Raw genomic sequence first — 241,226 nt, forward strand, 5'->3', positions numbered from 1 at the left:
TTGGTTTTTAATCTGCTGTATTTGCAGAATTGGTGCCTACCTGAAACCATGGGGAAAGGTGCCAGGTCTTACTGATATGCGCGAGGCCCTTGTCTAGGAGCCTTAGGCACTGCCAGCCCTCAAAGGCTGCATTCGTGAAAGGCGTCTCCATCAGATACTGGAAACTGCCCGTGAGCAGGCATCAAATCAACGCCCCAGACCTGCGCAAGGCGCTTCTGCAGCGTCTGTCCAGCCCCGCCCCACGGCACCCGCTCTGGGCCCCCCATCCCGTTCTCCCCATCTCCTTTGACGGGCGAACAACTCCGCGACGATTCTTTCCGCGTCCGGGGTGGCCGGGCCTGCGAGTGGCTGACCAGCCCGTCCCTGCAGGCGCCTGCCCCATCCGGCCGCACTGCCCGGCTCTCGGGTGGGCCGGACTCCGGGGCTCCTCACGTCCTGGGGAACTCACCCTGGCCTCTGGGAGGCAGTCCAGATCCCCTCCCCATCTCACCCAGGGAGCCCGTGGGGACACCCACCCGTCCCCCCTCGCCGACCGCATCCGCTCCATGGTTATTGGCCACCCGATGGCGCAAGGGTCCCTGTGTAGGGGAGCGCAGCCTTCCTCCCTTAACTCTAGAAACCAGGCCTCGGAGGGCGGCGGCGCAGCCTCCAGCCCAGGCTCCCCTCCTCCGGTGCCCTCAGTCCGTGTCCAGGGCGCTGGGCCGGAGTCCGAGGCGCGGCGGGAGGGTCCATTCACCTTCCCGGTCACCGCGCACACCGCCCCGGCACTGATTGGCGGCGCCCCGCAGGGGCGTGAGCAGAGGGAGCGGGGTCCCGCAGGAGTCCTCCGGGGCGAGGGCGCGGGGGTAGAAGGCAGAGCGCATGTGCTGGCCTGGCCACTGCCACCTCCTCCTCCTCCCCCCGGGGGCGAAGGGCAGCAGGCAGTCTAGATCTGGACAAACGTGCGGACTTCAGCCATGGCCGGGTCCGGGTTTGAGTCGCTGGAGCAGTGCTTGGAAAAACATCTGCCACTCGCAGAACTGCAGGAGGTCAAACGCCTTCTCTATGGCAAAGAGACCAGGTGCGTGGAGCCCAACTGGCCAGGCAGGGAGCTTGGGGTGGGGGTTGGGAGGCCCTTGGGGCCAGCGGGTGTTGGTCTGGGGGACCAGACAGGGGGCTTCAGGGTCTGAAGGGCTCTGCAGGGGCGGTGGTGAATCCTGGATTGGAGCTGAGACCCTGAGTTCTATAGATGGGACCTCAGGTGTGCAACCCAGCGTGACCCTTACAAGCCTGGAGGGAAGGGACAGTTTTACTCTCTTGTGCTTTCCCTGTGACCACCCAGCTTTCTTTCCAGCTTCCAGTGGCCCGCTTCTCCCCCGGCGCCAGGCCTGTCCTCTGGCTGGCTGTCTAGGTCGGTACCTCCAGCCAGAGCCCCCATCCCACCCCAGGCCCACTGGAGGTCCTGCCCCCAGCTCCTCCTTCCCGCAGTGACCGGCCTCTGGCTGGTCCTGGGACGGAGAGGCCCCTGAATCTGGTTGGCGAAGGGACCTTTCCCACGGGCAGGTCCCGGGAGTTGGCTCCCACGCTCGGAGCTAACGCCCAGCCTGCTGTGGGCATCTCTGGGACTTTCCAAGGGCAGTGTACTCCTGCACGCCGGGAGTGCAGGGCTGGAAGACACTTGCCCTTCTGCTCCGGTTTCTCTTTGGTCCACTTTTCTCAAAGCAACCGGAAGATGTAACTCAGATCCTGCTTAAAACTCTATAAGGGGTTCCCACGGCCCTTAGAAATGAACTCTGACCCTATGCAACTCCTGACGAGACATCCTTCCACTTTCCTGCCCGTTTGTGGGCTCCCCCCATCCAGCCACACCACACACTCCCTGACCTTGTGGCAGTGGCCTTGAGGCTCCTGGGCAGCTCCCCTGAAACTGGAGGGGGTTACTTGGATCAGAGGGTCCCAGCCAGCAGCTCGTGTGGCGTTCTGGCAGGGGTGGGGACCGGACCTCAGAGCCCCAGGTGTTTCCACAGCTAGTGGATGGTGAAGGCAGAGCAGCTGTTTTTGGGGTTAGCGTGGTACAGAACTGTGTCCAAAAGGGCTCTTCATACCCAGAGAGGGGTGCCCGGGACTGCCGACCACCCTGGCCCCTCCAGTGGGCTGATGCTGGATTACTGCCTTCCGTGGCACCTGTGAAGGCCCACGATGGGGGAAACCTCTGAGAACTGGGGCTCCTAAGGAAGGTGCCCTGAAGCAGGGAGTGTTTAAAGGTGAGGTAGGCACGTTCCCCTGGGAAAAGACAGAGCCTGTGGGTGTCAGAGAGAGTGCTGGGAAAAGAGAAGTAAGTTTCCCACGTAGGTGACAGGCCAGGACCCGTTCGAGAGCTCAGGGTAAAGGCCTGCCTTGTGGGAAGGACTCTGTGTGCACATCTGGATCACTCCAGAGTAGGGAAGGATTGGGTGGAAGCCACACTGCATTTATCAGTGACCGCCAGGCCTCTTCCTGGGGCTCGGCTCACAGTAACTGAGTCAGTGGTCCCCCTTTTCCACTCTTTCTACTTTTCCCTCTTCTTGATTCTGTTCCACTCTGTGCTAAGCCCTTCCAAGCTTCACTCTGGGGTTTTAACCATTTGTACTTATGATTGGGTGGGATTTGGCTATGAACAGATTGCAAAGTGAAGATAGAAACTTACTCATTTAAAAGTTCATCTGTTCATGGAACTTTCCTGGAGGCCCCATGGTTAAGAATCCACCTCCAGTGCAGAGGGTATGGGTTCGGTTTTTGGTTGGGGACCTAAGATCCTGCACGAAAAGTGAAAGAGTTAGTCACTGAGTTGTGTCTGACTCTTTGCGACCCCGTGGACTGTAAACTCTGTCCATGGAATTCCCCAGGCAAAAATCCTGGAGTGGGCAGCCATTCACTTCTCCAGGGGATCTTCCCGACCCAGGGATCCGAGCCAGGTCTCCTGCATTACGGGCAGATTATTTACTGTCTGAGCCACTGGGGAGACCCCAAGACCCCACTTGCCTAGGGGCCAAAAACCCAAAACACAAAACAGAAGCAATATTGTAACACATTCAATCAAGACTTTAAAGAAATTATCCACATAAAAAAATATATTCAACCAAGTCTTTTGTTCATTTCTCATGGCTTGACTTGGGTATGGCTGCCTCTGTGGGGGCCTGATGGAGTCCTCCCCTAGACTCCTCCTTCACTCCACACAAGACGGGCTTCTCTCTGAGTGCTCACTGCCCCCGAGACAAAGGTGACGCTTAGCAAGTGTTTACTGAGTGAGTGAGCTAAATGGGCCTTTGCTCGTGCCAGGCAGATGAAATCCCCGAAGAACGTCAAGGCACAGTTTAAGACAGCCAGAACCAAGAAGCATTTATTCATTCAACAAACATTAATTGAGCGTCTATTTTTGTCTCAAGCACTAGAGGTCCTAGGATGAGTTAGCCACGGTTCCTGCCCTCGAGGGGCTTTCCGTCTTTTGATGGTTGTCCCGCCCTGCAAGAAAGTGTGCAGGGAGAGCTGGGGGGTTTTATATGGATGGGGTTGGGGCAAGTGGGGAAGGCTTCTGGGGCGCCAGGCTTCAGCTGCGTCCTGAAAGAGACTGCGGAGTTGGTCTGGAGACAGGAAGGGGCTCAGCTGCTCCGGGCCAAGGTGCAGACAGCAGGGGACAGGCCCGTTTGGGGGCTGTGGGTGTAGAATTCTGTGGAGGCTCGCCTAGGAGAGGAGGCAGGAGTAGTCGGGGTGGATCCTGGGGGCTCCTCCTCTGCAGAGGAGGTGGGATTGTCCTGATGGGGCTGGGAGCCTTCAGAGCATTAGCAAAGAGCAGGTGGATGGTGGAGAGGCCTAAAGCGGGTAGAGTGCCTGGGGGCAGAGAGGAGGAAGGGTTCCGGAAGTCTCAAGAGGCGGTGCATACAGCCAGCCTGGCAGAGGGGGCTTGGGCCCTTGGGTGGCCCGTGTGGGTTCACCTGATGAGGTGCAGCTGGGGGGCAGGCCGACGCGGTGGGGTGCTGTGACAAATGACCGTACGCCGCATGGCTTCAACCAGGGAAATGTACCCTCGTGGTTCTGAAGACCAGAAGTACAGAAGTCAAGGTGTTGGCAGGGGCACGGTTCCAAAGGTTCCGGGCAGCGCCCTCCCGAGGCTTTTCTGGCTTCTGGCGGCTTCTGGCGTTCCTTGGCCCGTGGCGGCATCATGCCAGCCTCTGCATCTGATTTCACACAGTCTTCTTTTCTCCCCATGTCTCACCTCTGCGCCTTCCCTTTAAAACCCAGCACTGGCTTTTAGGGCTCCCCCAGGTAATACCAAGTGATCTTATCTTGAGATCCTTAATGGCGTCTGCAAAGACCCTGTTTTTCCCCAAAAGTCCTCAGTCACGGGTTCTGGGTGTTAGGACGTTGGGCTATCTTTTCTGGGGGAAGGGGCGCACAGGTCAGCCACGGCCCGTTAGAGACTCCAGAGAGGTGGTGGGGGCGCTGGCTTGGGGTTGTCCTAGGGACGGCCATTGCAGGTGAAGGGGTGGGTGTGGAGGAGAAGTCTAGGGGGCAGAGGAAGCGGAGATTTTGTGGGCGACTCCAGAGGCAAGGATTCGAGGTTGCAGGACCCGAGGGCCAGTATCGAGGAGGCAGCTCAGACTGGGCACAGGCTGTCGGGCGGCTCAAGGAGGTCTGGAAGGATGGGGACCTCAGGGAGTCCAGGTGGCTTGAGCAGTCAGAAGGCTGGTGCTTCCTAAACAGGAGAGGAGAGCCTCAAACAGCTGTCACGGGGAACTGTGGCCGGTCTGCAGGAGAGAGGGAGTGGCGCCCAACGTGTGTCGTGCCAAGCGAAAGAGTGCAGACCGAAGAGTGGAGTGCACAGAAGGGCACCTCTGTGCGTGTGGCACACACAGAAAAATGTGGGAAAGAAGCGGGAGACGTTGTGGAGGGGGCTGTCTCCAGATCCGGGACGGAGGGGAACTCACTTGACATTCTCCACTGTTTGATTTTTCATTTCTTTCTCTCCCCACGAGCCTGTGTTTCTTTTGTAACAAAGCTCTGGTTTAATTATTTAAAATGCAGATCCATTAGAGGGGAAGGAGAAGTTCCAGAAGCCAGAGGTTGCCAAGGAGGCAGGGGCTGGGCTCCCTTGGGCAAGGCCTGCCTTGACCCCAATGGAAAGGGGTCTGTGGGGCCAGGACAGGAAGTGACGGGCTTTCCTTCTTGGAGTCGCAAGTGAGGCCCTCAGGGTGGGGCCTCAGCCACCAGGGTGAGGGGCAGAGAGCCTGCTGCAGGCACCGAGGGAGGGCTGAGGGCCGCAGAGAGCCAGCGTGTGAGGTCCTGGTCCATTGGCTGGGCTCCATCCGCCGCGGCTGTCTGGTGCCCCACCACCTCCGTGAGCCGAGCCCCTTGGTGGACACGGGACACGGTTGGAGGCTGCAGCTTGAGGGCCAGGTGGGTTCTCCAGGAGGACGTGGGGCAGGGCCAGGTGATGGCAGGCCAGGATAACAGGAGGGCAGGGGAAGCCTCCAGGTGCCAGGCCTCAGGGCCAGGTGTCCCCAGGGAGCTGGGGTGGGGCAGGCCGGCCAGAGGCTGCAGGACCAGCTTACAGCTGGGGGGCTTGTGGACCTCGGGCGAGCTTTCCCAGCCGACGTCTTCCTCCTGGCTGAGGACGGGCCGCCTGCCCGGCCCCCCGGCTGCAGCGGTGACTTGTCCTGGGGGGCGGGGCACCGTCTCTGAGGCCCCCACAGCAACAGGAGGCAAGGTGTGTGCTCTGCAGCTATTTCTAACCCGCCGCAGCACACGGAGCCCTGACGAGTTTGAAAAGCAGGCTGACTGTCAGGGGCGGAACCCAGCTCCGAGCTGTCAGGGAGCCGTCATGGAAAGCGCCTGGCAGGGGGGCGGTGACCGGGGGCTTGGGCTGACAGGGCTGTGATTTTGAAAGAAAAGTCGTTAAGAAAGGGATTCAAAGTGGGAGAGGAGTATTATTAGATAACGGCTGTCAGGCGATTTTCTGAGGCATTCTCGGGGTATTTCGTAACCCTCTCGCCCCCTAGATGGTCAGCACTTCCTGGGCCCTCTCCTGCAGGTTCCACCCCGGGCGGGGGCATGGAACGGGCATCAGTGTTTGCCGTTTGGCCCGTGGTCACTTTGGTGGGAGGTTTTGTCAATAATCCACTTGCCTCTGTTAATGAACCACACACCAGGATGAGCCCTTCAGCCTTCGGTCTGGACGCCTGGGCCCCACCTCGCCCGTCCGGCACCGGGCTGGGAGCCGCCCTCTCTGCTGGTGGTCCCAGCAGGGCAGGGGTCCCCAGATGCTCGTGACCCTCCGTCCTGCCATCAGTCCTGGCCTCCTGCTCGCCTGTCTCCTTACAACCTGCTGTGACCGCCCCCCCCACCCCCGCCCAGCTCACAGAGCCCTCTGACTCCAGGCCACAGACGTTTGGGGGACTCTGTCCCCTCCCGCCTATGCTGAGACTTTAATCCCCGCCCCCGATTTCAGCAGCTCGAACATCAACCTCTTGACTAGGTTCCCGGCCCTCCTCTGTGGGGCCTCACCGCTCTGCCCGCCGGGGCCCTTGGGGGTGGGTGGCCCCCCCGTCCTGCTGCTCCGCGCCAGCTCCCCACACGTGGCCGCGGCCCTGGCCAGCTCCTGCGCCTTCCTACCAGGACGCCGCACGCGCCCCTTCTCAGCGGGAGGAGCGACTGTGAGTGTCATCACGTGCCGCGGACCCGCTCAGCTCACCTGCCCTCTGCCTTCCTGCGTCTAGGAAGCTCGACCTGCCCGGCGCTGCTCTCGAGGCCGCCTCCAGAGGGGACTTCGAGCTGCAGGGCTATGCGTTCGAGGCCGCCGCGGAGCAGCAGAGGAGGCCCCGGACTGTGCGTGTGGGGCTCGTTCAGAACAGGACCCCGCTCCCCGCGGACACTCCCGTGGTGAAACAGGTTAGGCCTCTCCCACCTGTAGAGACTTGACCATGGTCCCCGGGTGGTCGACCGGCTGCTCTGCCCTGGTGTGCCCCCCCCACCCTCCAGCCATGTTTCTTTTCTTTTTCTTTGGCCCCCACCCCTTTCTCTGCCTCCCTTTCCTGGGGTGGAACTTAAGTTGCCAGGGAGGAGGCCGCCCCCGGGCTCCTGCGCTCTCCGTTGGAGCCCTGCCTCCTGGGCTCCGGCCAGCACACGTCTGTCCAGCCCGTGTGCCTCTGCCTCGCTCCTTGGTGCGGGAGTCATCCGCCCAGCCTCCATCGGGTTGCAAATCTGTCTCCTTGGCCAGTCCGGGTTGTCAGGAGGTCGTGGGGGGTCAGGGATGTGGTCCTTGCCTCCCCACCCCGCCTCCAGCACCTAGAATTTTGCTCCCAGCCCAGCATCTGTGGGGCCCTGTAGGGGGGAGACCCGGTGTCTCTGGGTTTCAGCCTGGCCCCACCGGGTTCCACTGGTCTGTCTCTAAACAAAAAAACTTTTAAATGTCTCCTGGGAGCCAGACCGCGGGCTGAGGACACGGAGAATTTGAGGATGCCAGTCCCAAGGAGCTCGTGGGGTCCTGGGACGGGAAGGCCCGGCGGGGAGCGGTGCCGCTGTCGGGGCGCGCACCCCGACTCTCGGCCCCGCCGCAGGCGCGCACCCCGACTCTCGGCCCCGCCGCGGGCGACACACGAGAACACATGAGAGGCAGGTCAGGTCGGCGGGGAGGGGGGCTCGTGCTGGTAGAGGGCGCCGCTGGGCGTCCTGGGAAGATCAGGAACACGCAGGGACAGACCTGGCGGGACTGGGCCTCCCCACAGCCGCAGACGCAGGGTGTCCTGAGTGACCGGGTCCCAGCGCTGGGGCCAAGGGGCAGGTGACCCGGGGGAGGGCTCTGGAGGGTGGTGGGCCCCTCTCTCAGCAAGCAGCTCACATCTCAGCAATGCCACGAGGCGGGCAGCCTTCTCCCCATTCTCCAGACAGGGAAAACCGAGGCTCAGCGAGGCAGCGTCCAGCGCCTGGGGGACCCCAGGGCCTCTGCCCCTCCGCCTTTGCCCATGGCTTCGAGCCGGAAGACTGTCCCCCATCCCAGAACCTCCCGCCCCGTGCGTCTTCCTGCAGCAGGCCTGGGGGAGGATGAGCGTTAAAGTTGGCCTCAACCAGTAGAACCTGAGGAGAAGGCAGTGGCACCCACTCCAGTACTCTTGCCTGGAAAATCCCACGGGCGGAGGAGCCTGGTGGGCGAAGTCCATGGGGTCGCTAAGAGTCGGACACGACTGAGCGACTTCACTTTCACTTTTCCCTTTCATGCATGGGAGAAGGAAATAGCAACCCACTCCAGTGATCTTGCCTGGAGAATCCCAGGGACGGGGGAGCCTGGTGGGCTGCCGTCTATGGGGTCGCACAGAGTCGGACACGACTGAAGTGACTTAGCAGCAGCAGTAGAACCCGATGGGCTCTCACGCTCGTTGTTTGACTCGCCAGGTCACCGCTCTACACAGACGCATGGAGGCCGTCGTGGAGGTGGCTGCCATGTGTGGAGTCAACATCATCTGCTTCCAGGAGGCGTGGAGTAAGTCCCTCTCCCCACGCTTTCGCTGCCGCTTGCAAAACCGCACTGTCTTATCTCCACGTCGCCGAGAGCATCTGCTACGTGATTTCTTAAAAATCTCCTTTTGTTTCTCATCCCTCGAGAGGTTCTTTGTCAACAGCACAAGCAACCCCGGAACCCACTCCTCATGCGCCTCAGGCTCCCCTCTGAGCCTTTTAATTCTTCTTGAAAAACATCCTGCCGGGAGAATCCCTGCACAGAGGAGGCTGTGCACAGCTGCAGTCCATGGGGTCTCAGGAGTCGGACAGGACTGAGCGACTGAACATGCGCGCGTGCACACACACACACCCACACACACCCACACACACACAGCAGAGAGCAAAGGTGTGCATCCCTTCTGCCTCCGGTGCCCGGCAGGTCATCCCGCTCTTCACATTTCCCGGCACGTGTGTGTTTGCACTCTCGGCTGACACTTTTGATATGTCTGTGTCTTCCGTTAGACTGTACACTCCATGTGGTCAGCGCCTGGGTGGTGGTAGTTTTTCCCATCCCAATCCCCACCCCACCCCCATTTTTTTTAACATTCAAAAATTTTTGATCGTAAAGCATGCATGTTGCTCCTATCAGTACATGTATAAGTCAGCGGTGTTAAACACAATCGCAAAGTTGTTTTAACTGTCATCACCGTCCCGACCCAGACTTTTTCGTCATCTCCAGCCAAAACTCTGCACTAACTCATCAGTAACGCTCCCATCCCTGAAAATCTCTATTCTACTTCCTGTCTCTATGAATTCGACTGCTCTAGGGGCCTCGTGTAAGTGGAACCTCAGTATCTGACCTTTGGTGTCTGGCTGTCCCACTGAGCATTGTGTTTTCAAGATCCATCTGTGTTGTTGCGAGCATCAGACTGGCCTTCCTTTTCATGGCCGCATAATATCCCGTGGTTTGCATGGATCACATTCTGTCCATTCTTTCTCCTACCCCCATTTTGTCTTTAGTGGCTTGAATAATCCTTGGTACATGACAGATGCCAAAAATATTTATTGGATCGTTTAACCAACTTCTCTTTCTTGGAAAACTCCCACTCATCCATCAAGGTTTAATGTGGACACCCCCTCCTTTTGGGGGCCCTGGGGACTCCCCTGCACAGAACTGAGAGCCCCACCAGGTTCCCATTGAGCACCGCATCTCGGCTGGCATCTCCTGAGGGCAGGATGGGGTCTAAGTCCAGAACCTGCCTTGAGGAGCGCTGGTTCAATGAATGGGGGACCCCCCTTTTCCCTCTGATTTGGAAAATGTGGTTAGAACTTTGCAGCCAGCCTCCCCCAACCTGCCTTCCACATGCTGCTTTTGAACGTTTGTTTATATTACAGGGGTTGTGAAAACAGGAAAAGAAACCATTAAAATGGAAATGGAGAAATGTGGAGAGCTTAGCAACCTGAAATGAAATCGGAAAGGGAGGTTTTATCCTCTTGGGGCACTTGAGTCTCTCCTAATGCTCTGAAAGCTGCGAGTGAGCGGTCACTAAGGATCTTTCTTTGTTATCAACAGCGTCCTTGTTGGCCTCCTTAAAATAGCTCATCCGTCTTCACCCCAGGAGCCTGGGGAGTCGAGCCCAGTGCCGAGGCCCCCGGGGCTGCTGCCAGAGTCTGCTGCCCCTCCGCTGCCTCCGTGGGCCACGTCCCGGGCGGCCGAGGTGACTGAGGTGCCACCGTCGCCCAGGCTGCCAGGGACTGGAAGGGACCGGGGAGCCTGGTGCCCCGCTTCCTCCTCTGTGGGATGAGGAGTCACTCACTTCACAGGGGTATCGGGACAGGCTGCCTCTCACCAGGCCTGGCACCGTGCTGGGCACACGGCCTGGGTTTGGGAAAGGCTGTGATGACTTTAAAAAAAAAAAGCACCACGTGAGAGTTAAGTTTTATTGGGGGCAATATGAGGGCTGCAGCCCAGGAGACAGCACCTCAGCTCTGAGCAGGGTGGGGGGGGCAGTCTCTGTGTGATTTTGGTCACGGGGCAGTGCATGCGTGTGTTTTCTGGTAGAAAGTTTCTCCTGGTCCCGTGAAGCTTCGGTTCAGGGGAACAGTCGTCACTGAAGGATTTTCGCGCTTTTCTAGACACGAGGGCACACAGGAGCTGGCTCGTAACATCAGCCCCTGAGAACACCTAACTCCCTGAAGACCTGTCCTGCCAGTTTCCCCGGGCAGAGTGCCCCGTTTCTGCTCTGACAGTGAACTCCTGCAGGGGGTGCTGGGGGTCAGCAGCCGCCGCAGCACAACCATCTCCTTGCAGAGGTAGTTGGCAAGCCCCCCAGGCAGGTGCCAATTTGTGGTCGCCAGTTGACAATCTTCACCCACAAAGAGGCCACACACGGCCCGTGCTGCAACCAGGTAGATTCCTCCTCGGCCACCTCCCACAGCTTTCCCACAAACCTTCCCTGCAGGCCGGTCGGTTTCAGAGCCGTCCAGCGGCATTAACACTGTGTAAATGCCAAGTAAATAGTTGCCTCTGTGTGGCAACCTCAAGTTCTGCTTTTTCGGAATGTTGTGGAATTTTTTTTTTTTCCAAACATTTTCCACCCTCAGCCGGTGGGGGAACCCACAGGTACAGAGGGCCAACTCTGCACGGAATTGGTCCGAAGAAGGAATTCCGTGTTCCAAGTCACGAAGGAAAAGACTTAACAGCTCAGCAGGAAGCGGGCAAAGGGTACGGAAGAGATCACCTGGAGGATGAATCCATTAGAGCCAGTGACCACGCGGCCGGGGGCTCCAGCTCGCTGGGGACGCAGGAGAGTGCCGTCAGACCGGCGGATGCGCAAGCGTGTGCGCGAGGGGGCGGAGCACGCTCAGCCGGAGTGTGTTCTCCCCGGTGCCTACCCCCTGCCAGCCCCCCGCCCTACAGAGGAAACCTCCATTGAGAATCTGGTGCCCTGGCATTCTTTGAATTGTTACTGCACGTGTATGTACCTCAGCGAGTTATGAACCTTCCTGTTGAGTTAGCCCTCTCGATGGTGGGGCATCATCTATCCAGAGAGGACAGAAATCATGCTTTTATCCCCGGGGAGCACTCAGCCCATCCAGCGTGTCCCAGACTTCTGCTGGGGTCATTACACGAACGGCTTTCCTCATTCCTGAAGAGGCCTCGGCCCCCGGGAGAAGGAGCATTCCTGTTGACGTGGGAGGGTCCCGGCACCGTCCTTGGGGACCCTCGGACACCATCTCCAAGAAGCCTCGGCCTTGCTTGTAGCAGCCTGCAGGTCAGCCAGCAGTTTCTGGCTGTACCTTGTACAGAATTGTTTCACATATGGTTTAGTCACTAAATTGTGTCTGACTCTCGCAACCGCATGGACTGTAGCCCCCCAGGCTCCTCTGTCCATGGGATTCTCCAGGCAAGAGTACTGGAGTGGATTTCCATTTCCTTCTCCAAGGGGATCTTCCCAACCAGGGATCGAACCCGCATCTCCTGCATTGGCAGGCGGATTCTTTACCGCTGAGCCACCAGGGGATCCCTGTATGTGTGTGTGTGTGGTTGAAATTACGGTAGCATAGACATAGCATAAAGTTTAACATTTTAACCATTTTTTTGTGGGTTCAGTTCTGTAACATTCAGTGCATTCACATTGTCGTGTGACCATCGCCACCGTCCACGTGCAGAGCTTTCTCATCCGCCCACACTGATGCTCCAGCCCTTGAACAGCAGCCCGTCGTTCTCCGCAGCCCCAGGCCCGGCGCCTGTCCTTCCGCACTCTCTCTGAACCCGCCTGTCCTGGGCGCCCCATGCGCGTGGACCTGTACAGCGCTTGTCCTCCGTCTGCCTTATTTCACCGCACGTAATGTCTTCAGGGCTCACCCATGTTGGAGCAAGAGTCAGAATTTCCTGCCTTTTTAAGGCTGAATAAGGTGGCTCAGCGGTAAAGAATCCGCCCACCAATGCAGGATACGTGCGTTCGACCCCTGGGTCAGGAAGATCCCCTGGAGAAGGAAGTGGCTGGCCGTCGCAGTATTCTTGGCCAGGAGAATCCCCATGGATGAAGAAGGCTAGCGGGCTATAGTCCACGGGGTCACAAAGAGTCGGACGCGCCTGAGCACACAGCACGGTGTCCCATCGAGTGGGTGGACCACCGTCAGCCATTCATCCGCGGGGGGACACGGGTTTCCATCTTGCGGCCGCTGTGAGCCTGGGTGTGCAAGCGTTTGTTCAGCCTTCTGCTGCAAGTGTGTCTAAGATCGTAGGCGGGATGGCTGGCCTCACCCCTAGAAGCCGGGAAAGGGGAGGGTCTGCCCGTCGTCCACAGCCGGGCGTGGGCCCGGCAGGCCCAGAGAGGCCCACACCAGGCCGAGGGGCCCTCTCGGAGGCCCTGAGGCTGGGTGTGACTCTGGCCTTTCTCCTCTCCACAGCGATGCCCTTTGCCTTCTGTACGAGAGAGAAGCTTCCCTGGACGGAATTTGCCGAGTCAGCGGAGGACGGGCCGACCATCAAGTTCTGTCAGGAGGTAGGACGTTAACCGGCCTTCAGCCGGCAAGCCAGCCTGGGGCGGCCGGACACGTGCGGGTAAGAGCGCGGCCGCCGCGGCCGGGTGGCCCTGCCCCAGGGCGCGTGCGCCCGCCTGGCCCTGGTTTTGCCAGATAAGAGTAGATGCGACTGTTTATTGCCCTTTTTTTCCCTTAAGTGCCCTTTCACTTGAAATCAGCTTCAGAGCCAGAGGGGCCCCGCATGCCTCTTTAAAAACGACACTAATGAGCCGGTGTTATTCATGGCTGGCGAGGCCTCTGTTGCTGCGTCGAGGCGAGCGGGGGCTCCTCTCGAGCTGGGCCCCGGGCTCCCGGGGCGCCGGCTTCGGCGGTGGCGGCTCCCGCTGCTGCCCGGAGCGCGGTCTCGGTAGTCGGGGTGTACGGGTTCAGTCGCTCCGCGGCGGGTGGGATCTTCCCCGACCAGGGCTCGATCCCGTGTTCCCCACCTTGGCAGGCCGATTCTTCCCCGCTGGACGCCCCAGAGAAGTTCCCCTTCGTGGCTTTTTAACTGAGGGAGCTGCAGCCCACAGAGGGGGCGTGGGGGTGACCCGCCCAGAGCAGGGTCTGCAGCCGGCAAGAGGTGGCCCTGGCACCTGGGGACAAGGGTCAAGGCCGCGTCCCTGGCCAGACCCCTGCTACCCCACTTGCCGGGGCTTGACGGGTGTGGCCCATCTCATCAGTGTAGAAACTGGGCCTCATTTTTCTTTATTTAAACCTCATAATGTGTGTTCCGAGATTCTGTTTACATGCATTGTCCAGGAAGGGCAGCTGTGCTGGGGCAGAGTACAGGTCCGTGGCCGCCAGGGGCTAAGCGGGGAGAAGGGATGAGCAGGGATGCTCACGGGGACGGGGTTTCCACTTGGGGTGTTGACAAATTTCTAAAATTAGGTTGTGGTGTCGGTTGCACAACTCTGAGTGTACTGAAACCCACGGAATGCTGCCCTTTGAAGCGATGGACTTTATGCTCCTTGAAGTGCGTCTTCATGGAGCAGTCACCCCAAAAACCCCCATGACGTCCCACATGGTGGCTTATGCTCATTCTCACCTCGGAAAACTCCCTTCATTCGTGCGGAAACTCCGGGGCTTTTGGAGCAGCGCTGTGACCACAGTGATCCTGTCAGTATGGAGCCGTGATTCCAAGCAGCCCTCTTCCCAGGCTGTAGGGGGACATCTCCCAGCCACTAGGCGGTCGGTCCTGTGCCTTGGACAAGAAGATGACAAGGACGGGGCGGGAAGTGGTTGCAGACGGCGTGCCTGAACCAGGACGGGAGGAAGAAAGGGCAGAAGGAGGGTGGGAACGCGCTGGTTCCGGGCACCCGTGTCCGCATGGAGGGCCCCAGGACCCACGGCCGCCCCCGAGTGGCTGCTGGCATCCTGCTGTGCCGTCACGGTCCTGTCACTGGGGTCGGGGGTGGCGACGGGCTGGTGAGAGCTGAGGACAGATGACCGGCTGCGGCTGCTCCTCCTGGCCCGCAGATCCTCTAGTTCTTATTTGAGACAAAAGGAATTTGGTGACCAAGAGTTGTGTTTGGTTGGGTTCTGGGTTTCTGAGTTTTTTTGGGTAGATGAGATATATGACGATTTTTTTTTCCTTTTTTTTTTTAAATCTTTTTTTTTGGCTGCACCAAGAGGCATGTAGAATCTTAGTTCCTCAACCAGAGGTTGAACCTGTGCCCCTGCAGTGGAAGTGCTGTCTTAACCACTGTACTGCCACAGAAATCCCTTGTTTTCTTCTCTTTATTGCACTAAAAGGGCTTCCCAGGTGGCTTGGTGGTTAATAATCCGCCTGCCAATGCAGGAGAGGAGGGTTGGATCCCTGGGTTGGGAAGATCCCCTGAGGAGGAAGTGGCAACCCACTCCAGTATGCTCGCCTAGGTGCTTTCAGGGACGAGGAGCCTGGCAGGCTGCAGTCCACGCGGTGACGGACTGTGACGTGGCTGAGCGCGCACGCTGGTGGAGAACACGTCATCGGGCGCCTTCAGCACTTTTAAGCGCACAGCTCCGTCGTGCTGAGCGCCTTCCCAGCGCTACGAGACAGGCCTCCAGAACTTGTCGTCTTGTAGCCCTGAAACCCTCCAGCCGCGTATCAGCTCCCCTCCGCCTGCAGCTGCCCGTAGCTGACGTCCCGCTCGGTTTCTGTGAATTCGACCACGTGCGATGTCCCGCCGGAGGGCACGTCTGCCTGCTGGTCCTTCTGCACCTGGCTGGTTTCGCTCGGCACGACGCGCTCAGTTTCATCCACGTCAGAGACCACAGCCACTCTACCTGTGGGCCAGGACTGCCTTCCTTCTCAAGGCTGGATAATACTCCGTTCAGTCCATTCTAAAGGAAATCAGCCCTGAACATCTGTCGCAAGGACTGATGCTGAAGCTCCAATACTCTGTCGACCGGATGCAAAAAGCCAACTCATCAGAAAGGACCCTGATGCTGGGAAAGATCGAAGGCAGGAAGAGAAGGGGGCAGCAGAGGATGAGCTGGTTGGATGGCGTCACCAACTCGATGGACATGAGTTTGAGCAAGCTCCGGGAGATAGTGAAGGACAGGGGAGCCTAGTAGGCTACAGTCCATGGGGTCGCAAAGAGTTGGACGTGACTCAGCCGCTGAACAAAATGACAAACTACTCCGCTGCGTGTATGCGTGAAGTCGCTGTCGTGTCCGACTCTGTGACCCCAGGCACTGCAGCCCGCCAGGCTCCTCCGTCCATGGGATTTTCCAGGCAAGAGCACTGCAGAGGGGTGCCATTGCCTTCTCCGACTGCGTGTGCACGCCACGCTTTATCTGGTGGGGTTGCTTCCACCCTTGGCTGGTGTGAGCAGCGCTGCTGGGGATGCGGTGTGCACTCACACTCTCCCGCTCAGTTGCCAGCCCTGTGGCAGCTCCGTTTAACTCCGTGGGGAACCCAACATCATTTACATTCCTGCTGGCATTTTATGAAGGTTCCCGTCTCCACACCCTTGTCAATGCTCCTTCTCTGCTTTTCTCGTTTTGTCTCGTTATGGCCTCTGGGTCTGAAGGTCTGTGGGAAGTGGCGTTAAGGCTTGCTTTTATTTCATTTGTACTGCAGGGTCTGTGATCTTTGTCGAGGGGTCCCAGGGTTGGAAAATGTAAGACTTTGCTCTCTACACCCTTTAGAATTAGGAAATCTGCCTTAGCCACACTAGAAAGGTCCCCAGGGCTATGTTCAGTATTTCAGAAATCCTGATATAACCCGCATACTGCTGATATAACCCCGGGCTCATGGAAATGTCAAGTCATTTGATTCTGACTAGAACTGTTGAAGTGTAGACTGCTTAAGGATCAGGAGAGTGGGACTTCCATGACGGTCCAGGGGTCCAGACTCTGCACTCTCCCTGCCGGGAGCAGGGCTCAGCCCCTGCTTGGGGAGCTCATATCCTGCACACCAGCCGATCCCAGGCCGATATTACACACAACCAGCAGCCACCCGTCAAAGTATAAACCACAACAACGCAGAGCAATGTGAAAATGCGGCCACTGGAAGACTGAAACTCTCTCTCCTAGATCGTGGCTCAAGGAGAAATCAAAGATGGAATTATAGCATGTCTGGGAGAAAAAGATTATACGATCATGTCATAGTCAAGCAATGCAAACTGATGGCATGGAGTTGTGCCATATGGAAAACACCTAAAAAAGAATAGAGGGAGCGCATTTCGCCTGTTCGCACAGACGTTGCTGTCGTTCGGTCACTGAGTCGTGTCCCACTGTTTGTGACATGGCACGTAGTAAATGAAGTGAAGGAAGAAACGGTTCTTCTCACTTGTAGCGGAAAGAGAAAAAGGACGCATTTCAGGTCTTTGGGGAGATCCAGAAGTGGGATTCGGAGAAGGCAATGGCACCCCACTCCAGTACTCTTGCCTGGAAAATCCCATGGACAGAGGAGCCTGGTGGGCTGCAGTCCATGGGGTCGCTAGGAGTCGGACACGACTGAGCGACTTCACTTTCACTTTTCACTTTCATGCATTGGAGAAGGAAATGGCAACCCACTCCAGTGTTCTTGCCTGGAGAATCCCAGGGACGGGGGAGCCTGGTGGGCTGCTGTCCATTGGGTCGCACAGAGTCGGACACGACTGAAGCGACTTAGCAGCAGCAGCAGAAGTGGGATTAGGGGGTCCTGTGGTCGTCTTGGGTTTGACTTTGGAGGCGTGGCCCTACTGTTCTCCACAGCAGCTGCATCATCCTTCCACTCCCAGAAGGAGTGCCTGAGGACGATGCCGGTTCCTATGCAGCTAAGCTTGGGCATCAGAACAGCGCTGGCATTTGGTCTTTAAAAGGACAAGCATAGAGAGAGCTCGAAACCCAGACATGATCTAGGAGGACCCTCGAATCCGTCCGTAAAATCGTCCGACGAGTGCTTTGAAAGGAGGGCAATGCTACGTCTGTTTTTCCAGCTGGCGAGGAAGCACGGCATGGTGGTGGTGTCCCCTGTCCTGGAGCGAGACTCGGACCACGGGGACGTCCTGTGGAACACGGCTGTGGTCGTTGCCAGCTCCGGAGCGGTCCTGGGCAAGACGAGGAAGAACCACATCCCCAGAGTGGGCGACTTCAACGAGGTGAGCCGCCCGCCTGGGCCCGTGAGCACCCCGGCCGCCGTGCGGTGTGACTTCCCCGCGTCGCCCTGCGTCACGCGGGCGGCTGGGGTGCGGTGGGAGTCCCGGGCGGGTCCCCACATGTCTTTAGCACAGAGGGCTATGTTCTTGCATATATTAATATTTTTAAAAATATAACCTGAGTTGGCCGCCTGTAATTCTTCTTGAAAGTAAGGAGCATGTTTTCAGGTCTACTATGACCTTCTGCTTTTCTGGATATTCATTCTGTTCAGTTTTTTGTGAGTTTGATATTGAAACTCCAGCTAAAAATCTTAGTTTACTTTAAAAAAAAAATAATTGTAATATATAGGGGAACTGTAAGTAACTTTGTTCTCTATTTTCTAAATCTCCTGTAAGTGTCTTATCACACTTCCATAATTTAAAAAATAAAGAGGAAAAAAAAAGTAGCACATAAGTTAAAACCAGAAGTGGTAGTCACAAGCACGGAGTGATTGCTGGGCCCCTGCAGGCCCCGACCGCCTCGTCCGTCAAGGTCTGGTCCTTGTTCGGGGGAGGGGTCCTTGTCTGTGGCCCCGTGGGGTCAGGTGGCCGTGAGGGCTGCACGTCTGAGCGCAGGTGTGCAGGCTGGGGCTTCGGCCGGTGCTCAGGGCCTAAGCGGCTAGCTGTCCTACCAGATGGGTGGTGTGGACGTCGGCCACACGCCTCAGCCTCTAGTGGTGCTGGGATGAAACCTCAGCCCAGTTTATCCTTGGCATACTGCGGGGAGAAGCTCTGGGGACTTTCTAACGTGTCACCGCAGATCTGTGGGCAAGTGCTCCAGCCACGGTGACTCCCCCTCGGGTAAGCTTGTTCGTGATGTGTCTGGTTTTCAGGTTTGGTGTTTTTTTTTTTAGTTTATAAGTGGTCTGAAATTTTGGAGTTTAGAGTCATGCCAGGAGTGTCCCTTAGGGAGGACGGGTGATGTTTTCATTTTTCTGCCAAGCCTAAGAAAAGGGAAGCTTGGCGGCTCAGAGCACCCGCCCGCGGCCCTCTGTCTTCCAGTCCACATACTACATGGAGGGGAACCTGGGCCACCCCGTGTTCCAGACCCAGTTCGGGCGGATCGCCGTCAACATCTGCTACGGGCGGCACCACCCTCTCAACTGGCTGATGTACAGCATCAACGGGGCCGAGATCATCTTCAACCCCTCCGCCACCATCGGAGCGCTCAGGTCACTGGGCCCAGGGGGCTTGGCGGGGGCCTGGGGGCCAGGTTTCGGGGCGCAGAGGCGGGGTGGGTGAACAGCAGACAGGTGACCGCCGGGATGTGCAACGCCCCTGAGCCCCGGGACGGTGAGTGGTAGGGTCAGCCAGCTTAAGCGTCCGTTACAGTCCCCCCTCGAAGCCAAGGGGTTTCCCCAGGTGGTGCTACGGAGTCATGAACCCACCTGCCGATGCAGGAGACGCAGGAGATGCGGGTTCGATCCCGGGGTCAGGAAGATCATCCCCCTGGAGGAGGGCAGGGGAACCCACCCCAGTATTCTTGCCTGGAGAATCCCCATGGACAGACGAGGCCGGCGGGCTGCAGTCCCCGGGGGTCGCGCAGACTCGGACACCCACACTGAACAGCAGTGCCATGCTGCGAAGCACCGTCCTTGGCTGTGGCGAGGTCTCGGGCAGGGACGCCAGCAGGATTCGGGAAAGCTCCCCTTCTTAGGGCCGGAGCATCGGGGGTTGCCTGAGCAGCTTTGGCTCCCCTCCCGTCCCACACGGGCGGGTGACGACGGAGGGGTCCAAGCTGAGGGGGTCCTTGAGAGATCAGTCAAGGGTCTCTGGCATCTGTGTTTACCCAGCCACGTGGTGTTAGCCTTATCCCTGAGCAGACAAAGCTGCTGTCACAGGGCAGCGGGGGGGAAGGGGGTGGCGGGCTCCAGGGCCTCCCCGGGGCACTCGCTGGGCTGCAGCGGGGCTGCAGTGACCGGCACCAGAGCCCTTTCGTAGCTTGGCCCTCCCCAGCAGCGGGTGGTTTCCAGCTTTGCCTCATCAAGGAGCAGGAGAGCTCGGGGCATCTGTGTGAATGCCTCTCTCCCCAGCTCACTTCCCCCAGAGCATTCCGGGATCTGCTGTGTCATCGGGGGGGTGGCGGGGACGGGGAAGGGGAGTCCCTGTCCCCAGTGGAGGGGGGCAGCTCAGGGACAGCCTGCAGTCCCCTGGGGGCCCACCCTTTCACTCCTGCCCTCGCTCACCACAAGATTTCCGAAATTTAAATGTGGGGATGTGCCCGTCACTTCACCTCGAACTTGCTGCTGAAAGTGGGGCCCCCTCCCTCAGCGCGCTGATCTGCATGGCTGTCCCTTACAGAACGACCCCGTCCTGTCTGTATCTGGGGGGGGCGCTCTCGGGCGCAAGGGGGCAGTCACGTCTGGGGTCTCCTCCCCACCCCCAGAGAGGCAGCGGGCAGCGTGGCCACTGTGACAACGTCCCCTGACAGTCGTGAGGAAGAGTGGCTCCTGGTTGTCCAGCCAGCAAGCCTGGACAGACGCCCCGGAGCAGCCCCTCCTGCCGGCCACGTGTTACACACCCAGCGAGCTGCATCACCCCAGAGGGGTCCCTGTAGCCAGTGCCACCCGCCCCCCCCACGCACAGCCGCACACAGGCTGGGAGGGACACAGCCGTAGCCTGGACTCAGATATCACCTCTCCAACGGAGTACTTCCGGGCTTTTATCAGCCCCAATTAAGCAAACAGAAGCTGCTCAACGTGGTGCACAGGTGATGGCTCGTGTCCTTGCTTATTAAACGCTGTCCGTCTTCCTTCCTTGGATAGCATGATCCCACCCACCTGTGCCCTCCAAGGAGGATGCGTTTCTGCTGGGAGCTGGGGCTTTTGGAAGCCCCAGGTCTGAGCAGCTCCCACAGCGTTCACCCTGTTATGTGCTCAGTCGCTCAGTCGTGTCCGACTCTGTGCGACCCTGTGGACTGTAGCCCACCAGGCCCCTCTGTCCATGGGATTCTCCAGGCAAGAAGACCGCAGTGGGTTGCCATTTCCTCCTCCAGGGCATCTTCCCAACGAAGCCGTGTCTCCTGTATCTCCTGCATTGCAGGCAGATTCCTTCCCGCTGAGCCATCGGGGAAGCCCTTACACCCTTGACCAGATAATTACAGCCTGAAAACCTTGGCTTGAGGGCACGGTGGCGAGAGCAGAGGAGGGCTTCCTGCCTGACGTTGCTCAGGGCCATGCGATGGACAACAGGGAAAAGCCGGAGGGGAGAGAGTGGTCACGGTCAGCTCCTCTCCCCCAGCGGTTATCGCCCAGCCGTCCCGGGGCTAACACAGCTCCGTGACCCCCGCCTGTGAGCAGAAAGGACGTTTCCAGGCTGGGGTCAGAACCCTGCCGAGACTCTCCTTGCTGAGGATGGCTGTAGAGTGTGGAAAACGGTACAACAGGTGGTTCGCTAGGTCGGGGGGCCACAGGGTGAATTTCTTAAAATCCTGAAGGGTTGTTTGTGGAATCGACGCTGAGGGTTTACAAGCATGAGGCCCGGCAGGACCCACCAGCTGCACAGCAGCCTCGGCTCACAGCTTCTAGAAGCACCCATCCCCTTCTCTGACGTCTCCCGCCTCCTGTATCAGCACCCCTACCCCTCCACACACACACAGGCGCGTGCAAACACGTGGGCACGTCGCGGGAGTGGGCAGGGTGTCCGCACGTAGGGTCCCCCAGTTCCGAGCACCCAGTAGAGGCACACTGCAGTTTGATGAACCGAGTCACCCTGCGAGCCCTGCAGCCCGAGTGGTCAGAGATTTCCGCCCTCCCACCCTCTCGGGCCACCCTTCCCCTTCCCCACTGTGATGGATTTCAGGGGCCGGCTCTCAGGAACCTCCGGCCTCATCTGAGAGCCTCGGTGTCCTGCCGGCTGGGGGTTGGGTCCTGGCCCCCTCATCCTCCCTGGAGAACCGCAAGACACGTGTTTTGTGGCGCCCGCTCCACACCTGTCTATTTAATTCCCGAAAATGTCAGCGACGGGCGTGTTTCTGTAAAAATCCTTTCTTAAAAGTTTTGTCAGTTCAGCCGAGCAGCAGGGGGGAGAAAAACAAGAAAATGAGTCCCTCTGTCAAGGGTGGGATTTTTTTTTTCCCCCTCCAGACTCGTGAACGCTGCTGAGAATTAGGCTTGTGACAAGCACCCACCCACCCCTCCACCTACTCCCCGGTTTCAGCCAGGTGCACGCTGACAGGAAGGCTCCGGGGCCCTCCGCTCCCAGGCACCCCGTTTCTGAGTGGGATCGCAGCTCTGCATCCAGAACCCCGATGGCGCTGTTCCTCAGACCGTCAGTGGCCAGCAGGCCCGCTGAATTCCGTGGCACATTTTGCTGGTGGGCTGTGGATGGACACGTGTCCGCCGGAGCAGAGTTTCCCACCGGGTCCCCCACCCCCAACAGGCGCTGGACCTGGGGAGCTCAGCTGTGCCCGCGTGGGGATGTCCCTGTCCTGTGCCCGTAGGAGAACCGGGATGGGGGGCTCTGCTTCGAGGCTCAGGGTTCAGAAGAGGGAAGCGGGGGGCAGCTCAGGGGAGGTGATGCCTGCCTTCAGCCTGAATTCCTCTCGGGTTTACTGTTTGCCGGGCCTGAAATATTCCCCTGCAGAGACAGACGGCTTTGCAAGGCGGCATGGTAGGGCTCCCCCGGTAGCTCCAGTGGTAAAGAACCCGCCAGCTGAGGGTTCAACGCCCCCCACCCCGGGTCTGAAAAATTCCCCTGGAGGAGGAAATGGCAACCCACCCTAGTATTCTTGCCTGGGAAATCCCATGGACAGAGGAGCCCGGCGGGCTACAGTCCACGGGGTCGCAGAGTCGGATATGACTTGTACTACAAGGGTAGGGGCTGGGGGGCACACAGGCCCCCAGGCCCCCAGCTCCCTTCTGACGTTTACTAGCCTGGGGGGCGGGGGTTGAGTTCCTGACCCCACCTGGCAGGAGGGAATGAGGCAGAAGCAGCAGTTAAGGGGGTCCTGCCAGGCAGCACCCTCTACTCTGCCAGACGCTTCAGCTGCCGGAGAAGGGGATGGATGTTTCCCAAAGCTGTGAGCCGATGCTCGTCTGCACAGCCTCCCTTTGGGGAAGCTTCAGAAGAGGAAACTTTTTTTTTTTTGATGGCACTGCATGGCCTGTGGGATCTTAGTTCTCCAACCGGGGATTGAACCCGTGCCCTCTGCAGTGGGAGAGCAGAGTCTTAACCACTGCACCGCCCGGGGAGTCCCAGGCAAGGCTTTGATCCAGGGCTGCGGCTGATGCGTCAGGCACCCTTCACACGGCTGCTTCGGCCCGAGCCCGAGACGAGCAGGCCTGTTGGTGGTAGGTGTGCGGTCACCCGTGGGCGCCGTGAGCCTCGCGGCAAGACTGGCACCCCGGCCGCAGCTCACAGCCGAGCATCCGTGAGTCAAAGGCTGGGCGGTCGGCAAGCTGGTCCCTCTCCTTCCTCTCGCACAGTGAGTCCCTGTGGCCCGTCGAGGCCAGGAACGCAGCCATCGCCAACCACTGCTTCACCTGCGCCATCAACCGCGTGGGCCGGGTGAGTCCCGAGGCTCGGCCTCCGGGGGACCCCCAGCAGGGGAGTGGACAGAGGGATGAGGACAGCAGGCCCAGCCGCTGCCCCAGCAGAAGCCAGGCGGGAGGAGCGGCAGTTGCGGGGGCCCTGGTGGGGACCCCGGGGTCGCACCCCCTCTGGGCACACACGCCCCACACCCCGGGGTCCCGGCACGGGGACCCTGGCTGGGCCTGTCGCCGGGAAAGCTGGCGCTGCTCGAGCCCTGCTGTGCTTGCAGCTGAAACCATTTTCAAAGGCTCTCGGCCCATGACCACCACCCAGTACCTGCTTTCTTCCCGTCCTCCCCCCAACCTTGACCTCAGGCACTGAAAGATTTGACTACAAACACCGGGTATTTACCACGTAACAAATCCTCTTCCGCATTCTTGCTAATCAGATGTCAGGCTCTAATCAGAGCATCTGATCAGCCCGAGATAACCCTTAGTGGATCTACAGGAAAGAAACTTGGTGTTTTAACCAGCCCGCACGCGGCGCCCCCTCCCGGCTGGATGCACAGTCCTGGGGAAGGTATCGAGAGCGGGTACCCCCTGGGGCCTGCGCTGCCCCCAGGCTGGGCATTGTGAAGCCCCAGATGCCCTCCACGGCCCCGGGGAACCAGTCTCCACAACGGCTTTCTCTTCTCCTGGCAAACGACAAGCTCCCAAAGGCAAAATCGGGGTCCTTCCCCCTGGGGCTGGGACCCGGGGGGCACGGCTGTGACTGTGTCCTAAGGCCTGCCCCGTCTAACATTGGTGAGCGTCCCGCCAGCGCCCCCTAGAGGTGCGTCTTGTGCATGCACGCTAAGTCGCTTCTCTGTGCCCCATGGACCGCAGCCCGCCAGGCTCCTCCATCCATGGGATTCTCCAGGCAAGAACACTGGAGTGGGCTGCCGTTTCCTCCTCCCGGGGATCTTCCCGGCCCAGGAATCGAACCCACATCTCTCACGTCTCCCAGCGTCGGCAGGAGGGATCTTCACTCCTCGTGTCAACTGTCTCTTACCTTGGTTTTATTTCCCAGGAGCACTTCCCAAACGAGTTCACCTCTGGGGATGGCAAGAAAGGTTCGTCCAGCTGACTTTCCGTGGGGCTGATTTGGAGGGGGGTGGGGGAGAACCTGGCTGTCCCTTCTCCATCTGCTGTCTCCCAGCAGGACCCACCCCACAGACCGTGTCTGCACACCTGCCCCCCTACCCGCCTTGTGTGGACCCTGGGCCTGTGACCCCCTGGCACCCCAGATTATGGAGTAGGGACTGGGGTGGAGATGGGCCAAGCCGTTGGGGCACCCCCTGTGAGCTCCCTGAAATAGGGGTGCATATTCCACCCTGCAGACCACACCCCTCAACCCCTAGCTGTCCAGGTGCCCCCAGAGCCCAGCATGGCTGCCTTGGGTTCCTAGAACCCACAGCTTGTTTGGCTCTGCGGGCAGGGCTGGAATCCGCCACGCCCGGCCTCTCCTCTCTGGCCTGGAATGTGGGAGGGGGCCACCCCCATCTCCAAGGAGGTGCCTGGGAAGCAGAGCGGGGCTGAGCAGCCGTGCATCCCACAGCAGGATTTCCTGAAAGAGCTCAGATCCCCCGACTTGAGGCCTGGGAGACCGGAGCCTCCGGCCCCACGGGGCTTCCTGTCACAGGACCGGGGTCCTGCCGGCCCTGGGCGGCACCCGCACACTCCCCGCACACCTTCGGGACGGTGGGCACCCCGCTTTCCTGGTGAGGAGCCCAAGGCCCGGAGTGGGGTGAGGGCGACACGGCTGGGCAGGGCCGAGCTCACCGTGGGGGCCCCATGACTCCCTTGCCACGGTGGCTGATGCTGGAGCCGGGAACCAACAGCTCTGCCAGGGAGGCCTGCAGAACGGTTCCCGGGCGCGGGACTCCCGGTGGTCCGGGGGCTGAGACTCTGCACTCCCGGTGCAGGGGAACTGGGTTCAACCCCTGGTCAGGGAACAGGATCCGGTATGCCACAACTAGAAAAATAAGCAAACAAACTATATACATATATGTATGTATATCAATAAAACAGCATTTTCATTTCAGTTTTAAAGATCCCGCATGCCGCAGCTAACAAATCCCACGTGCTGCACCTAAGACCCAGCACAGCCAAATACATAATAGAAATAAATTAATTAAAAATAATAAAAAGAAAGGTTCCGGGGGCAGAGGTGAGGGTGCTGAGGGCGACTTGCAGCCGGCGGCGGGGCGTCCAGGCCTGACGAGGAAGGCCGGTCCTCGGGGCCGCAGCAGCTGCTGGGCAGGGTGTGGGGGCCCTCATCCTGGGCATCTCCCCTACATGGGTGCGGAGACCACCCGTGTCTGCATGCGCTCACGGGCCTTGCGGTTGCTGCCCCGCAGCTCACCAGGACTTCGGCTACTTTTACGGCTCGAGCTACGTGGCGGCCCCGGACGGCAGCCGCACCCCCGGGCTCTCCCGCACCCGGGATGGGCTCCTGGTCGCCGAGCTGGACCTCAACCTCTGCCGGCAGGTGAACGACATCTGGGGCTTCAAGGTGGGTGTCCAGGCCCCTGCTCCTCCGCGCAGCTGGCCTGCTCCCAGCGCCAGAACTGCGTGGCTCCGGGCGGCCTGAGGGCCAGCCGTGTGGGCCCCCCTCCCCGAGCCGCGCAGAAGGCCGGGGGCTGCGGCCTAGGAGGGGAACCACGGGGTCAAACGCTGCCCAGGGCAGCAGGCCTCGATAAATTCTCCACTCATCTGATTTATTAGATTCTGGGCGCCTCCGAGCAGATTCGTCTCAATTTCATTTGTCCAGAGAGTAGAGTGGCTTGGCCTCGCTAATCCTCTTTTCCTTCCCAGGCACTTGTACTTAGCACAAGATGAATGTGTGTGTCTGGCTCTGCCTGTGGCCAGGCCCCAAGTCTGGGCCCGGACAATGGAGGGAAGTGGGTCGAGGAGGGAAGTGGGCCTAGGCGGTGCCGCTGCCTTGCAAGCCACTTCGGCTCCCTGCCTTATGCACCCGCTTGTAAAACAGGAGGCCTTGGGGACCTGACACCCTGTAAGGAAGGTGGCGGGTCTCCAAGGATTGTAAGTGCCCGCCTCCTAGAACGGGGTGCTTGCGGCCTGGGACTCCTCGCCCCGGAATACAGCACGTCAGGCACACAGATGGAGTGTCGCCGTGTCAGCCTACCAGGCTGTTTCTACCAACTCCGCGCCCACTTCTCAGCAGATCATACACACAAATACACGTCACATTGTCACGATGGGAGGACTGCCCAGCGCTCCTGGGCGGGGGTGGGGGCGGGCTGGGGGGTGGTGCCCGGGGCCAGCCAGACCGACAGGGCGCTGCCCACGTGAAGGTCTCCTGTCTCTCGTCCTCCTGGGAAGCTTAGATTGATGCCGATTCTGCACGGATGGGAAGCCGGAGCCAGTAATCCGAATGACTTCTCATTAGTAACTTTCTGAAAGCGGAAGCCGTCCCAGGCTGTGATGATAGGCACCAGGTCCTGTCAGAGCCTTGGGAGCGAGGGGGCGGTGTGGTCGCCCTGGGTGGGTTTTACGGCCCCCTCCAGGCCTCTCCCCAGCCGCCGCGGCCGGGATGAGACGCCGCGTGCAGCGGATGGCCCTCCAGAGCCAGGCCGCCGGGGTGTGGATCCGGGGGGCCCACTCCTGCCAGGGATCGGCGGCAGGTCAAGCCCCTCTCGGGTTGGGGGGCGCAGGGGGGCAGGACGGCCCTCCTCCCCGCTGCCTGGGAGCCCGCCACACCTTCTAGGGGAAGATCCCAAAGGTGTTCCAGCAGGAGGCGCTGGGGCGTGAGTCACGTCGGCCTCCGCCCCGGAACCGGGGTCGGAGGGTCACACGCGGGGCCCGGGGCGTCTCCGAACCCCAGCCTGAGGCCGTCCTGGCCTCCGGCCCGCCTTCGGCCGCGTTTCTGTCCCACAGCTGCCCTCTAGTGGCAGCAGGCGGCGGTGCGCGAATGAGGGCGTTGAGAACCAAACGGGAACCGCGCAAAGTCCTGCCGTTTTCGCTTTCAGATGACGGGCAGATACGAGATGTACGCTCGGGAACTTGCCGAAGCTGTCAAACCCGACTACACCCCCAAGATTGTGAAAGAGTAGCGGCCGGCCCTCAGCCCCCGCCCGCCGCTCTGCCCGCAGCAGATGCGCCAGGGCGCCAGGCTCTGCAGTGCCTGGCTTCTCCTGCTGACTCCCCGATGGCGCTGCTGTCCAGGCTGGTTTTAAGACTGCCCCCGGCGGGCGGGGAGGTTGGTCAGGTGAGGCGGGCTGGCACACGAGCGCCGGGTTTCCTTCTGGGGATGAAAATGTTTGGGGGCTGGGTGGAGATGAATTTGGTCACTCTGGTCACTTTGAGGTGGTTAAACTTTGCTGGGTGAGTTATAGAAATTCAATTAAAAGATGATCCCAGGCACTGATTGTGCAGGGTGGTTTGAAGCGAGACAGATGGGGGACTGGCCCGGTGGTCCAGTGGCTGAGACTCCACGCTTCTACTGTAGGCCGAGGCCGGGTTCAACCCCTGCTCGGGAAACCAAGATCCCACGTGCTGCCACTGGACAGTGCACGTGCTACGACAAAGATGGAAAATCTCGCTGGAAGGCCAGCACAGCCAAATAAGTGTCTTCTAAAAAGGAAAGAAGTGAGGGGCTTCCCTGGTGGCTCAGTGGTAAAGAATCCACCTGCCAATGCAGGAGATGTAGTTCCATCCCTGAACCAGGGAGATCCCACATGTCGTGGAGGAACAAAGCCTGCGGGCCACAACTGCTGAGCCTGGGCTCTAGGGCCTGGGACCCGCGACCGTTGAAGCCCATGCTCTGCAGCCAGAGAGCCTTCCATTTAGATTGGCAGCGACTTCTGCGGACAGGGAGACGGTCATTGGAAGCCGTCACCTTGGCCAGGCTGCTGTCTCCGTTTACCCAATCAGACACTAATCTGTGAAGGTATTTAGCCAACATGATTTAAGCCTGTAGGCAGTTAACCAAGCAAGTGAGATTATCCTAGATCATCTGGGTAGGCCTGATTTAATCCGGCCGAAGGCCCCGAGAGCAGAGCTGGGACTCCCGGACCAGGAGGGAATTCTGGCGTGGACCTCAGCCTCCGCTCAGCCCCAAAGTTTGAAATAAGTCCTGCCGACCTTCTTACTACCTCCGTCCAGATGTCCCTGGGAAGTGGCTTTTCTAGGGACAGGTGCGTGCAGTGAGCACACTGCTTCCCAAGGGTGAGTGGACCAGGAGGCCGAGAGGGAGGCCGGCCCATGAGGAGGCTCTCCCGTGCTGAAGGGCTCCAGGTGCCCACGGACAGACGGCAGGGCGTGCGGAGGGCCCACCGAGCGCCTTGACTCCTGCTCCTCGTTGATGAGCTTTTGTGATGAAAGGCGAACCCTCGTCAGGCTGAAGGCGGCCCTGAAAGCCAATAACACCACACGGATGAGTTTCAAGGGTCACAGCGGTGAGCTCAAAGTTGCCTGATTGGATGGGAGCAGCACCTCCGTGACCCTAATAAGTGTCCACCGCAGATAGCCCCGAGAGGCGGTGGGAGGTGTGATGGAATTGGGGGCATGCTGCACAGGGCCAAGCCCTGGACACAGTGCCCTCCTTCCCTGCAGGAGAAACGGGCCAGCCCTTGGCCAGAATCACCTGTCTGCGTGCAGTGGCAGCCTCCGAATCAGAAAGCACTGTGTCCTTCGTGCGGGGTCCATTGTGGTGGGGGCACTGCTCTGCCCAGCCCAGGGACGGGCCCAGGAGGCCGTCAGGTGGTGCTGAGGTGCGGTCACCAGCCTTGTCCCAGTGGGCCCATCAGGGTGGACAGGCTCTCGCCTTGTGCCTCAATGTGAGTGACCTGGACAGTCTGACAGTCTGGGTGGCAGAGCGGGTAAAAGCACAGCAAAGCTTACCAGGTGGAGGACTGGCCTGGGCTTCTAGCCCCTGAGCAGAGGGCCCACGCCCACTTCCAGTTCAGGGCTGTGCAGCTTTGGGTGAACAGCTTGGCCCCAAGTGGACCTGTCAGATTTCAGCTCAGTCGTCCCACCAGCGAACAAGACCCCGGCGTTTGGTGGAGCTGGAGGTCACCGTGGGGCCAGTGGTTTTGCTTTGGTGGGAGGACCAGTGATCTAAGTCCCCAGAGGATCAGCAGCCTGTGTGTTGACCCGTCTGCTTGCTTGCTCAGTTGCCCCACGGCACTTGGGATCTTAAAAGTTTCCTGACCAAACCTGCGGGCCCCGCATCAGAAGGTGGGTTCTCAACCACTGGGCCACCAGGCAAGTCCTGAGTGATGACCTCAGGATACTGTATCAGGGCTTACCCAAAGGTCAGCATCATTCAGGGAAGACCAGGGTTCCACAGAAACAAACTGTGTGGCAAAGCAGTTTGGGGAGCCCCTGAGTGAATGGGGTCTCCACGCTATAGGATCAGAGCCTTTTCTGCACCTCCTAACTGCCTGGGCGGGGGCCACACACGCCTTGCTAGCCGAGCTGGCCTGGTCACAGCACCGTCATACAGATAGAGCTTCGCACCTTTGGCTCTCAGCACAGGGCTTTAGAGATGACGGTTTCTGGAAGGTTCCCCGCTCTGGTCTCCCAGATCCCCAGTGATCCTTCATGCTCGGTTTCGAGCTCTCCCCCGCTTGGCACCTCCAGTCACATCCTGAGAACGCCCGGGCGGCCGGTGGCCAGCACACCTACACGTGCGCTTGGGAGCGGCCGTCCCAAGGAGACCAGGATCACAGAGGCGGGCCGGGGGCTGCCAGTGTCTTGCAGTGAGGATCATGTTTATTGAGAATGGCTCATTACAAACAAGAGAACACGTATAAAAATCCCTGTGATGCGTAAGATCCCTTTTGCCCCTAGGTGGCTGGGGAGACAACCAGTGGCCCAGGGCGCCCCCTCCACGTGCAGCCAAGGGGTCACGGCACCGCGTGACGAGTCCTGCTGTCTCCAGCCCCGTTTTAATGATTTGTGTGTGAACAGGACACAACAGGGTGAGGTTTGCCTCCGAGACCCGCTCTAGGCGGGTGGCAGCGGCCCCGCGACCAGGCAGCTCCTGTGAACCTTCCAGACGGGTGCCTTCTAACCTGCAGCTTGCCCCGAGAGGCTCGCTCCTCCGACCTGGGGACAGTGTCTCTGATGGACGAAGGCACCGTGGACACTGTCTGTGGAGGCTGCTCCCTGGGCAGCCCCTACCAGCCCAAGTACTGGGCCTCACCAGAGGGCGGCCGCCCCTTCCTGTTGCTGTCTCCCTGGACGCCGCCACGCTCGCTGGGGTCACCCGGGCCTCCCGGGGCACCCAGCCCGCAGCTGCCCCGTGTGGCCCTCCGGGCATGGGAACCAGGGCTCGGGGGTCTCAGGCCACCCAGGGTTAAGGCAACGGGACCAGACGGGCCCGCAGGCAGCGCTAGCCTTTGAACCCAGGGCGGCTGCCTGGCCAGAAGCGCCTGCCTCTCGGTCAAGGCTGTTGGGTCGAGGAGCTGTACGGCTGGGTGGTCTGTAGCCTGGGAAAGTGGCAGCAACCACTGCCCCAGCATCAGGCGTCCAGCAGCGACGACCAAGACTTAGGTGCTGTGGCTGACGGGGGCGTCCCGGCCCCCCTGGCCAGAGGTAACCCGGGGCAGGGGCAGGAGGTGTCCCAGCCCCTTTTGGGAATGGCCCATTTCCCTTTTTTCTCCAGGGGCGCAGACCCAGGTTCAAGACGCAGCCCCACCTCTGTCCTGAGTCAGGTTCTGGCTGTGGCGCGAGGCCAGCCTGCCTGCGGCCCCGGGTCCCCTTGGCTTTGGAAGAGACCCTGGCCTGGCTTATCTGCCCGTGAAGAGAGGTGTCCGTGGTTCCAAAGTACCTGTGACCCCACTATTATTGTCTTGCTTGAGGCTGAGTCTCACCCCACCAAAAGTGAAAACTTCAATCTCAAAAAAACACCGTCCCCCGGCTAAAAAAAAAAGACTTAAATCACACACACACACACACACCTCTGGCTAAAAAAGGAAGGAGCAGGAAGCTGCTCTAGTCCATGCGGGGGTCCGCGCTGTGCAATCCTGGGTTAGGGTTCCTCCCTCTGCCGACAGAGACCACCTGGCCTTCTGTGCAGAGGGCCAGGTGTGAGCACTGGGCTGGGGGGAGGCGACAGGCTGCCCCCGGCCGCGATCGGGTGTGCAGGCCCAGGGCCCCAGCACCCAACCCTGAGACATGGGGCTGCCCGCACTGAGGCAGGAGGCGCTGTGGCGGGGGCAGGGAGCGTGTTTGGGGCCCAGGCCGCTGGCCCTGGCCCTCGGGTTGCCACCGGGTGCCAGGGTCCCGCCCACAGCCCAGGTGTCCGCTCCAAGGAAGGCCGCAGGGGCCTGAGGCCTTTCTACCTGAGGTCCAGCCCTCCCCAGGGGCCTGGCCACCAGCTGCGGGGACTGGGCCCCCCGGGCGGGGGTGGGGGAAGGGGGCAGCTGGCCCAGAGCGCCTGCCTTCCGACCAGACCCCAGGGAGGCTGGAGCTGACACAGCCCCAGGGCCCAGGGTGGCTACTCCACACACAGCCCCGCGGCTCTCGGGGCTGGGTCGGGTCCCGGGTCTGCAGGGAGGTGGGCTCTTGCGCCCCCGTCTGCCCTGAGTCCGGCTTGCAGGCACCAGGGAGCCCGAGGGGCAGACGTGCCCTGAGCGCAGCGGGAGCCGGCCTCGGCCTCGGGCCCGGAGGACGACGTCAACAGCCAGCAGGGACGTGGCGCCTCGCCCGACCCCGGGCCTGGGCCAGCGCCTCTGGAGTGGCCTCTGGGGGCAGGGCAGCGCACAGCGGGCCCGCCGTCAGCTGTCCGCGTAGACAAAGAGGATGTCCTCGTCTGTGCCGTAGCTGGTCCTGGCCTCCTCGAAGTTGCTGATGCTGGCGCTGCACATTCCTGCTGCGGCAGGAGGACGGGGAGGTCAGCAAGGGGCGTCCCAGCTGCCCCCCACCACGCCGGACGCCCTCCCTGCAGCCGCTGTGGCCCCTGTGAGCCTGTCCTCTGCGCTTTCTGTGACTCAGCAGGAGAAAGGGTTAGAGAGGGGACTCGCTGGGGGCCGCAGGGCTGTCTGCGCCAGGCAGGTGGTCCCTCCCTGTCCCCGGGGCCGTGGGGAGTCTGGGCAGGGGGTGGGTGGCGACCAGGGCCAGGGCCGGGCAGACTTTACTTTTTTCTTTCGGCCACTCTGCGCAGCGTGTGGCCTCTTAGTCCCCTGACCAAGGTCCCCCGACCTCCCTTTCTAGCACGGAGGGCTGGCCTGGGGGCTGGGGGTGGTGGGAACTGCAGCCCTGGGCTGGGCCCTGGGTGGGGGCAGAGGGCGGGCTTGGTGATGGCCCGGGGCTGGGGGGTAGGGGCCCCGGGGAGAAGGCGGTGTGGCCCGCCCGCCCCACTCACGATCGGCGTAGGCCGGGTTGTTGTAGAAGACGCAGCCGGCAGCCCGGCTGTAGCCGCGCAGCACAATGAAGTGGCCCTGGTAGTCGGGGGAGCGGCAGAAGCAGCGGGGCCCGCTGGGTGTGAAGCAGCAGTACTTGGGGGGGCTGGAGCAGAGGTCGCAGCGCAGCACGCCCGAGTTCACCAGCACGATGGCCACGTGGCCCTGCGCCAGGTGGGCCTGGATGTCCTGCACGCTCACCCTGCTGCAGGGCGGATGGGCTCAGTGCGCCGCCGGGCCTGGGCCCTCACCCTGCTGCAGGGCGCACGCGGTCAGCGCGCCGCCGGGCCCCAGGCCTTCCCCGGACCCCCGCGGGGCCCCGGCCTGCCCCGTGTTCCAGGTGGGCCTGGATGTCCTGCACGCTCACCCTACTGCAGGGCGGACGCGGTCAGCGCGCCGCCGGGCCCGGCCCCTCACCCTGCTGCAGGGCGCACGGGGTCAGCGCACCGCCGGGCCCCAGGCCCTCCCCGGACCCCCGCCGGGCCCCGGCCTGCCCCGTGTTCCAGGTGGGCCTGGATGTCCTGCATGCTCACCCTGCTGCAGGGCGCACGGGGTCAGCGCACCGCCGGGCCCTAGGCCCTCCCCGGACCCCCGCCGGGCCCCCGCCTGCCCGGTGTTCCAGGTGGGCCTGGATGTCCTGCATGCTCACCCTGCTGCAGGGCACGCACGGGGTCAGCAGCGCCGCTGGGCCCCCCACCGGGCCCCGGCCCCTTCCTAACCCTAACCCTAACCCTAACCCCCCGGGCTCTGGCCTGCCCCTTGTCCCAGAGCCCGGGCCACGCCTCGCGTCCGCCCTGAGCTCCATGTGGGGGGTGCCCACCTGCTTCGTCATGGTGGCCGGGGCTCAGCGGGGGACCAAGCATGGATGGGGGGTGCCCAGGACACACTGGGCCCACAGGCCCTTCACAGGGTGACCGTACAACTCCAGACCTGCCCCCCACTGCCCTGGTCTTTTACCCTAAAGGCTGCATTAGTAACATAAACGGGTGGTTTAATTTACTTCCCCGAATTGGAACCAAGCAAGGAGGTATTTCTCTTTCTGTTTGAGGCTCCTTGTGGCAGAAGGGGCTGCCGGGAAGGACTAGTTGGCAGCACCTGCAGGGGAACCCCAGGTCAGCCGGCTGTTCCAGACTCCTAGGCCCCGGCCCCTCTGAGGCCCCCGGGAGGAGGAAAGTCCAAGACAGACCCGAGGGGGGAGGGCTGGGGGGATTCCCCAGGGCCCGGGCCCCACCGTCTTCACCGGTGGGTAGGGGCCAACGCCCAGCCACACTGAGCCCTCCTTCCTTCCAGGCCCCTCGGGGGTGCGTGTGGGCACCTGGTGGCCGGGCCCAGCTCCAGCCCCACCGAGTCACAGAGCAGCCTGGTCTGATGCTGTGGCCCAGGGAAGTGTGCCATTTTTCCACCGGGTCTCTGAGACGAAGCAGCTGGCTCAACTCCCAGCAGAAGGTATGACCCTGAGGGGCACTTCAGCCACCAGGAAGCCTGGGGTGGGGGTTCCGGTGCGGGTCAGTGCATGGCTGGGCCACTGGGGTGACCGTGGCGCTCACCGCTGCGGGGGAGGCGGGAATGGCCACGCAGCTGGTCAGATGCCACGGAGCTAACACCGGCTACCTCACCCTCCAACACGCGCTCACGTGGCCTGGGGACACGTGGAGAACTTTTCCCTGTGCCCAGAGGGCTGTGTGCCTGGGTCAGGTGATTGTGAAGACAGAAATCCGGGAGGACGGGAGACCCAGGGAGAGACCAGCCCAGGTCTGAGAGCCGGACGCCTGCTGGGCACAGTGCCCACAGCAGGCTGGGGAGGAAGCTGCTTGCGTCTGGGCAAGTCTCCCCCGCCCCGTGTGGAGAAGAGGGAGACCTATTAAGGTCAGGCAGCCGGGAGGAGGTCTGGCCAGGCCTCCCTGACAGCTGACACCCAGGCCGTCCCTGCCAGCCTCTCGCCGTGCCAGCGTGCTCCCCAGGCCGTCACCCGCCACTAGGGTCCCTGTGCTCTGCCCCAAGGCCAGCACTCCCCGAGCAGCCCGAGGGATGGCTCAGATCTGTCCTGCTCACCTGTCCCTCTTTCCCCCGGCTCAGGAGCCACCCCAGGTCAGAGTTTTGTGTAGACTAGGTCACGTAGCCCCCAACCTGTTCCCATTTTATGGATGGAAACACTAAGGCTCAGGGGTCGGGGGCAGGGACAAGTCAGTGCCCACAGCCGGCAGGGCGGGAAAGCTCAGGTCTGCCCCTTCCCAAGGGAGGCCGCCCCCCGCCAGCCCCGGGGCAGCAGGTGCACGAGGAAGGGGGTGGGGGAGACGCACGCACTCACCACTTCTCCACCAGCACCTTGCAGGTCTTGGCTTGTGCAAAGAGCTGGTTCACCCGGGTCTCCTCTGTGTCAAAGTGCTTCCTGTAAAAGGACTGTGAAGGCAGAGCAGCTGCAGAGGCTGCCCACCCCGGCTGTCCGCACACCCGCCCCCCAGGGAGGACGTAAACAGCACGGGGGTCGGGAGTGGACATGGGCCCGGCCCGTGGGCGGCAGAACCACCCGAGGCTGGCGAGGGTGCTCGGGAGATGGGCGGGCGGCAGGCTCGGGCCGGTACCCTGGGGGTGGGCGGGAGTCTGGACACCACCCACTCGGCTCAGCTGGCGCGTGTTAGCAAAGGACACGGTCTGTTTGGCGCAGGGGCCTTCGGGGGGCCAGGGGCCCCACGGGGCAGGCAGAAGAGACCCTGCTCTGGGCCTTTCCTCCACCTCAAGGCCACGCTGACCACACCAGATCCACCAGCCTTTCCCCCTGGCCTGGACGGCTCAAAGGAGAGCTAGGTAGACGGGCACTGGCCACGGGGTAGTGGCCCTGTCGCCCACGAGGCCGGCAGGCACTGTCTGCTCGGCCCAGGTGGGAGGCAGGCCTGGCTCTAAGGGCGGCAGGGTGCACTGGGGTCTCAGTGAGGCTTTGCCGGCATTCTGTTTTTGTTGTTGTTTGTTTGTGTGCTTTTTGTTTTTGTTTTTTGAGTTATTTTCTTGACCGTCCCACATGGCTTATGGGGTCTTAGTCTCCGGCCAGGGATGGAACCCGCGCCCTCTGGGTTGGAAGCACCGTGTCTGAGCCTTCCTTTTTTATAAAAATGAAAGACGGTAGACTTTTTTTCCTTCTAGAACACCAGAGACCCAACTTGGAGCTGGCTGTCCCTGTACGAAGGAAGAAAACTGGCCCGTGACGGCCCGAGGAAGACAGGTGCGGAGGCCGGGCCGGCTGGAGCCGCGACAAAGGGAAGGAGCATGAGTCGCGAGGGCACCTCCGCAAGTCAGCAGGTGCGTCCACGACAGGTGGGGGTGGGGGCGCCTGAGCTGCTGGGCCCCGGGGCCTGGTCCCACACCGGGAAGGCCGCGGCCGGCGCGCACCTGGCTCCTGTAGCCCTTGTCCACGCCCAGAGTCTGGGTGCAGAAGCGGTGTCGCACGCCGAAGCGGCGCATCAGGTAGGCCAGGTCGATGGTCCAGATGCTCCTGGTGAGCCGCAGCTCCTGCAGGGCCTGCTCGAACTCAGCGTCGTCCAGCTGGCCCAGGTACCTGCAGGCACAGTGCCTGCTGAGCCTCGGGGCAGCCTCCCCCCGAGGGCCCGCCGTGTGAGCCTGTGCCCCCGGGAGGCTCCGCCCTGCGTCGTGAACTCCTAGGTCCTGACCGCACACTGCCCGGGGCCTCCCGGGCACCACGCAGGTCCCCGTCCGGGGCCTGGACTCTGCACCTGGCGTCTCTCACGGGCCGTGTGACTCTGGGCCAGTCGCCAGCCTCTCCAGCCTCGTCTCAGGACCATCTAAGTGCTGGGAGCACACCTCATCCCTAGTCCCCTGAGCGTTAGGCACAAACACCTATCTTGCCTGGACTTCCAGGAAGGGGCGCAGGAGGCTGCCCTGCCCAGTGACCCCGTCTGCCGAGAGTCCGAGGTCAGGGGGCTGCAGGAGGGCCCCGCATCTCGGCCGTGGGGGTCAGTCTGTGGGGCAGGCCTGGGCACATGTGACTTCCTGGCCGTTCCAGACTCTGGGCATCCTCCGGAGGCAGAGCTGGGGCCTGGTCCACCGCCGCGGGCTTCCACAGGTGGGGTGGAGCCTGGGTAGATGCTGGGCCTCCCCCAAGCCCCAGCTGGAGACAGCCGCCTGGACAACGAATCCCGCCCGGGGCTCTCCCCGTGCACCCCCACACCCCCATCAGGGCTGGCCCGGCGCACTCACCGGAGCACCATTCTGGAGCAGGCCAGGCCGCAGTCCCAATGGTAGAGCTGCTGGATGATGGGCACCGGCAGTTGCACGAAGTCCCCTGCATGGGAGGAGCGCAGGGGTCACGGGCGGGAGGAGCGCGGTGGGGGGGTCACGGGCAGGAGGAGCAGGGGGGTCACGGGCGGGTGGAGCACGGTGGGGGGGTCACGAGCGGGAGGAACAGGGGGGATCACGGTGGGTGGAGCGGGGGGTCATGGGCGGGAGGAGTGGGGGGTCACGGGCGGGAGGAGCGTGGTGGGGGGGGTCACAGGCAGGAGCACAGGGGTCACGGGTGGGAGGAGCGCGGGCAGGTCACGGGTGGCAGGGACATGGGGTCACGGACCCTCAGCGCAGTGCCTGCCCGCCACCCCACTCCCACTGGAGCCGCCGTCACCAGCGCCTGCTGAGGTCCCAAGGGGCCACTCGAGGACGGTCTACGGCCTTACCGGTCCCTCAACCCATTCTCCTCGCCACAGCGGCGGTCTCCCCAAAACGCCGGTCTGAGCAGGTCAGCCCTATGCACAGGCCTCCGGTGGGGTGGCTCCCACACCCCTTAGGACAAGGCCTGCGTGGCTACCGCCCCGGGGCCCACTGCTGCCCAGCCTCCCCTCGCCCTCCCCAGGCTGGAGCCTTCACAGGCCCCTGGGCCTTTACATACCCGCTCCCTCCTGCCTAGACTGGCTCAGCCTCCCAGGCCACGGAGTCAAGTCCTGTCTGCAGACGTCACTTCTCCACAACGCTGCCCCCATGGTGCACGGCGCCCCCACCCCGGGCACCATGCCCCCCCGTGGCCCCTCTCTGGAGCCCCTCTGTGGCGGGGGGCTCCCGGAGGCATTCGGCAGACGCTCCTGTCTCAATTCCCAAGGCCACTGACTCCACAGCCCCCAGGGTTTCAAGGAGGGGGCGGTCACACATCAGCCAGGGCCGGCTACCTGGGGCGGAGCAGCCAGGGCCTGGCCTGGGCGCTCCAGCTTGGGCTCTCCCACTGGCTTGGGCCTCTGACTTTCACTTGTGGGCTGGTCTGGCCATCCCTCAAGTGGGGACTTTGGTCTGATTTCCCTTTTGGTCAACAAACATTGCCCCAGAGCCCCATGAGTGCCCAGCCTGCGGACTGGCGACTCGGTGGGGAGTGCCTGGGCGGACAGCACACACGGGCGGCGGAGGAAAACTAGGGGCCAGGCCGGGGACCGTGCGGGACGCGCCTTAAGACCGGAGAGCGGGGCCATGGCAGGCCCCTGTCCCGTGGCCTGGGGGGCCCTCCTGCCCTGGGGGTCCCGGGAATCTGCATGGAGCTCAGAGCTAAAGAACCGGCCGTGACACTCTCCTCGTTCAGGACGCCCTTTCGACTGCTGTGGTCTCCCCACCTCTGAGGTCTCCAGGCAACGCTCCTGAACTCACAACCGGCCCGCGCAAAGCTGACCCCCAGCACCCTTCCCCACCCCACCCCCACGTGCACCAACCCGCAGGGCGCCCGGGAGCCCTGTGGTCCATCCTGGCCTTGTGACCTGTGACCTCCTGTAGCCTGCAGGGGTCCCAAGCTCCTGCTCTCCCGTCCACACCCTCCCCTGCCCTCAAGGCCTGGCTCAGAGGCCAGCACCTCCCAGGCCTCCCGGGACGGCAGGCTGGCCGTGCCCCCTCGTTCATTGGCACTCCGCTGGCCTGGGCCCCCATGTGGACCCCTTCCCTGCTGGACTGTCCACGCCCTCTCCGGAGCAGGGCTCAGGACTGTGCCTTGGCTGCACTGCCGTGGCCTCTCTCCTCTCCCGCCTCACCCACAAGGCCCGCAGAAAGCAGGGAGGCACGGCTGAGTGCGAGCCGCTTGCTGGCCAGCCGCTGGCCCCTGGCAAGATTGTCCCCGGGGCCCCTGCATGGGTGCTGCCGGGAGCCCCGTCTTCCATCTGGCTGGGGCCTGGGGCGCTGAGACCAGTCGGGGTTCAGGCTTCGCTCTCTCCTTCCCCTGGCCCCAGGAGGCCCCAAAAGGAACCCAGGCCACCTCTCTGGGCCTTTCAACATCCGCCTCCGCCCACTGCCACGGACTTGGCCCCGTGGGCCCCAACCTGTCCGACTTCTGCCTGTCCCCGCCCCAGTCCCTCTCCGGCTTTGGTCCACAGCAGCCGCAGGGGTCCCTCCACAGTCTTCCATGGCCCTCAGGAGCCAGTTCTTACCCCTTACAAAGCCTTCCCGGACCTGCCCCCCTCGCCCCGGGGGAGCTCTCTCACCCTCGGGACTCAAGCCTGCCCCTTTTTGTCACTCAGGTCCTGGCTCCAAGTCCCCCCGCCTGTGAGAGGTGTTTACTGACTGTGCTTTTGGGGGCAGGGGCTGCTCCACAGTGTCTCCTTCACAGTACTGGGCAAAAATGACAAAAACACACAAAAAGCCTGCCTGTCGCCCCGCTGGACTGTAAGCGGCCCCAGGGCAGAGAATCGGCTCGCCGTACTCGCTGTGGTTCCAGTGCCTGCTGTCTGATGCAGCAGTGACTCCAGAAACTGCTGCTGGAAAGAAAGGAACTCCCGAGCGCCCACTACGGTGTGCCCTGGGCACACTAGGTCACGGACGAGCCCCGCCATCCAGGTGCTCACGTCCCAAAGCAATGCCCCGCCCCCGAAGGCTGAGCAGAGGCAGAGGCCTCCGCAGGCTGCTGGCCCCTGCGGCCTGCGTCCCGCCCTTCCAGAGCCCCTCCCAAAGCTACACACTGCCTTCTCGTTTTTCTCTCCACGGGCTGTTTACTCCCCAGCCTTGGCTCCTGCATATCCCTCCGTCCAGAAGGCTGTCTCCCATCTCTGAACATGCAAACGCGTCAGTCCCTTCCCCTCCATCTGGAGGACCGGAGCTGGTATCTGTCTGCCCGCTGGACCCGCGGGGAACTCCTCAGTGGCAGGCACGGAGCGTTTGCCTCCTCCCAGCCTGGAGACCTCGGCAGACAGGCTTCGGCGGTGAATGGAAGGCATTTTTGTTTTTTTTTTTCTTTCCCTTGAGCGGCCTGAGCCTCCGGGTCACCGCAGGACTCCCCTTCCCCCAGGCTTCCAGACTATGGTCCTCTGTCCACGGCTCCTCCTGACTCTGCGGCCGGGGCTTTGGCACTGGCTGGCTGGGCCACCTGTGGCCAGGCTCCGACTCTTGTCTGTGCCTCGCCCCCCCCCGCCCCCGCTGTAAAACGTGGCACCGCCCGCTGCTGGCTGGGGCCCTCGGGAACTCTGCCCCACCTCTTCTCGCCCTTATCTCTTACCCTTTGATCCTGCCCACACCCCTGAGGTGCCTGACCACCCGCCTGGGGCCACCCCCAATCCAGGCACAAGCAAGTCGGCCAACCCAATAAGGGCAGGCCTTCCAAGCCCCAAGCTGCTGCCAGGCACCTGGAGCCACAGCCCATCCCACCTGAGGGCCAGGGTCTGCCTGGAAGGGGCTGACCCGGCTTCAGCTGGCAGCTGTCCTCAAGAAGGAAGGCAGTTTCCTGGTCCTGAATACTTAAGCCCTGGGTCGGTTCATCTGCAAAAGTGCAGGTGACAACTGGAACCAGCTTCACCCAAGTCGTTATGAGGATTGACGAGGCCCTGCATGCAAACAACTCGGGCAGAGTGCCTGCTCAGAGAAAGCGCCCTGGAAATGAGTCATTACTCCACTCAGGCTCTTCCAGAAAGGCAAGTGTCTGGTCTAAGATCACAAAGTGAGACAACTGGAGGACGAGACAGCAAAGCCCGGGGACAGCCCTGGACCCAACTCCTTGCTGCAACTACAGTCGTGTCCCACGGATGCCTCAGGGCTGGGGTCTTCCCCGTGTGGGCCCCTCACTCGTCAACTGTATGCCGCACAGGGGATGGGGAACCACTGCCCCCCCCACTCAGAAGAGCACACCGAGGCTGGCCACTGATTATCAGTCTGTGCCCTCCCGCCTCCCCCCGCCGCAGCAAAGGAACTCAGGCGCCTGGAAGGAGGAACTAGAGAAGGAAGACCCTGTAGCAAGACACCACGCAGGAGTCTGGGAGGCCAGGGGCAGGCGGCGGTCCCTCACTGCTCTGCGATCCCTCCCAGTTGCCTGCCCCTTCTAAGGCCTCAGTTCCCGGAGGGGAGACAGGGTCTCCTCAAAGCAGCTCTAAAGAGGACTTTTCCCTCCTGGGAAAGGTGACCCCTCCCCCCGCCCCGGCCGCTCAACCAGGACCCTCCTTCCCTCCATGACCGCAAGCGAGAGATGCCCAGGGGTGTCCCTGCTCCGGGAGTTATCAGGAAAACAAACAAACCCCAACTGACCGTGGCCGGCCCGGCGGGACCAGCCGGAGCGCACACCTGGCCAGGTTTCGCTCAGAGCTCAACAGCAGGGGCCGCGGCGGCGGTCGGCCCAAGGTCGCGCGGCTGGACCCTGCCCGGCGCTCGGGCTGGGTTCTCCCCCATACCCGATCCCCGGGGTGAGGGCTGCCCCCCACCGCTGATCCCCGATCCCCGGGGTCTTGCCCCGGGCCCACCCCGATCCCCGGGGTGAGGGCCGCCCCCCGATCCCCGGGGTCCTGCCCCGCGCCCACCGCGATCCCCGGGGTGACGGAGGAACCACACTGACCGGGCTCGAGCGGCGGCCCCGCTGCCTCCGCGTCCACCTCCGTCCTCATGACCCGGGCGGCGCGGGGCTCCCATGGCCCCGGCCCGGCGCCGGCTGCAGCTCTGGCGTCGACTGGGGACGAGAGCGCGCGGCCCGCGCGCGCCGGCTTCCCGGGCCGCCAGCACCAGCGCCCCGGGGGGAGAAGGGGCGGGAGGCGGCTGCGGCCCCAAGCCCCGCCCCGGCCCGCCCCCGGCCCCCACGCCGGCCGCCCCCCGGCCCGCTCCTCCGGGTCCCCGCCTCCCCTGTCCGCACGCCGGGGGCACTCGCCTCGCTCAGGGCGCCCCTTCCCTGGCGCCGTCGGCTTCGCAGGCTTCCGCTGTGGGGGCAGGTCCCGGCCCCGGGCCTCCGCGCCCGCCGCCCCCGCCGCCCGCCTCGCCGTCCAGCCCGCGTCTGGCGTCGGGTGCTGGGGAGCGCGAGTCCCCCTCGGCCCGGGCCGGCCCGAGGGTCGCTGTTTCCGGCGGCACCTGGGTCCGGTCATCCGCCCCGCTCTTCCCCGGGCCCGGAACTATTGTACCCGAGCTCGGGTTCCCCAGCCGGCGCGAGAAGGATGAACGCGAAGGCGAAAGACCCCGCCCGCCGCCACTCGGGAAAAGGAAGGGGGCGGGCACTGCGCGAGGCATTTTGGGAACGCGTGGTGTTCTGGGAGCGCGCGGCCCGCCATTCGCGCACCTCACGCCTTCGCGGTCGCCTGAGTTCCGTCTACCCTGCAGCCTCTGAAAGAGGAGACCGGAGCCGGTGAGGACAGGGCCGGGGGCGCGGGGGCGGGCGAGGGCTGGGCCGAGGTCCCGCGAGGGGCCGGGGGGCTGGAGGAGGACGCGCCGCCGGGGAGCTCCGCGGGGCTCGGGGAGGGAGAGACGTGGGAAGCCCGGCCACCCAGACCCGCAGCGGCGCCGCACAGGCGCCTGGAGCTGCGTTCGCTAGCTTTTCCCCCGAAGTACTTGCTCCTCGGTTTCCGAAGCTCTCCAGGCCGGTGTTTCTCGAACTATCCAGGCAGTGGTCTTGAGATCGTTCCTGGCTGGTGGCCACTTTTCCCCCAGATCCCTACCCGGCTGATGCTTTTCAAAGCCCTTGTCATCTCTGCCTCCCTCCCCCTTCCAGGGCCTGATCCACTCACGCTTAAAACACAAGTTACCACATTTCCTTGCTTCTAAATCGTGCTGCATGCATTTTGTAACTCCGGCTGCCCTTCCATGGCCTGGTCTCTGTGCTGCCCCGGCTCCCCCAGCTGCGGTTCAGCGTTGTCCTCACGAACGGAACCTGTTTTTTCCTAACCTCTCCCAGTCCTTTTCTTCTCTTGACCACACATGGTTGTGTTCCAACCTCCTGCTGCCTGTCAACCGAAAAAATACCGCCACCTAAAAGCTGAGAATTAGGTTTCTTCGGTGGGAATCATGAGGACTTCGAGCCCGGAAGACAGGATTTCAGGCGACCCCCGGGAGAGAGAAATGTTGGGTGGGGTGTAGTCAGGCTGCGAAGAAGTTTGCAGCAAGTGGCAGGTAATCTGAATATTAAAAGATGACCGTTGAGTAACGGAGACCAGGTCTCCTGCCTGAAGAGATTTAACACTTTTCTGTTATTTGGGAAGATGCAAGACTCCGGGCTTTCTGAAATCTTTTCTTTCATATGCATATCAGCTATCTGGGGCCAAATCCTGCTCTTTGGTCATTCACATCCTAATTCCTCCTTTACCCTAAGGCTAAGGTTCGAGGGACTGCCTCTTGTGCTTCTCACATCCCCTAGCTCCTCAGCCAGCTGCCAAAAAGCCAGTATGGTTTTTACTTGGGCTTAAAAATTTGCATTTGGAAGGCTGGAATACCAAATGGCTGCGATGTGGCTTGTTTACTGGAGAGCAGAAAATATTTCATTTTACAGAAGTTTTTGTTTTATACACCCATCTTGGGATTAAAAAAAAAAACCCACTTGCTTTTTTTCTCTCTTAATTAGATCAAGTCGGGTTTTCCCTGGTTATATTTTCCCTCCAGGATGAGCATTTCCTACTTGTAGCACACCATCACTTTGTGAACACTTGGATATTTTTTCTTTAGCTTAATGGTGAAGTAAGTAGACGGTCAGAGAGCGCTTAATGGGTTGAATTAAACGCACAGCCCCTTCTGAGCTTCCCAAACGGCACGGTTAAAAAGACCTCCTGCCAACGCAGGAGGTGTAAGAGATGCGGGTTCCATCCCTGGGTCGGGAAGATCCCCTGGAGAAGGGCTTGGCAACCCACTCCAGTATTGTTGCCTGGAGAATCCCATGGACAGATGAACCTCATGGGCTACAGTGCATGGGGTCGCAATGAGTCAGAGAAGTGACTTAACACGCACACTCAAGGGACCTGTGGTGGAAGGAAAATGGGAGGCAGTTTCATTCCCGTTAGCTTTCCCCCTGTTTAGCCTCCCATTCCTCCCCACCCACATCTTGCATGTGTTTGCCAGATAGGTCCTTCAAGCTCAGAATTCAGCTAAAACAAAATAGTGCACCTCTGGCAACTTTGCTAAGTTTTCCAGAGTGTCAGCTTTGAGGGCTTGTGTTTGCCGCATGCCTTCTCGGGCTTCGAAAGATGAAGTGACTGCCGTCTCTTTCTCGCCATAGAGCTCTCTTCCTGCCGAGATGTCCATTGGCGTGCCGATCAAAGTGCTCCACGAGGCCGAGGGTCACATCGTGACGTGTGAGACGAACACGGGCGAGGTGTACCGGGGCAAGCTCATCGAGGCGGAGGACAACATGAACTGCCAGGTGCCCTGCTCTGCGCGGGGCTGGGGCGGGCCTGGGGCGGGCGCAGGCCTGGAGGGCGGGATGCGGGCGGCTGGGCGCTCCTTGGAGTTCTTGGTCAGCGGTTGCTCGCCAAGTGCCCAAGCTGTGCCAGGCCCTGTTGGAGATACCAGAGAGGCGGGCTTCGGTGAGGGCCACTTGGAGGTTGAGAATGTGTAACCTCCTAGAATTGGGCTGTTTGGACCGCTCATCCTCCGTTTCTCCCAGTCCCGTGGCCGTCTTCTCACACGTTTTGGGCCCGTTTAACAGAAGCAGCACAGCCTTCAGGGGAGCCGTCAGCTTCAGCTCCCCCGCCCTCCAAGCGTGCTTGCGTGATGCTTTGCAGTTAGCCGACTCTTCCCTCACACACTGCGTGTATCAGCCATTTTTGTAGCAGAAGCGCCTCGTGTGAGCGCACTTAGAGCAGATACTTGGCCGGGTAAGCAGCTTTGGGTGATAGTTCTATCCGTAAAATGGAAGGAGTGAGGTTACAGGACTCCCCGCTGCACGTCGCTCTGCTGAGGCGTGTTGGGCCCACTGCTCGGTGTGGTTCCCTTCCCACGGCGCGAGGATTCGTGTAGCATCACTTCACAGAGTGTGGGATGCAGTTTCTGTTTAAGAGCTTGGGCTTTGGAGTCTGGTGTGGGTTTGAATTTCAGCTGGCTTTATTAATTAACGTTAATTACCTGTTTGCTCATCTGTAAAAGGCGGACAGAGTTAACTTGGCAAGAGATTGACTGGGGGAGCTGCAGAGGGCCAAGGGCAGGAGCAGGAGAGCTTTCAGTCTAGGGCGCAGGTCTGACCCAGAGACGCGGGTGGTGACTAGGAGAGCCTCAGATGGCGGCGCTGCCCTGAGGATGCTCAGCTCAGCCAGCGTTGCTGATAAGGTAAAAAAGTTCTGATCACCCAAACTGGTGCACATTGTGAAGAATATTACTCACCCAGTAAGGTGGTGCGGAAGAGTATTTAATGTGGTAAAATGCCACGGACATAGTGGGGAGACACAGAGCTCCACAGTGCTCCTGGTTTTATGAAAATGAGAACCAGGCTATAAATGATAAATGGAATGCTTTAAAAAGATTTTGAGGAAGACTCATGTGAGTAGTTGCTTTTCGGTGAGGCATGATATGTTATTGAAAGTGAGGTCGCTCAGTCGTGTCCGACTGTTTGCGACCCTATGGACTGTAGCCTACCAGGCTCCTCCCTCCATTCTCCAGGCAGGAGTACTGGAGTGGGTTGCCATTTTCCTTCTCCACAATTTTTAAAAATATTTTTCTCATTTTGAAATGACAAATCGTGTGTTAAGTTTGTGATCATCAAAGCACAGTAAATGTTATCTTTAAAAAAAAAAGTACGGGCCAAGTCCAAAATCTGACTATACTTAAAGCAGCACGATTCCCAGACGTTTTGCGGGGAAGGTGATGGTTCACGGCTCCCGTGGAAGTGATGCTTTGCGGGCGTTGGCATGCTCACCCCTTCGGGGCCAGGTTGTTGCGGGCGCTTTCTTGCCGTGGCACGGTGGTCTGTGGGAGCCTCCCGCGGTGTTCTCTGAGCTGCTGGGCAGCGGGCTGCGGTCCCAGCAGCCCCTCACTGCGTGCCCGTGTGCCTGTGCGCCCATGCGTGTGCCTCCTCCTGCTGCGCTGTTGAGCCCGGCGTCCCGGCGTGGGCTCCGTTCTGCCCCCTGCAGCGCCTCCAGTTTCTCGGGTCTGCAGGCTGCCCCTCGCGCCCAGCCCAGACCCCTCAGTGCGCTTAGCAGATCCCGCAGCAGTTGCTCCAGGCTTGCTTTTTCACACCACTGATGACTTGGTGAAGACTAGAGGCCAGTTGTTTTGTTAGGCTGTCCTTTGATTAGGGCTTCTCTGATGTTTTCTCATTAGATTTGGGTTATGTTTTTTGGGGTGTTGTGATTTTTGTCTCCTCGGGGCATCACTGAGGCCCGAAAGCCCTGTGTGCCCCTTGACCCCTGTGTGCCCCTTGTGCGACGTGAACCTTGATCTTCTGGTTAAGGCAGTGTGTGTTCTCTCCACCGTGGGCTCCTTTTCCTTTTGTAACTGATGAGCGCTTCCTGGGGAGGTTCTTTAAGTGAATGCCTTGTAACACTCTGTTTCTCAGCGGTCTCCCAGTGGTCAGCCCTGCTTTGCTTCCAGTGAAGATTCCTGCCTGAATCTTGGTGTTATTATAACCCTTGCAAGAGTGATGTCTTTCCTCGTGGTACTCTGTGTTTGTTGGGTCTGCTCTGCGTGCCTCTCCGTTTATTCATGCGCTTGTTTTCCATGTGGGCTCACACTGTCCGTGTGTTTGTGAAGGGGTTACTATCGTTGCCATCATTGTTGGCCCTGACGTGAGCAGCTCGAGCCTGGGCGGACACGTGCCGGTCGTGAGAGCACGCAGTCTGACTGTCGTTGATTTTTCAGAACGGCCTGTCCGGGTGCTCAGGGTGGGCTGGAGGAGAGGCGGCCTGGGGCAGAGAGCCCCCGAACAGACCGCAGGCCAGCTGGGAGTACATTTGCCCCTTCTGCAGGCCAGGGGCTCCAGCACAGGCCGGGGCAGGGGGCAGCTAGCACTTGAAGGAGAGAGCAGGTCGGGGTAAGGTGAGGACACGCGTCAGGAAGCAGGGACCAGCGCTCCGCTGTGCGACGTGGGCTTGACCCGCTGTGAGTAGACTGTGACCCTCTTCCGCCCAGAAGGCTGTGGAGTGAGCTGCCCTCGCTGTTAACGTGGTGCCTGTTGAGATTGGCACGGGCAGGTTTGTGTTGCCTTCCCACGACCGGCCAGTCTCCTGGTTGGATTCTCCTCTGGCTACCCCCACTGCCCCGCTGCCGGCATACACATCTGCCCACAGGCTGGAGGGGCTGCGTAGTTGCGGCGACGGCCCTGCTCCTGAGTCCTGTGTGGTCCAGTTGTGGGCGGCACCGCATCTGGGGCACTCGCGACCCTGGGGGCACCTTTGCAGCCCAATGCGGGGGTGCGCGAGGCTCGGCCAGGCGGTGCTGAGCCACTGCGGCCCGTTCACAGCAGCTGACCCGTGGCACACGCTGACGGGGGGCCTGCGGATGGCAGAATCGGGGCTTGGGGGCCATGCCCAGGTTCCAGTTAGGAGTCTCTGCGTGCTGGCCGTTCAGCCTTGGGTTTTCAGTCCGTTCAAGTGGGAACTGGCGACTGCGAGGTGCTCAGCGCAGCCCCACCCCGGCACACACCGCAGGCGCTCTGGGGTCCCCGGCTTTTTCTTGTGACGTGCGCATCTGCATTTCTGGTCTCCCTCCCTCCAGCCAGGGCTCGCCTTCACGCCCCCTGCTCTCTGCCGGTGCCCCTGACCTTACTGACAAGGGCGGTTTCCTTGCAGATGTCCAACATCACGGTCACGTACAGAGACGGCCGCGTGGCCCAGCTGGAGCAGGTGTACATCCGGGGCAGCAAGATCCGCTTCCTGATTCTGCCCGACATGCTGAAAAACGCGCCCATGTTGAAGAGCATGAAGAACAAAAACCAGGGCTCGGGCGCTGGCCGGGGAAAGGCGGCCATCCTGAAGGCCCAGGGTAGGTGCCGCGGGCGCAGGGCTGTGGTGGACGGGCATGTCGTGGCCTTTTAGGAAGGCCCTGTGACCGGGGCAGCTGGCTCCACACCGCTGCCCCCGCAGTCTTGGGGATCCCCAGGCCCCGTCTTCTCTGTCTTGCCTCACTCGACCCCACTCAGGACGTATGCGAGATCCACAGCGGTGCCTTAGAAGAAAGGGGGGCTCAGATGAGAGTGGATGAGTCTGCTGCGGTGACTGCAGGGAGCTTGCCCTGCTCTGCTTGCTGAGCGGAGGCGCGGGCCCTGAAGGGCTGGGGTTGGGTCCCTGTGCGGCTGGGGTGTCTCCTGACACCCAGCCTGAGCGAGGGAGGTGGTGTGGGGAGGGGCGCTCTTGGATCAGAAGTCAGCCGTCTGGAGCCGTCTTTTACCCGTTAGAGGAAGCCAAACGCAGTTTTCCTTTACTGCGTTCCAGAAGTGGGACGGGGTCTTCCCCGTGACTGGCCCGGCCTTTTCCCTTGGGTTAGCCCACCCAGTGTTGTGTGTCAGGGTCCTGGAGGGTTCTGCGCGGTGATCCGCTAGGAAACCGGTGAGTTGTTAGGAGCGGCCTGTCTGTCGGTGAAGAGCCAGAAGGCCCCTCGATGCTCCTCAGGCCTGTAACTGCGCCAGGCCTGTCCCACTCAGGTGGCCTTGGGGCTCCGAGGGGCCTCCTCCTCCTCGCCCTGGCCTGTCCTGGGAAGGTGCGAAGGCTGAGCTGCAGCGGCTGCTGTGCGTCTCTGTCGGGGCTCTAGGAGGCGGCGCCCCCAGCCGGCAGCCGGGTTCTCACGGCCTGCCCTCCCTCCTGGGTCAGCTCCAAGCTCTTGGGAGGAGAGTCCAGAGGCCGGCAGGGCATCTTCTCTTCTTCAAAGCCACGGGTCCCCTCTTCCGACCTGAGTCTCAGAGAACAGCAGTCTTCATCGAGGGGTGGTCTGGGGTTTTCATCTGTGGTTCCCCCTCCCCTGTTCAGAAACATTTCACACATGCAGAACAGCTCAGAGAACAAGATCCCTCACCCAGATTGAATAGACGTTAACACTTCACATCTGTTTCAGAGTTTTACGTGTGAAGTAAACGCATCTGCAGTGTTCTGTCTGCTCATCCTGGGGCAGCTCTGAGAATTCGTCTTTTCTCTGCTTCCCGGACGGGCTCCCCAACCACTGTCACCGCAGGGCCCTGCCCCCAGCTTCTGGTGGGCAGTGCTGGGCCAGGAGACGGTTCACGGCGTCCGCTCCAGCTCTGCCCGGGCACCCACCCCTCCCGGGGCTCTTTCCCTGTGAGGTGCGGCGGGCAGGCCTGCTGCCGGACTGGGGGCCTTCAGGCCCCTTGTGGCCAGCGTCCTGGGCTCTGGCTCCTCTGTGGTGAGGGTCCTTACCGACCTGCCTCGTCTTTTCTCTCCCGTTTCAGTGGCCGCAAGAGGCAGAGGACGCGGAATGGGACGTGGAAACATCTTCCAGAAGCGAAGATAAATTTTATCTGTTGGACAGAACTTTGCTCCTTTTTTTTCTTTTAGATTATCAGGGTCGGGATGCGTGCCTATGTCCTAGGTTATTTGTAGGCATCGTTTTCTTTAGATGTGGATAAAATGTTGAACTAAATAAATATGGTGGTTTTTTTCTTTTTGAGAATCTGAGGACTCTGTGTTCCTTTTGTAGCTTTTTGTTGTGTTTGCTTTGGCCGCAGCTTAGGCTTTGACACCCTGGGAGATGTGCTGGGGAAGTGCCAGTTTGAAGTAGCGCAGTTACTGATTAGCGCAGAGGCTGCCGTCCCAGCCAGCACTGGCTAAGTGCTTGGAGGGGCTCCGAGGGCGCATGGGTTCCCTTGCTGGCACGCGGTCACGCACGCGGCAGCCTCTTCGGGAGCAGTGTCAGCTCAGCTTGAACAACAGGACACCCAGGTCGTGCCTGTGGGGAAAAAACCGAGACCCAGACCTTGCCACCTACAAACCCCAGTGAGTCAGCGTCTAGCAGAGGTGATCTGATATTAGAAGGTCATTCAGAGAGCCCGTGGCTCCTGGGGTACTGGCTTCATAAGCAGTTTTGCGCTGACCCGGGAGACAGGTTCTGTGTGTTTATCACAGCGCTTGGCGTGGACGGGCACAGCGGCGGCTGCTAACGCAGAGACGGGGTGTGTGACACCAGTAGCTGACGGCAGCCCCGAACTGGAAAAGCAGCATGGAGAAGTCGGACACCGGAGAGGGGCCGGCAGGGCTCCTGTGTAGGATGAGCTGCGGCAGAAACTGGAGGCGAGGGACTCGGTCGTCGGCCCTAGATGGTGCTTGTTGGACAGATGTCCCGGTGCTGGGGGAGCGGGAGGTCCCCTAGCGAGCTTCCGTCCCGAGGTCGCAGCACGGCCACGAGGTCGCGGCCCTCCGGTCAGTTCCCAGGACCATGCCCCCAGAGCTCCTCCCACAAGTTCAATGAAGGGTGGCTGGGGGCAGCTTCCAGTGAACTCCCTGTGGAAGGAGGTAATTTGCTTTCGATGCGACCTAGAGTTCATCTGTTTCTGATAAGGAATATCTGTTTCTGAAAAGGAACAGGTCTGCTGAGATGCACGCAGAGACGACTGAAGCCCCCGCAGCGCCTCCCCTGGAGATGGGGGCTCGGGAACCTGTTTTGAGCCGTGCCCTTGCTGTCCCCACTCAGGGATTCCGGCTCAGCATATCCACGTCCACATTCTGACCGTGGCCTAGAGTGCCTTGTTTTATGTGAGCGTTAACTTTTTTTGGCCGCACCTCATGGTTTGTGAGACCTTGGTTCCCTGACCAGGGATCGAACCTGGGCCCTCGGCAGCTGAGGCCCAACCACTGGACTGCCGGGGAATTCCCTGGAAGTTTTATAAAACAATAAAGTTACCCTAAAACAGCTTTATGTCCCGCACTTTAGGAAAAAACAGATTCGTTACTTGTACTGAAAGAGCAGGTGGTTCTGGGGGGTTTGTTGTTACGCTGTCTCTTCAGTCCTCCGCCCAGCCCTCTCAGCTCGGGGCTGCTTGTCCGTATTTGCTTCCGTGTCTCCATTTAAACCTGTTTGTGTGGCTCCTCCTTGGTGTTTCGTTTCGGGCATTTATCTTTTAGCTTTTCCGTCCTGCCTACCGACGTGGGCTCCCTGTGGCCCATCTCCCTGATACTGTAATTCTGACTTGATCATATTCGGTGTTTCTGTTATTAGGGATTAGGCCCGGGTGTTTGATTACAGCTGAGCCAGGTGGCAGATGGGATCGCTTTCATGCAGAACGTTCTCTTTCCTAGAATTAGTAATCCTCTTATTGGGTGGGCCAGAAGGTTTGTTCGGGTTTTTCCATGATGAGTGAACTTCTGGCCCGCCCGGGACATTCTTCCTGCTTCGCTTCCTGCCTGCTTGGTGCTAGTCCCAGCCCAGACTTGTCTAAAGACATCCGTCCCCCTTGTCCGGTCAGTCTCTCCTCGGCTGGCCCGCCCAGACTTGTGTAAAGACATCCATCCCCCCGTCTGGTCCCTCTCTCCTCGGCTGGCCCCAGGCTGGGCCGGCTTTCCTCTGTGCTTAAGGCCTTGCCTGCGGGCTTTCCTCTTGAGGTCTCCTGTGGTTTGTGTAACTTCTTCCTCCCACCTCTGCTGTAGAAGGGGTATGTGTTGGAAAGCTGCTTCTCCTCTCTCACTCCGTGGAGGATGAGACTCCAGGCGGGAGTTTGCTTCCGTTAGAATATTGAAGGCAGTGTTACCTTTCCATCAGGCACCCCGTGCTGCAGTGGAGAAGTCCGGGGCTGTCCTGAGGACGGACCTGTGTATGTAACTGTCTCTCCCGGCTCCAGGATTCACACCAGCGTGCCCCAGCCAAGGTCTGTGGGTCAATGAACCTTTTCAGAACGGACTTTAATCCTTCGTTTCTGGGAAGCTTTCTTGAATTGCTTGTTAATGATTTCCTTCCTTTGGTTTTCTCTCTGGAATCTGTGTTGTTCGGCTGTCGGATCTCCAGGGCTTTGCCTGTTTTACTTCTTCCTATCCCTGCCTCCCCTAACCCCCCATTGTTTTTTGGTCTCCTTTGTAGATTTCTCCTAGGTGATTCTCTGAAAGTCCCTTTTTTTTGTTTCGTGGTTTTTTTTTTTTTTTTTTTGTTAATAGGGCCTCCAGCCTTCCCTGGGGCTCCAGTAGTTAAGACTGCATAGTCCCACTGCAGGGGAATTTGAGTTCTATCCCTGGTCAAAGAACTAAGATCCCACACCCTGCACAACCCTCAAAAATTAAAATACATTTAAAAATTTTTAAATAGAAAATTGCAGTTTAAGAAAAACAATAAGGTTGGAAGCAATGTGGCCTGTTAAAGAAGACATGGATCCAAGGGCGGTGTCGCAGGGACAGCTGGGCCACAGCCTGAGGGGCTGCCAGCCTCTTACCTGCACGGGGGGGGGGGGCGGGGGCAGACTCGGGGATGCAGCCTGAGAGGGGGCAGACTCGGCGGTGCAGACACTGATACCATCCCTGCTTCTAGACACACCTGCTGAGTGTTTCATAAGCTTAAAAAAAATAATAAAGCACACAGGATTTTTTTTTCCCCTGCTTCTGGCCAAGATGGAAACTTACCCTCATGCCTTAAAAAAAAAAATACTCAGGGCATTGAAGGAGAGTAACCCCTGAGAGCTGGGAAACACATGAGGTGGCCTTACCGCCTGGTGAGGGCTTCCAGGCTGCGGCAGTGAGGGGAGCTGCAGCCTACCCGGGTTGAGGAGCCAGCTGAGAGTCCAGAGACCCCCAGGCAGCTCAAGTTCAGAGGACAGACAGCAGGAAGAAGCAAGCCGCACAGGGACCCCGGGGGCTGCAGAGGCTCCTCTTAAATACCCAGGAGACGGGCCAGGAAGGAAGCCGTGGGGAAGACGCGGCGCCACACAGACGTGGGGACGGTTCCCGCTCCCCCCGGCCAGAGGAAGCCCTGACTCACAGCAGTGGGCACACTGTTAGACCAAGAATGTTATTTTAGGTGTAACAGGTGACAGACGTGGAGACGACACTTCCCAAGCGCAAGGGGCGTGCCACGCCGCACGGGGTCACCCGAGGAAACCCCAGGTGGGTCAAGGGCAGGAGGGGCGGGGAGGCACGACCCAGGGCCTGAGTGTGGACTCCACAGGGGAAGCAGGGGTGAGGCAAGGCAGGCCGGTTTGAGGACATCTGAAATTGGATGATTGAACAGAGCAGAGGGCTCCGGGCTATAGGGGTGGTCTCCAGTTGCGTGGTATCTGGCACGGCAGGTGATGGCTTTGATGGGTGAGTTAAATAAAGGTGGTTGGTTTAGACTTTGGTTAATTTGTATGTGAAAGGTATGCTGTGCAAGCAAGCTGTTTACTATTTGGGAGTTAACTGGCTCTAGGAAGAGCAGTCTGTAGCAAGGCTCCAAGGTTTTAAAATTTTTGAAATACTCAGTAAATGACATTTAAACATGAATAATACAAAAATATGATGTATTTTTAAGACAAGTATCCAGGAAAGTTTTGCCTCAAAAATGAACTTTGAGCCCTAGATTGAGCATGGCTGTGGACCCAGCTAACAAATCATAAAAACAGGACTTGAAAGGATCACGCTGTGTCTAGTCAATTAACTGTATTCTCCAACAAAGCCCCAAAAGATTTATAGGAACATAAAAATATCTAGCACCTTACAAAGTAAAATTCGCAGTGTCTGGCATCCATTCAAGGATTACCAGCCATGCAAAGAGCCAGGAAAGCACAGCCCGTAGTGAGAATCATCAAAACAGGTTAAAACTGACTCACGGGTTAGAAGGAGCAGGGAAGGCAGTTAAGATGGTTGGTTGAGCTCTTTCAAACATTCAAAAAGTTAAAAGACATGGAAGGTCTGTAAAGAAGGACAAGGGTGTAGTGGGAGGAGAAAGAAGGAAGAGAAGCAATTTCTCATTGAACTTAAGCTATCATAGTAGATGAGACGGTGCAGAAGAGAAGGTCAGGGAATGTCACAGCATAAAAGCTCAGCTGTACAGAACCCGCCTGCAATGCAGGAGACCTGGTTCGATCCCTGGGTTGGGAAGATCCCCTGGAGAAGGGCGTGGCAACCCACTCCAGTATTCTTGCCTGGGAAATTCCATGGACAGAGGAGCCTAGTGGGCTACAGTCCATGGGGTCGAAAAGAGTCAGACACAACCGAGCGGCTACACACAGCACACATTATAGAAACTATACGAGATGAGACACACAGAGAAAAGGATGGGAAGGGCATTTCTGTGGTGGTCCACTGGTTCCGAATCCTGCCTGCCAGTGCAGGGGACACAGGCTCAGTCCCGCTTCCCAAGGGGCAGCTGAGCCCCTGCACCACAGCTACTGAAGCCTCCACGCCCGCGAACCCCATGCTCTGCAACTGGAGAGAGCCCACACTCAGTAACGGAGCGCTTCAAAGACAGCACAGCCAGAAATAAATTTGGAAAAAAAAAAGAACTATGGGGAAATTTCAAGTTTCCTAATATATGGGTGGTTGGAGTCTCCGAAAGAGAGGTGATGAGAGAGACAGAAAAAGTGTTTGAAGAAATAATGGCCCCAAACTTCCCACACTGGATGAAAACTATAAACCCACAGATCTCAAAAGCCAAGTGAACTCCAAGCACAAGAAAATGAGATCCAGGCGTATATCGTAATTCAAAGCCAGTGCTGAAGAGAAAGTTCTCAAAAAACTGCTAGAGAAAAAAAGAAATGTTATAATCAGAAGAAGAAAAACAAGATGACATTTCTCACTAGGGACCATGCAGACACAAAAACCATGAAACGGTATCCTCAGAGTGTTGACAGAAAGCTGTCAATCTAGGATCCAGTAGTTAGAGGAGCAGCTTTTTAAGACGAAGGCAAAATACATCATTTTCAGACATTCGAAGGCTGAAAGAAATCACCAGGAGACCTGCTGTACAAGAAGCATTAAACGATACTCATCTAGCAAAAGGGAAATCAGAGCACATGGAAATCTGAATATACACAAAGAAGTGAAGACCTCTGTCCTTCACTGTCTCCCTGAGTTTGCTCAAACTCATGTCCATGGAGTCATTGATGCCATCCAACCATCATCCTCTTGACGTGTGAATGTAAAACGCACGACATTACCATAAAGGCTGAGAGAATACTACATACTATTATACTTACACCAGAAACGGCGTACTACTTGAAGTCTGTGATCATTTTAAAAATGTATAATACAAACCCCAAAGCAACACTAACAAAACAGAATTAAGGCAATACTTTTTTTCTCTAGCAGTTTTTTTTAGAATTTTCTCTTCAGCACTGGCTTTGAATTACAATACATGCCTCTGTCTCCTCGAGTGCAAGATGGGGCCGGGGCGGGGAGCAGTGAGGAGCCAGGCTCTTCCTCTTCTGGGATGGAGGGATTGGTCAAGAGTGGGCTGGAAGTACTGACGATACTTCTCAGACTGAGCCCCGCTCAGGCGTGTGGGATCCGTGCCCGCTTCTGGCAAGCTGGCAGACAGCTGCAGAAGCCTTCGTCCCTCCGGCCTCCACTTCTTGGGTCGTGCCAGCGTGTTGAGAGCATCAAGAGGAAAGAACGAAAACACGCCTGTCCTCTGCAGGACGGAGGTGACCAACACGCGGGAACTTCTGTCCTGGAAGGAAGGACGTGTGAGCCCAGACAGAATGCTTTAATTAAAAACCCTTCCTCCTTGGAAGAAAAGCTGTGACAAACCTAGAGAGCGTATTTAAAAAGCAGAGACGTCGCTTTGCTGACCAAGGTCTGTAGAGTCAAAATTAGGGTTTTCCCAGTGGTCGTGTACAGATGTGAGAGTTGGACCATAGAGCAGGCCAAGCGCCGAAGAATTGATGCTTTTGAACTGTGGTGTTGGAGAAGACTCTTGAGAGTCCCTTGGATAGCAAAGAGATCAAACCAGTCAATTCTAAAGGAAATCAACCCTGACTATTCATTGGAAGGACTGATGTTGAAGCTGAAACTCCAATACTTTGGCCACCTGATGCGAAGAGCCAATTCACTGGAAAAGACCCGATGCTGGGAAAGACTGAGTGCGGGACAGTCTGTGTGGAATTGATATCGCGCTTGTGCGTGCTCAGCGGCTCAGCTGTGTCCAGCTCTTGGTGACCGCATGGACTGTAGCCCGCCAGGCTTCTGTGCACGGGATTCTCTAGGCAAGAATGCTGGAGTGGGATGCTATTTTCTCCTCCAGGGGATCTTCCTGACCCAGGGATTGACTCTTGCATCGCAGGCGGATTCTTTACCATTGAGCCACCTGGGAAGCATTCCCAAAGAATTGATCATTGATATTATCTCTTCCTTAAATATTTGGCGCATTTCCTCAGGGAAGGCTCACAAGCCTGACGTTTTCTTTGTGGGAAGGTTTTCAACTACAATTCCAATTTAAGAGAAGTAGGGGTATTCGGGTTAGCTGTTACTTCTCAGAGGGAGTTTTTGCATTTTTGATCTTCCAAGGAATTAGTCCATTTCATCTGAGCTGTGGAATTTGACATGAAGGTGTTCATAACTTTCTCTTTTATTCTGGCTGTACCGAGAGGCTTGCAAGATCTTGTCCCCTGACCAGGGATTGAACCCGGGCTCACAGCAGTCAAAGTGCTGAGTCCTAACCACTGGACCGCCAGGGGATTCTTCTAGATTCTTCAGTGATATCTTCTTGTCCAAGATTGATATAGCTGAGACCATTGACCCAAGACCTTTCTTTTTTCCTAATATAGGTGTTAAGTGCTGTCTATTTTTAAAAAAAATCACTAACCTGCTTTGTTCCTGTGAACTTGCCTGCTGGACATTTCACATGCACGGAATCATATTTTGTGTCCTCTTTCACTTACCTTGCCTTCAAAATTCATCCATGGTATAGCATGTGTCAGTAATTCATTTTTTTTTTAAGGCTAAATGATACTCTGTTGTATGGATAGGCCACTTTTGCTTATCCATACGCACATCAGCAGGTTAGTGATTTTTTTTTAAATAGACAGCAAGCCTCTCGGTACAGCCAGAATAAAAGAGAAAGTTATGAACACCTTCATGTCAAATTCCACAGCTCAGATGAAATGGACTAATTCCTTGGAAGATCGAAAATGCAAAAACTCCCTCTGAGAAGTAACAGCTAACCCGAATATCCCTACTTCTCTTAAATTGGAATTGTAGTTGAAAACCTTCCCACAAAGAAAACGTCAGGCTTGTGAGCCTTCCCTGAGGAAATGTGCCAAATATTTAAGGAAGAGATAATATCAATGATCAATTCTTTGGGAATGCTTCCCAGGTGGCTCAATGGTAAAGAATCCGCCTGCGATGCAAGAGTCAATCCCTGGGTCAGGAAGATCCCCTGGAGGAGAAAATAGCATCCCACTCCAGCATTCTTGCCTAGAGAATCCCGTGCACAGAAGCCTGGCGGGCTACAGTCCATGGGGTCAAAAGAGCTGGACACAGCTGAGCCGCTGAGCACGCACAAGCGCGATATCAATTCCACACAGACTGTCCCGCACTCAGTCTTTCCCAGCATCGGGTCTTTTCCAGTGAATTGGCTCTTCGCATCAGGTGGCCAAAGTATTGGAGTTTCAGCTTCAACATCAGTCCTTCCAATGAATAGTCAGGGTTGATTTCCTTTAGAATTGACTGGTTTGATCTCTTTGCTATCCAAGGGACTCTCAAGAGTCTTCTCCAACACCACAGTTCAAAAGCATCAATTCTTCGGCGCTCGGCCTGCTCTATGGTCCAACTCTCACATCTGTACACGACCACTGGGAAAACCCTAACTTTGACTCTACAGACCTTGGTCAGCAAAACGACGTCTCTGCTTTTTAAATACGCTCTCTAGGTTTGTCGCAGCTTTTCTTCCGAGGAGGAAGGGTTTTTAATTAAAACATTCTGTCTGGGCTCACACGTCCTTCCTTCCAGGACAGAAGTTCCCGCGCGTTGGTCACCTCCGTCCTGCAGAGGACAGGCGTGTTTTCGTTCTTTCCTCTTGATGCTCTCAACACGCTGGCACGACCCAAGAAGTGGAGGCCGGAGGGACGAAGGCTTCTGCAGCTGTCTGCCAGCCTGCCAGAAGCGGGCACGGATCCCACACGCCTGAGCGGGGCTCAGTCTGAGAACTATCGTCAGTACTTCCAGCCCACTCTTGACCAGTCCCTCCATCCCAGAAGAGGAAGAGCCTGGCTCCTCAGTGCTCCCCCCACCGCCCCGTCTTGCACTCGAGGAGACAGAGGCCCAGGGAGATCCCGGCTGGCCTTGCTGCGGCAGGGCCGTCATGACGGCCGAATGGCCTCTGGCTTGCTGGGCGCCCCTGGCGGGAATTTGGGTGACTCCTCGGCCCCCGATGGCTGGGAGACGGGCAGCACCCCAGACTGAAGCCAGCTGCCTGGCTCACCTCCTGGCTCCTCCCCGTTCCTAGCCCTTTGACCTCAGACAGGTCTCTCAACCTCTTGCTGACTCAGTTCGCTCACCTCCTGCAGATGCAGAGAGAACTGAAGTGGTGTAAAGCCATCGGAACAGTGCTTGGCCCCAGCCGAGGCTGCAGAGCGCTCTTAAATAAATAGATGGCGTCAGCCCTGCCTTGTCCTGGGGCCTGGGCTCTTGCCATTCCCACCCAGAGAGCCCTGGGTGGAGGCCCGCTGACGCTGCAGAGCCTCTGCCTGGTGCCCCCCATGCGGCAGGCCCTTTCCAAGCCTTGTCAGCCTCGCGCCAGCGGGACAAGGGGCGGCTCGGTGAGCCTTGTTCCCAAGATGAGGGGCCGGGCCCTGAGAGGACCGCACTGTCCACGGGTGACGGGCGGGACCAGGCCAGGTCTGTCCGCCTCCGAGACTGGGCCTAGGAGCGGACCGGCCCCAGCCAGGCCCCCCTGGTGTCTCCTCCGCCTGCAGCCAGCTTCCTGGGTGTCCTTGCCCACAGAGGAAGCCTCTCTGGGGTTCGCAAGGGCCCCTCGAAGGGGCTCTGGACACCTGCATGGGAACAGGGCAGACTGGCTCAGAGCCGCTTCACACCCCTGCCTGGCCAGGGGCATCGCAGGCATCCATCTGAGAGGCCGGGAGATTGAGACCAGCTGCCACCGCCTGCATCCAGCCAGAGCTCGGCCAGCAACACCGGCCACGGTCCTCACAGCATCCCGGTGAGACGCCCTCCACGCGGTCGCAGTCGTCAGGCCCAGGTCTGGCAGACGCGGGCCTGGGGTGGGCAGGGAGGAGGGGTGGGGGGAGGCCGCAGACTCACAGCCTAGAGTCGCAGGATGCAGCTCAGCAGCTCGCCCGGCCCGGGCCGGCCTGTTCATCCTCCAGCCCCCTGGGGCCCGAGCCCACTGTCCCAGAGTGGGGGTCACTGGGCAGGTCCACGTCGTTAAAGCAAGGAGGCTGGGGAAGGGCGAGGACCCCACAGCAGAGAGCGGAGAGCTGCACAGAGGGGAGCAGAGCTGGGCCGAACGGGTCCGCTCACGCCTTCCAGCCCCTCTGGGTAGGGCTCCCCCAGGCGCAGGGAGGCAGGGGCCTAACCTCACCCCCTCCTACCCTCCCAGGCCTGACGCCGCCCTTCTGGCCCAAGATGCTGCCGGGCATCCGGCGGCCTACAGACGAGTGTCACGGTGCCAGCTCGCGGTCCGTTGAGGGCCGGAGCTCTAGGGAGGGTTCACTGGGGCGCTCCACGAGGCGGGGGACCCCGCCGCCCCTGGCGCTGGCCTGCAGGGGCGCCCTGGGCCAGGCACAGGGACACCGTTCGACTAGCTTGGCGTCCCTGCCCAGCCCCCCACGCAGGCCTGGGCGGGCAGGGAGGCGCCTGGTCTGCAGCCCGCCCGTGGGTCCTGCTTCCCCCGGGCCTCCTGCTGCCAGCTGTGCCCACCCCCCACCCCCGCATGCGCCCTTGGGTTTCCCCATGGGGGAGGACTCCGCATGGGGGCCCCCAGGGCCTGCAGAGAACACAGGGCTCTTTGTCTCTGACTGCTGTCTCTCCTCCCCTGCCCTGTGGAGCCACCCACTCACCAAGTACAGGAGGCCTGGAGGGTGGGCACCAGAGCTGGTGGGCAGCAGTTCGCCCCACGGGAGACAGGCCTCGCCCCATCGGCACAGTCGTGTGCCTGGCCCAGGGAATCCCGGTTGAGGGGGTGTTCAGCAGCCTGGGCTCAGGCAGGAGCTCTGCCCCGCTCTGGGTCCCGTCCTCCAGGTGCCCAGGCCCTTCCCGGACCTGAGGGCCGGTCCCCGGAGGTCCCCTCCAAGTCCCCGCCCACAGACGGACCTCCCGCTTCTCCGGCCTCCCAGGGGACGCTGTCCAGGGAGCACCCAGGGGAGGTCAGAGTGAGTCTGGTCCCTCCCTTTTGCAGGCCCCCACTTCTCCTCACCCCACGGGCCGGGCTGGTGCCCAGTGGCCCCCGAGGCCCACGGTGCAGAAAGGCTGAGGTGGAGAGGACGTGGCCCTTTATACGTGCCGGCCCCCCTCCTCCTCCGCACACTGGCTCCCGGGGGACCTCCGCCCCCATCACCCCATCCGCCCACGAGCTCTGGAGGCAGGAGCCAGGCGGCCGGCGGGTCACCCGGTGCAGCAGGCCTGGGGCGTGGGCCCCACAGCCACAGAGCCCCAGGGGGATGCCAGGGCCGGGGCCCCGGGTCCGGGCCCTCGTGGATGGTGGGCGGCAAGGGGTGCTGGCTCATAGGCTGGGCAGCAGCGGGCACAGCAGCCTGTCGCTGAACCCTGTGAAGCTTAGGGCCAGCCCTGCCAGCCCAAGTAGCGCGTGACGGGCTGCGGGTCCCGGGCCAACGGGGGTTCCCGACAGGTCCACGGCCTCACCTGCCGGCAGAGTCTTCCGGAGGCTGCGGGAGAGTCACGGATGGGGAGGGACTGACAAGGGCCCCGCCGCCACCACCACCCTGGCCACAGGCGGCGACCCCCAGTCAGGGCGGCCCAGGCCCCTGCGCACGGCCACTTCCTGAGCGAGTGGCCACGGGCAATGCTGGCAAGAGCTCTGAGCCTCAGTTTCCCCCTTGGTTAAGAGGCAGCCTGGTTGTGAGGATTCGATGCACCTGTGCTCATCAAGGCCGTTCTAAAAACCCGCTGTTTGCAGCCTCCCCACACCTGTCACGATGGTTGTCTCTGATTTTTACGCCAACCCAGTGGGGTGGCATTGCTTATCCCGTGGTGCTGGGGGCGGGGGTGACCCGACTCCTCCACGGCCACATGGCACTAAGGGACAGCCAGGTCTCCAAATCAGGGTGCTGGACCCGAGCCCACCCATCAGTGTTTCCACGTGCCTCCTCGAAGGTCACTGACCATTTTGGAAGGATGGATGCTCCTATGAGGGTGACTGGTGTCCCCCACCCCGAGGCTTGGGGGCCAGAGAGGGAACAGACCCAGGCTAAGCAAGAGGGCCGTGTTGGGGAACGTGGGCTGGGACCTGCCCTGTGGGAGGCTCCCTGCGTCATAAGCTGGAACTCGAGACGGAGGAGGGCCCCCCACCCCCGCAGAACCCTGTGGTTCTGTCATTTGAGCCCGGGGCTGGCTGCCTGGGGGCCAAGAGTGGTGGGAGCACCTCCAGGGCCCCCGCCTGCCAAGGCAAGGAACAGCCCCCACAGGCCCCAGACCGAGCGTGGACCCTCAGGCCTGAGGCCAAGGAGGCGCTCCAGGGCCTGGGGGCCAGTGGCCTGTTGCCAGAACGAGTCTGCGCACGAGGCCGCGGTGGGCTGACTGAGGGGGACCCCGCAGCAGCGCGGGCCGCTGGGCTGGCCGTGGAGCCCCCGCTCAGGCCGGGGGTTCCCAGAGGACGGTGTGGCCCTGGGCATGACACGCCTGCCCCAGCCTCAGTTTCCTTCCTGGTGACAGGACCTGGGTGCCGCCTGCCTCCCAGGCTGCCGCGGGGACTCAGCTGACCGCCACTGAGGTCATGTTGGTCCAGGGGGCCGGGCCCTGGGCCAGGCGTGGGGACGGTAGCTCCCACGGAGAGGAGCCGGGCCGGGGGGGTGCATTGGGCTGGGGGGCCGCGTGCCTGCCCCTTCTCCAGCCCTGAGCCTCCCTCCAGGGCGGGCGGGCCCCCCGCGGCCACCTGTCATGAGGGGCGAGGCCGTAGACAGCTGCTGGCAGGTCCTGCCCGGAGGACTCCGAGCTCCAGGTGCTGCGGGGGGCAGTGTGGTCAGGGAGGCTGGCCTCGGGGGCCCGAGCGCGGGCATGCGCACAGCCGGCCGGCCGACCTCGGGCCGCCCACTGGCTGACCCCCCCCACCCCCCGCCGCAGCCTGGCTCGCAGCCAGGAGAGGCTGCCCGCTGGGAGCTGGACAGGCTGGTCCGAGGCCCGCGGGGCCCGGCGGGAGGAGGCCCAGACAATGGGCCCTTGTTCCCGGTCCTCAGGCCCCGGGCCAGAGCCTCGGGCGACCCGCCGGCTCCCCGCGCGCCCTCAGCGCCCCCCGGGACCAGGCCCCTCCAGGGAGCCCCGCTGCCCCCACGCCGCCCCAGGAAACAGGAGCCAGCCAGGTCAGCACGCCCTCCCCCCTCTCCCCGTCCAGCGGGCCGGCGCCCGTGGACTGGGTCTGGGCTGCCGGGGGAGGGTGGCTGTTTGACGGCGCCCCCCGCCCCCATCCTGGCCCCCTCTCTCTCTCGCTCCTAAGCCGGCCCTCGCAGAGGCCCAGCTGGGCAGGATGTGGGGCGGCCTGCTTTCCGCAGAGCCGGCACCCAGCCCACTCCGCCACCCAGCACATTCTTTCATCCAGGCTCTGCGAGCAGCGTGCGTGCACAGTGGCAGCAAGCCCGGGGTCCCCGCAACGGCTCCAGGCCAGCCTCGGGGCACCTGCGGCGACCGCTGCACCTGGACAGGGCCGGCTCACAGCCGGCCAGGCCCGGGGGAGGGCGCCCCTGTCTCACGCCGGGGCTCACTGTGACAGGGCCTGCGGCAGCCTCAGGTTGTCAGGAGCAAGGCCCCTGCCAGCCTCACGGCGGGACGTCCGATGGGCCCGCGGGGTGGACGGCAGGTGGCAGGGGCCAGCCCAGCAGGAGGAGAGATCTGCTCCCGTCGTGCACTGCCCAGGGAGGCGGTGGGCTCCTGTCCACAGGGGTACATGTGGACCGGCTCTCTCCCAGCGCTGGGACTCAGTGGGTCTGTCAGGGTGTTCTGGATCCCGAGGGTTCCCCACGCGACCCCCTGCCTGGGTCCCAGGGCCGGGCCCACGGCTCAGGAAACGGGTCCAAATGACAGGTGACACCCCGGGGCGGGGTCAGCAGGGTTCCCATGGGCTGCAGCTGCAGGCCAGCCTCACACACGACGCCGGCACGGGGTCCCAGAGAGGGACGCTGACCCTCCTTCTGAGGCCACGCATGCAGCAGGCCAGGGGGGGCCCCCCGAGGGCAACTCCAGGCCCCTGTCCACCACGCTGCCCGGCCTGGGGCGTGGGCCTCACTGCCTCGGGGCACTGCAGGTCCCGGGCCAGGGGCCCAAGCAGGCCGTGGGCAGGCTGAGGAAGGCGGCGTTCCTGCAAAGCAGGCCAGTGAGCAGGGCCCGTTCTGGGCCCAAATCCTGCAGGCCGCTGAGAGTAGAGGGAGCCAGGGCCGCGGCCTCCCTGCCCTGGACGCCCTCCCAACCGCTGCCCCCGCCCCAGGCTTGCAGGACGCCCTTCCCTGGGATTGGGCTTGTCTTTGGGGGGCTGCTCTGATGACCCCCCCAGTGCCCCCACCCTCCAGCATTCCCTTCGGGTCCCCCCGCCTCTACCCACCTAGGCCGCAGTCCTGCGCAATGGCTGCCGTCCACACCCTTCCTGTCGGGGTGGCACTCCGCTCCTGTTCCCTCACTCAGTAGAGAACGCTGCCAGCCCCGTCTTCCCAGGCTCGCTGCAGAGCGCAGGGACCACCCCGCTTGCACCCTCCACCCCCTGCCCAGCCCGCGCACCGCTCAAGCAGCCTCAGGCCTCGGCCCGACAGCCTCCTCCCAGGGGCCCTGGCCTCCCGCCCCTCCCAGCCAGAGCCAGCTCCACGACACCCCTGGGCTTGACCCCCTTGGTGGAGATCAAATGTCCTCACAGCCATGGGGTGGCAGAGACAGTCTGCAAGCCTCAGACTCTGGCCTCCACGGCCTCCCCCACCCACCAGCCCCCCTGTCCAGCCCCCGTCCAGCCTCCCAGCCTCATGCACATCCCCCTTCAGGTCCCTGGCCTGCCCTGTCCTTCCCGCCCCCCACCCCCTGGCTTCCTCCTGTTATCCCCTTGCACCCGGCGTGCTGTCTTTTAGGGGGTCCGTTTACAGGATGCGACAGGCACAACCAGGATGGGCCTCCAGACCTCAGGCGCCTCTGCCCACCCCAAGCCAGAAAGTAGCGCGCTCTGTGCGTAAAGCCCAGGAGGGCACAGGAAGCCAGGCCCCAGTGCCCGAGGGCCGAAACTGCAGAGGCCCTGTTGGCCATGGGACAGGGCAGGGCACCAACTCTGGGACACCCAGCTAAAATACCCAGCCAGTGCGCCTTGGGCTCCTTGCCAGACGGAGATCCGGGGCCCTGGCTGATGCATGCTGCTCTGCTTGCACTTCACACACGGTTCAAGTGGGAGATGCCAGCTAGGGAGGGTCCAGAAGAAGCCGGGGCTGACCCAGACCGGGTCCCAGGGACCCCAGCCTGCCTTCTGCAGGTGTGGACAGCTCCCCCGAAAGGGCCAGCCTCTAGCCTGCGGAGCCCAGAGGGGTGGGCTGCGGCCTCGGCTGGCCCCCAATTTGCTCTGCGGCCCTAGGCTCGCAGCTGTTCTCCAAGCCTCCATCTTCCCGAGCATGTCCACCTGTGCACCAGGCCGATCTCAGCGCACGGGGCGGGGCGGGCAGTGGCGGCCGCAGGGCACCAGGACTCGGCAGAGAGGGCAGCGGCTTGCTCGCTGGTGACTCCTGGGAGCCCGGGGCTGGGGGCTGGCGTCTGTGGAGCCAGGGCCCCGCCCACCCCGACCCAATGCTGGGAAGGCACAGGGGGTGCCAGCCGTGTGTCCTCAGTGGCCTGGGGCACTGCCCGCGAGGAGGCTGGGCCTTGTCTGGGCTGCTAGGGTGAGGCTGCTGCACCCGCTGACCAGCCGGGCGGCAGCTCAGCTCCCCCAGGTCCTGGCTGCAGGATCCAGGGCCCGGCCTCCCGTCTCCCCATTGCCCCCCAGGACAAGACCACTGGCCCCCAGCTGGCCTCCTTTCTTGGCAGGGTCTGAAGGCAGGCACCTAGCTCCAGGCTAGGAGCCACAGCCGACCTCAAACCCCTGAGACGAGCGGACCGGACGGTCCAGGGAGCCCCTCCCCAGCTGTAGCCCACTGCCCTCCGTCCTTGCCTCGCCCTGCGGCCTAGACAAGACCCCCATCGTCCCCTCCCCTGGGAACCGCCCGGCGCTCGCGCCCCCGCTCGGCACTGCCTCCCGGCCCCTCCCCGGCCTCCAGCCCCGGCCGGCCCGCTCCTTCTCTCGCCTGGCGCAGGAGGCGCCGCAGCTGCCGGGCGCGCTCGGGCCGCCACTCGCGGAGCGTGGACTGGATCTCGCGGAGCCCGCGCACCCAGCGCTCCTAAGGCGCGGGTCCGCACCCCGCCGCCGCCCCGGCCTCCAAGCCCGCGTCGGGCCCGGCCCGCCGGCCCAGCCGCGCCCCCATGGCCGCCGCGCGGCGGGCGTAGAGCGGGCGGGAGGCCCGGCGGCCCGGCGCCCCGCCCCGGCCCCGCCCCGGCCCTGCTCCTGCCCAGGGATGCGCCGCGTGCGGGGCGCGCGATCCGAGGCTGCGCGCCCTGGCCGGGCCGGAGCGGGGCGGGGGAAAGAGGAGGGCCCCTGCAGGGTTCCCGGAGATCCCACGCTCGGTTTAGGGGTGTCGCTGGAGGAGGCCGTCGGCCCGCGCTCGTCCTGGCTCGAGCTGTGTCGCCAGGGACTGGGGTCACCGGAGGGGAATGGCGCTCGGCGCCTCCAAAGCCTCGGGCATCCGGGGCTGACCGTGGGTCGGTCGTTTTGGCGACGAAAGGAAGGAGACTGGACTGGGGGTCAGGGCGGGGTGGGGGGCGGCTTCAGGCGGTGCCGGTACCGGTTCTCAGAACCTCCCCCCAGCCCTCCGCCGCAGCGCAGCTATAGTACCTGACTTTTTCACCCTTCGCAGACTCTCCTGCCTTGACAAATATTTACCCTCCCTCCCTCCTTGGCTGGCGGCAGAGCTGGGCGAGCCAGGGCCTTGGGGGTGCTGGTTGATCTCACCCCAGCTCTGGGCAGGCTGGCAGCACCTGCCTGCCTTCAGGCTCCCAGGCAGAAGTGGGGGAAGCGTCTGTGTGCGTGGTGAGGGCCGCTCGCTGGAGGGGTCTTCCCTGGGGGCCCGCTGCCCCTTATAGCTCCTCCCCCAGCCCCTTCGCATCCCAGCGCAGGGGAATTTGGCTCCAGAGCCCCGACTCCCACAGCAGGGAGGGTGTGTGTCCAGCTTGGGAAGGGTGCCCAGGGCCCGTGATGGGGGAGGACCGGCCCACGGCGGGGGGGGCGGGGGGGCGGGCGGCAGACTTCAGCTCCTTCTGCAGGGCTAAGCACCGCTCCGCCCCCCGCAGGAGAAGGTCTGAGAGGACCGTGCTGGGCTCGTGGTCCTGAGGGCTGAGCCCGGGAGAGGAGGCAGGGGCCGGCCCCCGCCCCCCCAGCCGCCGTTCCGCCACAGCCGCCGTCCCTCCACCCGCGCTGGGCTTGTTCCTCTCCTGGCCCTTTCTTTCCTGCCGTCAGACGGCTGGACCCAGACGCCCTCCCCCTGGCTCTGTAGCCGGCTTTGTCCCTGGGCCACCTTGGCACCACAGGTTTCCTCCTTGGCAAACCAGCAGGACGGCCGGCCTGCCCTCCTCCGGGGCCAAGTCGACGGCACACTGAAGTGACGTGGTGGGGGCCCGGGCCAGGGCCTTCAGCAGCGTCCCCGCGGCCCCGGGGGCCTCGCAGACCCCTTCCCAGAGCCGGAGGCCCAGTAAGCCACACACTTCACGCCGCACCCCATCCCAGGACCGGAGCCAGAGCTGGGATGCCTCCCAGGTCCTGACCGTATCCTTCCAGAGGCTGAGCCAGGCCTGGACCCCGTCCCCCTCAAGAGTGAGAAGGCCGAGGAGGGGGCGTGGGGTGGGCAGGGGAGGGCCAAGCCTGGATGTCGTGAAGGGGCAGCCAGACAGCGGTGGGGTAGGGGGTTACGGCCAGAGCTTGGAGTCCCATGGGAAGTGGAGAACTGCTCCCCAGCCCTGAGTCTCATCCCCGCCCCACCCTCTGTGTCCTTGGCTGAGAGATTCCTGGAGGGCGTTTTCTAGGAAAGGGGGGAGGGTGGCATCTGGGCTCAGATCCCTGGACGGGCCTCCCCCGGCCTCCCGTGGGGGTGGCCAGGTTGACTGTCCCAATCTGCGTTGGACAGAGGCTCCAGAGGCAGAGCTGTGTCCTCAGGGGTGGGGCACTGTCCCCCACAGGCTGGCTCTCGTATGTGCTTAACTAAAGCCTGCTGCTCCCTATGCGTGGAGTTGCCCTGGGCAGCTGAGCTGTGTTTGGGGAGACCCCGTGGGATGGGGTGGGAGCTGTGGTGTTGCCCTCTGAGCCCCCAGGGCTGAGGTCAAGGTTCAGAAACTTGTACCCAGTGTCTCCGGCTCCCCAGCTGGCGCTAGTGGTAAAGAACCTGCCTGCCAACGCAGAAGATTGGGAGACTCGGGCTCGATCCCTGGGTCGGGAAGCTCCCCTGGAGAAGGAAATGGCACCCCACCCCTGTCTTCTGGCCTGGGAAATCCCATGGACAGGGGAGCCTGGAGGGCTCCAGTCCACGGGGTCACAGGCGTCAGACAGGACTGAGCACAGCACCCAGCCTCGCGGGGCGGCCCTGCCGCCCCCGGGAGCCAGTGAGCTGGGAGGTTGAGGAGCTGGAGAGTCAGGCGGGCGGGTGATGCTGAGGACATCCTGGGCCCCGAGTGGGACCTGCCAGGAGACTAGGAGCCCCGACAGCTGGTGGCCCAGCTGCTATGACAGGAAACCAGGGTCTGGATGACCCAGCAGGTGTGGGGGGAGGGCTGGGGCAGCCCTGCGCTGGATGTGTCCCACCTTCGGGCCCCTTCCCTGCCCACCCAGCGTGTATGTCCAAGCCCAGGAGGAGGAAGGCCAGCCCGGGTACCTCAGCAAGCAGCCTGGCACCATGGAGCCTCCCGGCAGCCACCACAAAGAGGGACAAGGGAGCACTCATAGGAGGGAGGAAGCAGACGGACATTGCAGAGACCGTTTCCCCTGGAGCTGGCTCCAAGGGGCGGGTTGGGAGCTTCCTGCAGGGTCGGGGTGGCCTCAGGCCCCAGCTCCAAACCCCTGGACCTGCCCCTGTGGGGGAACAGAAACATGTAGTGCTGTGAGTTTTCTACGGCTCTCATAACACGGGAACCACAAACTTGGTGACAGTTTAAAACGACAGCAGTCGGAAACCGACCGAAGCACTGGCAGGGCTGTGCCCTCCAAGGTGCTTCAGAAGCCTCTTTCTCTGCCTGTCGCCAGCTTCTGGCGGTGGCCAGCGTCCTCACCTGCCTTGCCTTGCAGCAGCTTCCCGCCGGTCTCTGCCTCCCTGGTCCCGGGGCTCCTTCCCTGCGTCTGTGTCTCCTGGCTTTTTAGTTAGGCGTCTTTGGCTGTGCTGGTCTCCGTTGCTGTGCGTGGGCTTTCTCCAGGTGCAGAGAGCAGGGGCTGCTCTCGAGCTGTGGTGCGCAGGCTCCTCGCTGCGGTGACTTCTCTTGTTGCAGAACACAGGCTCGAGAGCACAGGGTGGGCTGCTTCCTGGTGTGTGGGACCCCCCCGGTCGGGACCGGAACCCGTCTCCTGTGTTGGCGTCTCCTTAGTCGCTCAGTCATGTCTGACTCTGCAACCCGTGGACTGTAATGCGCCGGGCTCCTCAGTCCACGGGATGCTTCTGGGAAGAATACTGAAGTGGGTTGCCACGCCCTCCTCCAGGGGATCTTCCCGACCAGGGATCGAACCCGCATCTTCTGTGTCTCCTGCATCGCAGGCAGATTCTTTACCCGCTGAGCCAGCGGGGAAGCCACATGACTCCCTTCTTACGGGGACGCTGCTCACTGACTTAGGAGCCCACCCCCACCCAGGATGACCTCACCATTACTGATGACTTCTGCAAAGAGCTCCTTTCCAGATGGGGTCCCGTTCAGAGCCCCCAGGTGGATGAGGATCTGGGGGGAGACTGTTCAACCCACTGTAGCAGCTTCTGCGAAACCATTTCCTCTTCTGGAAAATGGGGGAAAATAAGATACCCGCCTGGGAAAGGCGGAGGCTTAGATGCAGCAAGGAAGGCGTCCAGCACACACTCACGGGTCAGCGTTGAGCACCTGTGGCTCTATCACGCTTCTGTGGCCCCGTGCCCAAGCCTCCCAGCCACCCGACAGCCATCACGTCCATTTAGCCATGGTCACTGGCCGCCATGGGCGCCCCCGAGACAGATGCAGGAGGCCAACAGGAGAGCAGAGGTGGGGAGCTGTGACGGGGGTCCTGGGGCCCTGCGGGAGCCGGGGCAGCCCCCAACCAGGAGGCAGGGTAGGCTTCCAAGAGGAGGCAGCAGTGTTGAGGTTGGGCCTGAGGGAAGAAGAGTCCGGGCTGCGGGTGAACCACTCGGAGGAGGGTCCAGCCCAGCCACAGGCGCTGACCTGGAGGGTAGCGTGCACCTCTGAAGGGTGTCCTAGTCGGGGAGGGATGTGATCTGAGCACCGGGGCTGCAGGGGGTGAGAGGGGCGCCTGGGGATCTCTGGGTTTCCTGCCATGTGAGAAGGGGAGGCCGCGGTGGGAGGGGTTGCTGGGGTCAGGTGTGGCTGGGGGCAGCGGAGAGGGGGAGGGCTTGGGGCCACTGGACAGGGCAGCGAAGATGCCCAGGCCCCCTCCCTAGGGCAGGGCTCTGCCTACCATGGCCAGTGGAGGTCTGGGGAGGGTCGCCACTTAGCTCAGGTTCGGGCTTGTTGGTTGAAGCATCAGCCAACAGGGTGTTTCAGCAGGATGCAGCTAGAGAGAGGAACTGCGTCCAGGGCTGAGACGTAAAGGGGGTCAAAGAGAAGCTGAGGAAGGGGCCGGCGGGGAGAGCTTCCAAAAGCCCAGGCGGGCTGAGCCAGACATGCACAGAGGTGTCAGCATCGGTGAAACCGCACATCCACGTAGCCCCGTGCAGGGTCGCACCCGCCCCCCACCTGGAGATGCACCCGGGTGGGGGTTGGGGCTGGGGTGTGGACAGGACACCGCCTTCCTCCCCACCCCCTGGAGCTCCCAGACTCGCAGATAATTATGAGGTGATGCGATAAATGCTACCTGTGCAGGGAGCCGTGGGCAGGCAGGGGGCGGCGGCAGGCCCTGGGTGCGGCCGATCTCAGCGCATCTGCCCAGCAACTGTTTGAAGGATCCGTGCTCTCCAGACAGAAAACGGAGGGCAAGTTAGGAGAGGAGACTCCGCGCCGTCGGGCCTGGGGTTGAACGTGAACCCAGGCCCTGCACGTGCCCATGCTCTTGGTCGTCCTGCCAAACCGCCTCTGAGCTTGGGAGCTGGACTCGGTCCGCCAGGTGCCACGCGGGCTCTGCAGCCCGAAGCTCCCGGTTGTTAACGAGTCGATCGCCCCGGAGGCCCACGCACCTGGCCAAGCGCCAGCCTCTGTCCTCACACTGAAGGCAGGTGCTGAGGTGGGAAGCCCCTACAAGGCCGCTGGCGGGTGTCTGGGGGCAGCAGGGCCCTGCCCCTGTGTGCAGTTGGCCGGAGCTCCCCTCCCGCCACCAGTGAGCCACACCAGCCCCTGCGCCAAGCCCAGGATCTCCTCCCATCCTTCGGTATGGCCTTCGTGGCTCTGAGAGGCAGTGGCCGAGTAGCCATAGGGTGGGGGGCCTCAGCGGGCAGGGTGTTAGGCCAGACCCACCTGACGCAGGTGTAGAAGGCATTCCAGGAAGGCAGCAGCTGGGGCTCAATGTTGGGAAGAGCAGGCAGCGACCCGCGTCCTCTGTCCTGAAAGGTAGTGAGTTCCCTGTCAGGGCAGGTATGCAAGCCAGACTTTCTCGGGTGATGGAGATGGAAGCTCAGAGGCCAAACACTTGGGACTGTGTGACCCTCAAGCTGGTGAAGACGGACTTCTGTTCAGCCAGCTGACCAGGGGTACACAACTTGCCCCTGACGACATCAGGCCTCCTGGCTCCCACGGCTTCCGAGGGTGGGTTGGGTGCTCCTTGCGTCTGGACCCCCCTGCCCGGCTCTCTCACTGTGACGGCATTAGGCGATGTTGTTTCTCCTTTTTTGTTTTGTTTCTGACCACGTCACCCTCCTTGCGGGATCTCAGTTCCTTGGCCGGGGGTTGAACCCCAACCATGAAAGCCCGGGGTCCTGACCACTGGGCTGCCAGGAACTCCCAGGAGGTTGTGTCTCTACCAACTGGGGCCCACTTGGGGCACAGGCTTACCCGGCACTTCCGGGGTTCAGGCCCAGCCGCTCCCCGAGGCCTGACAGCAGGGGGTGGGGGGGGGTGCGCCCCAGGCGGAAGAAAGTGTTTTCAGGGCCTTCTCTGTTCCTGGGTTGCTGTCCTGCCAGGTAGCTTTGGGCAAGTCCTTTTTCCTCTTAGGCTGCGGTCTCCTGGGCCAGGAGTGCCCTGCTCGCGCGCCCTCCCAGGGCGTTCGTTGTTGGGGTGGGTCGGGTGCCTGCCCCCACCCCTGCTCCGCCGGTCCGGGGCCTGAGTCTCCAGTCTGGCCAGGCCCTGCAGGCTCTCCGGGATCATTAGCAGATGAAAGGCTCCGGGAGGGTGGGGCGGGGCCCGAGGCTGCCTTGGCAGCTGCCCCTGGCTGGAGGCTGGCCAGACCCAGGCAGCTCCTCTGGGAGCAAGGACACAGAGCCCAGCTCTCTGCCCCGCCCTCTGGCCGGCTCCTGGGGCGGCTGCGGGACTAGTGGTCACCCACCAAGGTATTAATGAGTGAAGCTGAAAGTCGCTCAGTCGTGGTCTACACAGTCCATGGAGTTCTCCAGGCCAGAACACTGGAGTGGGTAGCCTTTCCCTTCTCCAGGGGATCTTCCCAACCCCGGGATCGAACCCAGGTCTCCCCCATTGCAGGCGGATTCTTTCTTTACCAGCTGAGCTATCAGGGAAGCCCTTAATGAGTGAGCCAGGGTTAATGGGTTACCCAGCCCAGTGACACATTCATCGGCCTCCCCGGACTCTCAAAGTCCAGACGCGCTGGCCTGGCCTTCAGGGTCTGAGCTCAGCACCATCCCCTCCAGCTTTGATGCCTCGCGGCTCTGGAAGGGTCAGGAGGGTCAAAGGTCTTTCTTGTGCCTTCTCTGCTCCAGAGATGCCCCCCCACCCAGGGCCTGGCCTCCCCAGTCCAATCCCAGTGGTGCTAGACACCGCCCCCCGCCGCGACGGCCTGGGGTGTCCTGGGCTCCCCCTCCACGCAGACCGTGCTACCCATCTTGCGTCCAGCTGGGGGCTCCTGGAGAGAAGAAATGGCATGGGCCAGAGAGGAGAGCGAGGGAACGAATGAATGATGGGTGCGTATGTACAGGCTGCAGGTGGCGTGTGGCCCTCAGAGGCTTGGGCAGGCTTGCACCTGCCGGCCTTGTGGGGGCAAGCACCCCACCCCATCCCGCTGGGCAGGGGTGTGAGCAGACCACCCCATCATCCATCAACCCGCCTGCTCACGACCCCAGAAAGTTGGGGGCTGAGGAAAGGCTCCCCGGGTCATGTGACTCCCTTCTGTCCCTGTGACCAGGGTCCTTCGAGTGACAGCCTGTGGATGCCTGCGGCCCCGGGGCTGGGGGAAAGGGCATCCCGTGGCCAGAAGTGGGGGCCACCCCCCTGGATATCCTAAGGGGCCAGGAGAGACCCATTGCCCGACCTGCCCCTGCTGGAAGCCCGGCCTCAATCAGCTCCACAGAGGCCCTCAGAACTCAGGTCCTTTTATCCCGGGCTGGGGATCCACCGGGCTGGAAGAGGCTGGCCACCGTCCGGGTCACACGGCCCCCTGGGGCAGGACCCAGGGCCGCTCCTCCCCCCACCTGGAAGGGTGCCTGTGCCTTTAAAGCCTCCCCCACTCCGGCCCGCGGGAGGCGGGCGGGAGAAGAGGGGAGGAGCCGGCACGGGACTGAGCTCCTTGCCTGGTGCTGGAGCAGACCGGAGGACCAGCCTTGCAGCCAGGTGAGCTGGGGCAGGGCGGGGGTCCGGCTGTGCCCCGCTGCTGTGTGACCCCGAAGCCGTCGCTCACCCTCTCTGAGCTGCCGGGGCTGGGGCATGGGACCCCAGGGCAGCCCAGACCTGGGGCCTTTTCGGGGGTATCGGAGCGCTGGGTCCCAGCCCCAGCTCTGTTCTGTCCCAGCTGTGCTCTGAACAGGTCGCTCTTCCTCTCTGAGCCTCAGTTTATGCACCTGTGTAATGGGAGTGGGCAGCCCTTCAGGGTTATGGGGGCGGGGCTGGTGCGCCGGGTCACGCAGAGGGATAGCGCAGGGAGGTCGCGCAGAGGGGCAGAGCCTGAGGCCCTTGGCCTGACCGGGTCTGGCCTGGGAGCCTCTTGTCTGTCGTCCAGTAAGTGGTCTGAGGCCACCTGACCAGGCTTCCCGGCTGACCTGGCCACGGGAGTGGGGTGGGTGGAGGAGGCCGGGGGAATGGGCTTCTCGGGTTGAGAGGGAGGGTGGCCCAGCATGGAGAAACTGAGGCCTGGAAGGGTGGGGCAGTCTGGGCTCATGGTGAGGTCGCTGGGGGTCTGGAGTAGAGACGGGCAGCGGTGGGGGCTGGGCGCCGTGCCCCCACCTTGGGCTCTGGGGGGCGGAGGGGCAGGCCAGTGGTGCAGGGGGGTGACTGCGCAGCCCCAGGGGGTGCCCACCCCCTTGTGGTCCTCGCAGGCTCCGACAGCCGTCTGGACAGGCTTCCGGCTGAGAGGGGTCATCGGGTCTCGGCGGAAGGAGCCGTTTCTAATTCTCAACCCTGTTCCACCAGGGTGGGCGGCGCAGGGCAAGGACCGCAGGTGTGGTCCGGGTGTGGTGCCGAGCTTCCTGCCCAAGGCTGTGCTCTTGGACCCGGGGGACGCGACTCTTCACTGCCCGCCAGGTGGTAAGTGGGGCGCCGGGGTGCCTACCTGCCCGTCCACGTGCCTGCGGGCCCGAGTCACCCCTGCCTGAGCCTCGGCTTCCGGCCGGCCTCTGAACGGCTCTGGGGCTCTGCCCAGTTTCACCCCTCTGATTCGGGCGGGAGGATTAGCGGAGAAACCCCAGGCTGTCGGCGTGCCTCATCTCTTCACGCTCTCACTGCGTGTCCTGGAACCTGCTCGCTCAGCCCAGATTCCTCATGGGTGTGAGTGTGTGCGCGCGTGCGTGCGTGTCTGTGTGTGTGTGTGTGTGCGCGCGTGCATTCGCTGGGAGCAGGTGGTGCATGGCAGACTCAGCATCTCTGGGTGCGTGAGACTTGCATACTCCTGGGGGCAGGGAGCTCACCACCTTCTGTGCCTGGCACAGGAGCCCTGGGGTCTGGGGGGGACCTCCGGCCCAGAGCCCCTGCAGGGGGGGTGGGGGCCAGCCTGGACGGAGTGTGACACACTCGACGTGGGAGGATGGGCTTTATTGTTCCGAACGTCTTGCCTCTGTTGACTCCGCCCGCGAGACGCCGTCCTCCCCGAGAACCTGCAGCTGCTGCTCGGCTCCTCCTGGGCCTCATGGCAGGCCCTCCAGCCGGTCCCAGCCCAGGGTCTTCCTGCTGGGGTCACCTGTAGGGTCTGGGTCCTCGTCTGTCCATTCATGCCTTCTTCTGACCTCCCTGCCACCCCAGGCAGGGAGGAAGCCACTGAGCAAGCTCAGGCAGGCGGGGCAGAGGCCTGTGGCTTCCTACCACAGAAGCCTCCCTGCCGATGGTCTGGTCGTGCAGCCACTCAGGCAGGACCAAGTGCCCTGGTGTTGCTGGCTGGCAGCCAGCCCTTGGGGACGGGTCTTGAGCCTCGGTCCCTGGCTCCTGCCTCGTCCCATCTTCTCAATCACCCTGGTCTGCAGGGGACAGGATGACATCCAGGGAAAGAGCGGTCGGGGCATTCCCAGCCTGGGGTCGTGGTGGAGAGCTCACGGGAGCGGAGAGCTCACAGCGCCCACCCCCCCACCCCCCCCACCCCGCGGAGCCTGCCCGAGGGCAGCAGTGTGTTCCGGCTGTGTGGCCCCGGGGCGGCAGTGTCTGCTCGGCCTCTGTCTCCTCCACAAGGCCTCTGCGCAGCCCTGTGGGCTTTTTGCAGATTAGATAGTGCAGGTATGGGGCTGGGGGCTTCGGGGCAGCCTAGATACAGCGAGCCAGGCGCCAGGAGAGGGAGGCCTGACTCGGGAAGCAGCTGATCCTTGCCCTTGGCAGATGAAGGCCAAAGCGAGGTGGGGCATCGTCCAAGATCCCCGGGGCAGGTCTGGAGCTGCTCCCGACTCCACTCCCGCGTGTCTGGGACACTCAGCCCCTCAGGGCAGGTACAGGGTGGCCAGGTGTGTGTGCCCTGCTGGTCTGTGCGGCCTTGGACCCGCTCTGGCCCTCTCTGGACCCTGCCTTCCCAGGCTGGGCAGCTGGTTCCTCGGGCCTGGGGCGCCACCATTATGGGATAGACGGTGGAAGCTTCTGGGCATGAAGCAGGAGGGAGGTGGTGCCCTCTCCGCCCAGCTGTGGTGGGCCTCTCGGTCTGGGTTCTGCCCGGTGCCCGTACCACCCCAGCCCTGCTGCATGGCCTCAGGAACCGTCTCTGGGCCTGGCGTTCAGACCCTGAGCCAGGACAGGGCGGGGCGGCGGGAGACCCACCCTGGGGCTCGCACAGAGGCCCACAGACAACATCCTGTGGGACAAGGATTGCCTTGCCTCTGTCAAGCGATGCTCCTTCCCCATTGGGGCCACACCCCTCGCCTGCTGCCACCACCCAGGGGTCACTGCTGACAGCACCTGCCGCCTCCAGGGCCCTCCCAGGGCTGCGTGAACTTTAGCCTCCTGGTGATGGGCGGAGTCCCCGGGCTGCCGTGACAGGACCAGACACAGCCTCTGGCCGCCCTCCCTGCCATGTTCTGTCTTTGGGGATTGCCCACTCTCCACAGGGATTCAAAGTGCCCCCTGTCATGGCAGTCTGAGCGCGGCTTGGGAAAGCATTTCGGAAAGGAGTGAGTTTTTTGAGAATAAACAGCAGAGATAGTGCAAGTGTTAGTCGCAACTCTTAGTGACCCCATGGACTGTGGCCCGCCAGGCTCCTCTGTCCACGGGGATTCTCCAGGCAAGAACACTGGTGTGGGTTGCCATGCCTTCCTCCAGGGGATCTTCCCGACACAGGGGTTGAACTAGGTCTCCTGCTGCAGCAGGCCTGATCACGGGTGGCTTGGCCTACAGCGGCGTGGAGCAGGACCTGGGTTCCCAAACAGAGGCTGAGCCCGTTCGCAGTGCTGAGACCACCAGATCCCAACCACTAGACCAGTGGTCAGTGACAAGAGCCCTGGCCCTTCAGCTTTGCTGGAAAGAGTTTTCCACCAAGATGGAAAGCAGTGAAGCAAGTCAAGTGGTTACCAGGCAGAGAGTACAGTGCGCGTGGAAAGACACAGTGGGCTCGGAGGGAGAGACCCCAGGCTGCGTCCACCTGGCAGTTTAAATCACTCTATGGGGCGTTTCTTTCCGTTCCCCTCTAGCCAGGCCTTGCGATTTGCCTCCTGCACGGGTTTGGTATATCTCAGGACCCTGCCCTGTGTGTGCACGCATCTCAGCCAAAAGGGAGTCTACTCCTTGACGTGACTTGACGCATCCTTGACGTGACTCCCCGTCAGCCTCCAAGGAGCCTTTTCTGTGCCTGTGTGGTCAGGGAGAAGAAATCTGTGATCCATGCAGGGTCCAGTCTCCTCCCTTAATTGTCCTGCTGTTCTTATCTTGGAGTTTCGGTTGAAAGACTGTGAATCTCTGCCGGCTTCATCCTGGTGGAGGGAGGGAGCATCTGACCTCCTGACAGCCTAGGGAGAACTGACGCTTTCCATGGGTTAGCAGAAAATATTTATAGCCTTGAGACAAAGAAAATTCCCGCTGGAAGGGTGGCATTAGGTGATTAGTTAGGGCGCTATAGGGTGAGGACCGGGTGGGCATTTTTGCATCACTGGGGGTCAGGAAGCTGGCTGGTAAGGATCAGGGAGGCTTTTGACAATGGTCCCAGTGGGGCTCAGTCTGTCCCAGAAAAGACTTTCATTCTGGGCTCTGGGGCTGTGGCCTTGGGATAGGACTCCACGCCCTCGGGAGGGCCTCTGGCCCTTTGCGCCCCTCGCGAGACTAGGTGAGGGTTCCTCAGCCCCTCTGCTCCTCCTGGGGGGGAGCCCACCCCAGCTCCTAGCTCCCAGCTCCCAGCCCAGCTCTGGACCCCCTGAGGAGCCCTGCAGGGCCCGCGGGCGTGGCTCCGGGCGGCTCCTGGGGTGGGGGGCCTGGCCCGTGCCTAGAGGGACTTTCCCAGGCAGACAAGTCGGCCTCCCCGGCCAGTGCCCCAGCCTGTCGCCCAGCTTCTTTTGAGAAGCAGTGGGGGTATCGTGGCCCCCCAGGCCTCGGGTAAGCCAGCTAGGGTCAGGAGGAGCCCGGCTGCTGCTGGAGGCCCAGCACCCCTTCTCTGGCCTCAGTTTCCCCTCCTGACACCGATTTGGGTGAGAGCCAGCCTGGTGGCAGGGGGGTGGGGGGGGTGGGGCTTGGATGTGGTTTTGGCCAGTCCAAAAATGTGGGGGGCAGGGATGGGAGACCAAAGCCAGTCCCCCAGCAGGGTGTCTTCCTCTGGGCTTCCTGTGGGGGCTGGGCCAGGCCTCCCGCCTGCCCGGCCTGGGATGAGAGGAAGAGGGAGAGGGCCCACCGCTTCCGCATGCTCCGGAAGGCTAAGCCTTGTGGGTACCCCCGGCCCTCCGGGGAGCCCACTTGGGCCCTTGGCAGAAAGCTGGACAGAGGGGAGGCCAGACCTCAGGAGGCCTTGGCTGGCTTCTCCCCGGGGCCCGGGTGGGGAGAGGATGCAGAGTAGGACGAGGGTCTCAGCTGAGGGTCCCAAGCCCAGGAGAAATGCCCAGCATGCCCTCGAGGTGCCCAGCGTGGCCAGACCCAGTGAACAGGCCTGGGGCCCAGGACATGCCCTGAGGGCTCTCCGGCCCGGCGGAGGGTGGAGGGCAGAGGGCACGGAACCATCCCAGGGTGGGCCCCTCTGAGTAGGAACCGGGCGAGGCAGAGGGGTCCCGGCCTGGGGTTTTCTGGCAGAACATCGCCCTTCGGGGGGGAACTGAATTTGGGAGAGAGGGCCTTCCCCCTCTGACACCCATTGGGCTACACACCCCTCACCTGTCATCCTTGCCACTGGGACCCCATGGTCAATGGCTGTCCCTCCATGTCCAGCCTGGCAGGAAGTCACCAGAGAAGCCCACGGTGTCAGGGTGCGGTGAGGCCTCCAGCCTCCCCCAAGTGGAGCCAGTACGTAGCTGACGCTTGACACCTGGCTCAAGGGCACAGAATCTGCCTGCGGTGCAGGAGCACAGGGCTCATCCCTGGGTGCGGAAGACCCCCTGAAGCAGGGAAATGGCAACCCGCTCCAAAGCATCCTTGCCTGGAGAGCCCCGTGGACAGAGGAGCCTGGCGGGCTGCAGTCTGTGGGGTCACAGAGAGTCAGACACAGCTATGCAACTTACACATTCACACTTTCAACCCATTTCATCTCTCATTGCACTGGACGGACGGCCAGTGACTTTCCCAAGACCCCACGCAGGTGAGACGCGGCAGGCCGGCCTCGGACCCCACGTGGCCGACACAGTGGCCCTCACCCGTTGGTCACATGCCAGCTCCCTGTGACACACACACACACCCCATGCCTGGGAGAAAGGCCCTCGGAGGCGGAGTTCACACCAACGTGGGAGCGGCTGACAGCTTCCTCTTGGAGACATAAAAACTCCTCACATAGCTACCCAGAGGCTTCAGAGACACCCTCTCCATTTGCAGGAGGACGAACAGGCTGCGTGCTCTGGAAGTCTCCTTGGAGCAGGTTCTGTGGTCACGGGCTCCCACGGAGCGTGAAGGAGGCCCCAGCTATTTCTGCAGCCGGTCCAGCCCACACCGTCTCTGTGGCCCCCTCCCTGGGAGGCTCGGGCCGCCCACCCGCTGAAGAAGGTAGGCTCTGGCCCCGCGGCGGCCAGGAGACGTGGGTTCCCCGCTCCGGCTTTGAGCGCACTGGAGGCTGGCCCCACACTCTGCGGCCAGTCACCTGGGGCCCCAAGGACAGCGTTGGGAAGGAGTCAGGCCAGGCCTGTCCCTCCCGGGGTGACCTGAAGGCCACCGTGAGGGCTCGGCCACCATAAGGAGCCAGGCAGGTCTGGGGGGGCTCCCCTCCTGGGAAGGGTCCCTGCCAGAGGGGGCCCTAAGTCTGAGCAGGAGGATTTAGGGGGCAGAGATGGGCCAGGAGCTGCTGAGAGAGGGCGTGGCCTGAGCAAAGACGGGAAGGAGGCCTGGCATGTCCTTCTGAGGCCGGACCGTGTGCCGTGCCCCGGGAGGCGAGGCTGTGTCCCCGGGTCCGGTCGGCGGTCGGCCCCCTGACCTGCCACCCCTGCGCCTCGCGCCTGCAGAGCATGAAGAAGCGGTCCATACTGCTGGCCTTGGGGGCCGTGGTCTTGATCCTCCTCATCATTGGGCTCTGCATCTGGCTGCCCGAGACCTCCAAGCCGCAGAGCCACGTGTACCCCAGGGCCGCCGTGGCCGCGGACGCCAAGCTCTGCTCAGAGATCGGCAGGTGAGTGGGGCCCCAGGCCCGGGCGACCGTCCCCGTCAGTGCCCCGGGGCATCACCCTCACCCCTCTGGGGCTCAATCCCTGCCCCTGCCAGCCCTGGTCATCAGGCTGCCTGGGCGAGCAGTGTTCGAGCACACGGGGCTGCCCCTCCCATCCGTGGACCTTCCGGCAGCCTCCGGTCAGGGGTGAAGGGCATCCTGGAGCTGAGGGTAGAGTGTGGGGGTCTCCCAGTGACCGGCTGGACCCCTTTCTCAGTTCAAGGCTGTCTGCCTCTTCAGAGAAACTCTGCTGTTTGATGCTCCTTATAGGCCCACAACTCACGCATACAAAAGTCAGGTCTCACACGGGAAAAAGATGATATTAATAAAAAAAAGTGACAAGTTTTCATTCTTTTCCGATTATCAAAGTCATGTCCATCTGTCGGCGTGAAAAGCCCGTTGGTTTTCAAATACGACAAATTTTTTGCGTTAAAAAGTAAAACCTGTGGGCTCCTCTCGGTCCACCCTGGGGCGGGGTGGCCCCTCCGAGCCGCTCACCCCTGCCCGTGCCACCGGCAGGGACGCGTTGCTGGATGGCGGCTCGGCGGTGGACGCAGCCATCGCGGCTCTGCTGTGCATGGGGCTCCTGAATGCCCACAGCATGGGCATCGGGGGCGGCCTGTTCCTCACCATCTACAACAGCACCACGCGTGAGTGCCCGGCGGGGTGGGCTCCAGGGCCGGGGAGGGGCCGGGGGCCGTGCAGCCCGCCCACACGCCCTGCCATTCCAGGGAAGGCTGAGGTCATCAACGCCCGCGAGGTGGCCCCGCGGCTGGCCTCCGCTGGCATGTTCAACAGCTCGGAGCAGTCGGAGGAAGGTGAGAGCGGGCTCGGGGCGGATGCGGGGCCAGGATGAGCTGTCTGCAGCTGGGGGTGGCCCTCCCGTCCCTTCAGGCCCACAGCATCCCCACCATGGAGGATCCAGCCCATCATCACAGACTAAAGGGCCTTTCTGCTCAGGCCCCTCCAGGGCCACAGGGAGCTAGAGAAACAGAATGATCCCTGTTGCAACTGCGTATGGATCAGGGCCAGCGCCCTGCTCAGTCATCTGCACCCACGGCGAGCCCCTTGAACCCTCCCTGCACACTTGGCAGGGGAGCTCGGTGCAGATTCCCATCGGATAGCTGGGGACGCTGAGGCCCACCCAGAGAGCCCATGTAGACTGACCAAGGCCACACACAGCTTTCCAGGTGGCTCAGTGGTAAAGAATCCGCCCCCAGTGTGGGAGACCCAGGTTCAATCCCTGGGTTGGGAAGACCCCCTGGAGAAGGGCATGGCAACCCACTTCAGTGTTCTTGCCTGGAGAATCCCAGGGACAGAGGAGCCTGGTGGGCTACAGACCACAGGTCACAAAGAGTCAGACACGACTGAGTGCACACATGCACACACACACACACACATACACACACACGGTCACCCAGCTGGATGGTGGGAAAGCTGAGTTTGAACACACCTGTTGTGTTTTTAAAGAGCATCCAAGTCACTCGTCGTTGTGGGGTCAGCTGTCTAGATTACGGCGGAGTTTCTTTTCTAATCTGCCCTTCAGCCCCAGAGTACACCCTGCAGGGACCCCGGTGGACTGTAAGACAAGGCTGGAGGGAGGAGGATGGAGATTAAAGGCCCGAGTGGGTCTGACCCCTCCTGCAGGCCTTGCTCCTGGGGGACCTAGAGGGCTCTGGGAGCAGCCCTTTGGGAATTCTCTTTCTTTCCAACACACAGTCTTTGAATTTTTACCCGCTGGGAAGCTCACCAGGTGTAGCCATGAAATCATTCAGGGTGTGAGACGGTAAGAATCTTACAGACTTGGCATTTTGCATTCTTGAGACTCCTGGTTTGACTCAGGCTTGTCGGGTGTTGGGGCTGTTGCCCAGCCAGTAGAAACAAAGGAAACAGGTGAAGGGCACCGTCCAGGAGGAGCAGAGGGGAGATGGCACGGGTGTGCCCGGTGCCACCACACAGCCTGGAAGGCGGACGCGGGCAGGGTGAGAGGGCACGTGGGCTTACCAAGTGCAAAGGCCCGGAGGCTGGGGCTGGGGTGGGGGGTGGGCGTCTGGGGGGAGCAGGAGGACGCAGGGTCAAGTCATGTTGGACGTTGTGATGGGTCATTGTGAAGACCCAGCCTTGTGTCTGAAGGAGGGGCAGGTGTTCCCTGCGTCGGAGGGCACTGGGGGGATCTGGCTCTTTTGTGACAGGACCCCTTGGGCTGCCAGTCAGGTGGCCCATTGGGAAGTCCCGCGATGGGCAGGGATGCTGAGGGCTGGTGCCCAGCACACTCAGAGGGCGGAGCCGTGGATCTGCTGATGGGTCTGCTCTGACACACAGCCAGGGGTCCCGGGGAGGACAGAGTGGCCCTCACGGAGACTGGCAAGGCTGCCAGTGAGTCCCCCTTGAGATCAGATACCCTCAGATCTGGCCATCAGGGGAGCAGCCTCGAGAGTTCAGCCTGGGGGCTGTCAGCACATAACGGGGCGCAGTGGTAAAGAATCTGCCTGCCAGGGCCGGAAGTGCTAGAGACCTGGGTTCAATCCCGGGGTCGGGAAGATCCCTTGGAGGAGAAAAGGGCAACCCACTCCAGTGTTCTTGCCTGGAGAGTCCCATGGACAGAGAAGCCTGGCAGCGGGCTGCAGTCCATGGGGTCCCAGGAGTCGGACACAACCTCATGTGCACACGCACTCTGGACCAGGCAGCCTGGTGTGCAGGAGGGCAGACAGAGGAGAGGCCGGGAGATGCAGAAGCAACCCGGGGAGAGGGGGATGGACCAGGTGAGATGGGAAAGGGGCCGGGCTCCCTGCTGAGAGGGTGGCCCAGGGCCTCACAGGCCTGAGGTCAGGCCCGCACGTGAAGGGGAGGGACGTGTGCTGGCTGGCAGACCTTCCGGGAGGTGATGTGGTAACAACCTGGCCCTAGGAACCTCGTGCCCCACTTCAGGGTGGTAGAGGCCGCTCGAGAGCCTGGGAGTGGCCGAAACGCGCCCCCCGCCCCCCGCCCCGCATCTCGGGTGAAAGCAGGAAGGGGCCTGGGAGCTGGGCAGTGCTGAGGCTTTCTGTGTCAGGGCCGAGCCCTAGGGCACGCCGGCGGGCGGTGGGGCCTGGCGGGGAGCTGGGGTCCGGGGCTCTGTCTCCAGTGGCATCCTGGCTCCTCAAAGGACGGAGCTGGGAACCAAAACCCTCATGGTCAGATGGGGAAACTCAGGCCCAGAGAGGGCCCGGTGCAGGGGTCTGGGACAGAGGAAGAGGGGCTCTTGCTTTGGCACCAGCCTTGCGGGTGGTCTGCAGCTTCAACTGGCGGCCTTGGCGGGTTCCAAGGGAACCCTTGAATCATACAGGGTGAAGGGGCTCGTGACCCCGGAGGCTCAGACAAAGAGGTGGTGAGGTACGGCTTCCGTATGCTCTCGCTGCTCAGCCGTGCGCCTGGGCCAGGTTTTCAGACACAGGGCCGCTGCGGAGACAGACGTTAGGCCTGGGGGACAGCGGGACCCCCGCACGTGCCCCCAGCAGACACCCGGAGCAGAGTCACCTTCCTGCCTGCCAGGTCAAGTGTGTCAGTCACTCAGCTGTGTCCGACTGTTTAAGACCCCGTGGACTGTAGCCCTCCAGGCTCCTCTGTCCTCGGGATTCTCCAGGCAAGAATGCTGGAGTGGGTTGCCATTTCCTTCTCAGGGGGTCTTCCTGACCCAGGATTGAGTCCGGGTCTCCTGCCCTGCAGGCGGATTCTTTACCCTTTACCAGGCACAACCACAAGCATGCATTCCTTCCTGAGCCTCCGGGTCCCACCCGGGACGTGCCTGGACCTTCCCGTGCGGACCACCGGCCGGTGCCTCTCCTTTCGCAGGCGGGCTGTCGGTGGCGGTTCCGGGCGAGCTCCGCGGCTACGAGCTTGCGCACCAGCGGCACGGGCGGCTGCCCTGGGCGCGCCTCTTCCAGCCCAGCATCGAGCTGGCCCGCCAGGGCTTCCCGGTGGGGAAGGCCTTGGCGGGAGCCCTGCAGAGGCAGCGGGAGACGGTGGAGCGGCACCCCGCGCTGTGGTACGCCTGTGTCCCCGCCGTGGGCGGCCACCCGGGGACCGGAGCCCTGACTGTCTGAGCCCGGGGCGGGGGTGGGTCCGGGCCCCAGCTGGGCTGGACACCGTGGGCAGGGGCGCCTGTCCCTTGGTCTCCTGTGGGGATGGGGGCTGGATGGCTGAGCCCGCCCCCACGCCTGCCTCACAAGAGCACCCCCGCCGCTCCAGCGAGGTGTTCTGCCGCGACGGGAAGGTGATGCGGGAGGGGGACCGCGTGACCATGCCGCGGCTGGCCGACACCTTGGAGACGCTGGCCTCGGAGGGCGCCCAGGCCTTCTACAACGGGAGCCTCACGGCCCAGATTGTCAAGGACATCCAGGAGGCCGGTGAGTGGGCGACACCGCAGGCCTGTGGCTGGAAGCTCCGCGCCAAGAACCTTGAGCCTGGGGTCCTCGGGTCCTGTCTGGGCGCTGGGCCCTTGGGGAGTGCCTGGTGGGGGCGGGTCACAAGTGTGTCTGCAGCATGGATTCACAGCTCCTGGTTAAGGCAACGCTGAGGGAATTCCTGCAGTCTAGGACAGGAAGCCCGGGGCTGCAGGCTTGGGGGCACTGAGGGGTGGGCAGGAATGCAGTTGGAGGCAGGAGCCAGGATTGGGGAAAGCACGCAGGTGCAAACCCCAGAGGACTTCCTGGAGGAGGTGGCGCCTGAGCCACAGGTGAGGTTGGACTTTGCAGGCAGAGAGAACAGTCTGAGGCTTGGAGAGAGGGGCTTTGATTCTCCAGGAGGATCACGGGGAAGGAGAATGGGCTTGCTGAGAGGGGTGTGGGGGGTGCTGCATGCAGGGGACTTGTGGGCAGGTTCTGCTGGATTTAGGAGTCCCGGTTGCCTCTCTTTCCCGCCCCTGCCTCCCTAAGCTGTGTGCCAGGGAGGAGGGCGATTAGCGTATCGACCTTTACCACTGACGCCGGAAATTAGCCTAAAAATACTTCAAACACTTCATCTGTCTGGAGCCAGTTTCCCTGGAGAATTATTAAGGCCCTCCCTCCACCCACCCACTAGTCAGAGGAGGAGGAGGCTGATGGGAGACGGGGGACCTCTGGCCCCCTGAGAGGACACGTGTCGGACCCGGAGGCCAGAGGTGCAGCAGGTGGAGGACACTGGCCTGGGCCCGGCCCCGGGGAGGTGGCACAGTCGGGGAGCATGGGGGGGCGGTGGATGGGGCTCCCCACTTGATGGTCCCCTAGGAGTGTGTCTCATCCCCGGGCCCCCCGCTGCAGGGGGCATCGTGACGGCCGAGGACCTGAACAGCTACCGGGCGGAGCTGGTTGAGCAGCCGCTGAGCATCAGCCTCGGGGACGCCCAGCTCTACGTGCCCAGTGCCCCGCTCAGCGGGCCCGTGCTGGCCCTCATCATCAACATCCTCAAAGGTCAGCCGTGTCCCAGGATGCGGGCTGGGCGGCCCGGGCCGGGGGCACGCCCGGTGGATCTGGGCGGTCATCCGCCACCCTGGGGCCTGGGTAACCCTGTGGCTGACGTGTGCTGCCCAGACACGGGGACCTTTGCTTCCTTCCCCCGCCTCCCAAGCAGGCACTGCTATCGGATAGTAAATGCTCCCCTTCTCAGGGTGAGCCGAGTGACTCAGGGAGGCCTCCCAGGGACCCCACTGTCCTGGCAAAGGGGACCCAGGACGTTGGAGTCACTGTGGCTCTGCCCGACCAGGGTACAACTTCTCCCGGGCGAGCGTGGAGATGCCTGAGCAGAAGGGCCTGACCTACCACCGCATCGTGGAGGCCTTCCGCTTTGCCTACGCCAAGAGGACCCTGCTTGGGGACCCCAAGTTTGTCAATGTGACTGAGGTAAGGGGGCAGGGGGCTCAGCCCCACTCTGGCTTATTCCTCGGTTTACAGTGCCAAGTTTGGGCTCGGGGCCACCAGGTGCTGGGTGGACTGCTGACCGCGTGCTGGCCTCTGTGCCAGGGCGCTCTCACTGGGGGAGTGGGGGTGCTGGGGGCGGTCCTTAATGCCTGCCTCCTCCGCCACCCTCCGGCTTCGGGGCCTCAGCACGAGCCGTGTCCTTGGCCTGGAAGCCCCTGGAGCTGTCAGCGCCGAGGTGGGGGCCGAGCGCACAGGGGCGTCCCAGCCCACAGGGCTGATGACGAGGTTCGATCCAGGTGGGCAGAGGCCCTGGCCACACACGCTTCCGGTCACACCAGCTTCCCAGACCCCAGCACCCAACCTGGTCGCTCCCCAGGTGCCTCCCCTCCAACCCGGGCTCCTGGCTGGACACCCCACCCTCACCCCACCTCCAACCCCATCAGGGCGCTCATCCCCTACGCCTGGAGCCCTTCCCTCCACCCCCTCCAGGCCCTGACCATGCCTCCCCTCGGGCCCCTCCACTCTGGCCCCTCCACGGCATCCCACCCCCTTCACCAGCGCCTCCTCCCCTCAGCTGCTTCCTGTGCAAGGCTATGGACACACAGCGTTTCCTCCCCCTCCCGCCTCCAGCTCCCTCTGCTCTGCCTGCTTCTTCTCCTGTTAGGACGCCTGGGTCAGCCTTTCCCCGAGGGCCCCGTCCTTCTCGCCTCCAGTCTCTTAGCCTCGACGGACCCCCGCCCTGGGCTGTTGTCCTTTGGATTTTAAGGCCCGGGGCAGTCGGATTATAGGATGTCCCAATCCCTGGTCCAGCTGCTCTCTTGGAAGTAGATTTGAACTTAACGGATTAGTCACTTAATCCGTGGGTGTTGCAAGAGCCCACGGCCTCTGCTCAGCCTCCAGGGCCCTGCCTTGCCTGTGAACTCCACAGGTCAGGGCAGCCCATCACACACCCGGGACAGGATCTTCAGGATCCAACAGGCGCGTGTCTCCAGTCAGGCTCCCACCGCCCCCCGGCCGCCCCTTCTGCACCCGCGCCTCCGTCTCCAGTCAGGCTCCCACCACCGGCCCAGTGGTGCTCCGCCCCCGCACACAGGGCCAGAGGGTTAACACCCGTCAGCTGGCCACTTCTCCGCCCCAAGTGCAGGAGGCTTTAAAGGCCTTTTAGGGCCTGTACGGACCTGTGGGGAGACGGCAGTGGCACCCCACTCCAGTACTCTTGCCTGGAAAATCCCATGGACAGAAGAGCCTGGTGGGCTGCAGTCCATGGGGTCGCACAGAGTCGGACACGACTGAAGCGACTTAGCAGCAGCAGAAGCAAGGACCTGTGGGAGCAGCCCCTGCCAGCATCTTCAACCTCCTCTCTCCCTAACTCCTCTCCCTGTCTGCCCGTCACTCATAAGCCTGCTTCAGGGCCTTTGCATAACCAGTCAGGTGGCTTTCTTCAGATGTCACCTCCTCTGAGAAGCCCTCCCTGACCACTCTCACCCTTCCATCCCTCTCGCCCCTCCCCCTCCCTCCACTTGTTCTTTCTAGTACATCCCTGCCTGCCTTTGTCTTCCCTGCTGTGAGGGTGGGGACGGGCGTGTCTGTTCCCTGCTGGTCCCCCAGTGCTGGACACAACTTACAAGCTCTGTGAATGAGTGAATGAATGGTTGGGTGCAGCGAGAGTCAGGGTTTGGAGGGCATTCAGAGTTGCTGGGCAGCAACAGAGACAGAGCCTGGGGAGAGGGGGTTTGGGCGGGCTACGTGAGACTCAGAGGGTTGTGGTTGGAGCCACGGTCGGGGGCTTCCTGAGAACCGCTCGCACAAGCCTGTGCCCCCTCCTCGCCTCCTTCACCTCCTCAGGGCAGCTCTGGGGTCTCGGCAGGTGGTCCGCAACATGACCTCCGAGTTCTTTGCCGCCCAGCTCCGGGCCCGGATCTCCGACAGCACCACTCACCCAGCCTCCTACTACGAGCCTGAGTTCTACACGCCAGACGGTGGGGGCACCGCCCACCTGTCGGTGGTCTCGGAAGACGGCAGCGCTGTGTCGGCCACCAGCACCATCAACCTCTAGTAGGGCTGCTGGGCGGCCGGGAGGGCCAGGAGCTGCCCGCGTGTCTCAGGAGTGGGGGGCTCCACGTTGGCAGAGTGCCTTTCCAGGGAGCATGTGTTGGTGGGCACGGGGCGGGCTGCCCTGCTCTGACCCTGCCGGTCGGCAGCTTCGGTTCCAAGGTGCGGTCACGGGTCAGCGGGATCCTGTTCAACGATGAGATGGATGACTTCAGCTCCCCCAACATCATCAACCAGTTCGGGGTGCCCCCCTCGCCAGCCAACTTCATCGCTCCAGGTGCGGGGCGCAGGGCCTGGGTGGGGAGCGGGCTGGTGTGCCCGCAGCCGCTGAGCCGGTGCTGTGGCCCCCGTCCCCCCACTGCTTCAGGCAAACAGCCGCTCTCGTCCATGTGCCCCGTGATCATCGTGGGCGACGACGGCCAGGTCCGCATGGTGGTGGGCGCCTCCGGGGGCACCCAGATCACCACGTCCACGGCGCTGGTACGTGCCCGCCCGCCGCCCTCGCCTGAGCGCCCAGCCCCTTGCCTACTGGGCCACGCTGACCCCATCCCCACACCCCTCAGGCCATCATCAACAGCCTGTGGTTCGGCTATGATGCCAAACAGGCGGTGGAGGAGCCCCGGCTGCACAATCAGCTTCTGCCCAACACCACGGTGCTGGAGAAAGGCATCGACCAGGTGGGGCTGGGGGAGTCCCGGTGGGGGCGGGGCGGGGGCGGGGAGACCGAGCCGCGGTGGGGGTGGGGTGGGGAGGGGGAGGGGCACCGAGTCCCGGTGGGGGCGGGGCGGGGCGGGGGAGGGGAAACCGAGCCGCGGTGGGGGCGGGGTGGGGGCCGGGTCCCGGTGGGGTGGGGGCGGGGGAGGGGGACCTAGCCCCGGTGGGGCCCCGGGCCTGCGTCTCCTGATCACCGCAGAGCAGGCAGTGGCTGCTCCCCGCTGCCCGTGGCAGCTGGCCTTCATGCCCACCGCCCGGGTCTCCTCGACCCCCCGGCCCAGAGAGGCCCGGGCCACCCGCGCGGATGAGAGCCAGTCGGCCCCGCGGCCCCCGGCCTGCCCTTCCTGGCCCCTCAGCCGGCAGCCGCGGCCCCGGGGAGTGTGAAGCCCCGCGGCCCGGGCCCCCCTGAGGCCGCGCCCCCTCCCGCCCGCAGGCGGTGGTCGCGGCCCTGAACACCCGGCACCACGCCATCGAGGAGACGTCCACCTACATCGCCGTGGTCCAGGCCGTCGTGCGCACAGCCGGCGGCTGGGCGGCCGCCTCGGACTCCAGGAAAGGCGGGGAGCCCGCGGGCTACTGAGCGCTCCGGGGAGGAGAGGCCCGCCGGGGCGGGGGGCCGGGGGTGGGCCTTGGGGGCTGGCTTCCCCTGGGAGCGGCGCAGCAGGGCAATAAAAGCGGCGGCGGCGCCGGGCTCTGGGCTGTCCTGCCGGCCGGCTCCCGACTCCCTGGGCTTCAGCGCGCTGTGTGAGGTGGGGCCGCCGCGGGGAGGATGGAGACGGGACTCGGAGGCCTTGGCAGCGCGCGCGCTGGGCCCCGGGGAGGGGGGGGCGTGGGCCGCACCCCCGAGTCCCGGCATCGGGGTCGGGCCGCCCGGGACACGTCCCGGTGGCGGCCACCAGTGGGCGCGCGGCCCCCGGCGATTTGTCCGCTGGTTCCGGGAACCGGGAGACCTCCTCAGCTCGCCGATGCCCGTCCAGCACGCCCTGAGGGGAAACCGAGCTCTGGGGGAGGTGGGGTTGGTTAAGAGGCTGGAGAAAAAGATGCTGGTCAGGGCCAGGCCCCGGGGGGGGCTTTCCAAGTGGAAACCCAGAGTGAGATCCAAGCTGCGATGCGCTCCAAGAAGAAGGCCCGGTTCTCCGGGATCAGTGAGCTAGAAGAGGTCCTCAGGTCCCTGAGGGTCAGGGCTTAGACTGTCGCCTGGGGTTAGGGCGGCTCTGGGTGGGGAGGGGGCACCTGGAGATGCCAGGCCCCCAGCCTCCTCCATGGGGCGGCCCCTCCCGCCGGCCCTCCGGGCCTCTTAACTCGTCTTTCACACAGAGTTGTGAGGTGGGAGGCGAGGTGCTCGGAAAGCACCTGGGGAGGTGGGCAGGGCAGAGGGAGGCCCAGTTTGACAGCCTGGTGAGCATTCCCTCCCCTGGGCAAGCACACGGCCAGGGGCGCCAGGTCTGGGCTCTCCTCAGGGAGGCAGGGAAATCCTAGTGGTTCCAAAGTGCCCTCCGGGAAGTGGGGCTTTGCTGGAAACCAGGGAGCAGCCATGGGGTCCTGGGAGCCCTGCATCCGAGAGATCCCCCGTTCCCAGGTCTGAGCCCTGGACCGCGCGTCCCTGGGGTCCTCGGGGAATGGGATGGAGGCTGAGCTGCTGGGGTGGGCATGTCTCTATTCCGCCCTTGTTTTAGCCCCAGAGGAGAGGCTACAGCTCCTTTGTAGGGGAGAAAACTGAGGCCTTGTTCCTGCGGAGGTGGGAGCTGGCCTGGAGCTCCCTGAGCCCCAGCAGGCGGGCAGGGCACCCCCAGTTCCCCAGGCGCTGTGGGGCCTGGCTGAGGGCCCCCTGGGGTCCTGGCTTCCCGTCTTTCTCCTGCCCCTCACCTCCTGGAGAGGAAGAAGAGGTCCCACGCTGACCCTGGCTCACCCCCTCGGTGCCTGCCGCCCTGGCCTCTCCGCGGGTGGGCTGGCCGCAGCCCAGGAATGCACTCTTGCTTCCTGGTTGAGCAATGTCACTGCGGTTTGGGGGTCCCTGGGGGGCAGCGGGAGGAGTCCGCAGCCCTTCCCACCCCACGAGGCAGCCTGCTGCCCCAGGAGTCCCTCTGGCTCAGGCTGGCAGGGGCTCTGGATGGGGCCTGGCAGACTGTGTGACTGTGTGGACATATCCCTCTCTCTGCCTCAGTTTCTCTGCTGTGCCTGGAGGGGTAAATAGACCAGGGGGCAGCAAAGCTCAGCTGGGAAGGAAGCCAGGGTACTTTGGGGGTGGGGAGGGCTGGAAGTCCAGCCCCCAGGCCCTGCACCCTCTGTGTCCTGATAAGCTGGTCAAGGGGGCACCTCAGGGTACCTGCTGTCCCAGCTGGGCACCCTGAGGCTTGGACGGGGCAGGGTGCGGGCTGGTGTCCCCAGGGGAGGAGGTGTGCTCAGTTCAGGAAGAGGGAGGTGGACACGCCGCCCCCAGGGGTAGGTAGAGACGCAGGTGCAAGGGAAGCCCCTCCCCAAGGCCTGGTGGCGTTTCCAGGACCGCAGGCCCCAGGGTGGACCGTCCGGTGGGCGCTGGGCGCAGGCCCGTCTGCCTCCCCCGTGAAGACACCTCCCCTGAATAGACGGGGAAGCTGAACCCCCTCCTGGTCACCCCAGCCCCCTTCCTCAGCTTCGACTGAGCTGGGACTTGAACTCGGGTCCTGGGTGACCCTGCCTGGGTCCCCTGCAGCCCCAGGGTCCTCTGGATCTGGAGATGCTGAGGTGAGCAGCTGCTGGGGGGCGGGGGGCACGAATAGGGGGCAGGTTGGGGCTCTGTCCAGGCGCCCTGGCCCTCTGAGCCTGATCCAGGAAGGGTCCTCTACTGTCCTGGCTTTGCTGGGAGCCGGAGATCAGCCACGGGGTCCTGGGAGCCCTGCACCCCAACTCCTCCCGGGAGCCAAGTTGGCGCCAAGTCCTTGCACACACGGGCCGGCGTACCCCCTGGGCACTGGCAGCTGGCGGGAGGGGCAGCGGGTCGAATGGCAGACAGAGAGTTAACAGCAGCGCTGACTTCTCTCTGGAAGGAAAAACTCCCCACAAACACCCTGCTGCCTGGCATCCTGCCAGGGCCAAGATAGAGGCTAAAACTGGAAGTCCCGGAGGGTGGCCAGCTCTGCCTCTGCAGCGGACGCTTGAGGACGGAGCAGCCCCGCAGCCAGCCGTCTGTCCACACACCCACTGTCCACCTGGCTGCCTGCTGCTCATCTGGAAACCTCTGTCTGTCCACCCATCCAACTCTGTCTGTCTGTCTGTCTGATCCTCCTCCGTCCCGCCGTCTGGCTGTCCGCCCATCTGTCTGTCTGTGGCCCCCGTCTGGTGGTCCACCTGTCCTGTCACCCGTGAGTCCATCTGCTCACCTTGTCCGTTCAGCTGCCCGCCTCCCTGTGCACCTCCCTGTCCGCCAGCTGCGTGCCCACCTGCCTCCCCTCTCCCCTGGGCCTGTCAGAGCCATGGCCCAGGGCCGCGGGGCCGCGGTCAGCCTGGTCCTGCTGGCGCTGGTGCTGGCGCTGGCCATCATCGTGCCCACCGTGGTTGTCTCTCGGCACCGCGTCCACTGCGGCCCCCAGGCCTTTGCCCACGCCGCAGTCGCTGCGGACTCCAAAACCTGCTCGGACATTGGGCGGTGAGTAAGAGGTGGGTGGGAGCTGGGTGGGCCTTGGCGCCGGCCCCTCCCAGAGACTGTGTGACCAGCGGCGAGAGTGTGGAGAAGACACGTGTGTGTGTGTGTGTGTGCCGGCGTGTGGGGGCCGCGTGGGTTTGGGGGAAGAGGCCCCAGGGCCCTTGCAGAGACCTGGTAGCAGATGTGCATGGGGGCAGACAGGGCCCGGGGTAACCACCGTCCGGGCAGAGCGGAGGTGGCGTGTGAGACTGGCCTGAACCTCAGGCCTGGGAGGCCCAGAGGGGCACTGCCACAGTGTTGCTGGTCTGGCCCTCACTGACCCCGATGATGGGCCCAGCGCCTTCAGGGAGGCCCTGACCGTTTTCCGAGGCTGGGTCTTCCCCGGGACGTGGGTGAGGAGGGCACAGGCTCCATATGTGAGGACTGGCCACCAGGGTGCACTCAGTGATGCCTGAGAGCAGGCTCCCCGTCCTGGCCCTGGGAAACCCGCCCCCGATGGCACTGTGTCCCCCCACGGCCTCCCCTCTGCATGTCAGGGCTCGGAGCCAGGCCAGCGGCTGGCAGAGTGACTGATGCTCGCTGGGCGGGGAAAGGGGGCTGTGGAGAGGGGCCCCAGCCGGCATTTTCCGACTGACCAGACCTTCTTCCAGGAAGCCCAGCCCGTGGAGGCTTCCCACGAGGACACCCTTCCTGGCCCCTGCCCTGCTACCCAGCTGGGCTGCGGGAGCCTGGGCTAGCACCCGCCTCCCTGCTGGTTCCATCTGCTTCCCGGAATGTCTGCCTCAAGGGCCATGGTCAGGATCAGAAGCGCTTTGTGATCCGAAAGGGAGAGCGCTGGACTGAGGGGCATGGTGGCCGAGCCGCTGCCGCCGGGCACTGCTGGGCAGAGGGCGTCCGTGCCCCTACGTCCCACGGTCACCCCTCTTCCCAGCTCTCTCTCTCTTTCCATTCATTCTTTCCTCCCTTTGTCTGCCATCTGGCCCTGCCCCCTCCTGTCCTGGGCCCTCCCTCATGGCTCCCTCAAGGATGACAGGGACAAGTTGCAGGGTAGGCTGCTTGGTCTCTGGAGGGGGGTCCCAGGGGCCAGGAGGGGAATGACCCCCCCGAGAAGCGCTGTGCCACCCCCCCACCCTGAACCCATATTTGCAAAGATGCAAACAAGTTGGGCCCTGCTGGCTTAGCAGTAAAGGATCTGCCTGCAATACAGAAGACCCGGGTTTGATCCCTGGTTCGGGAAGATCCCCTGGAGGAGGAAATGGCAACCCACTCCAGTATTTACGCCTGGAAAATCCCAAGGACGGAGGAGCTTGGCGGGCTACAGTCTATGGGGTCACAAAGAGTGTCACGTGACTGAGTGACTAAACAAAAACAAGTCAGGGGACTTCCCTGGTGGTCTGGTGGCTGAGGCTCTGTGCTCCCAGTGCAGGGGTCAGGGTTCGATCCCTGCTCAGGGAACTAGATCTCACAGGCCGCAGCAAAGGTTCACATGTGACAACCGAGCAGCATCCTGCTGTGCTGCAGTTAAGCCCCAGCACATGAATACATGAGTAAAGAGGTCGGGCTTCAGCCTCAGAACCACTGAGAGGACGCGGCCCCCAGGGGCGGGGCCTGCGGGGAGGCCCGGCTCACCCTGCGCCCCCAAGCCTCTGCAGAGGGTCTGTGCTCTGCAGCCCCCACTGGCCAGGGAGTGGATGTGGTTTTCTTCCCGACTGATTTCTGTCCTTGTCAAGCTGTGACTCCACTTCCTGCTGCTGTTCTCGGAAGTCCGAGAGATGGGGGGGAGCCCGGAGCTGCCCCAGCTGCTGAAGGACGGGGCGACTCCTCCAGGGCCCTCCCCTCACTGTGCTGCCATTGCTGCTGCCTCCTGTCCCTTCTCCACTCACCACGTCTCCCTCCTTCCACCCTGCAAGCACTGGGTTCTCTGGGAGACCCTCTAGGGAGACCTGAGGGTCGGCGGCAACTCCTAGCTTTGTGACCACTTGGAAATGCCACGCAGGGTCCCCAGGGGAGGCATCATTGTTCCACTTCATGTCTGAGGAATCTAGGGAGGATGGGGTCTTCCCAGGGTCCCCACGTTCCACCCAGGAGCCCGGGCTGCAGAGAGGGGTGGAGGGCGCGGGCCCAGCCGCTGGGAGGACCAGGGAGGACAGCTGCAGGAGCACTTTGTAAACTGAGAAGAACCTTGTATGTGGCCAGGGGCAGTGTAAAGGACATCGCAATTTGCAACCTGTGGAGTGCAGTGAGTCTGCGAGCCGCTGGACCTGAGGGGGCAGCCTGGTGTGGTCTCTGAACTAACCTGGGGTGTGGTGGCAGTCGGCAGGCCACCCAGCTGTGCCCACTCCCCAGTGAAGGCTGGCAGAGCAAGCCCGGGTGTGGGGGGAAGGCAGGGGCCGAGGAGCCTGGCTGCTTAGTCAGCGCCCGGTCTCCCCAGAGCCATCCTCCAGCAGCGCGGCTCGCCTGTGGACGCTGCCATCGCGGCTCTGGTCTGCACCGGGGTCGTCAACCCCCAGAGCATGGGCCTGGGTGGAGGGGTCATCTTCACTATCTACAACGCCACCACAGGTGAGTCCTCTCGGGACCCCCCGTGGGGAGGATGGGCTCTGTCCGCCACGCCCCTTCAAGGCCTCGCCCCGCCCCTTACTGGATCTCGCCACGCCCACCCTGCTGAGCCCATTCCAGGAGTTAGCACAGAGGCCCAGAGCCCCACCTGGGCTGTCGTGGTGTGCAGCGAGGCCTGGCAGCCTCCGGGGCGCCCCTGACACCCCGAACGCCCTGCCCAACCCCAGGGAAGGTGGAAGTCATCAATGCCAGGGAGACGGTGCCCTCCAACCCCATCCCGGCTCTGCTGGACCAGTGCGAGCAGGCCCAGCCTCTGGGCATAGGTGAGACCCTGGAGAACCACCTCCCCCCACCTCTGCCCCACCCCACCAGGCCGCTGGCTTCAGTTCAGTTCAGCTCAGTCGCTCAGTCGTGTCCGACTCTTTGCGACCCCATGAATCGCAGCACACCAGGCCTCCCTGTCCATCACCAACTCCCAGAGTTCACTCAGACTCTCGTCCATCGAGTCAGTGATGCCATCCAGCCATCTCATCCTCTGTCGTCCCCTTCTCCTCCTGCCTCCAATCCCTCCCAGCATCAGAGTCTTTTCCAATGAGTCAACTCTTCGCATGAGGTGGCCAAAGTACTGGAGTTTCAGGCCACTGGGTTAGAACCTCACATCCCGAAGGGACAGGGCGCCTCTTGGACTGGCTGAGACACCCTGGCACTGGGGGGCGGCAGCTGGGGATGGGGAGCCCCTGTGGAGGTTCTAACCCCCAGGCTGGGGCTCTTTTCCTGGGGGAGGGCTCTCTGAGTTGGGAGGGGTGATCCAAGCAGTGACCACTTCAAAGGCCCTGGAGACTAAGGTGGAGATGCATTCGTGGTCTGGGGCTGGTGGACTGGGGTCTGTGGCCTGGGGTGGTGGGCGAGGTCGGTGGCCTGGGTTGGTGGACTGGGCTGGTGGGCGGGGTCCGTGGACTGGGCTGGTGGGCGGGGTTGGGGCCAGTTTTCCTGAGCCCCAGGGACCTGGTCATGGACTTTGTGCAGAAGTCCATGGGAGTCAAGGGGGTTCAAGTGGAGAGGAATGTGCTTCCACGTGAGCTACAGAAAGCTCACTCGGGCTGCCATGGCTGGGAGGGGGCTAGGCGGCCAGGAGTGGGGTGATGGAGAGCCCCTGGGCCCGAGGGCACAGGTCGCCCCGGGGGCAGGGGCTTGACACCCTGTGCCGTGCAGGTGCCCAGTGGATCGGGGTGCCCGGGGAGCTCCGGGGCTATGCTGAGGCCCACCGCCGCCATGGTCGCCTGCCCTGGGCACAGCTGTTCATGCCCACCATCGCGCTGCTCCGGGGGGGCTTCCGCGTGCCCACCATCCTCGCCAGCTTCCTGCACAGCCAGTTCCTGCGCCCCTCCCTTACGGAGTCGTCCCTGAGGTGAGCGCTGATGGAGGCCCAGGGCCCCTCCTCAGCCCCTTCTCCAGCTGGAGGGTCTACCCTGGAGGCAGGGTGGGGCGGGGGCCGTGGATGATGAGTGCGTCCTGGTCTCAGCTCACAGACCTCCGCCTCCACGTGGTAGCACCTCATTGGAGGGCTCCGGCCAGAGGGAGTTTCTGCCCACGTGATGGGGCTCCGGGGGCACAGATCTGGGCTCTGCACACCCCCTCGGCCCTCCTCCCCACTGTCCTGTCCTCTCTCCCACCCCTGCACTCTCCCTTCCCTCCTTCCCCTCTGCCCTTCCCCCTCTCACGCTCTGGGCCCACCCAGGCTGCCCACTGACCAGTCCTCCAGGAGGGCAGGACCTCAGGCCCTGGGTGGATGCAGGCCTGGCAGGGGTTGTGGCCTCCCTGGGACCCGGTGATGAGACGTGAAGGGTGTCAGCTCCACCCAGTCCTGGAGAACCTGCCCCCCCCCACCCCCCCACCCCCGCCCCCATGTCCACCGCAGCCCCGCAGGACCGCAGACCAGGACTGCCTCCCGTAGGGTTGGAAGTGTGACCGCCCTCCAGGACCCGGCCCCCCCTGAGGCCGCCCCCCACCCCCCAGACAGCTCTTCTTCAATGGGACAGAACCCTTGAGGTCTCAGGACCCACTGCCGTGGCCCATGCTGGCTGCCACCCTGGAGACCGTGGCCACAGAAGGCGCGGAGGCCCTCTACACAGGGCGGCTGGGCCAGCTGCTGCTGGAGGACATCGCCAAGGAAGGTCAGCGTGCGAGGTCCCACTGCCCTGCCCGGCCAGAGAAAGCGGGGTCTGGGTGCTGGGGCTGAGGGAGGGCCAGTGGCTCCCAGGCTTCAAGAGGCTGTTCCTTAATCCTGCCTGCTGCTGGGCCCAGGGACCCTGCGGTCAACACCCCTGAGGCGCAGGGCCCCGTGGTTTCGGGCCTCAACACGGGAGCTATCAGTGGTCATGGGGGCTCCTGGCCTGGAGCTGGCCCCCCTCAGAGGCTAGTGCGCCTCCCCCATCTTCCCTGCTTGCTTTCCACCTGCCCATCTCCGGTCTGCCCACCCATCCCCCAGCCCCGAGCCACTGCCCACAGACCCAGCATTGCCACCCCCCCAACCCCCTCCCGGGGGTCTGGAAGGCTAGGGGGTGAGGGGAGCCCCGCTGTGTGACCCTGGGCCCCTGGCTGACACTGTGCCTCCATTTCCCTGTCTGTACACGGAGTCGTCCCCGCCTCGCCCAGGTAGCCGGCTGACCCGGCAGGACTTGGCATCCTTCCGGCCTGAGGTGGTGGATGCCCTCGCCATGCCCCTGGGGATTATACCCTGTATTCGCCGCCGCCGCCTGCTGGGGGCGCCATTCTCAGCTTCGTCCTCAACGTGCTCAAAGGTGAGGCCCCGCCCCGCAGGAGTCCGGGGCTGAGGGTCGGGCCCGGGGAGCGGTGTGCTCCAGAGCAGACCTGGGGGCGGCTAGGGCTCTGCAGGGGCGCCTGCCGTCATCTTCCTGCGGAGCCCCTCACCCCCACCCCGGGGAACCCGACCCGGGGCAGAGGAGCAGGTGGTGAGCTGCCCGTCGAGTGTGTGCACCTAGGCCTGAGGCCCAGACTACAGCAGCCTGCAGGGTGGGGGGGAGGGGCCCTGGCGGGGGCCCCAGCCGTGTCCAGGGCTGGGACTGTCGGATGCTGACTACGTTCTCCGGGGCTGCCGTTAACAAATGATCACCCATCACCAAAACCTGCTGGCTTAGACCACGAGAAATTTATGCTCTGCTAGTTCTGGAGGCCAGAAATTCAGAATCAAGGTGTCCACAAGGCCACCTTCCCTCCAGGGCCGGTTGGCGGGGGGAGCATTTGTTTTCTGCCTCTTCTAGTTTCTGGGGGCTGCGTCCGGTCAGCATCTGCGACCACACGGCTTCCCTGTCCTGCGTGTCTGTTTTACGCAGATGTCTTACATTTAGCGCCCACGGGATAACCCGCTCCTCCCAAGAGCCTTCAGCTACTGACACGATTGCTGCAGAAGGGGACACTCTTCTGTGGGGGGCAGTACTCACGGGTCCTGGGGGTTAGGACGCGGAGTCTGAGCCCACTGCACGACATGACCCCCACCTTCGCCCACCCCCTCCCCCAGGGTTCAACTTTACCGCCGAGTCGGTGGCGGGGCTGGAGGGGAGAGTGAACTTGTACCATCACCTCGTGGAGACGCTCAAGTTCGCTGGGGGGCAGAGGTGGCGGCTGTGGGACCCTCGAAGCCACCCAGAGGTCCAGGTAAGGTGTCCTGGGCTGGTGGGCAGCCCTGTCCCCGCCCCAGGGCTCAGGGTCAGGCCAGTGAGCGCCCTGCGCAGACCCCGAGCACCTGGCAGGTGAGGCCAGAGGGAGGTGAATACGGTTGGCTCTGGAACGGGAGGGCCTGGCAGTGGCCGGAGCAAGGAAGGTGTGGTCGGTCTGGGGGCAGCAGGGAGCCGGGAGGGCCGTGGGGGCACCTTCAGGGGACCCTCCGCCGCGTGGGCCCCTCCAGGCCACTCACGGACCCCCTAACCTGTCTGCCGTCCCCAGAACGCCTCCCAGGACCTGCTGGGGGAGGCCCTGGCCCAGCACATCCGCCAGCAGATGGACGACCGGGGAGACCACCCGCTCGACCACTACAGCCTGGCCGGGGCCTGGACCCACAGGATGGGCACGGCCCACGTATCCGTGCTGGGCGAGGACGGCAGCGCCGTGGCCGCCACCAGCACCATCAACACGCCGTGCGTGGGGCTCGGGGCGGGCGGGCGGGCGGGCCGCACTGGGTTCCCTGGGCCTGGCGCCCCGCCCCCACTTGCTGTGTCCGCGGGGTAGGTGGGGGGCGGTACCTCTCCTCCTGTCAAAGGGGTCCTGCGCCCGGGCATCTCTGGCTGACGGGTGCTCACCCGGTGTCTCTGAGCACGGATGGGGAAGGCGCCTCACACCAGAAGGATGGTGCCGAGGAGGGCTGGGGCGGGGCCGGGGCGGGCTGGGGCGGGGCCGGGGCGGGGCCAGCAAGTTACTCTGGGGGCGGGGCCAGGGGGCTCTGGGGCGGGGCCGGGGAGGGGAGCGCGGTCCCAGCGTGCTGGGGGCGGCCCCTGAAGCCAGGGGCTCCTGGACGGCTGTGTGAGTCAGCACCCCGCAGTCGGCGCCCAGCCCCGCCTCCGTCCGCAGCTTTGGAGCCATGGTGTACTCACCACGCACGGGCATCCTTCTCAACAACGAGCTTCTGGACCTGTGCTGGCGGCACTCACAGGGCTCTAGAGCCACCCCCTCGCCCGGTGAGCACAGGCCCCCCCCACCCCCAGCCCCGGGTGAGGGAAGGCGGGCCGGTCTGGCGTCGGTGGATCGTGCCTCGGTTGACGGAGACGGAGCGGGCGGCCCTGGGGGGCTGGCTGGGAAGCGAATCTGCCCTGACTCCTGTCTGGCCCCCAGTTCCAGGTGAGCGGCCCCCGTCGTCCATGGTCCCCTCCATCTTGGTCAGCACAGCCCGGGGGTCGAAGCTCGTGATCGGCGGGGCCGGCGGGGAACTCATTATCTCTGCGGTGGCTCAGGTGAGTCTGGGGACTCCCGGCTAGAACGCGCCCTCGCTGGGCGGCCCTGCTGTCCCCGGAGGGGTTGGGGAGGGTGGCTGGTACCCCCACTCCCCCGCCTTCCTCCCTGCGTCATCCTCTTCCTTGCAGGCCATCATGAACAAGCTGTGGCTGGGCTTTGACCTGCAAGCCGCCATCAAGGCCCCCATCCTTCACGTGGACAGCAAGGGCCAGGTGGAGTTCGAGCCCAGCTTCAGCCAGGTGAGGCAGATGCCTCCATGCCTGCCTTCAGAGCCTGGGGGCGGGGGCCTCAGCTCCTGTATGCCTTGGGCCAGGTCTCCACGCATCTCCAGGGTCTCTGTTAAGAGTCACAGACGGGCAAGCGTGGGGACCAGTCTGCCAGGCAGGGCACTTGGCCCCTCAGACACCAATACCTGGGCCCTGACGCACCGTCTCAGACCTGAGCCATGAGGGCCGTGCTCAGAGCACCTCACCCGCGAGGACCACTGGGGCCTGGGGCCTGCCTGTGTCCTTGGACTCGTGGGTCTTCAGAAGCCTCCAGTGATTCCTCCACCAGCAGGGCCCTGGGGAGTCTTCCTGCCACATCCCTGGCATCTGGGATCCCCCGTCTTCTCGTGGGTGTTGAGAGAGCGGATCCCAAGCTACCAATAGCATGGCACCAGGGCCATTCCTCCTGATGTTGAGTTGGGCTCTTCTTAAGCATGGAGGACTCGGGGCTCCAAAGGGCCCAGGCTCTGCCTTCTAGAGGCTTTGCTTTCCAGACCCTCAGAACCGAGTCCCCCACCGCCACCTACCTTCTCCACTGAAGCCCTGGACTCCTCTGGGGTTACGCTGAGGCCCTGGTGTCCTCAACTTAGGGCAGAAGTGAGGTTCTGTCTCAGGTCCTTCCAGACGGGGCCATGGACTCCGTCGTCCTCTCTGGAGCCAGGCCTCTGCTCTGGGGCCTGTGGAGTGGGGGGCCACAGACTCTGCGTCCTGCAGACGAGGCTGCGTCCAGCGCCCCTCTGTCCTCACCCAGACCTGCGCCCCTACTCCTGTCCAGGTTGGGGTCCTCAGCTCCCTGCTTGGGCCCCGTCCCCTCTGTGACCGGCTGGCCTCCTCTCCCCTCCAGGAGGTTCAGAAGGGGCTCCAGGACCGGGGCCAAGAGCAGAACAAGAGGCCCTTCTTCCTGAACGTGGTCCAGGCCGTGTCCCAGGACGGGGCCTGTGTGCACGCCGCAGCGGACCCGCGGAAGGGCGGGGAGCCCTCGGGCTACTGAAAGGCTGCTCCCTCCCGATTTGGGGTCCCGCCCCGCGTGCTCCAGGCCAGCCTGACCTGGGGATCAAGCGCTCTGGCAGGATCTGGGCCCCTGGGCTGGACGGTTGGCCTGGAGCTGCAAAGAGGTGGACAGCCCAGCAGATGGGCAACTGTGGGGGTCGAGTCTCCCCACCAGAGCCCCGGCCCTGGCCGCTCCAGGCCTCACCCACGACTGTGCCCCTGCCCCCTGGAAGCCCCGCTCCCCACCTGTATATCCTCCAGTCCGAGATTAAAGAAGAGACTGCACCATGCCTGACTCGGTGTCGAGGTGGAGAGGGCCACGCACAGAGCTAACCGTCTTGCACACAAGCCACCACGGGGCCAGGGAAACCAGAGCCGGGCTGGCGCTCATCCAAGGCGCCCCTGGACACTTGCTAAGGCTCCACACATGGCCGCCTGGACTACTGGCTTGGGGGGAAGGCTGGGGTGTGGCCTGGGGCCGCCTGGCCCTGGCTCCTGGGAGTCTGTGGCCCAGGCCCGTCCTGGAGCTTGTCCTCTGTCCCGGGCAAAGGCTGGAAGATGAGAGACCTAAGCACTCCCCAGCCCGCATCTCCAACCTGCTCTCACCCTCAGCACGGCTGACGTTTTGGGGGGCTGTGCCCACAATGTAGGATGCAGAGCAGCGTCTCTGGCCTCGCCTAGCTAAACGAGCCCCCTGCCCCGGCCAGTCAGCAGTCACCCCCGATTGAGAACCGCTGCTCTGGACCCAGGAGCCCCCGGCCACTGGGGACGGCGCTGCCAGCTGCCAGACGGGCTGGCCTTCCTGAGGGAATGCTCGTGGTGGGCTGACCTGGGGGGAGGTCCTGCCCACACCCTGATTCCTGGGAGCATCGGGGACTCTGGTCTCAGCCCAAACATCCCCCAGAGGCGTACCTCCGCATGGCTGGAGTCCGGCCGCTCGGGCCAGGGGAGGGCTTTGGCTCCTGTGCCCAGGGGGACAGAACGCAGCAGACTGAGGGGCTCAGACACGCTGCTCGCCTGCCCGCAGGGCCTCCCAGTGGCACCCACGTTCGTCACTGTGTCCCTGCATGTGGATGCGCTCCTGCCCCCACTGGGAGCTCAGTTACCTCCCGTGAGCTGGTGGGCTCCCTTGCTGGGGTCCAGCCCCGGGTGGATCCAGGGAATTCGAAGCGGGGACGGCGTCGGCGAGGATCAGGAAACAATTGCTTAATTAAACGTTAATTAAGGATATAAAGAGTAATGGAATGAGGATAGCTCAGTGAGGAAACTCAGTGGAGAAAAGAGGCTGAATAATTCAGCCAGAAGGTAAGAGAAAGAATGACGTGGTGAGACCAAGTTTCGGTGAACAAGGCCCGCACTTTATTTTCCAAAGTAGTTTTTATACCTTAAGTTATGCATAGAGGATAATGGGGGAAGGGGTAGAGTCTTGCAGCAAACCAGGCTTTCTTCCTGCAAACTTATCATATGCAAAAGCTTCGGTGATTTGCATCATCTTCTGGCCCGGAGGCCTGTTAACATTTTAAGACCCTTTCTTCAGAAAACTTACTTTTCTCTAAAGGTGATTAGTCAGGCGCCACCCTCCAAAAGCATTAGATAAAGTTGCATTCCTACAGAGCAAAGGTGTGGTGGGCTATAACAAGAAAAAGAATTGACTCAAGGGTCCCAGGTTACAAACATTAAAGCTACTACTTACACCAATTATATTAATCAATACACTGCCAGGGACACAGCAGGTAAGGGATATGGAAACTTAGCAGCAAACATTGGCCCAACAAGTGAAAATCCCTTCACCAATACAATTTCTAATCAATCTTTTAACTGCTCAAAGGAATCTGTATTTAGACAGTTTAGAACATCTCATGCCTCTCACAGTTGGGACATGTGGCCGGAAAAACCTATTCGGGCAGGCTAGAGGACTTCCAAAGGAGTTTGTAGGTTGAAACACTGTCACACCCAGGAATTATTAACTGGAGCTGTAAGCTAACTCTTTTTTCAGAGAGAGGTAGTGGGGGACAGCCCCCCGTAAAGTCAGAGGTGTAGGTGAAAGCACAAAGCAGAAAGTAGGCAGACTCTGGTTTTGGGGGTAGATGCTCGAGAATTTCCAGGGGGACTCCTGAGGCTTGATCCCGCCTTTGCGTATGCCGAGCCTCCTTCCTCATGACCTTTGTCATGGGCGGAGCTCCTCACGCTGGCTCCCAGCAGTGATAGAATTCCAGTTGAGCTACTCCAGACCCTGAAAGATGATGCTGTGGAAAGTGCTGCACTCAATATGCAATATGCCGGCTCCTGGCATTCCCTCCCCGCCCAGGCTCTCACCCAGCTTTCTGGAACATCAGACTCACATACCCACCCACCCACCTGCCTCCCACCTCCTGAGCACCTGGACCCTCAGGCACCTACCTCGGACTCAACACGCCAAACCAGAAGCCAGCTCTAAGGCAGCCGAACACTCTCCAGTGGCCTCCCTTCCCCGCTCCGAGACGGTCACCCAGGCCTCCCCCTCCATCTGCGTGGCCTGGCCTTGGTTCCATCTTTATCCCTCTCTCTGCCTCCTGGCCGCTGCCACCACCTCAGTCCACTCCCCACTCAAGACAACCGTGACCCTCCAAATGCATACCTCATCCTGCGAGGAGGCCACACGGGGCCCTCCTTGGCCTCCAGGGCCCCTGGAGAAAACCCAGTCCCCACGCCCTGCTCATCCCACCCTGCAAGACTTGCTGACCCCTGCCCACGTCTCTTGTGGGCCACAAGCCATGCCAACCGAGGCACGTTCCCAGCCCAGTTAGTGGCTCTTACAGCTTCTGTAAACATCTCGTTAAACAGAGGCAATCAAAGCCAAGACTGCAGTATCTTCAAAATAACATTCACATGTATACAGATCAGTCCCACAGAACATAGTGAGAGGGAAAAGAATTTGCCTGCCAGTGCAAGAGAAGTGGGTTTGATTAGGAAGATCCCCTGGAGTAGGAAACGGCAACCCACTCAAGTATTATTCTTGCCTGGGAAATCCCATGGACAGAGGACCCTGGCGGGCCACGGTCCATGGGGTCACCAAGAGTCGGACATGACTGAGCACGCATGCACGCAGGGCTCAGAGGAAAATCCATTGTCCTAGTTAGTTACATTAAAATAATCAAAACAGCATCTCGTGTAAGACGTTAGTAAAAGAACAATCAGAATAGTAGGGAAAGCAAGAGGAAGAATTTAGGAACAACTGAAGCAGAAATTGAGAATTTGAAGTCAGAACAGATCTTGGAAAAAATATACAGCTGTTAGCTAGCCAATCAGTAAAAATTAAGGAAGTGTAAATACGCAAAGCATGAAATGAGAATGGGGAAATAACGTAAGCTATAGAGGAAGTTAAAAGTACTAGAAAAGATGACTCATTTCAATAAAAATAAATTTGGAAACTTGACAAAATAACCTTTCTAGGATAAATAGGATTACGGTACTTAACACTTGGTAAAAACATCTCTGTTTATCAGAAATTCAGATTTAATTGGGCAGGCTTACAGGTCCCAGGAGGAGCAAAGATCTAGGTGGGTCAGCGATCACACAGAAAAGCCGAGAACGTTGCAGGAACAGTGGCCTACCTCGAACGCCCTTCTGGAAAGTTCCCCAGTGTCCTGCCATTAGGACCATAGGCTTCTCCTGCCAACTGTGTTCGGGAAACTCAACACAAAGTCCTCAAAAAAAACAATACTCGCAAGGAGACTCCAAGCAACACATTCAAAAGGACAGCACGTCCCCGGCGGGCCCTACAGCAGGACGGCTGGGAACGTCTGTGAGGGCCTGGACTCCCCTCTCAGCAGAGGAGAAAACCCAGGGTCATCTCCACGGAGAGGCGTCTGACGGAAGCCAAGACTCATTCTGGATTAAGAAAAAAACAGCCCATGGACCTAACACCCAAACGCTGAAAGAGACCCACGGGTACTCCCTTCACGTGAACAAATATCTCAAAACAACACCAACGTCTGCTGGACACTGGCCACGGTTAGGAGCCGCTCTGTTGCTTTCCACGTACGAATCCACGTAATTCTCCCGAAGGGAAGGGAGCCACGATGACCCCCGTCTCGCAATGAGAAAGTGCGCACTCAGTCGCGTCGACTGTGACCCCGTGGTCTGTAGCCCGCCAGGCTCCTCTGTCCGTGGGGCTCTCCAGGCAAGAACACTGGAGTGGGTTGCCATCACCTTCTCCGGGAGATCTTCCCGACACAGGGATGGAGCCCAGGTCTCCTGCATCTCCTGGAACTGGCAGGCGGATTCTCTACCCGAGCCACAGGGGAAGCCCATGTTGAGAATACTGACGTCCCAAAGCTCCTAGGGTCCTGGAGTGTTAGTGTAAGTGTAAGTGTAAGTTCCCAAGTGGTGGAACTTGGGAGGCGGGTGCAGTAAAGGAGTCTTGACCCCCTCCCTCCTACCACATACAGAAATTAATTTGGGATGAACCCTAGGCCTAAATGGGAAATCTAAAATAATTGCGGGGGTGGGGGTGAGGGACCTCAAGAGGAAGGGGATACATGTAGAACCGTCTCATGGCTGATTCGTGCTGTGTGTAACAGAAGCCGACACAAAGTCGTAACGCAATTACCCTCCAGTGAGAAAGAAAAAGTTATAAAATAACTGCCTCAGCAGCTGGTCCAGCGTCACTGATTATAAAGACCTTCACCTGCTCACTAAATTGCATCAGTGCTTTTGTGAAGCAAACAAACAAAAACTCAAGTAAACCTCAGAAACCGTCAACCACGAAGTCCACAGAGACACGCAAATATGTACGGGACTCTGTGCCTCTGCTCGAGGAGCACGTCAAGCAGTGGGGAGAAGAGGAATGGTTAACAATCAGCACGAGAGCACGCAGGTAGCCGCCATCTGGGGAAGCAGTAAGCGGGACCCCTGCTCTTTTTATTTATACCAAATTAAACTCCAGTCGGACCAGGATTTAAGAATAAACCCATTTAAAAATGAAACTGAAAAGAAAAACCAAAATTAAAATTTTTCATTAGAAATGAAACTACCCCCCGAAAACACCATACAGATATTGTAAGAAAATGAGAAAATGTTCTATTTATGATCTTTGAGTAGGGAAGTCCTTTACTGGGCATGACATAAAATCAAGAAGCCATGTTGGTTTTTTTTTTTTAAAAGGATGCTGGGGAGATTGAGATGGGCGTGTACACACTGTTATATTTGAAATGGATGACCGGAAAGCACCTGCTGCACAGCACACAGAACCCTGCCCAGTGCCACGTGGCCGCCTGGATGGGGTGTGTGTGTGTGTGTGTGTGTGTGGCTGAGTCCCTGCACTGGTCACCTGGAACTCACAAATAAAAAGGTTTTTAAAAAAAAAAGAAAGAAAGGGTTAACTAGGACTTCGCTGTCGGTCCAGCGGTTAGGACTCTGCGCTTCTAATGCGGGGGATGGGGTCCAATCCCTGGTCAGGAAACTAAGATCCCACCCGACGAGCAGCATGGCCAAGACTGTTTTCAAAAGAGAATAGATCTGAACACATGGAAATTTAAAATGTTGATGTGGAAAATATTTTAAAAGATCAACGACAACCTTGGGGAAAGACAGTTTCAATACATAACATGGCCTGAGCCTGGTTTCTTTAATATTTAAATACTTAAATATTTAATAGCAAAGACCAAGAATCCATTAGAAAGAGGCACAAGGATGTGACCCGTGAGGCCCTGGGAAGAGAACTACAAATGGTGATCTCAGCGCACACAGTTGTTCAACCTCCCTGGTAAACGTGCCAATTCAAACAACAACGAGATCCCACAAAGCGAACAGCTGCAGCCCAAAGGATCCGTCTCTGAATGCTTCCAAACACTGATACCAGGAAAAAACAGTCTTACACAAACTTCCCCAGAACAGAGAAAATATTGCCCAACTTTTAATGAGGCCAGCAGAATCCTGAGAACAAAACTTGACGAGGACGTTTCATGAAGGAAAAGTACAGGGTGATTTCATTCACTCACAGAGACGAAACATTCCTAAATGATACATGAATTCACCACTATCAATTTGGGTTTATTCTGGGAATATGTGATTGGTTGAACATTACAAAATCAAGCAATTCTGGGAACTCCCTGGCAGTCTAGTGGTTAGGACCGCCAAGGGCCTGAGTTCAATCCCTGGCCTGGGAACTAAGATCCCACAAACCCGGCAACGTGGCCAAACAAACAAAAGCAAACACTCAAGCGATGCAATTCCGTGTTAACGCACGAACAGAACAGGAGGAAAAAACATCCACCCTCTCAACAAACGCAGAAAAGCGTCTGGCAACACTTGCCAACTCCACTGAGCACTAAAACTCGCAGGAACTAGGAACGGAAGGAAACTTCCTCAATCTGGTAAATGGCGGCTACGAAGCCCTACTGGACTCCATACGTCACGGTGAAACCTGACCGCCTTCCTTTTGAGACCGAGGCCAGCTTCTCTTGAGAAGGACACATGGTGTTTGCTGGCTTTCACTGTTTTCTTTCCACACGGAAAGAGAAGTCCTTGCCCAGGCAGTCAGGTGGGAAAGACAAACAGAAGGAGAAAGAGCTGGCAAGGAGGACAGAAGCCGTCCGTGTGTGCAGGCGCTTAACAGGGAAGCGAGAGAAACCCCAGTGACACGTGCAAGGCCGCTGGAGCCAGGGAAACACGCAAAGATCACCGCTCTCTCTACGGATCCCTCCCAAACGGAAAACATTTCTTTTTGGACTGAAATCACTTATGATAGCATTTTGAAAAATCCAAGCCTAAAAGTAAAAGAAACAGGTATTCGAGACCCCTACGTTGACCAAGGCTGCGAACTATAACTGCAGGATGTGAAGAAGACTTGAATAAACGGAAGCTTGTACTATGTTCACGGACTAAGAGAGTCAGGACGGCGAAGAGACCAATTCTCCCCACGTCCACCCGTAAATCCGATGCAATTCTAACAGAAGTCCTCACTTTTTCCGGGGGGCTCTGTTTGTGGGTTTTGTGTGTGTGTGTAAATTGTAAGCTGATGTTGAAATTCATGTGGAAACACCAAGAGCTAGGACTAGCCCAGGCAGTCCTGAGTGAAAGTGAAAGTCGCTCAGTCGTGTCCGACTCTTTGTGACCCCCTGCACTATTCAGTCCATCGAGCTCTCCAGGCCAGAATACTGAAGTGGGTGCCTTTCCCTTCTCCAGGGGATCTTCCCAACCCAGGGGTCAAACCCAAGTCTCCCACACTGCAGTCGGTCTTAAGGAAGAGCATCACAGAGGACGCACATCACCAGAGGTCGGGAGCCAGCTACGGTGACTAAGGCGATCAGGCTCCAGTACAGTAATAAACCTGACCTCTGACAGAGGAGACAGAGCGGTGCAGTGCGGAAGGGACTGTGTTTCAAAGGACAATGCCAAGTCCATCAGATATCCACGTGAGACAGGTGTGTCCTGACCTGCCTCACACACGGCACAGACGTCTCATCATAAAATCGGACGCCACAACGCCTTTCTCTATAGGAGCCCACAGAGCAGCTCGGCGACTGGGAGGGGCAAAGAGGACGCAGAAGGCCCCAAGCGTAACAGAGAAAACAGCAGTGAACTTACAAAGAACAGCAGTGTTCTGAAGAAACAAGATCCTGAGCGTGGCTCAAGGTCCACCGCCTGGGGACTGAGTGGTAAGGAAATCCTTCCGTTCGGGTTTTAAGATTTTTAATTGTAGTAAAATACAAGTGGGGCTTCCCTGGTGGCTCAGTGGTAAAGAATCTGCCTGCCAGTGCAGGAGATACGGGTTTCCATCCCTGGGTCGGGGAAGACCCCCTGGAGGAGGAAATGGCAACCCACCTCAGTACTCTTGCCTGGAGAACCCCATGGACAGCGGAGCCTGGTGGGCTGCAGTCCATGGGGGTCACCAAGAGTCGGACGTGACTTAGCAACTAAAGAGCAGCAGCGAAATACACACGACAGAAAGCGGACCGTCTTGACCACTTCTCAGGGTCCCGCTCAGACAGTGGTTGTCCTGTGTCTGGCTATTGCACTCAGCACAACAGCCTCAAGGTTCATCCACGCTGAAGCACGTGTATGACCCAGCGGTATCCCGTTGTACACAGACACGCCGCACCTGTTCACCCACCTATCTGCTGATGGACCCTTAAGCTGCCTCCGCCTTCTGGCTGTCGTGACTGACTCTGCTGCTGTGAACACTGGAGGGTCCGTCTGAACGATTTAAAGCCTTGCGCACAGTATGTGTCCTCAGCGCTGGTGACAGATGTAAGGTCTTTTTCGCCTCTGGGCCTGGTGTACAGGACCAACTGCTGCAGCACACAGACCCAGAACGTGCCACGGCTTACTCACAGACAAGTTTATTTTTTGTTCCCAAAGCAGGACTGGATGCGTTGAAGAGGCTGGGGCGAGGGCCCCTTCACAGGTTGGCACGGCTTCTAGTCCGTGGGAGCAGGGGAAAGGGCGGGTGGAGGGGTTTGCCTGGGGAGGCGTTAAGGGCCAGCCTGGAAAGTTCCCCACCTGCTTCTGCTGGCAGGCAGCAACGTGACTGCTCCAGGGGCACGGGCCGCTGGAGGTTGCTGAGCCCCTACTCAGATAAATGGCTTCCGTCCTCTGCCCGGAGGCGGACTCCCCCAGGAAGCGCCGCCCGCCCCCACAGTGCAGGGCCTGGTCACCCCTTCCTCCCAAGCAGGACACACCACGGGGACGGGGGTCTCCCAGCAAGGGCCTGGCCTGGGGCGGGCACTGGGTCACCTGGGGCTCTGTGGGAGGAAGCAGCCTGCCCGAGGGGTCCCTGCCCGGACTTCAGCCAACAGGAGACCGGAGGGGGAAGCTGGAGGGGATGTGAATGCTCCTTCCTCGGGAGGCTGGGGGTGTCAGGGGCCTTTGCTGCTGAGGCCCAGGCCCCCATGTGGCTCCATGGCCTCCTCCCCTCCCCCTGCAATGGGCTCTGGGGCTGTCATGCCCTGGGGCTACGGTTTGGGGAGGACACCTCTCTGAGGCCAGGGTCCCCAACGCTGATGTTTCCAGGAGCCCTGTGCCCAGCCCTGGGACCCTGCAGCCTCACACAGGCCTGGCCGCACCCCAACTCTCTCAGGGCCCTGGGAAAACCTCTGCCAGGTGTTGGGGCTTCCCAGGCTGGTTGGCCCCTGGCACTGGGAAAGCCTGACGTCTGGGGCCAGGGCCACAATGGATCCCTTCTCCTGCCCAGGGTGGGGGTTGGGGGCGGCTCCAGGGCCCAGAGGGACGGGGTGGGTGGAGAGCCAGGAGGAGGCCAGGCTTCCCTCTCAGGCCTCAGCTGCCGCCCTCATGTTGCTCATCCACAAGTGCCCAGCCTGGCCCTGCCAGGGAGGTGCGGGGCTCGGCTGGTGGGGGCCAGCCCAGCCTGACCTCATCCCCAGGGAGGAAAGTACCTTCCCAGGGGCCAAGGAGTGGGCACTCAGCCCCCCTGTCCTGAGCTGGAAGCCAGGGGTGGGGAGGTGCCAGGTGGGGTCTGGAAGGACATGCACTGACTGGGCACCACCCCCGGGACCCTCCCACCTTTGCCCTGTTCCCTGAAACACGCCCCGCCACACGCAGCACCCTCGGATTCTGGCAGGGGGACCTGCTGCCCGCCCCCCTCCCAGCCTGGGCCTCTCTGCCCAGGACCCTCTGCCAAAGGCAGGGCTGAGGAGGTAGGGAGGTCAGAGCCTGCTGGACCTTGGGTAACCTGTACAACTTCCAAGACTGGGGATTCGAGGCGTCCCCCACCCAGGTGGGCCTGCATGAACCTTGGCCAAGGCGGTGACTACAAGCCTGCTGGGGCACTTGCCCGGCCCTCCCTGGTGGCCTGGGTCCCCGGTAGCGTCCACCTCCGCAATTCTTAGCCTCTGCTGCCCCCACGTGGCCACTCAGCATGGCTGCGAGAAGGCTCTGCTCAGGGCCCCCTACCCAGGGCGCCAGGTGTCTCCAGGCTGCTCCCTGACCCTCGCTCCTCTCAGGCAGAGCCACCAGCCCTGGGCAGCAGGCAGCAAGCACCCACCTCCAACCCACAAGCCCCGGCACTTCCCCGTCTGAGACCTCTGATGGAAACCCGGCACCATCCTACCCAGGCCCCCCAGAGCACCCATTCAGTACCCTCACAAGAGGCCTGGGTCCTGTACACTTGCCTCCGGACAGTCCTGGGCAAAGGGTCCAGGGGCCTGGACCAGCTGGGCATGGCGCTCCCACACTGCCTCTGGGGCTGGGCTAGAGCTGGGTGCCCAGCGTAGTGCCCCATGCACGCTTCCGCTCCCATGACACAGTCACTGTTCTAGATCCCACTTTACAAACGGACGGTCGGAGCCTGGGGACAGGCCAGTCACTCTCGGTGCCGTGCACCGCCCAGGGCGACCACTGGACTCCCGGGGATAAGGCACGCCACGAGCACAGACACCACAGAGGGGCACCAAAGCTTGTTTTCTGCCTCCACAGGCAAGGAGTCTGTCAGGAGACGTTCCGTAAGACTTGGAGTTACAAGACTGGAGCTTAGAAGGTCCACGCCCAAGGCTGGACCCAGCCACAGTCCCGGGCAGCCAGGCCCAGGGCCTGGGAATCAAGGCAGCTCGGCCCTCGGGCTCACTGCTGGGTCAGCAGGCTCACACTGGGGGTCAGGGGCACGGGCACGGGATCTGAGGTACTGGCCTTTGCACATCAGGTGCTGGCATGTCAGGATTCGGGAGACAGGCCTCAGGATTCGAGGGTACAGAGCCCAGGGCCTGGAGAACTAGGGTTTGGGGTATGCAGGAAACAGAGCCACGGGAGCTCCCCGGTTACAGTTCGGGGTTCGGGCCTTCGGTGACAGAGCAGGGCACTCGGCTTGAAAAGCTCAGGTACCGGGTGTACGGGTTCCACGTGTCTGGCGCTAGGAACCCGAGGATTCAAGTACTGGGGTGCAGGCTCCTGGAAGTTTGGAGGCTCGGCTTTGGCCTCGGGGAGGCCCCGTGCATCTCGCGCCACTGGCCAAGTGTGCTTCGCTCAGGGCTGCGAACCCCAGACGGCCCTGCAACAGAGTTGCGGTCTAGCGCGGGCACGGTGGTCCCACGCGCGCCCGGGGTGGGGGTGGGGGTGCGGGGGCGGGCCCATGAGAACCGAGGAGGAGTGGACCGGGCCTGGGAGAGAGGGGCCTCACGTGTTGCTCTTCCTGCGGCGTAGGAGCCAGTAGCCAAGCCCAACCAGGGCCACCAGCCCCAGGCCTCCAAAGATGATGCCCAGCAGCACCGCGTAGCTCCGTCCTGGAGAGGTGGTGGGCTGTGAGTGCGCCTAGCAACCAGGCGCAGGCGTGCGCACACGTGCGCGTGGGGCGGACTTGGGGCGCGGGCGCGTGGGCGGGGCGAGGCAGTGTGCGTGGGCAGGCCAGGGGCCGGTGGGCGGGGCTAGGCCGACTGATGGGCGGGGCTAGGCAGTGTGGGTAGGGCAAGGACTTGTGGGCGGGGCTTCTGGTGGGCGGGGTGTTCTCACCTGGCTGGCACGTGGGGGTGGGCCAGGACCAGGTGCCGTCAGCCTGGCAGGTGCTGGCGTCTGCCCCAGCCAGGCTGTAGCCGTTGTTGCAGCGGAAGCGGACGGTGGAGCCCACCAGGTACCTCTCGCCCTGCTTGTGTCCGTTGGCAGGCGGGGCCAGCCAGCCGCAGGACACCACTAGTGTAGGGGCGGGGCGCAGACATCGGACCTGAGCTCGCGCCTGCTGCCACCAGCCTGGGGGGCCATGTCCCAGCGCCAGGCGCCCTCCCCCTCGCCCGCGCCTTCCCCCCAGCCCCGCCCCGCTCACCGGGCTGCAGGCTCTGCACGCGAAGCCGGTGCTGCATGTGGGCCACTCGCGAGGCGTTGCCCACGCTCAGGCTCCCGGTAGCCGCCACGTCGAATTTGCAGAAACTGTCGTCCCCACACAGGTCAGCTGCCGCACTCGCCTGGCTGGGGCTCGCGGAGCTTTCCTCGGGGAAGAGGGGCAGGAAAGTGGGGTCATGCTTAGGCCGTTCCTTGAAGTTTTCCACCAGGAACTTGGAGTCATAGGTGAGCAGGGAGGAGGCATTCTGCACGGCCCCTGGGAAGACAGCATCAGGGCTGGCGGGTGGGAGGGTCTGGGGGCTCCCCGCACCTCCACCAAGCCCTTCCCAGGGCCGTGCCCTCTGTGCTCCTGCCTGTGGCCTCTTACAGTCAGCCCCGAACCGGAACAGTTCTCGAGAACTGGCGCTGGGTGGCAGGACCTCCCCACTGCGCAGGGTGAAGTCATCGGTTGGGTCGTTGTTGAATGTCCCGAGGAGGCCCTGCGTGTGGGTCAGGAACTTTTCAGGCAGCAGGACCGCCACACTCAGGAATGGCCCTTGGAGGCTGATCTCCAGGCCGGCCTCTGACGTCAGCATGACTGATACTCTGTTCCCAGCGGCTACCGACAGGAACATACCTGGGCACACGTGGAGGTGGGGTCAGGGTCGCCCCTGTGGGCGCTGGGCTCTGACCCCACAGCCTTGGGATGCGTGGGCTAGCACCGTGGGCTTCAGGGCCAGGAGGGAGTCCCCAGGGCCCAGCCTACCTTGACACTCCCCCACCCCGGGTGGTGGGTCTGAGTGCCCAGGCCCTGAAGGGAGCTCCCACACCAGGGTCCTGTGAGGGGGGGACTGGCTGTCGGCCCTCACACCCTGACTCCACCCTGCGCCCCCTTCCCTTCCTGCCAGGACCCCTAGATGGGGCCCCCAACGTTCCACTCACCCTTCAGGTCCATCCAACGCTGCTCCGCAAAGCTGAGCACCTCCTGGTTCAGCAGCACCTGCAGGACCCCCGCCCCGTCCCCCAGCCGGACCTCTACCACGTCTGAGTTGGCCTCCTGGACGGCCACCGCAGTCAGCCCCGTGCCTCGGTCCTGAGAGCCTGGGATGATGGGTACAAGATGGGGTCCACCGGGCTCAGACTCCCCCTCCCCAGGGATGACCCTGTGCCCCCCAGAGCCCCCGGGGCCCAGCCTCACCCTCTGGCGTCACCCTGGTCTGGGTCCGCGCCTGCACCCGCAGGTCAGTCAGCGCTGCCTCCAACAGCACGTACTCGCCACGTCCGTTGAATGTGAAGTTGGTGCCGTCGAAAGTGACAAAGTGTGGGTCCCCGAAAGCGGAGGCTGGGGGGATCGGAAGGTGAGGCGGGTTGTCCTGCCTCTGCCCTGGCCAGCGCCCGCCCAGCCCAGCACCCACCCAGGCGCGGGGGCCGGTAGCTGCGGCAGTCGCTGGAGGGCCGTCTGTTCATGTAGCGGAAGCACTCAGGTGCCCAGAGGCAGCAGTGGTAGAAGCTGATGACGTCGTAGATCCAGTGGGAGAGGCCCGGCACGCGGGGTGGCACGCGGTAGGGGGGTGAGCCCCAGTCGTGGCCGCGGTCCGGGGTGCTGCCCCCGGTGGAGTCAGCAGTCAGGAGCTGCGTGCCGTCCGCAGTGTAGCAGCACTGCTGGCCCGAGTAGTACCGGGGGCTGCGGGCACAGGCGGGTCAGGACGGCCCTGGGTCCGGCCCCGCCCCTCCCGCGCCCCGCCCCCTCCCGCGCCCCGCCCTCCATCTCCGGCTCACCTGGCTTGCACCGAGCGCACGCAGTGCACAGCGCCCGGGTGGTAGGTGCACACGCTGCCCTGCTCCAGGTCACAGCCGTAGTCTGTCTGCAGAGGGGCTGGCGGCTGTCACCTGCACGGGCTCGGGGCTCCGCCATCCCCTACCCCTCCGGGGCCTCGGACCCCCAGCCTCACCTCCCAGGCCTCCCCCTCCCCTCCCTGTGATGCCTCCAGTAGCGTGGCCCTTGCTGGTGGGGGCAGCCGGCCCTAGCCTGCCCCTCACCCACTCCCGTCCCTGTCTGGGCTGGGGGGCTCACGTGGAAGCGGCCGGAGTCAGCCCGGGCCTGGGCCAGGGTGCAGGGGCAGTCGGGCAGCTCCTCCAGGAATGTGGGCAGCTGGTCCTCCAGCTCCTCCCAGGCCAGGCACTGGTTTCGGGCCCAGGCCACAGGGTCCATCCGGAAGTCTTCACCCAGGTGCCAGGCCAGTGCGTGCTCGTTGCTCCAGATCGCTTGCACATCCCTGTGGGGGACGCACGCACGCTGGGGGCTGCCCTCCCTGCCCCAGCCCTGGCCCCGCCCCGCCCCACACCCCCCTCTCCCGTAGGGCAGCAGACAGGCCCTGGGGTCGTCCTCCTGGGCGGTCCTTACGGCTTCCCTGCGCTGTGTCTGCTGTCCACGATGCGGAGGGAACCCACTTCCCATCTCTGGAAGTTCTGCGGGGCAGGTTTCGGCGTGAAGGTGAAGGAACCGGAGTTGTGGATGTTGGTAGCCAAGGAATACAGGTATGACCACGCTGCTGCCCACTGCTGGGAATACGGCTTCCCTGAGGGGGTTGGCAGGGGGAGAAGGCCTCATCAGCCCCGGCGCCTGACCCAGGAACCCCGGGGGCACAGGTGGAGGTGGGTGCCACAGACAGATGGCCCCCACACGAGGGCCTGCCCTGCTGGGGGAGGGAGCCAGGCCAAGGCCTGCTAGTCCTCCAGGGGCTCTGAGGATGGGGCGGGGCACGTCTTTCCTATTTCCAGGACAAGCTGTGTATCCAGGAGCTGCAAATGTCTGCACCTCCTCCAGCCCCCCTCCAGCCCTGGTACCCAGGCGGCCACTCCTCCCTGTGCCGCTCGAGCCAGCTGCCCTCTCCTGCCAACACCTTCCGGCTCGAAATCCCTGGCTGGATTCCCCCCACCTGGAATCTCCTTTCTCCCATGTCCGTGAGCTCCAGGCTCCCAGTGGGGGTCGGGGCATGACCCCTGCCAGCCTCACCCGTCTCCTCGTAGCCCCACAGCTCGATGGTGACGGTGTCCGAGGGCAGGGCCGAGGTGTTCCAGGTCAGGGTGAGGTTGCCCTGCGTGCCAGGAGTGCCGTAGTACTGCCAGCGGGTCTCGTTCACCAGCTGGCTCTTCTCGGAGTCCGACACTTTACTTGGGTGCACTGGCGGGGGGCGGGAGGTGAGCTGAGGGAAGGCCTGGGGCCCAGGGCGTCCAGGGGAGGAGGTCCGGGGCTCTCTGAGCTGTGGGGACGTCCCAAGGCAGTCCCTCGGGAGCCATGGTGCCCTTGTAGTAGGAAAGGTCAGGGGCTGGGAGAGGAGGGGCCCTGATCTTTGCCCCCGGGCTGGCTCCTCCCCTCCCTTGGCCAGAGCAGACCCCCCCACAGTCCTCCTCCCTCTGGGCTGGAACCCCCGTGTGGATGCCAGTGGGTGGAGAAAGGAGTCTGGGGAGCCCACACCCGGGGCAGACCTCCAGAGCGACCGGTTCGACCAGATTATCACCAGGAGCGTCCCTGTGAGGGCACCGGGCCCGGGAGGGTGCGTCACCATCAGGGCTCACCAGAGAGCCAGGTGCCCGAGCGCGGGAAGGAGCGGCCGTTGTTCATGGAGAGCGTGAACGGGATGCGGCCGGACTCGTAGAGCAGGGGCGACACGCAGTGCACTCGGCCGGAGGCGTCCACGTAGCCGTGGGTCTGGATGCTCTCCTTGAAGCTGGAGGGGCAGAGGGGGTGGACAGGCTGGGCCTGCGGGGGCCGACCCTCTCCAAGGCTCCCAGCCTCCTCCCAGGGAACGCATCAGGCCAGCAGCCCCAGCCCTGGGTCCTGGGGCCCCACCCAGCCCACCAGGGGGTGGGCCCCAGAGTGCCCCCTCGGGGGCCTCCCACCTGCAGATCACGCTGTCAGCGGGATTGGACCAGTTGAGATGCCGGACCACAAAGTCCTTGCCCCCCATCATGGAGCCAGAGTAGGGCGAGATCTCCAGGCAGAAATCCCGGATGTCCACGCAGCAGCTGGCCAGGCCAAAGCAGGTCGGGTGGCAGGAACATGGCCCGCTCTGGTCTCCGCAGCGCTGGGAGCAGCTCAGCTGGGCACCTGGAGTAGAGGGCGTGGAGGGCCATGTGGCACAGGGTGCCCGCCTTGCTCTCCCCGGGAGCCCCTTACAAGTAGCCCCAGGAGAAAGCTGGCCGGGAACGGCGCTGACCACCACAGGGACACAGCGGAAACCCGCAGGGCTCGGAGTCGGGGGCGGCGGGGTGGGGGAGGTGCTGGCGGTTAATTCTTAGTTCGATGGCCTGAATGACTGGCTGGAATCGGCGGAGATCTGAGGACATGTGAAATCACTCAGTCGTGTCCAACTCTTTGCAACCGCGTGGACTGTATAGCCCACCAGGCTCCTCCGTCCATGGGATTTTCCAGGTGAGAGTACTGGAGTAGGTTGCCATTTCCTTCTCTGCCTCCCTCCCTGGGCAGACTGGCTCTCAGCAACCAAGTCGGTGTGCTCGATGGCCACAAGTGCCTGACCGCCCCCCACATGGGCCGGGAGCTGCCTCCACTCCCTAAAACATCAGTGGACCCGCAGCCTGGAGAAGGACCCCCCGGCTCGCCCGCCTGGGGTCTGGGAATGTGGCTGCGAAGAGTCCCCCTGGAGGCCCACTAGGGGCTGGTGCCGGGCTGAACTTGTCCATCTCTCTGCTGGGCATTGCAGGCTTGCCCACCACGGGTTAAGGTCCTGAAGGAGCCTGCCCCACCCTCGGGGGGAGAAGGCAAGGGGCACTCCCCTCCTTTTAGGGGACACTTCCGGCAGAGGACTCGGCCTGGCCAGGAGAGGGGAGAGGGCAGTTTGGTGGGGGGGCGCTGTGGGGAGCCGACCCACTGGGGCTGGCCTGGCCACGCGGCTTGGAGGGTGGAGCCCGGGGGATGGTGCAGGCCCCTGTCCCCTCTGGCCCGTCCCAGCCTCCCCCCACCCCCACCCCGGGGCTGGTCAAGGGCCAAGCCTGGGCCTGAGCCACCACTGCGGTCGTGCCTCGCGCAGTGCAGGGCCTGGCACTCAGGAGCGTCAATAAATATTTATTGACCGAGGCTGTGATGGCCTGAGGGTGGGGCAGGAGGCTGAGTGAAGCCCCAAGTAAGATAAGCGGCAGGGGGATGTCGCTGCTTCCTAGGATGGGAAGCTGGCCGGGAGGGGGTTGGGGAACGGGTGAAAACCAGCCTGGCCCGGCCCGGCGGGGGTCAGGGGCCTGGCTCCGGAGTCCAGGGCCTTTCCCAGGACATCCTCGGGCTCAGCCCACCCTGAGAGGGACCCACTGTCCTGCCTCCAGCTGGCCAGGGGGCCCAGTGGGGCTGAGGGCTCCTCCATCAGGGCTCAGGTCTCACTCAGTCCAAGGGCTTGGCTGTGCTCACCCTCCTTGGCGACCTCCCTCCCGGCCTGCGACCCGCCTTCTGGCTCCCAGCTAGCTTAGAGTAGGCATAGCCCAGAACACCCCCACCCCAATCCCGACCAGCAGCCCCTTGGCTCTGGGCTCCCCAGAATTTCTTATTCTTCTTAGCACGCCCCAGGATGGACATGAATTTGAGCAAACTCCAGGAGATGCTGAAGGACGGGGAAGCCTGGCACGCTGCCGCGCATGGGGTTGCAAAGAGTCAGACACGACTGAGCGACTGAACGGCATCAACCCCAGTGTGGTCACAGCCAGACGGATGGACAAGAGTCTGAGCCCGGGGAGGTTCTGCGCTGGGTCTGACTGCAGCAGGCAGACAGGGGGACGGAAGGGCAGGGCAGCGGCATACCTGCAGCAGGCCGGAGGCCCGGGCCGGGGACAGTCGCCAGCAGCAGCAGGGCCCAGGGCAACAGGGTCGGCTTCATGGTGCGGCCCGCGTCTGCAGACGGCGCAGCAGGGGCCGGGAGGTGGCGGGTCAAATATTCCCCAAGCCCGCCCCGCCCCGCGCTGCCGCCCCGCCCCGCCCCGCCCCGCCCCGCCCCGCCCCTCCCGGTCCCCTCTCAAAGTCCACAGGTGCCCGAAGCGCCAGCAGGGCTCAAGCTGCCCCGTTAGCACATTCCTGGCCCTCCGGCCCCGGACCCAGGGGAGGGGACCGGCTTCCTGAAGCCGGACGTCCGGGGGCGGCCGCTCAGACCCTGGATCCCAGTCCCCACCCCCCACCCCCTAGGCCTGCTCCGCCGGGCCACACTCTTCGCGGGGAAGGGATGATGCTGCGGTGGGGAGAAGGCACGGTGGTCCCTGCCATCCCGGGATTCCAGCCCCCCGGGGTCCTGGGGCCCCAGGCCTCGCACCTCAGCTGCCCCACAGGGAGCTGGGCTTCCCAGGTCCTCCCCACAGCCGGGGTGGGGTGCGGGAGCTGGCACCTTCCTGCTGGTGCCTGCCTGCAGCCTGCTGTGTAGGCGCTAGGGGAGGGCCCCGACTGGGCGAAGGCGGAGATGCCCCCGGTGGGTGGAGGGGAAAGAAGGGGGGAGGGGGCGGGGCCGGGAGCCCCTTGCAGGTGAACCCTGGGGGCAGCGTGGGGGGCTGAGGCCGGGACTCTGGTCTCCTCTCCGCAGGGCTCTCTGGGCTGCTGGCGGGGTTCTGGGAAGAAACGAAGTCATCTGTGCTCTCCTGCGGCGCCTCTGCCCGGAGCTGGGAGCCAAACAGGAGCCGCCCCTGCCCTGTCACTCTGCGTTTGCATAATCTCTCCCTTGTTCCACACCTCTGTTCTGTTTATGCAGGTGTGGAAACTGAGGCCCAGACGGGGAGAGGCGGCGAGGTCCCTGGGAGAGGTGGTTTCCGGGAGCCTCCAAGGCCAGGGTAGGCGGGGAGGAACCAGGTCGGAGACTCACTCGGGCCCTGCCACCTGGGCTGGGTCTGGACAGTGGTGGCTTCTCAAGGCAACCGAAGGGCACAGGGCCCTGGACCCCTTAGGGAATTGACGCTAGCGGTGGGGGGTTGGGGGGGGGGCCCTGGGCTGTGGGAGGCCTCGGGGCCCTGGGGGGTCAGCCAGCCTGGTTCCCTGTCGTGGCCCGCCCTGCTGCCCCCCGCCCCCCGCAGCGATCCAGAGAGCCAGCAGGGGTGGGGGAGGGGGGTGTAGCCACAACTGCTAAGCAGATGCTGGGCACCCACAGCACTGCTGGGGCCAGCTGCCCCGGTGGTCCTCAGGTCCCCAAGCCAGCCTGGGGGGGCTGGTACTGGGACTTGCTCCAGGGCCCTGACCATGGCTTGGGGAACACGGACTTGAAAAAATGCACAGCATGAGAGTTAAGTTTTATTTGGGGCAAAATAAGGACTTTTTCCAATTGTCACGTATGGATGTGAGAGTTAGACCATAAAGAAGGCTGAGCGCCGAAGGATTGATGCTTTTGAACTGTGGTGCTGGAGAAGACTCTTGAGAGTCCCTTGGACTACAAGGAGATCCAACCAGTCCATCCTAAAGGAGATCAGTCCTCAGTATTCATTGGAAGGACTCATGCTGAAGCTAAAGCTCCAATACTTTGGCCACCTGATGGGAAGAGCCATTAGAAAAGACTCTGATGCTGGGAAAGACTGAAGGCTGGAGGAGAAGGGGACAGCAGAGGATGAGATGGATGGATGGCATCACCGACTCGATAGACGTGAGTTTGAGCAAGCTCTGGTGAAGAAGGAATTCATAGGGCCTGAACTCCATCTTAGGCCTGTTCACTGCTGATCATGCTGGGCCACCTTTCCAATGGACTCTGAACTCTGTGTTTCAGATCAGATCAGATCAGATAAGTCGCTCAGTCGTGTCCGACTCTTTTCGACCCTATGAATCACAGCATGCCAGGCCTCCCTGTCCATCACCAACTCCCGGAGTTCACTCAGACTCACATCCATCGAGTCAGTGATGCCATCCAGCCATCTCATCCTCTGTCGTCCCCTTCTCCTCCTGCCCCCAATCCCTCCCAGCATCAGAGTCTTTTCCAATGAGTCAGCTCTTCGCATGAGGTGGCCAAAGTACTGGAGTTTCAGCTTCAGCATCAGTCCTTCCAAAGAAATCCCAGGGCTGATCTCCTTCAGAATGGACTGGTTGGATCTCCTTGCAGTCCAAGGGACTCTCAAGAGTCTTCTCCAACACCACAGTTCAAAAGCCTCAATTCTTTGGCGCTCAGCCTTCTTCAGAGTCCAACTCTCACATCCATACATGACCACAGGAAAAACCATAGCCTCGACTAGACAAACCTTTGTTGGCAAAGTAATGTCTCTGCTTTTGAATATGCTATCTAGGTTGGTCATAACTTTCCTTCCAAGGAGTAAGCGTCTTTTAATTTCATGGCTGCACTCACCATATGCAGTGATTTTGGAGCCCAGAAAAATAAAGTCTGACACTGTTTCCACTGTTTCCCCATCTATTTGCCATGAAGTGATGGGACCGGATGCCATGATCTTCGTTTTCTGAATGTTGAGCTTTAAGCCAACTTTTTCACTCTCCACTTTCACTTTCATCAAGAGGCTTTTGAGTTCCTCTTCACTTTCTGCCATAAGGGTGGTGTCATCTGCATATCTGAGGTTATTGATATTTCTCCTGGCAATCTTAATTCCAGTTTATGCTTCTTCCAGCCCAGCGTTTCTCATGATGTACTCTGCATATAAGTTAAATAAGCAGGGTGACAATATACAGCCTTGACGTACTCCTTTTCCTATTTGGAACCAGTCTGTTGTTCCATGTCCAGTTCTAACTGTTGCTTCCTGACCTGCATACAGATTTCTCAAGAGGCAGATCAGGTGGTCTGGTATTCCCATCTCTTTCAGAATATTCCTCTGTGTTTAGTGCCTATGAAAACAACAATAGAAGGATAAGACCCCCTCCAGACAGGGGAACCTTGAAGATCGTTTCTAGGTTACTCCTAGCCCAAGAGAAAACATACACTGATCACCCTTTCCTCCAGACAGGCCATAAATTTTTCTGTATCTATCGGAGTGTAGCCTCGGGCTTATTGATTATCGGCTAACTGTTTGACTGACACATGAGCTCAGAGCCCGTGACTGCTCTGAGGGTGACTGGGGTTGCATTTTCCTTGGTTTATGTGAGTCTCAAGGAGACTTTGGGGTGGTGGGTTCAGACACGTACACACAGGCGTAAAAGATTTCACAAATGCTGGTCGGGTCCTCGGCCAAGAGGAGACTGCCTCGGGCCCGCCGGTGCGGTAAACTGCAGTCCGCTATCTGCGTTGTTCTTGTTCTGAGTGAGCGTGTTTCCCGGAACGCGTGGCACAACACTGGGAGATGCTGAGGGGCAGGGAGGCCTGGCGGGCTGCAGTCCACGGGGTCGCAAAGACTCGGACACGACGGAGCCACCGAACGACAACCGAGGCCTGCAGCCAGGAGACAGCTCCTCACACGGCTGCGAGAGACCGTCCCAAAGCAGCAGCGGGGAGCCCGCTGTACGTGTGACTTTGGTGCAGGGGAGGCGCGTGCAATCAAGGACGTATTTTTACAGAGTCTCGTGAAGCCTTCGCTGGTCACAAGAAGAGTTGTCACCATGAAGGATTTTAGAGCTTTTCTAGATATGAGGAGGTACAAGAACTGGGCTTATCAAGTCAGCTCCTGAGAAGACCTGTCCTGCCAGTTTCCTGGAGCACAGAGGGCCCGGTTCCTGCTCTCCACCCTGATCTCCTTCAGCGGGGGTTGGAGGTCAGCTGCTGCAGGGGCACATGACTTAATCCTTGTGGAGGCAGATGCGAGCACCCTTGGCGGGGGCCACTCCCTCACGGTGATAAACTTGACCGTACTTTGGGAGGCATTTCGCAGGCCGTTTGCGACCATTTTGTGCCACTTTGCTAGAAGGGCTCATTCCTGGGTCTGCAAAGACTGCAGACAGGCCACTCGGTGGGCTGTTACTGGACTAAGTCTGTCAACAGTAACCGAGGACTCTGGACCAGCTGTCTTACCCCGTGTGGGAAGGTCCGGGAAAACCCCCGCCTGTTCTGTCTTGCCATATCTAGAGTTACACTATCACAATCGTTGATCGCATGCGAATCAACTGCTTCACGTCCCCTAGTCATCATTTTTGTCGGAGGTTCAGTCGCGCATTTGGTAATACTAATACTAACACAAGAGACAATAATCTCATAAAACATTCAAAGTACAACTAACACAGCTAGCAGTATTTTAAAGTCACAAGTAAGAATTAAGCCAGGAATTTCCATTAGGTGTAGCCCAGTATATCCTCAGGCCGTCTGACATAGTACAGCTCTATCTTTCAGGGATATTAGCATCAGGCTCCCAGCCTAGTGTTTCCTAGTGTTACTAGGCTGGCTATCCTTAGTATAACTTAACTGCCTCCAAGATAAAGGAGGCCTTAAATCTTAAATGACCACAGCCTGGTTGTTTTATTCCTTGACTGAATGTGCTTGTTGCTCCGACTGAGCTTGAGTGACTTGGAGGGAGATCCATATTACGGCTGGGGTCAGAGCAGGCATTCTTAATTGGCCAGCTGAGAGGGTCCCACCTAGTGATATCAAGAGTAGCCCACAGGGGACTGGACTTTCTTCTAGAAAACGTTTCTAAGGGTCATCCCGTTAGAGCCTTGGGGTGGAGAAACCCACCAGGGAACCTAGACGTTCTAGACACAGGTGACTGGCCACAACCCAGGACTTGGATCGGTTTTTTAAAACTAGCATAGGATCATGTTCAAGAGAGAAAAACATTTGATTTATACGCAAAGGTCTGTGAAGTCAAGACAACATCATAAACGATCATACACGTCAGGTCCAGCGTCCTGGGTGAGCTACTTCTGAGGTCATCTTCCTCTCGTCCTGGTCTAAGTGTAATTGCCTCTGAGCATCCTTTTAAGGTGAGTCTGACATCGGCAGTGCTGTCTGTAGACCAGGCTGGTGCAGGGGCCAATAGAAGAGGGGATTACTGCAAGGGTCAATTTCCCTTCACTTTCACTGCACATGAGCTAGTTAAGAGTCACTGATAGAAAGCCCTTCCACCCAGGCTGGAGACAGTCCTTTCTGGTATACACAATCCCCTGTTTGGAGGTTGTGGAAATTGAGATTACTGAGATAAGCTTCAGAAATAAAATTTAGAATGTCCTTTTAATCATTCAATTAACTTTCCATTAACATAGCATAACAGCAAGGAACTTATCTGGGAAGTGAGTCAGTAAATACAGACCTCTGTTAACAAAACTGGGATTTAACATTCATTGAAACGTAATCTGTTTCTCTCTAAAATTATTCTCATTTCTACCAAATATATTCAAATTAAAACTAATTTGTTTGCAAAAATAAGTCTGATCTAAAAAAAAAAAAACCTTGGCCTGAAAATTTATATAACTATAATTGGTCATAGGGTTTTGCTTTACTGAAATTTTTTATAAGGAGTGTCAGACTGAACTTCTTAAAAAAACAAAGACCTCTCAGGGCCAGGAAGGTCAGGCCAAGAGCTTATCACATGTCTCAACTACATATCGAGGTGAATTCCTCCCTTTACAAGGTTGCCAAAATACCTTGAGATTTTTATACCTGATGGTGAAGTAGCTTACCTAATTTGTCTGTTAAAGCTGCTGGAAACCTGAGAGTTTACAAACTCTGGAGGGAGCCAATAGAGAAAAAAAAGCTAAATATTTCAATTCTGCTTGCAAAAGTATAATTTACCAAATTACTGTAAGTCATAATTAGTTTGAAAGGAATGTTTTCCTTACTCCTGTAAAACAGATTCAACCCAGTAAGTTCTGATTACAGTTGATAAAGTAACGGGGTTACTGCTGTGACATACCTCACTTGCAGATAATAACTAGAATTATGACTGACATTTGACCAGCACCTGTCAGAATTTTAGGAACTCCATATACATTTTAAAATATGTATATTAGTAACATTTGCCATACACTATAGCCCGAGAAGACTATTGCTCATTTGACAATGCTTCCCATGTAATGCAACGTATGAGATTTTAGGATTTGACAATACTTCCCATGCAATGCCACGTATGAGATTTTAGGATTTGACAATGCTTCCCATGCAATGCCACGTATGAGATTTTAGGATTTGACAATGCTTCCCATGCAATGCCACATATGAGATTTTAGGATTTGACAATGCTTCCCATGCAATGCCACGCATCAGATGAAGCCAGTCTGTGTCTCTCTTTGGGATGTTTCACTTTCACTTTTGGGATGTTTCAGGAAGGCTCTTTGAAGCACTCAAAGTTAGCGAGAGGTCAAAAAGACTTAGGAAACTTTGCAAAGAATATCAAAAGGGTTTAAAACACTCAGAGATAATCACAGGTCATTGTGAAACAAGTTATTCACTTAACCAAAGTAACAATAAAAGATTTCAAAGGTAAATACGGAGCAGATTACCTAAAAGTAAAGAAATTACAGTCTGTTATCAAAGGCAGTTCAACATGTTAAGAAAACTTGTACCATGCACAAAATTCTTCTCTTGGAGTCCACTTTCCAAAACTTTTCTGCAGACATCACTTAATTTGCCCATTCAAAAACAATCACCTCTTAGGTCAGACATCCTTCCTTTTCCCTTAATAAAATGTGATTCCACTCCTCACGCCTTCTGTACTGAGAACACACATCCTACTTTCTGTAAGCAACCATGGGCTGACCTTTATATTAGCATTCTGTAGACTGGTGAGCGTAAACACCAATGACAATTTCTAAAAAACATTTGCTTTCTCATAGAGAACATCTCAAGAAGGCATCAAACATTCATTAATAGTCCAAAACGCCGTGAGTTTCTCTGTAAGAGGAAGCCAGTTATCAGTGATTAATGTATCATTTTATTTGGGAGTACCCTACCCATTTAAGTAAACTTCCATCACTTAATTTAGCAGAACCCTAGAAATTCAATTTACTAAAATCTGGACAGACTAAAACATAATTACTCTTAGTAGAGTTTATTGAAAAGCTTTAACCCATTTACATTTTCTTTCCTGAAAAGTTTCTTCATATTAAGTTAATTTCCTTGCTGACAAAGTTGTAACAGATATAATGTTATTTTAGGCCGAATGATAGGAGTATACTTAGTCTTATATTTGATGTTGATAAATGCATACATTTCTATATTAATTAGGCCAACAAACTTAAACATTAAATACTAGGTATAATTTAATATTGAATATTTCCCAGTTCATGTGAACCTGAAATTCACTTAGCTCAATTTCTCTTGAACTTAGACTTTTCTGATTTGTAGGCAATTACTTTTCTTTAGGCCTATTAAATCGGAGCTCACTTACAAATTAAACTTCATTAGAATTACAAAGACAAAGACAGACACATACAGAGCCATACATTCAGACACCACAAGAGACCTAGCCTCACTTTCTCAACTTAGTCGTGAATCAGATATCTCAGTATGAAACTCACCAGTATGTAAGAAATATTTTTAAAGCCTTCATTCCCTGTTTCTCTTTCTTCACTTTCATGATAAGGTAAGTGATCCTGGGAGCTCTGATCTCAAGGCAATAGGGATAGAAAATCAGGTTCTCCTCATTAGGACTTATTTCCTGGGACTTCCTTCTGTTTTTCAAGCTAAGTTTCTCTACTGGTTGGAATCAAGCTGGTTGGGACTTGGTTCACGTTCAGCTGGCATTGTGTACTCAGCTGGCACAACTGAGCGTTCATAAATTTTCGTAGCTACCGCCTTTTCTTTCTTTTGGTGGTTCTGAAAAGTTGGTCCAGCAGTCTAACAAGCGTTAATTGTGTAACTCGGACCAACCTAGACCGTCTTTCTGACCAGAGCAGCTACATCCTCGTCTAAACCTTGTAAAAGGTGGAGTCAAGCAAAGGATGATTGTGCTGATTAGAGAATGATGATTGGGTATCAAGCCAGAGTATTCCTTAAAAGGTGGTTTTTTCCCTCTCTACTTCTCCTTTGCTGCGTAAAGGCAAACAGCAGGAGATGGCAGAGTTGGAAGAGAAAGGAAAAAATGAGATAGCACCTGACCAAGTAACTCAGATAGAAGAAGGTACAGGTAGAGGGGGAGAGTGAGTCAGTGACAGGCCGTTAGCAGCCTTTTTTTGGTTCTGATATAGTTTTAAGAGAAGTTTCCAGATATCAATCATCCATTCAGTCTGTTTGATCTTATGGCCAGCTTTTTCTAACTGCAAGAATATAAACTTTGGAATATTAAAGGAAGCCCAACCTGCTCGTTTTAGGTTGGGAATCTCCTTTTAGCATAACTTCCCCAGTTAAGCAGGTACTTTGCAAGTGGAAGTTTTGTACGGACATGACCCTGGCCAAGGTGTGCCCCTTGTGTTGACAGAAGCACCGGGTTGGCCTCTTAGCTGACCACTCAAGATTCCTCCAGCAGAGCCGCCCGGTACCTGTTAACCAGCCCTCACCAGTCCTTTTCACGCAGCTGCGCGGGGCGGGGCGTGTATTCTCGGCCAAGCCCCACCGAGCACCTTTCTACTGGGGGGTATCCCTGGTGTCTTTTAGCCAGACTCCCCACTGCAGCATGCCAGCGTGGTGTAGCTGACTCCAGGCCGGGGGTCTGTGGACGAGGGGGAGGGGGCGCTCTGGCTGCACAGAGAGGAGAGCTGGACGGGAGGGCCGGGGGAGGCCAGGACTGCACGGTGGGGGTGGCCGGGTGGGGAAGCGGCGGAGCCCTGCGGCCGGGAAGGGGCCCGAGTTAGGGCCGGCCCAGCACCCCGGGTCCCCGCGTGGCTCCGCCCGTGCTGGGCTGGGGACCCTGGCAGTGCCCAGCCTCTTGGGTGTCTGTCTTCTCAGGATGGGGAAGGGGCACAGAGTGGCCCCTGGGAGGGAGAGGGGCAGCGGGCAGCAGGGAGGGTCTCTGTGCCACCCTGGCCGTCCAGACAAGGCCCCGGGGCAGGCCAGGCCCCTCCAGCACATGCGTGCCCAGAACGGACGGGCTCAGGGTGGCAGGACACAGCCAGCACCGCCCTGCCGCTGCGTTACAGACGCTTCCCTCTGTGATGGGGGCCCACACTGCTGTCTCACACTCAGCCCACAGGCACAGGGCCAGTCCCGTAGGAGGGGGAGTGCGGTGTGCAGGCGGTCAGTGCAGACCCACGCTCTGGGTTCCCGCCACCCAGGGGTGCAGGCCAGCCCCTGCGCCCAGCCGGACCCTCCTGCACCCTCAGCCTTGTGCCCCGTCCAGGGGTGGGGGCTGCCTTGCCTTGACGGTCCCCTGGGAGGGGGCCCAGAAGCCCTGGATGGGGACCCCGCCCTGAGGGACAAAGACACCGAGGTGACTGTTTCATCTTTATTAGAAAAGCAACCAAAAAAAAACGGATCCTCCACCGCTGACCCAGGCAGAGCCCGCGGAGCGTGGACGCGCTGCCTGGGCGGGGAGGGGGCGCGTTTACAAAGTCGACAGGTCATAAAAAAGGCCCTGCGGAGCTCTGGCGCGGGCCTCAGACGTCCATGTGGTCCTCGTCCTCAGCAGGGCCGGGCCGGGCCTCAGATGTCCATGTAGTCCTCGTCCTCGTCCGTCTCGCTCTCCAGCGAGGACTCCTGGCTCGACGTCTCCAGCACCTCCAGCGCCGGCTGGCACAGGCTCTCCTTCCGCACCGTGGCGGCCGACTGTGCAGACAGGATGGCCGACTGCGCCGGGCGGGCGGGCAGGGGTCAGTGGCGGCCCAGCCTCAGCCCACCCGCGCCCCCGACCCGGGGCCCCCCAGGACCTGCTGTCACCTTCAGCTTCTGCTTGGTCTCCTCCGAGATGCTGCCTTTGGGTGACAGCAGGGTCGGGGTGGGCGGTGTGACGGTGATCTCGGGGGGGAACTTGGTGGTGGACGAGGGGATGACCAACTTCGGCATGTTGGGCAGCAGGCGTGACTTGGCCCGGCCAGGCTCAGCCTTGCTCAGGGGGCCCTCGGGGGGTGGGGCACTCCCGCCGCCGGGCGCCTTGGAGCTGGCCACTGCGGGACGGACCCAGAAGGCTGAGCAGGGTCCGCAGCCTCCCAGGCCAGCCTGTCCTTTGCAAGCCTCGTCACCCTGCTCCCCTCTGGCCGTGTTAGACCGCAGGGTGCTGGCTCCCAGGCCGCTTCCTGTCTCCCTGCCTCCCCGCCTCCCCGAGGGCCTGGCTCTGGCTGGCAGAAGCGGAGACGGGGTGGGGGTGGGGGTGGGGGGCTCAGGAGCAGTGTGTCCGCTGGGGGCGCCGGGGAGCCCCGAGCCTCCCAGACCTCGTCAGCTCTCACGTCCCAGAGCCCGCCCTGGCCCACGTCCACACCCCTGTGCGCCCAGGAGCCACAGGCTGGCTGGTGTCCACGCCCGTCCACCGCCCTGCGGCTTTAAAAGGAGCGGGAGCGGCCCTGCTGTCCCAAGAGGGGTCTGAGAGAGGCCCCGCCCCACGGAGTCCCCGGGGGCCTGGCTGCTGGGAACTGGCTCTGACTCAGGCAGGGCCGTGGACGCGACGCCATGTCCCCTGCCCAGCCCGGCCTCCCGGCCGCCCCGGCCTCCCCTCAGCTCCATCTGGGCCAAGTGGCCTCAGCTTGGGCCTCGCACCACCCGAACCACTCCCATCTGCGCGGCAGAGTGTGGAGCAGGGGACTCGGGTGCCCCTGCCTTTCTCATCTGCCCCCGCCCCCGCCGTCTCCAGGTCCCTCTGCTGGGACACCCCCGCCGCCTGCTGGCCCCGGGGTCATGCTGGGCCTTACCCTGGCTGCAGGCGGGCTGGGCGCCAGTCCGGGGGGCGGCCTCTGCCGCGGGGCCCTCGGGGGCCGTCTTCACATGCTCGCTGTCCTGCGGCTCCTGGGGCGGGAAGCCCGGGCCCTCTGCGCCTCCCGCCGGCTCTTCTGCCCCTGGGGGGACACAGAGCGGCCGTGGGGGACGTGCGCCCCACCCCCCGGGACAGGGCCTTCCACCCCGACCATGCCCGTGACCGTGCAGGCCTCTTCCGACACAATGGCCCGGGTGGTGCCAGGCTGCTAATCACTTGCCTGGACATGAACACCCAGTGAGCCCGACACCACAGGGCCCCACCCCAGCGCCCAGGAGTGGCCGCTGGACCCGAACGACCCAGCTGAGGACGGAGCGGGCTAAATGGGCCCTCCTGCCAGGCTACACCTTTCGGACGAGGAGGGGGCTGGGAGTGCGCCCCCAGGCCCCAGCCGGGCCTCCTGTCCTTCTCCTCCTCCGGCCGCTCCTGCCACGCCCGCCACATCCCCAGGAGCGGGGTTGGCCAGCTGCTCCTCACCCGGCTGTCAGCTCCAGCCCCTGGACGATGGGCTGGCCCTGCCCTCTCGCTCTGATTGCCCAGTTGTTTCTGGGTTCCCAGGGCCCAGTCCACGTGCGGCAGAGGCAGACACGACCCCTGGGGGGCCCGGAGCTGCCCTGCGGGGCCTCACAGAGCAGGCGGAATGGCGGGCACCCTGCGGCCAGGAGCAGGAGCGGGTGGCACAGCCGTGACGCGGGCCCGGGGGCGTCTGCTCCAGGCCCTTCCGCAGTGGCCCCAGGGGCTGTGCTGAGCTGTCCCCGCCAGGCTGGGCACACCAGTCCTCACACAGCTGTCCCGGGGGGCCTGGCCGAGTGACCCGCGGAGCTGCTCAATCAGGGGCGGGGGCTTCCTAGCTGACCGCCGCCTCCAGGCGCCGGCCCGGGCGTGCGGAGCCGGCAGGGAGAGGCACAAGTGTGCGTGCGTGCGTGTGCGCCCTCCCTGGTCGGCCGGGCTCCCCTGCCCGCCACGGGCTGAGCTTCCCAGGGGCACCTGAGTGTGGTCGGAATTGGGGCTTCCTCCTGCCCATGGAGCCCCAGCCCCGCGTCCGCTGGCCTGTGGCCCGTCTCCGGGGGCGCAGACTGCTGAGAGGGCGCGTGAACCTGGGGTCCGGACCCTGCACTCTGCTGAGCCTCCATGGGAGTAGGAACACGCGGGCAGAGGGTGGAGATGGCACTCGGGGGTCACCGGACGGGAGGCGCCCACATCTCTGCAGCGACAGGCCTGCTGGGGGACTGGGCCCGCCGCAGCTCTGCTGGGCCTGCCCGCTGGGTGGAGGGCACAGACTCACCTGGGCGCAGGGAGGACGTGCTGGGGGCGGCCTCAGGCCTCTGCAGCCGCGGGGGCCCGGGGTCTTTGGCCGGGTCTGGGGTGGAGGCAGTGGCTGACACGAGGCGAGGCTTGGCGTGGCCGTCGCTGGGCCGCGGCGGGGCGTCTGCCGGCGTGGGTTCAGGGGCTACGGGGGCTGTGGCCGCGGGGAAAACATTCTCTCGGGCGTCCTTGGGGTGCTTCGGGGTGGTGGGCATGTCCCCTGCTGCCTGGGGGGGCAGAGTAGGGGTGAGGGGGGCACACCCTGCCAACGTCGGGGGCCGGGGGGGGCCGGGGGCCCTGCCTGAGGACGTCCAGGGCAAGGCAGAGGGGCCCCAGGCTGGCCGGGACCTGCACCCTCCCATTGCTGGGTGCCAGCTGGGAGGATGGTGCAGCTGGGAGCTGGGGCACAGGACGGGGGCACCCAAGGCGGCGGCTGCAGCACAGGTCAGTCCTGGAGAGTGACCTCCCAAGGCCACTGGTGGGAAGGGCCTCAGAGTGGGAGTGACGCGGGGTCTGCTGGAGGCGGTTCCCAGGCTCAAGGCTGCAGCCCCAAAGCCCCCCACACAGCCCTTCAGCCCTCAGGGAGCCGGGCCCTCCGGGGCCTCCCGCCCGCAGGCACACAGCTCCCTGCTCGTCTGAAGCCCCCCACTTCGGGGGGTGACGGCCACGGCTCTGCGCAGGCAGCTGTGAGGTGGGGCAGGGGCCCCGCACGGTGCCCAGCAGCAGAGCCCCGGCCCTGGGCCCACTGTCCCCTCTGAATCGCCAGGGGGACCCTGGCCCGAGGCTGCAGGAGCTTCAAGCGTCCTGGGGGCACCTGGCGCCCCACCCTGACCCCGTCTCTCCTGACATCTGCTTTCCGGGAGGTGCCCCGTCCCTGGATCTACTGGATCCCCTGCCACTCCAGTGGACCTCCAGCAGGAGGGCAGGCGAGACAAGACCTGTCCCCCAGGGGCAGAAAGTGAGAGTGGGGTCCCTGCCCTCCTGCTGCTGGGGTGGGGTGGGGTGGCCAGGCTAGCCCTGGAGACCGAGACCACACCAAGACCAGCCTGCGGCCAGCTCCACCTTCCGGGGTCACCTGAGCTGGCCCTGCCCCAGCCCGGCCCCACAGCCAGCTTTCCCCAGACAAAGGAGGCTGGACAGAGGCTGGGCCCTGCCTGTGGGCTCCCGTTGGCCCACCCCAGTGCCACCTCCATGCCGAGGAGCCGCCTCCGCAGGTGAGGTCCACGGGGCGGGGACCGTGCCCAGGCTTGGGGGGCTGCAGGGGTGACGGGACCCTCACGCGGCCCGCACTCAGCGCCGGGGTCTGGGCCCCACCCTGTGTCCCTCCCTCAGGACCTGAGGCTCAGCTGCCTGCCGCCCACCTGCCCTGGGCCCCCCGACCACAGGGACAGTCCCAGCCTGCAGCCTGGGGCTGCGTGCCACACACCAGGCGGCTGGCACGGGTGGGGCCACGCTTACCTGCCTCTGGGCGGCAGCCCCGAGGTGGGCCTGACAGAACTTCACGGCCTGCTCCAGGGCAGCCTCCTCGTCCACCTGAGCAAGGACATGCCTGCGGTCAGTGGGCCTCAACGACGGCTCTCAAGACAAGCCCCCCATGCTGCTCCTGGGGGGCCCCAGCCCTGCCCCGGGCCCCAGCCCCCAGGGCTGCTGCTCAGGGACCAGCTGGCCATGCTGTGTTCACATCTGTGGCCGCGGGACTTCACCCTTGGGGGCGGAGGCTGGGGGGGCCTGGGTGACAAGCTGCCCCCTTGACCCCCTGGAATCTGGGTGGTGGGCTGGGCTGAGGGAGCCCAGGGGACAGAGGTGGGCGTGAGGCGGGGAGAGGGGGCCTGGGGGTGGCCCTGGGTGGGGGAGACGCCGGCCTGGGGTGGGGAAAGGGCTTGCCCTCGCCTGCAGGAAATCCAGGGCTTATGTTTCCTAGTTTATCAGCAACAACAACAAAGTCACTGCTGATGCTTGAGAGAGACAGCAGTACAGGGACACGGGAGGGAGATGTCAGGGGTTCACCCTGTGCCCGCCTGACACTGCCCGGGGCTCTTCCTGTGGAAAGAACCTATTTTTCTCTAATTAGAGGGAAAATAAAAACCTATGCCTGAGGGACTGAAAAACCCAAAAGGCAGCAGAGGAGAGAGGTGGCAGGGCCTCCCCGCCCGGCCTGACCAGGCTTCTGCAAGGCGGCCTCCTTTCCTTTGAGACTAGTTACAGACGTTTAGAAGAGAAATGTCTCTTTCAGCACATACCTCCCCAGCTTTCCCAAGATACAGTTAAGTAAAACTGTAACATATTCGTGGAGAAGGCAATGGTACCCTACTCCAGTACTCTTGCCTGGAAAACCCCATGGATGGAGGAGCCTGGTGGGCTGCCATCTATGTGGTCGCACAGAGTCAGACACGACTGAAGCGACTTAGCAGCAGCAGCAGTAACATATTTGAACCTCTCTGGGGTTCAGAGTAGGACACCTCGGAGTGGCTGGGGACGACTGGACGCCCACCCGTGGGGCCTCCTGGAATGACTGGACACCCACCGGCGGGGCCTGGTGGGGAATGATGACGCCCACCCATGGGGCCTCCAGGGATGACCAGACGCCCACCTGCGGAGCACCGAGGATGGCACCATCAGGGACTGCGGGGCGCCACCTGACGTGTACTCCGAGGCCTCCGGGGGCCCGCCTGAGGCCACCCACCTGCTTGATGAGCATGTAGGTCTCCGACATGATCCTCTCGATGCGGCCCAGGTCGCAGGCCACGCCCTTCTGGCCCTGCTGCCACACGCGGTAGGCATCCAGCAGGAGTGTCTTGCCGGACTCCGTGTCCTCCAGGAGCTTCCTCTTGCGGCTGGGCCGCAGGGGTGCTTCCTCGGGGTGGGTGCCTGGCCTGGGCCCGGGGGTGGGGGTGGCGGTGGGCGGGGCCAGAGCAGGTGGGCCGGGCGGCCGGGCACTGATGCTGAGCTCCTCCAGGGACAGCTCGGTGGGCCGGCTCTCGGGGCCCCGGTCCCTGGGGGGGCAGCCTGGCTGCAGGGGCGGTGGCCCCCGCTCAGGGTCCGCGCCTCGGGTGGTGGCGTCACACGTGTCCATGGGCTCAGTGGGGCCGGCCCGGGGGCTCTCCTTGTCCTTGCGCTCCCCGGCCTGGTCTGCGCCCTCCCCTGCATCCATGGCCATGGGCCGGTGGTTGAGGGGACCCGCTTTGCCCCCTGGCTCGGCGCCTGGCCCTGAGCCGTCGCCCAGAGGGGGCTTCTTGGGGTGCGGGAGACCCTCCTTGTCGTCCTCGGGACTGGCCCTGTGGGAGACGTCTGTGGTCATCCTGGCTCCAGGGAAGCCGCAGGCCTTGGGCCCGAGGCGTTCCGACCCCTACGAGGAAAGCGAGAATTAGACGAGTGGTCTCTGGTGTTTCCTGCCCCAGGCACCGGCAGTGCCCACCCCGGCCTCTCCCACTGAGGCCACTCTGGGCCTGCCCGTCTGCCCGCTGGTCAGGGCTGGGGCCACAGCACTGCCTGCAGGGCCCTGGCCATGGCTCTGCCTCTGAGGAGCAGCCGCCCTGCCCTGCCGGCAAGTGCGCTGGCTGCAGGGATGAGCCCATCCAGGCCCCCCACCAGGCCCAGCCAGGCTCACTGGGCAGGGGGCACGGCGGCCGACAGCCCTGGCTCACGGTCACCCCCGCTAGGGTGGTGACTGGCCTCAGAGTGCCCAGCCATGAGGAGACGGTGAGCGCAGCTCCTGGAGGGGGGCTGGCTGGGTGAGGGCGTGGGCTGAGGGCCCCTTGGATGGCGCTGGTGGGTGGGGTGCGCACCTCCGTGAGCTCGCTCAGCGTGTCCTCCAGCACCTTCACAGTGAGGATGAAGGCCCGCTGTGCCAGGACCTGGCGGTCAGCATCTCGCAGATACTTCCTGCAGCGTGCAGGGGAGGCCACGGGTCAGAGCCGCACAGCAACGGCGGTCCGTGCCCCTCTGCTCCCGGAAGTGTTCCCGGGGCCTCCTTCTGCACACCGGCACTGCGTGTGTCCCCGGTCCCTGGGGTGAGGCTCTGAGCCCCAGGGCTGGGGAGTGGGCTCGGCCCACTACTCTTGGCCGTCACACAGGAGTCTGGCCGACCCTGGCGGGCTGCACTCACTTGCCCTGGTCCGGGGTGCGCTGCAGCATGGAGGAGACCTTGAGCAGGGTGCCGTGGTCCCGCAGCTGGGCCAGGACCTTGAGCAGCAGCACGACGGAGCGGTTCATGTGCCAGGCAAAGCTGCCCGGCCGGTCGATCTCGTCCACGGGGATCCGCCAGATGCCCTGAGGAACGGATAAGCCGGGCGTGAGAGGACCACACGGGCTGACGGTGCGGGGGCACCTGCTCCTAGTGGGAGATCACAAGTGAACCGCAGCAGCTGGGCAGGCCAGGCGAGCCCCAGGCCTGGCCGTCCCCAGCGCTCCATCCAGCAGTGCTGGAGACTCTTGAGGGCCTCCAAAAGTGAGCGGCTGCTCCCGGGGACACTGGATGCCGCCTTCCCTCAATTCTTGTCTGCCCAGCATTCTGGTGCGGCCGGGACCCCTTCCATTGCCCTCCTGGCTGATCCCACCGTCTGCCAGATGGTGGGAGCCCCCCCATTGACCCTGTGCCGTGCTTAGCCCCAGGAGACACCTGGATCAGAGCTAGCACCCCCAGTATGGCTCCCATGGCACCTCCCCACCTGCACAGGACCAGTCAAGGGGGGATGACGGCCAGCACGGCTGAGGGGGGCCAGTGAACAGAAAAAGCTCACGCCTCTGAGCTGCCCCAGGCTGGGTGCTGGACCTTAGGAACTGTGTCTCCGGGGCAGGCTCCCAGGCGGGCCCCGTGGCCAGCACCCTGGAGAAACTCCTGCCCAGGAAGGATGGCACCATGAGCCCCAGCGCTGCCTCCTGTTTGTGGGGCCCACGGTGCCGTGTCCTGGGGAGCCGGACGACCGCCCGTGGCCCCTCCTCCTGCTCCAGCAGTCCCGGGGTAGGGTTGGGGGGAAGCGAGGCCACCCCCGACCCTAAGCCTTTCAGGCAAGTGAGGAGCTCCACACCCTCGGGGCCAGGTCCTGCAGCCTGGCCACCGGTTTGCAGTGGACACGGGGGCCCTTCTGGAGAAGGCCAAGCAGCCAGCCCTGCGCTGCCCGACAAGCACCATCCGGCCAACATGGGGCCGGGGTCCCAATGCTGCATCTCCTACCGGCGGGCGCGGCTTCTGCAGCAGTTCGGGGGCGCAGCCCACCTGAGGTGCAACAGCAGGGGCTAGAAGGGCATCGTGGGCAGCCGAGTGAGACCCAGGAGGGGCCCATGCTCCCCCGTGCCCCTGTAGGCATCCCCGTGGTCCCTGCCACAGTCTGCACAGGGCCAGTGATGGAGACACACTTGGGGTGGGGAGAGGGGTGTGCGAGGTGAGCCAGGGTGCACACAGATGTTCCGCGGAGGGCACAGAGTCACGGGGGGGTGGGGGGTGGGGTTGGGCCTCCCGCCGCTGCCAGCCCATGGGGTCATTGCAGGCAGCGAGGGCCTCGATGAGGACACTTGCCGGATGGCACCAAGGAGTCGCCTGCCGCCCACTGGTCACGTGGAGGCGGCGACTGCCCATCTCGCCCTCCAAGGCTGCCCTCCCCGTGCCCGCTTCCCACACGCTGCTCCTCCCAGTGGGGCCCGCCCAGTCTGGGGTGTCACCATCACGACTCCGGGTGCACGGCTTGGCTGGACCTGCTCTTGGTGGCGGGGGGAGCCAAGGTCAGCAAGGGGCAGGCAGCCTGGAGGCCACAGCCCTCACCCAGCCTCCTGGGGCGGGGGCAGCCTCCTGGGACGGGCCTGATTCCCACCCCCTCACACAAGGCTCTTTCCTACTAACCCCAGGCCGGGTAAAGACATGCGGGCAGAACGTTAAGACCAGCAACTTCAGAAAATCAGGAGGTAAAAAGAAATCAGGCAGAGTGCACAGAAGGTCAGAAGGAAAGCGGTTACCACGAGCCCTGGGCAGATTGCGGGGCCACAGGTGGGCAGGTGGTGAGCAAGCCCACAGGCCCGCCCCCACCTCTGTGGGCTGTGCTGAGCCCGGCATCTGGGAAAGGTGAGCCTCGTCCCGTTCCCAGGGTGGGGCGGGAGCGCCTCCCACGGAAGCCCCTGCAGAGACAGGGAGCCCCCGAGTGACCAGGCACTGGGTGAGGACGCCATGTGTGGAAGGGAAGGGAAGCGGCCACGTCCCACCCCTCCCGCAGCAGAGGCCCCTGCACCACCCAGAGAGGGCTGTGTGCAGGCCCCGGGGAGGCAGGGGTCACACTGGGACCAAGGAAAGGGCGTGGGCAGCAGGGCCCGACAGGAAGACCCAGATGCGCTTGGGGGCCCAAGGGACAGGCTGGATCAGGACGGTGGGGAGCTGGACCCCCACCAAGGGCGGTGGTACTGGTGGGGCTGGGGGCCACGGCTCGCCTGCTCCTCAAGGCGCCCGCCACCGGGCGGCAGGCGGGGGCTCCTTCCTGGCCAGGAAGACGCCCGCGTGGGCACTGGGGGGCAGTGGGGTTCAGTGGTAGCCTCAGCGTGCTCAGAGCTCACCCGCATGCCTGGCGGCTCCTCTGCAGGATCTCAGCTGACCCTGCTGCCCGCTGTTCAGGCTCCAGGCTGCCAGCGGGTGGATGAGGTCACTGAGACCAACCGCAACCGCCTACTGGATAATTCATGGAGCCCCAGACTCTAGGCCTAGCGTAATGCGTGCGCTTAGTCACTCAGTCGTGTCTGACTCTTTGCGACCCCATGGGCTGCAGCCCGCCAGGCTCCTCTGTCCGTGGGGATTCTCCAGGCAGGAATACTGGAGTGGGTTGCCATGCCCTCCTCCAGGGGATCTTCCGGACCCAGGGACCGAACCAGGTCTCCCGCATCGCGGGCGGGTTCTTTCCTGTCTCAGCCACCGGAAACCCAAGAATACTGTCGTGGGTAATCTATCTCCTTTCCAAGGAATCTTGCCCACCTAGGAATGAGAAACTGAGATTCTTCTGCATTGCAGGCGGATTCTTTACCAGCTGAGCTACCAGGGAAGCCCCAAGCACTTAACACCAGCTCCTGAACCCTCCCTGCAGCCCAGAGCTGGGCACGTTCTGCTGCTCTTGAGGAAAGCGGGCCGAAGCAGCTGATCCACGGACAGGCAGTCCGCTCTCAAGGGCTGCTGGGAAGCGGGGCCTGGAGGGGGGTCCTGGGGAGGGGACGGACGGGAGAGGCCCCCCTGGGCACGGGGCACTGCTAAGGCCCACAGCTCAGCCTGAGCCAAGCACACCGGGGTCTGAGGAGAGCCTCTTACTGGATGGGCCAGGGCTCCTCTCCCTGCTGCCCCAGAGTTCCCAGCTGGCTGGCCGGTCCACACCTCCCTAGACGCCTCAGCGTGGGCCACTGAGGAGCGCAACTCCCTGGGCAGAGGAGGGCGGCTGGAACAGCCTCTCCATGGGGCCCAGGGCCGGCTCTGAGCCAGGCAGACAGAGGGCAGCAACCCAGACCGGTCCCGGCCCTCACAGCAGACCCACCAGCTGGGCCACCGCTCGGGATCCCAGACCTCGGGGTCGTTCCAGGGCCCCAGGCCCACCTGTTGCCTTCACGGACCCTGCCCTTCAGTCAAGGCCCCTTCACACCAAGGGTGGAGACAGAGCCTCCCCCGGGAAAGCATGTGGCCGGGAAACACCAGGAGAGAAGGCCGCGAGACACACAGCCCGAGCCCTGCTCAGCCCCGGGGGCCAGGCTCCTCTGGGAGGGGGGACAGCGAGGCTCAGGCCGTGGGGGCTGAGTGGAGACCCGGACTCGTCTCGTGTCCACACCAGCAGGGACAGTCGGAGTATGTAACTAACCGTGTGCAGGGTGGCCCAGGGAGCTTGGGGTGGGACCGGGACCGGGGTGCCGGGGCCAGATTGCTGGCCTGGGCTCTGCGCACCCTCCCTGGACGCTCACAAAGGACTGAGAAGTCAGCAACGCGGCTTGTGACTTAGAATTGGGGCTGCGGGGAACCAGGAAGCGACACCAAGTCACTTGAGTCTCCCACCAGGGGGACAGCGTGCGGGGAAGCCAGGGGCCTCCCTAGCACCCCAAGGGCCTCAGAGGCTTCCTGACCAAGCCCCAGGGCCCCGGTGCGGGCCTGTCCTCCAGCTCCAGCTGCCGGCTCCCCCCACTGACCCCCACTGCCACATGCACGGGACGCGCCTGTGCCCCAGCACCCGCGCGGCTCTAACAGGTGGGCAGAGGAGAGAGAAGCCCCACTGGGAGCACCCAGGAAGGCTGAGAAGAGCTGTGCCTGGGGCCCGGGGGAGGGAGCGAGGAGGGTGGGCCCGCGGGCCCAGAGGTCTCGGGTGGAAAGAGGCAGGCGGCTCCCAAGGGCCCGCGTCCACCTGGGGCTCTCCCAAGCCCAGCCCGCCTGAGCAGGGGCTCCAGGGCGGTGTCAGGGGCCGACCTGCCTCCTGCCCCTCGGCCCCCTGGACCCTGAACTCCTCTGTGTGCCTCTCGGTCAGTAGGCCTGCTATTGCCTGCATAGAGGTGACCTTCTGGGGGGGTACCTGGCCGACCTACAAGACTCTCCAGAAAAGGAACGTTCCAGGTCAAGGCCGCAAACCCTGCTCCGAGTGCCCTCCACCTTGGGGCAGCTCATGGGTGGCAGGCCTGGGCGGTCTGCGCCCCGGATGGAGCCCCGCTGGTGTGAGGGGGGCCCCTGGGTCCCCCAGGGCAGCTTGGCTGGGCAACTGCACAGAAAGCCAAGTGCATCCCAGGACCTGGGCAATCATCCTGGAGGGGTGGTCTGTACCCCAGGGCGAGGGGACAGGAGAGAGACTGGGCTGAGGAGGAAGCGGGGAGAGAGCCAGGACTCTGGGGAGGGGGTGGTTCAGGAAAAGCCAGGGAGGAAGCCTGCATCAGGAGCCTCAGCCCAGTGGGGAGGCGGGGGAGGGACAGCCCCCTAGGGCTGGCCTCATGCCCCAGGTGTCCTGAGCAGATGGCGTGGAGAACATGAAGTTCTCGTTCTAGTATTTAACTCAGTAATGGAGCACACGTGAGACTCTCCTTCGTCATCACAAACTCCCCATCACTTCAAGTGACCCTAGCACATCACCCCGCGGGGGAGCCCCGACTTCCCCAAGTCCCCTCTAGGGGGACCTCCAGGGAGGCATCTTCACCATCAGCAGGAAGGAGGCCAGGTAAGGGCTCTTCTCCCTTCCCTGGGGCTGGACCCCTCCCACAGAGGCTGAGGCTGCCTGCCCAGAGATGCGGGGAGGACTCCGTCTGTCCCGGCCAGCCCAGCCCTCAGCCCCGAGCCGGCCCCCTTCCCAGAGCTGCTCAGTTCACAGAGCGCCCGCGGGAGAACCCGCTTCCCCAACAGAGGGATTCCTGCCCCTCCTTGGCAAGGGCGCAGCGGTGACTCAGCGCTCCCAGCAGGCGAGGCCAGGACAGCCTGCTGCCGGCCCACTCCACGCAGCAGGGGCCTAGGGGGAACCCTCAGCGGCGCCGGGGGCGGGGGTGGGTGCCAGGGTGGGAGGGTAGGGGCCTTTCCCCCAGAGAAACACGAAGACTTTGCTTCCAGGACAGCCTCGGTGCTGCAGGCTGACCCCGGGCGGAGCCAGGAAGGGGTCGGTCTCTGGACAGTGAGGCTCTGAGGTCAAGAACGGCCTTGTTGGGGAGGATACCAGCGTCCTCCACTGTCCTGGGGAGATACCTGTTACCTGTACCCCATGCAAACCTCCCCAACAGCACGACCACTTGGAGAGCAACAGGGAGGGCTGTGCAAGGCTGCACCCGCTGCCCACAGGGCCAACAGTACTCACGGGGCAACCCCCCACCATTTCTGCCCCACTCACACCTCCCCGGGAGAGACCAGTTCCAGGACCGGCGGCAGCAGATCTCAGCCTACTTCCCGCCCCGCCCCCGGCATCCACCTGGCCTGTCCCCAACGGGGGGCAGCGGCACAGCCGGGGCTGGCCAGCCGGGCACCACCTCTCCCCTCTCAGGCCCAGACGGCTCCATCTCCTCTAGGAACTGCCCCGGTGGAGTAGGACGGAGTGTCCAGCTTGTCTGCTCCCCATCTCCCTGAAGCCCTGCTGAGCCACGGGCCGGGCGCCTCCCACAGCAGTCAGGGCCACCAGCTGGCTCCAGGCCCTGGGTTAAGGGCCTGCCAGGGCCGGGCTAAGTTGAGCACCCCCTGGGGGCAGGAAGTCCTGAGGCCTCCTCTGCAAAGCCCTGAGGGCCGCCTCTGGCCGTAGGGTCGCACAGAAGCCGCCAGGGGCGCCCTTGCCCTGGCCCCGGGAGCTCTCCAGGCTGGGCCGAGAAGGGCAAGGGAGTCCCCGCGCCGTCCACCGGGAAGAGTCCCCCGCGCAGGCAGGGGCTGGGGAAGCCTGCCATTTGCCTGCAGCCGGCGCCCGCCCGTTTCCAGGCTCTTCTGCCAGATGAGACGTCGCACAACACGGGGTCCCCAGAACTGCCAGACTGTTCGTCCCCTCCCCCTCGGGGGAGAAACAGAAATGACAAACAACGAAGTGCGCGGAGGCAGCCCACCTGGCAACTGCGCCGGGGCCCCGCCCGCGCCCTCCCGCCCACTCGCGGCGGGGCAGCGGCCCGGCCCGCGCGGGGAGTAGGCCCTGCGCTCGCCGGACCCGGCACCAGCTTCCCGCCCCCGCACGGCAGCTATTTATAGCCGGGGAAGCACCGCGCCGGGCGCCGCTGCCCACCCGCCGGCCGGCTCACCAGCCCCGGGAGCGGCCCGCGCAGCTCCGGGCCCGCGCCGCCCGCCGCGAAGTTGCCGGGTCGGCGGCGGGCGGGCGGCTTTCGCTTTCGGGCGGCTGGCGCAGCGCACACCCCCGCGCCCACTCGCGGCATCCGCGGGCCGGCTGGGCTCGCCTGGGGTTCGCGGGCGGGCTTCTCTCCCGGCCCCCGCCGCCCCCGCGCGCGCGCCCGCCCATCCGCCGCCCACCTGGCGCTGTGCGGGCCCCGGCCGGGGGCAGGGGGCGCCGCGGCCCCGCTGCCTGCCGACTTCCTCCGCCGCGGCGCCCGGGAAACCGCGGCCCGCGGGCTTCCTGCCGCGCCGGGCGGGTGGGCGGGCGGGGGGTCGGGCGCGCGAGCCGGCCCCGGGGACTGAGCCGAAGCTCCGGAGTGCGGGGAGCCCGCGGGCAGAGGGGCAAGGCGGCCGCGGCCCGCCCCAGGCAAGTTCCTACCCGCCGGCTCCGCCGTGGCATCTGTGCAGGGAGCTAGGGCGGGCGCCGGGCCATGGCGCGGAGGCTCGCTCGGCGGGCCGGGGCGGGGCGGCGGGGCCGGACGGGGCGCGGGCGCTCGCTGCTCGGCCTGGAAGCAGGCCCAGCGGCACGACTGACTTGGCCGGCCAATCGGAGCAGATTCCGGGCCGGGCCCCCGGCGGTACCGGGGGGCATAGCCCTTGCCACGGGAAGCTGTGGGACCGGGCGTCCCAGGCCCAGTGGGGCAGGGACGTCCAGGAGGGTGGACGGCAGGGCGACAGGAGCCAGCGTGCGCCGGGCCGGGCTGTCCACACCCTGCACCGCGCAGCTCTGAGCCCGGGGCTCCTGGACTTGTGCCCTGTGCGGGGCAGAGGCCTGGGTGAGTGGGGGGCTGTCCTTGCTGACCCAGTGCGGCGCTGGGAGCTGGACTGCCGACTCTCCCAGGACCATCCTCCAGCAGGGAGGGCAGGCTAGAAGCCACTGCGCCCTGCAGGGGGCTTTCCAGCTGGGAGGGGCGGCTTCGCCAGCTGGGCTGTGAGTTCCAGGAGCAGATGAGACTGAGGGGAGCAGCGGGGCTGGGCAAGAGGCCCGGCAGGCTCAGGACCCCTCTGCAGAGCTCCGCAGTGCTCAGGGATGAAGAGTGGGTGTCCCTCCTGGAAGGGCAGCCAAAGCCGCCGGGCGCACACAGCGCCTTCCCCAGCGTTTTCCGTGGGGCGGCCCCGTGGAGTCACCCCCCAGCCCCTGGTTGCTTCTCCCCCTCCCCGGCTGAGAGGCACAGCAGGGGCAAAGCTGATGGGAGACGCTGCCTCCAGCCCAGGCCGGGCACCAGCCCCCACACCGTTTCTTCCCCAGCCCAGCAGTACCAGGACTGACCCGTTCTCCTCTGACCGACACCCAGAGGCCTCAGGGCCGCCTGGCCCATCCTGGTGACAGCCCCCCCAAGCCAAGTAGCTTCCACTTGTCCTGCCCAGGCTGGCTCCTGCCCACCAGCTTTCCCGGGCTTGCCACGTGCCCCTGATCCAAACAGGCCCAAGGCTAGCCTTCAGCCGGCAGCTTTTGCACTCCCGGGCCACCCTGTGTCCAGGGCCACAGCAGCAGTCTGGCACCCCCCTGGAGGATCATAACTCCGCCTGGCACTGGAAGGACCTGGGCTGGGCTCCCAGAGAGCACAGAGCCACAGGGAGATGGGCCACCTCGAGGCTGTGCCCACAGCGCTGGGTCTCAGGCCAGGAGAGCCTGGGCCGCGTGTCAGGTCGCAGCAGCCACGCCCTGTCCACACTCGTATCGTCACCTGCTGGGAGCTCGGGCCACCAGCTGTCCTCGCACGGCCCCACCTGGCCATCCCTGCTTGCTCTCTGCTCCCCACCACCTCTCGGGTAAACACCTGCACCCCTGTGGGGGCTGAGAGCCCAGAGGTGGCCACCAAAGCCAGAGGGAGCCACAGGAGGTGGGACTGCTCGACTCTGGACTTGTCTGCGCGAGTAACCCCTGGCAGGGCAGACAAAAGCAAGAAGATCAGAGGTAAAGCCCAGGAGTCTCCAGGTGTCCCTGTCAAATGAGCAGCAGAGAACGAATAGAGGCCTTCGGGCGGAGACTGTCATCTGTGTGCGAATGGAAAGGAAGACTCCAAGGCCAAGAGGCGTGTGGTGGCCCGGGGTGTGGAACCCAGACAAACACGGGCAAGGCCCCAGGCCTGCGGCCAGCGGGGCACGCGGCAGGCCTGCTAGCACCTCTCTGGACCCCTCGTGCTCGCTGGGCAGCACAGGCCTCTCCAGTGGCCACCCCCTCCTGGAAACGTGCACCTGTGCTTCGCTACACACACCTGAGGCCCGCACCCCCAGACTCAGGGCTGGCTGCTGCCCAGGCGCCCCCGGCTGTGCTGTCCACGGGGACCACGTGGCCCAGGGGCCCGCGCAGCCACCCTGTAAGACCTGAGCCAACACAGGCCTGCAGACTGCTCCGGTTCCTGCCTGCGGGCTGTTAACCCAGCCCTCCCCCGACCTAACCCCCGTCTTCCCAGGGCTGAGTCCAGCTCTGCCCAAGTGGCAGGAACGCGTCTCGGAGCTCCCAGCCCACGCTCTCGGCGCCGGGCCTTCATGCTGCCAGCTGGCGTGCAGGCGTGGGCCTCCCCACTGTGGGGTGCCGGCTCCGTCTGTCGTGCGCCGGGGCAGCCTCTCTGCTGGAAGCGCGCCAGCCCCCTCTCCTTCCCCCAGTGGCCTGGAAAGGCACTTGCCTTCCCCCCTGGGCGCACAGACCCCAGCTGCCACCCTGCCATGTTCCCACTAGAGCCTCTGGTGCTCAGGAGCAGCTCAGACTGTGCTCTGCAGAGGGTCGCGGGCAGCACCGAGTCCAGCTACTTTGCCTATCTGACCTGTGAGTGAGGACACGGGCTTGAACGGGGGCCTACCCGGGGAAACGGAGGGCCGTGTGCAAGGACGACCCTGTCCCCGTGGCCTGGGGCGGCATCCACCTCAGCAGACGGCTGTGCCTGCAGCCACACTCAGCTCCGCGTTGAGCACGCCTACCAGGGCCTGACCCACAGGCCCAACCGTGGATGCCAAGACTGCCGTGGGGAGGCTCGGCCATGGCCACGGCCAGCTTGGCTGACCTGGTAGGTCTAGGACAGGGTGGGGGCCAGAGTGGCTTCGGGAAGAAGGGGCAGGCGTCCGGGCTGGGTGCTGATGGCCGAGGACCCCCCAAATGGAGGGGGGACGGTCAGGGGGCCCACGTGGGCGGAATGCCAGGGGTCTGGGGGGGTGGGCAGCATGGAGCAAGGGGCTGGCAGGCTCAGAGGTCTTGGTGACCTGGCCGGGGCTCACCAGCATCTCCGTGGAACAAGAGGGTGCTAGGGCTCGGCTCCTCTACGCCCGCCCCACATCAGGGGCCTGGGAACGAGAGCGGCCGTCTCGGCGGGACTGCTGAGCCACCCCGTTTCACCTCAGGAGGGGCCACATCCTAGAAAAGCCGGGTCTGACGTGCACACAGAGGAAACCAGGCCGACTCCTCCCACCCCAACCCCGGTTCCACGCGGCCCTGCATGGGCTTGGGGGCATCTGCGCCTCAGCCTGTGCCCGGTGTCTCTCCTGGACAACTGACCTGGGGTCCTCCACGGGGAGGGGCGAGCTGAGGCGGGCAGGGATCGAGCACGGACCACAGACACAGCCAGCAGCTCCAGCGGAACGGCCGCAGGGGAACAGGCTCGGCCCGCAGAGCCCGGCTCCCCTCACAGGTGTGCGGCGTCATCCCCACCCACGGGGCTCCTGGAGCCCAGGGCGCCCCAGCCCACCTGAGGAGGGCCAGCTGGGCCTCTTGCTGGAAATGAAGCCCAGGCCAGCGCTGCCGGGGCCCGGGCCGGGCCGGAGCCTGAGCCTGTGCCAGCCTGGTGCTGGGCTGGGCCTGCTGGGGAAGCTCCACCTACCCTGGCACACCCTAGTTTCCAGCTTCCTACACGTGATCAGGGGTCGACATTTCAGAATTTGTTTTTAATCAACCACATTCCTGCAACATCCTTCCCACCTGGCCCTGAGCCCCTGCACCCCCTCCCAGTGGGCCGGTGAGCTCTGCTCCACGAGGTCCCTGTCCCAGCTGTGGCTGTGCCCACCCGTGGGGCCTTCCTGCACCCGCTCCTAGATGCGGTGGCCCCAAGACACATGCGGTCCTCAATAACCCCCTGAGGTGAGTCTGGTAAGGCCCACTCGGCAGACAAGAAACAGTCTAACCAGTGCTGACCATCTTGTCCAAAGCCACCAGCTACAGGTGGGGCCGGGTGTGGGGCAGGCCCGGGGCTGGCCGTGTGTGTGTGTCCCCGGCCAGGCCTGTGAGGGAGCCCGTGCTCCACCCTCAGGGGCATTTGTGAGCCGTAGCCTGTCACCGTGGAAACCAGGCGGGGGGCTCCTAGAGCCTGCCACTCTGGTTCGGATTTCAAACTCCATGCCACTCTCTCACAAGCCACTTGGTCAAACTTTCCAAGTAGGAAAAGTAGAAAGAAAGGTAGCATGGCATCTGAGCAGGGAAGCCCTGGCTGGCAAGCAGAGGGGTGGCAGGGCAGGGACCCTGGATCTCCCCCGGGCTCAGGCCCCCTCCAACAGGGAGCACGCGGCCAGAGCAGGTGGGCCCAACCCTTCCTGACTTTGGGAGCTGCTGCCCTTTCATGTGTGCCAACGGGGTGTGTGAGAAGGCGCTTTTGGAAAAAGGGCTGGAAAACCACTGACCTCATCCAGCTGGCTGGCCTTTGGACATGGGGAAACTGAGCTCAGACGGCTTGGACCAGGAAGTCAATAGCAGGGTGAACCCACGGGCAGGGCGGCATGCCAGGCCCCCCGTGGGCGTACAGGAGGCCCACGGTCAGGCCTGGCGTGGACGGGGTGTCCACAAGGCGCAGCACGTGGATGGAGGCCCCCACAGGCTGACCAGCACAGCAAGGGAGGCGGCCCGCAAGCCCAGCCCTGGTGGCCACCACGCGGGACACTCCTGAGCTCAGGGAACGATGGCGGGTCGGCTCCACGCCCTGGGGGATCCGCCCACCCTGTGCCCGGGCTTGCAGGCCACCACCCGGCCACAGGCTGGGCGCCATGGGGAGGGCCTGGACCTGGAGTGAGCCGGGTGCCCCATGGGGCCAGAGGACTGAGTGGACTGGCGCAGCCCTGCCTCCCTCCCCCAGCACAGGTCCCTGCGGCACCACCACCCCAGCCAGGGCCTCAGGGAGTCCCACCGGGTCCTGCTCCCGTGGCCCCAGGAGACACACCCCGCCCCGGCCCTCTCCATCATTGGTCTGAGCAGCTCCAAACCTTGGGCCTCCTCCGGAAGCTGCCCCCCTGCAGTCCTCCAGACGGCGCCTGGCCCGGGGCGGCATCCCAGGGGACGAAGCTGAGCCTGCTACGTGCCTGCCTCAGAAAGCCTCAGCAGGGCCACCAGTCCCGGGAGCCGGCTTCTGAGAAAGGACTTGCAGTGGGAAAGGTGTCCCCGCTGGAGACTGCTCTCAGGAACATGACATGGCAAGCTCCCAGCTGCTGGCCTGGGCTGGTCAGAAACTGGCGCGGAGGCTGCCTGCAGGACGTGGGCCCCGAGCTGAGTTCTGCACCCCCCTGGGGGGGGCTGTCACAGTAGGCTCAAGGATGCCAGGGGCTAAAGACCCCCACTGCCTGTTTCTGCCCAAGCATCCTGGCAGGGGGCAGCACGGTGAGCCCACACTGGCCTCCAGGGGCCAGGCGAGCATGCCGGCGGGGGCAGCCCACCTGGAGTGCAGAGATCTATGACCGCCGTGCTCCTGTCTGGGCGGGGCCTGGGCATCCTGTGCACCCAAAGGCCTTAGGTACCTGCTCCAGACCGAACCGGGCCCAGCGCGAGAAGGCCACAAAGTCCACCAAGCTTGCAGAGCCGGGGGCCGAGAAGGAAGGAGACCTCGGCGCAGCTAAGAAATCACAAGTGTGCTAACCTTTTAAAGGCTCTTAAAAACTGGGCCTTTTTTCCCTGGAGAACTTGAAGTGACTCTTCTGTTTACTCTGCTTCTGCAACCAGCCCATCGATCATTTCAACAATGCTAAAAATACCGCTGCGGCGGGTGGACCGGTACTACAGCCCGGGCTGGGGTGTCCTCGGGTTGAACGCCCACTTCTCTTGTGTCCCCTGGTCCCCCCTTCACCCCGATGTCAGGACGGTGCTGCTGCGCTCGCGGCCCCCGCCTCCCTTCCGGCGGCTCGGAGCGGTGCAGGCCGTGGGGAGGGACACGCCTGCCCCTTGTGGCCGTGTGCCCTCGGGCCCGTGCCCAGGGAAGCTGTGGTCTCCTGCCCAGGCCACATGCGCCCCTCATCGCCGGCAGGCTGACCCCAGCGTGGGGCCAGTGCCAGTCTCACCCTCCCGCCAGCCACGCTTCGGCACGAGACAGGGCGAAGCCCTCGTCCCTCCTCCAGCCCAGACTGGGAGTGCGGCCCCGGCCAGGCGCCTCCCCTGCTGGCACCTCCGTGAGACAGGACTGCCTGTTTCACTACGCCTGGGCCTGGGGCCCCGGGACCTCTCTCAGCCCAGCTGCCCCCGGCCCAGCACGAGTCGGCTCCACACCCGGCGACACGCGCCTCGAGGTGTGGGCAGAGGGACTGGTCACAGCCAGCTGAGCCGAGGGATGCGGACGTGGCGGGCCCAGCCTCGGACAAGCCGGGGGCTGCTGCCAGTGGCGGCGTGCTCTCTGGACTGGCCTGGCCCTGGCCCCAGCGGGTGCCGGGGGGCAGGAACATGCGGTGCGTGCAGAGCAGCACCTCTTCCCTGGGCTGAGCCTGCGAAGGGCCAGCACTTGGGGCCGCTGATGGGGGCGGTGCGGTGACTCAGTGGCAGGGGCGGATCAAGCCCCGAGGCAGGACTGCCCACCGGCCCCCAGGCGTGGAGCAGGGAGGGCGGGGGGAGGACAGCCAAGCCTGCTGTTGCGGCCGGCTCCGGCAGAGACCCCCGGGGCTTTCGAGGGCAGGAGGGGGTCATGTTTGCCCGCCAGGTACTGCTGGGGAGCTCTGGGCCCTGGAGGCCGCGTCCAGCCGGCACAGCAGTGCTCTCCCCGGGGGCGTGGGTGCCAGCCGAGGCCTGACCTGCACGCTGGGCACCGTCTCTGAACTCAGGGGCTCCTGGCCAGGACCTGGACCTGGCCCTCCCTAGCACCGGCCTCTGCAGCTGGGTGGGGCTGGCGGACCCCCAGTCACCCACCACTGGAGGCAGTCAGGGTGGGACAGACACCTGCCGAGAAGCAAGGGCGCCAGGGATGGAGGGACTCCTCTTCCTGCTCTGCCCATCCGGCAGGTGTTCCCCGCGGGCTCCCAAGCAGGGGCCTTCCTCCCACCAGGGCCCTTGGGGAGCACTCAGCTCCAAGGCACAGGCACGTCGCGACACAGAGACGACTCCTGACGACCGTGCTTCCTGTCGGTTTGAGCAGCGTGGAGTTGGGACAGGACCACCGGGTGTGGTGCCTGCCGAGTGTGCCAGAGCCCCCGGGGCAAAGGGACAGGCCTGGGTATGGGAAGGGGCCCCTGTCGCCCTGGGCACCCCACGGGCAGACCAAGATGCAAGCTGCTTTGGTTCTGAGAGCCCGGGCAGCGGGGCAGATGGGTCGGGGCGCTGCCGTACCAGCAGAGCCACAGCCTCCGACCGCGGCGGGAGGGCAGGCGTGGGCGCCAGGCCGCACAGGCGGGCCCAGGGGTGCGTGTGGACAGCGACGTTCGCATCTCAGGCTGCCCCACCTGAGCCGGGCAAGCCCCCACCCTCTAGCCGGGCCCGTCTGGTACCAGGCCCCCCGCTGCACCCACCCTCAAGCCCCAAGCAGGCCGCCTTCCGGTCCTCAGGGCCCAGAGCGTGCCGAGGGCTCCCACCCACCTGTCATGATCACCTGCCGGGGGCAGTCCTGTGCCGGGTCTGGGCCTTGTGAGGAGGGCAGGGCGGGAGCCCAGCTGGCCAGGCCGAGAGACCGGCCCGGGTGCCGTGGGTCCCTGCAGCCTGAGCTGGGGGCGGGCCTGAGGGGAGGGGTGGCCCGCGCCTCCACTCTGCTCCCTCCCGCTCAGGTCCCTGCCTCGCTGCCGGCACAGCCCAGGATGCGGGAAGAGTGCACGCTGGGGCGCTCCCGTCCCTTCTTTCACTCAGCCTGGAAACTGGGTTGAAACAGGAAAAGAACCTGCTTGCTAAAATCGGTGAGCATTCTGGGGAAGAAAGGAGCGCCGTCTCTGGTTTCGTTACCATGGGAATGTTTCTGGATCGACTACCAGGGGAAAGAGGTGCGCCCTGGACAGAGCAGCCCAGCTCCAGCCATCACAGGCCTGCCACCAGACGTGCAAACGCCTGCCCGAGAAGCCCTGGAAGCTTCTGGGCCTCAGAAACGTGCCCCCGGCCTCTGCATCCCTGGTCTGCTCTGCAGACCCTCAAGGCTGGCACTGGGTCAGGAGGGCACCGCCCGCAGGCCCAGCCCTGCCTCGCTGCCTCCCGCCAGCCTGTGTGCCCACGCTGGGCTCCCCGCTCCCTGCACGGTTGTCCTGAGGAGCCACCACTGAGTCACGCGGCCACATGCCGTCTGCCCGTCCCTCCCTGGGGCCCAGGCCAGACCGTGCCAGGCGGACAAGGCTGCAGCCTCAGCCAGCACCGCGCAGCAGCCCTGGGTCTGCTCTGGTGAAGGCCCGGCCGGCCTGCCTGTCGGGGGTGGGGGTGCTGGGGCCATGGCCGCCCCAGAGACAAGCCTGGGCCGGGACCCAGCCCGCCCCGGCTCAGTCCACAGGTGGGACTTTCCAGGGCAGTGAAGGGGTGGGTGGGAGCCGGGGCCCCAGTCAGGCTGGGGGCGGGGGTAGGGGGGCTGGATATGTGCCAAGTCCATGCCCCTCCCTCAGACGCTGCATGTGGCCTCTGCTGTGGGCCCCCAGCCCCCTCACGCCCCGAGGAGGGCCCGGTGCTGCCTCTGCCCTGGCCGCCCTCCCACCCGCGTCTGGGCGGGGCCGCATCAGGGGCGCATAGTATCGGGCCCCCAGCCCCGCAGCCAGCACGCACACACGGCCGCGGGTGGCCTGCAGCCCTCGGGGAACATCCCCAAGACTCAGGGTCAAGATACCACCACCAGAAAACACCCCCACACAGACACACAGGCATGTCTTCTCAGGTGAATGGCACGCCTGATTCTGCGCACGAACACTTGGAAGGAGCGGCAGCTGCCCCCCACAATGCTGCTACGGAGGGCAGGGCGCCCAGGGCTGGGCTCAGCCGTGCGACTCAGCTGTTGGCAGCTACAGCGTGCCCGACGTGGCTCCACGGCTGTCAGACGCTGCCCATGACAAGCGGGAGATGGGTCTCCCGGCCCCAGCCCCGAGGACGAGGGGGCCACAATGGCCCTGCCGGTACCTCCTCAGGGCCAGCCCCCAGGCCTCCGCCCCACCCCTGGCCAAGGCGGCAACCTCAGCTCATTGGGAGGGAGAAAAGGGGTCATCCTGACCCCCCAGCCCCGTCAGTGGGCTCCACAGTGGGCAGGCCATGGAAGGACACCCACGTGACGAGGGCCGGTGGCTGCAGCCTGGGCATCTGGGTGGGAGGGAGGCCCTCGCGCATTGCAAACCCCCAGTACCACCCAGACTGACTGTGGGTTCTGTCCACCACCTGCCTATGAAACACTCTCAGGGAGAGGCTGGCAGGGACAGGCTCCCAGCTCGAGAGCCCCGCTCGACCCCAGGTCACGCCTGAGTAGGAGGGGAAGTGTCGTGGACCCAGACAACCCCCACCTGGTTACCTCTCAGCTCGAGAGCCAGCGTCTGCCGCACCCTTCCAGACCTAAGTCCTGCCCCCCACCAGCTCTGGCCCAGGCCAGTCCCGCCGATCGCTTTCCCAAGACGTGACAAGGAACCCAGGAAAACACAGGAGAAAGCAAAGCTCAGAGGATCTGTGTGACATGCCAAAGCACCCCCCTGAGGACAGGGTGGGCAGGCCGGGGATCCAGAGGTGAGATGGCGAGAGTGCAGACCAGCGGTCTCTGTGCCAGCAGAGCGAGGGAGCGAGGCCCGGCCGGGGGGCAGCCGCGAGCTCCTGGGGCCCCAGGGGCGGGACCCCACCCTGTGTGAAGCACCAGAGGGCACTCAGAGCCCAGCACTGGCCACACTCGCTTTCTCTGCAGCAGCGCGGCCCCAGCCAACCCCGGTGCCTAGGTCCCCACGGGGGGAGCAGGGCACAGGCCTGGGAACCCTCGCACGGAGCCCCCTGTGCGGCCCCAGAGCCCCGCCAAGCTCCCCAGGCCTCTCCCACAGGTGCCGGGAGGGGCAGCCACCTGCCAGGAGCCTCTCGACAAGCAGGGCGCGCTCCCCAGCCTGGCGCACTCTCGCCTGCGCCACCCCGCAAGGCCTCTGAGGATGCCGCCCTCCCGCCTACCCCGGGGTCATTTCCCGCGCCCGCCGCCCATGACAGGCGCCAGCAGCCCGCAGCCGCGGAAATCAACAAGGCAAAGTACTCACGTTGAAGAAATTGGTCTTGTTCCTCTCGCAGAAGAGCCCCTGTGCCGGCATGTGCTGCAGCTGTTGCCACGGGATACCACTGCCTAGCAACACGTCGCGGGCCCACTGGAGGTTCTGGGGAAGCAAGAAGTAGGTTGGGAGTGAGTGTGTGGGCAGCTCCGGGCACCCACGGGGAGGGGGGCAGTCCCCTCCTTCCAGGCTGCGCCAGCCAAGCGGCAGCGCCCACAGACAGCCGTCCTGTGGCGCCCACGGCCCTGGCTTGATCACCCGGCCGCGGGTACATTTCCGAGCTGGTCTCACGCCCCGCACAGCTGACCTAGGAGAGCACGGCCGCGGACTGCCTAGGGAGGGCACAGACAGGGATGCCTGGCCCTGCCCAGCTGCGCAAGATGCTGCATGGACCCAGCACCCCACTGTCGGACGGGGTCCCCCAGCAGCCTAAAGGGTCCAGGCTGACCTGTCAGTCCGCGGATGACAGCCCTAGGCCCGGGGGAGCCGGGGCTACAAGCCGCCAGGGGAAGCGAGTTTGTGGGAGGGGCTCCGTCCACGGCTCAGGCCGCGGTTCTCTCGGTGGAAGCAGGGAGGGCGAGGCCTGAACACCAGGCCCTTGAGGGGAGCGCAGACGGGGCTGATCCGTCAGCCTCCCACAGACAGCTCCTGGGAGCCAGGAGGCTGGCGCATGAGGCCGTGCTGTTAGAAACACTCCCGCTGCCCCCCAAACAGGCTCGCGGGTGCCCGGATCTGCTGGCAGAGCTACACGCACGTGCTGGCCCGTGTGGGGGTGCCCCGCAGCCCTGGGGACTAGACCACCCTCTCCGGGCCTCCGCTGCCCACGTGGAGGATGCCAGTGGCCACTGGGCCACTCCTAGGGCCAGGATGCCAGCAGGAAAGCCTCTGTCTGCACACCCACTCCTCCTCCTAGGAGCTGGCCTGCCCTGACCTTGGCGACATGAGCCTCTGGCCTGCCCTGCCTTCCCCCCTGCCAAGCTCTCAGGGAGGTATCCCTGGGAGGCAGGAGGCTGGGGCGGGCGTGAGGCCAGTGTCTCCCTTGAGTTCCCTCTGTGTGGGGATGCCTCAGGTCTCACAAGGCCGGTCGCACGTCCCTACCTGGCGGGCAGCATGAACTTGCCTGTCCTCACACAGCTTGAGCAGAGAGGCTGTGGGCCACCCCTCTCCCAAGACCCGGGCGGGCTGCACCAGCTGAGCCTGAGGGGGAGGGCTGGCCCATGCTCAGGGGTCTGAGGCCCCTCCCTCACCTCACGTGGCTCAGGCCCCTCTGCCAGCCTCACTCTCTGTCACTGGGCATAGCCTCTTAGTGACACGCCGGTGGGAGCTGTTGTTAGGGCACTGCCACGGCCCAGAGGGGAGGACCCCAGAAGCGGGCAAGGCTCAGGAAGGCTGGGGGGCACGGGGCTGGGGGGCACGGGGAAGGCCCCGCGGTGGAGTACGGGCGGGGCCGGGCCGGGCAGGCCCTCCTCTGTCTGTCCTCACTAGGAGGCCCAGACAAGCCCCTGCTTCTGGGTGGGGTGCAGGGAGCGGCACAGAGGGGCCGGGCCATCTCCATGCCCGGCCCAGGCTCGGCTTCTCTTGGGACATCCGTGACCCAGGAGGGCCAGAGTGGGCAGAGGATGGCAAGAGCAGCCTGGCACGGGAACCCCGCACCACTGGGGGAGAAGCAGGAAGCCCGCACGGGGAAGCACGCTGCTTGGGGTCGGCGGGCACCTCCAGGCAGGCAACACCCAGGCGCCATGCATGGGGGCGCCAGCGTCCCGGTGTGGCTTGGGCTGCATCTCCCTCATGGGTCATCGCGTGGGGCGTCTCTTCTGCTGCTGCCTGGCCCTGCGTGTGTCTTCTTGGAGAGATGTCTATTCAGGGCCTTTGCCCATTTTTAAGTTGGGCTGGCTTTTAATTAATGAGTTGTCAGAGCTCTTCGTGTCTCCTGGATACTAGTCTCTTGTCAGATGCGTGATCTGCACATCTCTCTCCCACCCTGCCGATCCTCTTCCCGCTTTGGCAGTGTCCTTTGAAGCACAGAAGTTTCCCATTTTGATGGTGTCTGGTTTACTCATCTGTTTCCGGTCACCTGTGCTTTTAGCGTTGTATCTATGGAATCATCGCCTAACCCGAGATCACTAAGATTTACGTGTATGTTTTCTTCTAGGAGTCTTGTAGTTTCAGCTCTGAAATTGAGGTCTTCAATCCATTTCAAGTTAACTTCTGTACACACTGTGATGGCATCCCCTACTCCATGGAAATGAGTTTGAGCAAGCTCTGGAGTTGGTGATGGACAGGGAGGCCTGGCATGCTGCCGTCCACGGGGTCGCAAAGAGTCAGACACGACTGAGCGCACAGGCAGGCCTCCAACTTCACTCTGGCTGTCCAGTTATCCAGCGCCGTTTGTTGTCCTTTTCTGCCACGAAAGGACTGTGGCAGCCTCGTTGAACATCTAGTGACCACAGACGCACCCGTTCACTGCTGGACTCCCGACTCGCCTGCGCTGATGTGTGATCGCCCCCGAGAGCAGCGCCACACTGGTTCTCCTTTTAGCTGTGACGCAACACGTAATGCAAACTCCACCAGAGGAACCACTTTCAAGTGAGCAGCTCACGACGTCGTGCGTCCACACCGCTGTGCAAGCGTGTCTCGAGCCCCCCTGGGACTCTTCGCCTTGCCAATCTGAGCCCCGTCCCCATTCAACAGCAGGTCCTGGGACCACACGTGTGTGGAGTTCCACCGGATTTGTTCTTTTTTTGTGTCTGACTAATTTCACTGAGGACATGCGTGTTGGAGCAGGCATCAGAGTGTCCTTTCTTTTTAAGGCTGAATAATATTCCACCCTGCTTTGATTACTGGAGATTTGCAGTGAGCTCTGACATTGGGACGTGTGAGTTTTCCAGGTCCGTCCTTTTCCAAGACTGTCTGGCTCCAGGAGCACATTGTAACCCACTCAGTCCTGATCCCTCGCAGCAGGTGGGGTCCCCGGTTCTCCAGGCGAGCCAGAGGCAGCAGGCTGGTGGAGCACACAGAGTCATTCTTCAGCGAGCTCCAGGACCCCTGTGCTGCAAGGTCTCTGCGTGGCCCATGTGGATGGTGGGAACCACAATTTTATGAGCAATGCCACGGCCTAGGACTCCAACTCCTGCCAAGACCAAGCCCTTGGAGAACCACGAGCAGCAGGCACCGGGCTCGGGGGCGGTGGCCTTCCCCGAGGCGTGGGAGCACCTAGGAGCCTGTGTCCTCAGGCGTGCCCCCCACCGCGGGCCAGCAGAAGCCACACCTTGGGGGGCCCCAAGGCGGGAGTCTGGTGTATAGCAAAGCTGACCCTGGGCTGGAGAGCAGCCTTGGGGGATGTCAAGGGTCCCCAGGGATGGACGACTACAGAAGGGCTGGGGGGGCCGCAAGCCTGGGTGGTGCCAACACGGAGGAGACGGGCTGTGGTCCTCGGGTGGGGCCCTTGGGCAGGACCCGAGGGCTCTGAGGCTGGCTCCACTGGGGCCGCTCTGCCGGGGGCAGCCACAGAGCCATAAGCGGGGAGCATGGAGATGCCACCACCACGCCCAGGCGGGCTCGACAAGGAAACGGACTGCTGCTGAGCCCGCACAGCAGGAAGCGTCTGTTACCCAACAGCTGTGTGGGAGGTGGTCACCGCTGGTCAGAGACAGGCCACCAAGAGCTCTGGCCAGGCCCCAGGACGGCAGGCTGCCCCACCGGGCCCGGCGCTCAGCCTGTGAGGCAGCGAGGTGTTTGAAAGCCACCCAGCAAGGCCTCTGTGCAGAGCAAACAGCAGCCTGCGGGGCCCCCGGCTGCTGCAGAAAGGGAAGTCCATCTTGGGGAAGCAGGCCACCAGGCGGGACATGCGGGGACTGAGGAGCTGCAGATGTGCGGTATGGCCCCACAGAACAGACAGCTGGGCAGCCTCGTCCCTGCCACTGGGCCCACATCCACCCCACAGGCCCCACAGCCCATCAGCCCAGCACAGGGGACCCAAACAACCTGGGCTAATTTGCAGAAGAGCACAGGGCCAACAGTGAGCAGGGACAGGCCCACGGTGAGTGTCGGGGGAGGCGCGGTGGAGACGGCTGGGCCCCGGGAGCCGGGCTGCCTGACGTCGAGCAGAGGACGTGACCACTGACGGTCACTGTCGTGTGTGCAAATACACACACAGGGCGGCCTTTGTCTCACACCAGCAGGACTGTGGACGGCGCCCCCGAGTTCTACAGCTGACATAAGTGTGGTTTCCTGCTTTTTGAAAACCCGCCCAGCAAGGACACAGGCTGAGGAGCCCGCACGGCCCAACCCCAGGCCCAGATTAGAGCCATCTGTGGGAGTGCGGAGGCGCCCGGGGCCCCACGGGGCCTGCGCGGCAGCCCCGCTCTCCCTCCAGCAGCCGGTGACCGCCCCTCCGTTCTCAGGGCATCTCACCCCCCAGGTCCCTTCTCAGCCCTGCTTCTAGAGGAGGCAAGAGCGCTCGCAGGCCCCACAGACTGCTCCTGAGGAGCTTCATTCAAACCCAGGTCTGCCAGGTGCAGAAGGCCCGGGTACGGCCGGGCTGGCAGGGACGTGCAGCAGGGGCCGGGAAAGCTGGAGAGCCCGCAGCCCCTGCCAGGCTGCAGTGCCCGTGTGCCCTGCCCTGGGGAGCCGGCCTGCCGCACGCACAGCCACTCCACACCGCGCCACGCCCCACAGCAGCTGTCAGGGGGCTTCCTGCCACAGTCAGCTCTGCTCAGGTTGTTTGCCCTCCCTGCCTCTTCAGGCCCCCAGCACGGGCCTCTGGGGGGAGCAGCTCCTGAGCCCGGCCTTACTGAGCGGGGGAGCCAGACAAGAGTGGAGGCCACAGCCAGACCTGGGGGCCACCCTGCCAGCCCCTCGCCTGCCTGGGCAACGCCTTCCCCTCCCTGCAGCCACCAGGGCGCCTCCACCCTCGGGCTCCAAGAGCGGTGCCTTCCTCCAGACACAGCAGCACCGCAGCCTGCCTGGGCCCCACTACTTTCCCTGTGGGACCCGTCACGATGGGACTCGCCTTATTGGCTCACTGGTGTATTGCAGATCTGGCCCGTGTGAATGCAGCTCTGGGGGGCTGTCTCCCCAGCTCCTCCGGGTGAGTGGGGAGCCCAGAAAAGGACGCAGACAGACCCCACTCCCCCACCAACGCTAAGCGCCTGCACGAGAGGCCTGGAGGGAAGCACGGGAGCCTTTAAGTCTGGGGCCCTGCTGCTGAGTCTACACTGTCTGCCTCCGGAGCTGGAGGAGGCCGCCAGGGCTGCAGAGGGCCAGGAGGCCCACGCGAGCCGCGCCACCCCAGCCGCCCCGCCCACGCGAGCCACGCCCCTCCCAGCCGCCCCGCCCACGCGAGCCACGCCCCTCCCAGCCACCCCGCCCACGCGAGCCACGCCCCTCCCAGACGCCCCGCCCACGCGAGCCACGCCCCCTCCCAGACGCCCCGCCCACGCGAGCCCAGGGCTGCTGCGGGGGCTCACCCTGTGGGTCCTGCTGTGCGTGTACAGAAAGGCCAGCCTGTAGAGGCTCTTGTAGTGCTGTGGGAAGCGGCCGAGGCAGAGGTGCAGCGAGGCCACGCACTGCTCAGTGAGGAACTGCCGCTGCTCCTCTGCCCTGGTGGGCAGCCCCTGTGGGAATGCCAGCGGCTCCCCGGGCGTGTCCGCCCGCTTCCTCCCGTCCCCCGGGGCTGGCCCAGGCATCTGGGGCTTGGCAGGGCCGCCAGCGGGGCCCGGGGCGTCGGCGGCAGGCTTCTGACTGCCCTGCTCGGTGGCCCGGGAGCCTTCGTTGCTCTCTGAGGACTCCTCGGCTTTCCCTGCGTTGAGAACAAGGAGAGAGCGTCACTTCGGCTCCAGAGCCCTCCTCGTGGCCGGCAGCACCAGCGACAGGAACGCCTCTGACAGCCGCACAGCGGGACAGGGAGACCCTGCAGCAGGGGCTCTGCCCCCAGGCCCACTGAGGCCCCTGTGGCCTCCGCCTCCTCCCTGACAACACAGGGCATCCCAGGCGGTGTGCAGCAGAGCTGGGGCTGTGCGCGGGGCGCCCCGCAGATGGGGCACAGGCTGTCTGCCTCCAGGCGGCGCAGGGGCGCGAGGACACGGTCCGCAGGGGCAGGCGAGGTGCCCCCACCCAGGGCAGCGGCTCCAGGCTCAGTGCCCCAACCCCAGTCTCCCTCTCCATCTTAGGGAAAGACCAGAGGCACTCTGCACCAACCCAGTACACCCACCACCCGCGATCAATGCCCCGTCCCTGACCCTTCGGGGATGTGGTGAGGCAGCAGGGACAGGTGGCAGGGAGCACACAGCTGGGGGCCTCCCTAGCACGCACGGCTCTGGCCACATGGCCACACCCACACATGAGCCCCTGAGCCCAGGCTGTCCCATCCAGGGCCTGTGTGGTGACTCTGGAGCCAGGCCTGGACCCCAAGGACAGGTTACCACCCTCCCACCAGACAGGCAGCATGGGGGGCAGATAAGGGTGCAGACTCAGCCCTTTGGACCTCAGGTACTTGTCCAGTAAATGGGAACAGCCAGTGCTTTTCCCAGGGATGCTAGGAGGCTTGGCTGTTGCTGCTGCTATCTGCCAAGCAGCTGTGAGCCCCAGCTGGGCCAGCGTGGAAACGCTTTCAAAATCCATGGCTGGCCAACCAGCCTTGGCCTCAGAGCATGGCCAGGACTGCCCGCCTGCCTGCAGCCTCCCAGCAAGGCCAGAAGTGGGGCTGACCACTGGCTTCCACAGTGGGGCCTGGGGATCACAGGAGTGGGGAGCTGGGCAGACCCCAGGGCCAGATCAGGGCCCTGCCAAGAAAGGCGGGGGGGGTTCAGACCAAAAAGCAAGTGATGCACGGGACACCGTGGGGCCTGCACGGGCCCGGGGGTCTGACAAGGAGCACGTGTGAGACGGGACACCGTGTGGGGGTCTGACAAGGAGCACGTGTGAGACGGGACACCAGGGGTCTGACAAGGACAGGGTCACCAGTGCTCACTCAGCGTCACACACCTTCCTGAGATGCTGCATTGAACTCCACGACCCACAAGCAGGCCTGGGGGTCATTCCCACCCTTCGGGAGAAGCACCAAGGCCCGGCCTGTGAGTGACTTGGCTGACCGTGGTCCCGGGCACTGGTGAAGGCGCCAGGGCAGAGGCCAGGCCACTCGCAGGACACCCGGCCGACCAGCCGTGCCGAGTCAGGGCTCCGTACCTTTCTCCTCTGTGGTCGCCGGAAGGTCTTTACCAGGCAGTCCTGCTTGGGAGATAGGAGCGGGCGGCCTCTTCTCTGTGCAGGGCCTCCGGGAGCCCTCCTGGGAGCTGGCGGGCTCACTGAAGAAGTCCTGGGTGGAGCTGGAGTCCGAGAGTGCCACGGCTGTGCTGTCCTGGCTGCGCTCTGGGGAGGAGGAGAGCAGCGGTGGGTGAGCTGCGCAGCGGGGCCCAGAGGGGCCTCCCCGGGAGCCCCCCGCAGCCACTGCTCAGTGCCCGGCCTGCCGCCCTGGAGGCATCGAGCCCCTCCCAGAGGCACCAGTCTCCCAGGGCTTCCTTCCCTGGGGAGCGGTGCTCCAGTGCGTGTCTGACAGCTGGCTCTGAGGGACAAGCTTGTGCTTGTAACATCCTTGGCTCCTGCACCATGAGTGCTCCCGCCGAGGCTGACCACGCATTGCCAGTACGATCCGGCGGAACGTGGGGCTGGGAGGAGACGCGCGGTAGTGGCCGTACACCACCGCAGGGCGTTCCTGCCATAACAGGCACACGTGACTGAGAAGCTCAGGGCTCAGCCCACGCCGTTAGCCAACGTGTGGTGGGTCTGCAGTGACAGTACAGAGGCCTGGGCTCGCCCACGGGTGCCTCTCCACCACCTCTCAGCTGCTTGAGGAAGAGAGGGGAGGGGAGACGAGGGGCCCCGCCCGGGGTGCGGGCCACGGCTGGGGGAAGGGCGTGAAGCCCTGGCTGGACCTTCTCCTCGAGGGAGCAAAGCCAAAGGCACCGGGCCGCACAGGGCAGGTGAAGCCCCGCGGGAAACGCCTGCCCTGCACGAGGCCCCGGGCCCCAGCGCTCCCACCGCAAGACGCAGGGACCCGGCCCCCCGGCTACGTGGCGGCACCCAGACCGCAGAGGACTGGCCAGGCCCAGCCCAGGCCAGCAGGTGCCGACTCCAGGACAAGAACTCTGCTGCAGGGAGAGGGGTGAGGACACGGAGGAACCCCCCTGAGGGGCACACAGAGGCCGAAGTGAGTGGCAGGCAGAGACGGACCCTGAGAAGCCTTCCGGCCAACCAGCCGGCCCTGAGCAGAAGGCAGCGTCGGGGGAACTGGACTCCGGGGCGGGGGGCCCCTGAGGAGGCCCAGTGACGGCAGGGCCCAGCCCCGCCCAGCCTCCACCTCACACCTGGGAGCACAGACCGAAGCCCGTTCTGGGCACGAACCTCACTGCCTTCAGTGTCTTCTGTCCTACACGTGCTATCCCAAGTCCCCGAGAAATCTAAGACACACACACACAAGTAGAAAGAGCACTGTCGAGACACAAGGAATCGACACAACCGCGTCACAGACGCCCCGCCCCTCCTCTCCACGTTTACTTTATCTAAACTATCGCTGTCCGCAGAAGAACCGCAGCCACGCAGCGTGAGCTGACCGAGCTCGAGGCAGGAGCCTGACGGAGGGGAGGGGCTCGCCGCCCATGACGCGGGACCACGTCACCCGAGGACAGACTTCAGTCCCTGAAGACATCTCAACCCCAGTGCAGATGCTACATTACTCCATAAAAAGACTTGTGAATAAACCAATCAGAGAAATAAAATACGACCATCACAAGAGGCTGCAGCTCAGCAGGGACAGGGAAAGGGCCTGAAGCCTGCAGGGCCACCGTCGGACAGCGCCCTGCAGCTCTAGGGAAGACGGGCCTGGGGGGCAAGAGCATGTGGGTGCTCATGCCTGCGAACCAGAGGACACGTGTGTCGCTGCAAAGACGGCCACCACTGGGGACTACAGGCCCTGGGACAGGTCTTTCCTATCTTCTGTGTGTCTAAGAGGGTCAGCGTGAGGCTGCTGAAAACGATCCTGATTTCCAGTACTACGAAGCAAGCAAGGTTTCACACCAAGAAGCCAGTCAAGCCCCCGTGAGGCCTTTGCAGGGGTTATGCTGGGGGCTTCCAGGCCCCAGTCCTAAGGCAGGGCCAGATGCAGTGGAGAGCCGGGAGACCCACAGGGCTGGACGGGAGGGCCTTCCAGGGAGAGGCACACGGTGGACCCTGGGGACCACCCACCACCCAGGCACCCCTCCCCAACCTTCAGGGGGAGCCCAGGGCCCAGGGCAAGGGGACAGAGCTGGGGGTGCAGGGAGTAGGGCCCGCCCCCTGACTAAGGGGGGGCCCGTCCCCTGGGGCTCTCTTCAGGCAGGTCTGACTCAGCCCACACCCCCTAGACTCTGAGGACTCCCAGGCCAGCCCCAAAGAGCTCTGCTGACAAGACGCGTGCTTCCTGCTGTGTTCTCTCCGTTCGCTCTGGCAGGATGACTGGAAATGGCCCACAGCCATCCAGTCCCTTAGCTGGGCTACATGAAGGCTCAAGGAAAGAACCGTATGCCGGTGTGGTCAGAACTGTGGCCACTCTGGCTGCTGAACCCCAACAGGATGACCCTGTTCCGCTGGCCAGAAAACAACAAGCTTCTAAGAAAAGTTAACCTGAGCGCAGTCAGTATTTTCAGAACTCTTTAAACTGGCGAGGTCTGCCCCGTCAGGCCCTGATGACCACCAGGAAAGGACTCGTCCACCGGGAGCAGGGCTGGCCATGGAACGGGGCCCCCCATACAGGCCTAGGAGACTGGATAGATGCCCCGGAGGAGAAACACCGGGAACCCACTCCACACTCCCAAGAAAGGCAGCAGCAGCTTCCCCTCAGGGTCTCTCTTCTCCGACCTGGTCACTCAGCGTCCGAACACCATGACAAACTCCAAGCTCCATGTCTTTGCTCCCACGGTCCCTCGCCTGAAATGGCCCTCCTCCACGAAGTTCTCCTGACCCACCAAACCCCAGAGGCAGCTCACGACGCTCCCTCGGGGCACTGAGCACTGCCCCAGGGACACGCAGACCCAACCGAGGCCTCATCTAGACTCCCCCAACAGCGCCCTCTCCCAGGCTGAGCACCAGCAGGCACTCCCCAGACACCAGGAAGAGCTGCGGCCTGAGGACCAGGGAGGGGGGAAGAGGAGGTACAGGGGAGGAGGGGGGAGGAGGCGCAGGGGAGCGGGGGAGAGGAGGCGCAGGGGAGGGGGGAAGAGGAGGCGCAGGGGCCAGCCCTCTCCCAGCCCCTGCCCTGGCCCGATGCTGGGCCCGCCCTATGGGATGCAGGAGCGCCCAGGAGCCGTGGGCTGGTCTGTGCCCAGAACACAGCCTGCCCTGCGTCCACCTGTCCTCAAGGACGCTGCCCCGCCCCACCCAGACACACGCCCAGGCCCTGTCCTTGGGAGACCACGCAAGAGTCTGCTGCCTTCGCAGCCTTTCTAAGTGAAAAGCAGCAAAGCGACAGGAGTGCAGACGGTGGGGCCTGCCGGGCAGGCGGGCGGTGCAGGGGGCCGGGGCTGCGGTGCGTCCACCTGGAGCTGGGACAGAGGGGCCTGCCGGGCAGGCGGGCGGTGCAGGGGGCCGGGGCTGCGGTGCGTCCGGCTGGAGCCGGGACGGAAGCCAAGCGCATCAGACACATATTCTCCAAACACAGCACAGCGACGCGGAGGCGCCCCGGCCACGGGCAGCAGGGAGCTGCACCGAGGGCCAGCATGCGTCAGCTCGGTCCCTGAAGCGAGCTTGGGCAGCGCAAGCGGGACGGCCGGGGCAGCGTGCTCAGGGTTAGGGGTGGCACGGGCAATGCTGGCGGAGGCAGTGCGGGCGACCACAGGGACGGGCACAGGTGGACACAACACAGGTGGGGGAATGGTGGCGTGGCAGTGACGATGCGTGCTGCGGGGGCTGCCCAAGGGCCCACACGGCCCACCCACCCCGGGGCTTCTGCTGCACACGGGCCCACGGGCACCCCACAGCCCCCAGCCCGGCGGCTCCTGCCCTCCTGACCCGCACACCCCCGTCCTGGCTGAGCTTCGCCCTTGGCAAGGCCTCCCACCCTGGGAGGCCCTCTGTCCACAGCTCACAGACTCACACCTGCTCCTATCCAAGTGGGCCAGGGCGGTGCCCACACCTGGCTCAGGGAGCAGGACTCCCCAAGGGCAGGGCCACAGGCTGCCTGGAGGGCCCACCTGAGGCCCCCGCCCGCTCCGGGACTCCAAGGTGACGTGGAGGAAGTAAGGAGACAGCAAGGGCCCTGGCCAGTCCATGCCAGGGCCAGGCCACTCTGTCAGGCCTACTCCCTGGACCCTGCTGGCAGCGACCCCCCACCAGGGAGACACACACACCCAGCACCCTCAGCCTGCAGGGGCCTCCCAGTGGGGCCTCCCCACTGCCCACCTGAGACCCCAGCCGCCCTTGGCCCTGCCCCAACTAGCCCTGCAGCTTCCTGCCCTCAGCCCGCTCCCTCAGAGGGGACAGGACCCACGGCCAAGCCTGCCAGGTGACTGCGAGCACGGGTGCCCGGTGCCACACCTGGGACCCGGCCCGGAGCCACCGCACAGAGCTTCCCGCAGGGACCCGGACCTGGCACCCCACCGCAGCGCTGGGGAGCACAGGACCTGCTCAGGGCTCTCATCCTGCTGGGTCAAGCCCGTGTCAACAGCCATCTCTGGAAGCACCCCGAAGGCGCCAGCGCACTCTGGTGCTGAGATCCTCCACAGCATCTCCCGAGGCGGGCAGAGGCGAGGCTGCAGGGCTGCGGAGCAGAGGCCCTGCGCTGTCTGCCTGCCCCTCTTGGCCCAGCCGGGGCCCTCGGTCAGCCATGCGCACCTCCCGCTGCCTGGAAACTGCTTGGTTCCAGGCATTCTCCCCAGGGCTGTGGGCAGGCAGCAGAAAGCTCCCCACCCTGGTGTGGGCAGTTCAGAGAGCACCCGGGCCTTTGACACTATGCTAAGCGATCATGAAGATGGTGAGCAGTCGTCAAGCTCCCTACACAGACCCGGGCCACCTTCCGGAACCTCTCCCAGTCTCTCCAGGTAAGAGCTGACCCAGCCGCCCTCTGGGGCTGAGGCGGAGCTGTCCTCAGGAGCAGCGTGGCTTGAGGTGGGCCCGGCGCTCAGCGCCCTGTCCAGCGGGCAGCAGGGTAGCCTGAGGGCTGAGGTGGCGCCTGGGCTGTGTGCACGGCTCCCTGCACATGCTTCCGAAGCCAGGTGCCCAGCACACGTGACACCAGCACCTGTCTGCAGTGCTCTGCTCCCCAGCGCCACGCACAAGTGTGTGCCAGGGCGGGGCACCCGAGCGGTGCTGCCAACCCTGAGGCTGGCCTGGCCCCGAGTCCTCCAGAGAGCACCTGGCAGAAAGGACTTCCCGAGCAGGGACCCGTTTCCAGTGTTTTCTCAGTGTCCTCGAGATGAAAGGTCCCAAGAGGGCTCACCCTGAGGTGCGGGGTGGGGAAGGCCCTGCTTGGGGCATGTCTGTGGGGTCGTAGTGGGAGGACAGGCCGGCCAGCTCCGGATCCGTGCTCCCTGCTCGGGGCGGGCGGGTGAGAGAGCACGGAGACACACAGCACACACTCAGACCACCCACGCAGATCCGCACACGCACACCCACAGCCCTGGCAGGGACCCAGCCAGCACGCGCTCCCCTCAGGGCACAGACGGCAGCCCAGGAGGTCGAGCGTGCCCCGGGCCCTCCTGCGGCTCTGCGGGCCCTGCTCCCGCGCCTGCCCTCGGGGCCCTGCCCGGGTCCTGCTGTGCCAGGTGACGCGGGACCAGGGCTCTGGGCGGCCCCCAGGCGCGCGGGCAGGTGCAGCCCTGCGCAGGCGGGGAGCACGAGGAGGCCGCACTGCGAGGCCGGCATGCAGGCCTGCGGTGTCGGTGAGAATGCGTGACCGGCCGCCACCTGCCCGGCCCGCGGGGGGGAGCCGGCCGATCCCCCGCCAGCTCGTCTCATCCCCGAGGCCTCTCAGGTCCCCCGCCCCCAGCGGGCAAGGCGAGCTCGGGGAGGCCCCTGGGGGCAGGGCAGGTGGCGGCCCTGAGCATGTGGGGAGCAGAGGGTCACAGTGAGTCCATGAGGTTGATGAAGACCGCAACATTGCCCGTGTCACCCCACACCCAGCACCCCCTCACACAACAAAGCGACTCATTGCCCGAAGCGCCCCCCCGGGACTGGCGTGCCGCCCTGGGCTGGCGGGAGGGGGAACAGGGACTGTACCGTCCGGCGTGGCCTGCTGGTGGGGTTTTTTACATTTGACGTAATCGTGGTCAACCGGAGTGGCTGTGTAAGGTGGGGAAGTCAGACCTGGGCCAGAGGAGGGGAGGGGGGCTCCGGGGCCCGGCAGTGTCCCAGCTGAAGAGTGGGAGTCCTCGTCCACCAGGCAGGCCTTCTCCCTGCGGGCCGGAGGGCAGGTGCGTCAGGGCCCATCTCCCCTGAGCGGGGCCTGTGCCTCTGGTGGCACCCTTCCCCTCGGGTGGCACCAGCCCCTCAGGTGACCCCTGTCCCCGGGTGGCAACTGTCCCCTCGGGTGGCACCCGTCTCCTTGAGTGACACCGTCCCAGGGCTGGAGGGGTAGCCCCAAGGGCCCCACTCGGGCACCAGCCCTAGCCAGTCGCAGCCCAATCTTTACGGCTGCGCCTGCTGCCAGCTCAAGTCTCACAGCAGGTAGATGCCTCCCTGGAAGCACCCAACCCACACCCCCAGCACCTCGTGTGACGCCCGGGGCCTGAGGGATCTCATCCTGGTCAGTGTGTGGCCATGCTCACACGTGCACAAGGAAAAGGCCGCAGAAAGCACGGCGCCCGGGGCTCCGCTCGGGAGTAGCACGTGCCCGCGGGTGGGTAGCGTCTCAGAGTCAGTCCCAGACCCACTGCGGGGCCGCCAACCCGCCAGCTCCTGTGGGGGCGCGTTTCCACAGAGTCCAGGAGCCGGGAGCTGAGTGCGGCCCTGGAGCGTGTGCAGACGCACAGAGCGCGCCCTGGGGACAGCCGGGTAGGTCGCCACGTGCCAGTCCACGCTCACGCCCGCCGGAGCTGCTGCAACTAGCGTCTGTGCGCATCACTTGTATAGTTTTCAAGTCAAAATAAAAAAAGACTTGTAATCACACGAAGCCTGTTCCTGCTGTGCCTGGAGGGCCCTTTCTGACGATCACCTCTGGGCACACTGCGTCCCACCTGGGTGGCGTCCAGACGTGTGCCCACCTGTCCCACAAGCTGAGAGCACGGAGCCCGGCTGGGCGTGGGCCCAGAGATGGGGCGAACCGAGCCAGAGCTCCAGGACATGGACACCAGGTAACCCACACCCCGGGGAGGCCCGCCAGGCAATCACACCACGGCCCCAGCACCCTGAGCTCAGTGAGGCTTAGAGAGGACCCCTGCCTGGGTCTGGGGCAGGACGCTGCACTGAGCAGCGTCCACGCAGGCAGAGCTGTGCTGGGAGGTGACGGGGAGGTGCAGGGCGCTCAAGCAGCCTCTACATCTGGGGTTCAACAGAAGGACCCCAGCTGCCACTGGGTGCCTGGGGCCTGGCCTGACTGCTGAGCTCTCGACGGCGCAGTAGACCCCACCCTACCCGGCCGCCAGGAGCACCCCACTCACTTCTCTGAGGCTTTGGGTGCGTTCTTCTCCTCACCCCTGGCAAAGGGCCCTTCTGCAGCCTCCTTCATGAAGCCCACCAGGACCTCCGCGCTGACCCCAGAATCTGGCTTCCCCAGGAGCTTCAGGATGGACGCGTGGAGCCGGAAGTACACCTGAGACGATGATGACACGGCGTGAGCAGCGCCCCCAGAGGCCGAGCGGGGCTGCCCGCCCCCGACCCCCCCAGGGTTCATCCAGTACCGCCCTCCCTGCACTCCTCCTCCGGCCGGCACTGTGGAGAGCGGACAGCGCCTGCACAGGCATCCCTGCACTGCGGGCACCGAGACGAGAGGCCACACCAGAGAAGGGGCTGGGTGCCTGCGGCGGAGGGGGCCTGCCAGGCCCTCCCACTACGTCTCAACAGGGGAGAAAGACTGGTTATCAAGTGCTAAGCACGTCACTGCGTGTCTGCGTGTTAACAGGAAACACGTCCAGAAAGACAAGGACAGGACCCAGCTGTTAACGTAGAGTACTGCGAGCGGGGAACTGGGACTGCCGGGGACTTTCAACTTTTCAGTTTAAATCCTTTCGAACAATTCGATTCTTAGTTTCCTTAACCGCTAATGATTGTTAACTTAATAAACTGAAGCAAATACGTAAATACAAAAAAGGGGTAGGCAAGCAGACTCTGCCCCAGATTCCCAGCTGCTTTCTGGGCAGAGGAATGGTGGGGTGGACACGCAGCCTGAAAAGGCGCTGACGAGCCCCAGGCCCAGGAAGCCAGGAGCCCTCAGGCCTGCACCATGTCCTTGGAACCCGCCTCGTGGACCACGTGCGCGCCAGGGAGGACCCCGAGCGTGCCACCTGAACCCACACGCACACCCAGGCAGGGCACACAGTCTGCTCGGGAGGAGCATGCAAGACCGTGACCCAGGGGTCCAGAGGGTCGCAGTTCCTCGGCTCCCCCGTGCCCCAGCTGGGAGCCCCGCCGAGCACCCAGGGAGCAGGCTGCAGGTACAAGGGCCTGGAGCTGCAGTGCTGGGCTGACGCTGCCCCCGAGAAGGGACTGTGAGCACCCTGGAGGGGATGGCCGCTGGGACGGGAGCGCGCGCCCGCCCGGGCCGGCACAGCCCACCTCCAGGGCCTCCATGGCCAGCTCGGGGGGGTTGTGGTAGTGGATCTTCTTGGGGTAGCGGGCGGCCTCCTCGTGCAGCAGGTGGCTGGCCTGCCCGTAGTGCCGCAGGTACACGGGGGGTGGCTGCTGCTGCTTCTCGGCCACCTTGCCCAGCATGTAGTGGATGAGCCACTCCTCCTCGTCCCCGTCACCCTCGCAGCGCGCCGCCGACGTGAAGCAGTGCCGGGCCGTCTCCAGCATGCTGTCCCGCCGCTCCTCCAACTGCAGGGGACACGCCCGCCCTCGTCTGACTGCGGGGTCGCAACAGCCCTGAGGGCGGCCCCGGCCCCCGGACCCCCCAGGCCCCCTGCGTCTGCCCTGCGGGACCCCCAGGGCAACAGCCTGGGTCGGCAGGGCAGCCCCAGACCCCCAGGACCCTCGTCTGACTGCAGGGTCAACAGCCCTGAAGGAGGCCCCCGGATCTAACTCTGGGACCCCCAACAGCCCTGAGATGGCCCCCGGACCACCCTGGGCCCTCATCTGACTCTGGGACCCCCACCAGCCCTCTACAGTCCCTGGGGCAGTCCCCAGGGCTCTACACTAGCCTCTCCTGCAAGCATTCCTGCCTCAGTTCGGCTCCCTACGCTGCGCGCTCCTCACGGCTCCGCAGGCCCAGGCCGCCTCAAATCAGCGCGCTGCGCAGAGGTCAGGGGAGGCATGAGGCCAAGGCCCTGCAAGCCCGTGTGCTGCTCTGCAGGTGCTGGGGGGTCCTCGGCTTGGCGACAGAGACCTCACTCAAGCGCAAGCTGACGGTGCTCGCCCGGGGCGAGGGTCCCATTGGCTAAGCGTCTGCTGTCCCCAGGCCTCCCTGCGGCCCCACGACCATCAGCGGCCTTGACCACAGACAGTCCACATGCAGGCCCCTTCGTGCCTACTCTCCAGGGAAACCTCCCTGGACAAAGATGTCCTGCCACACGTGCCTGGACGCACCGCGGAGCTCCTCTGCGTCCCCTCGAGGAGCCACGGGAGCCCCGACAGCACCCACCCTACACCCCAGCACGGTGCTGACAGTCTCACAAGGACTCAACAAGCCCCTCGGAAGGAAGAGGGAGGAGACAACGGCTCTGCCACGGCCCTGAAGCCTGTGCTGACCAGCGCTCACCCCCCGGCCAGGGCGTGCAGGGAGCAGGGCCTCAGCCCCTCCCCACCGCCCTCACCTGCTGCACGAGCTCAGCAGGCAGCTCGGGCCTCCACTGCTTCAGCTGGCGAGAGGCGAAGGAGTGCAGGGCGTAGGACATGGTGCCGAACTCGATCCACAGGGACAGGTTGGAGCTGTCGATCTCGAGCGCCCGCCGGAAGCAGCTGAGCACGGGCGTGGCGTGCTTCCAGACGGGCCCGTCGCTCTTCAGCTCGTTGGAGTTCAGCTTGTCTTGGATGCGGCTGGCCCGGGCCAGGGCCATGCCCGCCCAGGAGTCGAACCTGCAGGCACGGCGGAGCACGGCTCAGCACACTGCTGCCACAGGCACCACGAGCCAGAGACCCACCCGAGGAGCGTGCAGGGCACAGGTCTCCAGGCCCCTCACCAGCGCCTGGGCACTACCCTGACAGGCCAGGCCTGCCACCCTGCTGCCCTCCACTTCCCTGCCTGGAAGGTGGCCCCACAGGGCAGCTCCGAGGGGTGCACAGGGGCTATCCTGCAGCTGGGACCTCATGCCCCGTAGCCTCCCTGAGCCTCAGCTTGGGGCAGCTCAGACCCTGAGACCCCCGTCACCCAGCTTCCACCAGCTGTCCCCGGGACCCAGGGCAGGCCCCAGCAGCCAGATGACAGTGCGGGGACCATGGGATGCCCAAGACCCAGCATCCTGAGACCACCCCAGAGAGGCTGCGGGGGGGACGCAGGGGCCTCTCTCAGACCCGAGGCCACATGTGGGCCCTCAGAGGCCAGCATTCTCAGCGCACAACAGAGAGAAGCAGCGTCCACATGGACACACTGCCCTCCGGTAGCTCAGTCTCCACCCATCCGAGCGGAGCCGTAAAGCCGGCCCCTGGCGTCCCCGGGCCACGCCATGTCGGGGAGCCTGCCGGCTCACAAAGTTCCCTGGCTCTCTCCCGGGCACTTCCGCCCCCTGGGCCTGGGGATGAGGGAAGGGGAGGCCTGAGCAGATGGTGAGCAGCCTTTCTCGCCAGGCGGGGGAGGAGGCTGGGGGGAGCACGGTGGGAATAGCTGGGGGCCTTCTGCCTGGGCAGGTCCCTCCATACCTGCCACAGCAGCACCCACGGGCCTGCCTGCAGCCAGGGCAGGCTCCGCCACCCTGGTCACCAACACGAGTGTGGGACGGACACGGGGTCACAGGGTCCCCAAGGGCTCCTCCAGGCGGCTTCTCCCTCAGCCGTGAGAGGCACATGCTGGCTTCTCCCCTCACACCCCAGCCCCCCACTCACTGATGAAGCAGACCTCCCCATCCCCGAGAACGCCCAGGAAGGCTGCCCACGAGTGCCCCTCAGACCCTTCAGACACAGGTCACCCGCAGAGGGACCTCTCTCGACCTTGGCCCTCTGAGGCATGGCTGGCTCTCTGCTGGCTCTCTGCTGGCTCTCAGTCCAGCGAGCCGGACCTCATGACTGAGCTGGCCCTTCGGGAGGGGCAAGCCAGGCCCTGTGTTTCGGGCAGAGGCCACCAGGGCCTGCTCACTGGGAAGAGAGCCTGGGCCTCAGGTACAACCGGTTCGCAGATCAGCACCACCATGGCAGCCTCGCCCCAAAGATGCAAACAGCCACGATGAGAGACGTGGCCTTGGAGGAAGCGGGTGTCCAGCCGACTCCCCAGGGCTGGGGGCCAGGACCAGGAGCAGAGGCTGCGCCCAAGCTGGAGCCAGGCAGCCCCCCCACCGTGGGCCAGGGGCAGAGGGCCGCCCGGGACCGGGGGAGAGGGCTCCGTGCCCTCGCCCTCCTCTTTCTGGGGCACCTCGCCCAGCCCCGCCCTCCCGCAGCCAGCTGCTCACCTGTCGGGGCAGACGCAGATGTCGTGCATGTAGAACTTGACGGCCTTGGACTGCTCCTTGTTCTTGAAGTGGTAATCGGCCAGGAGGTAGTAGAGCTCGTTGACCACTGGAGGGGAGGGGTCAGCCCCTTCAGGGAGGCAGGGCACCTGGCAGGCGAGAGGGCAAGCGTGAGGGGCTGAGGCGCACAGGCGCCGCGGTGCGGGAGACGGGCCCCGGCCGGCAGCCACCCCGACCTCGACAGAGGTGCCCTCGATGTAGGCGGACACTCTGTCCAGGCTCAGGGCGGGCCGCGCGGTGCGGGGCACGATGCTGGCGATCCTCCTCAGGAGGTTGGCCAGGTCGGCGGACACGGTGCTGGTCTTGTAGCTGTCAAACTCGGGAAGGGTCTTGGGCTTGAAGTACTCGAACATGAACAGGGCGTCCTCCCACAGCAGGTCCACCTGCAGGCAGACAGGCGGTCGGAGTGCAATCGGGGCATGCACGGTGAGAGCTCCTCATGCGAACGCTCGGTGGCCCCTGGCAGCAAGGTCACACACACGGGAAAGCCGGAAACTACACCTGTGCACTTGAAACACGGCTCGCGGACGGCGACCCCACACCCACATGCGTGACGGGGGACGTGAACCAACATGAGCCCGGCCTCCACAAAGACAGACGCCGGGACTGAGGGCTCCCCCTGTGAGTCCACACCGCCGCACTGGAGGGCAGTCACCTGGCTGCCAAATACTGAGCAAGGGCTTGCTCTGGGCCGGGGCAGTTTGCACAGCAAAGGGGTCACAGCAGGACTGTGCCCACAGGAGCGCGCACTTTGGGGGTGGGCTCCCTCAGATCAAAGCTTCACTGACTGTGTTCAGGGGCCACGAGCTAACACCTACTTGCAGTCTGAAAACCCAACACCAAATGAATGGAAACTCTCTAAGGAATTATCTGTATGACTCCAACTAGGGGGAAAAATCTACTGAAGAACTGCCACGCTGCCGCGTTTCTGGATAATCAGTTCACAGTCACACACCCGTTCCTGCAAGGACGCCCTTCCTTTGCTGGGCCTGCTGCCCCGACGCCGCAGCCCCTCACCTGCGGGGCCGAGTGCTCCTGCAGGTACCAGGCCTTGCCCTTCTTGCCGGGGTGGCAGCCCCTCACCTGCGGGGCCGAGTGCTCCTGCAGGTACCGGGCCTTGCCCTTCTTGCCGGGGTGGCAGCGCTCACCTGCGGGGCCGAGTGCTCCTCCAGGTACCGGGCCTTGCTCTTCTTGCTGGGGTGGCTGTACAGGCAGTAGAAGCACTGCTCCAGGGCCGTCTCCAGCTCCTCCTTGTACGGGTGGGCGTCCTCGGGGGTGGGCGCAGCCAGCTCCTTCTGGAGAACGCGCACCTAGCAGGCGGGCGGGTGGGAAGAGGCGCCTGGGGGAGGCCCGCCAGCCCTGGGGCCACTCCACGGGGCCTGAGGAGGGCCCGCCCAGCCTCCTGCTGCCAGCACCCAGGCGGCTTCTGGCCACACTCATTCAAGTCACCATTTGCCTACCCCCCGGGCCTCTACATGAGCACCATTTCATGCTGGGCACCGTCCAGGATGACGGTGGACACCGTCGCTGCCCGTGGGACCCTCAGGCTGCCCCGGAGGGGTGTGAATTAGAGTTAGTCACGCGGCAGACGGTGAGTCCCGTTAGGGCCGCAGGGACCTATGGCAGACACCAGTGAGGCCCTCAGAGAAGGTGATCTCAACAGCCAATGGGTGAATCTGTGGAGGCAGAGCCACAGATTATGCCACATCGTTATGCCCTGCTGTTAGCAAACGCAAGCCCTCTTCAACTATCAGTGGCATTTTCCATCAAGACTAGAAATAAAAAGCGAGTCTCCACAGACAACCCACTCCAGTACTCTTGCCTGGCAAATCCCATGGATGGGGGAGCCTGGTAGGCTGCGGTCCATGGGGTCGCTAGGACTTGGACACGACTGAAGCGACTTAGCAGCAGCAGCAGGCACAGTACAGACCAGATCCTCTAAACGTAACTCAGTAAAGTTAGAAATGGGTTACATGAAGACAGCAAATATCAAAACTTATGGCATGCACCTAAAAATGTACTTGGGGAAAACCAATAATCTTTACTGCAGGTGTATTAGAAAGTGATCAACCTGACTTCAGGCTCTACTACAAAGCCACAGTCATCAAGACAGTATGGTACTGGCACAAAGACAGAAATATAGATCAATGGAACAAAACAGAAAGCCCAGAGATAAATCCACGCACATATGGACACCTTATCTTTGACAAAGGAGGCAAGAATACACAATGGAGAAAAGACAACCTCTTTAACAAGTGGTGCTGGGAAAACTGGTCAACCACTTGTAGAAGAATGAAACTAGAACACTTTCTAACACCATACACAAAAATAAACTCAAAATGGATTAAAGATCTCAACGTAAGACCAGAAACTATAAAACTCCTAGAGAAGAACATAGGCAAAACACTCTCTGACATACATCACAGCAGGATCCTCTATGACCCACCTCCCAGAACATTGGAAATAAAAGCAAAAATAAACAAATGGGACCTAATTAACCTTAAAAGCTTCTGCACAACAAAGGAAACTATTAGCAAGGTGAAAAGGCAGCCTTCAGAATGGGAGAAAATAATAGCAAATGAAGCAACTGACAAACAACTAATCTCCAAAATATACAAGCAACTCCTACAGCTCAACTCCAGAAAAATAAATGACCCAATCAAAAAGTGGGCCAAAGAACTAAATAGACATTTCTCCAAAGAAGACATACAGATGGCTAACAAACACATGAAAAGATGCTCAACATCACTCATTATCAGAGAAATGCAAATAAAAGCCACTATGAGATACCATTTCACGCCAGTCAGGATGGCTGCGATCCAAAAGTCTACAAGCAATAAATGCTGGAGAGGGTGTGGAGAAAAGGGAACTCTCTTACACTGTTGGTGGGAATGCAAACTAGTACAGCCACTATGGAGAACAGTGTGGAGATTCCTTAAAAAACTGGAAATAGAACTGCCTTATGATCCAGCAATCCCACCGCTGGGCATACACACTGAGGAAACCAGAAGGGAAAGAGACACATGTACTCCAATGTTCATCGCAGCACTGTTTATAATAGCCAGGACATGGAAGCAACCTAGATGCCCATCAGCAGATGAATGGATAAGAAAGCTGTGGTACATATACACAATGGAGTATTACTCAGCCATTAAAAAGAATACATTTGAATCAGTTCTAATGAGATGGATGAAACTGGAACCTATTATACAGAGTGAAGTAAGCCAGAAAGAAAAACACCAATACAGTATACTAACGCATATATATGGAATTTAGAAAGATGGTAACAATAAGCCTGTGTATGAGACTGAAAAAGAGACACCAATGTATAGATCAGTCTTATGGACTCTGTGGGAGAGGGAGAGGGTGGGGAGATTTGGGAGAATGGCATTGAAACATGTATAATATCATGTATGAAACGAGTCGCCAGTCCAGGTTCGATGCACGGTACTGGATGCTTGGGGCTGGTGCACTGGGACGACCCAGAGGGAGGGTAGGGGAGGCAGGAGGGAGGAGGGTTCAGGATGGGGAACGCAGGTATACCTGTGGCGGATTCATTTCGATATTTGGCAAAACTAATACAATATTGTAAAGTTTAAAAATAAAATAAAATTAAAAAAAAAAAAAAGAAAGTGATCAACATAAGCGTTTACTTCAGTAAGTTAGAAAAAGCAGAGCAAATCCACACACAGTAAAAAGTAATTAATATTAGAGTGCTACTCAACGACCCAGAAAGCAAAGAGAAAACAGGCTCACAGCTGGTTAACACTGGTTAGCCAACAGCTGGTTTAGGTGAAGAAACTGATTGCAACCAAGCGCATGCAAGACTTCTCAACAAAGGACGAGGAAGCGCAGATAAGGGACGCTGGTGGTGACACATGGGCAGGACGAGGGGCCCCGCCGCCGCTGCTGCTGCTGCTGAGTCGCTCAGTCGTGTCCGACTCCGTGCGACCCCATAGATGGCAGCCCACCAGGCTCCCCGTCCCTGGGATTCTCCAGGCAAGAACACTGGAGTGGGTTGCCATTTCCTTCTCCAATGCATGAGAGTGAGAAGTGAAAGTGAAGTCGCTCAGTCGGGTCTGACTCTGTGCGACTCGTAGACGGCAGCCCACCAGGCTCCCTGGTCCCTGGGATTCTCCAGACAGGAACACTGGAGTGGGGAGGGGCACTGCAGAGGCTGTAAAATCCGAAGCAAACGCCTGAACAATTTCATGCTTACGTGAACCCTACTCCGAAAAACAGAACTGACTTTAGAATGAATGAATTCAGACTTTAGTCTGAATGAATCTATAATCACCAAAGAAACAGAGTCAACAAGTTTAAGTGTTAGAGAGAGAGAGGCGGAGAGGGCAGAGAGCCACACAGGACGTGCACGCACGTTCCAGATCAGGGCTGACGGCGGGCGGGGGGCGGCACTTACGTAGAATCGCAGCAGGGCCCCGTCCGAGTTACAGCACCAGGCCCGCCGGCCCAGGTACTCATGGGCCGTGTTGAGCAGCATGAGGGACGAGGGGAGCATGGGCGGTTCGGCTGACGCTGGGGAGAGACCGGGCGACGGGGTGTCAGCGTGCACGCAGCGGGGAGCAGCGGGCCCCCGCCCCATCTACCAAGGGCCCCACAGTGGGCCCCCTGCTTGCCCCACTTTCCTTTCTCATCTTTTTCTTTTTAAATCAGTGATGACGCGTCTGGCTTTACCACCCTAGAAGGCGCTTATCAGAAAGCAGCTCAGCTCACGCGGGGAGGTATACAGCAGGGAGGGCCCATCCCCAGGCGGCAGGGCGCCCCGCCCGCCGGCCCCGGCCATAACCGGGCTGACATCTGGTGAACATCCCAGGAAGCATCTCTCCATGCACGTGTGAGGCACTTTGAAAGACACAGGTAAGTCATGTACAACGGTAGAGCCCACACCGCACACACCACTGCTTAACTTCCAAACCCTCACATTTAGGTCTCCCTAACTGTCACAGGAGGAGGAAGAGCAACCAAGTCCCGGCTAATGCCTGTGCGCGCTGGCACTGTCGCCAGCTGCTCTGGACTCCTGGTGTGCTTCAGACTCTGAGCCGAAACCGTCGGCTCAGGACAGAGAGTACTAGGGCGAGCCCCGCCCAGCAGAACCAGGGCTCCTTCACGACACCTGTGTCAGACTTTCTATTACTGGTCAGTCCCAGCCAAAAAAACTTTGAAAAGCACTGCTTAAAAAAGTCAGAACACAAGGAAGTTCAAGCCCTCTGGATGCTCTGCCACCTGGGTCGGTGGCGGCTTGTCCCGGCTCCATCTGCCGGCTCGTGCACACTGCTCCGGTGCTGCCCAGGATAACGCGGACGTCCCGCTCTGCACGCGCTCAGCCTGGCTGCTGGCTCCCTCCCGAGGCACGTTCTCTCCCGGCGCTCTCCCTTCCTGCCTCCCGCTGGATTACTGACTGTCCTCCAGCCATGCTCCTGAGACGCCCTCAAGGAGCTGGAGTCCACTGTGATTACAAACGACCCGGCTGCGTGCCTCGGCCCACACGTGCCTGCCGTGAGAACCACGTCGACACACGGACGTCACTCCAATGGCACTGAACCGTGCCAGGGAAAAATCTGAAACAAACCTCGTTTTAACTGCTTCTTCAGTTTAGAAACCTAACATGCCTTTGTCCTCAGAAGACCCCCTTGGCCACGATGGACCTGGATATAGACTGCTGTGTATCAGCCTTTAGGGGACACACCACACGCTTCCGACCTGCAGGCTCGGCGCTAAAGCTACCACTCAGGGACCTCTTCTTGAACTTGATGCAGGGTTCCCTGCGGCCACGGGGGCTCCCTCACCCCACACTGGACCACCTCTGTCCTCCACGTCTTCCACCTTCTCCAGCACCGTGAGCTCTCCACCGCCCCCCACGGGTCCAGTCGTATGCTCCTGGCTGTTCTGGTTTACACGGGCAGCCAGCCCACTGGGATTCCTGTCTCCCCACCCACTTGTTCAAGGTTTATGGCATTGGACTGTCTTCCTTTCCTTGTTTGCTTATTGGCAATTTTTTAAAAATACTATATTGTGTTTACATAATTAACAGAAGACTCTTAATCCACAAAACTTTTTGTATTATTTTTATAAAAAAATAATCCACGTTTATAGGTATAAACCTTAATTTTTCACCATTAGAACTTTTTTTGAAAACATAGAGACTCTATTTGTCAAGAGTTCTAAAGATATCTGTTCTAAAAATTTATCCAAAAGGGTCAATTTAGCAGAAGCAAAAAGGCACGCATGAGGTGCTGCCTCCAGTGTGGCCCAGTAGACAGCAGCGCCGCCGGCCACGGGCCGGGCCAAGCAGGGCGCTCCCGGCTGCAGACGGGCGGGCGCCTTCCTCTGCCTGCGCCTCCCCAAGCCTGCCCACACGCCCGGCTCTCCGGGGGCCCTGCCCAGCCACCCCACGGCTGCGTGTCCCCCCTGCCCGGCCATCCACCAGGCCTCAGACAGGGCTCTGTGGGTGCTGCTGGTGGTCCTGCTTCTCCCCCTGACCATGAACCGTCAGGCCCAGAAGTTCTCATTCACAGAGGCCTGACAAGCAGAGAGCCGCTGACAGACAGCTGCAGAGTGCAGCCCTCCGAGCAAGAGAGCACGTGGGCTCTGTGGGCGCCGCAACACGGCTGACTGCACTGCTCGCGCACTTGGCTGACCCGGCCAGGGACTAGCGAAAACCCCCAGTAAATGCAGTTTCAAGCTGGTGAATAAACATATACACGTGTGTGTGGTAATCACAGCTATATAAAAGTCACGTGTACCTTCATCAAGTTTATACTGAAAACGCAAGAAAACCGAAGGACAGCGCGCACTTGGTGGAGGTATCGACACTCCTGGCCGAACGCCACTGAGCCACTGGTCTGCTCTAGCCTCGCCCTCTGAGCACAGGTCCGCAGGTGCTGCCCAGGCTCCAGTGCCAGCCTGTGAAGGCCCTGCTCGCCCCGCAGGCCCACCCTGAGCACCGCCGCTGGAGCCGGCCCAGCCCACGCTGCGGCTGCGACTCTGCTGCTCCGGCTGCCCTCCGGCGACTCTGAGACGTGCCACTGTCCCCAGAGCGGGCGAGGCTGCCTGACTGGCCTGCGGTCATAGCCGCGCAGTGGAGCCCGTGCCCACGTGCCCTGTGCCGCCCAGGCCCCCAGCCAGGAGCGGCCGGTGGCTCGAGGCCCCGGGGCCCCACTCCGCACGGGGCTCGCCCCCTGCACTCGATGGGAAGCAGGGCGCGCTCCGTGGCCCCGCCCCACCACCCGGTCCACGAAGACGCTGCCTCTGCCTCCGTCCAGGAAAGTTCTGGCACCCGAGCCCAGATGTGCTCGTAGCTTGATGCAGACAGACAAGAGGCAGGCCCCTGCATCCCCGCACCTTCGTCCGCCGGGCTCTGGAGCTGCTGCTGGTGGCACAGGGAGCGGAAAGCGTCCTCCTCCTGCCGGATGACCCGGTACAGGATGACCCAGGGCAGCACGGAGGTCACGTGCGGCTCCTTGGGCTCCTCCTGCACAGCCATGCTGCAGTCGATGACCTGCAGGACGGGGTGTCACGGCGGGCAGCTCGCCAGGCTGCAGGTGCTGGCTGGGGGCAGGCGGGGAGGGAAGCGGCCAGGTTACCTGGATGAGGTTGTTGGTGAGCCGGGTGAGGCCACCGGCAGCGGACAAGTCCCGCAGGGTGCTGCCATCCGCCGACAGAGCCTGCTCCATGCCCTGCAGCAGCTGGGTCACCGTGGCCACCCACTGCTCCTTGGCGGCAGTCTCGGTGGCGTTGACCATCTGCTGGACCGCCTCGTTCAGAGCCACGTCGGAGCACTCGAAGCACTGCCGGTGGTCCTCCAGCCGAAGCAGGGAGTCCTGCGCAGGAGGAGAGGGTAAGGACACACGGCAGCCACGCTCCCCTGGGCCCTGGGGCCTGGGGCGGGGATGGCAGGGCCGTCCTGTGTTTCTTGGTGCATCGGGCAGGAGCTGCTGAGGTGTGCTGAGCCCATGGGCAGAGGTGGAGGCCGCAGCCGGAGCCGAGCCCTCTCGATGAGAGCACACAGGAGGTGAGGCTGTGACAAAGTCAAGGAAAAGACTGGGGCCCCCAGCATCACCCTCGCGTGACACCACTCCCAGTGCTCGAGGCCAGAAAAAGCCAGAAGGCAGAAGAGTACCTGCTAGCGACTGAGGACAGGTCACCCCTGCCTGGGGCAACAGACCATCCCCCCAAAACAGGCCGTCAGGGATAATGGGAATGCAGTAAAGCGGCTACGTCTGAAGCTAACACGCAAAACTCACCAGGGTGCCTATAAACTGAAAACGCACAGTCAGAAGACATAACGACCTGCAGTAACATCGTGCTAAAACAGCAACCCAAAACATCAGGACTGGAATCCACACGACCGTGAGGAAACCACCCTATGCTGAAGAACGCGGCAGGCAGCTCATTTACCCGGGGCGACTGAGCCTCCTGCGTGTCCCAGAGGGGGCTCCAAGTCAGGCTCCCGCCCTACAAACGCTCAGAGAAGCGGGTTACAAGCACAAACCCCACACCTACCGTGGCTGGGAGAAGCCCAGCGCACGGACCCCCGCCTGTGCACTGTCACGCCGCCGGCCGGCCTCGCTGTGGAAAGCAGGCTCCGTCAGAGGGCCCCCACCTGCCTCGTGCCAGGCGCACTGCAGGAGCTCCACCCTGAGTCTGCAACCACAGGACGAAGGCTGCTCAAGCCTCGGAAAGGCTTTCCAAGCATAATGAACAAATGCACCACCGTGTGAAAACATCAAGAGATTTGATGCGTTAAAAATTCAAAACTTCTGTGCATCAAAGAAAACAGAAGCTGCAATTTATTTTTTTTTTCAGAAGCTACAATTTAAAATCAGAAAAAACTGACAAAAGCACTTGAGTGGGAAAAGATTAAGACCTTTAATTTATCAGAAGCGTCCAAACCAAAAAGAAAGCACATTCCGCCAACAGGAAGCTGGGCAAACATCAAGTCACTCCTGCGCGGGCAGCAGCAGCTCCCGGGCAGCCGGCCGGCCTCATCTCAGCCCAGCTCGGCGTGGTGCCTCCTCAGCAGGTGCCCATCCCTCCGGGGCTGTGGGCAGTGGGGGGGGGTGCTGTCCTCTCACCCAGAAGCTCCAGACCACAAAGCAGGAGCACCTGAGCCCCTGGGTGGCCCCTCCCTGGACACACTTGGCTGCCCCCTACCCCCAGTGAGGGCACCGAGGGCATCGCAGCTCCTCCCCATCCTCACGCAGGGCTGCCTGACCTCCTCTCCCCTCCTCCTCACTCCCTGCCTCCCCTTCTGGTTCCACTTGCTCCCAGCCACACCTCTTATCTGTTTTCCAGTTCACGAAGCCTGAGAGAAGCCGGGGCTCCCTTCCCAAACCCAAGCGGAAGGCCCCAGGGAGGTAACGAGTCTGAGGGAGGAGCTGCCAGCCCAGCCCGCACCGCCCAGCACGCCCCGGGCATTCTCCTCCACGCCCACACGCCCGAGCTTGTGAGGCCCCACAGCAGGCCTCTGGGGCAAGGGCGAGCATCCGGGCCGGGATGAGATGCGGGAATGCCCTGCCCCACAGACGCCACGCCCGGCTAGGCCCTGGGCGCTGGGGGCGGGGCATGCAGGGGCTGAAAGCGCACACAGGCCTCACCCACGCTCACTCCTTCCCCTCAGCGCGACCCTCCGGGGCTGGTTAGCTCACCGTGCTTTTGTTTTGTCGATGTACACGGATTTCATCTAGTTTTATTCGTACTCAACAATTAATTTTAAAACCAGTAAAAGAAGACCAAGCAATAAAGTAGAAAAATGCATTTAGAAAAAAAGAAAATAAAAAGCAAAAAAAGGCAGATGGACCATCAGGTGAATGGATGGCTGAGCCCGACTAGCCACGCGAGGCTGAGAGCCAAAGGCGGGGTTCCCTTGAGCGCACCTTCTGACCACCTTCGCCCACTGCCGCTGCGGGGAGGAATTCGCTCTGCTTCCCTCAGAGGAGACGGCAGAGGGCGCGGGCGAGGCGGGAGCACTCACCTGCAGCAGCAGCAGCTGGGCCGGCCTCTCGGGCACGGACGTCATGAACTCCAGGTGCTTGGCGCGGTCGCAGCTGCTGGGACGCAAGGTGGGGCGCAGCAGGCGTACGACGGCGCGGTGGTCGCCGGCCTCGTACAGCCGCTGGGCCTCCTCCAGAGACTGGCACCGCTCCAGTGACCGCAGGTTCTTGTCAATCTGGAAAAGGCCCGGATCACTGGCTGACCAAGCCGTTGCGGGCCCCCTGAGGCGGCCAGGGTTCTGCCCTTATCAGACGCAGACGAGAGGCATTCACAGCAAGCGGCTGCTTTACAGACAGTACCTCTGTGAGGGTCAAGGCGTTCCAGTCTCCAAAGAACAAATACACCGAAAAACACAACTACCCCAAAAGCACAGACTCCAGACAGAGAGCGCCAAAACAGTTAGCCAGCCTCCCAGTCACACTTCAGCAACCCAGACCCCTGGGCCGGGGTACGAGGCTTCAGAGACCAAGCAGGCCCCCACCAGAGGCCAGCACCCACCACCGACCCCTGGAGCCCTCTCTGCCAGGAGGCCTGCTGGACAGGGGTAGCAGGCTGCTGCACTGGGCCTGGCCCTGAAGCCACTCTGCAGGGCCTGATGGCCACCCTCAGCCCAAGGACGTGTCACAGACACGGAGCTGTGGGTGGGGGTCGGGGGCTGCACAGTGAGGACAGGAGGAGAACCACAGGCCGCTGGCCAGCCCTGGGCCAGAGCAGTGGTGGTCTGCTTCTGGGGGCTTCCCCTCATCCTGCTGGAGCTGCCCCCACACACGGGCCTGGGGACCAAGCAAAAACCCTCCCCACCCCCAGCAGACACCCCCCACCCTGTTCCGGCCCCCAGCCCCCGGCCCCCAGCAGGTGCTCCATCAGGGTGGAGCCTTCAAGTCCACGGCACCCTGAACACCAGGGCTGCCTCTCCCAGGCCCCCTCCTGCCCTGTCTCCTAGTCCGCACGGACAGGTCCGGCCTTTGACAGGAAAACACCGTCAAGGAAGCTCTGCTCACCTCCTCCAGGGAGACCACGGAGTCGTTGTGGAGATTGGGCAGGCGGATGACCACGTCTCTCTGCTCAGCCCCCGCTGCGGCCCGAGCAGCGGCCGAGCTCTGCAGCATCTCCGTGCAGATGTCGTAGTTCTCCAGGGCCTGCTCCATGTCTCCCTGGGCAGAGGAGGCGCACTCACCGTGCTCGCCAGGGCCTGCCTCCCAAGCCCCTCACATGGGGGGCACCATGGGGGTGGGCTGGCCAATGTCCACCTTCCCCCCTACACAGCAGCTGGCCAGAGTGGGGCTCAGCACGTATCTGCTGAATGGGTGAATGAACGAATGATTCACACCAGGGCCCCAGGGGGCACGGTGACCCCTGTGGCCGGGGCACGCGGCCCAGAACCCGTCCAGAGCTCAAGCGAAGGTGGCAGAGTTGTGACTCGACTGGCCCTGCCCCACTCCAGAACCAACTGAAGGGTGCCACGGTGTTCAGGGGGCTGGGGGCCAGTTAGCCTGCCCCGGTGCTCCACACAGCTCTCGGGAAGCACAAGCAAAGGGCCAAGGCTGCAAGGCAACCTCTCTAGGTCTGTGGGGCCCACGAGACCCTCCCGCTGCTGTGGCTAGATGGGCGGTGGGCGTGCTGGCTCCAGGGGCCTGACGTCCCCCCAACACCCTGCTTCCTGAAGCCGAGCCCAGTGCCCAGGTGCCACTGGGCGTGTGCACACATTCTGCGTCACATGGCCAGCCCCTCCCCTCCTTGCTGGGTGCCCAGGCTTCCTTCCCAAGCAGCTGCCCCTGGACCAACCTGTAGCGCCAGGAACCGAGCCTTCAGCCAGTACACGCGGACCACAAACTCCAGCCAGCCGTCCTCGAACAGGTCCCGCTGGGACGAGGCAAACGACAGCTGCAGGAGGTCCCCCAGGAAGTGGGCCCCTGGGAAGTCGGGGCCGAACCTGCCATTCAGCACGCCTGCGGGGCAGTTCCGAGGAGACACTGAAAACCGTCAGGCCGGAAGGAGTCAACCTCGTGAGCGGGGCCCAGATGCCCTCCTGCTCGCTGAGGCCCTGAGCCCGCAGAGCCCCATGGCCCCAAGTGGCCGGCGTCAGAGCCCAACGGGCCCAACAGGGATGCAGAAACCCTGGGCTCGTGGCCCTCACCAAGCAGACTGAGCTGGCGTATCTGGGGACACGCAAAGCGTCCTGTGATGAACTGAGGAAACGGAGATGCCACGGCCCTCGTCCCGAGTCACCAGCAGGTGGGTGGCTCCTGTGGGGCCCAGCCACTTCTCAGAGACCCAGGTCTTTCCTGGCCTGATGAAGTGACCTAGGAAATGTGCTCCTGGAGGAGTGACTCGGTCCCCGGCTCCTGCCCACTCCAGAAAGTGGACCTCCAGGGAACACGGAAGGGGCCTACCTGCAGAGCTCCGGCCCTTGGTCAGCAGCCACTGGTCCAGCTGCAGCTCCATGCAGGAGAGGGACATCAGCATCATCTCCTGCAGTACGGGCGCGGGGTCAGCAACGGGGCCCAGGGCCAAGGGTGGGGACAGAAGAAGCCTCAGCTAGACTCGACCCTGATGGGGACGCCACTCTGCTCTCTACCGGCTATCCATTCCGTGAGTCCTAACCAGTGGCTGCTGCTGGATCTAAGGACAGACAGACGGACCTCCCTGGGACGGACTCAGGAACACCGGTGAGACCCACCCGCCTCTGGTCCTGGGGACCATCCCATGCAAGAGGTAGCCCTACCACCAGCCAAGCACAGGCCTTCAGCCCTGACAGCGCCCAGGGTGGGTGCATGGCTCCCCCGCACACCAGGAAGCTGAGGCTCAGCAGTAAGGAGGTGCCAGCCCAGCCAAGGGGGCACAGCTAAGAAGTGACCAAGCAGTCCGTCCAGGGACCAAAGCTCGGCACCACCACCGCTCCACCCTGCCCCGGGGGAGCAGACCCGGGCAGATGCTGCCAGGAGGCAGTCCCAGGAGTGTCCCAGGAGAGGCTGCCTGCCCAGGGGCCCCTGACCCACACGTCCCTGAGCACCTGTGAGCCGGGGCTCCTCCACCTCTGGGAGCCCTGAACGCCCCCAGCATTGCCCCTAGAAGCAGCCGTCCTCCTCCGAGGAAGAGGGGCCAGAGCGCCCCGCAGACCCACCTGGATGTGCCGGTTGCTGCAGTCCCTGAGCAGCGGGTTGGGCAGGCTGGCACTGTGCCTCCGCCAGCTGTGGTAGGTGCTGAGCACGACCTCCGCCAGGCCCGGCGGCCAGCGCAGCAGGAACCTGTGGCCCATGCTCTTCAGGAAACGCATCATCAGCTCCAGGATGCCCCCGTTGCTCAGGTTCCCCAGCAGGAAGGCCTGCACGTCCTGCTCCTCTGCAGGAGGGGCCCGGCATGAGGGCGGGGGCCCGAAGGGAGGGGAGGGCCGACATGGGGGGGCCCGACGGGAGGGGGGGCCCCGACGTGAGGGGGGGTACCAACACGGGGGGCTGACAGGAGGGGGGGCCCGATGGGAGGGGTGGGGCCTGAAGGGAGTCGGGGCCAACACGGGTGGGGCCCGACGTGAGGGGGGCCCCGACGTGAGGGGGCCAACACGGGACCCAACTGCAAGGGGTGGGGCCCGACGGGAGGGGAGACCAGATGCAAGGGGGGCCCGACGTGAGGGAGGGGTACCCAACGTGAGGGGGGTTGACGTGAGGGGGCCGACGTGAAGTGGGGAGGCCTGACGTGAGGTGGGGGCCCGAAAGGAGGGGAGGGCCGACATGGGGGGGCCCGACGGGAGGGGGGGCCCCGACGTGAGGGGGGATACCGACACGGGGGGCTGACGGGAGGGGGGGCCCGATGGGAGGGGTGGGGCCTGAAGGGAGTCGGGGGCCAACATGGGTGGGGCCCGACGTGAGGGGGGCCCCGACGTGAGGGGGGGGCCAACACGGGACCCAACTGCAAGGGGTGGGGCCCGACGGGAGGGGGGACCAGATGCAAGGGGGGCCCGACGTGAGGGAGGGGTACCCAACGTGAGGGGGGCCGACGTGAGGGGGGGGCCGACGTGAAGTGGGGAGGCCTGACGTGAGGTGGGGGGCCCGAAAGGAGAGGGGGCCCCAACGTGAGGGGGGCCCGACGGGAGGGGGGACCAGATGCAAGGGGGACCCGACGTGAAGGGGGGAGGCCTGACATCGGGGGGGACCCAACGTGAGGGGGGGCCCTCATGATGGGGGGCCCGAAGTGAGGGGGGTCTGACGGGAGGGAGGTGCCGACGTGAGGGGACCCCGAAGGGAGGGGGGGACCCGACGTGGGAGGGGCCCGACACGAGGGGGGACCCGACGTGAGAGGGCACCCGACGTGAGGGGGGGGCCCGACATGAGTTGGGGGGGCCGACGTGAGGGGGTCCTCCACGCCAGGCCTGCCTTCTTCGGGAGAGGAGGACAGCAGTGTGGCGAGCCCACGCCCCCCACAGCTGTGGGTGCAGCTGTCTGAACCTCTAGGCCCGAGGGGGTACGGTCTCAGGCGGCAGAACAGCGCCCAGCACTCAGCCACCCCCAACAGTGAGACGCACCATTGGACCAGCAAGGCCTGCGCCAGGACGGTCCAGCGCCTCAGCCGGCCGAGCTCAGAGCTCAGGTGGGACAGAGCCGGGCAGCCCTGGGCCACCCCGGGCCACCGCCCAGACATGCCCCCAGCAGCACCCGTGGCCCCTCCTACCAGACTCCACGAACGTGGCCAAGTCGGAGGACAGCCTGTGGGGCCCCGTGCTGGGGAAGCTCTCCAGCTTGGCCTCTGGCGGGACTTCATAGCTGTTAAAGGGGTCATCTTCCTCCTCAGGGTCCAGCTTTCTCAACCTGCAGGAACACACCAGACTCACACCGGCCCGGCTGGCCCCAGGGAAGGGGGCTCTGCTTCTGCGAGCCTTCGTGGCCAGGTCTGGCCCATGCCTGCCTTCACCCATCCCATTAGGTGGTCACCAGGCATCAGGCCAAGGTTGGAATACAGCCGGGGTTGCGGCGACCCCTGTCCACAGGAAGCTGACCTTCGAGTGGGAAACACAGAAAGGACCCACATAGGATTGATACCCACAGGGAACTGGAGACAGCGGCCGCAGGACTTCGCCTGGACAGCAGTCAGCCAAGCCTCCACATGCTGAGGCCAAAGCAGGCTGGGGGAGCAGGGGGGGCAGGCAGCACCTCCACGATGCCTCACAGTGCTCTGGGCTCAGGGGAGGGGGACCTCTCCCGGCAGACCCCCCAGGGACTCTGCTTTCAGTTGTCCCCGCCGCCCCCCAAGGATGCACAAATGCACCGCTGCCCTCTCTGGGGACCACACCCAGCAAGCCACTGTGAGCCCCTGCCAGCCATTCGAGGAAGCTGACGTGAAAACCACACAGGAAACCAGCAGTTGAAACTAAGGTAAAAGAGAAGAAAGACACTATTCCCCACCAGCAGGGCTGGGGAACAAGGACCCAGGCAGGGCAGCGGGAGGGGGTAGGGTGAAGCACCCCGGGGCTCCCGCCGGGAGGCCTGCTCTGCTCGGGAGGAAGCCACCTGAGAGCCCACGTCCTGCTCCCGCTGAGAACGGCTCCACTCGGGCACGTCCCTCTCCCCAAAGAAACAGAAAAGCAGAGAACTAGGAAAACCAAACCCTGTGGCCAGAGAGATTCACAAGCCACAGGAAGCTCCTGGCCGGCCCCGCCCTCGTCAGCCTGGATGCACCACCCTGGAGCCGACGGTCAGGAGCCAGAGCCAGCTGAGGACCCAAGAAGGATGCTCACAGACACACGGCCACCTCCCAGACCCCAGGACCACAGGAGGGAGAAAACGGGGTAGAGTCTCACAGACGCAGACACAGGGCACGGGAGAGGACACCCTGGCTTACGAGACGTGCCCCTCAAACGTCGGTGGGCAGAGAGAACCCGCCTGCTCTCTGCGCTCGGGCGGGGGGTAGGAAGTCTAGCACCGTACCCGGGAGAGCACAGGCACTGAGGCCCAGAGCGTCTGAGGGAGGGGACAGGGCAAGACGAGGGGCCAGAGAAGACCCAGGGGACAAGCGCGGGGGCGCAGTCCCTTTCCCCGGGCAGCCGGGCCCACCTCCTCCTGGGAGCCTTCTCTCAGGAGCCCGAGAAACGGGACGCCTCCCAAACCCGCCATCCACTTTCTCAAGCTCCAGGGACCCTGCGGAGCCTGGAGAAGCCAAGCGGGCACCTCCCTGAGCACGGGCCCCTCCCACAGGCTGTCCTGGCATCTGCGCCTGAACAACGGGAGGCCCAGGCGTGAGGCATGAGCAGGCAGCCCCCGCTCTGAAGACACGCGAGTCCCGCTTCCTGCCTTCAGGACGTTCGGAGGCCCCCATCCAGGGGCGGAGGAGGCACCCACAGGGGAGGGTGGCCCCAGAACCAGAGGTGGGAGGGAGGCGGGAGGCTGTGTGCTTCCTCTGCCGAGACCAACAGGCCGCACCTGGACGGCAGGAACTTCAGCAGCAGCTCCTGGAAGTCCACCTTCTCTTCCTTCTTGCACTTGGTGTTTCGGACGCGGGCAGACCGCCTCTTCGCCGTCTCCCCGCTCTCCTCGGAAATCTTCTTCCGTTTCACCCCTTTCTTGGATTTATCTCCCCCGGAGACATCACCTTTACAAAGAGAGCGAGTCGGAAGCTCAGGAGAGCTGGGCCAGGGAAACGCACCTCAAAGTGCTCAGTCCTTTTATAACCTGCCTGCGCGTTTAATGTGCGGCTCCTCGGACGTTCAGGAAATTTCCATGCCCTCTATCAAAACAGAGCCTGAGGAAAGGCCAGTTCACATCCCTTAACCTCACCCCTTTCTCACCCACAGGCCAGGCCTCAAGACTACTTTCCATAGCTACAGAATGCCAGGGTCTCAGGGTCAAAGCCCCCCCACTGGCTGTCCTGGGACGGGGCTAAGCAAGCAGCAGGCACCCTGACTGCCCAGGCCCAAGGCCCAGTGACAGGATGCGGGCAAGAGGGTCACGTGATTCATAGCAGACAGGTGTCACTCGTGATGAAGTTAAAAAGTTAGAAACCATTACATACATGTTCATTCAGAACCTTCTTCAGCTGCCACATAGGCTTTATCAGTGACACAGAAATCAAGAAAAGGCTCAGAAGCTTTGGTCCGAAGTGTTTTTGGAAGGCTCCAATGATGATAAAAATCAGTAATGCCATTCCAATGGACATGACCACAGACGGCAGTGACTGCTGGCTGCTGCTTAAGCTGGGAGTGTCAGTGCCCAGCAGCACAGCAGGCAGGGGCCTGAGGAACTGTCCCCGAGGCCAACCCCACCCCCAGGGCCTCACTGTGGAGGGAGGCCGGCCAGCAGCCCAGAGCTCTCCTGCAGGGCCAGGTGGTGGCAGGACCCGGCCTTTGGAGAGGGCAGGGCTCTCCAACTCTCACTGCCGCTCAGCAGATGGGGTCCCCTGAAGCCTTCCCCGGGGCCCGCTCACCGGTGGGGACGCCCGTCTCCAGCAGGCTGGGGCTGTGCAGTGGGAAGCTGGCCGTGGGCACGGGGGTGAACGTCAGCACAGGCTCTGCCACGGAGGCTGCAGGGCTGGCGCTGGCAGGGCTTGGCTGGAGCACGCTGACAGGCGCCACCTCCTCGGGGGACACAGGGCGCTGTCCGGGGTCCTGATAGTCAGACAGGTCGATCCTCTTGCCCAGGCTGGGCCGCGGGGGCTCGCACGTGGTGAGGTGGTGGTATGTGGCCAGCAGGCTCTCACCGAGGCACTTCCAGCTGCAGGGAAAGGGTCACCACGCAGGCTCAGCACACACCACAGGGGGCCCAGAGCCCAGGCCGCCGTCCCTGTGAGGGTGGGGGCCAGGGCGACTGACAGCTGAGGTGGAGCCACTGGGCTGGAGTGGAGCCCACACCCCCCGCACTCCACGCAGGAGCCCCAAGGCATCTCAGCCCCACCAGGCAGGGGCAGCTGCGGGCTCACGCGATAAGCCCTTCTAAGCAAGGTCCCGTCTTTACCGCCCGGTAGCCTCGCCCTGCGGTGGCCACTCGTCTGATTTTCTGGGGGAGGGCTACTGACAGGGATGTGCTCCAAAGGGGCTCAACAGCTCCTGGGCCAGAGCCTGCTGGGCACAGGCCGAGAGCGTGTGTGCCACCGTGAGCCAGCGTGCCGCGTGCTGTGTTGTGCTGAGGTGCGCCATGGCCATGTGGCCCGCTGTCTGTCCTGTGTTCTACGTGTCATCCCGTGTCGTGTTGCATGCCATGTGGTGTTGCGGTATGACAAAGTGTGGCATAAGGTACCCATCCACCCATCCCTGAACAGCTTCCCAGGCCCTTAGACTAAAAACCAAGGCCTCCACCTGTAGCCATGGTGCTGCCTGCCCGACCTCACTGCCCCACCCCGCCCAACACACCCTCAGCTGCGTAGCTTCGTTCAGTTCTGCAAACAAAATCACAGCCCACACGCTGCCGGGCCTTTGCACAGGCTTCCCCCTGCCTGACCCATGCCCACTACAGCTCTGGCCCTAAACCCTCTCCAACCCACGCAGCAGCATGACCCCATTGTGAGCGTGGACTCGCGAGCAGGACACCAGGCCCTGGGGTGGGCTCCCCACCCACCCTTAGTCCCTCAGAGCCCTGAGGGCCCCCGTCCGCCGCCCCCCCTCTCCTGGGGCGGGCGGTGAGCGGGGCTGACAGGAGCGTGGCAAGCGGCAGGTAGAAGACGGCATGGACCCAGGAATCCCAGCAGGGGAGGCCCGGATCATGTCCTGCGGCCACCTGCCCGTGTGTGCCCCGTGTCCCCGCCCATGCAGCGCCCAGCGGCCGCCTGGCACCCCGGACAACCTACGTGAGAAAGGGGATGGGCTGCAGCAGCTTCAGGTCCGGCTCCTTCTCGCGCACCGTCAGCGCCTGCCGCCTCCTGCGCAGCCCCAGGGCCTCGTCCACGATGGCCTGCGCCTCGGCCGCGCTCACCGACACCTCGTGGATGGACATGTCACTGAGAGTGCAAGGGACAGAGGCGTGACCGGGGCACAGCGCCACAGTGCAGATCCTACATGCCGGCGTGCAGTTAACACCCTGTGGTCTGTGTTAATTCTTCCCACAAATAAAATTACCACTTGGGCTGGAAAGGGCAGTAATTAGCATCCTTAACACCCATGTACACAGCATGACTAACGCCCTTTAATCTGCTCACAACCGGGCAACGGGCCTTCATCCACCTCAGCAGGACCGCACTGACAGCAGAAAAACCACACGCTACTCCCATCCTTTGCTGAAGAGCTTATAAGGATTTAACTATCCCACACTGCCCATCCAAAAACAGCCCTTAGAGCAGCCAAGCTCACCAAAGCCCATGGAAGTCAACAGCAAGGGCGGGAGCTTGAGGCCCCGGCGTGCCTCCCACGGACACACCTCTGCCAGCAGAGGCCCCTCCCTGCAGGGCTCCCCGGCACTCGTGGGCTCATCACCCACCTCCCCAAAGAAGGGCAGTCCCGTTGGGATGGGTGGGAACAAGAGACACGGTCTCCTGACACATAAACACCGGGACAAATGACCACAAACTCCCAGTGGAAAACTCCCGGGGCCAAGCTGATACCACGGATGGGGAGTGGCGAGGGAGGCAGCCCAAGCTTGGCAAGCTGCCAAGGGGGGACTTGGGAGCCAGAACACGAAAGAGGCAGGAGAGCGGGCCAAGGAGAGGTGGGGACTCCAGTGAGGGCGCTGGGGAGCCAGGGAAGCGGACAGGGCAGGGCCAGCAGGGCCAGCCCAGCGCCTGCCGGGCCCAGGCCCACTCTCCTCCCGGGGAGGGAGACAGGAGGACTGGGCGGTCAGGCTGCAAAGGGCCCCATCCCGGAGGCAGGCAGGGCGGGTCAGAGGCGGGCCGGGCAGTGCGGAAAGCCCAGCCTCGGAGAGGGGAAGGCGGGCAGCAAGGCGGACAGAGGCAGCCCTGAGAGCCTGAGGCAGAGGCGCGGGCAGGACAGACCATAAGGGACCCACCACTGGAGGAACATGCGGAGGGAGTCCTGGCGGAGGCACGGCTGCTCCTGGAAGATCTTCTCCTTGAGCACCAGCCCCTTGCTGTAGCGGCAGTCCTTCTCCAAGGCCTTGCAGATGAAGTACAGGCACGCTGGAGAAGAGAAAGGCGTGACCTCGGGCTGCACTCTGACACCCTGGCCTTGCCAGCGACGCCAGGGAAGGGGCCCTGCTCTGGGGCCCAAGAGACGCCGGGGAAACAAGGATGCGACACCACCTGGACCCATCCAATCAGGAACCGCTTCTGAAAATAGTAACCCCGAGGCTGCCGGGGAGGGGAGGACAGGCTGGACAACCTCTCTGGGAACAGCCGTGGTGGGGGGTGGGGGGCGGCGTCACACACAGACCCTTGACCCAGCAAACCCAGCCTGCAGGGCCCAGCTGCCTGCGAACCGGAGCACTACTGCGAGCTCGCTCTGCTCTGGACGGGGTGGCCCAGGGCCCGGCCCAGCTCCACAGTCAGTGGGGGTGCGAGGCACTCCCATCAGGAATGAGCAGAGAGGGACAGAGTGGGGAGACGGGAGGGAAGCCAGGACGGAGCACCGGAGGGAGGGCGGAGCCAGGCCGCCCGCCAGCCACCCGCTGAAGGAGAGCACGGCTCCCAGGGGAGGGGTGGGAGCAGAGAGAAAGACGGGGCTGCAGCAGAGCTGCCGTGCCTGCAGCGGAGGGAGGCCTGCCTCCTCGGCTCAGGGACGGCCCTCCGCCCTCACAGGCACACACACCACTCAGTCCCCGAGGCCATCTTTTGCTCAAGACTGGTTTACCAAGCGCAGAGCCTGAGCCGGGGTGCAGAGATGGCAGAATACCGAAGGCCGGGCCTCCAGGGGGCGCCCGAGCTCCAGGACGAGCCCCAGGGAGACGGGAAGATGCAAGCGCCAGAGTCAAAACAGGGAAACAGGGTGACACGCGGACGGCCACAGACGCACACGCACATCTGCGCCGGGACACGAGGGCCCGCGGCCGGAGCTGACCCCACGTGCGAGCCTGAGATGTTAAACGTGCAGAGAAGAGGACAGACAGCAGAGGCCCCACAGCGGAGGCGGTGAGACGTGCCCGCCCCGCCTGGAGGGGGCAGGGGCGGCTGAGCTGGCTCTGGGGACCTGGGGAGAGGCTGGGGTCGCCTCGGGCAGTGACCACAGGGAAGGGACCCAGCAGCTGGCCAGGCTCGAACACACGGAGCCAGGGAGGGGTGTGGGCCCAGCCTCCCAGCCTCCGCCACCCCGTCCTGCCCCACCCGCCCCTGGAAAGGGAAGGAAGAGCCGCCAGAGCCAGCCTCCTGGCTGAAACCTTCACCCAGGCTGGGTGCTGGAGCACGTCTGTGCCCGAGGCCAGCTCCCCTGCACCCTGTCCTGCCCAGGGCCCTCCTGCATAGCTGCCGGGAGGAGCCGGCCCAGGAGGCCCAGCACCCCGTCAGTGCCCACCTCGGGATGGCCCGCAAGGGGCCATGTGTCCCCTGCAGAGCAGAGGGCCAGGCAGGGCAGCGAGTGACGCCACCACAAGGCAGAGGGGGCTGCATCTGGCACAGGTGTTTCCAGCAGCCACGCGGCTCTACAGAGGGGGGAAGCAGAAGCCGCTAGGAGAAAGGGCGCTTCTGGCACTGGGAGTGAGGCTGCAGCCGCCAGGCCATCCATCAGCAAATCACAGGAGCAGGCGTGGGGCAGGAGGCAGCGGGGGTGGGTAGGGGTGAAGGCTGAAGGGAGCCTGTCTTCCCACTACAGCACCAGCGGCAAACCGCGACCGAGGAAGAGAGCCAGCAGAGCCAGCAGAGCATGGTGGGGAAGCAAACGCGTCTCCATTTCCCCTGAACGCTGGGCAGACAGCCCTTGCACATCAGTGCAGGCCCCGAGCTCAGCCAAGCTGCCTGCCCGCCCGCCTGCATGCCAACGCAGCGCGCGCAAAACTCAGCCGCGCCCCACTCACTGGTGTAGTCGCTGAGGGTGTACAGGACAGTGATGAGGTTGTCCAGGCAGGGCCAGTGGTCAGGGTTGCACCGCAGCCCTTCCTCAAACGCGTGGCGAGCCAGGGGCACCCGGATGAGCCTCAGGGCCACGTGTCCAATCTTATACCAGAGGTTGACGTCCGTGGAGTCCAGCATGACCGCCTGCAAGCAACGCCACAGACGCGTGCTCAGTCAGCCCCGCCCCTCCAGCAGGCGTCCGAGGGGACAGCCCCGGCCCAGCCCCCCAGAGTGCCTAGGGACGACAGGGGAGCCACCGGCCCCCAGGGGCTGCCCGAGGCCTGCGGGGAGCACCTCCAGGTAGAACTCCATGGCCGTCTCCAGGTCCTCCCGCTGGGCGGCCAGCTGCGCCAGGTTCTTGTATGTGGAGTACTTCAGCATCAGCCCAGGGTGCTTCAGCCCCTCCTTCTCATCACCAGACGGAACCGCCTGGGAACGTGGCAGAGAGGCGCAAAGTGAGAGCCAGGCCCTGAAACCTCCGCAGGCCGTCAGCAGGGCCCCTGGCCTCCGTGCAGGCCTGGGGGCAAGTCCGGAACCACCCTCCACTGGAGAACAGTGTGGCCCCGGGGGTCTTTCAAGGACCCCTCCGCCCCCGCCCCAGCTCCAAGCACACAGACGAGAAAGGCCAGACCCCCGGGAAGCAGTTTGCAGGCCATCTGGGCAGCAAGACAGGGAAGGGATGCGTCCAGCACGCCTGTCACGCCTGAGGCCCGAGCGTGGATGGCAGCGTCCAGAGCACTGGCGCCCAGCCGCCTGGTGGCCCCACCATGCCCGGCTCTGACACTTCACGAAACATAAGGCCCCGAGCCATTCACACGGCCGCCTCCACACTGAGAGGGGACAGAGCGCCCCACCCGGTAGACTGTGACGCCCCAGTAGGAAGGGCATTTGGGGGTCTCTGTGCCTGCGACTGTTCCGCGTGCTTCTCCGGACTCGCCCAACCTCGGAGCACCCCCGCGAGGAGGGCGTTCCGCAGGTGGGAAAGCCCGGGGCACTCACCTCCCGCAGCAGGCGCGCCTCCAGCAGCTCGTGGTAGGCCTTGGCGGACTCCTCAAATCGGTCGTGCTTCTGCAGGTCCAGGGCCTTGTGGTACAAGGCAAAAGCCTCTGCTTCCTGAAAACCAAGATGGGAGGCATTTTCCAAGAGCACAAAGGTGTGTCTCTTCAAGCCAACCGACCATGTGTGCGGGGGCTGCACTCCAGGCCGTGTGAGCCAGCCTTGCTGCGGTGGAGACGGCCCTGAGGCCCCACCCTGCCAGGGGCTCACTGCTCAGCGGCCCCCCAGGTGGACACGAGCAAGGTGGGCTCAGCTGAGCCTGAACAGCAGCAGGCAGCACGCCAAGGGCACAGCCCGAGCAAGGCCAAGGTTCCAGGAGCCCTGCTGACACCTCCTGGGAGGGTGGCCACATCAGCCAGAACCACGCAGACCCCAGGAGGGCCAGCTGAGGAGGAGCCCGTGACCACACACCTGTGCCTCCTTTGTCTGGGTCTTGTGACTTTTAAAGCTTCCTTCATGATCGTCTTCGACCGTGGAGCTGGCGTTTAAGGCTGCGATTCGGATCTAGAGGCAGAGGTGTGAGGGAGGAGAAGAGCTGCTTTTAGATAAAACGTGGCTCGTCTCGTCACTAACCTACAAGGCGCACAGCTCTCTGTAACACACTCCGCCTCAAACAGCTACGGCCTCCCCAGATGTGGGGCTGAGTGGACCACCCAGGGAAAGGGGACCTGGAACGTTCTGAAGGACCATGCCAACCTGCTTAGGGAACATGCCCACTACAGAAGGGACAGGCTGAGGACACCCAGCAGCAGCCTGACGCAGCAGAAGACCCAGGCATCGGGAAACTGACTCCAGTGACACGGGCTGTCTCTCTCTGCCACAGAGACGCAGCCCTGCCAGCTGGACACCCACACCCCCGAAGGTGCCCACAGCCCCACTCGGATGGCCTTCAGGGCCCACCCTAGCACCGCCCCTCGCCCGGGAGGGGGGGGGAGGCGAGGCCAAGCACCAGCACATACCATCGTCAGAGCCTCTGGCGCCACCCGGCGGTGGCGGCGGGGCAGGGCGGCCCACGGGCTCCTAGGGAGGGAGGACAGGCTGAGGGGGTCCAGAAGAGCCAGGCCACCAGGAACCGGGTCCAAAACCACGGCCTCTGGCTCCGGGCACACAGGCGAGCGCACCTCGGGACCGCCCTGTGGTCTGCCACCTGGGGAGCCCCTGGCCTAGGGACGGAGCGCCTGCCCTGGCCAGACAACTGGGGACACGGAGGAGTGAGTCTGACATGCCCCCAGGGCTCACTGCTCAGCACAAGTAGTAGATCGACAAACAGTTATTTCTTCAAAAGTTGAATAAAATGGAAACACAGGCAGCAGGTAGAGACCAGGTCGCCCGCCGGGATGGGGAAAGTGAAGGAGGAAGGCCTGCGCTAAGACTGGGGTGCAGGCGGCAGGTGCAGGTGGGAGGGGTGCAGGGGCCTGGAGGGTGAGAGGGCAATGCAAAAGAAAAAACTATGCGGAATACAAGGGAAAAACTTAGAGGCAGGCAGACCAGTGTGAAATCTGTAGAGAACGACAGGACTGGTGAGGACGTGCAGAAATCCGACCCTCACACCCTGCAGGTGGGAATGAAGCAGTAACGCCTGCTGGCAGTGGCAGTTGCTCAGAACGCTAGTCCACTCCCAAGGGAAACGGAGACAGGGCCATAGCAAAACTCGCCCACAAACGTTCACAGCAGCATTACTCATGACAGACTCCAGGTGGGAGCCACTCAAATGCCCATCAGCTGACAGATGGACACAGAAAATGTGGGATGTCCAGACAACCAATGGATTATTATTTGGTCACAAAACAGACCACAGTGCTGCACCTGCTACCACCTGGATGAACCATGAGGACACAGCCATTAAAAGAAGCCATCACCAATGCCACAGACCGCTGCTTCCACTTATGTGCAGCGTCCAGACTCCACGAGGCCACAGAAGCAGGAAGGAGGTGGGGGCCGGGGAGAGGGACAGACGGGGGTGACTCCTGTGGGGAACAGGGCTCCTTTCTGGGGTGGGGACAGTGGTGGAGGCTGCACAGCTGTGTGGACAGGCCCACACTCACGGATCTGTGGGGTCTGGTAAAGGAAGACAGGGCAGGAGCCTGACTGCAGCGTGGGGAGCGGAGGGCACGCCCAGGAGGAAACCCACAGAACTGAGCCTCGGGGCCTCCAGGGAGCAGCAGGGTGCCGGGGAACACCGGGCTCCAGCCTGAGGGGTGGGTGAAGACGCAGCGCCACCAAACGCTCCAGGGAGGGCAGAGCGAGGCGCCAGGAAACGGCGCACCCGGGGGTCAGCACAGAGCCCCGTGCGGGCCCAGCAGGCACTGAATACGAGCTCTACTCGTATAAAACAAAATGACACGGCTCCCGCCAACAGAGCTCTCAGCTACGACCTCCACACGGGCTCTGTGTTCTCCAAGGGCTCTTACAAGGAAGGAAAAAGTACAGTCTTCTTCACAGACAAGGAAGACACAACCCCACTAGGTCGATAGCTATTTCATCTGCTGGCTTCTACATTTAAACAAGCAAAACATGCTGCTGATTAACTCTGGAAACTGGCTTCACCATAAACTACGCTGGGATGGACACTGTGATCACCAAACAGTCAGGGGGCGGCGGGAGGGGCATGGTAGGGAGCAAGAGAAAAGCACGTGCAAAGGGATTATGTATCGTCCAGAACACAGATCTTTTAAAATCCAACTATTTATTTTTGCATCAATAGGAAAATCATCCGAGTTAACCTCGTACAGCCTGGCATCCTGGTGTATTTGGGAGAACACTGACATTTCTTCGAATTCTAGGAACTTTATACACATCTTATTTGGGAATATAACATACCTACCAATTCAGTGCACACATAAAGGAGAAACGGACATTTCATGTGGCCAAATAGGAGAAAACTTCATCAGTGGAATGCCTATGCCTGTCTCCACAAAATGTATACAGGTAACAGAATACGTTCGTAGTGGAAGATAAAGTATTCAGAATATGAACATTTCTAAAATCTTACCCCACAGGTAGAGCATGTTTGTGTTTTTTGGCCTAAAATGCATAATTTCTCTCTAATCATGAGAAAACAGCAGACAGCCTAAATTGAGCAATATTAGACAAAAAGTAGCAAGGCCAAGAAGTTAATAAAACACCGAACAACTTTAAGGACTAGGGTTGTGACTATGCAGAAAAGTGACAGTTGAGTTGATAATATTGTGTCAGTGTGACTTTCCTTTTACTGACAATTGCGCTAGGGTTATATAAGACGTTAAAGTTAGGGAAGCAGGGGGAGAAACATTTGGAAACTCACTGCATCATTGTTGCAACTTTCCACTAAATCCAAGCCTAGTTTAAAAGACAACCTCCAGAATGGGAGAAAATATTTGCAAATGGTGCAACTGACAACGAATTAATTTCCAAAATATACAAATACAGCTCACACAGTTCAATATCGAAAAATACACAATCAAAAAATAGGCGTAAGTTCTAAATAGACACTCCTCTGAAGAAGACATACAGGACTTCCTGGACACAGCCCAGTGGTTAAGACTCCATGCTTCCAAAACAAGGGCACAGGTTCAGTCCTCAGTAGGGGAGATGCCACATGCCAAGGGGCAACTAAGCCCGCGTGCCAGGACTACTGAGCCTGTGCCATGGAGTCCTCAACCCGCAAGCACTGCAGGCCAGGCACCCTGGAGACCGCGCTCCTAAACAGGAGAAGCCACCACCGTGAGAAGCCCGTGCACAGCAAACGGAAAGTGGCCCCAGCTCACCCCAACTAGAGACCAGTCCACACAGCAACGGAGACCCAGCACCGCCAAGAATAAAAATACAGACGCAAAAGACACACGGGGCTTCCCGGGTGGCTCAGACCGTGAAGAATCCGCCTGCAATGCAGGGACCTGGGTTACATCCCTGGGTTAGGAAGGTCCCCTGGAGGAGGGCATGGTGACCCACTCTAGTATTCCTGCCTGTAGAATCCCCACGGAAAGAGGAGCCTAGTGTGCTGCAGTCCATGGGGTCGAAGAGTCGGATGTGACTAAGCATGCAAAACACGCATGAAAATACATTTAACATCACTAATTATTCAGTCAGTTCAGTCGCTCAGTCGTGTCCGACTCTTTGCAACGCCATGGACTGTAGCACACCAGACTTCCCTGTCCATCACCACCTGGCGCTCACTCAAACTCATGTCCATAGAGTCGGTGATGCCATCCAACCATCTCATCCTCTGTCGTCCCCTTCTCTTCCTGTCTTCAATCCTTCCCAGCATCAGGGTCTTTCCCAATGAGTCAGTTCTTCGCATCAGGTGGCCAAAGTATTAGAGCTTCAGCATCAGTCCTTCCAATGAATATTCAGGACTGACTGCCTTCAGGATGGACTGGTTTGATCTCCCTGCAGTCCAAGGGACTCTCAAGAGTCTTCTCCAACACCACAGTTCAAAAGCATCAATTCTTCGGCGCACAACTTTCTTTATAGTCCAACTCTCACATCCATACATGACCACCGGAAAAACCACAGCTTTGACTAGATGGACCTTTGTTGGCAAAGTAATGTCTCTGCTTTTTAATATGCTGACTAGGTTGGTCATAGCTTTTCTTCCAAGGAACAAGTATCTTTTAATTTCGTGGCTGCAGTCAGCATCTGCGGTGATTTTGGAGCCCCCCAGGGCAAAGCCTCTCACTGTTGCCATTGTTTCCCAGCCATCATTAAAAGGTCTACAAACAACAAGCGCTGGAGGGCATGGAGAAAAGAAAACCCTCTCACCCTGTAGGCGGGAATGTAAACTGGTGCAGCCGCTGCTGAGCACAGTCTGGAGGTTCCTCAAAACACTAAGAACAGAGCTACCACATGACCTTGCATTCCCAATCTTGGGGATGGGGGGTGGCGGGGGACGATGGACCTAATCTGAGTTTGCTTTTCAACTATTAAAAAATGTAAAAACCATCCTCTGCTCTTGGGCTGTAGCAAAACAGTGGGCTAGTGAGCAAAGAATGATTTCTACATTTTCAAATGGCTGAAAAACTTCGGGACACATGAAAATTACATAAAACTTACATAAGACTCAAACTTCGGTGTCCTTAAACAAGATGTTATGAAAACACTGCCCCACTCTTACATACTGTCTTTGGCTGTGTCTGAAGTACAAGACAATGTAGAGCCCCCAAGTACTTATATCACTAAAAGTATACACATTATAGTCACAAGACATAATAATATTATAAAAAAACAAAGAGGAGCCTGCTCACTGGAAAAGACAGTGATGCTGGGAAAGATTGAAGTTGGGAGAAGGGGACGACAGAGGATGAGATGCTTGGATGCCATCACCGATTCAAACGGACATGGGTTTGGGTGAACTCCGGGAGTTGGCGATGGACAGAGAGGCCTGGCGTGCTGCAGTCCTGGGGTCGCAAAGCGTCGGACACGACTGAGCAACAACCAAAAGGGCCACACGGAGGGAAGCCCAGCCGCGTGGAAGCCGCATACACAGCATGCCCTGCAGTGACCCAGGCGCCCGAGAAGTGAGAGGCCCCAGAGCCGCTTGCGCAGCGCCCCCCGCCGCGGTCCGGAGACTCGATCCGGCCCGGGGGCGGCGGGGCGGCCACGGCTTGCAGCCTGAAGCCGCCGGGCCGCGGGGGGAGCCGGGGACGCGGGATACCACCCGCAAGGGGCGCTCACCGCGCAGCACCGCCGCGAAGGTGAAATGGAAGGACGCGAGGCGGGGGGTCAGCGCGGGGCCCTGCGCCGCGACCGCCGTCCCCAGGCGAAGCCCCCCACTCTGAGGCCGCTGGGCTGAGTAGGGACCTGACTAAAGGCCCCCGCCAGGCCGCTCCGGCTCCCGGCCTCGGTCTCTTCGCGGCCGGGCCCCGCGCCCGCCGCACCTCAGGCTTCCGCCCCCACCCCAGCCCTCAGAGTCGCGCCCCAACCCCGGATCACCGCAACCCCGTCGCCCGCCGGCTCACCAGGCGTCTCCACAGCAACCGCCAGGGCGGCCGGACCCCCTGCGCCGGCCGGCTGCGCGCCTGACAACAAGGTGCGCTCCCATTGGCTCAGGCGCCGGCTCCGCCGGCCAATCAGAGAGCGCGCACGCGCCATCCGACGCGCGGGGCCCTGGCTGCTTGCGGACGCGGCCACGCTCAGAGCTTCGAGCGCGGCTGCGGACTCGGCGCCAGCTCCCACCGGTCCTGTTATCTAGGAGGCGCTCAGTTGGAGGGGCCAGGCCCGCGGCCCTGCACAGTAGTAACAGTAACGCACTCCTGTTTCAGCCTTCGGACAAGTGCTGTGGAGACCGTGGCAACGTGGGGACACTTAAAGGGAACAAGGGAAAGAGCATCCTCGTTGACGTTGCCCGTGCCTCAACCTGTTCCGAAAAGGATTTGAAGCCTAAAAGGCACAGATACAAGCAACTCTTGACGCAGAAGAAAAAAGGGCAGACCTAAATGTAAAACCAGAAAGTGTAAAACTCTTAGAGGAAAACACAGGCAGAACCCTTGATGACATAAATCAAAGCAAGATCCTCCCTGACCCACCTCCTAGATTCATGGGAAGTAAAAACAAAAGTAAACAAGTGGGACCTGATTAAACTTAAACGCTTTTGCACAGCAAAGGAAAGGATAAGCAAGGTAAAAAGACAGCCCTCAGAATGGGAGAGAATAACAACAAATGAAAGTGACAAAGGATCCATTTCCACAACGTACAAGCAGATCTGAAGGGTTTCCAACACGCGGCCTGGGACCAGAGGGCAACGGTCTTGGGAGCTACGTGTTTTAGGAAGGGGCTTCACACTGGTTGACATTCATAGAGGCTTGAGTCCAGCAAGAATGATTTAAAGGACGAATGTTATGGCTTTCTCTTTGACTTTAGTAAAATCATGGTGAAGAACTCGTAGACAGTTAAGTACAATAAAACTTTATTGATATGCCAGGAAGTACAAAAATAACTGAGTCACCAACCTTAATTTTGGGTATAATCGGATGGGAGGTGGTGGTGGTGGTGGGAGGGTTTAAACAGACCATAAACAGTTAGTTTCAAAGTTTCAGAGGTAATTTGCAACCTTGGATGCAGCTCTCACCCCTGAGTTTTATCACGAAAGATGTTCTGAAGTTGAAAAAAGATGGGGAGGGTGGTCCAAGCAGCAGGGAGCTGTGTGGCAAAGGTTTGAGCTGAGAAACAGTGCAGGCCATGCAGGAGTCTCATGCACTGCGGTGTTATCAAGGGGCAGAATGGGGGCCATGATGCCTGCATGCAGGGAGGGGCCAGTCCTCACTGCAAACAGATACCCTCACTCACTGATGGGGATGAGACTGATGACGGGGAGACCAGATTGGATGCTGTTACCTTGTGGTCCTGGATAGGTTAGGCATGAATCCCTCCTTGAGCGCTTCAACCACTCATTTACATCCAACCCACAAACATTCCCTGAGCCCCTTTGGGAAGCAGGACATCCATGCTGGCGGAAGGAATGAGTGCAGAGACAGCTGGGTCATGGAGCCAGGGGTAGGACCTCCAAGCTGTAGCTTTTAACAAGTTCTCAGTGGTGGTCAAAGCTATGGTTTTTCTAGTAGTCATGTATGGATGTGAGAGTTAGACCATAAAGAAGGCTGAGGGCTGGAGAAGACTCTTGAGAGTCCCTTGGACCACAAGGAGATCAAACCAGTCAATCCCAAAGGAAGTCAACCCTGAATATTCACTGGGAAGGACTGTTGCTGAAACTGAAGCTCCAGTACTTTGGCCACCTGATGAGTAGAGCTGACTCATTAGAAAAGACCCTGATACTGGGAAAGATTGAAGGCAGGAAGAGAAGATGACGACAGGGGACCAGATGGTTGGATGGCATCACTGACTCAGTGGACGTGAGTGTGAGCAAGCTCCAGGAGATGGTGAAGGACAGAAAAGCCTGGCATGCTGCAGTCGCAAAGAGTTGGACACAACTGAGCCACTGAATGACAGCGGTGGTCAGGTAAACACGGTAGGCTCAGGCACATTCCTTAGGAAACTTATTAACCAGGCAGGCTGCAAACCAGTTTGGTATTTCATTGGTGCACAAGAATGATCTAAGCTTTAACGGGGCAGGGAAGGTAATGCCCAGAGATGTAAACTCTGCATCTGGAAGAAAGCTGAAAAGGAGACTTCCATGCCACACCTTCCCCCCGACCCCTGCCCCATCCCCGCATCCTCTGAAATGCAAAAAAGCATGATATAGGCTTTAGATTGGGGGCAGGGGCGGGGGCAGTAACAAGATTCTATTCATTCCGTTTCCAGAAGCAGAGGCTGCATTTCTGGGTTTGCCATTTGGCATGTGGATCTTACAAGGCACACAGCTACAGAGAATTCTCAGCAAGACTCACAGGAGATGATGGGAGTCTGGCAATGCCCAGGGAAGGGCCCTGAAGCCCAGGCCGAGGACAGGAATGTCGGGTCAGCAGAGTCTGCAGAAAGGCCCAGGCTGGACCAGTTGCCTGCTGCTCCCCACCAGCCTGAACAGGGGCATGAAGAGGAGCGCCTCCAAGAAGCCCTCCACCCTCAGATTCCAGCAGCCAAATGTAAGACATGAGACACAGCCCCTGAGGACAGGAACATCCCGCCTCCCAGGTTCCCTTAAGGCCGCCACCTCATAAACCAACCTGCTGTCCAGAGCGACCCAGAATGCCAGGGGGTGTGGGGGGAGTGGTGGTAAAGGGAAGTAGAGAAGTCAGGTTTGAGACAAAGCTCTCTTCATTTATTTGTTGTGAGGATGGGGAGGAGAACCACACGGAGGTGCCAGAAGCTGGTGTCCACCAGGCACTCACTGCCAGGAGGCCTCTCTGGAAGGGCTGTCAGCTCAGAGGCCCTGGATGCCCTACATGCCAATCATAAAAAGGTCATGACTGTCCCCTTCTTGCCAATCTGCCAGCGCTCCAAGGGGAAAAAGCGGATCATTATCCTTCAGGAGATGGAGAAAAAGATGTCATCAGCTCCTTGGCTAACGCCTTACATTCCAATAACCCCCAGCCAGACATACCCACTGTGGGCTCCAAGGAGCCTGCCTTAGCCCCACCAGGCATTTTGCAAGCCTGTCTCACCCCATGAACACTCTCCCCGAAGCCCGGACAGGGCAGTGGGCATGTCAGGGGTGGAATGGTGAGTGTACACCATCATCACCCACCCAGGACAGACAGGCAGCCTCTGCGGTCACTGTATGTGGGTTCACAGGGGAGCCTTCTCTCTTCCAAACTGCAGGCTCCCAGGAACATACATGTGCAGTATCCCAGCCCGTTTTTGCAAAGCCTGGCTCAAGGAGTCCAGGCATAACCTCCTCCCTCCCCTCATCCCCACATATCTGTGGAGTGAGTGAATGAGCTCCTCTCCCAGAAGCGACAGGAAGTTTCTTGCGCAGAAACAGGATACTTGGGATAGCCTAGGGCCAAGGAGGTATATGTGACAACCTCAGTCGTCCCGTCTGTAAATGGGCATAATGGAGCTATCTCCAGTGTGGGAGGAGATGTCCCCATCATGGGATGGCATGCTCACAGGGAAGGTATAGACAGCGGCACAAAGCTTCTGAGGATCAAATGGGGTCCTGCGTGTGGATTACCTATCACATCTCTGGTATGCGGTAGATCACAGGTTACATATCATTGTTAGAATTCTTATGGCTTCCCAGATTAAGGACCAGGTCTAAGCAGCCCCAGAAGTGACCATTCTTCACCCACTCTTTCTGGGCCAACAAAGGCTCCATTCTGAAAGGTTCTTTCAAGATTCTTATGCAGTCAGTTCCTCATAGGCATAGACTCAGCTCGGGAATATTTTTCACCCAAGAAGAAACCATGACCTTGCCATAGAATCCCAGGTTTGGGAGCCGTGGGGCCTTCTTATTAGAAGCTGACTCAATAGAAAAGACCCTAATGCTGGGAAAGATTGAAGGCAGAAGGGGATGACAGAGGACTAGATGACTGGATGGCATCACCAACTCAATGGACATGAGTTTGAGCCAGCTCCAGGAGACGGTGAAGGACCAGGAAACCTGGTGTGCTGCAGTCCATGGAGCCGCAAAGAGCTGGATGCAACTGAGTGACTGAGCAACAATCGCAGAGGGCTGCCTGGGAACCATTTAATCCACCCTCTCTATTCACAGAAGCGAAGGTTACAAACCAGACACGGTTTACTTCCAGGTTTGTATGGACTCCCCCAGCTGCATGGGACCCAAAGCTCACAGCCTCAGGACATACCCCGAATTCCTCCTGTCCAGCTTAGACAAGTTCTACAAGATTATTCCTCTTTCCCTAACATATGGAGAAACCTGAGGGCAGATGATAAGTGGCTTTGGTTCTGTCGGGGTAGCAACATCCTGCCCTGCCAGGTGCCAAGGCAGGTACAGTACAGTGCCATCCCATGCAGTGCCCCCAGGAGTCGTTAAAGGGGAGCCTTCCCATTTCACAGATGGAAACACTGAGGTCCAAGAGGCCATATCTTGCCCGGGTGTCACAGGAACCACTGCAGAGCCAGGAATTCATTCAATTCCACCACCACTCTCAAGGTGGGCCGTCCACCGGCCCATGGGGTCAAGGGGCCTAGCGGCACCAGATCCTTCTTGTCCAGGGTGAGGAATTAATTTTTCCCCCAAGCTTAGGAGGGGCCTGAGGTGGGATCCCGGCCCCCAGTGGACAGCAGTCCCAAGAGGGTCCTCTCCCTGCCCCTCTACGCACCGGTCCTCGGCGAGGTCCAGCTCCTTGGTGAGGAACTCGAAGAAGCGCGCGCTGTGGCCGCGGTTCTCCTCGGCCGTCCCCACCACACCGATGGAGGAGACGAGCAGCTGGGCGCTGGGCTCCGCTGAGCCGTTCACCACCATGGCCAGGCCGGACCGCACCGTCACGTTCACGCGCTGCGGGGACACGGGAGTTTAGCCTGAAGCCGGCGTTAGGCGGGGATCGTGCTGAGGACCTGGGCAGCGCGGGGTGAGGGAGCGCGGGGGTGCAGACGCGCGGGTTCCACGGGGGTCAGGGCTGGGGGCACGGGTCGGGGTCCTTGGAGGTCACTTCGGGGTCACGGCTGGCCAAGCCGACACGGAGCACGTGTTGCGGACGGGGCCGCAGGGCCCTGGAGTGCGGGAGGCCGGACTTGGCGGCGGGCGGGCGGGCGCGGAAGAGTCGGGGTCACGCTAGGGAAGCGGGGTCGCAGACAGAGCCCGACCCCGGTCCGCCAGCCTCCTCCCCGCCCCGTGCTCCCCGGCCCAGGCTCACGTCCTCAGGCTTGCTCAGGATGGCGGCAGTGGCCGCGCAGAGCCGCTTCTCCAGCCCCGCGGGCACGCGGCCGGCGGGCAAGCTCGTGTCCAGCTCAACGAACGGCATGTTTAGCGGGAAGGGTGCGTACGGTTGCCGGGAAGAAAGGAAGTGCGGGGTCCGGGTCTATGTTCTTGAGGGTCGGGCGACGGAGAGCGGGGGCGGGGCGCCACGGAAACCTGCTCTCCTCATTGGCTGGACAGAAACGCAGCGCCCCCTGATTGGCTGCCTGGGCTACATCCCCCGGGTCTCAGCAGAGAGCCGCCGGGAGGGCTGGCGCTGATTTCCGGAAGTGTGGTAGCCCAGCCCCCTCCGCGTGACCCCGCCCCTAGCGAGGAATTGGCGCGCCAGGCCCCGCCCACACACCAGGCCCCGCCCGCGCCCCGCCCCAGCCCTGCTGGCCGCGGTTTCCTGTCCCCTGTGGCTTTCCAGCGCTTCTTGGCTAATATTTAGTTAGAGGTCTGAAAACGCCCAAACACACACACCCGGAGGGGCCATCCCCAGGCTCCACGCTAACAATGCTACATCGTCTCTGAGTATTAAAAAATTTTTGAATGAGTTGTCTCTGCGTCGGGCAACTCATATTCGACGTGCTAAAATGCTCTTCTTTTGATCAGACCAGGTGACGCCTGGGGGCTTGAGTGGGGCTGGGCAGAGACCCTCAGGTTCACTGCATCCCTGCTTGGTACCCACGGACAAAAACACCCTTGTGGCTTCTTGTGCCTGTGGCAACCTGGCCTCACGGTGAAGGATCGCCCACCAGGGGGTGGTGATAGCCAGCCAAAGCCCCAAAGCCAAAGCTGGTCGAATTACCAGCAATGTTTACGGGGCCCTGTATTTCTTATAGATGAAACAAAAGCTGTTATTGAATACGTGGATGTCTGTTGATGTGGCCAAACGTGGTACTTTCATCAGCGTTGGAAAGTTGTTAGAACTGTAAATAACGAAGGTCGTTGAAATTATGTGGGTGCCTATGAACGATTCCAACTACATATCTAAAATTTTATGTAAGTGGGCGTATTAAAGGACTCATCCTTTGTCCTTTAGCCTCAGGGCAGAAACCAGGGGAAATTTTCAAACAAGAGAGGGCCAGGGTCACTTTTGTGTTTACTAGAGCTCTTTCCAGAGTTCACATGGAAGTCAGCGTGCAAGGGGTAAGGGTGAAGCTAGTGGGCAGACGGGGAAGGCATGCAGGACTAGCGTGTGGAGAGCACTGTGGCCCGGACTCTGAGCGGGGAGCCGTGTTTTGGCCCACAGCCGAGGGGAGGGAGCACCACTTCTTAAGAGTGCCGTGGCAGGCTGGCCGGGACTCACTACAAGAACAGCTGCGCTAAGGGCTTCAGCCTCTCCTTCATGGCAGTGTCTGCTGGAGGCAGGTCCTTGGCCTTCATGAGGACCGCATGGGCCTCTCGGAAGAGGTCCTCCCCCACTGCAGCTTCCACGCGCTGGCGCCATGCGGCCAGCTTAGGCCGGCTTTTGAAGATGTCACAACCGGCGCTGACGGGCTGCGGGAGAGGGAGCCAACTGGAGCGGGGAGGTGCCCAGGGAAGCAGGAGACCACCCCTGGCCTGGGGATCCCCTGGGTGGATTTTCCCTCCTCTGCCACTAGAGGAAACACGGTGAAACTGCTCAATATCCCTGCAGGCTGAGGGTTTTTAGGCCCGTTTTTCCTGAGGCTCAGAGGGGACGTGACCCACCCAGGGCCCCCCTCTACCCCCAGCCAGAAAGGGCGATGTGAGCTGGTGCACGGGCTCCCTCCTGGGGTACCCCACTGCTAAGCAGCCCCCCTGCCCCACAGCACTCACATGCATCAGCTCTGTGATGGCCACCAAGTCCGCCACTGAGATGTGGGGCCCGGCCAGGAAGTCCTGGTCCTTCAGGAACTTGTCCTCAAGCAGTTGCAGGCACCTGTCCAGTTCGGCCAGAGTGTTCGCCAGTGTCTCAGGGGGCACGCGTTGGCCCAGGAATATGGGGAACATCATCTGGCAGGCAGAGAGAGGGCTCAGCGTATGCCTAGGGCCCCGCCTCATTCCGGCTCTCGTCCTGTTGACCGGCCATCCTGCGCATTTCAGCCCAGGCCTCATCGCTGACTCATGCATGGCCAACCTCCACCTCTCCCTGGGTCCTCACATCAGGCAGCCAGGGGATCCCTCTGCAATCCCAGTCTGCCTGTAGCTTCTCCCTGCATAAAGCCTTCCATGGCTCCCTACTGCCCCCTCCCCACAAAGGTCTCAACGCAGAGCAGCAGCCATCCTCTCCCACTCTCCCACCACCCCCCACCCCCTCCAGGCCTCTCAGATGGGAATCTGTGGGAATGGGCCTGCAGCTCCCTCTAGGATGTGCTTCAGGTGTATGGTCCTAACCAGTGCACCTGGGTGGGATCAGCCTCTGCATTGCCAGACTCCCAGATGACCATCTTGCTCCCGGCCCATGGACCACACTCAGTAGCAAAGGTCTACACTCGCTCTCCTCAGCTTCTCTCCATTCGGCACCAGGCTCCCTCCCCCTCTACAGCTTTTATTGTCATTGTTGAGTCCCTAAGTCTTTTAGGACCCCGCGCTGTAGGCCCTCTGTAGGTCAGGTTCCTCTGTCTATGGGATTTCCCAGGCAAGATTATAAGAGTGGTTCCCCTTTCCTCCTCCAGGGGATCTTCCCCACCCAGGGATTGAACCAGAGTCTCCTGCACTGGCTGGCAGATTCTTTACCACTGAGCCAACAGGGAAGGCCATGGCTTTTAAAGCTTTCTTTTAAAACTTTTTCTTTTAAAAGTTTTCTTTTCTTTTAAAAGTTTTTCTTTTAAAACTTTCTTTGGGCCGAATGGGCCCCAAGATGGAACTCCCTGGCGGTGTGGTGCTAGGACTCCACGCTCTCAGTGCGCTGCTGAGGACCCAGGCACAGTGCTCAGTCCCTCACACACACAGGATGACTGCTGGGTACTGGGCACTGATCACGGCTCAGGGTTCATGTCAAAGGCCTCTGCACATTTGATAAGCAAAAATGGTATCTGCGTGCTCCTTTAATGTGCATTTGCTTGGTTTTTACTGAAGTTAAATGTTTTCATCCATTTACTGACCCTTTCTCTCTGCCCTTCAGCTACATCTCTGCTGGTTTCCTTTGCCCGTTTTTCTCCTGTGTCTTTGTCTGATGGGCTTCTGAGAACATCTTAAATATCAAGAATGTTACTTCTTTCTAACATATCTTTGCCAAGATTTTCCCCAGTGTATTTTTGCTGGCTTTAGTTCTCTTTTTTTTTTTCCTTCTTCTACAGATTTCACCACATAAAATTGATGAACCTTGTCTTTATGTCTCTCACTGTTATTAGGCTTATCAATCTTTGTATACCCAGAAATTAGATCAACATTTAGTGAAATATCTCATTTCTTCCTACTTTGAGGTTTTTCACTTAACATCTCTCCATCTGAAAAGTATGTGTGTGGCAAAGTGAGGGCTTGATGCTTTTCCCCCACAAGAGGCAACATTCCTGGGCAGTGTGACCTGTGCAGGAAAGCAGAGGATTCGTTTCCAGCAACTCGGGAATCAAGACCTGATGGGGGCAGGCTTTCCTGGTGGCTCAGTGGTTTAGTGTCCACCTGCCAGTGCAGGGGAGGACACGGCTTCCATCCCCTGTCCCCGAAGGCTCCACGTGCCTTGGGGCCCTTCGGCCTGCGAGCCGGGGCCCACAAGCCACGAGTCCTGGAGCCCGTGTGCTCCAGAGTCTGCTCCCAGCAAGGAAGATCTAGCGGAGCCGAAAACAACTAAGCAAATAAATGTGTTTTTGATAAGACACCTTGTGGGGGTCGTTCCCAGGCTGTGTGCCCAGTTTCCCCTCTGGGAAACAAGTCCGTTGCCCTGGAGCACCTCTGGCGTTCTGGGATTTAGTGTTCTCAGTTTCGACAGAGAGCCTGGCCCCTTGGCCGTCCTGGGAGGGCTCCCTGCCCCGGGGTTCACTTTCGACAGAGAGCCTGGCCCCCTGGCCGCCCCGGGGGCTCCCTGCCGGGGCTCACTTTCGACAGAGAGCCTGGCCCCTTGGCTGTCCCGGGAGGGCTCCCTGCCCCAGGGCTCACTTTTGACAGAGAGCCTGGCCCCCTGGACTTCCCGGGGGGGCTCCCTGCTGGGGCTCACTTTCGACAGAGAGCCTGGCCCCCTGGCCGTCCTGGGAGGGCTCCCTGCCCCAGGGCTCACTTTCAACAGAGAGCCTGGCCCCTTGGCTGTCCCGGGAGGGCTCCCTGCCCCAGGGCTCACTTTTGACAGAGAGCCTGGCCCCCTGGCCGTCCTGGGGGGGCTCCCTGCCGGGGCTCACTTTCGACAGAGAGCCTGGCCCCTTGGCCGTCCTGGGAGGGCTCCCTGCCCCGGGGCTCACTTTCGACAGAGAGCCTGGCCCCCTGGCCATCCCGGGGGGGGTCCCTGCCGGGGCTCACCTTCTGCCACATGGTCCGGGTGCAGCTCATCCGGAGGGCCGTGTGCTGCCACGACAGGTACTCGTCCACGCGGGCTCGGGCCTGCAGGTCCTGGGGGTACCAGTGGTCAGGGGCCTCGTACTTGCGGGCCAGATACAGCAGGATGGCCACACTGGGGGACATGGGGTGCGGGGGACATGCCCCAGTCACTCTTCGGCCATTCCACAGGGATCAGGTCCTGGGTGAGGCCAGGCCCTGACCGCACACGTCTTTCCCCGGATCCTGTGGGTGGAGCATCTCAGCGTCTGCCTGGTTCTGGTGCACAAGCAGGAACGCGAGGCCCAGAGAGGTCAGGTGGCAGCCAGGGCCACACGGCTCTGCACTGGGCCATCTAGCATCTCAACTAAGGGCACCGAGGGAAAAACCAAGTGTCGTGGGGCTTCAGAGGACTCCAGGACCATTCCCCGCCATCTCTGGAGCACACGCAGTGCCAGGAACGTGACCAGGTGCCCCTTCCAGCCCTGGGCACCTCTGCCCACTTCAAGCCACTCTCCACCCAGACCAGGGACTTGGGACATGCAAGCCATGAGCCAAGCCATCAATGGTGGACACACAGATGGCCGACAGATGCGGCCCAGGGACCCGTTACCTCTCAGCCAAGGTGAAGTCCCCATCTTTCAGGGCTGGCACCTTCCTCAGGGGGTTCACCTGGACAAAGTCATCGCTGTGGTTCTGGCCTGTGGAGTGACCAGTGAGGCAGGTGGGGAGAACTGCGAGGCCTCTAAGGTCTCTGTCCACTCCCACCCCAACAGCCAGCCACCAACTTTCTGGGGTCCCTGTCCTCATGGGGCGTCAGGGAAGAGGAGGCCACTCTGCCGGTCAGGGGGTGACATCCCCTGAGCCCACCAGAGGTTCCTGTTCCCGTGTCTACCTGCTCTGGACATGGGCCAAAGAGCATCTCAACTTGGGCTTGGGCGGAGGGTGAGTTTCTGCAGCTGTAACCCCCCGCCCCGGTCAACTCCATCCCTGCATCAGACCCTCTAGCCCCCTCCCTGGGCTCTAGGCTTGTCCCCTGCAGAGCCTCCCCTCTCTGTGCTAACTGGGTGACCTGTCCACACACCTGTTCCCAGGCCTCAGCAAACCTCACTCTCACCAGCACACCTGACCTACTCAGCCACTCAGCCTCCCGCAGGTTGCTCCTCTTTCCTTCCTGTGCCAAACCTTCCAGACTCCTTTCCCACCAGGGCCCCCCTGTCTGGCTCCCTTCTGCATACTGTAGCCCTTCCACCACCACCACCAGCTCAGGCCCGTGCGGAGGGGACACCACGCAGTGCGTGTGAAGCCCGAGGCTTCAGCAGAGCGGGGCTCCAGCCTGGTCATAGGACCACCTGCGGGACTCTCTGCTCCTTCTCCTTCGTGGGCAGGATCACCACGATCCATTCTCCCTCCAAAAACAGCCTCTGTGCCCGGCCCTCACCCCAAGGATCACTGAGAAGGCAGAGCAAGGTGGCACCAAAGCAGTAGGTGGCTCAGGCTGGGGCGCCAGAGGCAGAAGGTGGGCAGACTCAGCCAAGCACAGGTGTCCCTCCCAGCCTGCCTGAGGGGTTCTGAATCCAGAGCTCCTCCTAAGGTCCGGTGACAGCCCTGCCCCCTCCGTGGGATTCTGCCCAAGTGGAGGGGACCTAGGCGGGCACAGGTAGGAGTAAAGCGGAGGCCAGATATAGGTGAACAGTCTTCTGGGCAGTCACATGGGGGCTGCCTCTGCTGGGAACCAGGAGGCAGCGTCATTGTTTTCTCCGAGCTGAGCCTTGGTTTGGAGAGCCGTCTCTCCACTTTCCTCCACTTCTTCGCCCCGCCCCAACCCCAGCCGCACCCCGCACTGCTGTCTACCTGCTCTGTTCCCCCTTAACCTGGGTGTGAAGAACGGTTGGTATTCACTAGGCAAAGGTAAGACGGACAATACACAACCGATGGCCGAAGCCACGGTTTCCGACGGGAGTCTGTCCGCACCGGCCGCCCGACTCGGGGGCCGCAGGGACACCCAGACCCCGGGCCTCCTTGCTTGTCCGGCCCACCTTTGAGCAGGTCCACGGTGCGCAGCTCAAAGGGGATGCTGTTCTTCTTGGCGAAGATGTAGACGGCGCGGCAGGGCTGGGACAGCAGGTCCAGGTAGAGCTCCAGGCCCATGGCGGGGGGCGGGAACAGCGGGCAGGACCCACGACAGGAACGGCAGCGGGCGAGTTCCACCGGTCACCCAGCAGAGGGATGTGCGCAGCTCCTGGTACCCGAGCCCGGCCACACCCTCCCCGCCCATTGGACGGCGCCGTTGAACTTTGGGCCAATCAGCGGCAGCCTCGCTCTCCCGCCTTCCCTCTGCGGGGTTCTGAGCTGGGCTCCCTTTCCTGCCCGGCAGGGTTCAGGGAGACGGACTCTGTGTCTCTCCGCAGGGTCAGTCCCCTCACCTGGACATCAGTGTCTAACCTGCGTCAAATGGAACGGGATGGGAGGGGTACTAGGGGAATGAGATCAAGGGCGCTTCCAGCGCAGACACTCAGTGAATTTAGGGTCAAAGGGTTAGCCCAGGCCACCTCCCACCTCAGAGAGGGGGCTGAAAGAGGAGGGACTTCAGAGTCCCCAGGAACACAAACAGAGGAGAAGTAAAAGATGCCACAGCCTCCCGGGGGCCCACGGCCCAGGGTGGAGGCGGGGGAGGGCGTGTGGTCCTCTGCGTCCAGCAAAGACCAGGTCACCACCTCAAGAAGCCGCCCCTCACCAAGCTTCTTTACGCTCCCGGCTAATCTTCGCCTCCCTCCTGCAAAACAGAAGCCTCGTGAAACGATCTATGAGGTTTTCGGGTGGGCCCAGAATCTTCCCACTTCCTTTGTAGGGCCAAACCCTTCCAACTTCAAGCCTGGTGCTCCTGAGGTCTTTGGCTGTGATGCCTTCATCCTCTAAGCAAGTCTCCCAGATGAAAAAAGCCATGTCCCCAGGGACTTCAGGCTTCCCTGACAGCTCAGTTGGTAAAGAGTCTGCCCTAACCCTAACCCAGTTCAGTCCTGGGTTGGGAAGGTCCCCTGGAAAAGGGATAGGCTACCCACTCCAGTATTCTTAGGCTTCCCTTGTGGCTCAGCTGGTAAAGAATCTGCCTGCAGTGCAGGAGACCTGGTTTCAATCCCTGGATTGGGAAGATCCCCTGGAGAAGGCAAAGGCTACCCGCTCCAGTATTCTCGCCAGGAAAATTCCACGGGCTAGTCCATGGGGTTGCAAAGAGTTGGACGCGACTGAGTGACTTTCACTTCACTTCACTTCCAGGGATTTCCGTGGTGGTCCAGCGGCTAAGACTCTTTGCTCTCTAGGCAGGGCACCCAGGTTGGATTCCTGATCACAGAACTAGGTCCCACATACCACAACTAAAGATCTTACAAGCTGCAATTAAGACTCGTGAGTGCCTGTGCTGCTCATGTCTGACTTTTTGAGACCCCATGGACTGCAGCCCGAGAGGCTCCTCTGTCCATGGGATTTTCCTGACAAGAATACTGGAGTGGGTTGCCATTTCCTCCTCCAGTGGATCTTCCTTACCCGGGGATTGAGCCCACCTCTCCTGTATTGCAGACCTACTAAGACCTAGGGCAGCCAAATAAATAACTAAATAATTTTTAAAAAAAAAAAAAAAAAAAAAAACCTATTCCCAAACCCAAGATTCAGAGAAAGCCCAACTGGGGGAAAACAAAACAAAACAAAACAAAACCTTGAGAACAGCTTAGCCTTCCTGGGCCCCTGGCTCCCAGTTTAAGAAGGACCTATCCCGTCAGGAGAGAACTTTCTCCAGGTTGGATGGGGCCATGTTCTCCACCCCCTCCAGGGGACTGCCCTCCTCCATAACTCACCTTTGGCCAGACTACCGCGATATCCAATCTCCCTGCTTCCTCCCTGGCCACCCTCCAGTCCAACCCCCACCACCAGTCAGAATGTTATTCTAAAATGCAATCTGAGCATTCCATTCTTGTTCAGGTTCTGCAACTCTGAGGTGTGGCAATTCAGGCCCCACTTGACCGAGTCCTGACCGGGGGAGCTGCTGTTTGATGTCTCCTCCCCACCGCCCCCTCAGGGTGGGTGCAGGACTCGTGATTCCCAGTGCTTGGTGCTGAAAGGATGACTGGCCCACGCTCTGCAGCCGACACACGTGGAGACCTGCTGCCTCTACCGTCCTTGTCGAAGAACCAGTGGAGGACAGGGCGTTCATTAATTTAACCATGGACAACCAGTCTGGGGAAAGCTAATCCACCGGGCCTACGAAGCTGGCTGTCTTTCAAAGAGAGGCCAAAACCAACACCCAGGACAGATGGAACGTCAAATAAATCACACCTCAGAGTTAGAAGCAAAGGCTCAGGCTGAGCCCAGGTTTATTTCCCAGACTGGAAAGAAAACGCAGATGAAAGGAGACAAGGTCTGGGTGTGCCATTCTCTTTGTGGCTTTGCAGCCCCAGCGACAGATGGGTGGGAACCCGGCCCCAGGAGCGGAGGACTCAGGCAGGCAAGCCATGCCTGCTCTCCAGGTCTGCCTCCCAAGGGACAATGGAAATGAAGTTGCTCTGCGAACTGCCAAGGGCAGAGCAGAGGCGAAGCTTCCTGGCTCACTGGATCATGGCCAGCACTTTGGGCAGCATCTTCTGCTTTAAGGTGGGGTCTGCAGGCTGAGAGTCCTTGGCCTTCAGGATGACCTCATGGGCCTCTTGGAAGAGGACCTCCCCCACCGCCGCCTCCACGCGCTGGCGCCACGCGGCCAGCTTGGGTCGGCCTTTGAAGACTTGGCAGCCGGCACCCACGGGCTGTAGGGAGAGAGGGGACGGGATGGGTGACCACGTATCACAACACCAACCTGGTTTGGAGGCCACTGAACTCCAGAAGGTTTCTCCACAGGGTCCCACAGCCAGGGGCATGGTGCGAGCAGGACTTCAGCGCCACCCAGGACCCCCCTGCCTCATACCCCCACCACCACCCACAGCACTCACGTGCATCAGCTCCGTGATGGCTACCAGGTCAGCCAGAGAGATGTGGGACCCGGTGAGAAAGGCTTTGTCCTGGAGGAACTTGCCCTCAAGCACCTGCAGGGCCATGTCCAACTCTGCCAGCGTGGTTGCCAGCATCTCAGGAGAGACCGGCTCACCCAGGAAAACAGGGAGCATCACCTAATGGGCGGGCAGGCAGAGTGGGGCCTTAGGGGCTGGCATTCCTACTTGACCTCCAGGGCAGCACCTGAGACTTTAAATGTAAAAGGTCCTTAAATATAAATGTAAGGTCTTTAACTATAAAAGACCATCAGAGAGTAATTCTGATTTATTCATGTCTGGAAATGCTATAGAGTAGTTAGAAAAAAATGCATTAGATCCACCCGCAGCGCTGTGGAAAAACGCACATTGCACGATGATCTGCGGGCGTTTATATAAAACTGTAAGCGCTCAAAGCAAAGCATTGTTTTGGGGCTACACATAAATGTAATAATGTAGAAGATCATGAACTGAAAGGACTTGAACCAGATCTCAGGGGACAGGAAGTGGGGGGTGGACTTCAGGAAGGGACACGGGCAGCAAAGAGGCCTGTTGATTTTTGTTCCCTAATGTTTCTTTTCTTATATATATCAAAAATGATAGAAGACACAACAATGAGACTGGTGACCCAAAATTAAAGATACAATTTCAGAAAGGAGGCGTGCACCTCTCAGAAGAATACGGAACGTCACGAAAAACCCGCCATGATGACGCTAGAGAGAAAATAACCTTGTTTTTTTTTTTTTTAAGTCATCAAAGAATACAGAACTTTAAAAGAAAAAGGAAAAATAAAAGAAAGAACAAAAAGTAGGAAAGAAAAAAGCCTAAACCTGCCTGTCTGATATGGAAACCACCAGCCACGAGAGGTTCCCGAGCTCTTAAAATATGACTGGTCTTAGACGAGATATGCCGTGAGTGTAAAATACACACCAGGAAACAGACACGGGTCAATGGAAAGGACAGCGAGCCCAGAAATAAACCCACACGCTTCCAGCCAAGTAATCCACGAAAAGGACACAAGAACACACAAGGGAGAAAAGACAGTCTCTTCCATCAGTGGTGCAGAGAGGACTGGGCAGCTACATGAGGACAGATGAAATTAGAGCATTCCCTAACACCATAAAGATAAACTCAAAACGAACTGAAGACTTAGACTTGAGACCGGAAAGAGTAAAACTCCTAGCAGAAAACTTGGGCGGAAGCCCTGAGGGGCACTCAGGCGTCCCTGGGATGCACACTGCTGCTGCCGCCGCATTCTGGCTACTGTGAGTAACGCTGCCGTGAATGTGGGTACAAGCATCCCTCTGAGACCCCGCTTTCAGTTATTTGGGGTATACGCGCAGGAGTGGACTTGCTGGGTCATACGGCAATTGTATTTTTAATTTTTTTGAGGAATCACCATGCGTTGTCCACAGGAGCTATTCCCCTTACCATTCCCATCAACAGCACACGGGAGTTTCGATGTCTTGTTATCCTCACTAACACTTATTATTTTGCTTATCTACCTACCTATCTGGGCTTCCCACGTGATGCAGTGGTAAAAGAATCCACCTGCTAATCCAAGAGATGCAAGATATACAGGTTCAACCCTGAGTCAGGAAGGAGGAGGGAATGGCAACCCACTCCAGCCTGGAGAACCCCATGGACGGAGGAGCCTGGTGGGCTACAGTCCATGGGGTCACAAAGAGTCAGACACAACCGAGCAAGCAATCCTTGACCTATCTCTCTCTCTGTAACAGCCATCCCAGTAAGGATGAAGTGGTATTTCATTATAGTCATTTAAAAAAGAATCTTTATTGAATTTATTACAATAATGCTTCTGTTTTGCGTTTTGGTTTTTTGGCTGCAAGCCATACGGGATCTTAGTGCCCAAACCAGAGATCGAACCTGCACTCACCCCCTGCACTGGATGGCAAAGTCTCAACCACTGGACCTCAGGGAGGTCCCCTCATCATAGTTTTAATTTGCATTTTCCTAAGGATTAGTGATACTGAACATATTTTCACGTGTTTATTAGCCAAAATCATACCACTGATACTCTGAGTATATTGGGTTTAGTAAAATATATTCAACTGAATATATTTTAAATATATTCAATTATGGCTACTGGAAAATTTTCAACTACATATGTGTCTCACTCTTTACTTTTGGGCAGCACTGGACAAAATGAGCTAAATTCCAGAGGGCATGAACCCTCCCAAGGTAAGCCACGTTCATCCCTGGGGTCCAAGCAGGTCGGGGTGCAAGCCTGCCATCTGTCTGGGAGTTTTCTGATGGAGCAGCCACGTGGGGTTCTCAGCAGGGCTGAGAAGCAGGGCCATCTCTTGGTTGCAGTTGGTGCTTAGATTCCAAATCCTTGCTGGAGGAAAATGAGCAACCTGATTCCACCCTCAAGACGTTTCTGAAACTTCTTGAACGGAACGGAACTGTAACTGAAGCCGCGTTCCAGCCCCAATCCTGACTAGCTGGAAGAGACGAACCTCCCACTGAGGATGCTTGGCAGAAGAAAGAGCAAGCCCTGGGTCAGGATTTACTGTGCATCCAGTGTCCACTCTCCTTTATAGAATATGTAGCACACAGTAAGAAATTATCAGGATTAAGAAGAAAGAAGAAAGTGAGAAATTATAATGTAATGTCTTTACATTATAAGACATGTAAAGAAAGAGGAAAATGTGGGTGTTCCCTGGTGACCTAGCGGTTAGGATTCGACGTCACTGATGTGGCCCAGGTTCAATCCCTGGCCAGGGAACTGAGATCCCACAAGCTGCATGGTGTGGCCAAAATATAAAAGAAAAAAAGAGAGGAAAACGTGACCCATAATCAAGATGGTAAAAGACAACCAATAGAAACAAACCCACAGAAAAGCCAGGGGCTGAAATTAGCTAACAAAAACTTTAAAGTAACTATTATAAGAATCAATATGTTAAAGAATTTAGAAGAAAAGATAGACCAAGTGGGTGAGCTGATGGTGAATTTCACCAGAGAAATGGAAACTCTAAAAAAGAACCACATGGAATCTCTGGAACTGGAAAAACACATATTTCAAATACAAAGAATGTATTAGACAGGCTTAACGGCAGCTTGGGCAAACAGATGAAAGAACTGGGGAGTCAAAGCCGGGTCAACAGAAGCTACTTACACTGAAAGGAAGAATGTGAGGTTGCCCGTGCCCTGGTGGGGCGATGCCCTCACCGCCCCCCCTCCCCAGGGAGAGCACCTCACCTTATGCCACAGGGCTCGGAGGCAGTTTCTCCGCAGGGCTGTGTGCTGCCAGGCCAGGTACTCGTCCACACGGGCACAGGCCTGCAGGTCCTGAGGGTACCAGTGGTCGGGGACCTTATACTTGCGGGCCAGGTAGAGCAGGATGGCCACGCTGTGGGCGAGGGGAGGACATGTTGGAGGGCAGGGGGCAGGGGGCCCACTGAGCCGGGGCTTGATACAGAGTCCCTTCCTGAATCTTCCTGACCACACACCAAACTATTTTCTCCGTTTCCAGACAAGGAAGCCAGGCTTTAGAACAAGGATGGGACTTGCTCAGGGCACACAGGCTTTGGAGGCTGAGCTGAGAGTCTCCCTGAGGCTAACAGGCAAGCTCCTTCTATCACCGGGCTAAATTCCACGGCGAGTCCTGCCAAGAGTTCAGAGCACAGTTTCTGACGGGAGGACCAGAGATAGCTTCCTGGAGGAGTCAGCACCAAAGCGGAGCCTTGCAGAAGCTCAGCTGCTTCCAACTCTTTCCAGCCTGCGTCCACTCTCATCATCCCACATTCAGACCCCCAGGAGGCCTGACGCTTCAAAAAGGCTTTCCTGCCAACCCATCATCGTTTGTTCTCTGTCGTCCCTCTGTTCTCCCTAAAGCATCCTGCTGGAAACACAGGAGGATATGGGAGCTGTGGGATCTTGGACCAGCGGGACAGACAAGCCTCCTGCAGCCCCCTTCCTGCCCTAGGTTAGCCGGGCTGCCTTGGTGTTGGAATGGCAGGGCCGACCAGGAAGGACAGTGAATGTGGGAATTTGGGGCCACTGGGAAGGCTTTCAGGAACTTCGGGTACCCCAGGGGCTGGGCACCCCAGGCAAAGGGGCAGAAAACCTCTGTATCTGCCCCTGGCCCAAGCTCCCTACTGGGAATCCTGCTTCCACACCAAGCTAAACAGTTCACTTTTTTTTTTTTTTTTTTCTCCTTTTGTTCCCAGCAAGGGAGTTCTGAGGAAGACAAGGGTCCCTGCTGTGATGGCAAACGTCCATGTGTCTGGTGGTCCTCCCAGGGACGGGCAGTCCAGAGATGGGACCACCAGGAGATCTCAGTACAAGTTTGGCCTGGGGACCCCCTCACCAACCACCACATGACTAGTAAGATGCTTGCTTTTCCAGTCATCCCGTGAACTGGAACTGTGGGCAGGCAGGAGCTAGGGGTCCAGCCCTGACTCTCTGCGGGATATTGGACTGAGGGCCCTTCACCTCGGAGAGACGAGATGGTTCCAGCGGGGTCTGCCAGCAACCCCAGGGTCCCAGTTACCTCTCGGTCAAGATGAAGTCCCCGTCCTTCAAGACTGGCACCTTCTGCAGGGGGTTCACCTGGGCAAAGGCATCGCTGAGGTGCTGGCCTGCAGAGAGCCCAGCGTGGTGGGTGGTGGGGAGGAAAATGCCCCGCCCTGCCTGGCTATGCCCACCTGTTGTACCCACCCCCTCAAAAGGCCCCAACCGCAATGTCATGGCTCGTCTCCAGCCCCCGGCCGCTCTTGGTGTGGGAGAGGCTGGCGGGGGTTACTGTGGGAGAAGTGGGAGGTTCTGCCAGCTGGTACAAAAGAGAGCTCGACACCCCTTGCCAAGTTCCTGTGGGCATAACCTCCCCCACTAGGAGCCCCCCTAAAACAGAGCTTAAGGAGCTCCATCCAGGGCAGGGCCTGTCCTTGCCCGGGCCCACAGACTCCCACCCTCTGCCTTTTCACCATCGCCAGCATCTCTGGCTCCCACGTGGGGTCTGGGGGTGTTGCAGCTGCGGGGACTGGGAGACTGGTCCCCTGAGTGGACTCTGGCTTCCTTCAATGCCACTTTCTCTGTGGACCCTAAGGATAGACCCCCAAACACAGACAAGTGGCATCTTCCTAGCGTCCACTTGAAAAGTGAAAGTGAAAGTCGTTTAGTCGTGTCCGACTCTTTGTGACCGCATGGACTACACAGTCCATGGAATTCTCCAGGCCAGAATACTGGAGTGGGTAGCGCTTCCCTTCTCCAAGGGATCTTCCCAACCCAGGGTTCGAACCCAGGTCTCCTGCATTGCAAGCGGATTCTTTATGAGCTGAGCCACCAGGGAAGTCCAAGAATACTGGAGTTCGTAGCCTATCCCTTCTCCAGGGGATCTTCCTGACCCAGGAATCGAACCGGGCTCTCCTGCATTGTAGGCGGATTCTTTACCAACTGAGCTATGAGGGGGTGTCCACTTACTTGCAGCCAACTTCCCCTGGACCCTCTGTGTCCCCTTGCTCACTCCGCCCTGGGCACCAGGGACAGAGTTGGCCCTATTCTTAGGGTCCCACTGAAGCTCTGTGGAAAGGTGCAGCCCAGAGTCTCCTGGGACCCTGATCTCTGCTTGAGCTCGAGGGAGTGTTTTCTGCCCCTTCAGATGCAGCCAGAGAGAAACTTCTGGGGCGCACAGGTCATCACTGCTGCCCCTGCTCAACAGCTTTCAGGGGCTCCCCAGCACCCAGGAGCAGGCAAAGCTGCTCAAAGCCATCTACTGTCCCCCACGGCCTCACCTCTCCAGCCTCTCTCCTCCCTTTCCCCCCACCCTTCAGACTGTCCCTTCACCAGGACCCTCCCCTCCTCTCCTGGCGAAACACACCTCCTACAGTACCCTCTGTGGGACAGCCTGGTTGGGACGCCCCTTTGTGCCCACTCCCTTGCCCCTACCCCACACTCAGCAGAGGTGACCGCTGGGCAAGCCTGGGGGCCAGTCCCCCAAGGAGGCTGGACGAGATGGCGATTCAGGACAGGCTGGCACAAAGGCAGAACGGCAGGCGAGCCTCACCGAGCTGGGGGCGCTAGGTGGAAGGCTCAGCCCTGCAGAGTTGCCTGACTTGTTCTGTGCACCCCCCACACGCTCCCCCGCCCCGCACTAGCAACACGGGGGCACGGCCTTCCCTACCCTCAGCTGCCCTGGCATGCCAGCTTGGGATCCCCTGTGCCCTTGGGACTCTGGGGATCTGCCAGAGAAAGAACAAACCCTCAGCCTGCAGGGCTCATCAACGCCCGCCCCCCACCCCGCCCACCGCCCCGCAGTCCCCCTCCTGCTCTCCGTATCCCCACAACGGGTGCCGCCTTCTGAGAACCAGTGAGACAGTGGATAAGCTAGGCGCGCAGGCAAAGCAGGAGGAGGAAGGAAGCGGGGGAGGGGGGCGGTAAGGGGGCCAGCGGGGGTGGGGGAGGGGAGGGGGAGGGGACCCAGGGCAGCAAGGGCCGGAGCATCAGCAGTTGGGGCCACAATGGAGGGACTCGCTCTGCCCCACCCCAAGCAGCCCCCTAAATTCCTTTCCTCCTGCCCCTGTCTCTTCACCCAGTCCCTGAGCCCATGCCTGGTGGTAGCCCTGTTCGCCAGGTTCCTGCATTCCTCATACGCCCCGCCCCCCGGCTCTTTTACTCTGCTTCAACTGAGCCCCCCACTCCTCGTCGTCCATTCCAGGGACCCAGCCAAGTCTGGGGATCCCCAAATCTCCGATCTTCCTGGTGGCTGGCCGCAGGACGGGTGAGGCTCGGGGAGGGGCTCCCCTGACCTCCCCGCCCCATCCCCACCTCTCGGTCCCCCAAACCCCGGCCGGGCGTCCACCTTTGCGCAGGTCCACGGTGCGCAGCTCGAAGGGGATGCGGTTCTTCTTGGCGAAGATGTAGATGGCGCGGCAGGGTTGGGACAGCAGGTCCAGGTAGAGCTCCAGGCCCATGGCGGGGGCGGACCGGCCTCGCCACGCAGGGGACACGGGACTCAGAGGGCCCCGGGCCGCGACCGACCAGCGGCGTTCGGCCCGCCCCCCACGCGCTGCTCCCCATAGGCGCTCGGGCCGCTCGCTCGGGTCCAATCGCCTGCGCCCGGAGGGCCTGCGGGGCGGGGGCTCCGGAAGGTCCCCCTCGGGGAGGCGGGCCGGTCACGCCCAGGTTCGTCTTGCAGAGCAGAACTTCGCCAAGACTCATGCCGGCTGCGGCGTGCGTCAGAAGTTCCTGCTTTAGGGATGAAGAAATCGAGGCCCAGAGGGATCACGGGTCCAGAAAGTCTGACTCCAGCATCCACGATCTTGGCCCCAAGCTGCAGAGATCCGGCGCCATCAAGAAGCAAGCTCAGTTCGGTCGCTCAGTCGTGTCCGACTCTTTGTGACCCCATGGACTGCAGCATGCCAGGCCTCCCTGTTCATCACCAACTCCTGGAGCTTGCTCAAACTCATGTCCATCAAGTCAGTGATGCCATCCAACCATCTCATCCCCTGTCGTCCCCTTCTCCTCCTGCCCTCAATCTTTCCCAGCATCAGGGTCTTTTCCAAGGAGTCAGCTCTTTGCATCAGGTGGCCAAAGTATTGGAGTTTCAGCTTCAGCATCAGTCCTTCCAGTGAACACTCAGGACTGATATGACCAAGAGGCAAAGCCTCAGCGCTCACTCCCTTGCCCCAGCGCAGCCCTGGAGTTTGACAGCAGGTCTTCCTGCCTCCAGCACAGTGCCTCCGTCTCATTCCCTGAGTGTGTTTCTTCCTCCTCTGGGCCTCTGTTTCTCCATCTTTGAAAATGATGGGAAAGATCCAGCTTTCTGGGCATATATCCAAAGAAAATGAAAACAGGATCTCCAAGAGACAGACAGACGTCTCCAACCCCATGTTCACTGCAGCCAAGATAGGGTAACAACCTAAGTGTCGGTTAAGGGATGAGTGGATCCAGAAAATCTAGAGATTATTCACGGACGTGTATTGAGGTGGAGAAGGAAAATGGCAACCCGCTCCAGTATTCCTGCCTGGAGAATCCCCGCAGACAGAGGAGTCTGGCGGGCTGCAGTCCATGGGGTTGCACAGAGATGTGACTGAGTGACTGAGCACACACGTATCGAGGACTCTTGTATTCAGCTTTAAGAAAGGAAATCTTGTCGTTAGCGACAACATGCATGGACCTGGAGGTTATTATGCTAAGTGAAATGTCAGACACAAAAAGACAAATACTGCCTGATCTTACTTGTGTGGAATCTTAAAAGGTGGGACTCTTACAAGCGGGGATTAGAACGGTGGTTACCAGGGGCTGGGGCGAGAGGGGGAATGGCAGCACACTGGTTAGAGAGTAGGAAGCTTTGAGTACCCAAGACGCATAAGTTATGGAGATCTAACGCACAGCGTGGTGACTGTAGTTAACAGGCCTGCGAGATACACGTGCAACTTGCTGAGTAGTTCTTAATGATTCTCACCAGGAACAACAAAAAAATGGTAACTGTCTACTGAGAAAAGCACAGCCTGAATGCTGTGAGTGAGGTTTGATCCAGGGTCTTGCGGAGAACAGTAGCCTTTTCAAAAATCCAATTGTTTGGATTCGCTGATCTCCTCTATCCTCTGTCTCCACTCAGATCTTTGTTGTTTCTTTTCTCCTGTTGGCTACAGGTTTAGTTTGCCTTTCTTTTTCTACTTCCTCCAGGTGTAAGTTAGGTTGTTGATTTGAGATCTGTATGCTGCTGCTGCCAAGTCGCTTCACACTGTGTCCGACTCTGTGCGACCCCATAGACGGCAGCCCACCAGGCCCCTCCGTCCATGGGATTTTCCAGGCAAGAGCTCTGGAGTGCGTTGCCATTTCCTTCTCCAATGCATGAAAGTGAAAAGTGAAAGTGAAGTCGCTCAGCCGTGTCCGACTCTTCGAGACCCCATGGACTGCAGCCCACCAGGCTCCTCCGTGCGTGGGATTTTCCAGGCAAGAGTACTGGAGTGGGGTGAGATCTGTACGTGTTCACAGCTATACAATGGCCTCTTAGCTGTTTCTGCTGCCTCCCGTAAGTTTGGGTCTGTCGTGTTTTTAATTTTTTAAGGTACTTTCTACTCTCCCTTGTGATTTCTTCTTTGATTCATTGGTTGTTTAAATGCATTTTTAAAAGTATTTCATTTCCTAGCTTTCCTTCTGTTATTGATTTCTCATTGCATTCCACTGTGTTCAGAAAACACACATCATATGATTTCAATCAGTTTAAATTTCTTGGGATTTATTTTATGACCTCACCCAGGGTCTATCCTGGAAAATACTGCATGTGCCATTTAGAAGATCAGGTATTTGTGGGTGCTGTGCTGTGTGTGGCTGGCAGGCCGATGGGGTTATTTTTTAACAGCTATCTATCTTATTTATTTGGCTGCAGCAAAATAAACATTTACTGCCTAGTTGCGGCAAGTGGGATCTCCAGTCTTCCCTGTGGCATGTGGGGCCTTTAGTTTGGGCAAGCAAACTCTTAGTTGTGGCACATGGGATCTAGTTCCCTGACCAGGGGTTGAACCTGGGTTCCCTGAATCAGGAGCATGGAGTCTTAGCCACTGGGCCACCAGGGAAGTTCTCCTATAATGTTAGAATGTGGTTCAAACCTCTGTTTCCTGCAGGATCTCCGATCTCGTAATTCTATCCATTAGTGAAAGTGGAGCACTAAAGTCATCAGCTGTCACACTGACAGTTTACTCACGAGTAACCTTTAATTTTCCAGTTCTTTTTGGAAGCTGGGGGGACTCACGACTGCCACCCAGCCCCAGGCGCATCTCAGGCTCGGGAGCCACGGGAGTTGTTTCAGTTCTTTATTAGGCAAAGAAGCAGTGAATTTCAGCGTCTCCCTTAAGGAAAGGGGTTCCGGGGGCTGAGCTGGCCAGGTCCTCGGGGTGGGCTGCCTCTACTTGAACTTCTGCAGCAAATCGCAGATCCTCTCCTTCACCATCGGGTCCAGTGTGGAGCAGTCCCATTCCGCCAACTTCACCAGCCGGTCGTGGGCCTCGCAGAAGAGGGTGGAGCCGATGGCCAGCTCCACCCTCATGCGCCACTCGGCCAGCTTGGCACTGTTGAGGAAGACGTTATGGTTGCCAGCCATGGGCTGTGGACAGACGGAGAGGCAGGCATGGTCAGCCTGGGGACCAGCCCCACCTGGGCCCCGCCTACAGCCACAAGACTCTTCCCACTCGCCCCTGTGGCCAGTGGGCTTGCTGACCCCCGAGGCCTGGCCAGGGCTCACAGGTCATGTAACAGATGGAGGCGGGGGTGGAGGACCCCGAGTGGCTCTCTTGTCGCTGGTCTTGCTCCTCGGCTCCTGAGTCCCTCTCAGAGGGGCCCGTGACCCAGGGGTTCCCACTTCTCCAGTGTGAAACCTCCCAGGGGTCTTGCCTTCTTCCATGGAAACCCCCTGCCCCCAGATGGAGGTGGGAGGAATTCAGTTATTTCTCCCTGTGTTGAACCTCCCTCTGTGATCAAGCACAGGAACTGCGATGAGACACCCAGCCGGCAGCCTAAGAAACACGAACCCAAGACACCTGGGGTGGGTGTGGGGGTGAGACTCAGGGGACTGCACCGCCTGCGACAGAAAGACTGGGACTTTGTTTCTCTCCCTGTGCTGGTCCATCCTGCAGACTGACCAAGGACCAAAGTGGCCACTTTGCACACTGGCCAGGATCTCAGCTCCATCCTACACACCAGCTCGGTCACAAGTGGCCACCCTCCCCTGCACGCAGAAGCTGCATGTCCCCCACCCAGAAGTGTCCCCCCATGCAGAGCAGATGGACCCTTAGACCCAAAGCCAGGGAGCGGCCCTGTCCAACTGCCCTGACTGGAGCTCTGGAAAAGAGGGGCACTTTGGTCAGAAGGACACTTTGGAAGCTTCTGGATTCTTCCTGGAGGGTCCTTTGGGAGGAGGAGGCCCCTGGGATCCCGGCTGACTGAGCAGGCTCACCCTCCAGCTCCCGTCCCCACGGAGGACTCTTCCTGAGGCACTAACGACCATGATCCTCCCTGGTTCCCAACCTGGGCTTCCCGTGGTTCCCCCAGGTCAAGGCCAGGCACCCAGGCACGGCTCCCCCTTCCCCAGCCTCTCTGCAAGTTACGGTCTCAAGGGAGTCCCTCGTCCGCTCCGTCCGCCTGCCCCCGCTGGAAACCTGCATCATCTCCACCAGGGCTACCAGGTCGGCCAGGGAGATGTTGTCCCCAGTGATGAACATCTTGTCCTGCAGAAACTTCTCCTCGAAGAGCTTCAGGTTGTTCTTCACCTCCGCCAGCATCTGCTCCGTCTTCTCAGCTGGGACCTCGTCTCCCGTGATCATCGGGATCAGCAGCTGCCCGGGGTGGGGGAGGGGAGGGAGAGGAGGCCCCGTCTGACCCTTGCCTGCTAAGACAGGTGGTGGGCAGTGCCAAGGATGTGAAGTGGTATCGCCTCCGTTGGCAGTTCCAGTGGGTAGAAGGCGCCTGGGGCCCTTGTTCAGAAGGATATGAGGGACTTCCCTGGTGGTCCAGCGGCTAAGACCCTGAGCTCCCAATGAAGAGAGGGCCCAGGTTCGATCTCGGGTCAGGGAACTAGATCCCACACGCTGCAACTAAGAGTTCACGGGCCATGACTAAAGATCCCCACGCTGCCGCAAAGATCGAAGATGCTGCGTGCTCCAGCTAAGACCCAGCACAGCTCCAAAAGATTGATTAATAAAAGACTTTTTTTTTTTTAAAGAAAGACTTGAGGTCCCAGCAGGAAGGAATCCTGTGATTGATTGGTGACGTCTGCCACAGGTGTAGCATAAGAAGTAGGGGCACATGTACTGTTGATCTGTCAGCTTCAAATATGACGGTCTTTATGGGCCCTTTCATGTTTTTTTTTCTTTTCTCCCACTGCACAGCTCGAGGCCTGCAGGATCTTAGTTCCCCACCCAGGGTCTGAACCCGGGCCCCCGGCAGTGACAGCACCATCCTAACCACTGGACACAGGGGAATTCCCAGCTCTGATCCCTCCAGTTCAGAATGAAATGTCTTGAATCCTATTCCAGCTTGAGTGACACCAGCCCCTCCTGGGTGCCCTTCCCCTCGTCCCTATAAGGCTCTTTCCTGCCCAGTGGTCTGTGTCATACCCCCATGGCTCTGTAAGGCGGGCAGGACAGGGAGCTGCAGAAATGAGGCTCAGAGCGGGGCGGACGCTGGCCAGAGCCCCAGCCGTGGGCCCCCTCACCTTCATCCAGAGTATCTTGTTCATGGGCAGCTGAATGGCCGTGTGCTGCCAGGCCATGAACTCGTCCACGCGGGCACGCATGTGAAGGTCTGGCGGGTACCAGTGCGAGGGGGCGCTGTACTTGCGGCACAGGTAGAAAAGGATGGCCACGCTGCGGAGAGGACGGTCAGGGCGCTCCCCAGGCCGGCCCACCCTTGCTCGCCGACCACCCGGCACCCCTCCTGGAGGGGGCTGAGCCCAGCGACCCCGGGAAAGGCAGTCAAGCCCACCCCCAGTGGTGAGGACCCTGCAGGGAAGGGGGTGTTGGTGGGTGGCCTCAGACAGGGCAGAACACGTGGGGGAATCCCTTAGGAGGTCATTCCTAAACATTTGCAGGTGAAGGATGGGGTGGCCAGGAGGCAGAGGAACTGAGCAGAGTACAGGCGATGCACAATGAGCCCGGATGGACCACCGACGGAGCTGGGGATGGCTACTGGGCTCCTTACGCCCCCCGGTTCTCTAGCGCTTGTTCTACTTTGGTGCGTATGAACTTTTCCGTAAAAGAAAGCCAGCGATCAGCAGCGCAGGTGGGCCAGGCCGGGTGGGAAACTCCCCCAGGAGGAGCAGAGACTTGGGGTGCGAGTGCTGGGAAGACAGTTACCTTTCAGACAAGATGAACTTCCCGTCTCTGAGGCTGGGCAGCTTCCTCAGGGGGTTGATCTCGATGTACTCCCTGCTGTGGTGGTGACCTGAGAGGGGCAGGAAGCTCTGAGGCTGCTGAGACCCCAGGGACGAGAGACCCGGGCCTCCCAGGGACAGAAACAATGCCTCTTGGTGCATCTTCCCAAGAAGGGGACGCTGCACCCCAGAGGAGAAGCACGCTGCCCCTCCCCACATGAGGAGGCACAGCAGGGAGCCCGTAACAGGGACCAGGCCAGGGTCCCTGTTATGCTGCCGCCCTCCCAGGCCCTGAGGCCAGGGCGATGCTTTGGTTCCAGGAAGCTGGAGGCCTCCAGCCCTCACCCCCAACTCTGTCTAGGCCCAAAGCCACAGCCTGTGAATCAACAGAAGCCCTGGGGGCCTGGATCCCAGTCCCAGGCCTCCTGCCCCCTCCAGGCTCTGCAAGTGGAGATTCTGGAGCCCCCTCTGTGGTCGGGGCGGTGATGGAGACTAGAGCCATGACCCTCACCCGGGCACCGGGGAGTCACCCTGGGCAGGTCTCAACACTTGGCGGCGGTCGGGGTGGGGTGGGGTGGGGTTGGGGGGCTGGGGGAACACGTACAATGAGGACCAAGTACACGTGCTCCTGTGACCTCGGCCGCCCTGATGGGCAGTTGCACGGCAGCGGAGAAGGCGGGTGCGCTGGGTGAGAGCCCGGGGACCCTTCTTGTTCCCACTGTGCCCCCCTGGCCCCCGTTCATCATAGTGAGGAAGAATCTGCGGGGAATGGCAAAGGCGGACCGGGCAGACACACAGTGGACAACTGCCCCCACCAGGAGGCTTTTCTTCCCTTTGCGCACTTGGGTGGGGTATGGCGTCGGGGCGGGGCGGGGCGGGGCTTGGTGTGGGTGGGGGCGGGGCGGGGGCGGGGCTTGGTGTGGGGGCGGGGCGGGGCGGGGCTTGGTGTGGGGGCGGGGCGGGGCGGGGGCGGGGCGGGGCGGGGCGGGGCTTGGCTTGGCTTGGCCTGGCCTGGGCGCGTAGTGGGGCGGGTCTCCTCTGCTTCCACTTCTGTGAATCCCTGACCTAGCGTCCTGCCGCCCCTAGCACCCAGCCCATCCAGGCAGCCGCAGGCGCCCACCTTTCAGCAGATCCACAAACTGGAAGTCGAAGGGGATGCTGTTCTTCCTGGCGAAGATGTAGACGGCGCGGCAGGACGGGGACAGCAGGTCCAGGTAGAGCTCCAGGCCCATGCTGGGCCCCACCGCGGCTGGCAGACGCCCAGCCGCACGTAGCCCACCGCAGCCTGTGCCCTGGCCCTGTGCCCACCCACCCAGGCCTGGCGCCCCGCATTCTGGAACTTATTGTTCTCTTGGTGTTGCCATGAGGCCCAGAAGCCTGGAATGCTCACAGCGGGAAGGATTGTGAGGATACTTGGGAGCAGACCCACAGCCACCACGTGGGGTGGCGGGAGTGGCTGTGAATTTTCCCTTCCCCTCCCTGGGGGCCCGCATGTGTGTGCCACTGGCCCGTATCTGAGAGGGGCTTCCGTGTAGGAACTCCTGGGGCCAGGCCTTTATGGCAGAAAGTGACCAAAGGGGCGTTATAGGTTTCAGAAGCGGTGGGGGGGGGGGGGGCGTCTACCTGAACTGTGGCTAGAAATGGGTGCAGAGAAAGAAACCGGAACCTGGGGGGTTGTCACCACTCAAGGGGTCACAGAGGAGCTCAGAAGCTTCCAGCCTGGGTTGGGACCGGCTGCGCCCGAGGGCCAAGCACCTGGACTCAGCACCCGGAGGCAGAGGAGGGTCATGCGGGGGGCCTGAGTGCTGCTGTCTCTGAGCTGCTTGACTTGAGGAGATTCCCAGACCGTTTAGAAACCGGGAGAGCCCATTGACTAGAGCAGAGCAAGGCTGGAGACGAGTGACGGGCACACAGCACGCTTACTGCAGCCCCCAAACTGCAAGGGTGCAGCTGGCCCTCAGCGGAGCTGCTCCTTCACCAGCTGCGCCAGCTTCTGGGCCATCTGAGGGTCCCACTGGGCCTCCTGGGGGTCCTGAGACTGGAGCACATGCCTGTGGGCCTTCTGGACGAGCTCAGGGCCCAGGGCAGCCTCCACACGGGCCCACCACGCGGCAAGCTGGGGCCAGTCTCGGAAGAGGTTGCAGCCGACGGGAGAGGGCTGGGGAAACAGGGCAGCTGGGGCTTGGGCTCAGCCCGCACCCAGAGCACCCCCGGGGGCAAGTGGGCAGGAGAACCTCACCTGCATCAGCTCCGTGAATGCCATCAGATCCTCCAGGGAGACCTGCCCAGAGGCCAGGAAAGGCCTGGCTGCCAGTAGCTCCTGATCAAGGTGCCCCAGAGCGGGCGTCAGCTTCCCCAGCAGCTGCTCTACCTGCGTGGCGTCCATGGGCTGCTGGGAGAAGTGGAGCAGGAGACACTGGGCCAGGAAGAGAGGAGGCGGCTTATCTCGGGGCCCTGGAAGCCTCCCAGCTCTTTTCCACCCCTCCCTCGGCAGCCACTTATCAGTGAGGCCCTCTGGGGCTTTGTGTTCAGAAGGATTCCAAGGTTTTATTCAGGCTCTGAAAAAAGCTATGCATTTCACTCCATCTCTGGCAAGTTGGATACTGCAAGGCCACAAAGATGCTGGCAGTACTCTTAAATGAATGCATTGGTATTTCCGAGACTGGTGACGGTGAAGAGGGTTTAACCCACACTCTGGAGCTGTCTGAACTGCCAATAAGACAGAAGAATAATACACCAAGATAAGATCCAAAGGACATATAATAGTGACATTGCTGCTCCGGGTGACAAGGACATAATGAAATGTCATAAATTAGTGATGTCTGCCTGGGGAAGAAGACAGGACCCCCCTGGGGGTCCTCAGTTCAGTTCAGTCTCTCAGTTGTACCTGACTCTTTGCTACCCCATGGACTGCAGCACACCAGGCCTCCCTGTTCATCACCAACTCCCGGAGTTTACTCAAACTCATGTCCATTGAGTTGGTGATGACATCCAACCATCTCATCCTCTGTCGTCCCCTTCTCCTCCCACCTTCGATCTTTCCCAGCATCAGGGTCTTTTCCAATGAGTCAGTTCTTTGCATCAGGTGGCCAAAGAATTGGAGTTTCAGCTTCAGCATCAGTCCTTCCAATGAATATTCAGGACTGATTGCCTTTAGGATGGACTGGTTGGATCTCCCTGCTGTCCAAGGGACTCTCAAGAGTCTTCTCCAACCCCGCAGTTCAAAAGCATCAATTCTTTGGCGCTCAGCTTTCTGTATAGTTCAACTCTCACATCCATACACATGACTACTGGAAAAACCAAAGCTTTGACTAGACAGACCTTTGTTGGCAAAGTAACATCTCTCCTTATTAATATGCTGTCTAGGTTGGTCATAACTTTTCTTTCAAGGAGCAAGCATCTTTTAAAATTTCACAGCTGCAGTCACCATCTACAGTGATTTTGGAGCCCCCAAAAACAGCTCCTGCCCAAGTCTGCAGGATATGGCAGGGAGGCTCACCTCGCACAGGTGGATGTTGGTGGCAGGCTGCTGGGTGGCCGTGTGCTGCCAGGCCAGGCACTCATCCACACGGGTGTGGGCCTGCAGTTCTGGCGGGTACCGGTGTGCCTCCGTCTGGTATTTGCAGCTCAGGTATAAAAGGATGGCCACATTGCAGGCAGGGGGTGTCAGAGATCACCCTGCCATGACGGCTTCCCCCGGGCTTAGCTGGTCAAGAATCTGCCTGAAGTGTAGGAGACACAAGTTCAATCCCTGGGTCGGGAAGATCCTCTGGAAGAGGGCATGGCAACCCACTCCAGAATTTTTGCCTGCAGAATCCCATGGACAGAGGAGCCTGATGAGTTATACTCCATGGGGTCGAAAAGAGTGGGACCAGACTGAAGTGACTTAGGATGCTTAGCACGCTCTGCCATGACTCCAGCCTGTTCTGCGCCTCAGAGCCCAGCTCTCTGGGTCAGGGGCCCTTCTCAGGCAGGTGAGGCAGACCAGCCACGCACGCCCCATTCCTTTCCTGGGCCGGTTATGCCTGGTGTTCAGGGTCTGGGGGAGGGGTTCAGGGGGACCTCAACTCTCTTTTTTTTTGGCCACATGGGGAAGCAGCCTGGGGGAGCTTAGTTACTTGACCGGGGGATCGAACTCCAGCCCCCTACAGTGGAAGTGGGGAGTCTTAGCCACCGGACCCCCATTCCTGAGTGCCCTTGGGCTCTAGGCACCTGGTGCTCAGTCTCCATCCTCCGACAAGCCCTGGGAGGTGGTTACCTTACTCCCCTGTCTTACAGAAGAGGAGCTGGGGCCCAAGGTTCGGGACCTGCCTGCGAAGAGTCAGGACAGGGGACTGGCATTCAGAGCACAGTGCAGCCCCAGGGCCGCCCAGCCCCTGTGACTCTGAAAGGCCATGCTGGGACATCTGGGGAGGGGCTCCCCTGGAGCCTCAGTCTTCCCTGGCTGCCTGCAGGCTGTGCAGGCCTGGGGAAGGCCGGCATGCCCTCCGCTCTGAAGCTTCCAGATTTAGCCCCAAAGCAGCCCTCTGGTCCAGGTCCCTGCCCTCTGAGCTGGACTAGCTCAGAAGAGGAAGGAGCTGCTGGAAAGATTTCCAGCTTTTTGTCTGCCTCCAAGCAACGATGAGCCCCAGACCCAGGGCGCCTTACCTCTTAGCCAGCAGGAAGTCCCCATCCCTGAGGGCAGGCACCTTCCCCGCGGGGTTCACCTTCAGGAATTCGGGGTTCAGGTGCTCCCTTGGGGGAGAGGGGAGCAGAGAGAGCACAGAGGTGGCTCAGGGCAGGGTCTGGCCCCCAGGTGCCCCCTCCATGGAGCCCACCTGGCTCTGCTAACCCCGTGGTGCCAGCTCCAAAGGCCTCAGCTCGAAGGGGATGCCATTCTTCCTGGTGAAAATGTAGATGGCATGGTAGGGGGGCAAGTACAGGTCTAGAAAGAGCTCAAGATCCATCCCTGTGCCTCCCTCCTGCCTGCTCTCCACCTGGGTCCAATCCATGCTTCTCCTGAAGCCTACTCACCCCATGACTGGCTGGGCGGCCAGCCAGGACACCGCACCCCCTGGCCTCTGCCCTGGTGAGCGGCTGATTGCTGGATTTTCTTTTTTTTTTAGTTTTTTTTTGGATGCAGACCATTTTTAAAGTCTTTATTGAATTTGTTACAGTATTGCTTGTGTCTTAGGTTTTAGTCTTTTGACCCAGAGGCATGTGGGATCTTGGCTCCCAGACCAGGGGTCGAACCTGCAGGCGTCGGAAGGCAAAGTCTTTACTGCTGGACCACCCCCAGCCCCTTCCCTGCCGTGGTCTGGCGGCTTCACCAACTTCCAGACTCAGCCTGCCGCCAACAAGACTTACCCTGCGCACACAGCACAGGGTCAGAAGGAATTTCCTCCTTCTCCTTTTCTTTCTTTCCTTCTCACGTGGGGAGCCCTGGAAGACAGCTTCCCCGCCCCCCACCACATAGAAGAAAATCAGTCAGTCCACTGAAAATAGAAATGCGGGCATTTCCCACATTAGCTGGTCCAATGGCTAAGACTCCGGACTTCCCCTGCAGGGGACACAAGTTTGGTATCTGGTCAGGGAACTAAGATCCCATATGCCCAAGGTGCAGCCAGAAAGAAGAAGAAAATAGAAACGTATGTAAGGGAAACTTGAGAAACTTGAAAGCGTGGTGGGCTTTCATCGGTGCTGTTTCTGATGCTTAGGGGCCATTCCCTAAATGTCTGTGTTTGGACTCACCATTGGTTGTAAGGAGCCCTTGACTATAAAACAGGGTGAAGGCTTCATGATGATTAAATATGGTACAGCGCGTCCTCTGGAGACCCTGCTAGGATTCAGCCACGGAATAAGAAGTTGTTCAGTCACTCAGTCGTGTCCGACTCTTTGCGACCTCATGGACCGCGGCATGCCAGGCTACCCTGTCTTTCACCATCTCCACAAATCACAGGAGAGGAAATGCAAGAAAAGCCCCCAAGTTTACTCCTAAAAATGTAAATCCCCAGTAAAACCGGCCTGAGAATTTATTGGTAATGAAAAAAAAAAAAAAAAAAAAAGATGGAATAGAAAACTGGGCCAAAAACGTGAACTTTTTTCACATAGCAATTTCATCTCAAAGAAAAGTCAGTGTTTTTCTTGCATTTGCTGTTTTTCAAGTATCTGACTCAAAAGAGTCAACATGCCAGAGCAGCATGTTTTGGGGTGGCTGTTCTAACCTCCTTCAATTATAAACACAAATCAAATGACAAACACCAGATTGCTGAGCGCGGAGGTTGTGGTGGAAGCGCCCTGAGAGCTTCACTTAAGCCTGACCCACGTGGGGGATGCACAAGTATTTATACCGTATTCTCTATAATAAAGCAGAGACATTACTTTGCCAACAAAGGTCCGTCTAGTCAAAGCTACGGTTTTTCCAGTAGTTATGTATGGATATGAGAGTTGGACTATAAAGAAAGTTGAGCGCCGAAGAATTGATGCTTTTGAACTGTGGTGTTGGAGAAGACTCGAGTCCCTTGAACTGCAAGAAATCAAACCAGTCCATCCTAAAGGAAATCAGTCCTGAATATTCATTGGAAGGACTGATGCTGAAGCTGAAGCTCCTACACTTTGGCCACCTAATGAGAAGAGCCGACTCATTTGAAAAGACTCTGATGCTGGGAAAGATTGAAAGCGGGAGGAGAGGGGACGACAGAGGATGAGATGGTTGGATGGCCTCACCGACTTGATGGACATGAGTTTGAGTAAACCCCGGGAGCTGGTGATGGACAGGGAGCCCTGGCGTGCTCCAGTCCGTGGGGTCGCAAAGAGCTGCCCACGCCCTAGCGACTGAACAACGTAGAAAGGTCACTGCAGAAACAAAAATGACGTCAGATAGTCCTTCTCCTGGACGTGAGCCTCATGCCGCCCCTTAGCCGCATCTTATCAGACCTCCTGCCCCTCGGGCAGGTGCGGCCAGCGCGCGTATTTCGGAACCGCCTGGTCCCGGGTCGCCTTTGGCCCCGCCGCGCCCTGTCGCGCGGAGTACGCCGGGAGCTGCCAGCTTCGCCCCGCCCCTCAGAGCACCGCCCCGCACGCGAGCATGACGGGAATGGGCCGACGCACCGCCTCGCGGGCTGCTTGGCGCGCGGAGCTTGCCGGGAGAAAGGGAATGTGGGTGGGTTGCCCTGGCAACGTGCGGCTTGGCACGAGCTGAACAGTTGGGGTCCCGAGACCAGAGCGGCCGCTGCGTGCGGGCTTTCGAGGGCGGCGGGTGGTTCGGTTACTGCCCGGCGGCGGCCGAGCCTGGAAGGAGAGGGCGGGAAAAACCACACGGGAACGGGGCGTAGAAGCGGAAGAGAGGGGTCCGGGGCGAAGGGAGGGTGTGCAGCGTCTCAGGCCGTGTCGAGTGAGGGGAGCTGTGCAGGGTGTCCCAGAGCGAGGGGAGGAAGCGGAGGGGAGACGGGCTCGGAAAGTGCAGGGAAACGGAGAAGAGGGAAGAAACAGCGGGGCGGGCCTCCTGGCAAGGCAGGTTTCGTGGAGTCACATCACTGAGCAGACTGTAGGAGACCCGATTTCACTGCGTCAGCATGCCCCAGCCAGAGACGCCCTATCACCGAGCAAACCCGTACTCAGTGTTGGAAGAAGAGTATATTTACGCACACGATAGAGGAGGGAAGAATGGTCAGGGAAAGGGGAGCGGGCAGGTCGGACACCCGAGCCTAGAGCCCCGTTGTGGAGCAGGGAGGGTCGTCATGGGTTGCTTGCACGTGTAGTTGGAAGTCTGACCACAGAGCCCTTTCTGGCGCCTGGAGATCTAACCACCTTGACTTCCTCTGCCTGTGGGAGACTCATCTTTGGGTTAAGGAGGGGAAAGAGGAAGGGACAAGATGCCCAGTAGGAATTACAAGGAAGGGATGCCGATGGGAGGAAAGGGGAGAGAGCACCATGAAATCCATTCTGGTGAGAACTAGGCACTGGTTTTAAGAGAAGTCCATGTCCTGACACCCAGTCCCATTTTGCGGCTTCTGAGTGAGGTGGACCAAGTTAAGACTAGGGGCTCCGGACGAGAAGACTTTAGGTAATTCTTGGCAACAGAGACTTCACATGGGACCCACCCGCCCACCGTCTTGTTGATGCTTTGTTCATTCTTTGCCCGGATACCTTGAGGTCCCAGCTCATTTCCCTCAGGGAGGACCTTGGTGGTCTTTTGATAGAACCTGCTGTGACCTGAGGTGAACGGCCCCTGTGGGCAAAGGGGGGAACACACGTTACCACTGATGACTCCAGGGAACATCACAGATTGAGTTCCCCAAAGTTTTCTGAGGCCCCCTTGTCATCTGTAAAACAATTACAGCTCTCCCCTCTCCAGAGGTGGTTATATATAGAGACCTAGTGAGACCCTGCAAGTGCTTTTAGAGGGTGTGGGCCCTCTAATGCAAGGATGAGTTACTTGAAAGGCCAGTCCATGTGGCTTGTGGAGCCACTGCGGGAAGGAAGGGGATGGAGCCCGCTGCCACCACTGGCTAGCCGGGCCAGGTCAGCTTGATGTGTGGACCCTCATGTACCCCCATTCCCCCTGGCCCTGCTCTGGGCCCAGAGACCTGGATTTAAATCCTGGACCTGTCACTTACTAGCTGAGTGATCTTGGGCAAGACATTTTGGCTTTCCTGCTTAAGTAGGACAAAGCTGGCCTGTGAATGAAACCATAGAAACCAAGGCACTTCTGGTTCCAGAAGGAGGCTGCTGTGGTTGGGGAGGAGCCCTGGCCAGGAACCTGTTAGAGACAGTTATTTTGTCACCGACTGGAATGGCCTTGGGACAGAGCACCGCTGTCTACCTCCCCCTGCCTGTCACGCTGTCTTTCTCAACCCTGTCACCCCCGTCAGCCTTAACGTTGGCCTTCCCCTCAGTTTCCTGCTGTGTTGGCCTGGGGATGGGGATTCCTGCAGAAAACAGTAAGCGTACGATGAGGAAGCTCTCAGGTCACATTACAGTTCACTTGCATAGGCGAGGGTGTTCAGTCCTGAAGAGCAGCCGGTTCCCCAGCATGAGAACAGAGCCCTGAACAGCCCACGGGGAGCCAGTGAGAGTCCCACCTGTGAGCACCGGGGAAAGTTGAGTCTTGAGTGAAGAGTTGGTTGGAAAAGGAAGCTGAACAGAAAAACTGGGTCGTCAACACACTCAAGATGATAAACAACCTTTACATAAATAAATACATATATGTGTATAAAGCAGTTATCTAGATTGAGAAGTTACAAATTTTAAAAATGAGGACCACAGACATCACAAACTCAAGCAAAATACCCTGACATTTTTCTTAACTGGCAGACATACCTTCTCCTTTCAAATACTCCCTCTTCCCCCTATATTTTTTGACTGCAGACTCTTTGATTCACCTTTCATTTTGACCATGATTTTATGTTTCCTGCAGGGAACAGGGGATTCCCCCACCTCTCCTTTGGCAGTAAGCGTGTCCCCAGAAGCCATTTATGCACCAAAGCAGCAGACACAGGAGTGACTTCTAAGCTCGTGGACATATTCCACTCCACCCATACATTAGTGATCCACCGCCTTTACCTTCCCCCGTAGCCACACCCCAAATGCCCATGACTCCCACAGGGGATGTGTAACAGAAGGGAACGGCTCTGAGCCATGGCAGCTGTTGGCAGGGGCAGAATTCAAGGGAAGATGGGCGGGCACCTTTGAGCACTGCCAAGCCACCAGTTCACTCTAATTTTGCCTCGTTCGTTTGGTGGGGTCGCACCAGGTCCTTCTCCTGCCCCCCCACTCCCGCCGCCGTCCTCCAGCACACACAGCAGGGAGGTTCCTGGGTTTGTGGGCGCCCCCCCACAAAGCCCTCCTCTGGACAAGGGGAGGGTCCTTGGCCCTGAGCAGAGTTCTCCTGGGGGCCCTCCCCGCCCTGTCCACACGTAGCCTTGGTCAAGCTGATCCTTGTGCCGCAGGCCGCTTCCTGAGGACAGAAGGGTGGGAGGACTCATTCAGGTCCCACCTCTCTGTCCACTGCGGGAGGGGGGGGGGGGGGGGGGGGGTGGGGGGGTGGGGTGGGGGGGAGGGGCTGCGGGAGGGATATGGGAGGGGAAGTGTAGAAGAAGAAAACTGGGAAGAAAGGCGAGTGGGCCTTGGCTGGGGCGGGGGTGGGGGGAGGGCCGGGGGGTGAGAAGAGGCACCGGTCCTCTCGCTGACTTGCTGTGTGACATGGGGGAGGCCGCCTACGTTACCTCTCTGGGCCTCAGTTTCCCCTTGAAAGTAAGGCCGCTAGTCCCTCCCTCACAGGGTTGTTGTGAGGATAACACGAGGTAGCGTCCGGGGGAAATTGCTTGGGAAATTGGGAAAGGCCACTCACGCTGCGGAGCCTCTGGCTAAGGGGGACAGGAGCCCGGAGGGCCTCAGACACAGGCCCCAGGGGCCTTGCCTGGGAGGGGAAGCCGCTCGGGCCTTTACTCAAAGCTGAGCCTGCCTTAGGCGGAGCAGCAGCTGTGCTGCCCACCAGAGCCCTGGCCCGAGCTCGGGGGCGGGGGGGCGGCACCCCAGACTGCGGGAAAAGCCTGGAAAACAGAGGGACTGCTGTAGTGGCATAGCTCCTGGGGCTGCAGAGGCTGGGGCCCGACAGTCGGCACAGCGGTGATCGGGCAGCTGTGGGGCCCGACCGGGCCGTGAGGAGCAGGGGCCACCTCCACAGGGGGCTGCGGGGCAGGGCTGGTGGACCCCAGTGGGGTGGGCACAGGGCCGGCTTGCTGCCCACCCCCATGGATGGTCTTCCTGCACCTGGTACCGGGCGCTAGCCCCTCTGATCCTGCCCTGCTCCCTGTCGCCTCCGCGATCTGAACACACTCGCCTCTGTTGGTGTGCACAGAGAGACCCCTTTAAGAAACCAAACAAGCTGACTTGAAGTGAGAGTTTAGGGTTCATCTCCAGCAGAGAAAACGGGTCACAACGGGTTGAGTGGGCAACAGTGGTCAGAGGGGCGGTACAGCATGGAGGAGGAGGAGGAAGCCAGGGGGTGGGGGGGCATGGTGAGGCGGCGGGAGGACCGGTCAGCAGCCAGCCTGGGGCCTGGGGCACTTGCCAGAGACCCTCACCTGCCGGGCAGTTTGCTCTGCTTCAGCCTCAACGGGAGCAAGGAGGGCCGCGGGCACCTGCGTGGCAGGGCGGGCCAGGTCCCCAGAGAGGCTGAGGGAGCCGGACGGATGGAAGCTGCCCACTCTGTCCTCCCAAGTTCATGGGTCAGCGATACAGCTGCTGCTCCCCGAGCAGAGTGGCGGGCGGATGTGATGCGAGGGCAGGGGCCACCGGGCGCCTCAGCCGTTTCCCAGGGGTGGGGGCAGGCCCCAAATCTACTCGTCCCCCTATGCGGGCCGCGGGCGGCTTATAGAGCCTCCCACATCAGCCACCTCACGATGGGCCGGAACCCACATCAGTGAACTCTCAGGACACCTTGGACCCCAGACCCGGAACTCTCTCCCTGCCCTTTCCCATCCTGAATTAGGTCCAACCTCAGAGTCCAAATTTGGCTCAGAGGTTCTGCAAGGAGACGAAACAACAGAGATGCTCCCATTAAAGGGTCAGCCTGGAAACAGACCTTCTGTCCTGAATTTCCTAGGGTGAAATGCAAATCAAAAAATTAAATTGCTTTGCCCTTTTAGGTTAAAGTTCAAAGAAAGAAAAATGGAAAATCGAAGGTCAGGGGGATTAAGACCCAAAGCCTTTCCCAGGGAGCCTGGTGGCCGAGTGCTCCTCGTCCAGGGACTGTGCTGTGCAGCCACCTGCAGGGCTCCCGGGCCGTCTCCACTCCTCGGCACGGTCCCAGCCTGTCGCGTGTGCCCCGCCTGCCACCCGCCGGCCTGCGGGCTGCTCGTGGCCTCAGAATCCGCTGTGCTGAGCCCCGTGTGGACCCCTCTTCCTGCTGGCTCAAGGTCTGGCTGGAAATGGACAGAAAGTGGGCAGGAAGGAGCATGCCGGCCCAGCCCCACCCCTGGGGGTCCTGCCCCAGCAGAGGGTGAGCTCAGCCCCGCGGGCACGCACAGGGCCAGGCCTGGAGCCTCTTTGCCTTCAGCCTCCTCTGAGTCCATTCGAGCCACTCCTGCCTGCTCATAACCCTACCCTGTGGGCGGCCCAGCCTTTGGAGCTCATTTGTGATAACTTCCTCCTTCCAAGATTTTTGGAGCCTTGTACTTGCCGTTTCCCTCCAGCCACCCCTGACTGAGCTCCGCCCAGTGTCCATCGCCCACCCGGAGCGGATTCCTCTGCTGAGGGCAGGGCACATGGGGGCCGTCGTCCAGCGGGCACACCTGGCCGGCTCCTCACCGCACAGAGGCCGGCCGCTCTTATTGGATTCCAGGGACTTCCCTCCTCCTGGCCCTTTCTTGTGGCTTCCTGGCCCAAACATTTAAGCACTTCTGACATATTCCTCTAGATGTTGTCCCCTGGGCTCTCCTAGGCAAGAGAAAGAAACACTGCTGAGGCCAGCGTGGTCACAGCATCCGCCGCTGAGACAGCCCCAGGGCTCCACCCCAGAACCGGGCCAGCCCCTCCCACTGGCCTCCAGCCGGGCCTGCCCGAGGCCTCACGCCTGTGTTGGGACCCCTCCCCTAGTCTTGCCAGCCCATCCCGTGCACCCAGAGCTTCTCAGTGCTGCTTGCCCATCTCCTGTCGAGGAGCTTGCCCAGCTTGCCCGGCTCCTCCCCAGCCTCTCTCACAGAGACCCTGCCCACGGGCGTACTGCGCCGCCCAGCTCCAGGGGGCCGGCCGCGTGCCCAGCCTCGGCCCTGGGTCCCCCACCTCAGGGAGCACCGCTGACCCGGGTGCTCTGTGGGCCTGGCTGCTCGCTGCCTTGCGTCTCTGCGCAGCCTGTCTCCGACTGTCCCAGCCTGTCCTCACGCTCCTTTGAGGACACCCCTCTTTCTCCTTCCTCCGCTGCTCCTGTTTTGAGCGTGAGACCAGGGCGGGCTTTTCAAACCGCTCTGTCCCCCCGCCTGCTGGCTCCCGTGCGCCCCTCTGCTTGCTGTGCCGGCCTCTGGTGGGCAATGACCTCCTGAATTGTTTTTCTGTCTCAGCCCCTCTTCTCTGCCGGTGATGTTGCTGTGAGTTCACAACCCCATACCTCCCACTGGCGGGCCGGCTGGGCTCCCAGCTCCAGGGGCCAGACCTCACCTGGGAATGTTCTGGAAGGTGTAGGCGGGCCCTCCATGGTCCCTCTTCTGACGGCAAACTCAGGGGGCCAGCACCTCCTTGTAAACTGACCCTGGAGAACCCCACCCCCACCCAGAAGCTCTCTGGAGCTCCAGCGAGGCCTCTGACGGCTCACAAACCCACCCACCCATGAGGACCCTGCTGCGTGGCTGGTGGAGCGCCCCCCCATCAAAGACCTCACAGCCTGGGCATCAGCTAGGGCACTGCCAAGGTGTGGCTCGCACCCAGTCCCCGAGGCCCCTGGCATCCATTCCCACAGCCTCAGACCTCACCTGGGCTCCTGTGTGGGGTCCACTGGGGTCTGCTCAAAGCTTGACGCCAGTGTGCAAGACGGTGGGCTCGAGGGGCCTGCGTAGACCACTGCTTTCTTCCAATTCCATTTTGGGGGACTTCAGCCATATTGTGGGGGTCCCAGCACGTGCCACAAGGCGGGCTGAGCACATGGAGCCCAGAGGGTCACGCCGGCAGGTGGAGGGGGGTGGTGGGGGTGCTGTGGGATAGACGCACCCCACAGGGACCACGCCCCACCTCCGCAGGCCCGCAGCGGCTGGGCGCTCAGGGAGGCCAGAGCTAGGCTTGGGAGGAGACAGCCGGGGGACAGACCTCGTCAGGCAAGGCCTCCGAGGGGTAGGGGCCGGGGGGCCCACACGCACGGCACGTGGCGGTCTTCCTGGCCTTCCCTGACTTCCTTTCTGTGTATGTGTGGGGGGTGGCCACACACACCACATACATACACACAGAAAAATGCGTAGAACTTGAACAAGTGCAACGCAGACACTCGTAACAAGAGTGAGAGACGAGGTCTCCACAGCCCCGCTCCACCGCAGTCACCGCCAGCCTCACCGTGGCGGGCTGTCCCGCTGTCCCCTGGGAGAGGAAGCCTGGCCCGGCCTTCCTCAGGGTCCGAGCGCCTCGGCAGGGCTCTGAACAAGCTGGTTGCGGCTCGCTGGCTGGGACCTGTAAGCGCCCGAAAGGGCCGGGCCCACGGTGGCGCGTGTCCCTGCGGCTTGCCCACGGCGCTGCCCGGCCGTACATGTTGGGTGCCAGGAATGTGTCACGCTTTATTTATCCATTCCCTTCTCGATGGCTGTTGGGTGGTCTCCAGGTTTCTATGGGGTCGGCACCTGGGCGGGGAGCTGCAGTGGCTTCATTACCGCCGACGGGACGGGTAGGAGTGGCAGCTTGTGGTGCCTTAACTGCCTTTCCCTCATCTTTAAGCCGAACATCCTTGCCACTGGCTATTCCGTTTGTGAAGAGGCTTATAAAGTCCTTTGCTAATTTTTTGTTGGTTAGTCTGTCACAAATTTATAAAAGAGTTTTTTGTGTTGTTTTTGATATCTGAATGTGAGCCTCTCACCGCACGTCTTTTGACCCGTCGTGGTATCTGACTAATCAGATCAAACGTGTCCAGCTCTCCTTAGTCATCTGTGCTTTCTGCACCTCACTGAAGCAGTCGTGAAGGTGATACGCTCTTCTGTGACCTGTGTGTCTTTAATTCGCTGTTTTATTTTTTTTTTTGGCGTGCGGAGGCCCTGGCGGCTCGCTGACCTGGGCTTCCCGCACACGGATTTTGTTCCCCTCTGCCTGATCCTGCATCGGGCCCACAGGTGTGTGCAGGTTTCTGCCCTGCGCTGATTCACTTCGCCTCACTTACGGCGCTTGATAAGAAA

At 61.5% G+C, this 241,226-nt stretch overlaps 13 protein-coding genes, 1 long non-coding RNA gene and 1 other non-coding gene across 38 annotated transcripts; 5 read left to right on the forward strand and 10 right to left on the reverse strand.

The window, feature by feature from the left end:
- Positions 1-6,600: 6,600 nt before the first annotated feature.
- UPB1 (beta-ureidopropionase 1) lies at positions 6,601-27,554 on the forward strand. The gene is made up of 9 exons (XM_005901577.3): positions 6,601-6,903; positions 8,404-8,491; positions 12,865-12,959; positions 17,385-17,546; positions 18,585-18,754; positions 23,009-23,090; positions 24,123-24,165; positions 25,453-25,607; positions 27,085-27,554. Exons 2-9 carry the CDS (start codon positions 8,425-8,427, stop codon positions 27,166-27,168), a joined length of 858 nt encoding a protein of 285 aa, XP_005901639.2. The 5' UTR covers positions 6,601-6,903; positions 8,404-8,424; the 3' UTR covers positions 27,169-27,554.
- A 2,258-nt stretch (positions 27,555-29,812) lies between these two features.
- Positions 29,813-41,803, reverse strand: GUCD1 (guanylyl cyclase domain containing 1). 10 transcript variants are annotated; one of them, XM_070385764.1, is made up of 6 exons: positions 41,552-41,803; positions 36,673-36,757; positions 35,848-36,013; positions 34,772-34,863; positions 32,427-32,665; positions 29,813-31,934 (listed from the first exon to the last, which is right to left on the reverse strand). In XM_070385764.1, the coding sequence occupies exons 1-6, from the start codon at positions 41,760-41,762 to the stop codon at positions 31,840-31,842; spliced, it is 888 nt and encodes a 295-aa protein (XP_070241865.1). In that variant the 5' UTR covers positions 41,763-41,803; the 3' UTR covers positions 29,813-31,839. The 10 variants fall into 10 exon arrangements, with proteins under 10 accessions (XP_070241865.1, XP_070241863.1, XP_070241864.1 ...); XM_070385762.1 differs by having other exon boundaries at positions 32,427-32,668; positions 41,552-41,800; XM_070385763.1 differs by having other exon boundaries at positions 29,813-31,931; positions 32,427-32,668; positions 41,552-41,795.
- LOC138991460 (uncharacterized) lies at positions 31,844-35,838 on the forward strand. Of its 2 annotated transcripts, none has more exons than XR_011467404.1 (3): positions 31,844-32,023; positions 33,754-33,909; positions 35,602-35,838. It is a non-coding gene; the product is annotated as an uncharacterized lncRNA (long non-coding RNA). The 2 variants fall into 2 exon arrangements; XR_011467403.1 differs by having other exon boundaries at positions 31,845-32,067.
- Positions 41,804-41,860: 57 nt separating the features above from the next.
- On the forward strand, positions 41,861-49,209 carry SNRPD3 (small nuclear ribonucleoprotein D3 polypeptide). Its single transcript, XM_070385772.1, has 4 exons — positions 41,861-42,019; positions 43,877-44,020; positions 47,379-47,571; positions 48,989-49,209. The coding sequence occupies exons 2-4, from the start codon at positions 43,895-43,897 to the stop codon at positions 49,048-49,050; spliced, it is 381 nt and encodes a 126-aa protein (XP_070241873.1). The 5' UTR covers positions 41,861-42,019; positions 43,877-43,894; the 3' UTR covers positions 49,051-49,209.
- Positions 49,210-56,094: 6,885 nt separating this feature from the next.
- On the reverse strand, positions 56,095-56,167 carry TRNAQ-UUG (transfer RNA glutamine (anticodon UUG)). Its single transcript has one exon. It is a non-coding gene; the product is annotated as a tRNA-Gln (tRNA).
- A 16,361-nt stretch (positions 56,168-72,528) lies between these two features.
- On the forward strand, positions 72,529-89,853 carry LOC102275636 (glutathione hydrolase 1 proenzyme). Its single transcript, XM_070385773.1, is given in 15 exon segments — positions 72,529-72,614; positions 73,410-73,523; positions 78,405-78,572; positions 79,025-79,188; positions 79,744-79,874; positions 79,956-80,042; positions 83,056-83,248; positions 83,452-83,609; positions 84,501-84,650; positions 84,943-85,079; positions 86,965-87,152; positions 87,299-87,426; positions 87,517-87,692; positions 87,695-87,826; positions 88,297-89,853. Coding segments are annotated over 12 exon segments (1,788 nt in total). The 5' UTR covers positions 72,529-72,614; positions 73,410-73,523; positions 78,405-78,572; positions 79,025-79,027; the 3' UTR covers positions 88,444-89,853.
- A 24-nt stretch (positions 89,854-89,877) lies between these two features.
- On the forward strand, positions 89,878-100,555 carry GGT5 (gamma-glutamyltransferase 5). The gene is given in 14 exon segments (XM_070385774.1): positions 89,878-90,587; positions 90,890-91,488; positions 93,917-94,047; positions 94,272-94,367; positions 95,257-95,452; positions 96,061-96,218; positions 96,700-96,765; positions 96,768-96,845; positions 97,583-97,719; positions 98,008-98,198; positions 98,629-98,735; positions 98,890-99,008; positions 99,138-99,248; positions 100,120-100,555. Coding segments are annotated over 13 exon segments (1,710 nt in total). The 5' UTR covers positions 89,878-90,587; positions 90,890-91,315; the 3' UTR covers positions 100,267-100,555.
- Positions 100,556-110,646: 10,091 nt separating this feature from the next.
- SUSD2 (sushi domain containing 2) lies at positions 110,647-117,971 on the reverse strand. The gene is made up of 15 exons (XM_070385775.1): positions 117,817-117,971; positions 115,914-116,121; positions 115,590-115,741; positions 115,027-115,194; positions 114,415-114,589; positions 114,085-114,286; positions 113,790-113,875; positions 113,426-113,694; positions 113,209-113,352; positions 112,953-113,111; positions 112,399-112,647; positions 112,015-112,287; positions 111,708-111,884; positions 111,379-111,481; positions 110,647-111,249 (listed from the first exon to the last, which is right to left on the reverse strand). The coding sequence occupies exons 1-15, from the start codon at positions 117,890-117,892 to the stop codon at positions 111,225-111,227; spliced, it is 2,466 nt and encodes an 821-aa protein (XP_070241876.1). The 5' UTR covers positions 117,893-117,971; the 3' UTR covers positions 110,647-111,224.
- Positions 117,972-127,206: 9,235 nt separating this feature from the next.
- On the reverse strand, positions 127,207-198,870 carry CABIN1 (calcineurin binding protein 1). Of its 6 annotated transcripts, none has more exons than XM_070385777.1 (37): positions 198,806-198,870; positions 193,829-193,889; positions 193,281-193,373; positions 192,813-192,926; positions 192,108-192,242; positions 191,777-191,957; positions 189,821-189,950; positions 188,670-188,819; positions 187,314-187,600; positions 186,314-186,482; positions 184,569-184,705; positions 183,028-183,245; positions 182,297-182,375; positions 181,689-181,852; positions 180,905-181,057; positions 179,884-180,078; positions 177,494-177,730; positions 177,252-177,408; positions 174,310-174,425; positions 171,038-171,199; positions 170,066-170,272; positions 169,833-169,978; positions 168,048-168,309; positions 166,852-167,112; positions 165,738-165,889; positions 164,359-164,534; positions 158,299-158,481; positions 156,582-156,913; positions 151,105-151,218; positions 134,089-134,252; positions 133,769-133,865; positions 132,667-133,329; positions 131,442-131,516; positions 129,964-130,210; positions 128,617-128,760; positions 127,652-127,878; positions 127,207-127,561 (listed from the first exon to the last, which is right to left on the reverse strand). In XM_070385777.1, the coding sequence occupies exons 2-37, from the start codon at positions 193,829-193,831 to the stop codon at positions 127,418-127,420; spliced, it is 6,474 nt and encodes a 2,157-aa protein (XP_070241878.1). In that variant the 5' UTR covers positions 193,832-193,889; positions 198,806-198,870; the 3' UTR covers positions 127,207-127,417. The 6 variants fall into 6 exon arrangements, with proteins under 6 accessions (XP_070241878.1, XP_070241880.1, XP_070241877.1 ...); XM_070385779.1 differs by having other exon boundaries at positions 164,446-164,534; positions 181,689-181,876; XM_070385776.1 differs by having other exon boundaries at positions 181,689-181,876.
- On the reverse strand, positions 159,477-164,350 carry LOC138991461 (uncharacterized). Its single transcript, XM_070385783.1, has 2 exons — positions 159,667-164,350; positions 159,477-159,569 (listed from the first exon to the last, which is right to left on the reverse strand). Exon 1 carries the CDS (start codon positions 164,237-164,239, stop codon positions 163,262-163,264), a length of 978 nt encoding a protein of 325 aa, XP_070241884.1. The 5' UTR covers positions 164,240-164,350; the 3' UTR covers positions 159,477-159,569; positions 159,667-163,261.
- A 2,669-nt stretch (positions 198,871-201,539) lies between the features above and the next one.
- Positions 201,540-204,235, reverse strand: LOC102276387 (D-dopachrome decarboxylase). The gene is made up of 3 exons (XM_005901584.3): positions 204,062-204,235; positions 203,528-203,703; positions 201,540-201,765 (listed from the first exon to the last, which is right to left on the reverse strand). The coding sequence occupies exons 1-3, from the start codon at positions 204,167-204,169 to the stop codon at positions 201,693-201,695; spliced, it is 357 nt and encodes a 118-aa protein (XP_005901646.1). The 5' UTR covers positions 204,170-204,235; the 3' UTR covers positions 201,540-201,692.
- A 955-nt stretch (positions 204,236-205,190) lies between these two features.
- On the reverse strand, positions 205,191-210,791 carry LOC102276661 (glutathione S-transferase theta-3). 2 transcript variants are annotated; one of them, XM_005901585.3, is made up of 5 exons: positions 210,573-210,788; positions 209,147-209,234; positions 208,519-208,669; positions 205,906-206,082; positions 205,191-205,605 (listed from the first exon to the last, which is right to left on the reverse strand). In XM_005901585.3, the coding sequence occupies exons 1-5, from the start codon at positions 210,682-210,684 to the stop codon at positions 205,414-205,416; spliced, it is 720 nt and encodes a 239-aa protein (XP_005901647.1). In that variant the 5' UTR covers positions 210,685-210,788; the 3' UTR covers positions 205,191-205,413. The 2 variants fall into 2 exon arrangements, with proteins under 2 accessions (XP_005901647.1, XP_070241885.1); XM_070385784.1 differs by having other exon boundaries at positions 205,445-205,705; positions 210,573-210,791.
- Positions 210,792-212,869: 2,078 nt separating this feature from the next.
- On the reverse strand, positions 212,870-220,616 carry LOC102276933 (glutathione S-transferase theta-1). Of its 3 annotated transcripts, XM_005901592.3 has the most exons (5): positions 220,369-220,577; positions 218,062-218,149; positions 216,768-216,918; positions 213,510-213,686; positions 212,870-213,326 (listed from the first exon to the last, which is right to left on the reverse strand). In XM_005901592.3, the coding sequence occupies exons 1-5, from the start codon at positions 220,478-220,480 to the stop codon at positions 213,132-213,134; spliced, it is 723 nt and encodes a 240-aa protein (XP_005901654.3). In that variant the 5' UTR covers positions 220,481-220,577; the 3' UTR covers positions 212,870-213,131. The 3 variants fall into 3 exon arrangements, with proteins under 3 accessions (XP_005901654.3, XP_070241886.1, XP_070241887.1); XM_070385785.1 differs by lacking the exons at positions 213,510-213,686; positions 216,768-216,918 and having other exon boundaries at positions 220,369-220,594; XM_070385786.1 differs by lacking the exons at positions 213,510-213,686; positions 216,768-216,918; positions 218,062-218,149 and having other exon boundaries at positions 220,369-220,616.
- A 2,603-nt stretch (positions 220,617-223,219) lies between these two features.
- LOC138983910 (glutathione S-transferase theta-4) lies at positions 223,220-228,191 on the reverse strand. Of its 6 annotated transcripts, XR_011467405.1 has the most exons (7): positions 227,501-228,191; positions 226,985-227,139; positions 226,364-226,451; positions 225,724-225,874; positions 224,669-224,845; positions 223,756-224,026; positions 223,510-223,617 (listed from the first exon to the last, which is right to left on the reverse strand). XR_011467405.1 is itself a non-coding variant. In XM_070385787.1 (6 exons), the coding sequence occupies exons 1-6, from the start codon at positions 227,710-227,712 to the stop codon at positions 223,420-223,422; spliced, it is 981 nt and encodes a 326-aa protein (XP_070241888.1). In that variant the 5' UTR covers positions 227,713-228,191; the 3' UTR covers positions 223,220-223,419. The 6 variants fall into 6 exon arrangements, 5 of the variants coding, with proteins under 5 accessions (XP_070241888.1, XP_070241892.1, XP_070241889.1 ...); XM_070385787.1 differs by lacking the exon at positions 223,756-224,026 and having other exon boundaries at positions 223,220-223,617; XM_070385788.1 differs by lacking the exon at positions 223,756-224,026 and having other exon boundaries at positions 223,222-223,617; positions 225,724-225,838.
- A 79-nt stretch (positions 228,192-228,270) lies between these two features.
- LOC102278818 (glutathione S-transferase theta-1) lies at positions 228,271-228,766 on the reverse strand. The gene is made up of 2 exons (XM_014480059.2): positions 228,620-228,766; positions 228,271-228,538 (listed from the first exon to the last, which is right to left on the reverse strand). The coding sequence occupies exons 1-2, from the start codon at positions 228,764-228,766 to the stop codon at positions 228,338-228,340; spliced, it is 348 nt and encodes a 115-aa protein (XP_014335545.2). The 3' UTR covers positions 228,271-228,337.
- Between the last annotated feature and the right edge of the window lie 12,460 nt (positions 228,767-241,226).

The sequence above is a fragment of the Bos mutus genome, chromosome 17, assembly GCF_027580195.1.
Source record: "Bos mutus isolate GX-2022 chromosome 17, NWIPB_WYAK_1.1, whole genome shotgun sequence".
NCBI lineage: Eukaryota > Metazoa > Chordata > Mammalia > Artiodactyla > Bovidae > Bos > Bos mutus.

Coding starts and splice junctions, on each gene's coding strand:
- LOC102278818 (XM_014480059.2), bottom strand. CDS start 228,766: ATGGACGCCACGCAGGTAGAGCAGCTGCTGGGGAAGCTGACGCCCGCT. Junction 228,539..228,619: donor CATTCACGGAGCTGATGCAG/GTGAGGTTCTCC, acceptor CTGTTTCCCCAG/CCCTCTCCCGTCGGCTGCAA.
- LOC102276387 (XM_005901584.3), bottom strand. CDS start 204,169: ATGCCGTTCGTTGAGCTGGACACGAGCTTGCCCGCCGGCCGCGTGCCC. Junction 203,704..204,061: donor TCCTGAGCAAGCCTGAGGAC/GTGAGCCTGGGC, acceptor GTGTCCCCGCAG/CGCGTGAACGTGACGGTGCG. Junction 201,766..203,527: donor CTGGACCTCGCCGAGGACCG/GTGCGTAGAGGG, acceptor CATCTCCTGAAG/GATAATGATCCGCTTTTTCC.
- LOC138991461 (XM_070385783.1), bottom strand. CDS start 164,239: ATGTTGCGGTCTTCATCAACCTCATGGACTCACTGTGACCCTCTGCTC.
- GUCD1 (XM_070385762.1), bottom strand. CDS start 41,762: ATGACCGGACCCAGGTGCCGCCGGAAACAGCGACCCTCGGGCCGGCCC. Junction 32,669..34,771: donor AAGGTGCTGGTGGAGAAGTG/GTGAGTGCGTGC, acceptor TCCGCCCTGCAG/CAGGGTGAGCGTGCAGGACA. Junction 31,935..32,426: donor CAACCCGGCCTACGCCGATC/GTGAGTGGGGCG, acceptor CTCCTGCCGCAG/CAGGAATGTGCAGCGCCAGC.
- LOC102276933 (XM_005901592.3), bottom strand. CDS start 220,480: ATGGGCCTGGAGCTCTACCTGGACCTGCTGTCCCAACCCTGCCGCGCC. Junction 218,150..220,368: donor CACCGTGGACCTGCGCAAAG/GTGGACGCCCGG, acceptor GGCTCTCTGCAG/GCCAGCACCTCAGCGATGCC. Junction 213,687..216,767: donor TCCGAGCCCTGTGGCATAAG/GTGAGGTGCTCT, acceptor CCCGCCCATTAG/GTGATGCTCCCTGTTTTCCT.
- LOC102276661 (XM_005901585.3), bottom strand. CDS start 210,684: ATGGGCCTGGAGCTCTACCTGGACCTGCTGTCCCAGCCCTGCCGCGCC. Junction 209,235..210,572: donor CACCGTGGACCTGCTCAAAG/GTGGGCCGGACA, acceptor GTCACTCCACAG/GCCAGAACCACAGCGATGAC. Junction 206,083..208,518: donor CCCGGACCATGTGGCAGAAG/GTGAGCCCCGGC, acceptor TCTGCCTGCCAG/ATGATGTTCCCCATATTCCT.
- UPB1 (XM_005901577.3), top strand. CDS start 8,425: ATGGAGGCCGTCGTGGAGGTGGCTGCCATGTGTGGAGTCAACATCATC. Junction 12,960..17,384: donor CCATCAAGTTCTGTCAGGAG/GTAGGACGTTAA, acceptor CTGTTTTTCCAG/CTGGCGAGGAAGCACGGCAT. Junction 24,166..25,452: donor CTCTGGGGATGGCAAGAAAG/GTTCGTCCAGCT, acceptor GCTGCCCCGCAG/CTCACCAGGACTTCGGCTAC.
- LOC138983910 (XM_070385787.1), bottom strand. CDS start 227,712: ATGCGGGGCGCCAGGCCTGGGTGGGTGGGCACAGGGCCAGGGCACAGG. Junction 227,140..227,500: donor GTTTGTGGATCTGCTGAAAG/GTGGGCGCCTGC, acceptor CATTCCCCGCAG/ATTCTTCCTCACTATGATGA. Junction 226,452..226,984: donor ACGTGTACTTGGTCCTCATT/GTACGTGTTCCC, acceptor TGCCCCTCTCAG/GTCACCACCACAGCAGGGAG.
- SNRPD3 (XM_070385772.1), top strand. CDS start 43,895: ATGTCCATTGGCGTGCCGATCAAAGTGCTCCACGAGGCCGAGGGTCAC. Junction 44,021..47,378: donor AGGACAACATGAACTGCCAG/GTGCCCTGCTCT, acceptor GTTTCCTTGCAG/ATGTCCAACATCACGGTCAC. Junction 47,572..48,988: donor GGCCATCCTGAAGGCCCAGG/GTAGGTGCCGCG, acceptor CTCCCGTTTCAG/TGGCCGCAAGAGGCAGAGGA.
- CABIN1 (XM_070385776.1), bottom strand. Junction 188,820..189,820: donor CTCCGCATGTTCCTCCAGTG/GTGGGTCCCTTA, acceptor TTGCACTCTCAG/TGACATGTCCATCCACGAGG. Junction 164,535..165,737: donor GCACCCAAAGCCTCAGAGAA/GTGAGTGGGGTG, acceptor TCCGGCCCGCAG/GGAGAAGGCCTGCCTGGTGG.
- SUSD2 (XM_070385775.1), bottom strand. CDS start 117,892: ATGAAGCCGACCCTGTTGCCCTGGGCCCTGCTGCTGCTGGCGACTGTC. Junction 114,287..114,414: donor AGACACAGCGCAGGGAAGCC/GTAAGGACCGCC, acceptor CGTCCCCCACAG/GGATGTGCAAGCGATCTGGA. Junction 113,112..113,208: donor GACCAGGGTGACGCCAGAGG/GTGAGGCTGGGC, acceptor CCATCATCCCAG/GCTCTCAGGACCGAGGCACG.